Raw genomic sequence first — 263,432 nt, 5'->3', positions numbered from 1 at the left:
GCTCCGGGGGTCCGCAAACTCCGGCCCGCGGGCCAGATGCGGCAGCTGAGGACGCTTATCCCCCTCACCCAGGGCTAGGAAGTCTCCTTATTTAAACAAAGTTTTTGTTATTACTATCGTCCGGCCCTCCGACAGTCTGAGGGATAGGGAACTGGCCCCCTATTTAAAAAGTTTGAGGACCCCTGCGGGGCCCGACCCAACTGAGGTCATACCTTCATTTTGCAATTTAGTCTTTAAGGGTTGCAAAGAGCTTTTCCTGAGTTAACGCAATTGATCCTCTTTAACATCCTTGCAAAGTAGGTGCTAGTAATAATAATAAAAGCAAATAACTATTTAAATAGCACTTTTCCACGTTCCAGGCACTGGGCTAAAAGTTTTACAGATACCGTCTCATTGGATCCTTAAAACAACTCTGGGAAGTAGGTGCTATTCTCGAGCCCATTTCACAGATGAGGGAACAGAGATATCCCCCCCCCCCCCAATACATCTAAAATTCTGTCTTTTCCATGACTTTTTCCACACTCCAACCTCCACCAGTTGTCAGCGATCTTTCTAAAGTAAAGGTCTGGGGCCCTTTGCTTTTCAATAACCTCAGTGGCTCCCTACTATCTCCAGGATCAAATTTTAAAATGTTCCGTTTGGTTTAAAGCTCTTCACAACCTGGCTCCTTCCTCCCTTTCCCGAGCTGATGCTGCTCTGAGATTATCTCTAAATTCTCGTGCCTTGAGAATAGGGTCCATTTTTGCTTCTCTTTGTATCCTCAATACTTAGCACCTGGCACACAGTAAGTGCTTAATTAATGCTTATACTGATGATTTGGACCCCTTGTTTTAGAGATGGGTCTGCACTGAGACTGAAACAGCCTTTTCATAAATGCTTGTTGAGTGATTGAACTCTTTTAAGACCTGAAGTTTCTCAAGGTCAAAAAGAAGGGAAAGGTAATACCCTCCTTTTCCTTTTTTAAAAGTCATCATAAATAGGTCAGCTTAGCTTTAATACAATGGAAAGTGCAATGGACCATGAGTCAGAAATGCCAGGGTCCTCACTCTGTCTTTGGGTGATGATGAGTAATTTATTCATACTCATCAGCCTCAGTTCAATAAATATGTATTAGACAATTACTATGGACACCCACAATGCTAAGCAGTCTTGAAACTCTAATTTCTACATTCTGGTGGGTTTTCAAATTACAAAGTGAGAAGGTGGGATTGAGAGATCTCTAAGGCCCAGCATAGCTCTATGACTTGGGACATGTATTTCTTAAGAACAGTACTCTTCTTACCCCATCATCTCATGCTTCTTTTGTTCTTTATGACTTTGCTCTGCACCATACACTATTATCTAACCAAAACTTTTCCCAAAATAATTAAGTGAACAAATGAGGTAAAATAAAGGAAAAATAAATTTTACAGCCAACTAAGTATTTAACTGGAAAATTTTCAAAGAATATATTTTATGTAGATATCCCACCAGGCAAATTCACTTGTGGCTTTACTAAGTGGACCCAAGTATGAAAATCCTATTGAAAAACATAAGGGAAGAGAACAGGAAACACTTTAAAGATGTCTTCATCTTCTATTCCTCTTTGAGGGTGTGATTTTTGGTCACTTTCTCTGATTCCCCCCCCCCCAGTTGGTAGTGATCTTTCCTCTTAGGATAACAGAGAATTTTGTATTTGGCCCTAGATGAAGTTGGAATTTATTGATTAGGGGGTGAAATGATCAGAAGTGAGCATTAGGAAAATCACTTTAGTGGCTGAATGGAGGATGGATTGTCATGGGGAGAGAGTCGAAGCATTTATCCTCTAGCATTTATATAAAATTTAAAGTTTGCAAAATACTATATATATATATGTGTGTGTGTGTGTGTGTGTGTGTGTGTGTGTGTGTATGTATGTATAAAATTTCATTTGATTCTCTCAACAACCCTTTAAAGGTAGATTCTATTATTATCCACATTTTTTACAGATGAAAAAACAGATTGAGAAATGTTAAATGACTTGCCGAGCCCAAAAGTGTCTGAGGATGAGTTGAATGCAGCCTTCCTGATTCTCAGTCCAGTAAACACGCTCCTAAACCAACTCGTTGCCAGCCCCCTCACAGCTTTGTTTTGTACTCTCTTATTACACTTATCATCACCTATTTTGTTTTATGGCATCTGCCCGGGTGACAACCCCCCTGCTAGACCGAGAGCTCTGTGCAGACTGTCCCATTTATCTTTGTTTCACCCCCAGTGTGAGTAGCAGCCCAGTGAATGCTTCAAACATAAATGCCTCATAAATATTTGTCAGATTGAACATTTGCTGAATTTCATCTCTCCAACAGATGGCAATCTCATCCAGCTCTCTTATACTCCCTCTGAAATGTCAAGCCTTTCAGAGAAGTGAGGGATGTATTGTTGTCGTTCAGTCGTGTCCAACCCTTGATAATCCCACTTGGGGTTTTCTTGGCAAAGATATTGGAATGGTTTGTCGATTCCTTCTCCAGCTCATTTTACAGAGGAGGAAACTGAGGCAAGTGACTTGCTCAGAGGGTCACACAACTAGTCAGTGTCTGAGGTTGAATTTGAACTCAGTTCTTTCTGGCTCCAGTCCCAGATTCAATCCACTGTGCCATCCAGCTGCCTGTGGGATATATAGACAGACCTAAAGATTTTCTGGGCCATGAATACATGTTTGGCTCCCAACATGAAGCAAATCGGTATGATAAATATAATATGGTGCTATACTTTGAATTAAGAGACATAGGTGAGGAAGTCACTGAAACTCTCAGTCTCAGTTTCTTCCTCTGTAAAATGGGATCATAATACTTCCATTACCTACCTTACAGAAATACTATAAGAAAAGAGTTTTATAAACCATTATGTCTTAAGAAAAGCACAAGGCTTGATTCTTGCCAACTGAAAATACTCGTCTAAGATGTACATTTAGATCTTCTTAATTTTTGAATATTACTTGATTGGTTTTTCCCTTTTGTTCTGATTTTTCTTCACAACACGACTAATATGGAAATATGTTTAAATAACCTATATTAGATTGCTTGCAGTCTTGGGGGGAGATGAAAGGGAAGGAAGGGGGGAAAATTAGAACTCAAAATCTTACAAAAATGGTAATTGTACAATATATGTAATTGGAAAAATGAAATATTATTTGGGAAAAAAGAATATTTCTTGATGACAATCAGTGTGCTACATCTAAAGAATCACAGAATTCTATGATTCAAAGGGCCTGGGTTTGAATCCTGACTCTGATAAGGCACTGGTGGGACCTTGGTAGACATAAATACCCTAGTTCAGTCTTCTCACCTTTAAAAGGGGAGGGAGCATGAATTTTAAGTCAGAGGACCAGGTTTCAAGTCTTAGCTGCTATTCATTATCTGTAAGACTGAAAGCAAGTCACTCAACCGCTCTGGGCCTCAGTTTCCCCACCTGTAAAATAGGGAGTGGACTGAATAACCTCTAAGACCCTTTCCTTCTAGCTTTAAATCTATGATCCTAATAAATCACATTTACATTAGCACTTTACCTCCTATGATTTCTGCAACCCTATAAAGGTGTTCCATGCATGCTTTTGCCTTGGGAAAATAACTATACGTGCAAAAAGTGCCAGTTTAATGGATAGGCATCACAGATGTAAAGGCAGGAAATTAATATCCCCAGTTACATTTTTATGCCTCAGGTCTTGCTGCAGGGAAGCAACTATTCATCAATGTCATAGGAGTTAAATGGTTCAGAAAGCGAGGCAATGGAAATCCATGTAGTGAAAGGCATTTTCATCTCATCAACTAAGACCCAGATTTGTCTTTCAGAGAGGAGACTGAACAGCCAGTTTGTGGGGAGGGGGAGAATATCACACATGAACTAAGCATCTAAAACTTCCTCAAAGCCCCCCCCCCCCAGTACCTCAAGGCACATAACCAAAGGCTAGCCAATCTGGTCCTCAGAATCAACTCTCCTTCTCCCAGAATGAAACTCTAAAGCAAGAATTCTTAGCCTTTTTTGCGTCAAAGGCCCTTTGGGGATGTGATAAGGTCTATGGATGCCTTCTCAGAATAATTTTTCAAAATTCAAAATCAAAGGAAATGTTAATTTCAGCTACAGATTATTGAACATAAAGATGTAAATTATTTTTCTTGTCCAAGTTCATCAACCCCCAAAAATCTATCCAATGACCCCTTCTGAGGAGTCAGGTTGAGAACCCCTGCCTAGAATAACTCCTGCAGGAAATGACAGGTTGACATCTCCTACAACTTGCTGTACAGGGAGCACAGACAGCTGTAAAGAAAAGGTGTCCGCAAGATAGCATTTCCCCTCTTTTTGTTGTTGTTTACTTGCATTTTGTTTTCTTTCTCTTTTTTTCTTTTTGATACGATTTTTCTTGTGCAGCATGATAATTGCATAACTATGTATACAAGTATCGGATTTAACATATATTTTTAATATGTTTAACATATATTGGACTACTTGCCATTTAGAGGAGTGGGTAGTAGAAGGGGGAGAATTTGGAATACAAGATTTTGCAAGGGTCAGTGTTGAAAAATTATTCATGCATATGTTTTGAAAGTAAAAAGCTTTAATGAAAAAAATTTAAAAAAGAAAGGATGTATGTATCTGCTAGAGTGATCAGATAGCAAGGATATGAGGAGTCTGATTATCAAGTCTTCCTTTTGCTCACCAATGTAGGAAAGGGAACCTGAAAGAGAAAAAAAAGAAAAAGTCCCTTTCTTCTCTTGCTCTCTCTCTTCTCTCTCCCTGAGGATGATGAGACCAAGAAGATTCCCTCCCAGGAATATTTATTCAGGAAGCAGAAAAATAAAAGAAATGCAGAAGCCTGCCCTGGCCTGGATCGCTGTACACAAATCTTAAATGTGTATATATATGTAATTGTGTATATGTAAGCTACCCAGATTCTATTTAAGCTTCCCTAATCAGAGAAGGAATTCTCTCACATTTGTATAAAGATAACAGTGGAGGTATGATATACTTCATGAGAAAAATTACACAAAAATTACTGTGACCAATAACAACAATTAGATTTACAAAATGCTTTACAAACATTTCATTTGATCTGCGCAACAACTTTAGGAGCTAAGTGCTGTTATCCCCATTTTACATATGAGGAAAAGAAGACCAACAGAGGTTAGGTTACTTGCCTGGAATGACAAGATTAGTTAAGTGTCTGAGGCTAGAATTGAACTGTCTTCCTATCTCCAAGTCCATTGTTCTATCTACCGTACCACTTATCTGCCTCTAGATAGTTATCGGATGTATTTTGATGAGGAAGGGGAAGCTGAAGATGACAGCAACAATAAACAACTGATCTTCCATGACTGAGTCATTTTCTACTGGGGAAACCGAATCCCATTAACTCTGACAGTCTCTCTATAAATGAAACCAGAAGATAAAAGGAAGTCACACCTAAATGGAAGGATAGCTCCCAAGTACCTTGAATAGGTAAATAAAGCAAATCAAAACAGTACCCTTGTGATGGTATAGTCCTAATTAAGAAAACAACATTGTTGGTAGGGTCAATTTTTATCAAACAGGCAAAAATAACAAGAAATATTTCACGGGACATTTTGCCATTTTGTCTTACATGAGTTATGATAAGCCTTTATAAAAAGATCATCCTGAAAATATTTGCAGCTCATACACCAGCATCTATTGCAAAGAATGAGGAAGCAGAAAATCCTATGAAAACAAAAAATTCTCAATTAAATCAACACATACACAGAGAAATGGCACCATGGATAGAGGGCTGACTTTGGAGTGAGGAAGATTTGCACTCAAGTTTTGTATCTCATACTTTGTTGTTGTAGAGACTAGATCTCTATCATATATTGGACTACTTGCCATCTGAGGAAGTGGGTGGGAGAAGGAGAGTGGGAAATTGGAACACAAGATTTTGCAAGGGCTAATGTTGCAGAATTATCCATGCATGTGTTTTGAAAAATAAAAAGCTTTAGTAAATTTTTTAAAAAGAGAGACTAGATCTCCCCATCTTACCCAGGCTAGAAATATAACAGCCATTGCCAAACTTGATTACACTGAAGATCAACAGGGAAGTTTTGATCCATTCAATTTCTGACCAGAACCAGTTTGCTTCTCCTCAGGCAGCCTGGTACCCCACCTCTCAAGGGCATACCATGCACTGGATTTAGTGTGGAAATCTAATTAACTTTAGTACTACTGCAGTTTGAAACTCAAGAGCTCGAGAATCTATTGTCCCTCAGAACAGATCTATCCTCCCAAGGAACCAGGACTACAAACTACAGATACATGCATACAAGCACATCTAGCATATCTGACATAGTATGGACTATGTGAATCTAGGCAAGGCAGCTTTTTTAGTGCCTCAGGCAACATTCTAAGATTATATAAATTCCTGACCAGCCTCAGGGAAGGAAATTTCAGCCAGGAAAAAAGGCAAGGATGAAATCACAGGTATAAACCAAAATAATATTTTTATATTTAATTACTTTAGGGACACTTAGGTGGCTTGGTGAATGGAGTGCCAGGCCTGGAGTCAGTTAAATTCAAAATTGGTCTCAGATACTTTCTAGATGTGTGATCCTGAGCAAATCATTTCACCCTGTTTGTCTTGGTTTCCTCATCAGTAAAATGAACTGGAGAAGGAAATGGCAAACCATTTCAATATCTTTGCCAAGAAAATCCCAAATGGAGTCACTGAGCATTGGACATGACTGAACAACAACAAAATTGGTTACTTCAATGCAAAGATAGATACACACACACACACACACACACACACACAAATATATATGTTGAAAATATGGTTCAATTTGGTGGAGTCGTGAAATGATCCCACCATTCTGGAAAACAGTTTGGAATTATACTCAAAAGGTATAAAACTGTGCATAACCTTTTGACCCAACAGTGTTTCTACTGGGTCTGTATCCCAAAGAAATTATTTTTTTAAAAATGGGAAAGGGTCCACATATACAAAAATGTTTGTAGTGCCCCTTTTTGTAGTGGAAAGGAATTGGAAATTGAGTGAATACTTATCAGTTGGGGAATGGCTGAATAAGTTATGGTATATGAGCAAAATGGAATATTATTAGTCTATAAGATTTGATGAGCAGACTGATTTTAGAAAAGCCTGAACTGATGCTAAGTGAAGTGAGCAGAACCAAGAGACCATTGTACATGGTATCAACAAGATTATGTGAAGATCAACTGTGAAGAACTTGGCTCTTTCCAACAATGAGGAGTTTCAAGGCAATTCCAATAGACTTGTGATAGAAAATGCTGTCCACATCCAGGGAAAGAGCTATGGAGAATGAATATGGATCAAAACATAGTATTTTCACCTTTTTTGGTTGTTTTTTTCCCTCTTTCTCATGTTTTGCCCCTTTTGATCTGATTTTTCTTGCACAGTATGACAAATATGGAAATATGTTTCAAAGAATTGTGTATGTTTAATGTACATCAGATTGCTTTCTGTCTTGGAGAGGAGGGAGAAAGGGAGGGAGAAAGAGAGACAAAATTCAAACCCAAGGTTTTGCAAAGGTGACTGTTGAATACTATCTTTGCATGTATTTAGAAAAATAAAATACTATTAAAAAAAACAGCTCAAGAGTAAGGAAAAAAGGCTAATCAGCTATTCAGAAGCATTATACAGATAGACAAACATATACATCTACATATATGTGTATGTGTGTGTGTGTGTGTGTGTATGCTTTCTTTAAGGAAATATTTAGAAGGTTCTAGACATAATAAATGAAATAAAATTGATTATATTTTAATAGATTGGAAGTAATTCACCATAGATTTGAGAAATATTCCTGAATCAGCTTTCTGGGTACAGTCAGACCACCAATATGTTTGAGCAATCATAATAATAACAATAGCCAACATTTGTATAAATTATCCAAGGTTTACAAAGTCCTTTATACATTATCTTATTTGATCCTCCCAATATCCTTGTGAAGTGTTATCATTCCTATGAATCTATGAAAACCTACAAAGTTTGCAAAACCCTTAAATATATTATTTGATTCCCTAAGCCAGGCACTCTAGTCATCAGAAATGAGAGAATGGTGAAAATGACGAAAAGAAAATGAAAGAGAAATGGCATGCAATTAAACAACTCCAGCTTGATTTATTTAAACAAGCTACTGATGCCAAAAAAGAAAAGAAAAGAAAAGCAATAAGGAACAGATGGAGGAATGGGCATTAATACAGATTATAAACATTTCCTTCAAAAGTTTAACCAAAGTAAATCAATTGCCATTATAGGGAATGCAAAAGAGCCTAGAAACTGTCATCTAAGAATCAATTGATCTCCCTGCCAAGCAAGGTGATATTGCAGCCAAGGGCAACATCAGTTTAGAATATAAATTCATTTGTAAAATCTCATGGAGGAAGATGGTGGAAGATAATAAGACATATCACCTCATTTGAAGAAAAAAGAAAGTTTTTAAAAAAAGCTTGGCAAACTGGAAGGGCAACAAACAGATGAGAAACAATAAGTTATATGTTTCTTTCTTTTTTTTTAAGCTTTTTATTTTCAAAATATATGCATGGATATAAAAACTTTTATGATCAACTTTTCCTCAGCAAGAATAGTGGAACCACAACATAAAGACTTCAACATGCCTACCTACAATGTGCTGCTGAAGGAAATGAAAATGGCACTAAAGAAAGGAAAGATGGGAAAAATTAGCTAGACTAAACCAGAGGAGGCCCCAGCTGGAGATGACATAATGTTTGATCACCAAGAATACCAAAGGGGGTAGGGATTAAAATTTAATCATTACCCCCAAAAAAAAAAAGAAAGAAAGAAAGAAAAGAAAAAGAAAAGATGGCCAAGAGAATACCTGTATTGAGAATATCCTTGATGGAAACTTGAGAAGATAAGAGACAGGCTATCACCAACAATATTTTATAGCACCTTTGCAATCACATAATTATCAGGAAAGTATAGAGAATGCAAGATACCACTGTACATATTGTTTTTATACTATTAAAAAATACTTAATTTCACAAAGTTCTCCTTCATCAAGGTATCTCCCATATATGTGTTATAATCCTTAAGAGAACAAATTTATCCAATGATTCTCTACTTATTTCTGTAAAGTGAGTCATGAAACAGGAAGACATAGGCTCACCTAAGTTGATAATCAGTGTCATAAAAGACAGTCAAGGTAGAATCCTAATGGAAGAAAGAGGAAATCTCTATGGATTGGTTCAGTTCTTCCTGTGTATCTATTTGCAGATGGCATTGTGCTGATTGCATCAAACATGACAACATGGCAAAACATCAGAAATGGAGATCAATGATTCAACTAGAATTTGATATCTTTCAGTGACAGAACAGTAACAAGGAAAATCACAAGGGAGAGTGCTCCAATGGACTGAATCTTTAGTCTGTATTGGCTATGAGTAAAACAGTATTTGTCTGCTAGTGCCCTATTGGAAGAACTGATGGGAGATCTGAATCTTAACCCCTGAACTGTGTTCCTTGAATTCATCAATTTTTAGGTATGACTATAAAATGATTTGAAGGCAGTTGGGTGGCACAATGGCTAGACTGATGATGGGTCTGGAGTCAGGAAAACATCTGTGAACCTGGGTGAGTCACTTAATTCTATTTCTCTCATTTTCCTCTTCTATAAAATGAGCTGGAGAAGGAAATGACAAACTACTACAATAACTTTGCCAACTCCAAAGGGAGTCATGAAAAATCAGATGTGACTGAACAACAGTGAAATAGAATAGTTTGGGACTACCTGGGTCTTTGAGGACTCAAGGCAAATTACAGAGTAGCTTTATTAACATTTTTTTCTGCCATAAGCTATGTTTGGGCGTGTTTTTTCATGCATGGGAAAACTATTTCCTCAGACAAGCAAAACTCCACAGAAAAAAGCTTAAACAACAGCAATAACAAAATTATTGTCATATTCTCCTAGGAGATTAAGACAATTTAAGACTATCAAAACAGACAGCAATTTCTAAGGCAGTTTTTAATCCACATTTCTTTTTTCTTAATTTCTTTAAATTATGAAGCAGAAAATCATCAAACAAACCAATATTTCCATATATAAATGACTCTCTGCCCATATAAAGACCAGAAATGGGGATTGTATGTAAAACCATAAATCTACTATATACTATATCATACTTTTTTGATTGACTCAAGCTGTGTGTGTCTGTAATTGGAATCTGGCAGCAAATGAAAGAGATCAGAGTGTCTTACTGGATGGAAATTCCAGAAGTCACAACAGACTATAAGTGCACAAAATCTACACACACACACATGCATGCATGCACATACGCACACATATACATACACCATCCCTACACTAACTGGACAAATAGTATAACTCACAGAAGTGACAGAGCTAGGAGACAGCAGTAGCCAGTTCTCAAAGATAACTTATATAATACTTTAAAGTTAATAAGGTGCTTTATGTAAATTGCCTAATTTGATACAAAGATTTATATAGCATCACAGTGCCAGCCACTGTGATAAACATTTTATTCCCTTTCTAATTCTTTTGATGTAATTTTAACATTTAAAAATTTTGAGTTTTAAATTTTCTCTCTCCCCCATTGAAAAGGCAAGCAATATAGCAATTATACAGATGAAGTGATGCAAAACATATTTCCATTAGCTTATTCCTTATACAACATATCCTATTACCATGTTACCAAAAGAAGCATTAAAAATTATGAAAATTTGAAAAGTATGCTTCAATCTTGTTCTATACATTTTACACATATTATCTCATTTGATCCTCACAAATAGGTACTATTATTATCCCCATTTTACAAATGAGAAAACTGGGGTAAAATAGCTTATCAGAGTCACATGGGTAATAAGCATCTCAGGCCAGATTTGAACTGAGTCTTCCTGATTAGGCACAGCTTTCTCCACTATATCATTTAGTTGTCATTTGATCTTTACAACAAGCTTGTCAGATAGATAGTATAGTTACTATTATTCTGCTTTTAAAGGTGAGGAACTTGAAAATCAGGTGGTTAAGTAACTTATCCAAGAAGAACCAGAAGGATGAGAAGTTTCTCTTGTTTAATCATTTCTGACTCTCTGAAGTTTTCTTGGCAAAAAAATGCTAGAGTGGTTTGCCACTAGTGGTTTATAGCTTATCTGCTTTCATAAATACCTTGTCTACCTGCATAAATCTCATCCTCATCTCTTTTCTTTATATGGTCAACATGAGGATTCAGTCCCTTATTAACTATTTCTTCATAGCTACAGCTTCCTAACTGGATTTCCAAGTATCTAATCTTTGTTTTCTTCCATCCATCCTAACCCAGAAACACTCAACCTCAAGAATTCAAAAAATTAAGAACAAGGCTAGGAATATTCATGTTTCAAAACTGTAATCCATATGTACTATGATTAAGTAAAGATAATTTCACCTTCCCTATACAATAAATAACAACACCCCCCAATAATTCTACCTCTAGTACCCCAGAACCTCCAAACACTTTCTAAAAAAGGCAATGTGTGAATCATCCCAGGAATAAGATCTGCCAGTGAAGACAGAAACTTCAAAAACTAGGTGACTCCACAAGAAAGGGCTGGAGAAGGTTGTCTGAGACTCTGTCCAAATGTAGTCTATCTTTACCAGATAAATCTTCCTGAAGGCCAAATATAAGAAATCACTGAACCAGAGCATCCTCCTCCTTCTTAGGGTATTGATGATTTATTAGAGACAGCTTCCTGCAGGTAAAATGTCTAATATCTTAATCAGGGATATTATTTCAAAATCCATTCCAGTTTTCAATTATGTCAGCCACCTAAATATGGAAATGTTTTATGGCTATTTTTCTCTAAAATGATAATTATTTAAGCTTTTAACTAATTGTGATCTCTGGCTTACTATTAAAATCACTGATAAAGGCTCATAAACTATGGGTTAGTGAATGCAAAGAGGAAGACTACCTTAAAGCTAAAGTAACCTCATCTGGGAAACCTGTTCTTTGAGTTATTTAATAACCATAGGTATTACATTTGTATTTCAGTTTCAGTGTTTGTGAATACACTCTGTGACTTTATGTCTGTATGATTTTGGCAAATCCCTTCATATATGATTCAGGGGTCCTCAAACTTTTTAAATAGGGGGCCAGTTCACTGTCCCTCAGACTGTTGGAGGGCCGGACTATAGTAAAAACAAAAACTTTGCTTTGTGGGCCTTTAAAGAAAGAAACTTGATAGCCCTGGGTGAGGGGGATAATCGTCCTCAGCTGCCGCATCTGGCCCACAGGCAGTAGTTTGAGGACCCCTGTGCAGGCTATACAATGATGTGGGTGAACCAGATGTTTTCTAAGTTGACTTCCAACTCCAAGTCATCAGCTAATAAAGGAAAAGGTAAATTAGTGATTTTCGATCAAATAAAACCAGAACAAGGAGGACCTCTTCAAATTTAAGGGATATTAAAGAGACATTCATTAAAGCAAAGAAAATAGTAGGCAGGAGAAGGAGGAGACAAAGAGGGATAAGAAAAGGAAGAATCAAATCATCAAAATAGGAATAAAGACAATCTTCTCAAGGCGAGTGATAAGACCAAAAGCTAGCAACAAAATTGTAAAACAAAAGGAGCACATAGTTAGGGATGAAATAGCCGCTGCTAAACCAGGATGTTCAGTAGACTTTGGTTAAATGAAAGGTTGAACACCGAACACAAAAGAAAAAGGGATCAGCAAAAACCTGATGAGAATCTCAATTCCCAAGTAGGGAACCTCATCTAGGATTTAGAATAAGCCTTATGCTAGAGCGTATGCTTCAGTTCATAGGGCACAAAAGGAGACAGTAAGAGTAAGGTTTTCTGTGTCCAGGAAGTAGCAAGCAGGCAGCTTTGATTCATTCAGCTGACATTTGTTAAGATCTGTCTGCAAGGCTAGAAAAAAGGATTACACTGACTTCCAAACTGAAGGCCTACGGAGCCCTTGTGCTGATCTCATTGCTGTCTGCCGGGACGGCTTACCAGCGCCGTGCCAGGTAACTGAATCGCTTCCGTTTGAATTGACTAAGTAAATTCTGAAGACCCACCTGGCAGGATCAGAGACCAGACATTGAGGTCCCTCCTCAAACTAAACTGCCAAGGGTTCCAACTCTACTGCAGAGAGTACAACAAACATTATTTGATCCGCCACATTGGTCGAGTGCCAAACGTATATTTATCAAAAAGATTATTTTATGGAGAACTCATTCATACATGGCGAGTGCTCACAAGGTGGTCAGAAAAAGGGACACAAGGACACTCTCACGGTATCGCTTAAGTTGTATGACATGGGGAGACAATGGCACAGGGCTGCCCAGCATGGCGTGCCCCCATCAGGAAGGGGGCTGTGCTCATAGAGCACAGCAGAACTGAATTACCCCCAAGAAAATGCGGGATGAGCGAAATTAGAGAGTCCACCCCAAATGTTCATATGGACTATTTGTGTCCTACCTGTGACAGAGCATTTTGATCTCCTCCTGGTCTGATCAGACACAGTCAGATACACTGTAACTCAACTCTAACACAGTGATATAATTTTGTCCTCTTCAAGAATGAAGGGCAACAGCCAGCCAATTAAACAGCAGGTTGCCAGAAATATAGAAAGATCACTGCCCTCATAGAGTTTTTAGTCTAAGTAAGTCTAGGTAAGAAAAGAATACAATTAGCTGCCATAGATACCACTATATGATGAATACTAAAAAAGGAGATCACGGCAGAGTGAGCTGATTAAAGGAATAGTTATTTTGTTTCATGTACCCAGTTGATAAACTGCAATATTTTAGTTACTTAAAAACTTGTAATTTTTTCACATACTCTCACTTCAAGCAATAATAAATACAGTTACAAAGTAAAGATTGCATCTGCCTCAATGTCTGGAAAAATTAAGGAAAACTAGTTGATCTTTGCTCACTGAATGATCAATGAATGAACTTTGATGACTGATCACTGAATTGGTCCTTCATCCAAGGACCAATTCTTTCACAGCTGTGATCTGTATAAAATATAAAGTCCTTGAGAGTAAATACAGGCATACCTTGTTTTATTCCATTTTGCTTTATTGTGCTTTAAAGATAAACTTAAAAAAAAACTGTAGGTTTGTGACAAATCTGTATCAAGCAAATCTATAAGCGCCATCTTTCTAACAACATGTACTCACATCATTTCTTTATGTTACATTTTGGTAATTCTCACGGTATTTCAAACTTTTTCGTTATCATTGTATCTTTATGGAAATCAGTGATCTTTGATTTTACTATTGTAATTGTTTAGGGCACCACAAACCACAACCATATAAGATTACCAACTTAATAAATGTTTTGTGTATTCTGTTCCACCAACCAGTCATTGCCCCTTCTCTCTCCCTTTCCTTGAACTAGTTAAACTATTTCCTAAGACACAACAATATTGAAAACTATTAGATAAACTTGGTTAATAAAGCAACGGCAGGGTTTGGCAGGATTAACCACAATTTTTTTTTATTATTAAGCTTTTTATTTACAAAACATACACATGGGTAATTTTTCAACACTGACCCTTGCAAATCCTTCTGTTCCAACTTTTCCCCTTCTTCCTCCCACCCCCTCCCCTAGATGGCAGGTAGTCCAAAACATGATTAACCACAATTTTAAAAGAAGTTCTAGTACTGGTAAAATGCTGTCAAACAATTTCAAATGTTGCAGAGAAATCTTTTGTGAAAAGAAGTCAATTGATGTGGCAAAGTTCATTGTTGGCTTATTTTAAGAAATTGCCACAGCCACCCCATTCTTCTGCAACCACCACCCTATTCAGTCAGCAGCCATCAACATTAAAGCAAGATCTCCACCAGTAAAAGAATTATGGCTCACTGAAGATTCAGATGATGGTTAACAGTTTTTGTTAGTTTGGTTATTTTTTATTTATTTTTTAGCAATGAAGTATTTTGAAATTGTGGTACACACATTAGTTTAGTGTGCTGAGTGGTTTTTTTTTTTTTAAGACTTAATACTGTTGCACATTTAATAGACTACATCATAGGGTAAACATAACTTGTGTATGTATTGGGAAACCAAAAAAATTTCGTAACTCACTTTATTGCAATTTTCATTTTTATTGTGGTGGTTTGGAACCAAATTCTCAATATCTCTGAGACACATGCATACTCTTACATTTTGTTCTTATATGCCTATCTTACAGCACAGTGTCTGGCATGAAGAATTTGCTTAATAAATACTTATTGGATTAGATTGGATACCCAGTTGTGATTTCAGAGAACTGATGATGAAATATGCCCTTACTTCTCAGCAGAAATGTGGTAGATGAGAGGTGTGGAATGAGGAATATATTTTCAGATATGTGTTGGTTTGTTACAAAAGGGGAATCCCTCTGGGGAACGGGGAAGGGAAGGAAGAAGAAGTCATTGGAAAATAACTGATAAAAAGAAAGAGAGAAAACACATCAATGAAACATTTAAAAAGGAAAAAAAATGGATTTTATTGGATTGCCCTATAAGTGATTGACAAAAGTAAAGGGAGGTCAGGGAACTAGGAAGGAAAAATTACTCATCACTCCTTCCTCTTATGAAAATTTCCACTGAAGCTGTTCTCAGTGAGACATTTATCCAATTAAAGCAAATAAAAGTAAAAATTGAATGCCTGGTAGGCATAATATTCCTCTGAATGCATTAAAAAAAAAAAACATAAATAGATCTTCAGTTAGATTTTCAAGCCGGCAACCATCACCCACTCCTTGTGCTTCAGATACCTTTTCCTCTCTCCCTTTATTTCTTCCAAAAAAAACCCCAAAACCTTTTCAGGGTATAAACTCAGATGTGCAAAATGACCCCACCCTTTGCTGGGCTCAGTAAGGGATTTAATAGGCAAATCTACAGATGTAAAGAGTCTCTGGTAAACACATGTAGCATGGGATAGAATGAGAGAGCCAAATAAAGATCTAGATCACTCCTTACCCAGAGTCAGCATTGGGGAAAGTTTTGCTTGCCAATGAGTCTAAGAAATGAACTCTCCTTGTCTATTAGATAGAAATCAATTAAAGCATAATTTTAGTCTTCCTATCAACCCCACCCATAGATTACAATTGCTTCCTCCATTTGAAGGCAAAATTTAGGATTAAATTTGTTTGTTCTATCCCTTTCACCTGATCACACATCCCATGTATGTGAGTATGAGTGCTGGAAAAAGTATCACCCCTGTCTGACTACTGATTACAAGTGAGAGCTTCCTCTTCTGTAAAATCTGAGAAGAGACTGGATAATGTGATTTCTAGATCTTTTTTTGACTTTCTGACTTAAAAAAAATAATAATCTAAATTGACTATGACCATTAAATTACCATCACCTCAAACAACCCCTAGGGGTAGGGAAATGGGCAGAGAGAGAAGCAGCATTGTTTACATTTGGATGAGGTCACTAAATCTTGCAGGGAACCAATGGTATGTATGTGTGTAGAGGGTGTCTCCTTCCAACCAGTCCCAGTTCTCCCTATCCTCAGGGACTTTGGAAAATCCAGATCATACATTCTACTTAGGATAATGTTTGCAAAAGGTTAGGAGTATCATTGCCACTGTACTCACTAGTAAAATTCTTTATCCCTAGGCTATCATCTAGAGCACATGAAGAGGAGAGGGCCAACTGGAAGAAATCTTTCTCTTCACTGAGAATTCTAGGGTGTTTGGATTTCTCAGTCCTCTCCCCAACACCTTGCTTTTCTCACTTACCTACTCTCAAGAAATTACATTCTATCGGAGGAAACATGTCCAAATACAAATAGATACAAAGCATAAATGTAGTTAGTACCCTCTCCCCTGGCTGTCCCCTGAAGACAGTTGCCATTCAATTTCTAAGGATGTGTCTCTGTGAGGAAACCCTACTAGATACAATTAACTCTCTGCAAAGATGTTTACTAAGATGACATAATGAAAATAGGACATGGTAATCATAGTTTGGGATGCGGAGAAAAGACCCTGATAATTTAACCTGCCTAGCAGAAATGTTGCACACACCTAAATTGTGTCTCTCAAACTGTCATCACCTCAAACAACCCCAGGGGATAGGGAAGTGAATCTGTAAGGGATCTGGAGAAAGGAAGTCCAAGCCCTTTGGTAGCAGAAGTTATATGAGTTACTTTTGCCATATTCTATAACTCTGCCTCACTATTATTTTACTCTAAGTTTGAGCCCACTCTTCCCATGGATTCTATATATATTTTTAGAACAGTAAGGCCCAGATTTATGGGAGGAATAAAAATAATTGCTAACACTCATATAGAATTTTAAAGTTACAAGGCTCTTCACATAAATTATCTTATTTGCTCCTTAAAACACCTCTGTGATGCAGATAGTATTATTAGCTATTATTATTTTTTAGATAAGAGAACTTAGTTGGGAGAGATTAAATGACTTTCCCAGAATTATACAGCTAGGAAATATTGGAACTCAGGTCTTAACAGACTCCAAGTCCGGTGCCTTATCCACTGACACCTAGCTAGTTGCCTAGAAAATTAGCAGCTGTGTAAATGATTGGCTCAATGATTTGAGAACTACATATTTTAGTCCATAGAATCTAATCTATTTTTCCTCTGACTTTTTGAAATATGCTCTCCCAAAATGTGGGAGAGTCATTAAAGGTTTTTGAGAAGGGGAACGATGAATAGAATAATACTGTTTTGCAAAGATCACACTGACTGGGAGAAGTTAGGAGGCTATTCATTCCAACCCTGCAGCCCACTAGGCTCTAGGGGGTTGATTGCCCTGCTGGCTTACAAATAGAGAGCCAATTGAGAGCCCGGGCAGGGGCTGGATCCTCCAAAATACCACAGAGTCCTTCCTGACTCTATCGGACATATTTTTTTCTTTTTGGTTCCTGACCTCAGGCAACCCTGTCTCAGAGTGAGACTGTCCAACAGAATTATGAACTGAAGCAAGAGCCCCTGCCCCTCCCCATCCCATCCCCAAGGAATCAGGCTGCTGCCAGAACCAGAAGAATATCGGGATCTTATACTGTCCCTTGGCAGCAGAAGATGCCTGTAGGCAACTACAAAAGTAGGGGGAAATTTCCCAGATCCTACATCTCACATTTATATCTTTCAAATTGCATCTTCACTGACATACACAAACACAGTCATGCATGGCAGAGGCAGATAAAAACAAGGTTTCTTTTCTCCACAGCCTCGGGCTCTGAATTTCTCTACTAGTTCTATTTCCTCTTCCCTAGGGGAATGCTCTAATATTTCTTCTTCTAGGGGAAGGCCAAAAAAAAAAAAAAAAACAACCCCCCAAAAAAACAACTAAGGTACAAAAGCAAAGCTCTACCAAATCAAAGACACCCTAGATGAGAATTCATCCACCTCCCATATGAAATATGAACAAAACTTTATTCAGAAAAGCAGATTAGTTTAAAAAACAAATCCCTGCACAAAATGAATGCATTGAGAATGCACTGAGGCAGGTCTCCCCAAACTGCAAGACTGCCCCAGTTGGCTGCTGCTTAGTTGCCTTCCTAAGTTGGTCCAGCTGGAGACTTAGTAGGTCATGTTCAGCAAGCAGCCATGGAAAGTCTGCACTAAGAGCCAATTGTAGGGTCTTCAGGGAAATGGATAGTGAACTTGTCTTTGGCACAGTTCAGACTGAGAAGATTTGAGTCCTGGCAACAAAGAGGCTGATTCTAGCCTAGGACGAGCCTCTAGGATTGGAATGTCTCTGAGACTAGATTCCCACTAACATTGAATGAGACTGGAGCTTGAAAATGTAGCTGAATGGGGTTAGGAAAGGGGATTTTCATATCAATCCTAAAATCTTCTCCATTTTGGAAGGCAAGAGAGTTAGGTTGGCAAGGATTTTGGAGGGTTAAAGGCCAATGGTACATCTAGAAAATCAGATGGTCTTCTATTATTCACTGGAAAGCTAAGAAGCATAGTTCGTTTGTCTGGCAAAGGTAAAAAGGCTGATGATGACATTAAAAAGGCCACAAATGAGATCTAATGGTATGTAATTTAAATGATGTTGGCATCGGCAAGGCACCCATGAATAACAAAAGTGAGGGGAGATCCCGAGTGGCACTTATAATAGGAACAATTAGACCAGGGAGAAAGATATAGCTTGGATGATAGTAAGAGGAGGAGGAGAAAGTAGAGAGGGAGAAAAGGGAAAAGGAGACAGTGGAGAAGGAGAAAGTGGAGGAGGAAAAAATAGAAGAGGGGGACGAAGATGAAAAGGAGGAGAAGAAGGAGAAAGAGGAAGAGGAGAAACTAGGGGATAAATAAGATCTGTTCATTGCTTGTCAGAAGTCTGGAATATGCACTCAAACACTGGCAGAGAGAAATCAGATTTGTGTATGTACACATATACATACACATGTGCACACCCACTTGGGAGGAGCCCAAACTTAGTTACACGCTACCCTAAAGTCATGTGTTACAGGCTCTGGAAACCAGTTGCTGGCAGAGTTGCCCAGATAGTGCTGTTCCGGTAAACTTTGACAATTTCTTGCTTCTTCTGTCCAGAGCTGTCTTCTCAGTCACCCTGCACTGACCATCCCAAACAAGATGAAGAGATGGCTAATGTGGGTAGCTGCTTGGATTCTTCTCTCAATTCTGCAAGCTAAAACATAAGAAAAAAGTTATTCTCTTCCCCTATATCATATCTACCCCCAGAAAGTCTGATTCCACTAGTAAGCCTGAAAGGAGGGACCAGCCTCCCACCCTGGGACAAGGCAACACTTTTCCCGAGGCTAACTGGCACTAGTACCCTCAGAGAATCCCCTAGAATCCCAGCTCTCCTTTCAGAAGAAAAGAGAACATGTTTTAGCCACCTCGGGGGGCATGGGAGAAGAAGGGCACTTACACAACCTAGACCAGACACTTTCTGTTTCCATTGGAATAACAGTGAAAATGCCACTTGCCAAAGATTTGGGAGTTAGGGGTGAGGGTGGGGAAGATAAATTTAGGAGTGAATGAGAATATATGCAAAATAAACACATTTACTTAATAGGCAATAACTGCATAAAACATGCCTCTGAGTCTCAAAGGAGGCTCTAAAGTTCCATCAGACAAGGTTGTCTCTACATGAAAAAGTTTCTGGTCAACAAATAAATTGCTTCATATTTTATGGAGCAGGAAGTAGAGGGGTCTTATTCTATGAATGCCAAGCCCCACACCTTTAATATTACTTATCTCTAAGTCTGGTAAGAATTGAAACAGTGTATTAAAAAAAAAAAAAGATTCTAGTATTGTTTACCACATTACCATGTTTCTAATCAAAAGGCTGGACTTCTAAAATAAAAAAAGTTGGCACTATTAAATAAGGGCTTTGCTTCTCAAAGATTTAGCAACTTCAAAACTGTGTTTTTATAGCAGTTGGCATAAACCCTAATCCACCAAAAATGAATGCATATAAAAATAAACGTGTTTTTCTGTTTTTACACCAGAAGTTTAGTGACTAACCACACCTAACTCCACCCCCCAGGAGTGGGGGATGAGGAGGGGTGGGGAGAATAGGAAAATATTTGCCTACCTTTCAGGGACCTTCATAGCCAAACATCACTCCCAAACGGTTCGTATAATCTCTGATTCTCCAACCTTCAGAAGACTTCTCTTTGGCTGTTCAATAAATGAGTGCTAAATTGCAGAGCCCCTAGATAAACCACAGGGATTCTCACCCGGTTTCAGAATCATGAAGCTGCTTCTCACCACTGTAAAGAGTCAGATCTTTTCCAAGGGGGAAATATAGTCTAGATAGAGCTCAATTTATTTTCCAAAGAGATGTAAAGTAGATAAAATGACCAGGCCCAGAGAGAGCTAAAATTTTAACAAGTTCTCACTTATCGAATTGAAAGAAGCCATAATTTCACAGAACTTTCCATAATGTACCTTTCCCCACCAGTCCCACCCAAGTCTCCTAAAATAATCTCCCTGAGTGAAACTGCAAAGACCCTCATTTCCCATATAGCTAACTCAAATTCAACCTTCATCTCCTAATCTGCAAACTAATCCTGCTCTGCTCTTGGGTACCACAAAGTTTATGAATGTTAGAATTTAGCCCTCAAACCTCTGGACAGACTGAGGCAGCTAAATTGGATCTCTTTGGTCAGGATTGATACAACTGATGGTTATCAAGAACTTCATATCTTGTTAGACACATTCTGACCCTCCACGGCTCTAGACTGAGAGGCAGCTTTTGTTTACTAGAAAAAGCACTCATCTGAATGTCAGAAGGCCAGAATACTTTTAGTCCAGTCTTCAAATTTTAAGGAAGGGATTCCCTTCTAGGTGACCCGTTTCCCCATCTCTAAATCGATGGAATTGTACTAGAAGATGGTGGATAAGATTTTTTTCTGCTCCAGTCTTTTATAAATCTGTGGCCCCTAAGGCCCATAAGGCAACTAGGTCAAGTCACACAGATGTGAACAGGTTTCTATGAGTGGGTGAGGAGGGGCCGTGTGTCTTGGTGAGCAAGATGGCAGAGACGCTCTAGCACCTAAAAGTATTTTGGTATTTTGGCATATTCCCTGGTACGCAGTACTAAGTTGCTGGATGTACTGCCCAGTCTGGAGCACCACACCAGGTCACAATAACACAAAAAACTACTCAGCTGAGAGGATATTGGTCATCCGGGAGGATGCAAAAAGGCGTGGCCCTGCCCCGGGTTAAACTTGTTCTTGGAGCCTCAGCCCATAGCCTTCCTGGCTCCTCGTTTATTCTGCCTGGAAGCCAAGTAACTGGCTGGCTGGCTGACAGCCTGCCGCCTGGCCCGAAGGGAGTAGCGGCTGCAAGAGGGGCCAAAGGAAAGGGTGGTGAGCTCCTCCCGGAGAAGGAAAGGAGGGGTTAAGAAACCGCTACAGAACAGGCTTCATTTGAAGAGCTTTCCCCGGATCCACGCGGGCGTCTCTGTCCACGTTTAAATGTAGGGAGGGGAGAGGAGCCTAGCTGTGGGAGTGGCGAAGGGGCTTTCACGGACGAGCCAGCCCCCGGTGGGTCCTCCAGTCTGTCTGTCTCTACCTCTTTCACAGTTTGCAGCCGGCCCGGGAAACTTGCAAAGTGTCACTGGCTTGCGTCCAAGCTTTCAATTCCCGTCTCTGCGTTTTGGAGACTGTCGGGGCATCCGCTCCCTGGTCCACTGTTTGAGTGTCTGTGTGTGCAACAGTTTGTCCAACTCCTTGTGCCTCGGTCCAGGCTGGGTCTTGTGGGCAATGGGGGGCGGGAGGGAGGAAGTGGGACGGCTGGGCAAAAGGAGCCCTCCGAAGGGGGCTGGAAGATCGGGAGGGCGGGTAGCTGGAGAGTGGGGCTGTACAGAAGGGAGAGGAAGGGACCTAGCGAGAGAGGCGGGGGGGTGAGAGGCTGGGCTGTTCCTCTTCCCCCCACCCCGGCGGCCCTGACCGGCCTCACGCAAAGTCCTGGTGGCCCCGGCAGCTGCGGCAGGAGGAGTAGAACGCCGAGAGCAGGTAGAGCGAGAGGCAGAAGCAGCCACAAACTGAGGCGGTCAGGAAAGCGTTGAAGGCGCAGGGCAGCAAGTAATGCTCAAGGTTGCAATAGGTGTGCTTCAGCGTCTGGTCGATCATGATGCCCGAGGCCGCCACGTACAGGCCGGCCGCCAGCAGGTCGTGGACCACGTTGGTGAGCAGCCAGCGGGAGCCCAGCAGCGGCACCAGCTCGTGCTTGCCCAGCAGGGTGGTGAAGTAGAGGCCGGCGGTCAGCAGCCAGAAGAACACGGAGACGAAGAGCGCGAAATGCACGGGGCCCTGGTACTTGCTGGACGCGATGGTGATCCAGAAGGCGGCTCCGGCCAGCAGCTGCAGCAGCCGCAGTATACCCAGCGGACTCCGCAGGAAGGATCTCTGCAAGCTCACCGAGCTCCGCGTCCCGGCCGCCGGCGGCGGGGGCTGGCGCGGCGGAGGGGGGCGCATGGCCCTGGGGCGCGGCGGCGGCCGAGCGGACCCGGAATGCGCCTTGAGCCGAGCGCCCGGCTAGCGGCGAGCCAAGAGGCAAGGATTTCAGGGACTTCCTTCCTCCCCGCGGCCGCCGCGGCCCCCCACCCCGTTAGCTGCCAGCTAAGCCGCCCCTCCTTTCTCCGCAGATCCTCACTCCTTCCTACTCTAGTCTTCTCGCGGCCAGCTTCCTCCCTCCCAGCTCTCCGGTTTCTCCGCTCTCTCCACCCCTCCAACCCGCTCTTTTCTCTTTCCCTTCTGTCTCCTCCCCCGAAATTTGTACACTCCCTCTTCCTGCCATCTTCTTTACCACCCTCTCCCCGTCGTCTTCTCGCCTCTCCTCCACTTTCCCAATCTCTAAAGTCCAGGGTTGGTCAGGGCGGAGCCTCAAACACCCTTCCGATCCTCGTTCCCTTCTGTTGCGGTCATTTCTGTCCCCCGTGGGACTGCGGAGGGCTACCCTGCCTTCTCTTTCCTGTACGTGCAGAAGCAAGGACTAGAAAGTCCCGTTACTTTCCTAACTTCAGTGTAGACTCTCTGCTGTTTCTGAAAGGTTGTTGTTCACACCCAAATGGCCATTTTTCTCGTCTAATTTAGCCCAGCCAAACTAAGCATGCCCCACCTTTTCCAGCCTGTTGCACACGGTGGAAAAGATTGGCCTTCTGCCACACCTACCTAAAAGTAATCTTAGAATCAACCCTTCTAAATGAGAACAGCTGTGCTGGTAAGTGTTTAACAGCTCACTTTCCAGAAAGGGGAAACAACAACAACAACAACAACAAAACTTGTGTTGATAACCCACTTTAAAAGTTTGGTGTACATTATTTATATTTTAGCCATAGCTTTCTTTTTTCCCTAATAAACATATATTTACATTTAATCATGCTGCACAAGAGACATTAGATCAGAAAGAAAAAATAAGCGAGCAAACAATAACGACAACAAAGTATTTTCATACTACCTTGTGATCTACTTTGAGTCCCCATAGTCCTCTCTCTGGATACAGATGGTTCTCTCCAACACAAGTCTATTGGAATCTAGCCATAAGGTTCTTAAATCTAGACAATCAACACAACTTGATGTGTGACCTTTGAAGATTTCTGTTATGTAAATGTCCGCACAGAAAACTGTACTCAAGCTGACTCCAGCATATTTTGTACCTCGGAAGAGCTAACTATTATCAGAGAAAAAGTTGGTAGCATCCTGTGTTAGAGAAGCCAACCTTGGGCAAATAGCAGAACTGGAAGGAGGTAGGAGACCAAGTGTAGCTGCTCACTAATTAATCTTGGATTTAAATCTGTTCCCCTCCTTGGTCTCACTAACAAATGTTTATTAATGGCCTATACTGTGCAATGCACTGGGCTAGGCATTGAGGAAAATAATGATAAAATCAACTGCATAACAGAATCTATATGGGCCCTTATGAAGATTATGATCTGAAGGGAAAGGGATATAACAGGGACAGGATTTACCTACTACCTCCATCATGCATTTGTTCAAAATCACACGGAATTCATGGAGTAATGTGCCTTAAAAGGCAGTGTGCTATAATGGTTAAAAGACCAGTCTTGGAGTCAGGAAGACTAGAGTATTAGTTGTGTGATCATAGGCAAGAGACTTAAGCTTTCAGTATCTTTTAAAATAACTTTTTAGTTACTTTCAGTAACTTTTAAAGTAAACTTTCAGTAACTTTTAAAGGAGTGCCCCCTTCAACTTTTGAAGATTATAAGTAGCAGATGAGTTACCAGTCTGGATCAGTGGAGGGAATTTCCACAATGGAAATTACCAACACAAATTAAATCGTAGATTCAGCCAGAAAAGTTAGAGGACCTTAAACCAATAATCAATTGACTTATCACCTTCAGCTTGTCATTTGCCTTCCCCTACTATCCAACTTCTCCCAACTGACCAGCACTTCCAATACACAACAGGCTTGGATCAATGGAATCTGTCCTCACTGGGAGATTAACCTTTACTCATCTTTGAAGAGCCCATCCTAAAACACTGCTGCCTTTTTGGTGACGCAGATGAGACTTGATTCATTCATATACACACTCAATCCCTTTCCACTTCTTGTTCTAGACACCAAATCTCTTTTTTTGCTGGACACCACCCCTCTATATGTGTTGTCTTCTTGTATTAGAATGTAAGTTCTTTAGCAATTTGAAACTATGCCCAAAGGGCTATAAAACTGTGTATACCCTTTGATCCAACAGTGTCTCTACTGGGTCTGTATCTCAAAGAAATCACAAAAAAGGGAAAAGGACCCACAAGTATAAAAATGTTTGTAGTAGCCCTTTTTGTAGTGATAAGGAATTGGAAAGTAAGTGGATGCTCATCAATTGGGGATTATAGTATATGAATGTGATGGAATATTATTGTTCTATATGATGAGCAGGCTGTTTTCAGAAAAGCCTGGAAAGATTTGTATGAACTGATGCTGAGTGAAGTGAGCAGAAGTGGGAGAACATTTTACAAAATAATAACAAGATTATGTGATGATCAACTATGATAGATTTAGTTCTTCTCAGCAATACAGTGATCTGATACAATTCCAATAGTCTTGGAATAGAAAATGCCATTTGCATCTAGAGAGAACTGAATATGGATGGAAGCATGCTTTCCCCAAACTTTCTTTGCTTTTTCTTTCTCATGGTTTTTCCTTTTTGTTCTGATTTTTCTTTGACATCACTAATATGGAAATATGTTTAAAATGTGTACATGTTTAATCTATATCAGATTGCTTGCTGTTTTGAGGAAAAAGGGAGCTAAGAGGAGAAGGAAAAAATTGGCACTCTAAATCTTGCAAAAATGACTATTGAAAACTATTTTTACATGTAAGTGGAAGAATAAAATACTATTGGGGGGAGGGAGAAGAATAAAAGCTCTTTCGGGGCAGGAATTATTTTCTTGTATTTGAAACCTCAGTGCTTAGCTCAAAACACAAAATAAGTATTAAATCAAAATTTTTTTCATCTATTCACTCATTGGCCTGAAATATTCAAATGGTCAGAAAATAAGATGTCTTCTAAGGGAACTAAGGGAAAAAATTAGTCAGAAGATATGCATTTCTGAACTATGTAGGTCATCATAACTAAAAGAATTTGATAGCAGACGAAGACCAGGACAAACAACATGAAGACCTGGAGAAGAGAAAGGGAAGTTAGAAGAAATTAAGAAAAGAAGGAGGGGATCTTTCTAGTTACCTAGAAAAGATCTTAAGAACCTAAATTAACAGCATCTACTTACATACCTACATGTGCTAGTAAATGTTACAACCAGTTTTCCAAAAAAATATGCACAATGTATAACCTATAACAGATTGCTTGCTATTTTGGGGGGGAGAGGGAGGGAGAGGAGAAACTATTTTTACATATAATTGGGAAAAAATAAAATACTATTTAGAATACTTTTTAAAAATACATATAAATGTTTAACCGCCAGCTTTCCCATAAATATGTATCTATGCATTTCAAAGATATACTTTTAAATTTAATCTGCATTGTTAATATTTTCCCTATTACCTTCTTAAGTTCAACTAAACAATCGACAAAACAATAAATCAGGCCCTGACTTCAAATGTTTGCTAATTTCCAAGTCATAAAAATTCCACACCAAAAATTTAACAATCAGCTCAGTGGGTTCAAATTAGCTCCCTATTGTTTCACCACCCAGTGAGCATAATTCTGAAAGGAATGAAGTTGATCTTATAAGGAAATATTCACGAGTTTGTTTTTCAGGGAAGCTATTTTTAGTTTGGTAGAACTTTGCAGTCATTCCAAGAAACTTTCAGCAAAACTAAGTAAGTGCAACTAAGCAAATACACATTCATAGTTTCAACCCAAGGGTCATGCCTTTTTTTTTCAATTAAGTGTTTTATTGAAAATCTAATATTGAACAATAATATAACCACTAAAATTTGTTTAGCAAGATTTGACAGTTTAATAAATTTCAAAGGATAAAATATAACTTTTTTCTTATGATAATCACTACCTATAACCCACCTTATCCTTCTTTCCCAACATGATTTCCATTTTTCCCCAATAAATCTAGTTTTTAAAATAGCCTCAAGAAAGTCCTTGATATAGACTATCTTACCTTCTGTTTCTTCTCACTATAACTAACACAAAACTACCTAACTCTAAACTTTATTTTAAATTCAGTTTCTCTTTTCTTTCTAAGCATAAGATATCACCAACTCAAATCATGAAGCAGGTGAAATGAGAGCCAGTTGTCCTTCAGTTCTGTATGCTGGTGTCTCATGTTCTAATAGGTATGGAGAATTAGTAATTGTTTGTTTTGTCTAGAAACCTCATCTCCATCTGGAATTTTTCCCAATCCCCTTAATCTGGAAATTGTTAAATGCATTGATTGTGTCCAATTCTTCATGACCTCATTTGGGGTTTTCTTGGCAAAGATATTGGAATAGTTTACAATTTCCTTTTCCAGCTCATTTTATAGATGAAGAATTGAGGCAAATACTATTAAGTGACTTGTGCAAAATCACACAGCTAGTAAGTATCTGGGGCTGGATGGGTACTCAGGCCCTCCTGACTCCAGGCCTGGCACTCTATCCACTTTGCCATCTATCTGCTTAATCTGGGGAATGGGGTCCCATATAATTTTATATTGTGTGAGGCATTTTCCTGGGTCCTCATTGCCATCCACTTAAAATATCTTCAGACAAGATGTAAATATCCTGTTTAACAACATATTTCAGGAAGATTTATTGAATCATGGCTTAGCCATACCTTAGCCATGACCATGAACTTGCCTTTCAAAGGGAAGAGCAGATTTACAAAGAGAGAAAATAATCCGAGAGGAGAGCTGAGTTCTCTGAAGGAAAACTCTGTAGCCTCATAGTTTCATAGGCAAGTAGGTAAGCAAGAAGCACTTAGTAAGTGCTTACTATATGCTGGGCACTTTGCTAAACTCTGAGAATAAAAAAAAAATAAGCAAAAAAAATAGATGGTCCTTGCCCTCAAGGAGTTTACATTCTCCTAGAAGAAGATGACACATAAAAAGAACTGGAAAAGCAAGGGAGGAAGTAAGAGTATGGGTATGGTGGCAGAGAGTCAGAAGCACAGCCAGGAGAAGAATGGCTATTTTACTGTCCTCCAAGAAATCACATTCCTCCAGAAGAGGAATAAATTAAATGGGCCCAGAAATGGATGGAAGCTAATAAAAAGAAGCTTTAGGGAGCTCCCATGCTGCACTGGGAGCTGCAGAAACATAACCCAGCAGCAGCACAGTAACAGTGATTGAAGTAAGAAGCTCCTGGAACTGAGGAATGATTCCTAGACAATGGGGAGTTCCTGGCAAGCCTCCTGGAGAGAAAAGGAAGAGCTCATGGGCAACACTGATTTCTTAGACCAAACAAGGGCTAGAGCCTAGAACTAGCAAGGGACAGAACTACAACAAAAAGCAGCAAATCCAGGAGACCTCATCCTTCACTGATGCTATTATTTATGCAAATTGTACAGGGGAAGGAGTCATTTATCAACCCCAAGGGATGTTTTCCTCTATTAAGAAAGAAGGCCTCCATTAGAAGAGAACTCAATACCCTGGAAGTGTCAATAGGGGTTCACCTAAAAGGGGAGGAGAATTGATTATTTATGGGTTCAGTTTTAAGTCCTTTTTGTTTTGTGTTTGTTTGGAGTTGGGTTAAATAAAGCCTGCCTTATTTTTGTAGCACTGTTAGCCTCAATGCTTGCAGAGGAGGGTCCTAGGGCCCTTTTTTTGTAAAGACACAAACATGAGCTATTGCAATTCATTCTATTTCCCTCAACAAATCACAGAATCTCAAGGCAATTCCAATAAACTTAAGATGAATTCACATCTAGAGAAAGAAACTGAATGTGAATCAAAGCATGGTATTTTCACCTTTTTGTTGTTGTTGTTGTTGTTGATTTGCTTTTTTTATGTGTGTGTTTTTTTCCCTTTTGATCTGATTTTTCTTACACAACATGAAAAATGCAGTAATGGCCTTAAAAGAATTTCACATATTTAAGCTGTGTATCAGATTGCTTACTGTCTGGGATAGGGGTAAAGTAAGGGAGGGAGGGAGAAAAATTTGGAACAAAAAGTTTTATGAAAATGAATGTTGAAAACTATCTTTACATATATTTGGAAAAATAAAATACTATTAAAATAATTTTTGAAGTTACAAAATCTATGAGTAAGATTCTCATAGTCTCTTTGGAGACCATAGATTTGATCTATGTCTAGATAGTGGTTGTACATTCTTTCCTTGAAGTTGAGCTATAATTTGACATTTTTGCTACCAGATAAGCTTTGAAACAAAGCTGAAATAAGTAGAACTAAACACAATATCAAATTTTTTTTGTTTAAATTTTACTAATTCAGTGTTGAGGGGAGAAGAAGAGTCATTTTTAGTCCCTGTGGACAAAGACCCCTACAAGGTCACTGAAGAAAGAAGCTCATCTGGGATGCAGCTTCAGAAGGGAAGAAGTCTGCCATCTGGTGGCTTCTTTTTCCTTTTTTACAGGAATGCAAAATCTGTCACTGATAATAAAACCCAGGGCACAGCTGACTTGAGAATCTCCATGGAGAGAGAACATCCTACCTGCTAAAATCCATTTTATTTCTGAGTAGCTTTAATAATTGCTAGGAAATTTTTCTTAGATGATGTCTAAAATGGGGAAAGGGGAGAAGAGGAGGGGAAGGAAAGAGGCAATTACAGAGACCCTAAGCCACTGGAGTTGTTTTGGGGAAGTGAGGGGGTCACTATGCAGAGTAGGTGTGAGAGGAAGAGGATAAATCTTAACATTTTAACTAATTGTTTTTGGTAACAGAGAGCTAAAAAAAAATCTGTTCTTGTCTTACTGATAAAGGATTTCAAGCGCTGTCATTGTCCTCTAAATTTGGGATCCTGTAGATTTGTCATCATTGAGTAAAGGCCTGATCACCCTACCCTAGTCATAGCTCTAGATTTGACTTACTCTGAAAGTCATATTCTTATATATTGAGGGGAAATGTCTGATGAGGATTGGCAGTGGGAGAATCCTTTATATTCTGATATTCTTGGGGAGAAACAAAGTGGAGACATAAGCCACAAATGGATGATTTGTGAGAAGTTCCTAAAATGGAATTTTATAAACACAGAGCCTTCTGTCCCAGATTACAGAAATGAATAAATGAAAAGGCATTTATTAAACACTTAACTATGTGCAAAACACTATGCTAAGTCTTGAGGACATAAATAGAAGAATAAGACAGTCCCCGATCTCAAACTATGCACATTCTTATGCAGGAGATGACACATACAGAAGGTTTTGGTTGCAAAGCCGAGAGAGAGGTCCCAAGATCCTTAGGGTACCGTGTCAAAGCAGATGGCCACCTCTTCTTCAATGTTATTGTCATTGTTAAAATCATATCTTTTCCTGAATTGAAACATTTGGCAATGCCAAGGACTTTGGGGACACAGCCTTCCTTTTCTGGGTCTTTAATAGCTGTAGCTGCAGCTCCTGAAAAAGCAGTTACTTGATTGAATCTTCAAAGAGTTGGCTATCCGAAACTGCAATCACTTTGGCATCATCCATCACCAAAACACCCGAAGAACACCAGAGCACCTGCAGTCCCATTGCCATTTGCCAAAGTGAATGCAGAAGGGGACTCAGAGAGAATGTAGCTGACCCCAGACTCAACAGGGTCACCCACTGGCTAAAATTCCTATATCACTAATATTTCAAAATAAAAAGACAAGGAGAAGGCTTCATCATCCTTCTCTCTTCAATCTATATTTTTAATCATAAAATCATAGATTAAAATATAGAGAGAATTGACTCAAATTTATAAGAATACAAGCTATTCTCAAATGGATAAATGGTCAAAGGATATGAATAAATAAATTTTCAGATGAAATTAAAACCATTTCTAGTCATATAAAAATGTTTTAAGTCATTATTGATCAGAGAAATGCAAATTAAGACAACTCTGAGGAACTATTACAATTCCTCTCAAATTGACTAAGATGACAAGAAAAGATAATGATGAATATTGGAGGGGATGTGGGAAAACTGGGGCACTGATACATTGTTGGTGGAGTTGTGAACTGATCCAGTTCCTTCTCAGGCTCCTCAGAATGATATTTGGCCTCAGGGAAGTACATATCCTACGAATGCAGTTGCTATGACAGTGAGGAGTAGAATTACACAAATATTTCATGTTTCTTTGCAGAGATAGGATCCATAGTAGATCCAACCATTTTGGAGTGCAATTTGAAACTATGCCCAAAAAGTTACCAAACTGTGTATACTCTTTGATCCAGCATTTTCTCTACTGGGCTTATATTCCAAAGAGATCATAAAGGAGGTAAAGGGACCTGTATGTGCAAAACTGTTTGTGGCAGCCCTTTTTGTAGTGATAAGAAACTGGAAATTGAGTGGATGCCCATCAGTTGGGGAATGGCTGAATAAATCAAGTTATATGAATGTTATTGAATATTATTGTTTTATAAGAAACAATTAACAGGATGATTTCGGAAAGGCCTGAAAAGACTTACATGAACTGATGCTAAGTGAAGTGAGTAGAACCAAGAGATCATTGTACACAGCAACAAGATTAAGTGATGATCAACTCTGATGGACGTGGCTCTTTCCAACAATGAGATGATTCAGACCAGTTCCAATGGTCTTGTGATGAAGAGAACCATCTGCACCCAGAGAGAGGACTGTGGGGACTGAGTGAGGATCACAACATAGCATTTTCACCTTTTTGTTGTTGTTTACTTGCTTTTTTGTTTTCCTTTCTCATTTTTTCCTTTTTTGATCTGCTTTTTCTTTTTTTCCTTTTTTAAAATTATAGCTTTTTATTGACAGAACCTATGCATGGGTAATTTTTCAGCATTATCTCTTGCAATCACTTCTGTCCCAACTTTTCCCTTCCCTCCTTCCACCCCCACCCCTAGATGGCAGGCAGTCTTATACATGTTAAACATGTTAAAGTATATCTTAAATACAATATATGTATACACATCTGTACAGTTCTCTTGGTGATCAAGAAAAATTGGATTCAGAAAGGTAAAAATAATCTGGGAAGAAAAACAAAAATGCAAGTAGTCCACATTCATTTCCCAGTGTTCTTTCTCTGGGTGGAGCTGGTTCTGTCTCATTGTTGATCTGATTTTTCTTGTGCAGCATAATTGTGGAAATATGTATAGAAGAATTGCACATTTAACATATATTGGGTTACTTGCTGTCTAAGGGAAGGGGTGGGATGAAGGGAGGGAGAAAAATTTGGAACACAAGGTTTTGCAAGGGTAAATGTTGAAAACTATGCATATATTTTGAAAATAAAAAGTTAAAAAACTAAAATAAGACCATAGATTTAGAGTCAGAAAGACCTCTTTTGACTCTGTGGGAAGCATTCTATCCACTCTGTTACAATACCGCTCACAATCAACAGGCATTAAGGTCTTACTTTGGTCCAGAGATTTTGCTCTTCCTACCTTCCTGCTCCCGTATCTCACAGCATTAATTTTCTGCTTAAAAGTTCTTTACCAGGCAACACAATGTGGTGAAGAGAACACTCAACTTAGAATGAGATAATCTAGTTTGACCTGGACCTCCACCATATCATTTATTCCCCTCTAAGCCTCAATAGTGATCTAAAATGACAACAATAATAATTGTTGTTGTTACTTAAATTCTCCAAGTTTCATTTTCTTCATCTATTAAAGAAAGGCAAGGAACCTGGCAGTCAAAGGTGAGAATCAAGAACATTCCAAGAATGGAGGATAACCAAAACAGATGCATGAGATGGAAGATGGAGAGCCACATGTAAAGAGCCAGATCAGCTACATAGAGGGAAATCAAGCAAGAAAACTAAAAAGATAGAAAGAACCTTCATTATGAAGGGCTTTAAATGCCAAAGAGATGATCTTATGATTTATCATGGAGGTGATAGAAAGCCATTCACTTAATTGAGGGGGAGAGGAGTGATACAGTAAGATAAGAACTTTAGGAAATTCACTTTATTAGACTAAGAGAGAATGGATTGGAATGGGGAGAGACTTGAGGCAGGGAAATCATTTAGAAGGATATAGTCATGGTCTAGACAAGGGAACCTGTACAGTAGTGATGACCATGTGAGTGGAAGGAAAAGGATGTACATGGGACATGTAAAAACAAACAAACAAACAAACAAACAATAAGATTTGACAACAAAATGGATATGGGATGGGAATAAAAAGTTACAAGGATAACACTGAGGTTTGGATCCTAAGTGACTTAGAAGAGAAAAGGAACACATGTATTAAGTGTCTCTATGTGCCAGGCAGGGTAATTAAGTGGTTCAGTGAATAAAGCATCAAATCTAGGGTCAGGGAGACTCATCTTCCTGAGTTCAAATCTGGCTTCAGATACTTTCTGGCTGTTTGATCCTGGAGGAGTCACTTAATCCTGTTTACCTCAGTTTCCTCATCTGTAAAATGAGCCAGAAAGGAAATGATGAACCCACTTTGGTATTTGGCCAAGAATATCCCAAATGGGGGTTACAGAGTCAGACATAATCGACAAAACAATAACAATGTGCCCAGCACTATGCTTTACAAAAATTATCTCATTTAATACTCTTACCAACCTTAGGGGGTAAGTAGTATCATTTTCCCCAGCTTATAGTTACGGATACTAAGCCTGACAGGGTAAATAACTTGCCAAAGACTGCTCAACTATAAAGTGTCTGCAATTGGAATTTGAACTCAGGTTTCTCTGACTCCAGACTCAGTGCGCTATCATTTCACTACCTTGTTGCCTCTATTTGAGAAGATGGTGGTACCCTCAGCAGTCATGGACAGAAGAATGTGTTTGAGGGTGAGGAAAAGGAGCTCTATTTGGCCATGTTGAGTTTGAAACACTCTTGGAATGTACAGATTGAGACATCTAAAAAGTCAGTTAGTGATGGGGGCCTAAAGCTATGTGGTAATCAACTCTACATCTCTCATATTTGTCCCCTCTTCTACCCACAGTACTCCACCTGTCCCTAGCCTTCATTTCCATGCTCCCAATTAATTTTTTTTAGTTTATTTATGTAGGATTCAAGCCAAATGCAAGAGGCAAACAGGAGTTAATGTACAAATCACTTTTGATCAACTAGCAGGTGAAGGTCAGTATGGAAAGAATTCAGAACAGGGAAATGAGAGGCAGATATCATACAAAAGACAGATGGGGCATGATGACAGCTGAGTTTACACCCAGAGAGTGTGTAGAAGGTCAGGACTCTGATGTGATCAATCAACCTAAAAGTAATCACATGGCAGAAAGGGATTACATGATCAACCAACAGAAAAGCAATCAGATAGCATCAAGGGATCACAGTTGGGGAGAATACAGGCCCTTTAAACCAACAAGGCAGTGTCCAGTGCAAACAGCTCCAATGTAATTGCCAGATGATGGGGAGAGATTTAAAAAGTGGTAAATAGAAGGGAATTGGATAGGTTAATTGCCTGGAAGAGAGGGTTTGCTTGTATTTTTACAGACAGAGAAGGAAACAGATGGATGGCAAAGAGCACCTGGAGAGAGACAGAAAAGGAGAAAAACCTCAAAACAAAGGAGAAGATCTAAAAAAGCATCTGACACTGAAGGAACATGGCTGATAATGATAATGAGACTGTTAAAGAACTTTAAAACCAGCAGGAATCATTGGATTCCCTAACACAAGATGAGACTGTTTCAATTCTTGAAAACCAGCAGGAATCATTGGATTCCTTGAGATGAAAAATTGTTAATAGAGACTGTTGCAGGACTTGAAAACCAGCAGGAATCATTGGATTTCCTAATACAAGATGAGACTATTGCAGGACTTCAAAACTTGCAGGAATTATTGGATTCCTGGCACATGAACAAATGGACAATAGATTTCTTTTGGACTATTTCTAGGACTTATGGACATGTATAAATTCTCATGTTGATTCATGTTATTTCTTTCATCACTACTAGCCTATGTTATATTGCTATGTGCTTATGTAATTATGTGTAATGCCTCCCATATTGATGGATTTATGTATAACTGTTTCAAATGAGACCCTTCAGAAACCCGCTAATCTGATTTAATTTCCCATTTCTTCTGGTGTTTTCATCTCCCTTCCTGAGATGTCAGGGAGGACGTGATCACCTTCTTTTTATGGTGTTTTGACTTCTTTTTTGAGCAGTCAGGGAAGGCGTGATCACCTTCTTTTGGGGGGTTTTCATCTTGAGAAGTCAGGGAGGTCATGACCACCTATGTTCTAAATCAAAAGAAAGTGGGAGATGTTAGGATTCTTACAAGGTGCTAAGTCACTGGAACTGATAGGCACTTCAGGAGATTCACAAGTCCAGGAGATTCACAAGTTCAGTGGAGGAGATTCACAAGTCACAGCTCCTACAATCCCACTCTCAGAGGAGGAGTCAACATTTGAGTTCATACCTTTAAGAGATCATATATAAGGAGCACCCACAATCCAACTAGAGACTTTTGGGAGATTGAGAAGCCAGGATTCAGTTGGACAGAACAAAGGATTCAGAGAGAGCTAGAGGCAGAAACTGGCAGAGGCAAAAGGACTAGCAACGGGAGCTCTTGGAACCAAGAAGAGAGATTTGCCTCTAAGAAAGCTAACCAAGCTATTTTGGAAGAGACAATAAAGCACTCAACTTTTAGCCCCTGGCTACATTTGAGGTGATTATTACTCAGAACTGAAACTAAGGCTGCCCCAAGAAACCTTCTCACAGAGAACATTATACTTTAGAGAAGAGAACACTACATTTATCTACCCAGGTTTTTAAGCCCAAGCAAAGTTCTACTTCCTACATCAAAGCATCCTTGATTCAATTAGTGATAATATTCCTTCTTAAACCTCACTTAAATATTTTATTCTGTATTTCTCCAAAGTATTTAACATGTCATATTGTATATTAGTTATCTTGTTTATCTGTTATTATCCTTTAAGACTATAATTTTCATAAACAGAAGGTACAACATCTTATCTAATGTTCATTCATATTTTATCTAAACTTTGAATTTCTTCCAGCACTTAGCACAGTGTTCTGCTTATAATAGGCATTTAATAACTGTGAAATGAATAAAATCAGTGTTTTGTGACTGTAAAGGGATAATACACCATCTAAATATGAGCTATTGTTATTATCTCTGTATTTTTCCATGGTTCCTTTCCTTTCCCATCTGAGATCCAGTCATTCTACATTTACTCTCTCACAGATAATACCCTGATATGGAAGCTTTATCTCCCTCTCTTTGCCCTCTTTCCTGGGAGAAGACAAGTTTGGAGACTGAGCAAGTGACAATGGCAATATGAGCCTGAGGGAGTGTGGGAACAATAAGGCCAAACAGGCAGTGATTGATGAATAGAGCTAAGATCAGCCCTACTCAGTGTAATGTTCTTCTCTAAAATGTATTGTTCTTTGGAGCAGGTTTCTTGGGGGGCTTCTGGAGGCAGCTTTAGTTTCAGTCCAATGTAATCACCCTGAATGCAGCCAGGAGTTAAAGTTCAAATCCTTTATTGTCTCTTTCCAAGTCTTGTCTTCTTCCTTGGGCCTGGTTAGCTTTCTTAGAGGTCTATCTCTCTTCTTGGTTCCAAGAGCTCCTGCCGCTAGTCCTTTGCCTCTGCCAGATTCTGCCTCTAGCTCCCTCCAAATGTCTCTGAATCCAAAGGTTTGTACTTCAGTCTCCAGCCACAACAAAGGTGGACGATGGAATGAATCTGTCTCTTCCTCCAACAGCTTCTAGTGGGCTTGTTCTTTCTGGCCCTGACAGCTCCTCCTTATATGTTCCACACTGAGTATACGCCAGTCATTATATCACTAGGAAACCATTATTTGTTGTAGGGTTAAATCAATGCCAAACTAGATTTAACCATTGTCTCCTCATTTCCACTTACTTGGCACCTTCTAAGGATTCTAACATCTCTCGCTTTCTTTTTTTAGAACATAGGTGGTCATGACCTTCCTGACTTCTCAAGGAGGTGAGAACCCCAAAAAAGGTGATCACGCCTTCCCTGACTGTTCAAAAAAGGGGTGAAAACACTATAAAAAAGAGGTGATCACGCCCTCCCTGATATCTCAGGAAGGGAGATAAAAACACCAAAGGAAATGGGGAATCAAACCAGATTTGCAGGTTTCTGAAGGGTCTCATTTGAAACAGGTATACTTAAATCCATCAATATGAGAGGTATTACACATAATTACATAAGTTACATAAGCACATAGTAACACAGGCCAGTAGTGATGTAACAAATAACATGAATCAACATGCAGAATTATATATGTCCATAAGTCCTAGAAATAGTTCAAAAGGAATCTATTGTCCATTAGTTCATGAGCCAGGAATCCAATAATTCCTGCAAGTTTTGAAGTCCTGCAATAGTCTCATCAACAATTTTTCATCTCAAGGAATCCAATGTTTCCTGCTGGTTTTCAACAGTCTTATCTTGTGTTAGGGAATCCAATGATTCCTGGAGATTTTGTTCTTAGGTCTTCTCCTTTGTTTCCAGATTTTTCTCTTTTTCTGTCTCTCTCTGATGGACAAGGCGAATACGGCTCGTTGGCACCCATCTGATTTCTTCTCCATCTGATTGATTCCTTCCCCATCTGTAGAAATACAAGCAAACCCTCTCCCCCAAGCAGTTAACCTATCTGGTCCCTTCCATTCACCACTTTGGGGATTTCTCCTCATCACCTGGAGATTATATTGTTGCTGCTTGCATTGGACACTGGCCTTCTGTTGGGTTAAAAAACCTGTATTCTCTCCGATTATAATCCTTTTCTCCCATCTGATTGCTTTTCTGCTGACTTATCACATCAGAGTCCTGACCTTCTAAAGATTCTCTGGGTGTAAACTCAGCTGCCATCATGCCCCACCTGTCTTTTGTATGATGTCTTGGAGCTGGGCCCTGCCTCTCACTTCCCTGAGTCAATCTACATTCTGAGGTCCAGTGGAAGCCCTTGTGGCATTTTGGACATAGGGTCTTCTCTCAGTCTGTCTTCTCACTCTGTATCTCACTGAATTCTCAGATGTCCAACTTTTCCACATTGAAAGCATCAACAAGTTTTTCTGGAAGTCCCTTGCCAAGAGGGACTCTGTCTTTCCATGTTCATCATAGTCTGGGTATAATAAGAACTTGTGCCCAGTGTGGCACAGCGCCTTATGATCTCCTCTAAAGGAGCATCGTTGTGTAGTCCCCATATAATTCTTCTGCAAACCTCATTGGCATTTTCCTTAGCCAGATGTCTGGTCATTATTTCTATAGCTGCAATTTCTCCAATGGTTCTTGTTACAGCTGTTTGCAAACGTCCCACAAAATCTTCAAAAGGTTCATTGGGACCTTGCTCTATTTTTGTGAAGGCTTCCCCTTGATCTTTTTGTCCGGGGAGGGAACCCCAAGCTTTTATTGCAGCCTTAGAAATTTGCTCATACACTGTTATGGGATAATTAATCTGTTCTGAATTCTCTCCATACTGACCTTTACCAGCTAGTTGGTCAAAAATGATTTGTACATTAACTCCAGTTTGCTTATTGCTTTGGACTTGTATCCTACATAATTCATGATACTCTGAAAGCCACGACAAGTTTTTTCAGGTTCTAAACATGTCCTTGCTATGGATTTCCAATCAGTGGGGGTTAGGATTTCATAAGCCAAATTATCTAGTAACATCTTAACATAATAACATGTAGCCCCATAAAGAGTGCAACCCTTTTTCAAATCCTTAATTTTTTCCAGATCAAAAGGAGTGTATCTTCTCCTTTGTTGACCTGAAGAGTCAAGTTCTTCAATCACAGGGTATGCATTTATTTTTAAATCAGATATATCCTGTCCTTCATTTTTTGCCTTAACCAATGCCTTTTGTAATCTTGTCATAAGCTGCTTCATAGGTGGTGCTGAATGTGTTACTGCCTCTCCCCCTCCTCCTTCTCCCTCCACCCATGAAGGGTTAATTGAGGGAGGGAGGTTAGGATATGGGGAATGACCTAATTTCTCCTGCTGTGAAGCACCACACTTAAAATTTACTTAATTCCATTCTTATCTGATTCTTCATCCTTTTCATCTAGTTTATTTGAATTCTCCCCCTCCTGCTCTTTCTTCTTTTTCCTTATTCTATAACTTATATAATTTCCTAAAGCCAATTGTATTAAATTGTATGTATTAAGTGTGTCTTTGAAAATTGAGTCAGTTCCATTTTCATTGTAGTATTGACATAGTTGCTCTACTAATTTCCTCTCATTTGGATCCAATTCTTTTTCCTTAGAGAACCAGGGAGATGTGTACAGGACACAAAAACTGTATTGTACAGTTTTTAAAAGTTCAATGATCTGTTCCCAAATTATAATCAAACCTTGGCTTTTCATAAGTCTGACAATGCTCTCTACACATTTTCCTTGAATTGGAAAAGAAGGCTGTTTTCTAAACATCTGTCCCATTTTAGCTGAAATTCTACTTTAGCTCTTTAACAATGTTTCCTTGTTGTACTCACCCTAATTTTTGGGTCACAGATGAAGGTTCTTGGTCCCACATTCAGGTGCCAAAATGTAACATTCTTCTCTAAAATATAATGTTCTCTGGGAGCAGGTTTCTTGGGAGGATTCTGGAGGCAGCCTTAGTTTCAGTTCAGTGTAATCGTCCCAATTGCAGCCAGGAGTTAAAGTCCCAATCCTTCATTTTCTCTTTCCAAGTCTTGTCTCTTTCCCTTGGGCCTGGGTAGCTTTCTTAGATGCCTATCTCTCTCCTTGGTTTCAAGAGCTCCTGCCACTAGTCCTTTGCCTCTGCCAGCTTCTGCCTCTAACTCTCTGAGCTGTCTCCAAATCCAAAGGTTTGTGCTTGAGCCTCCAGTCACAACAAAAGTGGATGATGGAATGAATCTGCCTCAACCTCTGAGAGCTTCAAGTATGCTTGTTCTTTCTGGCCTTGAGAGCTCCCCCTTATATGTTCCACACTGAGTATACACCAATCATTACATCACTAGGAAACCATTATTTGTTATAGGATTAAATCAATGCTAAACTAGATTTAACCATTGTCTCCTCAATTCCACTTACTTAGCATCTTGTAAGAACCCTAACAACCCAGCACTAATTGAGCTCCTGCAGCTCCCAGGGGTTATCCTGTTTGTCTGTAGCTAGTGAGCCAGACAAACAAGAATGTGCTTCAGTTTCCCATTTGATCTGGACCCTAAAATAGGGGAAATGAATGTATTTTTCCTGTCCCTTTTCCATAAGTAGTAAGTGTGTACACTTGGAGTGTCTCAGAGAGCCTGTGGGTGGGGAGAAAAGATAATAATTAAAATAATAATAACTCTCATTTATATAGTAGGTGCTATGTGTCAGACACTGTGCTAAATTTTATAAATATTATAACTGTGATGCAGTTACTATTATTAACCCCATTTTTATAGATAAGGAAATTGAGGCTAAAGGTCACAAAGCTAGTAAGCATCTGAAGCTGGATTTGACCTTGTCTTCCTGACTCCATATCCAACACCCTATATACCCTTCAACATTCAGACCATCCCTCTGCCCTCTTCACCAACCCTCCACTGAATATGTGCCAGATGCCTGCAGTCCTATTTATAGCTTTGGTCGAACCTCTTAGGCAGATGAAGATAAACACAGGAATTGGTAGAATTCTTTTGGAGTCACTTGTTCCTTTGGCAATTCATTCATCACTCTGGCCAGCTTGAGGCACATCCAGCCTCCTTTCCCTGAAAGAGACCTGCTCTAACCACCTTCAGTATGTTTTTGTCTGACTTGCTTTGCACAGCGGTGCGGTATGTAGGTGGATGCTTAATAAATGCTTATGATTCATTGAACAGGAAGAGCACAGTTGACTCAGAAGTCAACACCCTGTTGCCTAGGGTTTCATGTGGAACTTCAAGAGAACAAGTACATGCTATGACCTGTTTACCAAGGACACTCAAAAAGGATTATTCAGGTTCTCCAAACCCATTCACTTGGAATAAGTCCTAGCCCCCAGGTGGGAGTCAAGAACAATTACCCATCACCAGGAGTACCAGAGAATCTGGGACAAGAAGGGCCAAATTTCACCAAGTCTATACTAAGATCACAGACTTTAGGCTGGAGAGACCATCCCTTTACAAAGGAGGAAACTGTGGCCCACAGACTGCTTGTAGGGATAAACCTGGTTCTAAATCTCTTCATGAATCATGCTTTTTCCCTTCCCACCGTTTCCGAAGCTAGCTCTGGCTGGCCCACAACTCGGACATCCTCTTTTTGTAGCCTTCCAGCTTGCAGACCCTCCTCATGGGAACGCTGCTAGCTAAGAGGCATGAACACTTGCCTGCCTGGAGCGAGAGCTCTGAGAACTCTTTGGCCCCGATTTCGGCAGCTGATTTCCTTCTGATTTCTTTCTCAGAGCACTCCAGGCAGATCAAAGGGAAGGCGCATTTTCAGTGTTTGTCATTTTGGCAAAGATTGTTTTCTCTGTGACCCTTGCCCTGAATGAGCTGATCCCAAATGGTGGGGCGGGCTCAGACTGGTTAACTAGTCTGGGAAGGCTCAGGAAAGAGGCAGCCCAGGACTGCTGGGGGTGGGCGAGGTTACGGTCGCCAAGCCGGGGACTCGCGCTCGCCCTTCCTTCTGGAAGAGCACCACTGACGGCAGGAGGGCCCCCGGGAAGTGAGATCTGTGCGGTCCGGGCCTACACACGGGCCGGGATCACTGGTGCTGGGGGCAGCGTTTCCCGGCTGTTTGCCTGTAGGTGACAGACAAGAAGGCCCCAAGTCTGGGGGGGCCCGCGGTGGGGCGAGCCTCAGAGGCCACTTCAGGCTCCGACCTGGGAGATGGGCCCGCAGCCTGAGCACCGGCTGTGTGTGACACCCCCGAAACCACGCGGGGCGCCCCCAAAGTCGAAGCGGGGTTTAAGCAGTTGCCGCTTTAGTAGCTCGAAGCCGCACCGGGCCTCCTGGGCCGCTTGTCTCTGGGCACAAGTGCGCTCCCGTCACTTCGGGGCAGCCTCTCGCCAAGCTTCCCGCTGGTCCGCCAATCTCCCGACCACCGGGGTTTCCCCCCTCCCTCCCTCCCCCGCCACGCAGGCAAACGCGCGCGCGCAGGCGCCTCCGGCCGGCCGCCCCCAGGGACGGAGAGCGGCTAATTACGGCTGCCGGCCCCCTCCCCGACGGCCGGAGAGCGGGGGCGGGGCCCCTTCCCCCCACGGCCGGAGAGCGGGGGCGGGGCCCCTTCCCCCCACGGCCGGAGAGCGGGGGCGGGGGCCCCTTCCCCGCCACGGCCGGAGAGCGGGGGCGGGGCCCCTCCCCCCCACGGCCGGAGAGCGGGGGCGGGGGCCCCTTCCCCCCCACGACCGGAGAGCGGGGGCGGGGGCCCCAGAGCGGAGGAAGCCTGCGCCCGCGGCGGGGCCGGGCGGCGGCCGCCGCGCCCCAGGGACAGGAATGCGGCTCCGCCCCGCTTCTCCGAGCCGGCCACACGGAGCTCTGCTTAATGCATTGACGTCAATGGAGCCGGCGGCGCGGCGGGGGCCGGGGCGGGGAGGGGAGGGGGCGGAGGGACACGCCCCCTTCGCCATCGGGGCTCTGATTGGTCGCCGGGGCTCTCCGCGTTGGGTTTCGGAGCGTTTACCCTGGAGCCGCAGCCGAGGCCCGGGCTTGGGCTGGCCAGATCCCGGGTCCGCGCTGTGCTTTTCGATGGCTCCGTGCGAGTGAGCGGGTCGCGGCGTCGCGGCGGCCGCGCGTCCTGTCTGCCCGTTCCGGCCGCGTTGCCGCCGGCGGAGGTAAGAGGCCGGTGCCCGGGGCGGCTGTGCCGCGGAGGGGGATCGCAGGGAAGGGGGCTTCCCGGGCCAGACGCTGCGGAGACCCCCGAAGGCGGGGCTGCCGCGGCAGCTTTCCGGCTCGGGCCCTCGCTCCCGAGTGCGCGGTATGAGCCGGGCATAAGCGCCACGGGCCGCCCGGGCGTGCATTTAGCCGCGGGCTGCGGAGGCCGGACTCTCATCGATGTCCGAAGGACCCCCGCCCCGACCTTGTCCTTCCCTGGGTCCTCGGGCTCGGAACCGGCGCGCAGGCGCTGCCCGGCACCCGCCAAGCGCTGCGGGCAGAGACGGGAGCAGCCCTGCTGAGGGCAGAGACGGGAGCAGCCCTGCTGAGGGCAGAGCGCGTGGCTGGCCGCGGCGAGGGAGAAGCCGGCGGCGCCGCGAGGGAGGAGGGGGGATGCAGCCCGAGGAGTCCGCGGGCCGCAGGGAGGTGCGCCGTCAGCCCTTAGTTCCCAGCTCCGCGGGGGCGCCGGGCCCTCCGGCCCCGTGCTGGGATTTCCGGCCTTTCCTCCCTGCTCTCACCCAAACGGACCGCTCTCAGAGGTTTCAGAGCTTTCCCTTGGCTCCCTCCAGAGCCTCTCGCGGGGAGGCTTATCCGGGCAGAAGCGAGAGGGCACTGCCAGGAGATCCCTTTCTCCGAAGTGTCTCATTTCTCCCCACTGAAAGCCCAAGCCCCAAGTGTTGGTGGAAACAACCTCGAGCCCCCCGGGACTTGTAGCCCACGGCCCGACCCCGAGCGCTGGAGGCCGTTCTCGCGGCAGCAACGAATGGCGCCCATCAGGCCAGGGAAGACCTCGGTCCTAGCCACATCGCCCTCTCCTACCGAGCCACCGGTGCGACCTTCCTGTTCTTTGTCCTAGTTTCCCCAGGAACAAAGGAGTCTCCCCAAAGCCATTTATTTGAGTCATGGTTTGTAGCCTGGCTGGCTAGTTAACCTGAGGGACCTAGCGAGCTCATCCCAGCATTTGGGAAACCAGGCTGCTGGGATTGTCTGCATTTTCCCACCCCATGCTGCTGGTCCTTAATCTCCGAGGAGTTACAGCCATCCCAGGAAATAAGAATTTTATCAGTTCTAGATAAGAGAACCTAACAACCTGCTCCTCCCTCCATTCCCACCACAATCCACAATACCACTAGAGACAGTGCGGGCATCCACCCTTAGTACTGACCAAGATAGGATATCACACTTAGATCTAAGCTGGACAGGACCTTAGGGGATTCTCTCCCTCCTCCTTTTTTAAAGGAGGTCACACAGACACAACCTCCAAATTCAGGTACTCCAACTCCAAAACCAGCCTTCACCTTGGGAGAAACCTGAGGCGCACTCTTTGATGTCTAAACATAATCTGCTTTTTCCTGGGGATGGGGAGTATATGGTTAGGAAGGGTGTGTCCCAAACCTGGGCAATGGAGCCTGTTCACACAGGCCCTTCTTAGGTAGTGACTTCCAAGCTGCCCATCCTTGCTACTCAGGATTTGGACCAAGGAATATCACGGCCTTCTAAGGCTCCCCTAAAGGAATCATCCATTTCCAATTTCATTTTAGTCAGAGCTAGGGAAATTAAAGGACATACCCAAGACCATGCAGCTAATTAAGGGCCAAACCTGGGCTCTCTCCCCAACATCACTCTGACCTTCCCAATTCAGCTTATTGACATCAGGGTTTGTTCATGTTGTGAACACCCCAGATTCAAAGTAAATGCTGCTTATAATGCAGTAAATATCGGCTGAATGAGCCCATCAAAGGCCTTCTAACTAATGGATGATCATCTGCCTTCTTTCCTGCTGTTTTCCCATTTACATCTTGGGGAAAGCATATCTGTTTCACAACATGTTATATCCAAAAGCAATTCTGAGGGTCAAAGAGATTGGAAAAAGAAAGGAAAAAAAAAAGATGTGAAAGATATTTTACTATTCAAACTATCTGCTATTTGCTCAGAGCAATATAGAGTGTGCAACTCGCAGACCCACAGAATATAAACTTTTTTGTAAGTAAACTGAATGTTCATGATGCAAACTAAGGCTACAGATGGTCAGTTAATGAGCATTTATTGGGCGCCTACTATGTGCCAAGCCCTGTGCTAAGTGCTAGGGATGCCAAAGAAAGGCAAAAAAGGTATCTTTTCTCCATAAACACAATCAAATAGGGAGATAATCAAATGGAGAGATAACAAGTAAGTAACTATGTGCAAAGACAGATTAAATACCCACATTTTATAGCTAAACAAACTCAAACATCCTGATAGTACTTGATCTGGCCAAGGACTCTTGACAAAATGATGCTAATAATAAAAGCCAGGCCTCCTACTTCCTCAGTCTACTGTGCTAAAGAATCTGAAGTTAACTGCAGGAAGTTTTCAGTTTGCAAACAGGCACTCATTCAGAACAAATAATTTCTGGCAGGTGAGTATTCAGGAATGCTAGATCCCATTTAGTTTACTGCTTTTATCCTTCTTTGAAAGAAGGTGAGCTATTAAAAACGTTTGATGGGTCAATGGTCAGTGAGACTCCTGAATTTTTCCCCATCTCTATTCCTTAGGATTTGAAAATTTCCTCAGGCTTCAACAGTCCCTAAAGCTTATCTGTAACTCCAACAAACTAACACAGCACCCTGTACAAAGCAGGTAATCAGTGCTTGTTGTTGATAATAATGGTATTTCTAAAAAGCAGAGATTCTAGACCTGATGCTTCTATTTTTTAAAAATAGTAACAATTTTGCTTCTCAATCACCATGGGAGGGGAGAGAAGCAAAGCTCCCAGAGACAGCACAGAGAATAGTCACATGGGAGAAGTAAAGCCGGATGTTCATTTATTTTAACCCCAGCAATGCCCAGATTTTACAAGAGGAACAAAGTGAATTTATGTGTTCTTGTAATTGGACATTTGAAATGGGAGAGGAAGAATTGACATGTGAGAGGCAATAGGGTGGAGAAGGAGGATTTAGGATAGGTTAAGAAAATTCACTTCACATTTAAATAGCATCCCTCATTAAAAATACAGCACCCTGTACATAGCAGGCAATGAATCAATGCTTCTTATTAATAATGGTATTTCTAAAGAGCAGAGATTCTACACCTGATGTGGGTTCTTTTTTTAATAACAATTTTGTTTCTCAGCCACCATGGAAGAGAAGCAAAACTCTCAGAGACAGCACAGAGAATAGTCACATGGGAGAAGTAAAGCCGGATGTTCATTTATGTTACCCCTAGCAATGCCCAGATTTTACAAGAGGACCAACAAAATGAATTTTATGTGTACTTGTAGTTAGACACTTGAAATGGGAGAGAAAGAACTGACATATAGGAAAAAGATGGAGATGAAGAAGGGTTTAGGATAGGGTAAGAAAATGCATTTCACATTTAAATAACATCTCTCATTAAAAGCAGAGTTTCCTAAACTTTTTCCACTCTTCACCCCTTTTCCCTTGAGAAATTATTACATGACGCCAGATATATAGTAGATAAAAGATATACAAATCAAACATTAATAAATTATAATTTTATGACTTCCACGTTCAGTTAGGAGATCCCACATGGAGTCACAACCCAGTTTAAGAATCTGGGATTAAAAGAATGAGGAAATTATGGCTTAAGGAAGTAATATTTCACCCAAATATTAAATGTCTGAGGCAAAATTAGATCTTGGGACTCTTGAATCCAAAAATACGTAATAACAACTCCAGGATTATAAAAATGGAAAAAATTCAAGATGGGACACAAAAAAGGCTCTAGCAATCAAACAGCCTTATTGTTAGGGTCATATCCTTCTAGCCAGATATAGTACGTCTGACCCAAGAGAAAGAACCTAAAGGAGACTCTTACAATGTCCCTCCCCATCTCTCGGAACTCTACGGACCCCAGATTCAATGATCACTTGTAAGCTTTTGTGAGGAACTAGGGCCTAGCCTGACTACTAGAAGATGAGAGAGAAAGTGACACAAGATTTTAGAAGAGTATTAAAACTCACCTCCACCAGAGAGATAGGTATAGCTTGCATATTCCACCCCCTCACACCCCAGTCCAAGATGATCTACTGATGAAAACTGTTGTATGGCCCTCTAGTCCCACACTGATAAAGCATTTCAAAATTTAGAAAGTTGAGATAGTGAGTAGGGGCAAAATGGGGACTTGAATCCAGTCGGGGGCTCTTTCCACTCTGGATGTCCATTATCTCTATTTCATCCATGAGGAAACAAATTCAGAAACTAAATAACTTGCCATGGTCACAGGAATAGTGTTTGAACTGAATCTTGATTGCAAGAGCAGTGTTCTTTCTACGACTTGACTCTCCTGCACATCCGCCTCCCACTAAACATATTTGTAGGTCCCAAGGGGGCAGGGACTGTTTCATTTTTACCTTTGCCTGCCCCGTGCCTAGCCTACTGCTTTCCAGCATCCTGCTATAATTACTAGGTATACGATAGGTGTGTGCTGATTGATGGGTACAGAATTCTGATGGCCAAACCTTAAGATGCAAACCCAAGGTCATAATCTGGTGGCCAGCTTCTAGTGATAACAGGTGGCTTTAACTATAGCTGGGTCGGTCCAAATAGTCTCTCTGGAGAGCTTGTGCCTTGTTGGCATAGCCCTTGAGAATTCAGAATTGCTTCCATGCCAGAATAAGATCTTTGTAAGAACAAAGTAAAACTGACCTGAAATCTATTTTAACAACTTTTCACTTTTGCTCCTTGAGATCTGAAATGCTGAATGCTCTGCAAATTATTTCTGACCTCTGATGATTACTATGGTTTAATAATAATAACTCGCATTTCTAAGGCACTTTTAAAGTTTGCAGCACACTTTTTCTCACAGTAAATGTGAGGAAAAAGAGGGCAGATTTATTCTACAGATAATTCTAATCTGTTATCTATGTTAGGATTAAAAACAGAGTTAAGGTTAGAAACAGGAAAACAGAATTGGATTAGAGTGAGTTAAAAGAGTCATAAAGATGGCCATATCTTGATCTTGTCACTCACAAATGAACCACTTCCATAAACTCCGAAAGTGCCTTATCTTATCATAATCTACCTTCTGTCTCTGGTTTACAACTCCAGACCTAGTCTTTGTCCCACATCTTGACCTCCTATCTCACAGCTTCTTGGTTCTTTCCTAGGCCTTTCCCCATGCTTTCATTACCCTCTCTACCTTTCCAAATCTTGATAAGTCTTCGTGAATCAGTTCAATTCTGTGCTGTCCTTTTCAGTCTCTTGTCTTATTGTGTAGATCTTGCCCTGACTCGCCTCAGGCTTGGACCACACTCTGCCATCTCCTCATATATACTGAATAGAGAAATTCACAAAACCATGTTTTCTTAGGTCCACTACATATTTGTTAACATAACCTCACCTGGATTCTCACTGGGCCTGGGCAGTCCTTTTACATCTCCCTAATTAACTCACTAGGGCACCTAGTGGATAGAATGCCAGCCCTCCCCACCCTATGCCAAGTTTCCTCTTCATGTTATCTCCCCCTGCATCCCAGCTTCCCAAACTGTGGCTCAAGACCCCAAGTGGAGCCTCCTAACTGAACATGGGGGGAGGGAAATTGTGATTATCAGTAAATGTTTTATTTGTATACCTATTGAATATACATATATACCTGGGGTCACATAAAAACTCAGGTGAAAAGGGATCCAGATCTGGTGAAAAAGGCTTAAGCTGCCCTGATCTGGATGACCTCCACCGCTGTGTCCTCCTTTGGCCATCTCAAATGAGATGCCCCTCCTTGCCAAGGCAAATGGTTCACATGACTAGTGATCCCACCCCGTATCCTCTCCAGCAGACTGCCCCCCTATATCATTTCCACCTTCTCCCAATCTCCTCTCACCACCAACTGCTTCCCTTCAGCCCAACTCTCCCCCAGCCCCAAGAAATCATCGGGCCCATCTCTTCTGGCTAGTTCCTGTATTTGCCCACAGTTGTTCTCTTATTGCCCACCCCATCAGACTGTGAGCTCCCAATGCTCAGCATGGTGCTGGGCACACAGGTGGTGCTTAATGTTTGCTGTCCGATCACACGGTTCCAGTCCAGCTCTGACACTTACTAAGCAGGCAGGTGTCTTTGCCCCAAAGCTGACAGAGACCCTGTGCATTTCCCTCTTAGAGAGCCGACAATGGGCACTCCGGCCTCTGTGGTGAGCGAGCCACCCCCTGGGCAGGCGCCCACAGGAACTCGGGGACGAAAGCAAGCCTCGGCCAACATCTTCCAGGATGCGGAACTACTGCAAATCCGGGGCCTGTTTCAGCACAGTGGGGACAGGCAGGCTGAGGAACGGGCCCAGATCATCTGGGAGTGTGCCGGGGACCCCAAGGTGGCCGAAGCCTTGAGGCAGCTGCGCAGGAAGAGAAGGCGGCCGCTGGGCCACTCACCGCAGCACTGCAGCCGACAGAGGTGGGTTTCTGAAGCTGGGCAGAGAGCGGTCAGGGGGCAGTGCTGGCGAATAGAAACCTGGTCCTCCTAACGATGGGCAGCCTGGAGCCTCAGCCCATGGTAAAGCGCCCTGGATCGCGGTGTGCTAATACGAATAATAAGGCTGCTCATGCCCGACAGATACTTTCAGGGCTGGACAGCATTTGTGCACAGAGAAGAGTGTGTAGGTAAGTTCCTGTGTAATGGATCACCACATATTCGTGTATTTTTTTCACTCTCTCGGTTTCACTGATGAAAACGTGGAGACCAGGCTTTGAGGCAGCACACAAGTGCCTCTGCGAGGCACAATTTGAGTCTGGCTCCTCCTGCAGCTCTCGGTGCTGTGTCACATTTGAGACAAGCTTTGCTGGGAGTCACTGGGACTTGGGCCTAGACCACGCACCGAGTGGGTCCATCATCAGACCCCAGTGGGGGGCATCCCTTGAGCCAGGAGCGAGCCATCCCCCACAACCAGGTGCCAAAAGGCAGTAAGCCCAGGGTGATATGGGCAACAAAGCCCTTTGGAGCTCGCATGGCCCTGGTGAGCTATCCTACCATCCCTCACTTTGTCTTCTCCACTAGTGTCTCAACCACTATCTCCGCTTGTTCCTTACAGAGTACCAGAGGACTCTCCACCCGCTGACCCCTCAAGCGCTACCACAGAGTTGACCACCAATGGGCAGCACCTAAACCCAAGAACGAATGCCAGGAACCGGCGGAGCTGGAGAAAGACAAGCCCCACGAGCTATCTCCACCAGATCAGACACTGACCTGTTGAGGGGGGCTGGGGTGACCCTCCCCAGGAATCCAGATGTTCCCTGAAGGGGTTCCTTTGAAGAGAGGGGAGGCAAAGAAAGAAGCGAGGCCCGAGACAGGCAGTCCCATCAGGGCAGACAAAGGTTCCAGCTGAAGGGACAGTTACTGCCTACCTACTCAGTTAGGAATAGGTGGGGGGCTGCTACTGATCCCTTTATCGGCTGGGAACTTGCTCTTCCCCAGAATGAGTGAGAGCATGAATCGCTCTTGGCATTAAACAAACCCCATCCTTCCAAACTAACACTAGAGTAAGACTAAACTATCCTCCTCAAGGTAGCTGATGGACCCAGACTCAGGCCCAGGTTATTCCTAAGTCTTTAACCAGTAGTCTAATAGGCCCATCCCAGGGATGTCAATAATAATTCATAGCACTTTAAGGTTTACAAAGCACTTTACTCACAACAACCCTTTGAGGTAGGTAGTGCAAGCATTATTATTCCCACTTTATAGATGAGGAAACAAAGTCAGCAAAGTTAAAAGACTTGCTCATGTTCATACAGCTAGTAATTGTCAGTACTGGAATTCAAACCCAGATCTCAGTTCTGGCTTCGGCACTTTCCACTACACCATGCTGCCTCTTTCTTTGCCTACCTGCCAAAAAGACAGAGGCAAAGAATAAACTCTGGCTAGAGTTCCCTTGGGTGGATAAGAATATTTAATAATAAAAATTTCTCAATGAAGCAGTGTATTTGTCATGAAACTATCAAGGAGTGATTGAGAGACTGGACTTGCAGGGATGTGGGACAAAGGGCCTGACAGGCAAACTTCACATTTCAGGCAAGGTATCACTACTAAGGATTCCAACTCAGTTATCCTGAAGTCAGAAATGGAGGGCCCAAGTCACCTTTCTTTCTCACTTCACAGAGATGAGGTCTTAAGAGAATTACAAAATCTTGGGGCCTTGGTATGAGCTTTTAGACTTAGACTATCTATTAGATGAAATATCAAACTGGTGTAACCATTGAGAAGAGGGAGCTATTTCAGCCCATAGACAAAGGGAGCCATCTTGCTGAAAGCAAATATGCACTAAAGAAACTGCAAAGAGCTTTAGGTGGCTGAGCACTGGAGTGCTAAGATCAGTAACTCCAAGATCTGTACTCCCCTCAGATAAGAGTTGAGAGTTTGTTATTACCTCTCTCTAACACAGATAATGGCCCCATTTCTACTCAGGCCACCTCCATGGGAGGACATTTGGTTCACAAAGGATCTCTCTAGTAATCTCCTTCACAACACAGCCTATCAGGTACAGAGACACCCCGACCTGTGTAAGGTTACCCTCTAGTGGCCAGGAATGAAGCAAAAATAGGCTGCAGCACTTTGCTCTTTCAGCTTGGCTATTACTTTAAAAAATTAATCCTGACTACAAAACAGGTCTTGTTCAAGAACAATTTCCTCTTTGCCCTAAAAAACATCACTTCCCCCTCTACTAAGAAAGCCAGGCAAGGAAAGCTGGAACTGAATTCATGTTATTTGTACATCTGCATTGTTATAAATACATTACATACAGTTTCTACAGTGCATTAGAACAATACATGGGGGCAGCAGCAATCACGGTAACCAGGACTCCAATTCTTTTCTCTTCATTGCTTGGGGGACGCCCCCTGCCAGCAAGAGAATCAGTTTGTACCATTCTATTCAGAAGACTCCTGCAGGATCTCTGGTTTCTTCCAGCCCATTCAGATTTAAATTTCTAGGAGCTGGGAAGAGATCCTACATTCTAATCACTTCCAGGGAACAGGAACTAACTTCCTCCCCTGTCTCAATTTTCTTCTCATCCTCTTCTCATCTTAAACAGGAAAAACAATTTAAGGATTTAGCCATCCCCATCTTAAATCTTCAAGGGTTCTCTCCATCCTCCTGGGGGAATGGGTAGAGAGGGAACTTGACATATGCATGTGTATCTATAATAAAATATACACATCATAAGCAAAAATCATTTTCCTCCAAAAGGCCTTTTTAGCTGCAGAGTTTGGAGCTCGGTTCTAGTTTCCACAGAATTGGGCAAATCAGCAATAGAAACCTCTAGTCTCTATGGGAATCACCCACCTTTGCAGTATAGGTCACTTATTTTCAAATGCATGTCACCCAGCCTGAGAATCAGGACAGGATTGCTGATTGGGATTGTCAGTGCTAGAGAGCTAGGTTGTCCCTGTCCTTGGGGCCATGCAGATGAACTTATGTACTCTTCCTAATAGAGAATAAAAATCCTATGGCGGTTGGTTCTTCTTATCCTTGCCGCTGAAGAAGAAGAAACTGGACAAGCTTTGAGAGCACTACCTTCTTTGGTTACTGGACAAACCATCAAGATAATTTCTTTGCAAGGTTAATTCTGCTGTTTGTGACAGGGAGGGTGCTGAAACCCACATAGTTGTAGAGTATGATATGCCATCCTTACAAAAAGAAGTCAATCGCTGTAAGGAATATGCTGTATTCCACAGTACCATCAAAGAACTGCATGGAAAGGAATCCAAGGTCTGGGCAAGGACAGCTGTTGAGGAATGGTCACTGAAGGCAGACCACTGGGGGAGGCAGTGAAGAACTCCTTCCTTTGGGGTTTGCTTTCTTAAAAAAAAAAAAGGCAAAACTGTCTAACAGAAGGAAAGAGATGGAACAACAACAACAAAAAATGACCATCACTTACTTCCTGCTGTTCCACTCTGAAAAGCATTGTTATACAATGAAAACAATGAAGGATTAAAATAAAATCCTAATTTTTTTCTTGAATCTCTTATACCTTCTTCCCCAGGAAAGGACAATAGGAACAGGATAGTGGAGTGGATGAGGCACTAATAGCCAGTAAAAGGAGGAACTTAAATCCTTACCCTAAGAGCCAAGGCTAGGCATGAAATGTAGGCAGGTTGAAGCAAATGGCAGAATAAGAAGCTTTCTCAAGGACGAGCCTACTCTTCTGAGAAAAGAGCTGGGAAAGAATTAAAAAGCCTAAGAACACATCAGGGAGCTGAGATTCAAGCTTGGTGAGGGAAAGGAAGTTTACTTTAGTTGCTAGGGCCAAACATTCACGAAAGTTAGGGCTGAGATAGAAATATGGGGAAGGATGCCAGACCAAATAAAGCAAGGTCCACTAAGTTTAAGCAGTCGTAAAGACAAGTCCACTAGGACTCCCAATGAACACATCAGGCCATATGAGGAGCTAAATGCTGGGAAGGTGGCTCCATTTCATAACGACAAGTCTATCGACTCCTGCCTCTGCTTGAGACACAGTTGCCTAACAGGCCTGAGCTAGAGGGGTCAGGTCCACTGCAGGGCTAAGAGCCAGTAGGGTCCATGTGGGCTTAGACAAAGCTGCCTAAGAGCCTAAAGTTAAAATGGACTTCATAAAAATAAAAACACAAACATGCCAGTAGACTGTGAGGCAGACTATTTGCCACTGGTAAGGTGAAAAAGGAAAAGAAGGGACTTTCTAGTGGGCAGGAAAAGACAGCGTCAAAACTTTTCAGCTCACAGTCTCAGAAATATTATCTAGTTTGATGCATTGTGACACAACCTCTCACCTCCACAGTCCTTAGGACAAGAATACAAAGGGCACATAGGCTCTGAATCATCCAAAGTTATTTCTGAACTGATATAAAATGTTGTGTATGTTTTTGAGAGATAATGTTCTGTCAGGATATTGTGGCTAAAGTTTTGGAGTTTTGTTTTTGTTTTTGTTTTCTGATGCAGAATATAGTAAGTGATAGGGAACTGCAACAGAGAAGAGTATCTGGGATGATGCATTTCAAAACCCACAGCTGGGTGAAGTTAGATGAGGTGCTCCTTCCCTAGTACCCCGACCGTTCCCCTGCAGAATTCTGACCTTACCCAGAATGTAAAAGGCAACACCAGGGACTAAGACTGCCCCAGTATGTCTGGTGGTGGTTCTCCCCATATTTTGCAAAGCTCTTTGGCTCTACCAGAGGGGGAGGGCTCTTAAGTATATGATTTCACCTGCTTCGCTGGCTTATCTCAAAAGCTGCTCCCCAGGCTCCCTCCCAGTCCCCAAGTCTGACACAGCATCTCATTCGTCCGCAGGGCTACCACCAGGAGAAAAATGGCTTCCGGCTTTGAAAGCTCTGTGTGTAAGACTCGCTGGAGCTCCGTTGGTGGGACCGGGCTGTCTCCACAATCACAGGTGGCATCTGGACTAGATGAAGGGGGCTCTTATTGTCTTTCAGGGCCTGAGTTAGATTCAAGATCTGTAACAGAAAAAAAGAATTAGGTAAAAGGAAAGCCTACGGGTTACTCTAGCCTTGATCTAAAAGGAGATATCCAAATCATCTAGTCCATCTAGTTTGTATAGAAGCCAACTGGAAAAGAGGGAAAAACCTGATTTTTCCATTGGGTTGCAACACTATCCTAACAACAGTAAAGAAAGCATATTTCATTCTCCATTTATAATCTCCCCTTTCATGAAGGAATGAATGAATGAAAATACATTTACTGAGCAGTAGCCACATAGCAAAAAGCAAGGTTTGTGAATGCTTTCATCACGGTCCTTTATCTTTTTACATTAGTACTCAATTTCTAGTTACAGAGATGCAGATCTGAGCCAAGTATGTTGGCAAGCATACCTAGCAGGAGCAAGAAGGAGTACAAAAAAGAATGTTCCCAAGCTTATTCAACCTTCTGGTATAGTTTGGATTTACTGTCACTCTTGTTCTACTCAGAACTACTACTGATTAGAAGGCAAGAAGGCTCCAGCCATGTCTTTAAACCATCTAGAGGCTAAGATTTCCATAGGGAGGTATCTATCCTCTTAAGCCTAAGAACTGAGAAAGCCTAGGGATGAGATCTTTCAAATGCTTGTCTTGGAACATTTCTCCAATAGATGAACTTAAAGGATTAGGGAAAGGCCATATGCTATTTCCAAGACAGAGGCAGGTTCTACAGTGTTAACTTTTCTCCTGAAGCAATATTGAGTCTTAATAGGAACAAATTCATTTACCTAATTTGCTTGTTTTTTATGGTTTAAGAAATTGTAAGGATTATATGTAATCTTAACCTCAATCGGAAAGTATTTTCCTCTGTCTATCTTATTCCCAAGGAAAAGCAGTTATCAGTAAAACCAAGGCTTTATTTCTCCTGAGACACCTATGGCTTAGAAGTAAAGAAACAACTCAGTGCAGCTGGAAAGTCTTTTATGCTACAAAAGTCTGAGCATCTAATATTTTTAAACAAGGAGGACCACCACTTCTCAAAATCGTCAACACTGTTTTCTAGTCTCAAGTCTAACTGCTTTACTAAGTTGAAAAACTCCTTGGTGTACAATGATGTCCCCGTGTTTCTTCAGCTGCCTTTGCCCATTCCGACCAGGTGAAGGGGGCTACAAGCGGAACAGAAAGGGAGGCAGGATGGCTGGTCCGTGTGATGTTGGGACTAAGGAGGACAGAAGGACAGATGGCCGGGCTCTGTGGCTTATAAGGTGGTCTCTTATGTTGCTTGGCATGTTAACAAATGGGTCATGAATCCAAAAAAAGTGCTGGGAAATGCTAGCTAGCTGCACTATCATCGTGACACAGTGGATAATCATCAGAGAGATCCTACAAAGAAACCCTGAAGAGGCGGCCTGAGCCTACCTGTCCCCGCATGACAGCAATCTGCTTGTGAAACTGGCCCCTGTCAAAACCGGGATCTTTCTGCAAGAGAAACAAGAAGAAATGTCCAAATAGCCCAGCTCCTTCCATAGTTAGAAAGCTCTCACTAATTAAACACCCAATCTGGCCAAATGATAACCCGCAATTTGTGCCCCGGTTCACAAATGGGGAAGAAGGCAGATGGCCTACGCCGCCATTAACACAGACCCCGCGGGATCCCCGACACTCTCCCAGCAGAAGCACTGAGCTTTCTCAGAGGCCCCTCCCTTCAGTGCCAGCCTGACTCCCCCTTTCTAGTTCTGCTCCTCTTGGGTTCTAATGCTGGAGTCCAGGCAAGGAGATGGATTCAAGTAAGGTGTTAAGTCGATTAAGAAATCCCATTTCATAATGTCGGCTTCACCTTTTCACTTACACTGAAGCTGCCTGGGACAGCCATATTTCTTTTCCACTAACAAATAAGGTTGAAATTCCTAAGGCTGACCTTGAAGAGCTCATACAGGTCCTCTTCCAGGTCCTTGATAAAATTAGGATCAGATATCTTTGGAAGGATCAGGTCTTTGATTTCCTGGGAAAATGGAATTTTGGCTTGGGGCAGCCAAGCCCAATAAAAAGGATCTGAAAGAAGGGAAAAACAAAAGTAAAAATTCACCATTGGGAAAATTCTAGCTTGTCTGTTATTTTCTTCCTACAAGAACATTCTAAGAAAGTACTGCCCACATTCTATTCAATAATGCAGCATAAAAATAAAATTCACACTTCAAATGTAGAACTCCAAAGTAGAGAATTCCAGCTAAAAGTCTATTACTTGCCCATCAAACATGGATATGAATCTCCTGAAAAATCCAGGGTTTGTGCGCCAACTTCATATTTCCCACTCCCTCTCAGAATATTGTCAATTATGGTTGGACAGTTATCCCCTCTGGGAGGCTCAAGCAGGGGAAGAGAGCATGACACTTCAGCTATTCCACAGAATCATAGGCCTTTCAGGGAATTAAAATTTTGGACTAAGAGATTACAATCAAAGAAGGTATTTGGAGAGCTAGAGCAGGACAGTTTCTACAGAATGGGAAAGTCTTGCTGGTCTAGAGAAGGGACAACATTTTAACTCTATCATTTCCAAGAAGAACCTGAACCACTATGGTCTTGGGACTTACACGCCCTCCAGGAGTCAGGATGCTTCAGAGGGAAAGCCAGCCCATTGTCTATGGCAGCCAGTTTGATAACAGGCTCCTTCACCACTACCCAGTCTGTGTCCTGGAGGGGAAGGGAAGGCTTATTACACAGGGATGCCCATTACCAAAATCCGCCATTCTCATCCCCTTTACATTGTAAAAATGGTTTTCTCACCTTATCAAGGCCATCCATCCTAGATATCACCCTTCCTCTTCAATTTATTTCTTCTTATTTATCATTTTATAACGGCTCCAAACTCTCACAACACTGTCTGACTATCTCAAAGTTCTAAGACTTTCTACCTTCTGAATCCAATTCTCCCTGTGCAACAAGAGAACTGTTTGGTTCTGCACACATATATTGTATCTAGGATATACCATGACCTGTTTAATATGTATAGGACTGCCTGCCATCTGAGGGAGGGGGTGGAGGGAGGGAGGGGAAAAATCGGAACAGAAGTGAGTGCAAGGGATAATGTTGTAAAAAAAAAAAAAAAAAAAAATACCCTGGCATGGGTTCTGTCAATAAAAAGTTATTTTTAAAAATTTGACTTAAATTAAACTTTAAAAAAAAGTTCTAAGACTTTTTCCATCTTGTAAAAGCATAGCTATCTAGGAACTACTTTTTCTCTAAGAGAGGGCAATTAATGATCTAAACCCAATAGAATTCTAGACTAAGAAGGAAAATTTAGAAATCATACAATTCAACCCACTCATTTTACAGGTGAGCAAACTAGGGAACATAACAGGCAGGGGATCTGTCTGAGGGAGTCAGTCAGTAGTAGCACTGGGATAAGTGCTCAGGTCTCTAGTTCCCCAGACTAGTATTCTTTTAACAATATTATACCACCTCTCCAAAAAGAAATTAGGATTGATGCTTCTAAAAGGAAAAGGGCTCAAGTAAAGGAAATCAGAATCCTTAAAGTACATAGAGTAGGAAAAAAAAATCTTAATTTACTTTCCAAGTTCCTGTTGTATAAGATTGACCCCAAAGGTATTGCTGATTTCTATCATGGCAACACAATCATCAAGCAGAAACAGGTGCTCTTTCATGTGAAGTTCTACTTCATGAGCTCAATGGCACACAGAGCTAACGCACAGACAGAACTACACCTGCCTTCAGTGCCTAGCACTAATATTGACATCGTAGTAGTCTAAACAATCTGGTGGGAGTAGAATCAAGACATTAAGTCCTGAGCCTCAATGGGGAGCCTTGCTGCTGACAGAAAAGAAGTCTAGCAGGACAGTAAGTACAACAATCTTCCATATTTATTCAATGCAACTCAAGGCATGAGTTATTAGCTAATTGAGGTAAATAGGCAACCAGGATGGAGATCCAGAATAAGAGGAAGTGTGTTAGGAAAATAAGTCACTAATGATGAACTATGCCATTAAAGCTTTAAAGAATGCATTAGGACAGTTACCCTATCTGGCTCTCTTCCGCCTAAACTGATCCAGATCCCTATCCATCTAATCTCCACTTGTAGATTTAAAGATCCTATGATTATCACGCTTTAAGAATCCTTTCTCTACCTGGCTTCCTAGACTCTTACCCGGTAGCTGGAATTATCCATCGGACAATCATATTTGATCAGCCAATTGTCATTGCCTCTATCTGCAGAGAGAAAAATCAGAGGTCAGCAGGGAAAACTGCATGCCAGCAAGCTCTAATGTGGTAGGAATAGGCAGGGGTTAAAGTCATTGCTTAGAATTCACCAGACTGACCCCAATAATCTGGAGCCTGGGGAAAAGAGAAAAGTGTAATGTTCTGGTTTGCTTTCTGGAGGTCTCATGACCACCTTGTTTTCAGCAGAATAATCACCATGAGAATAGTCAGGGATAAAGTCCAAAAGTCTTTATTGTCTCCTTCACGTGGGGCCCGGGCTAGTTTTCTGGGGGACCTTCAGACAGGCCTTGGTCTCAGTGAAGAAGTGAAGGAGGACAAGCCAGCCACCATGATGGTGGGAGATGGAATGTCTGTCTCTCCGAGTCCTTGTTGGCTCTTATATACTCTATTATAATTAAATCATTGGTGATGTCAATCTTGTAGAATAGGTGTCAATCTTGTAAAACTATATTAAATACTGAGTACATGTAAACTTGAGAATCATTATCTTAATTCTACAGTAAACATCTTGTTTCAAGTATGTTTCTCCAAAGTTCTAGCTCTCTACAGAAAAGAATCTTCTGTCTGGGGAGAGAAGTCGGCTGGGGGAAAGAATTCTAGTACTTTTTAATAGGCCTTTCCGCCTCTATTAGCTGACATTGCACTCTGGTACAGTAATTTATGAGCTCTGGAAGAAGACAGGGTACAAGTGTAATAAGTAAAGGCAGAAGTCTATGTCAGTGGCAACCTACCACCCATATTCAGAAGAGGCAGACATTCTCTTTCTTCTTCCATGTTATGATCTGTGCACCCAGATGCCTACTCATCTATCCCAACACTAGGGGTGAGAGTGTTCTGCTACAGGGTCCTTTATCAGCTTAGAAAATAACCTAAAAATGTCACATTGGAAAGATCCCTGGCTCATTTTAGTGAAGATTTTATTTCAAGACAGGGATCTCCCACTTAAGACACTCAGCAACCCACAATCTTCTGAATAGGTTAACCAGGTCATGGCATTTTCACCCCTTACAAATTCCTGTGTCTGCATAATACAAAAAGCTGGTATAAGGCTCCCCATAGTAACTCACCAGTGTTTCGGATGATGTAATCTAGTACCACCAACCGCTCAAACTGAAGCAGCAGCTGCCGATTCGTGTTCTCAGGCAGTGAGTCTGCCTCAAATCGTCGCAGCCAATAGTCAGCATCCTTGTAGCCTTCAACAAAGAGCTGGAACGAACCAACCTGGCAGCAGAGAAGAAAGGCAGAGGTCAGAAGCTCTGGGAAGGCCAGGTGCCTATCACGATCCTGAGAAATGAAGACACCAGAAGTTGCCAACCTTTCCAAAACAGTGTTGTCCTCTTCAGGATTTCATTTCCTTGAAAATGTGGAAGAAGGAAATTATAGGAGTGGCCACCTCAGAAAATATGCAAAGCCTACCCAGATGGCATGGCTGGGCTTGTTGGCAGAAGCACAGATATCCCAAGGTGAACACTCCCCCCCAAGTTTCAAGCTTTCCAGAACTGAAATGAGGATAGACAAGCGGAATGAGCTCCCTATGTTCTTCCCAACTCCCCCTGCCCCACCCCCCACCCGTAACACCTCCCCACCCCCCCCCCAGTGCTCTGAACACATCCCTCTGCAGAAAGAGAGCAGCTGGGCCAACAAAAAACATCTTGTCTACAGACCATTTCTGACACACATGACAAAGGTCACTAAATCTGCTCTCTACCTTGGGTGGGAGCCCGATTCGGTTGAACCGCTGTCCAACTTTTGGCACTTTTTCTAGGGCGAGTCGCTTCCCCCTGGACTTCACTCGGTCAATGGCACTGTAGTTGAAGGTCTCACTAGCCAGATATACTACCTAAAATAGAAAAACAAGAGACCAAATGAAAGGACAATCTGATCCCACAGATTCCTTGGATATTGTTAAGAGCTCAAATACACCTCTTGAGATTATATCGGAGAACAGCTCTTTCTATATAAGGATGTACAACAAATTCACATTTATAATAACATCATTGCAGGGCTCTCTAGCTCCAATATCAGTATGGTAGCTTTTCTAAGAAAAAAAAAAAAAAAAACCACAACAAATCATTTGATTCATATAAATTCTGGGTCCAGATTAATGATAAAAAAAATTTCTCTAGGGGCAGCTAAGTGGTGCAGTGGATAGAGCACCTCCTGAAGTCAGGAGGAACTGAGTACAAATCTGGTCTCAGACACTGAACACTTCCTGGCTGTGTGATCCTGGGCCAGTCACTTAACCCCACCTGCCTCAAAAAAAAAAAAATTCTCTCAAAATCTCTTTAAAGTACATTAAAAACTTTCTGTTGCTTCTTCCTTGTAACAGTAGGCATTTAAATATCAAAACAATTCTAATTCTCCTTGCCTTGCAGATTGGAAAACTAAGGCAAATGAACAGCAGAAAGAATGATTTATCTAAGACTATAGCCAGCAACTTGGCAGTGACATGGTCTAATCTTCAAGAGAAGATACTGCCAATCCACTTCCCCCAAATAGCTATATTTATGGTCCCTCTTTGCAGTCCACTACTCTTTTTCCTTTCAGTAATGAAACTATCATAATCTAAAAGTGAGGAGCAGCATGGTACAGGGAAACAACCACTGGATCTCGAATTGGGGGCCTCTGCCATGTGCACTGAGATCTTAGGCTTAATCTCTTGTTCTATTTCCTCCCCTTGAAAATGAGGAGGTAAGACTAAATGAGCTCTCAGTTTCTCTCCAACTCCAAATCCATGATCTTGTGAAGCCTAATTAGAATTCAGGAAGCTAACCATTTTGGAGAGTAGTTTGGAACTATGCTCAAAAAGTTATCAAACTGTGCATACCCTTTGATCCAGCAGTGTTACTACTGGGATTATATCCCAAAGAGATTATAAAGAAGGGAAAGGGACCTGTATGTGCACGAATGTTTGTGGCAGCCCTTTTTGTAGTGGCTAGAAACTGGAAACTGAATGGATGTCCATCAGTTGAAGAATGGCTGAATAAATTGTGGTATATGAAAATTATGGAATATTACTGTTCTGTAAGAAATGACCAACAGGATGATTTCAGAAAGGCCTGGAGAGATTTACACGAACTGATGCTGAGTGAAATGAGCAGGACCAGGAGATCATTATATACTTCAACAACAATACTAGATGATGACCAGTTCTGATGGATCAGGCCATCCTCAGCAACAAGATCAACCAAATCATTTCTAATGGAGCAGTAATGAACTGAACCAGCTATACCCAGAAAAAGGAGCAGTAATGAACTGAACCAGCTATACCCAGAAAAAGAACTCTGGGAGATGACTAAAAACCATTACATTGAATTCCCAATCCCTATATTTATGCACACCTGCATTTTTGATTTCCTTCACAAGCTAATTGTACAATAATTCAGAGTCTGATTCTTTTTGTACAGCAAAATAATGTTTTGGTCATGTATACTTATTATGTATCTAAGTTATATTTTAATATATTTAACATCTACTGGTCATCCTGCCATTTAGGGGAGGGGGTGGGGGGGTAAGAGGTGAAAAATTGGAACAAGAGGTTTGGCAATTGTTAATGCTGTAAAGTTACCCATGTATATATCCTGTAAATAAAAGGCTATTAAATTTAAAAAAAAAAAAAAAAATAGAATTCAGGAAGCTAAGGCCTAGATAATCCAAAGGTTCTTATTTAAGACTCAACCATTCAGGCCATTTCCATACTGACATGTTCACAAAGACTCCTATGCAAAGGGTAGTGTGACTGAGGGGTCTTCCAATCTTTGTTCTTAGCAGCTTTAGGGGATGGGGACTAGTTTGTTTTAGCTAGAACATAAAAGTTTGAAAAAGAAAGTAATACGAAATAAGATTGGAAAAGTAGTTTGAGCCTGAGTAGGGAAGCTCTTGGATGCCTGAGTCAGGAAGACAATGAAGGTTTTTGAACAGAAGAGTAACATGATCAGAATGGCTCACTTGGAAGATTATCTAGAGAAAATTATGTGAAGGAAGATTGAAAAGGGAGATCAATTAGGGGCTGAAAGAGCAACCATTCGAATTTGTAGCTCAAAGGGAAAAAATGCAAGAATAAACCAAAGTTCTTGGATACTAAAGGATGGAAACAGATGAAAGTAATACTTTGGAGTAATCAAATCTAATCAAAGATGAAGATCAGGTTAGGAGTTTAAGTAAGTACCTGGGAAATGATGATGATATAAGAAATTAAAATGTTATAAATGGTAACATGTTTAGGGGAAATAATAAATTCAATTTTAAGCATACTGAGTTTGAGATGTTAGTGAATCAAGTAAAGATATCCAACAGACAAATGGAAATGGAAAACAGAACATATCACATTTCCTAAAATCTACTGCTTTTCTTATTTATTGATTTTCTATTTCTGCTGAAAAATATTGGTATATTTCAAGTCATTCAGACTTGTAAAATCACATTCATCTTCATTTCTATTCTTTTTCTTTGACCTCACATATCCTATCATTTGACAAGTCTATCTTTACAGTATTTCTCACATCCAATCCTTTCTTTCAATATCCATTGTAACCATGCTAATTCAGGCCTTTCCCTCTTCTGAGGAAAAGCTAAAAGACAGAAAAATTTAGGAGTCATTTCCAAAAAGGAAATAAAGAGTATGGCCTATATTATATAAAATTATAAAGTTAAAGAATTAAAGAAATAAAATTAAGAATAAAGAAAAGAAAACAAAGAAAGATCAGTTATGAAGGCAGACCTGTAAGAGTTCCATGTCAGAAATACCAACGGCCAGAAAAATATCTAGGGAGGAATGGTCAATAACTGTCAAGAGCTTCAGAGATAATAACTGAAAATAGGAACCTAGATTTAGTGAAGAGAAAGTCATTACTGAAAATGGAAAAAGCTGTTTCAAGTAAGAGGGATGGAATCTAGATTGAAAGGGACACAAGAATGGGTGGTGGAAGGTGAGCATATGGGAGGCAGTGAGAATAGACTATTCACTAGAATTTTGGTAAAGAAGTAAGGACAGAGAGAAGAGGTAAGAAGGACTAGAAAGGTCAAGAGAAAAAGTTTGATTTTTACAATTGAAAAGAGACCTGAGCATGTATGAAGATGGAGAGAAAGACTGAAGATGTATGAGAACAAGAGGATAATTATCAGACCAAAGGCACAAGAGGGCGTAGGGATAAAACTGAAGATATAAGTGGAAAAGCTAGCCTTGCTTGGCAAGGAGGATTAATTATTCCTATGAAACAAGAAGGAAGAAAAAATTAAGTACTAACATTGTAAATAACATGCTGGGTACTAAAGAGGATAGATAAGTATTTGAAAATCAAATTTTAAAAAATGTAAGCTCTTTGAGAGCAGACTAGTGTTGCTGTCTTTAAATTCTCAGTGCCTCACACACATTAAGGGCTTAATGGCTGTTGAAATGAATATGAAAGCATTCTGTAAATCATGAAACATTAAACAAATGTAAGGCACGGAGGTGGTGGTGTTCAGACCTACATTAAAATATTCATCATGAAAACATTTTAGGATGTTTAATGTTAGTCTTTGTATTCCTGATACCTAAAACGAGGCTTGGCACATTGTCATGACTTAGTATTTGTTTAAAGAACGAAGTTTAGATGCCTATGAAACAAAGCTTGAAAACACTACAATGGACATCCTCACTATGAAGAACTCTACACTATGTATATACAAAGTTAATACTTTGTTGCTCTCTGTTTCATAATATTTCAAGGAAAATCTTAAAATAAGTATCCCTGCTTTGAACTCCAAAGATAAATGAGACAGTTCCTTGATTTGTATAGGTGAGTCCCATAATTCATGAGAGTCCAGAGGCAGTCACTATAATAGCTTTTTCCTTCCAAGAGCTATTGCACTTCCTTAGCAATCAGTGATCATAACCCAAATGAATTATGAATTGGTTTTGTCCTTCCCCACACAAAATGTCCTTATTAGGAGTCACACATTGGTCTTGAGATGCCATTTAGCCTTTAATCCTAGGAAGTTTAACAGGCTCAGGAAAACACTCTATAGTCTGAATTTGGATAGATATGAAAAACACAAAGAAATATGGAAAGATATTTACATATGTAGTAATTATAACTACACAGAACGAATTTGACAAGTAAAAAGACAGAAAAGTGACTACAAAGGGACATTCATAACAAATAAGATATTATTTTGCCAAATTTATAAATACACACACATGTACATACAGATGCAGATATCTCTCTTTCTTTCTCTCTGTATGCACATTTTCCTTTTAGGAAACAAAAGTTTGGAATTTTATGTTTTATTTTTTTCTTTTATGTGTTTTTGCTGAAATATAATATTAATATTTTATATGTATATTAAAAGTTTACATTAAAATTATGTCCAAAATTTCAAAAAACAGATGAGATCCAGAGAATTTGTTTTGAGCTACAACTGTCCTTGGAAATATAGTACAGGCAATTTTACTCATCTCTTTAGCCAGACTTCCAATCAATTTAGAAAGAATTTTAAGGGATATATAAACTAAGCCTTTCCTCTAACCCACTCATCTTTAAAGTTTCCTAGATCATAGTCTAACCTGAGCATAACACTAACAGCTCAATTGAATGGTACACTCTGAACTGTATCTGAATTTCTAAAATGGTTATAGGCACTCAACAAAAATTCTGGAATCTCCCAGGATCTAGGAGAATGAGCCACAGGAATTTCCAAAGTCACAGACAATTTAGGAAATGGGTAGTCCTCATAGTGACTGCTCTTTATAACACTATGAACCAACAAAGTTTGGATATTCTCAAGGAATCCCTAACTTACCTTAGTACGGGGTACAATATTGAGTTCCAGTTTTTGGTCCACCAAACTGGCCCCTGCCTCTGAGAGATAACCCTGATTGAGGACAAGACAATCACGGCCAAAGCAGCAGGGGCAGCACAGTTTCTGCAGCCATTTGGTCCACTTGGGGTTAAGATGCCCATATGGCTCTTCATTCTTAGGTTTGAAGACACCAATGATTTTCTACATGGAAGAGAAAAACAAGTAATGAGGGAGAAGAAAGTAATAAAAATGGATGGGAAAACAAAGCAAAAGCTTCACACATTCACCATACAGAAAATAACAACTTTGTCTCTAAAAATACAAGGGGCAACTTTATTCATATAACTAGAATTTGGGAAAGAAATTTTTTCCTTTCCATACCTTGGCCTTAACTCAATAACTTTTTAACCCAATCATTGCCTTTGCTTACAAGCTGTTCCAAACCACAGGACAAAGTTATATACTTCCACAGAAGGCCTAGATAGCGTGGTAGCCAAGTATAGCTTCAGGCAACAGTCACTCTCTTTTAGTAATCTTTTCTAGCTTCTTCACAGAAAAGGTAAGATAATCATATTAACATGATCAAGCGTCAACTTCTCAATCTTATAGCAGTTATTATCAATTGGATGTGCTCTCAGTACATGTTAAACCAAAATAACAAAGGTATCTTTTAATGAAATAAATAAAATCCTTCTCCTACTTGCTAATTTCCCTTAACAATCTCACTACTCCCTGCAAAGGATATTAATTTCCCTTTAAAATGAAAAGCAAACAAACAAACAAAAAAATAAAACCTTTTGAAAGTCACAACAAAGGAAATACCCTAAGAGGGAATCAACAATAGTTACTGAAATGACCTATTACTAGGCCCCAATGAAGACCAAATTAATTTCTTATAGAGTGGATACTGTTTAGTGCACCACTGTGCTCCAGAAGTACCTAGTGCTTCTACAACTTAATGGATACTTGCATTCCATGCCATCTTGAAGTTTCTCTCACTGCGGATGACCCAATAGGTCTAGCAACATTTTGAAGCTCTTTTTTCATTTACTTCAAAATAATTGTTCCCTAAGTTTCAGTTCAAAGGAGGGAAAAAGTAAATATGCTGACTTAGTCTTTTAACACAATGATTCACTGTCAAATCATATGATTCTTTTTCTTCCCCTCACCCACCCAAAACCAACTCAAGATAGTCTAAGTCATAGGATTTTTTTATGTCTATGTCATTTCCTGAGGAACAAAAACAAACAGACAATGCAATAACCACTCACATTAAGAGTTGGCAAGGTAACTAACTCCATCAATGGCTACCCAATCACAGAAGCAATTCCTGCAGAAAACCAAGCTGACCCCGAATTTAGGAAGGCAAGAAGGGCACAGACTTTTCCTATATCCTCCAAAAAAATCATCAGTTTAAAAAAAAAAATTTACTGGAAGGAAATATATATCTTCTTATACAAATTCCTCTTTCACTTGTAGTCATTCCCAATCTGGCTGAGATCTATCTTTCCAAACTAATTTCACATTATTTCCTTTCATGCCAACTGGCCTACTTACTGTTCCCTACACATGACATTTTTACTGTTTCCATGACTTTGCACACTCTATTTCCCACGCCTGGAATGTTCTCCCTCCTCATCTCCACCTCCTAAATTCCCTAACTCCATTCAAGGCTCAGTTCAAGTTCAGCTTTTTACTGAAGATCTTTCCTGATCTTCTTTAATATTTCCTTTTTCTCTCTCTTCAAAATGTTATTTACTTTGCAAATATTTTGCATTTATTCATCTGTGAACTTATTGCTCCCCTTCAGGAGAATGTAAGCTATTTGAAGGCAAGGAATGTTTTTATTTTTGTCTCTGAAACTCTAGCACAGTATAGTTCGTGGCACACAACAGGTGCCTGAATTAAACTGAATTTACAGTGAAACTCCTCCAAATTAATGGTGTATATAAAAAGGGTCACCAAATTAAGGTACAAAAACAAAAGACTTATTTGCATTCCATTACTATAGGTTTGTCAAAGGAAAATGCCTTTTCTCACCCTATTCTACCATCCCAACCACCTCCAAAGTTCTCTGGGTCAGAAACTGGCCTAGACTTAACAGTGACACTGGTATGATTCGAAGTACCCATCTCTAGCTGCACCCAAGAAGCCCTAAGAAAGCTGAAAGATCAAAACTTACCTGCTCAGGGAAGAAATGGCCTAATGACCTTTCTGCAATTTGTTTGAGATACAAGGAATCATTAAGCTAGTCCCCTAAGAAATGAGGACCAAGTAATTCATACCAATTGGGGCTAGAAGAAAACTGGAGCTACTAAGGATTAATTATTTCTACTTTAAAAAAGCAGATCATTCAAAGTCAACATCAACAAAGAAATAAGACGTCTCTACCATGCCAGGAATATCATTCTCCCACTGAAGAGAATAACCATCGTGGGTTTCAAAGAATTAACACTTTTGTTACTAAAGTACATCCACAAATACATACACACACACACAAGGAAAAGTGAAAGCAAATCAAAAGATCAGAGTTATTACTGAAAGGGACCTTGAAGACCATCTTGTCCAACCCTTTCATTTTATAGATAAGGGAAACTGAGGCCTACAGAGGCTAAGTGACTTGCTAAAGGTCACAGGGATATCAGAGGTAGAATTCAAGCTCAGTTCCTCTGACTCCAAATGCAGGACTCTCAACTGCATTACATCGCTTTTTCAGATTTGTAGGCCATCAAGATTGACCAATAAGCAACTGAGATTTTGGCGAATGCTGCATTAATTTGTGAAGAAAGGCATGGTGATATTAATTTGTTTACTAGACACAGACACACACACATATATACACATATTCATACATGTGCACAGAGTATATGTGTATATTTTGACATTCACTTCATTTGGACCTAGTTACTGTAGGTCATCATGACATCTCCCCAGGCAAAGCCTCTGGACCTTATAGTTCAGGTACAAAGGTAGCAGTCCATTTATCTCTTAGGCCAAATAAACAGATCACATTACAGCTACCTCCTCTGTCAGAGCACCAGATCATTTTCTTAGCTGACCTGGTTCACTTCCATTAGAATAATAGTGTTAAAAAAAAAAAAAAAAAAACTTTCTTCTTCTTTCTCTACTGTACAGAAGTATTTTCCAGTTCCCTAACACAAACAACAAAAAAAGAATAAAAAAAAAACTTTAAAAAATTTTTTTAGCTCTTATCTACTTTCCAAATGACAAAAATAATAAAGAGAAGATAGTATGGCATAGAGATCGGAGGACCAGCACTAGAAACAGGAATACATGGGTTGAATCCTATTTCTGATATATGCTACAAGCAAATTATTTAACTTCCCAGGCCTCAGATTTCTCTTTAGAAAAATAAAAACTATGGCCTACTTTAAATGACATGTGAGATCCCAATCTACTCTTGATTTATGATCCTAGGACTTCCCTTGTAGGAGCTCCTACAAGGGAAGAGCTCACAGGTCTAGATAGAAATAAAAAATGTAAAGATGACAGTAACTTAACGCCATCTAGGTTACTGGCTATCTCCTTCAGAACTTAAGGTCATTGAGAATAAGGACTCTTTGCATGTATATTCTCAGCTATTATAGAAGCAGCTAGGTAGTGCAGTGGAGAGAGCTCTGGGTCTAAAATCAGAAGATCTGAGCTAAAAATGACTTCAAACCCTTACTATCTATATGACTCTTGGCAAGTCACTTTTCTCAACTGTAAAACAAGGATAAGAACTTCTACCTCTCAGGGTTGGGGTAATATGGATAAGGCACTTCCAACAGTGCCTGGAACATAATTGGCAATGTACAAATAAATGTGTGTTTCCCTTTACCTTCATGACCAGCCTAGAGCCTGACACAGTGTTAAGTTGTTGATTACTTCTCAGAGTAATAGACTACCCCTTTGGAGCGGTCAAACGCTTTGACTAATTAATATCACTCAGAAATGGACACCATCTTCACTACTCACCCAAGGGAGGGGGTATCAATGCTATCAATTCTGCTACCTCAAACCGATTCTAACATTCTTGGTAATCACTCACAGCCATAAATTACAAGGGAATCCTTGGAATGCTTGGGCAGGGCCTCTGGGAAATCTCCCTGGAAACAAGTGGGTCAGATAAATGACCAGAAGAACTAGGACAAGCAAAGTGGGAATCATACATATACATATTTTTTTTACATCACAGCCTAACCTCAGACCAAAGTACCTTGGAACTCTTCTGAAGAACTAAGTATCAGCGGAGTACAGGAAATCTGCTACCCATGATTTTATTAAAAACAGAGAAGCTAGATTGTTTTTCATTAAGTCATTGCGAATTAATTCTTAAAGGCTGTTTTTGCCAGACACCTCTGACGGGACTTAAATCGTGGCCTAAATCACTATTTTTCATTAGTGCATTAGTGCAAGAGTTGTGGGCAGATAGTCTTCTACGCACACGCTGCAGACTTGACTTCGGTAAATCTGAATCTTGCCTAATGGGACAAAAAAATCAGTTCCCCTCTGGCTCGGGGACACGGAGGCGGAGAGCACCTGACAGCCCCGTGTTCTCCAAGTCTCCGTATTCTGAAAGGAAGCAAGGCAGGAACGCTTTGCATCACTTTCTCGGAGAATTGCGCAAAAAGCACTTCCCATGACAGGCCACTGGCAAGGCCGCGCACTCTGCCATCAGCAGCCCCTGCGAAGGTCCCGGAGACAGGCTGGGGCGACCGGCCTTTGGGAATCCCGAGGGGCGCCCCGGGCGGCCGTGCACCGCGCGCCCGAGGGAGAGCCCGGCCCAGGTTGGGAGGCCCTGAGACGGCAGCATCCCTGCCCCCGTCCAAGCCCCGCGCCCTCCGTTTCCGCTTTCATTTCCCGGCCCCCTCCAATCGGATTCCGAGGTGCTTCCAAGTTCCCCGGCCCGCCCCAGGCTGGCGCACCTCCCCGCCCCGCGCTCACCCCCTGGGGGTCCTTGACGAAGTAGCTGCCGCTGGATCCCTGGTAGATGCGCTCGGGGTAGATGCCGCGCTCGCTCGCCAGCTCCGCCAGCCGCACCACTTCGCCGAACTCGGGGTCGTCCGGGAACTCGTTCCGCTCCCGCTGGGCCTGCGCCGCCTGCGCCGCCGCGTGGGCCTGGGCCGCCAGGGCCTGAGCCTGGGCCGCCACGGCCTGGGCCTGCGCCTGGACCGCGGCGCCCCGCGCCCCGCCCGGGCCCCGCTCCAGCAGCGGCTGCCGCTCCCGGTCCCGGCACGGGGAGCCCGGCGGCGACGGCCCCAGGCCGGACGGCGGCACCACCCGCACCACGGCCCCGGGCACCTGAGGGAAGTGAGCGCCCGGGCCCGGGCCCGATGGGAACGTGTAGTCCGGGGGGTGGGCCCGCTCCGGGGACACCAGGGGGCTAGTTTCGTCCATCCCTGAGGCGGCCGGCTCCCGGACGCGCTCGGCTCTGCGAAGCCCCGGCACCGGACCAATCCGCGTCACTCCCCGGCTAGCCCTGCCCCGCCCCCCGGAAGCCCCGCCCCCTCGGAGCCCTGTTTACATGGTGACGAGAAGGGACGGCCTCTCACGCGAAGGCTGACCAATCAAGATGCGCTCCGACGCAACTACCCCCCCCCCGCCAACCCCCGCCCCCACCGCTCCTCTCGTCAGTCATTCAGCCTCTCGATGGGGCTGTACTTGTGCGCAGGTGCAGAGACTCATTTTTACACTTTTTCCTAAGACCTGACAGAGACCCCCCTGCGGTTCTCGCGCGAGCACCGACTTCACGCTATTATTATTATTCACAATTGAGTGTGAGCTCTTTGAAGGCAGAGAGGTCTTTTTCATTTATTTTATATATATGTGTGTGTGCATGCAAATATACACATATATGCATATACACATATGTACACTTACAGACACATATATATTTTATTCCCAAGTACATAATAGGCATTGAGTAAATGTTGACGGATCAATTATCCATTGATCCTGGTGACTGGTGCTTTTTACCCCTCTTCAGTTTATCACCCATTTAGCTGCTCTTTCCTATAGCACCCGTTTCACTGTGTCGTTCTCTTTCTCAATCAATAAGCACCCACAAACTCCTTTTTTATGCATTTAAATCTCTTCACCACCTGATTCTAATTTACCTTTCTAGAGGTACCCTAAGTTTCCCCTTGAGACTCCTTGCTGCCCAGCCAAACTGGCTTGCCTGCTGTATCTCACATATTTCCATTCCAGTTACTATACCTTTATACAAACCTTCTTTCCCCATGTCTGAAGTTCATTTCCTAATGGACTTCTGGCTCCTTCAAAATTCCACCTCCCCACCCACCCACTTCCAAGCCTCCCTCCAAAATTACCTTGTACCCACATTGATTTTGTATTTATTTTATTTATTTATTATTTTGTATTTATTTATATTTTGTATTTATTTATATGTGTACATATTGTTTCCCTATATACAAAAATAAATTTCCTGAAATCAGGAACTGTTTTTGTATCTTCAGTATTTAACACAGGATTAGGTATATGTGTCTCGTTCTCCTGATCTCATGGAGTTTTCTTGGAAAAGATTCTAGAATGGTTTGCTATTTCCTTCTCCAGTGGATTAAGGCAAGCAGAAATTAAGTTTATTTGCCTAAGGTCATATAGCTAGTATCTGAGGCTGAATTTGCATCATCCTGACTCTAGACCCAGTGCTCTATTCTGTGCCATCTAGCTGCCCCACCAGACATATAGTAGACATTAAATACTGTGCTTGTCCAACATCCAACTCTTCCCATAAATCCCTAGCTTGGAGGCCAAAGTAAATATTTATTGAATTGATTTGTTCATTTGGACTCCTACAATGCATTGTGGTGATCTCATCGATTCCTATGGATTCAATTATCATCTCTCAGCAAATGATTTTCAGATTTACTTGTCCATTCCTAAGCTCTCAATATTTCAGTTTCACATCTCCAGCTGCCCTTTGGACATCACAATTTTAAACTCTAAAGAGCTTTTATTTGTTGAATGTAAGGCTATGTGTCTCTTCAAATATTTTTAAATAAATAAAATTTTTTAAAATAGACATTCAGTCCCATAGTCCTCTTTCTAGATGCAGAGGCTTCTCTCCATCACAATCGATTGGAATTGGCCTGAATCACCTCATTATTGAAAAGAGTCACATCCATCAGAGTTGATCATCACATAATCTTCTTGTTGCTGTGCATAATGTTCTCTTGGTTCTACTCATAAAATGATCTTAAAGTACAGGCTTAATCCCTTTTATTTAATTTGTGATTCAATTCAGACACCCTAAACTCAACATTTCCTAAATTGGACACGATCTTCACCTCCAAAGCTACTCTTCTTCCTTTCTTAAGATCAAAGGTATCCTCCCAAACACTTAGGCTTACAACTTAGGGCACATCTTCAATTACTACTCTCCCTCTCTCACTCATCATAATCCAATCACAGTTGCCAAATCTGGTCTATTCTACCTTCATAATATCCCCTTTCCTCTGCCACACCCAGTGCATGCTTTTATTGATAAATACCTAAACTATTTCAACAGCTGGTTGGTTTGTTTCCCTTGCCTTAAATACTTCCATACTCCATTCGTTTTCCTGAGAGATTGGATCAACCGTGGTCAGCTTCCTAAGCTTGTCAAGGTAGTCTTGCATCCTCAACGCTGCGAAGGAAAGAAAAAGATCTGATCCTTGTGCTCCTTCAGTCTCTGTGCCTCTGCGCTAATTATGTCTTTTCCCCATCACTCAAGCCCCTCAATCATGTGTGACTAGACACGGTTTCCCGCAGGTTCCACATGGTTGCTTAGGCTGAAACTAAGGGGGAACCTCCATGCCTGCGCCAAAGATGGAACCCCAGGCGCCAATCCACCCTATTACCCGTGCGAAACTACTGAGCTGTGTTCCTGGGGGTTCCGATTTTTGTGACCCCGTAACAGAGCTCCGGTTCTAAAGTTTCATTTACCAAACGTTGGCAGGGACCAAGCAACAGAACAACCAGCCCGACAATATATGCATGCAGCAGGTGAAGAAAGGAGGGAAGGAAAATATACCAGCCTCGGGACTGTGCAAATTCACATGTGGAAAAACTAAGGGCAGTGCTGCTTTGCAATCGGGATACTGAGCGCAGAGAGGCTTGTCAAAGCGGGAGTGGCAGGGCTTCTGGCTTAAGAGTCTCGCACGAGGCGTCTGTCCCTCGTGCGGGTGGCACACGGGTTACTAATAGCAGCAGAGGATGGGGGGGTGGCGGACCCAACGCCGCCCGGAACTCCGGTACAAAGGATCTCGCCCTCTAAGGACGCGTCCCTTCGTTACACTCCTTGCCCCGCACAAAGATGGCGGAAACGATGCCGGGAACGTCCAATGAGAAGAGGCGTTGCTGCCGGTTGCCCAGGTAACAACCAACGGGCTGCGGGGACTCTGCTCGGTGCTGCGCTGGGGTCCCGGAGGGGGCGGGGCTGATGGAGGGGTCCAAGTCCAGCCGCGGCGGCGGCGGCTGACCAGACGGCATCGGAGGCGCGGAGGGCGAGACTCGGGAGCCCAGGTCAGCCGGCGGGAGGGGAGGGAAGGGGACGAGATGCAGGTAGAGTGGGTGTGGCCGTGGGCGTGGCCAGGGATGGAGCCGACGCTGGGGGGATGGGCTTGTGCTTTGCAAGCGGAGCCCTCGGAGTCGGGCCTGGCCTCCCGGGCGGGGGTGGGAAGCGGTGGCCGGGGTCGCCGAGCTCTAAGTGCCGGTGATAATAACAAACCAACCGGGCATCGCCCGTCCGAGCGGCGCCCCCGGCCTGAGGTCAGATCTCCCCATTCTACAGATGAGCAGACGGCGTTTGGGAGAGGGGCGGGGCCCGACTCCTCCCGGCCGCTTTCGGGTCCCTGGAGTCTCTGGCCCTCCTTAATGGGACCTGCCCCCCAAGCTTCCCAACTAGGACCCGGATGGGGACGAGAATTTTGTTTCCTTTTAATCTGTGGTTTTTATGTATGAATATTTAAAACACATTTCTGGGTATACACAAATGTATACCCAGATAATTTACATAAATAGATTATTTACATAAATATACAGATTATTTACATAAATGTAAATGTAAAATACATTTACAAGATGGCCCCAGAAAGAGGATTCAGCATCTTATCTAGATCGGCCGTTAGGCTCCCGCAGCATCCGGGACAAACCTGAAGTCCCTCCAACTCTCTGGGCTCCACTTTTCTCAAGCAAAAGGAGGCCCTTCTAGGTCCTTCTGGAATTCGCACGGCCCAGTTGGAACTGGGAGGATGGTGATGATGGAGACTGGAAATAGTGAGGATGCGTATGACCGGGTCTGAGTATTTGGTCCTTTTTGGATCATCTTCTGTTAATGTGATAGAAGGTGCAGTATCAAGGAAGATTTTGTTTAAAACTTGTTTTTTTTACTCTCATTAACATTTCAGCCTTTGACATCTCAGTGCCTGGAAAAAGCTAAGATGTGAGGAGCGTCCGAAAGGGAAGAAGTGTATACAGAGACGGTCCTTGTGAAGCCTGAATTTATTCTCAAGGTATCCGAAGGAGTGGAGGATACCAAAGACACGTCATTTTAAGTCTTAGTCCTTAATATTAATACACTCGCATAATCCCTCATAAAAAATTGGGAGATTGTCAGTAAGTACTGGCCTATGGGCCTATATTCCCCTACCTGCAATATTTTTATGGTTATTATTTATATGCAACAAGGGATTGCTAGCAAGAACTAGGGAGAACTAGCCATACAGTCTTCTTCCTTTCCCCCTCCCCCTCCCTGCCAGTTTGATTTGATTCTGCTATAGAGGATTTAGTTACAGGGGGATCCAGACAGGAGTTGTACAAAATACAACGGGAAGGCATGGTTGGGCTTAGAGATATAATATTGGAGGAAAAAGCCCATATCAATGGAATTAAATATCCATCAGAGTATCCAAGTTGATTTTCAAGGCCTGGCTGACACTTATCAGTCTTTATTTCTTTCTCTTTAGGATTGTTAAAACCTAAGTACCAATATCTTTTTTAATCAAGGAGAAAGCTTTGTTGAAATCTGAGTTGTGATATTATCTGGGAGTGTTGTGTTTTGGCAATATTATAAACTACAACACAAGCTGGTAAGGTAGACAGTAAAATGTGCTTTACTTAGGAGATTCTGTCCCCATATAAAACAGCCTTCTTTATTTGGGGACAGGTTACTCTGTGCTCATAAAATGATAATTCCATTGTGAGGGCTGAGTAGCATGTTAGTTCATCCATTCTCTGAGGCAGCAGAGTAATTTCCTTTGGAGCAAATGTTTGGCATTTGCTTTGTAGCTTTAGAGCTCATTCATTTATACAGAAAAGATAGAAAAGGTAGGTGTCTGTTAAGAATCATGAATCATCTTGCCTTTGCGGCTGGATTCCATTTCTAAACCTAGAGTTTCTATAGCCTCTTTAAAATGATAATTTTAATAACTTATACAAATATTGATTTGAGTTCATTGTTAAAGTAATCTGTACTCTGGCAGCTTTTGTTATATGCTAATTAAGCTCCAGGCTTTGTGAGCAGATGTTACCTTTTTTTAAAAACTAGTAAATTTATCACTGACCTTGGTCAGAAATTCCGTTTCTGAGTTATTGGTGGTACAGCTGTCCATTAATCAGTTTGAATCATTATGGAAGTGAAAGCAGTAAATTTCTCTATTATCCCCAAATAGCTGAAATAAGATTTAGACAGTTGTTGTTGCTGCTTGGCTGTTGGCTGGGATTCATTGATCTCAATTTTGTTTTTCAATAGCATTCCTACTTGTATTCTCTGAAGTGTGTTTGTGGTACAAATTCTATATCAAATAGATAGTTGCCAGGAGGATAGGCCACACTTCCCTGGGGACTTTGTAACTTATGCTTTAAAACCAAATGAAAGAGGGTGGCCAAGGCAGATCCTCCTGAATTGAGTCCTGGTAACAGGAAAGTAATCCATAGCATTTCATCAGCTTTCTTATTTGGGGCTTATTCCCACAGGGCCAACAAACAACATAGCAAAGGCATGCTTGGTTTCCTAGCTGACGATCAATTTAGTGTCTTCTCGGTCAATAAAGCTAATGGCTTATTTCCTCTCTTCCAATATCCAACAGGTTCCTCAGAAACAGAGGTTCAGTTCCTCAGTGGGGTTGCTGATTACATGCTAGCCCTTTCCACAAAACCTCTTGGAACAAACTGTGCAAACCTTTGAGACATAGCAATGTTTTTTTGTTTCAGCTGAACTTGTAAAGTAATTGCCCTAGCATAACCTTCTTAGGAAAATTGTCACTTGGAATTTGCTTTTGAAATTACTTTTTCAGTGATAGAATATGTAGCACTGTATCTTGCCATCAATCCTGATTGATTTCAAATGAGTGGAATGGTGGTCATAGATTATACTGCCTCTGTTTGGAAGAACCATCCCTAGGCCTTATTTATCAAAACGACTGTCTGAACTGGAAAGAGTTATCCCCTGAGATGGAAAACCATTCCTCTTGCTCTCATTAATGTTGTATTTGCAATTGAGTCATGTTGACCTGCACCCAGACTTTGTCTGATGTTAACCTGCGAGATAAGGGCCTTGTGAGTCTGAAACCGGAGCTGAGGGTCTGGAATACTGATGGATAGGAAGGTGTGCTGGGAACCAGGCTCTGCATTTGTTTGGAGAAAATAGGTCATCAGGATATTAGGAGCAAGAAGGAATGTTTAGCCTAGAGGAAACTTCAAGGGAAGATGGTTATAGTCTTTCTATATTTCAAGTGCAGTCATGAGACAAAGGGATTAGAGTTGTTTTGTTTGGTCCAAAAGGCAGAACTGGAAGTCAGAGTGGAAGCTGCAGAGAAGCACATTTGGACTCCTTGTAAGGAGAACTTAATAATAATGAAAGCTCTGTAGGAGGGGAATAGGCTGCCTGCCAAGGAAGTCAGCGTCCCAGTGCTGGAGGTCGAGAGAAAGCTGAATGACCGCCTGGCCAGCATGTTCTAAAAGTGATTTCTACTCAGGTATGGGTTGGATGAGATAACACCTGAGGTTCCTGCTGACTTTTTGATTCTGATAACTTGTCCTAGATCTAGCATTTACACACACACACACACACACACACACACACACTCTCTCTCTGTCTCTCTCTCACTCACTGTTACACATTCACTTAAGATGGAAGCACCAGCTCTATGAGGGTAAGAACGTCTAGTTCGCCAGCTTCCCAGCCAGTTCCCCTTACTCTAGGCTCTCTCTCATCTTCATTGCCTAACATAAATTTTCTACATTGTGAGCAAAAATCATTGAATTTTGTTGAATTGTCTCCTAATTTTAAGATGTCAGAATCTCAATAATGAACTGTCATAGAAAATTTATGGTATTTAGTGCCTAAATATATTATGATAGTAAATGTTCTTCTCCACCCTCACCCCCTTCTTTCATGAAGTTTTTCATACCCATTCTCATCTTAATTAGTCTCCCTTTCCTTTGCATATTGGCAGTATTTATGATTGAATTGCAGTTTCAGATTTAATTGTGTCTTACACTGTTCATTTTTCTTTCATTTTGTGTTCATCTTAAATCAACAAATAAATTGTAAAATCCTTGAAGACAGTTCTTTTATACTTACTAAGCTCAAAGTAGGATTTCATTTTGATTATTCTTTCTTCCCATGAAATCTTAGAAAATAAGACTTTGCTCACATTTCAAAAATTAGGTAAAGGAGTTGTCCAGAAGATAAGAATAATTAAAAGGGGTAATGGTGGTTGGGGAAAAGGATGTTTTTCATAGGATCTATTTGAACTCGTGAAAACTTGGGTGGGCTGATAAGCTTTTACAAACATATTTGCAAAGCTGCTTTCCTTTTCTCTAGCTGTCCTATGACGATAGCAAGCTTCTGCCTGTTTCCTGCGGTTGTCACCTTGCTCTTCTGTAAACTGTCACCATGACTTTGACAAAAGGCTCCTTCACCTACTCCAGCGGGGAGGAATATCGTGGCGAGTGGAAGGAGGGTGAGAAGGGCATTGAAGGTCGCCAGAGATGAGATTCTTCTCTGGTTAAAGGGAAAGTATAGTAGGGTATTTGAATCAATTTTGCATCTCTTCTCCCTAGCATCTTTCCTTTGTACTATGTATGAGTAAAAGAGTTAACATGCAATGTTAGTCTCCCCTCATCTCATACCCAGTGCTGTCCTCTGTAAAATTTGGAATGGTTCAACATTTTTCAGTGATGTTACTTAGGTATATTTTTATATAAGAAAAACAAATCATTTTCAAAGTACAAGAATTAAGGATATCTTCAATTCAACCTTCATTATTCTGGTAGCAAACAACTAGAAGAATAGATAATACTTTTACTCTTGTTTGGCCCCATTCCTTTTGTGGCAGATTTCATGTTCCTACAATGGAAGCATTCCATCATGGAAGCTTGACTGAGTATGTGACCTGGAGGAGTGATGTCACCTTCCTCATCTCATTCCAAACCTTTTTCCTTCTCTCCCAAGTTCCTTCTATTCATCTTCATGTCCTCCAAGAACTGATGTGTAATTTCTGGGTAGTCCCAGGAAATTGCAGTTTTTTCTCCCTAAAATAAACTCCATTCTCCATTGTCTCTAGAGATTATTGTTTACCCAACATCCTGCTTTGTTTCCTGGCCAATTCAGTGGGCAAGTAGAATATTTAGCCCTTGCATTAAGAATTGATCTTTTTTTTTTTTTTTTTTTTTTTTTTTTGCATCTTTCACGCTGCCGAGGGGCAGTGTTTTCCGTGAAATGTTCTCTCATATTTTTCTTGTTGCTTTCACTTGTAAAGAGAAGCCAAACCAGTTGGTTGTAAATTGAGGAGGGGAAGTCCCAGGAACTCCCGTTGCCTTCAGTGGTAGCTTTGGTGCTTTGTGTTCCTAGCTCTTTGAGCACCAGAATGCTAAGCACAGATGATGCACTAACTTCTCCTCTTCTTTATCTTTTAGAGTAACTGTCCTCTTTGAGTCAGTGGTCTGTAAGGGAAGGGATGATAGGAAGGTACCCAGGAGCTGCCCCCTTCCAGCCTGACACTGTCTTTTTCTTTGCTTAGGCCGGAGGCATGGCATTGGTCAACTGATGTTTGCAGATGGTGGCACCTACCTGGGTAATTTTGAGAATGGACTCTTTAATGGCTTCGGGGTACTGACTTTCTCAGATGGCTCAAGGTGGGTACTTGGTCTTCTCCCCTCTCAGCCTTAGACCAGAGAGACTCCAGTCAACAAATGGGATCATGATAAACAGTTTGGTCACTCTGAGCCAGCCCCAGTCCCTGCAGATCTTGCCAGCAAAGAGTCTGTGTGTGGCTCTCCTGATTGATCTTAAATATGTCAAGATTTTGAAGCTTTTCTGAAGTGGCCAGGAGGGAAGTGACCTTTTGACTCTTACTCTCCTTCACTTTCCATCCCACATTTTCCTCTTATGTTCCCTTCTTTCTTTCCTGGGCTATTTCAGTCACTAACTCCGGTTGAGTGTGGCTAGAGATTGGAAATGGGTGAAATCATCTGTATGTTAGCTCAAACCTAGCTTGGAGTCTCTGCCCAAATGACTGACATCTTGGTGTCTCTCTCTGCAGATATGAGGGGGAGTTTGCCCAAGGAAAGTTCAATGGTGTTGGAGTTTTCATTCGCCATGACAACATGACCTTTGAGGGAGAATTCAAGAGTGGCAGAGTAGATGGTTTTGGTCAGTAACAACCACTTGGTGGATTCTTCTCTCACTCAGTTCATCTAGTAAGGGCTGGGCCTTCCCTTTGTTCTAGGCATGTGGATTATTGAGCATGAATAAGCGGGATGCTATCTGAGAGCAACTTCTCCCTTTTGACTCGCTGATGCTTAGAGCCCCATCTTTTCCCTCCATGATCCTCATCATGGGGGAGCTATCAACCTCTCAGAGGCCTGTGAAGCATTTTATGACTTTTCTGAATTGGATTTGACCTGAGACATTTGAGTAGCTTCCTATAATAACGTCTCTCTCTTTTTTGCTTTCTTTTATCTCATCTCATAGGCCTGCTGACTTTTCCTGATGGTTCTCATGGAGTTCCTCGAAATGAAGGTCTGTTTGAGAATAATAAGTTGCTACGGCGAGAAAAGTGTTCTGCAGTGATCCAGCGGGCCCAGAGGGCTTCCGAGTCAGCCCGGAACCTGCCAGTGTGATGGGGATGCCATGGCCCTGCCAGCAGGAGGACTGAGCAGACGATCGCCTCTGTTCATTCACCAAGGGTGAAGCAGTAAACCAGACCCAAAATTCTTTGAGTTACAAACACCAATCAGTTGCCTTCTAACACCTTCCTTTGTCTGCCAATCAAGTGTTAGGTTGTGGATTGGGGTCCCTGATAGGTCCTAGCAAACAGGAGCATCTGATTTCAGTTTTGCTTTGGCCCTCTCCCTTGTCTGCTGCTGCTCAGACCAGCTGCCTTTATCCATGCCCTGGAACTCTCCATCTCAAAATCCCTGCGGTGCCCCCAGCCCCGCTGCCTTCTCCATCCCGAGGCCATGGTCACCGGCAGTGTCCTTAGTGCCCCACTTCTTTTGAGGGAGGTGAAGCAACAGCCACCCCTCAGCAGTGGCTCACACGTGGGGCTTCCTTGGGGAGGGAAGATGATGGACCACCTAGGGGACCGGGGAGAAGGCATGCATCAGGTGTCTAAGAGTCCAGCCTGGAGATTTTTTTCTTAGGTTACCTTCTTTCATTATTGTTTGGAATATCACGTGAACTGGGCAGTCCTCTTTCTCAGTCTTTGGGTACTGTAACGGGTCTTCATGTGTCCTTGACTTAACAGTGTAACTACATTACACGAAAGGACTCCATTTTTACATCTCATTTTTATGTACCTTCATTGCTGTTCAGATATGGATAAGAAAGTGATTGAAAAAAAAAAATCCACTATCTTAAAAAGCAGAGAACAGGGATGTCCAGGCCCACTAATAGTGGGTGAAGACCAGAACTGACTCAGTCTCCCTTAAGACTGGAAAGGAACTGGGTCTGCTGGGCTCCTTGTGGACCATCTGGCCAGACTATAGGCAACTTTCTGCAATTGAGACAAAGGTGGAGCAGTCTGGAACCCATTGGGCTAAAAACTCTTTGATGGACTACATCCAGGTCTCCATAACTTCTTTGCCACCAGCCCTGGATATAAGGCCTGGAGAGGAAAACCACTCATTAGCATCACACCGAGTGCATTCAGAGACTTTGTCCCCTCAGACTTGAACACACCGTACTTCATGCTATTCTCACACTGAATGTTTCATCTGCAGCAGATTGTGGTGGAAACGTTAGCTGTGTGCCTCTCTCATCTCTGGATTATACTGTGGAAATAAACGTGTTTATAAGGAATCGTGCCTCCCAAGCTGCCGATATGTCCTCCTCTCGCTTTTGACCCTTACACTTCCTAGCTGTGACTAGATCAGTGCGCCACAGGCTGAGATCCCAGGTGCCTCCCCTTTGTTCCCGCCGCGGCCCTCTCACCTGGCTTTGAAAGCGTTATTTGTGGCCTTCTCCTTCGTGCGATCGTTAGGGTCTGTTTTAAGCGCTGAAAGAGTGGGCCTCAGAACGGGCCTTGGGGCTCTGCCCGGCAAAGGCCCCTGGTGTCCGGAAAGGAAACTGGGCGGGGTGAGGGGAGGGCCAGGTCAGTTAGCTTCTGCGTACTTCATTGCTCCTTATCACCCCACAGGGAGGGTGGGGGGCATTAATGAAGTTCCAGAGCAATGCTTTTACCAATGGAAGCACCACTAGACTGGCCACGGCTCTGAGAAGTCTACAGACGGCTTCAGTAACACGTGTCCACCAGGTGGCGCTGTGTGCTTGCGATTGGCGAGGCTGTTGGGACCCAGGACTACAAACCTGAAATTGTGCCATCACCCACCCGCCAAGTGTGGGGAGGTCCCGCAATCTCCCTACCCACCAATGTGGGGAAGGTCGCGCCAGGTGGTCATCACCCACCCTCCAAGTGCAGGGAGGTGGTGCCATCACCCACCCGCCAAGCACGGGGAATGGATAGAACCGATGGGCGGCCGTTGAGGGGTGGGGTGCTGAGGTGATGGGAAGGGAAGCACTGGGAAGTGCCTCCTGCGTGCCAGGCCCTGCTCTCAGCTTGGCCAACATGGAGCCAGGCCCGGGCGGCCCGGGGCTAACGACCTTGCCTTTGTCCTCGCTGGGACGTTCAGCTCCGGGTTTTCTTCCCGCACACTCCCACCAGGAGGCAGAAACGTGCTTGCAGGCCTCGCCACGCCTTTGTTCTGGGCAAAACAGCCTCGGGTTTGTCCTCCCGAGCCTGAGCAGCCCCCGTTTCATCCTCTCCGACACCCTCATTCCACTCAGAATATAACACGCCCGTCACTCCCCACCCCCTCCCTTTTGGATCCTGGGGTCATAAGAAAAAGGCTGGGGCAGACACCCAAGTAACCAGAACATCTTTTCCTAACGGGGATGCCGAGGAACACGCCTCAGTGAAACAGATGAGAGGCTGGCGGTCTGCAGGAAGTAAGCAGTCCTGATGCTAGCACGTGCCTGGCCAGGGTCTGGTGAAGGAGGAAGGGCCTGGAGACATCATACCCCACATTTATACAGTGTCTTAGAATTTGTGAAGCTGCTTTATGTACTATTTGATCCTCACAACACCCCTGTGAGGTAGGTGATTTTTGTCCCCATATTACAGCTGAGAAAACTGAGATTAAAAAAGGTTGAGTCCCATCCTTAGGGGCCAGAGTATGGGAAAGAATGGGCAAGGGTAATAGTACCGCATCTCCCCCTGACTCCACTGAGTCCTTACAGCTATGGGTATAGGAGGTAGAGGGCAACTAGAAGCCTGGCAAGGGATGGACTTGCTTTTCATCTGGCCATCACAGCCAACCATTGGAGGTAAAATCCAAGCGTAGTTTCTCCTCTTCATCAGGGCTCAGGTCACGCAGTGGGGCACGGCAAGGCCCTCCATAGTAGCCGAACCAGTCCATGGTTTTCTTCAGTCCCGGGATCCCAAAGCGTCGGGTGACCTGAGAGGAAATATCAGAGGTAGTTTCTAACTTTATCGGGTCCGACCACATTCATCCCTCAAAGTTAGAGCTCCCACTTCTCCTGGGCATAGAATAAAAAACTTCAAAGCTTATACCACCAAGGGGGAAATCTGGAGCCAAATTTCAAGGACTGAGAGGCACAAGGTAACTAGTGATGAGTGAGAGTCAAGTATAGGACTACAGTTTTTGTCAAACAGGGAAAGATGAAAAGTTTTTTCAATATTTTTAGATCTGGAAGAAATACTTAAATCCAAACCCTTTTCATGTTGACTCAAGGAAATGAAACAGCAGACCATTAGTGATAAGTGGAAATGACAATGAGGTTCCCCTCATTCTTAACCCTGCTTCCTTCCCTTTATCTGAAACTTATTTTCAAGTTCTAGGATGAACAAAAACCTAATTAGGAGAGAAGGGGGATAACCATCAGAGCATGGTCTCTAGGAGAAAGTGTCCAACTTTTGGGCTGGTCCTATAGGTCCTAGTTTTGGGGTGTCCTATGTCAGCTGGGGCCCAGAATACAGATAATATTCAAACCAGGAGGGCCAAAGGAAAGGAGGAGAGGGGCTTCTGAGGTAGAGCCAGAAATATATCCTAGGAGGTGACTCACTGGCCTCCATAATCTCAAACTACTCTTTAAGAACTGATTTCCCCTTTTCCTCCTTATGACCCTCAAACTTTCCTGCTTCTCCCCAATCCGTGGCCTGCACTCTAAACTTTGGTGTTCTTCACTGCACAAAAGGGACATTTTCTGTAAGAGGTTAAAAAATAACTTTTTTGGTGTTATGAGTAACCATCCACCAGAGGATAGCATTTCTTAGCAATCATGGAGGGGCCATTCTAACCAATCTGAGGTCATCCTTTTAAACTCTTTTTGGAATGGGATGACAGGGTTAGGGGGTGAGGAGGAGGGAACAGGGCCCAGTGGGTAGAAAACTTAATAGCCCTGTCCCTGAAGTGCATGAGTCACTAGAGAACTCTTGAAGACCCCCCTACAGAGTCCTTAAGGCCCAAGGGAAGAGTGGAGGTTAGATGCTTGGGTAGTGAAGGCCATGGAAACTCCTAAATATAGCCATGGGGCAGAAGTCTGGCATGGGGGTGGGAAGGAGGGAGGACATTGTGTACAATGGGGCAGGGCAATCTGCTGACATCAAATTGCACTTAGGGGAGCTGAGACCACAGCCCAGGCTTCGGACAGGTGGCCCTGGAATTCCTGTGCCCAAGTCCAGGGCTGACGTAGGAGAGAAGGGAATCTCCTGTGGGGCAGGAGGCTGGCTGTTGGCAGTGCCAGCACAGCCACAGTTGGGGATGGCTGAGAGGCAGTTCTTTCCTTCCTAATAATGACAGATCAAATCTGCTGCTTCTCCATCATCATTCTCCCCCCTCTCCCTAGTACGTACCCTAAGAACTCTGAAAGAACATTCTTGTTTTTAGCCTGGATACAGGCAGTTTCTGGGTACAGTATTTCTACATTGTCCGCTTGCCTCTCTCTGCCTTCCTGTATTTATCTACCTCAGTGTCTGTCTCTCTGCCTGTCTCACATTCTGTCTGCTCGTCTTTATCAATCATTCCCTCTGTGTCCTGTCTTTTTTCGCAGAAGGGATGTTTGGCTCAGTGGGGACTATAGGAACAAGTCGCCCAGTCTCACAGAACAATGTCTAATGTGCCAGGGCAGCATGTACCCTGATGCAGCTTAGCTGGAGGGGCTTCATCTTACAAACTGTGACATCCTATTTATAACCCCCAGGAAGTTCTGTATCCTAGGAGTCCCATACTTGTCTCCCCAACTGTTCCTTCCTTGAATCTGGATTCATGTCCTTCTTTGTGTCCCATTATAAGGGGCAAAAAAATAAGAGAAACTAGACCCATCCATCCCCTAGATCTCTCAGCAGTCCAAAGGAAGGAGGGGAAGGGATCCAAGGGAAGGAAGCCATCCCTTTAGCCTTCAGAGACTGTCTTAATGCTGTTTCTAATCACACCTCAGCTCTATATTTGAGACCTGGCTGGTCCCCCATAAACTTACCCAAAGACACCGCAATTTATTGTATATCTGGACTAAACATTTACATCTTAGCTTATCACAAGATTATAATGAGGGGGTGCCTATTGGGAAGGGGAGGAGAATGAAAATGGAGAGGAAACAGATTGCTTCTCCAAGGGCCATTAATAGGAAGGGAACACTCCTGCCTTTCTGCCATCCCAATTCTGGCTGTGCTGGCACTGCCAACGCCCAACCTCCTGCCTCCCAGAAGATACCCTCGTCTTCCACATCAGCCCTTAACACTGGCACGGGAATTCCAGGACCAGCCTGGGCCATGCTCTCAGCTACCCTCTACACTGTCTATCTCAGGGTCAGGATGCCATCCTTGTGGCAGTGTTCTCCACCACCAGTCTCCCCCCTCTCCCCAGTGGGTACCCCGAGAGCTCTGAAAGAATATCCTGCCTCTCAGAAAGCACTGGCTCTGAAAACAAAGAGATGAATCAGGGCGCTGTCCACATGCAGAGGCCCTGTAAACGACACAAAGGGAGGAGGACCCTTGGACCGGGAGCTTACCGCAGTGTTGGGTTCGATGAGGCGATGCTGCAAAACCTGGGCATCTTCCCATTGCCCAGTGAGGCAGAGACGCTCCAGCTGACACACTTGCGCTCCCAAGACATTGGCCAAAGCACAAATACCCCCGACGGCTCCTGCCACCAAAGCAAGAAATAAAACATAAAACACAGCCACAGCCTGCAAGAGCTCCCACCCCCATACCTGCCCCAGTGAAGTCTCTGGGAGCCTCCTTTCTGCTGGGAGCCTTAGAATCTCTGCACTCAGATCTGCAAGGGACCCAGGAGCAATATTTAGTACGATCCCATTTTACAGAAGAGAATGCTGGCGCCTGAAGAGGCAGAGGGACCTGGCCTGAAGAGCAAGGAGAAGAGCAGAGACTAGAACCCAGGTCTCTAAACTCCCACTGATCTTGTCCCTAAACCACATTGTAGCTGACCAGTAAGTAGGACTCGGTCTTGGTCCTCAAGTCACCCCCCTGCCCAGTGCAGATAAGATGGGGAGAAAGCAATTGTCAACTTAGCACTGATCAAAGTGACCACAGAATATAGACTACCATTGTCCTGCATGAGAGAAACGGATTCCCAAGCATCGAGAGCTATTTAGAGAGTTTGGTGGACAGCAAGAAATAGGAGCTGTGATGCTGACTGCACCCAGGGGAGCTGGGAGGGATGATTCAGAGGAATCAAGGTCCTATCTGCTGGCTAAGCTTCCTTGAGACCCAAATCATGAGCAGGGAAGAAACCTTGCTCCTTGATCCCAAGAATCGCAACTATTTAGAGAAGAAACTGTAGAAACAGGTAGACTGGTTCTAGACCTATGGAGAAAGAACAGTATAATAAACAGGAATGAGGGGTCTGGGGACAAGGCCCTTAGCTCCTTTCTGAGAACAAGAAGGAAGCTTACAGATTAAATAAATCCAATCTCCCACCGCATTTCTCTTCTCTTTGAAGACAACTGCTAACTCACAATCCAGTAAAAGCCAGGGAGAAGTAGAGTCCCTTAAGGCTAGTAACCAGATCATTCTTTCTAGAACCCTGGGCCACTTTGTTGAAAGACTGATCCATTATCTTCCAGGTGCTTTTAGGGGCACCTGATATATACACTGAGGTATAGTTTACTAAAAATTTGTACTTAAAAGTAGGGAAATGAACTGTTTTCTCAATTAAAATGGGGAGAAGAGGGTCAAATGTGATGTCTTATGTGCTTTAAAACTCTCAAGCCCATACAAAAGCAAGCTATTCCTATTATTTATTCCAAATAAATAATTGCCCTTTGTGTAGTACTTTTAAAGTCTGCACAGAATTTATTTTTTTTTTTTGATTTCTCAAAAGAGAATGTTTCTTTATTACAAAATGGTGTTGATTCTTTTTTTTTTTTTTTAATTTAATAGCCTTTTATTTACAGGATTTATACATGGGTAACTTTACAGCATTAACAATTGCCAAACCTCTTGTTCCAATTTTTCACCTCTTACCCCCCCCCTCCCCTAGATGGCAGGATGACCAGTAGATGTTAAATATATTGAAATATAAGTTAGATACACAATAAGTATACCTGACCAAAACGTTATTTTGCAGTAGAAAAAGAATCAGACTCTGAAATATTGTACAATTAGCTTGTGAAGGAAATCAAAAATGCAGGTGTGCATAAATATAGGGTTTGGGAATTCCAATGTAATGGTTTTTAGTCATCTCCCAGAGTTGTTTTTCTGGGCATAGCTAGCTCAGTTCATTACTGCTCCATTAGAAATGATTTGGTTGATCTCGTTGCTGAGGATGGCCTGATCCATCAGAACTGGTCATCATCTAGTATTGTTGTTGAAGTATATAATGATCTCCTGGTCCTGCTCATTTCACTCAGCATCAGTTCGTGTAAGTCTCTCCAGGCCTTTCTGAAATCATCCTGTTGGTCATTTCTTACAGAAGTAATATTCCATAATTTTCATATACCACAATTTATTCAGCCATTCTCCAACTGATGGACATCCATTCAGTTTCCAGTTTCTAGCCACTACAAAAAGGGCTGCCACAAACATTCGTCTGCACAGAATTTAAATACATAATCACATTTGAACCTCAAGACAACCCTAGGAGGTAACGGAGAGAAGGAATAAGCATTTATACAGAGTCTATTATCCAGGCATTGTGCTAGTACTTAACAAATATTTAATGCTCACAATAATCCTGCCAGGAAGGTGGGGTTTTTTTTTTATGTCTACTTTACAATTAAGGCAACTGAGGCAGACCAACATTAAGTAACTTGCCCGAGATCATCCAGCTAGCAAATAAAACAAGTCTGGATCTGTATTTAGTTCTTCCTGACTCCAGACCCAGTGCTCTATCCATTGTACCTAAGGAAAGTAGGAAGGTATTGTCATCCTCATTTAACAAATGAAGATAATGGCCTCTCAAAAAAGTCAGCTGATTTGCCCAAATCCCTAAAGCTCAAGAGTGTTAAAAGGAGTCCAAGTATTTGAACTGAGATCTTCATTCCAAGTCCAATCAACAACATATTTTGCCTATTTGAGGGACTCTGACCTCCGACAAGGTAACATGGAGCAAGAAACCCCAAATCCCTTTCCATTCCATCAGAGGGCCAATCCAAAAGCCTCCGCATTAAGTCATTCTACACTGAGAGATAGGAAGAAGGTGACCTGAAGAGGAGAGGCCCAGGGCCACTGTCCAATGTGAATGATTTACAAGGTGAGATTAGAGGAGCTAAATCTGTATCAAAACAGGGAGCCTGGGGCATTACAACAGGCCCTAGGTGTTCCCACAACAAGCAAGGCATCTTTGCCCCAGAGTGTGAGGCAGCAAACAAAATCAAGGGCCAAATATTCACAAGGGCCAACCTCCTGGCAGCAGGCCTGAGGTTTCAGAGTGACGAGGTTGGCTAGCCCAACTCCACCCTCTCTGCTCTATCCTGTTCACCCCTATTTGGTCACCTTCCACAGTCTCCTTTCTGAACTTCATTTTTGTAGAAGTAGCTGGATGCACAATGCATGCTGGGCCTGGAGTCAGGAAGACCGGAATTTAAATCCAGTCTCAGACGCTAGCTGGGTGACCCTGGACAATTCACTCTGCCCCAGTTTCCTTAACTGTTAGGTGTTATTATGAGAATAAAATGAGATAATTTATATTTTAATGTACTTAACATCTACTGGTCATCCTGCCATCTGGGGGAGGGGGTGGGGGGTAAGAGGTGAAAAAATGGAACAAGAGGTTTGGCAATTGTTAACGCTGTAAAGTTACCCATGCATATATCCTGTAAATAAAAGGCTATTAAATAAATTTAAAAAAAAAGAGAGAGAATAAAATGAGAAAATAGGTATAAAGCATTTAGCACAGTGCCTTTCATATAGTAAGTGCTTAACAAATATTTGCCCCTTCTTGCCCACTTGTCTCTATATACTCCAAAGTCTCAAAGTGAAAACCCCTGAGTTTAAATGGGCTAACTCACCTATGGCATAACTGGCCAAGAGGAAGCCAGCAGATCCTGCCAACACCTGAAAATCCTGCTTCTTGGTTTTGTGAATGATCAAGCCCATTCGCGTGACCTGCAAAATTAGATAGAGCATCAAACAGAGGCTGAAAAACTTCTGGACATAAACAGGGCCAGGACTAGGAAAACATTATTAACTAAAGACCAAAGAGGAAAAAAAAAGTATAAGAGCTTAGAAAATGTAAGAGAGAGAAAACACAGAGAAACCCAGGAGTTAGGATAAGGGGAATATGGGACTAGGAGTTATAGGATCATGGACTTGGAGAAAGGACCTTTGAAGTCATTTGATCCAGTTTCCTCTCTCCATTTTGCAAAATTTCAATGATTTGCCTAAGATTACACAAACAACAGAACAACAAGTAACAATAATAAAAGAACACAATACAATAACAGGAATATAGGAATAACAAAAATCAGATTTGAACATGGGTCCTCTGGCTACAAATTCAGTGGTCTTTCTATAATAAAATGCAGCTTTATTAATTAGTGAAATTACCTGTGCCAGTAGGGTATGAATGGGTATGTCCCTGAGGACTTGCTTCGACACATTAACTGAGTAGAAACCACAGTGCTAGGTGGGGAGGTAGAAAGCCTGTAATCTCTAGAAGGAGCTAATCTATGTGTGCAGAAATAACTACTGTACAAAATAATGTGTGATACGTTCAAGAAAAGTGTCAACCAAGTAGAATTTGAGATATTTGAGGAGAGGGCCTAAGTAACCTTGAGGGAATGAGGACAGTGGGGGAGCAGAGATGGCATACAGGTTGTACTTTAGAAAGATTCAACAGGTAAAGAGAAGATCTGGGCAAGGGATCCTGGGAACTGACTCACATCTCCTCCACTCTCCTTAATGCCCACAATGTTTGGGTGCTGAGATAAGGTGACCACAGCATCCACAGGCAGATCTAGTCCTGTGTTGGCTGGAACATTATACAGCACTATCGGGATGGGGGACAGATCAGCCACCTGAAGGGTACAAAGAGGAGATGGTATAAGCACCTGCCCCGGGCCTGAGTGACACTGGCCCCTCCTGCCTCCCACCTTGGATTTCCCAAATCACCTGTGCCTTAAACACATTTTACTCATTTCACTGGGGAGCACCCCAAGGTAATACAGACTTTATCTTCCTCCAGAAAAACCCACCTAATGTTAAATTCTTTAAGCTTAATTCTTTTTCTCCTTCCCACGCCAGGTTGGGGGGGGGGCGGTTTCACCTCCCACCCCACTCTCTGAGCCCCTCATCTCTGACCACCATTCCCTGAGCCCTGAAACACCTTGGTGTAGTGGTGGATCAGGGCTGCACTGGTCATCCTGCCTCGGTAGTAGCACGGGGTCACCACCAGAGCAGCATCAGCTCCAACTTGGGCCATGCTGAGGGTCATCTCCACGGTGGCTTGAGTGGCTGTAGGACGAGAAAGCAATTTGGGAGTAGCAAAACATGGTGGGATCACAGATTTATACCTGGAGAGAAAAATCTGGTCAACTTCATATTCTACAGACGAAGAAACTGAGATTCAGAGAAATTAAGGGATTTTCTCCAGATCATGCAAGTAGTGAATAACTGATTTAAGATTCAAACTCGAATCTTTCCACTCTCCTGGCCCTGAAGGACAGTTCTGAGACAAAGAAATCAGACACCTCAGAGTGAGCCAAGCAAAGTAATCCACATCTGAAACCCAAAGGACTGAGGGAGTTTGCCCAACTGACCCACACGCTACCCCACCCAAGGATCCCCCATGGCTTCTTACACTCGCAGCCCGAGCCGGCTAGTAAGAGCTTGTCCTTGGGCATCGCCTGTCGAATTCGGCTCACCACCTCCAGCCGTTCAATGCTTGTCAGGAAGGGGAACTCGCCATTGGACCCCTGCACCACAAAGCCTGCAACAAAGAGCCCATTACTGCCCGAGGGAGTCATCAAGAGGAAGGAGGAAGAACAATGGCCTTGGAGCTAGCGCACAGATTCTGGCCCCGACACTTACTAGTTACACAATTCTCAGCACATCATTTATTTGATTTCTTCTATAAAAAAAAGATCCTAGAATCAGCTGGAAGGGACCTCAGAGATCATTTACTCCAACTCCTTCCTTTCAAAGACATGATGACTGGAACTTGCCCATAGTCACACAAGGATTAAATGGTTGATTTTTTTTTAAGAGTTGTGAACTGATCCAATTACTCCTTTTTATTAAAGTTTTTTTTTTAATTTTCAAAACATATGCATGGATAATTCCCTTGAATTAACCCTTGAAAACCTTGTGTTCCAATTTTCCCCCTCTTCCCCTACTCCCTCCCCTAGATGGCAAATAGTTCAATATATGTTAAACAAGGTAGAAATATATGTTAAATCCAATGTATATATACACATTTATACCATTATCTTGCCGTACAAGAAAAATCAAATCAAACTGGAAAAGAAATAAGAAAATAAAATGCTAGCAAACAACAAAAAGAGTGAAGATGCTAGGTTGTGAACCACACTCAGTTCTCATCATCCTCTCTCTGGGTGTGGACGGCTCGAACTGGCCTGGATCATCTCATTTTTGAAGAGAGCCATGTCCATCAGAATTGATCATTGAATAGTTTTGTTGTGGTTATGTGCAATGATCTCTTGGTTTCACTCAGCATCAGTTCATGTCTCTCCAGGCCTCTCTGAAATCATCCCATTGGTCCTTTCTTACAGAACAATAATATTCCATAACATTCATGTAAGGGGTTGAATTTGTATGTGAACCCAGGCTCCTGACTCAAAGTTGAGCACATTTTCCATTATATTTTGGCAACACAATCATTACCTCACAGGGCTGTGAGAAAAGTGTTCCTTAAAAGGCAAAATTAATGTTACTTATTATTAAATCTGACCAGTATTTGAATAAGGTAAAATTCTGGGAGTTTCTTCTCCTGAGTTTAATTCAATTCAGTTTAACAAACATTTATGAGGTACCTTATCTTTTAGGTATCTTCCAAGGCACAGATAAAAATGAAATAAGTCCTGCCCTCAAGAAGCTGACACTTTCTTTACATTTCATCCCAAAGAGAGAAAATCTAAACCCTTATTGTTACAACCATGGTCTTCTGATTCTGGTTACCTAATTCTAGGAACAGACATTGTTCTTTTCGTTGTTGGGTTGTTTCAGACATGAAACACTCATGACCCCATTTTAGGTTCTCTTGGAAGAGATACTGGAGCGGTTTGCCATTTCCTTCTCATTTTACAGATGAGGAAATGGGCAAAATCAAGTGACTTGCTCAGGATCACACAGTAAGTGTCCGAGGCCATAGTTGAGCTCAGGAAGATGAGTCTTTCTGACTCCAAAGCTAACTAGTGCCTGTCCTAGGGACTCAGACCGAGTTGGGCAACAACAGGACATTTATTCTTATAGGGAGTGGAGCTGTCAATCTTACAATGACACTGGCTCATTTAAGCATCTAAAGGGACCGAGGGGAAGCAGGCTAAGAAAGGCTGTGCATGTGTGGATGTGTTGGCAAGGAAAGGATGCAAACAATTGTGAGAGTTTCCCATACACCAAGTGAGCAGAGGGGGCTGGAGAGGAACAGGGCAGGAACCTGGGATTCGGAACCTTTCCTGCACAAATAAAAGGTAGGAACGTGGCCAACACAGGCCAGAGTTAACCTCGGGCAAAATTGTGAAATAGACATTATCTTGGTTGTTTTTCTTTCCTACCCTTTCTCTAGCTTGCCTATTCTGGTCTGTCTCCAACGTGCCCTGTGATGTCGGTGTGTATCAGTGCATCCTCTTAAAAGTCTCCTGTGTTAAAGTAACTTCAAATATTGCAATGATGTATTATTAGCTCTTGGACAGGGACAGTGAGAGTGTCTACTCAAAGTTATCAAAAATATATTTGCTGGGATATTTGTAGAACTATGTATAGAAGAATCACACATGTTTAACATATACTGGATCACCTACTGTCTAGGGGAGAGGGTGGGGGGAAGAGAGAGAAAAAATGAGAGCACAAGGTTTTGTAGGGGTGAATGTTGAAAATTTTCCATGTATATGTATACATATATTGTATTTAACATATACTTTAACATGTTTAACATGTATAGGTCTGTCTGCATTTGGGGGAGGGGGTGGGAGGAAGGAGGGGAAAAGTTGGAACAGAAGGTTTTGCAAGGGCCAATGTTGAAAAATTACCCATGCATCTATCTTGTAAATAAAAAGCTATAATGATTAAAAAATAAATTAATAAATAAAGAAAAGAAAAGAAAATTATCCATGTAGTTTAACATATATTGGATTACTTGCCATCTAGGGGAAGGAGGAAGGAAAAGAGGGGGAAACTGAAACACAAGGTTTTGCAAAGGCTAATGTTGAAAAATTATCCTTGCAAATGTTTTGAAAATAAATGTTAATTTAAAAAAAGATATTTGCTGACTACAGCAATGAGTCAAAATATTATTCACTGTGACCAAGTTAGATTTATACTAGGAATGCAAAGATGGATAAATGTTAGGAAAACAAAACAATATAATCAGTCATATTAAAAACAAACCACATGATTATAAATCAATAGATGCAGAAAAAGCCTGTGACAGAAGCACAACATTCATTTATGCCAAAAAACAGTAACAACCCTTGTAAAAGCAAGGTACAGAAGGGCAATTTTTAATATTATAAAAAGTAACTAAAATGAAAAGTTAGCATTATTTGCTTTTTTTAATTAAAGCTTTTTATTTTTCAGAACATATGCATGGATAATTCTGTGACATTAATCTTTGCAAAAACTTATGTTCCAATTTCCCCTTTCTTTCCCCACCCCCTCCCTTAGATAGCAAGTAGTCCAATATATGTTAAACATGTTAAATCTAATATAGGCATAAATATTTACACAATTATTTTGCTGCACAGGAAAAATCAAATCAAAAAGGAAAAAAATAAGAAAATAAAGTGCAAACAAACAACAGAAAGAGTGAAAATGCTATGTTGTGATCCACACTCAGTTCCCACAGAAAGCTCTCTTCATCAGTGAACAATTAGAACTGGCCTGAATCATCTCGTTGTTGAAGAGAGCCATGTCCATCAGAATTGATCATCATGTAATCTTCTTGTTGCCATGTATAATGATCTCCTGGTCCTGCTCCTTTCATTCAGCTTCAGTTCATGTAAATCTCTCCAGGCCTTTCTGAAATCATCCTGCTGGTTATTTCTTACAGAACAATAATATTCCATAGCATTCATATACCATAACTAATTCAGCTATTCTCCAACTGATGGGCATCCACTCAGTTTCCAGTTTCTGGCCACTACAAAAAGAGCTGCCACAAACATTTTTGCACATGTGGGTCCCTTTCCCTTCTTTAAGATCTCGTTGGGATATAATCTCAGTAGTAACACTACTGGATCAAAGGGTATACACAGTTTGATAACTTTTTGGGCATAATTCCAAATTGCTCTCCAGAATGATTGAATCAATTCACAATTCCACCAACAATGCATCAGTGTCCCAGTTTTCCCACATCCCCTCTGACATTTGTCATTATCTTTTCTTGTCATCTTAGCCAATCTGACAGGTGGGTAGTGGTATCTCAGAGTTATCTTAATTTGCATTTCTCTGATCAAGAGTGATTAGGAACATCTTTTCATATGACTAGAAATAGCTTCAATTTCTTTGTCTGAAAATTGTCTGTTCATATCCTTTGGCTATTTATCAATTGGGGAATGGCTTGAATTGTTATACTTTTGAGTTAATTCTCTATATGTTTTAGAAATGAAGCCTTTATCAGAACCCTTAAACCCTTAAAAGTAAAAATGTTTTCCCAGTTTATGCTAGCATTATTTGCAATGGAAAAATATCAAAAACTTTCCTAGTGTGTCGCTAGCCAGAGTTTTAAAAACACTAGAAACAGAAATAAGATAAGAGCAAAAAAAATTAAAGGTATAACTATGGTAATAGCATTTCCAAATAGTAATGACAAAATCCACAAGAAAATAATAGTAAAGGAAATCTCATTCAAAATAATTACAAATAGCAAAAAAAAAAATCTGGAAGTCAATCTACCAAGGGACAAAGACATAGAAAATCTTTTAAAGAATAAATATTGACAAATAACTAAATGAATATTGGTTGCCCTTTTTGGGGATGTGCCAATATAATAAAAATTACAAGACTGCCTAAATTAACTTATAAATTTACTGTCATGTCAATTTACTGCTGATAAGCATTATTTTGTAGACCTACAATTAAATACTAATAAAAGTAATTTCAAGGAAAAAAAAGCCAAGATTCTCTGAGAAAAATAATGAAGTAAAAATAAAGCAAAATAACATTTCCATGGTCAAAGGACATGAACAGGTAGTTTTCAGATTAAGAGTTCAAAGCTCTTGTCATATTAAAAAGATGCTCTAAATCACTATGTTAAGACAAATGCAAATTAAAACAACTCTGAGACACCACCTCACTCCTATCAGATTGTCTAATATGACAGAAAAGGGAAAATGATAAATGATAGAGAAAATGTGGGAAAACTGGGACACTAATGCACTGTTAGTAGAGTTGTGAACTGAACCAAAACTTCTGGAGACCATTTTGGACTTCTGCTCAAAGGGCAATTAAACTGTATATACCCTTTGATTCAGTAATAACACTACTGGGTCTGTATACCAAAGAGATAATAAAAAAGAGAAAAGGACTACTTACATGAAAATAATTATAATGCTCTTTTTGTGGTAGCAAAGAATTAGAAATTAAAGGACTGCCCCTCAATTAGGGATTGCCTGAAAAATTGGGGTATGTTAACATAATGGAATATTACTGTGCTATGAAAAATGAGCCAGGTAAATTTAAGAAAAACCTGAAAAGACTTACATGAACTGATGTAAAGTGAACTGAGCAGAACCAGGACATTGTAACTGTAACACTGTGAATGAATCAACTATAACTGGTATAGCTCTTTTCAGCAATACAATGACCCAAGACAATTCTATGTCTCATGATGGAAAATATTATCCATATTCAGAGAAAGAATTGATGGAGTCTGAATGGATATAGAAGCATATTATTTTCATTTTGTTTTTTCCATAGTTTTTTCTTTCCTTTTGCATGTTTCCTCTTTCATAATGTGACCAATATGGAAATATGTTTTACAGTTGCACATATATCAACATCTATATCAAATTGCTTACCATCTTGGGGAGGAAGAGGTAAAGAAAGGAAGAAGAAAAATTTGGAACTCAAAATTTTATTTTAAAAAGAATGTTGGGAAAGGGACCCACATGTGCAAAAATGTTTGTGGCAGTCCTTTTTGTAGTGGCAAGAAACTGGAAACTGAGTGGATACCAGTTGGACTTGGAGTTGCCAAACAGTTGGAGAATGGCTGAGTAAATTGTGGTATATGAATGTTATGGAATATTATTGTTTTATAAGAAATGACCAGCAGGATGATTTCAGAAAGGCCTGGAGAGACTTACATGAACTGATGCTGAGTGAAGTGAGCAGAACCAGGAGATCATTGTACCCAGCAGATTATAAGATGATCAATTCTGATGACTGTAGAACTCTTGATAAGACAAAATTTCCTGAGAAAGAAAATTTAGCAATAAAATAAAATGAAATAAAAACATACTCTTGGAAGTCTAGATACAAATGAAAAAAGAATATGTCCAAAAAGCAATATACACTAAAGATCTAAGGGCACATTTCATCTCAAATGTGCCATTAAGATATGGTGAGAAAGGCCTATGATAGGAATATAGTTTGAATAGAATTCAAGAAAAGAGGATAAAGTGAAGATAAAGTAAAAATGGTAATATTATAAGGTATTCTTATATAAGGAAATCTTGGAACCAGAGTGAGGAAGCATGGTGAAGAGGAATAAACAGAAATAGAAGCAATATTGTCATTGGAGTATACATATATGATCTGGACAGGAGAAAATAGGGACATATGTAAGGAGGAAACATATAACAAAACTAACATATATATGTAATCTATTAGCATATATGGACATATATTAAGGGAAAGTTGTAGCTATAGTTTGGTATACTACTGGTAGAGTATATATAGGGGTTTTTGTGTGTGGAAAGTTGTGGATATAGTTTGTCCAGCTTTCAGAATAGCATTTGAGGGGGCAGTGGATAGAGCATTAGCCCTGAAGTCAGGAGGACCCGAGTTCAAATCCACCATCAGATAATTAACATTTACTAGCTGCATGATCTTGGGCAAATCATTTAGCCCTAATTGCCTAGGCAAAAAATAAAGAGCATTTGAAAACATATCTCATGCTATTTTTGTGGATATGGTTAAAAATGTGATACACAATCTAGTTAGGTAAATTGAAACCCAAAGAGTTGGTCATTAATAGCTTTTTATTAATTTGGAAGGAGTATGATGTCTCAGGGATACAGGAATGGTCCTCTGGTACTTAATATGTTTATCAATGACTTAGATAAAAGCATAGCTGAACATGCTTATCAAATCTGTGGAAGACACGGAATTGGGAGGAATAACTAATATCAATGTAACTATATTATTAGATATGTTGTATTAATCATATCAATATGATATATTATATCAATTATAAATTATGGTTTTATATAATATCAATATTATATATTGGATATAATAATATATTAACTAATGTTATAGAGATATCCCAAAAGATTTTGGAAGGTAATATGTTGGGCTAGAATGATTTTTAAAAATTAAATATAAGAATAATAAATGGCAAGTCACACACACACACACAAAAGCAAATTCACAAAGACAAGATGAGAGAAGTATAACTGGACAGAAGTTGTTTAAAAAGACCCGAGTGGGTTTAGTGAACTTAGTGACTTGGGGAGAGATCTGAAATAATGTGAGTAGTCGAACAGAGGGTCAGGATCAGGTCAATGTAATAACTATCTTTAATTATAGAGAATTGATAACTTACGTTACTCACCTCCTGACAGAAAGGTAATGTACTCAGGATGCACAGTAAAACATATTTTGGTGTCATGGACAATGTAGGAATTCATTTTGCTTGACTAAGCATAATAGTGCTTTTTTAAAAAATTGTTTTTTTTTCTGGTTAAACATGTATACTAACTTTTAAAATACACATTTCTTTTTTGTTATTACAATTTTTATTGAATGTGATCTTTAAAGGTATTTATTCTTTTTAAATTTATTGTTGAATTCTTTGTAATTTGGCTCACTGTCATGGCCATGATCATATCTATAGTGTCATGGTAAAATCAATAAAAATATATTTCTTAGGGATCCCATTCAATAATTCACAAGAGTCTACCATATCTTTTCCCCACAAAAATGTAAACCTACATTTCTTTTTGAATTATATTGGGAGAGAAAAATTAGAACAAAAGGGAAAAACCACAAGAGAAAAAAAAACAGAAAAAAGAAGTGAACATAGCATGTGTTGATTTTCTAAGCATATTAATTCTAAGCGATTTATTTTTCTTTAGGATAGGTTAAAGGGAAAGAAAATAATACATTTTATTAAAAAAAAATCAAAGGGGGAAAAGAGGTCAAATAAAAGAACTGTTCAGGCACGTCTCACTCTTTGTGATCTATTTTGGGCTTTTCTTGGCAGAAATACTGCAGTGGTTTGCCATTTCCTTTTCTAATTTAAGAAACACAGGAAAAGAGAGTGAAGTGACTGGCCCAGGATCACACAGCTATTAAATATCTGAGGGTATTTAAATTCTTCATGATTCATATCTATTGACTGCATTGTCTAGCTGCCTCTAGGCATTTTAATCAAGGACCTCTGGAAACTCATACTATTCCTTTTTCTTTTCCTTTTGGGAGATTCCAGGCCCATCAACATTTGAGGACAAAGTCAGAAAATATTACCCTCTGAAATTGGAGCTAAACCTTAAAGGAACATATATGATGAAATGGGGCTGGGCAAATAAGGGAATATATATATCATGTGTTAGGGTTCATGCTAAGTGCCTTTATAAATATCTCATTTAATCCTCATGACAACCTTAAGAGGTAAATGTTATTAAGTCCATTTTACTGTTAAGAAAACTGAAGTAAAATTATTTTCCTGGAGTCACAAAGCTAGCAACACACAGCTGAGGCTTGATTTGAATTCAGATCTCCTTGACTCCAACCCAGCTTCTGCCTTCTGTACCACCTTAGCTGCCATCTTATCCTACAAGATGAGACTAAATATATCTCCCCAACTACAAAAATCTAGTTTATCCCCATGACATATGATGCTTGCTGATGGTTTTAAATAGATGCTACTGATCATTTTAAGGAAAACTCCATTTATTTCTCTGCTCTCTAGTGTTTTTAATAGGAATGGGTGTTGGATTTTGTCAAATGCTTTTTCTTCATCTATTGAGATATTTCTGTTGGTTTAGTTATTGATATAATCAATTATACTAATAGTTTTCCTAGTATTGGGCCAGCCCTGAATTCCTGGTATGAATCCTACTTGGTCATGGTATATATTATTAGGGCCCCCACCTTCTTAAACTTCTTTAATCACTCTGTATTTATTCATTTCATATTTATTCACCATATACTTATGTATGTAACTGTTTCTCTGCATTTAAGAACTATTTAGGTCATTATATTTATACGCCTAGCACCTAGCATAATCAGGGTCCTGACACAAAGTAATGATGATGATGACACAATAGATAGAACACTGAGCCTGGGGTTAGGAAGACTGGAGTTAAAAATCTGACCTCAAAAAATTGGAACAAGAGGTTTGGCAATTGTTAATGCTGTAAAGTTACCCATGTATATATCCTGTAAATAAAAGGCTATTAAATTTAAAAAAAAAAAAATCTGACCTCATACACTTACTGTGTGATTCTGGGAAAATCACTTAACTCTAGTTTTTCTCAGTTTCCTCATTTGTAAAATAAGCTGGAGAAGGAAATGACAAACCATTCCAGTATCTTTGCCAAGAAAACCCCAAATGGGGTCACAAAAGTTGGATGTGACTGAAAACAGTAATGAGGAAGAAGAGAAGAAAGATGAAAAGAAAAAAAAGAAAAAGAAAAGAAGAAGAAAAGAAGACAAAGAAGAAAGGGAGAAGGAGAAGAAGGAGGGGGAGGAGAAGAAGAAGAGATGAAGAAAAGAAAAGAAGAAACTATATAGTACCTTAAGGTTTACAAAGCACTTCACATGTTATTTTATTTGGTGTCTTAGGTGCTTAATATTTGTTGATCTAATTTGATTCTCACAACAGCTCTAAGAGGGAGGGAGATATTATCCTCATTCTTTTATGAACAAGGAAACTGAGTTTTATAGGAATTCAATGATCTGCCATACACACAGAGCTAGCAAGATAAAGATTCAAATCTAAATTTCTTCTGAATCCAAGTCCTGTGCTCTTTGTACTACATTATCTTATCTCAATGTTTATCTAGTATAGTTCAAGGGAGAGAGTGCCCTAATTCTAGGTAATAAGTATTGGTTCTTTAACCGATCTCTAGGTCAATGAAACTGTGAGCTATGCTGTGCAGAGTTAACCAAGATACATAGATCATAGTGGAAAGCAATAATAAGTATTGATCCATTGGAGAAGGAAATTACAAACCACTCACATATCTTTGTCCAGAAAACCCTACATACAGTATCAAAATTATGAAAGACATGACATCAGAAGATGAGCCCCTGAAGTAGGAAAATATCCAACATACTACTGGGGAATAGCACAAGACAACCAAAAGTAGCCAATGAAGCAGTTGGGCCAAAGCTGAAAGGAAGCTTGACTATGGATATGTCTGATGATGAAAGGAAAAGTCTGATGCTTTAATGATCAATATTGCATAGGAACCTGGAATATAAGATTTATGAACCAAGGCAAGTTCTATGTGGCAAAACAGGAACTGGAAAGATTAAACATCAACTTGGGTAACAGTAAATGTAAATGGACTGCAATAGGTGAATTTAATTCAGATGATCACTACATCCACTGTGGGTATATATCCCTTAGAAGAAATGGAGTAACCCTCACAGTCAACAAAAGAATGAAAAAATATTGGGGTATAATCTCAAACATTGCTGAATATCTGTTCAAATATAAGTAAATGCAGAAGTCCAAAGAAGAGCAAGAAGTTTTTTTTTTTATTTTGTTTTTTTAGTGAGCAATGCAAAAAAAAAAAAAAAGAAGAAGAAGAAAACAATAAAATGGGAAAGATAAGAGATCTCTCTTTAAGGAAATCAAAGATATCAAAGAAACATGTCATGCAAAAATGGGAATGATAAGAGACAAACAGAACAGAAATTATTAAGAGAGGTGGCAAGAATATACAAAAGAACTATACAAGAAAGATTTTAATCTCACTGGTAAAAACAATATTGTGGTTACTTTTCTAGAGCTAGACATCTTAAGAGAATGAACTCAAGTAGACTTTAGAAAGCATTGCTTACAATAAGCATAGTGATGGTAAATATATATATATATATATATATATATATATATATATATATATATAATCCTAAAAGATGATCTTGATAAAGTGCTGCACTTGATATATCAGCAAATTTGGAAAATTCAATAGCACCTGGATTGGAAAAGATCAATTTACATCCCAATCCTAAAAAAGGGCAATATGCAGGAATGTTCAAGTTGCTGAACTGTACTCATTTCACACACCAACAAAGTTATGCTTAAGATCTTAAAAACAAGACTTCCTCAACATGTGAACTGATAATTACCAGAACACACTAGTTTTAGAAGAGGAACTGGAGACCAAAATGCCAACATTTGCTGGATTATGGAGAAAACAAGGAAATTTCAGAACACCATCAGATCATCTTACCTGTCTCTCTTTTTAATAGCTTTTTATTTACAAAACATATGCATGGGTAATTTTTTAACATTGACCCTTACAAAAACTATTCCAAATTATCCCCTCCTTTCCCTCACCCCCCTCCCCTAGATGGCAGGTAGTCCAATACATGTTAAATATGTCAAAGTATGTGTTAAATACAATAAATGTATACATATTTATACAGTTATCTTGCTGCACAAGAAAAATTAGATTTAGAAAGAAGGTAAAAATAATCTGGGAAGAAAAATAAAAATGCAACGCAAACAACAGAAAGCGTGAAAATGGTATGTTGTAGTCCATACTCATTTCCCAGTATTCTTTCACTGGGTCTTACCTGTCTCTTGAAGACAGCCAAGAAGCAACAGTTAGAATCAAACATGGAACAACTGATTGGTTTAAGATTGGAAAAGAAGCACAACAAGGCTATATGTTGTCACCTTATTTATTTAACTTATATGTGGAATACATCATGTGAAATGCCTGGTTGAATAAATCAAAAGCCAGAATTAAGGTCTTTAGGAGAAATATTGATAATCTCAAATATGCAGACAATACAAATATGACAGCAGAAAGTAAAGAAGAATTAAGAAGCCTTTTGATGAGGGGGAAAGAGTAGAGTATAAAAGCTGGCTTGAGAGTAGAGCGTAAAAGGTCCAAAAACTTGGATATTGGCAACTGGTCCCATGAGAATGAGACATATTTTGGACACGGAAAAGAATGGAACGTATTTTGCTTGACTTTAAAAATTACTAGCAAACAAAGGGAGAAGAAATGGAAACGAGTCAAATTTCATATTCTTAGCTCAAAGATCATTTTAGATAGACAATGACTGCAGTCATAAAATTAAAAGACTCTTGGTCCTTTAGAAAGAAATCTGGGCAGCAGACTAAAACCAAAGACATTAACTTGCTGACAAAAGTCCATACACTCGAAGCTATTTTTTTTTTTTCAGTAGCAACATATGGATGTGAGATTTGGACCGTAAGGAAATCTGAGAGCTGCAGAATTGCTGTCTTTGGGTTGTGGTTCTGAAGAGTTTTGGCAGTCTTTTGAACAGTAAGGAGATCAGATCAGTCAATACTTAAAGAAATTAATTTAAACTTCTCATTGGAAGGGGAAATATTGAAGCTAAAGGTTAAATCTTTTGGCCACATAATAGGAAGACAAGACTCATTGGAAAAGATCTTGATTTTGGAAAAGATTGAGAATGTCATGAAAGCAATGGACATAAGCTTGAACACACTGTGGGAGATGGTGGAGAATAGATGGACCAGACACATTAGGGTTCATGGTGACAGAAAAAGTCATCCATAACTAAATAACAAATCACTAAAGGAGAAAAAGGCAATTCTATAAGACTCTACCAGTTTTTGGTAGAAATATCCCTTAAGAATAACTCATTCCCTTTACTTTCTTTCTATGGTCAACAAAACAATCTTCTGATTTTGTAATTAGGTTTCCTAGTAACCTGCTCCCCCAGAGGGAGGTCCTGTGCAGACAGCAGGTAACTGTTTTCAGACTAGGTATAGCTTCCAAGAATAAATCAATCTGGTTTATAAATTAGTCTCTAGTGAGTCTGATTGGCATAAACTCCCCAGATTTTGATCATCCTTGAGGGAAGCAATAAAATTGAATTTCTAAACCTATTAAACTGAAGGTCACACCTGGACCTAGGGCGGTGGCCCCACAAGGGACTTAGACTACAAAGTCATTGTCTGAGTACCTAGCCATCCAGATCGTTCTCATTTACTTCACCTTTTACCAACATTTCAATTCAACTAAAGAAACAGCCACAGCACTGCATTATTGGCTCTACTGGGATGCCATACAGAAGGAGGACATCAACATTTTTGATGATGTTCGACTTGAATCATGCACATCTGGTTAGATCTCAGACCAGTAATTCAGAGATTCCCAAAGTCAGGGTGATTGGAGCTTGTTCTCCAGAGCACTGACTGATTTGGAGGATATTAACAGTTCTTATCATTCTTCAGCAACAAAGAAACACCATAACTCAGCTTTAGTCAGTAAGAATAATTAAAATAGGTTTTTAATTAAAATTTTAACTTAAAAAATTAGTTAAAATTAGTAAAATAATCAATTAGTTAAAATAGTTTAAAAAGCCACCGGATGGTGGGCTGGGATTCCCTGGGCATAATTTGTGGTTCTTGCCACGGGTGAATAAATTTCTAGGCCCATAGAAGGCACTGAATAAATGTTGGTTGTCCAATCCTCAGTCACATCCTGCTGGGGAGATGCCAGATTATCATAGCCTCTCGGTAGCCTGGGGATGGGGAAGTGAGAGAGAAAAATCCGTTAGCTAGAGAATGCTAAGGGAAGATGAGGGATAGGTAGAGGGAGATTATGAGGACAGAAAAGAAAGAACCAGACAGAGGTACACGTTACTTCATGAAGAAAGGAATGGGGAGCATAAGAACAATTCACCTGTGCAGAGAAGAGGTACTGAAGTGGGAGTAGGATTGATGAAACAGAAACAGAACAAGCGTTTTGTACAGGGATGAAGGGCAGCTCAAATCCAGCCTCAGACACTCACCAGCTGTGTGAACCCTTTCTGCCTCATTTTCCTCATCTGAAAATAATCTGGAGAAGAAAATGGCAAACTACTCCAGTACCTTTGCCAAGAAAATCCTAGATGGGGTCATGGAGAGTCGGACACAACTCAACAATAGCAATAAAGAAGGGCTTTGGGGGAGAAAAGTAATCAAGTTAACGAGTATTTCTGGAAAACACTGTCAGTCTCACATCCAATCCTCACCCTGGGAACTCCCTGCCCCAAACCCTCTTGCCTGGTCCCCGCAGCTCTCCGCCCGCCATCCAGACCAGATAATGGACTAGACTATAAAAGTCTACAGCCAGAAGTGCCTGGAAGGCCAGGGTTGTTTATCCTTCTTGTCTGCACCTCTGGTGTTCAGTACAAGTACATGGCCCTTACTTACTAGGTGTTTCTAAGGGAAAGGTTCCCACTCACTCAATGGGAAAAGATGAAAAGGAATCAGGGAGGACTGGCTGGACTCTCCCAGATGAAGTGAGGGGGCCGGGACAGAGACAGGGTCCTACACTACCCTAAAGCTAACCCCAGCAGCTTCCCCTTCCAGGGAGCCTCAGTGGGGAGCGGGGTCCCACAAAACAGCACCACGGTTTCCAAATCGAGGCACCAGGGCTGGGAAAGACCTCCTTCCACAGCTAAGTCACGGCTCCCACACAAGCCCTCGGACACTGCACCAGTGTTGCAGGGTTTTATTGGCTCATTTGCAGATGTTTTTCTTCAGTTTAATCCCATGCTCTTGGGAGTGCAGCTCTTCCCTCTGTCACACCGATGGATGTCCTTTCCCGGGGGGCCATGAGCTTCCCTCAGGCCCCTCTTCCCCGGTGGGCCCCACTTCGGGGCCAAGCCCAAGTTCTGCTGACCTAGCTGGGGAGGCCCCACCGGAAGGCCTCTGCCTGGAGGTTCGGGCCGCTCTCCTTGGACCAGACGGTATGGACAGTCCTCGAGGGCAGACTGCGCCATCCCGGCAGGGGGAGGAGGGCACTGCCAGCCTGCTAGGTGAGGTTAAAGTAGGCGTGGGAGGTCTGGCGGCTGCGGGGGGACTGGCTGTGGTAGCCGTGGTTGTGGTAGGTGTTGCTTGAGCCGGCCATGTTGCTCTCCCAGCGGGTCAGGAAATTGCCCTTGACCTTCATCTCCACCTCCTCCAAGGCCTTCAGCTCCTCCTTGTTGATGTCCTTGGTCTCCAGGTGTCCAGAGTGCTGGTAGCGGGTGGCCCGCTGCAGCATGGAGTCAGCCAGCTGGTGGCCAGTGAGGTCGATCTCATGCACGCAGGAGGCCACTGAGGCCCAGGCCGACTCGTCCGCCGAGTTGGACTTGGAGGACTCCTTGTGGCACTCCTTGAAGACCTTGCTCCCGGAGGTCCTTTGCCGGGTGATGTAGGCCTCCTTGCGGATGTCGGCGTTCTTGCCCTCGCGGATCCTCGAGGTGCACGTCTCCACCTGCATGTTGGTGTGCGTGGAGCCCGCCTCCCCGCTGCCGCCCTCCTGCAGCAGCGCGCATAGCTTCTCATCCGAGAGCCGGCTGAAGTGGGACTTGATCCAGGGATCACTCTTATTCTCTATGGCAGCAGACACTGCGGATTCTTTCTTACATGCCGGAGACTTCTTGAGGGTCTTCTTCTTCCCCTGGAACCAGAGGTAAAGCCCCCCAGCCCCCAGCAGCAGGCTGACTGCCAGCACCACCTTGCATGATGGCTGCTGGATTAGCACTCCCAGGCTCTCCAGGACCCTGAGCCGATCAGCCTGAGAGGAGAGAGCATGGGGAAATGAGGCAGGAGAGGGAATGGGGTGCCCAGGTAAGCTGGCTCATGCTGGAAGGCACCCCAGAGGGTGTCTGCAGGCCAGAACCCTGCTCCTTCACCCCCTGGGGAAGGCCCCTCCCCTGCCTCAGCAATGAAGCCCATTATGAGGGAGACAGCTGGGAGGGGTGGGCAGGTGGGCCCCAGCAGGCTTGGGGGGTCTACAGGGCTGGAGCATCCAACCAGGGAGGGGGGTCTGGGGTCCCGGCCAGACTTCTCTCCTCAGACCCCTGGAGGGGCGCCCAGCCCAGCCTGCGCCAGCGGGAGCTCGGTCTCCTCCTGAGTCTGCATACGGTTCAGGCTATAGAGCAAGCAGAGGCCATTTTATTTGTTGTGACTGCCGAGTCTTTCAGTCCTGTCAGATTCTCTGTGGCCCCGTGTCGGGTTTTCCTGGCAGAGGTAGGGGGTCGGTTTGCCGCTTCCCTCTTCATCTCATTTTTACAGATGAGGAAACGGAGGCAACAGAATCAAGCGACTTGTAGGGTCACACAAACCACATTTGCTGGCTTCAAGCCCAGGGCGCTCTCTGTTCTGCCAGCTTGTCGCCCTAGCTTCTCCGCTGGAGCTGACGTTCCCGCCCTGCAGCCAGAGCCCGAACCCCTCTCTCCCTCTATCCCCAAACTCCTCCTGCTACCACCCGCCCACTAAGGACCGTCTCCCTCCTCCGCCTCCCCAACCACAGAAGAGAATGTAGTCTCCAGAACAAGAAGGGAAGGAGGGCGACAACGAGACCCTTCTGGAATGGGGCTAGGTCACAATTGGGGGAAGTACAGAAAGTGTTAACTCAGCAGAGAGCCGCACTGGGAAGCTACAGGGACCCTCGTGGTTCTAGAGCCCCCACGCGGAAACATCTCACTTCTTGGCACAGAGGTGATGGACTCATGATGAGGTAGACATCTTCAGACACAAGACGGTGTGGGAATTTGTTCTTCCTGACTAAAAAATATTTGTTCTTTTTTCTCAACTGAAGGATGGAGAGATTAGAAGGAAAAAGTGGAGTTAGTGATGAAATTCCCCTTCCATTCAAAGTTAGAAGAAGGCTAGAAGGAATCACCAACGACCTAGGAAGCAGTAAAAGTTACAGGTTGAATTTATTAGTTATTTAAAAAGAAGAGAAAATTCTATATAATAGCCTTGCAGTTTCATGTATAAGTTTCTCTTTTTGTATTTTATTTGAAGTTCAGAATTTGCCAAAAAAAAAAAAAAAAAAAAAGAAGGCTGGGAGAAGAAATCTACCTGACTTTGAACAGAGAAAGAGAGACAGAGAGAAACAAACAAGAGAGAGACAGAGATGGAGAGACAAAGACAGAGAGAGGAGTGGGGGGGGGGGCACAGAAAGAGAGGGATACAGAGAAAGAGAGGGAGAGGGAGAAACAGATAAAGAGGGGAGACAGAGACAAAAACAAGAGAGAGACAGAGATGGAGAGACAAAGAGAAAAAGAGGGGACACAGAGAGAGGGAAAAAGAAAGGAAGAAAGAGACAAAGAAAGATAGAAGGGAGATAAAGAAGAGGGAAAGAGGGAGACAGGGAGAGAGGAAGGAGAGAAGAGAAGAGTAAAGAAAGAAAAAGGAGAGAGGAAAAGGAGAAAGAAGGAAAGGGAGGAAGAGAGAGAGGGAGAGGAGGAGGAAAAGAGGGAGAGAGAAGAGAGAGGAGGGAAAGGAGAAGGGAGAGAGGAGAAAAATGTTGAAAAGTGTTAGGTTTGGGGCAGCTAGATGGCGCAGTGGATAAAGCAACAGCTCTGAAGTCAAGAGGAGCTGAGCTCAAATCTGGTCTCAGACACTTAACACTTCCCAGCTGTGTGACCCTGAGCAAGTCATTTATCCCCAACTGCCTCAGGGGAAAAGTGTTAGGCTTTAAGTCCAGCTCCCACTGGACATACTAAAAATCACCATGGGACTCTCCAGCTGCTGCCAGTGCTCTGAGCACCTTGTACGCTGGACAAGATTTTGCATTCTTGAGAATTTTTGCTTTCTAACCTCAAGAAAATCAGGCCGGCGATATCCCGTTTCATAAAGACTAACAATGCTCTCTTCCTATCAACAGAGATTGCTCCCCATCTTATTTCCAGTGTTCACTCCTTCTACCCTGAGGTCATGGACTATAGAGTTTGCTGGGTTGGGAGTCAGATGACCTGGATTCAAATCCCCCATTCAGTCTTTAAGACCTTAATAGAGTCTCTCACTGCTGGGGGGCTGTTTCCTTATCTGTAAAAGGTGGGGAGTGGGGGTGGACGGGAGCGGATCAGATGACTCCTTCCAGTTCCCATCTATGATCCCACGAAAGCTTTGTCTCTGTAAAATGAGGACTTTTTATTCCTCAGTGTCATAGGGCCAGAAGGGAGCCCAGAAGTCGGCTACTCAAGTTCATTCCTAGCTTCTCCCCACAGCCCACATTTTATGGATAAAGGAAGGGAGGTCCTGGAAAAATGTCTAAGGTCCCTGCTATGGGCTTTTTCACTGCTGTGCTCCATGCTTGTAATGATTTTTCTTCCTTCTCTACCTCCTGGACTCCCTAGCTTTAATGTCACCTAAAATCTTATCTTTTTTTAAAAAAATCTCTTCTAGGGGCAGCTGGGTGGATAGAGCATCGGCTCTCCTGTCAGAACAGGAGGACCTGAGTTCAAATGTGTTGCTGGACACTTACTAGCTATGTGACCCTGGTTAACCAATCCAGCAACAAAAAACAAACCAAAAAAGCCCCAAACCTTTCCTGATCTTCCTTAGTGCTAGTGCTTTTCCTCTGTTGAGGCAAACAAAAAAGTTTTCTTAAAGAAGAGGAACACAATAGCCTCCCTTAGACTAAAACAGGGCAACTGGTCAGACCCATTCGAGAAGCTTCACTGGAGTCTGATGGACAAAGTCCTGACCAAGAGAAGCCTCAGCTCACATGTTACTTCTTCCTGAGGTCTCTTGTCTCCCAAGGTTTCCTGGGAATGCAATTCCCAAGGGAGTGAGAGAGAGAGGGAGGGAAGGAGGGGGAGAGAGAGAGACAGAGAGATAGAGATACTCTGAGACAAAGACACACAGACAGAGACCAGCTGATTGGAAGGGAAACCTTTGTGCCTCCTCTACTAGAGGTTCAGAAAACACAATGTAGGGATACTGGGGTGTTCTGCTCCAAGGGTCCTTGGGAGGAGCTCTCCTACCAACCCCCTTGTGCCCTCATCCCAGGTCTTCGGCAGCCACCCATGCTACCATCTCCCATTCAACTCTTTTCTTAGTCTGCCTGGCTTAGCTGCTTTCCTAGTTCCTGTGAGAGAGGCAGCCTGTACCACACTAGGGGAAATCCCTCCCACCTGATCCCCGCATCCCTCCATGTTCATTCACGAGCCTCCCAGGCTATAATTTACTGGAGTTGGGAAGACATGAAAGCCACAGCTCACAGACCCTGCACAACCCCAGGAGTTGGCGTGTCTGACCCACATCAAGAGCTGTGCAGTGGAGGGATGCTTTAGGGCAGGACACCAGATCTGGTGAATAAAACTCGTTTGGGATTGAGAAAGACCCTTCAGCTGCCCTGGTCTTAGCATTTAAGATGTAATCATCATGTTCCCGGGGCCTCTTCCCACATACTTCACAGAACCTGAAGTGAGAGGAAGAGGCAGGAAGGTGATCCCACTGTGTCTTGCCCTGGTCTCAGTGCATTTTTACGCGTGCCCCTGAGTTAATCATCTCCATGTTTCTTAATGTAGATGGGGAGAACTTGTGGACAAGGGGCTGCCTGCTGCCAGTTACACATTCTCTCTGTCCTCTAACTCCTGGAAGCAAAGTCCACGCCAAGAGCTTGTGTGCCCTAAACCAGCACTGGACCCGTGCCCTTACTGGGCATCTCCTGCTTGTACAAAATTCACTTCCCTGAGGCCCTCGGTGTTAACAATCTGCTGCCTCTAAAAGGGAGGTTAGGTCTCACAAGGTGAGCCAACCGCCATGTTCTCTGTTAGAAACTTTTGGGCTTGGAATAAGGCAGTAGGAGGCAAGTTTCCCACCCTGGCCATTTCCCAGCCTGCTCTTCTCTGTCCCCTTAGAGAATATTCCTCCGCTGGAGTAAGGATGGAGTCCGCCTGGGCAAATACACCTCAACCACTGGCTCAGTGCTGCTGCAAGCACCAAGTACTCCCACCAATGGCAATGAAAAAGGTGTCAGGTAGACTGCACACCCAAGGCTGGAGCTACCGGGGGTTCCTCTCTGGCTTTACAAAAAGAGACATTTCTGATAACTACATTTCAATATAATTGGCTTCCTTTGCAATCTTATATGTTTCACTTTGTGCCTTCTAAAAAGGGCCATAGATCTCATGGCCAAATTTGGTCCATGATGCATCTTGCCCTTAGATGGATGTCCCTCTTCAGCAAGTGGCCACAGTAGCAGGCAAGGACTCCGCTGAAAGGAAAATTCTACAGGGTGTTTATTATCCACCCCAAGGGGCCCGGAGAATGAAGGATCTCCAGAAGGGTGAGTGGGGCTTGTGGAAATCACCCAGTAAGTTTGCATCCTTGTTTTTCCTCCCGGGTTACTTTTACCTTCTGAATCCATTTCTCCCTGTGCAACAAAAGAACTGTTTGGTTCTGCACACATACATTGTATCTAGGATATACTGTAACATATTTAACATGCATAGGACTGCTTGCCATCTGGGGGAGGGGGTGGAGGGAGGGAGGGGAGAAGTCGGAACAGAAGTGAGTGCAAGGGATAGTGTTGTAAAAAAATTACCCTGGCATGGGCTCTGGCAATAAAAAGTTACTATAATAAAAAATAAATAAATAAAAGCTATGTATTAGGAAAAAAATCACCCAGTAAGACACTGCTGCGTTTGCGCCAGTAGGAGTGATGGCGGTAGATACTGTTGTCTCATCGAACTCCTCGCGGGCCTTCTCTAAATAGTGGTCAGAAGAGACGGGAGAAAAGGAAAGCCAGTCAAGAGGAAGTACACGAGGCGGCCAAAGCAGTCAATCGCAGCGGCGGCCGATCGCATTTATTAAGCACCTGCTGTGTGCAGGCAACGGAGCGCGGGGATAGAGAAGCAAGTCCTTTCCCGAGGAGGGCCTGAGTGGGGAAGGAGAGGATGCGGGGAGGGATGGGAGGTAGGGACCGGGGTAAGGCCGCGGACCCGCCCTCAGAGGCGTTTCAGCCGGGGCCCGTCGGGAAGTCGGAGGCCGGTCTTTGGGGGGACGGCTCCCCGCTGTTCCCGCGGGGTAAGCCAGCCAGCTCCGTCCCGGGGGAGGGCTCCGGGCGGCCCCCTTCCAGCACCCCCTTACCTCGGAAGGGCACGGTGCCGAGCTTGCGCAGGTTCTGCTCCAGCTTCCCGTAGTCCACCTCCGCGGTGGCCGTGAAGGGGGTGGTCACCGGGGGGTAGATGCCCGCGATGTCCACCTTGCGCCCCTCCGCGGGGGCCCGCCCCGCCAGCCCCCGCGCCCCCAGCCTCACGGAACCCCAGACTCGGGGAGCCAGCAGCATAGTCCCTCGCAAGCAGGCCCGCCCGCTCTGCCCGAGCCCGGGCTTTCTCCTCGCGTTAATAATCGATGGTCCTGGTTAAACATTGGCCGCGGCCCCCCCGGCCCGGCGTCCGCGCAGGCGGGGGGGGGGGGGGCCGGGAGCCAGCTTGCAGATCTAGCCCGACCCAGCAGCTGCAGCCGGACCCCCGCCTCTGTGGGCGCGGACCTCTGAGAACGTCCCGCCGCGCCCCCTCCCCCTCCCCGCGCGGGGGTCCGGGAGCCAGGCCCGTTCTGCGGCCCCTGCGCGGCCTGCAGGAGACCCCGGGGCACGACCCCCCCCCCCCGGACTGGGCCGAACTCCCCCTCCTGCCCCCTTCCAGAGGGGGGGAACCGAAGCTCTGGGGGGGAGGGGTTTGCGGAGCGCGCTTTCCGGCCTCGGGCCCGGGAGGGGGAGGGGACGCCGGGCTGCTCCGGGCCCCTGATTGGCTGAGCGCCGCCTCCTCCCGGCCTCCTCCCGCCAGCGCCCCGCGAGTTTTCTGCCGTCCGCGGCCACCTAGGGCTCTGCCTTGGCTCCTCTGCCAAGGGGGGAATGGGCAGGGGGCTGGGCAGGGGAGGGCGGAGACTAAGGCTGAGGTTAACGGGCCGGGAGGAGGGGGAGGGACCCGGGGTGGGGGCGGCGTCCGGGATCAGCCTCCCGGCGGCGGGAGCCGTAAGGCCGGGAGGGAGCCGCTGTTTCTTGTTAAACATCCAGTAACGCCCATTGTCCATCAGGCGCTCGGCCGGGGACGGGAGAGGGAAAAAGCCCCGCCCTCGAGGAGCCTGCCCTCTTCTAAAACACTTAGTGACAAAGCTCTTTCGGCGTTCTCAACACTCCCCTCACAAAGCCGGGGTCCGGGTCTCTGCCTTCCCCTCACCCTCTCCCTCAAAACCCAGGAGCGCGGTCTGTGTGACACGACGGGGCTCTGTCTCCACAATCATCGCGCTGCACGGTGTGAGAAATCAGGCCAGAAAGGGAGGGAAGTGAGGAAACAACGCAGACAGCAGCAAAGATGCGAACCCTGCGCTGTGGTCCGTGCTTAGTCCCCGCGGGTCTCTGGGGCGGGAGCTGGGAGTCCCGGGCATCAGAACTGGGCATCGCATACTCTTCTTGTTGCCATGTACAATGATCTGGTCCTGCTCGTTTCCCTCAGCATCAGTTCGTGTAAGTCTCGCCAATCCTCTCTGTACTCATCCTGCTGGTCATTCTCCAGTTGATGGGCATCCACTCACTTTCCAGTTCCACTACAAACAGGGCTGCCACAAACATTTTGGCACATACGGGTCCCTTTCCCTTCTTTAGTATCTCCTTGGGGTATAAGCCCAGGAGTAACACTGCTGGATCGAAGGGTATGCAGTTTTGGGGCATAGTTCCAGATTGCTCTCCAGAACGGCTGGATGCATTCACAACTCCACCAACAATGCATTTGTATCTCCGTTTTCCCGGATCCCCTCCAACATTCCTCACTGTCTTTTCCTGTCATCTTTGCAGATCTGAGGGGTGTGCAGTGTATCTCAGAGTTGTCTTAATCTACATTTCTCTGCATTTTTATATGACTAGAAATGGTTTTATTTCTTCATCTGAAAGGGGTGCTTACATCCTAACAGGGAAGACAACTTGTGCATATACATACGTGTATATATACATGTGTATACATATGTTTATACACACACATATGTACAAACATAAAATAGAAATAAGAACCTGGGCTGATTTGGGGGGGGGGGAGGGAATCAAGAAAGGTCTTGGGCAGCTAGATGGTACAGTGGAGTCATTTAACGAAGACTCATTAAATCCTGCCTCGGATACTTACTGGCTTTGTGATCCTGGGCAAGTCACATAACCCTGTCTGCCTCAGTTTCCTCATCTGCAAAATGAGCCAGAGAGGGAAATGGCAGACCACTGCAGTATCTCTGCCAAGAAAACTTCAAACGAAGTGACAGAATCAGACAGGACTGAAAAATGACTTAATAAGGAAGGTCTCACACAGAAGGCCGTACTTGAAGTGTGTCCTGAAGGAAACTAAGGATTCCAAGTCAGTGCAAAGGTACTGAGGAGGGATGGATGGTGGAATGTCTGGTGTGAGAAATAGCACCAAGGTCTTCTCTTGATTGGGCCTTGGAATACATGGAGGGGAAGCATAATGTGTAATAAAGAAACAGGATGGGGTCAGTCTATGAATAGCTCCTAATATTTGTGGATGATCAGTCAGGAGGGGACCACTTGAGTTTCAGTTGGGGGGTGGGGACAACAGGTTCAGTCATTAGGAAAAAATCACACTGATGGCTGTTTGGAGGGTAGATTGGCTCTGAGGCTGGGAAGCCACCGAGAAGGCTACTGTTATGGTCCAGAGGAGGGAGAGGAGAGTCTGAACAAGGGGGTGGCTGTGTGAATGAGAAGGGGAAGTAGAGATCTGCCAAGGTTCAGAGCATGCAAAGATGACCTTGACACAGAAGATCACAAGTTGAACATATTGATTTTGAGAGAGATGCCAGAGAACATCCCCTGCAAAATGGCCAAGAGGCAGTTGGGAGACTGGAGCTTAGGAAGAGACTAGGACTGGATATATTGACTGAGGAAGCATCAAGATGGAGGGCAATGATACCCATGGGAACTTTGGAGATCATCAAGTAATGATCAGTTAAGATCAATTATAGAGAACAGAGAAGGGCCTAGACCAGTGCCTTGGGGAACATGGGTAGACAGAGGTAATGACAATGGATGCTGATCCAGCCAATGAGCTATTGATAAAGTATATAGTTGAGTCCATTTTACCATCACCACCATTACTCCTTTCTCCCCTTGCAAAAGAGAAACTGAGAAGAACAATGAGTCAGAAGAATTAAGAGGAAGTAGCAGAACCAGGGAACGTTGTACTTAGTAATGGAATAGCCCAGGCAATAAAATTCAAGACGGCCATAATCATTCATAATTGAGAAATAACTTGTTCTTACCAGCCTAGATGGCCTACATGGCCGGGGCGGACCTCCAGTAGGATTCTGGCATGGTTCCGTGCCCAACTGAAGTAGGGACAGCCTTATAAGCATTGTTGCTCCCCCTTGCTGGCACATTTTGACATTCAACAGTGACTTGACTTTACAGGACAAAAGATACAATGGCAGATGTTTAACATAGTTTATAGGTCAGGGTTATGCAACAGAAACCTCTCAATGTAGAGCAGGCACTTTGAAGTGCAAAACACCTCCTTTAATCTAGCTGTGCAGACATTGCTCTGCAAGCCCAAGGCCCTTTAACTAAGACTGAGGGAGGGGAGGGGAGGCCAGTCCTTTGTCCATTTCAGTAACAGCAAAATTGCAAGGATGCTTAAGTGTGATTTCACTACTCTCATCAAGACAAGATCCAAGACAATTCCAAAAGACCCATGATGAACTACCTCCCTATGGAGAACAGGTGAACTCCAAGGACAAGTTAAAGTGTACTTTTTAAACTTTCTTTAGTTTTCATGTGTGTTTTTTCTTTTGCAGCGTAGCTAATGTGGAAACTTATTTTGCATGACTTCATATGTTTAATTGATATCACATTGCTTGCCTTCTCAAAGGATGAGGGAAGGGCGGGAGAGAGGGAGAGAATTTGGAACTCAAACTTTTAAAATGAATATTAAAACTTTTCACATGTAAAAGGGAGATATTTAATGAAACAATAAAAATTTAAAGAGAAAGCAGCATTCAAGAAAGTCCTGAAAGGAAAGAGTATCCAGGAGAAAAGGACGGTTAGCACTGTCAGCTGCTTCAGAGAAGGTTTGATGAACAATCACCTTTTTATGTCCTTTTTTCTCCTCCCTGCAGCCTCTTTTCCCACTCCCTCATTCCCTTCCTTTCTGCCAAAGGAAAATAAAAATATCACTCCAGATAGCAAAAGACCAAGTTTTATTGTGAGTAAATCCCTTACACTCTGGTTTAGGGGATTGGGGGAAGGTGGAGGGTGAGGAAATGCAAATGCCCACTTGATAGCAGCCCGTGCTTCCTCCTCTGCTCTATCATGGGGCTCTGTCTGACCCTGTACTGAGCCGTCTGTCAAGGCTGGACAAGTTATCCAGACAGGGAAGAAGGCAAAGCAACAACACTGGCAAGTCTCCATGGCTCCCGTCCCTGGGGGATTACTGGGGAGCCGTCTCAGTGCCGCTCTCAGCCGACCCCTCCAGGCCGTTCTGGCTGTGGGCAGGCTCCACTTCTGGGTGCTCCAGGGCATGGCGGGTGTCGGCCTGCCAGAGCTGCACCAGGTCCGTGGGGGTCTTCCCTGCCTGAGAGGAACAGAGAGATTTCTGCAGGAGTCCGGCACCAGAGGGGCCCCTCCCAGCCAGAGGCCGAACAGCCCCGGGAGAGAACTGAACCAAGCCTGGAGTTACATCCCGGTTCTCCTGCTTGGGGGCTTCTCTTCCCTGAGGGGGCCAGGCCCCTCCCAGCCGGGGCTCTAAAACCATGATCTTCAGTCTGCCTCCCCGGGCCGGCCCAGCAGGGCCTTCTCACTCTGGGAGGCTTCAGCTGGCAGGCCAGCTCCCACTGAGGCTCCTGGGAAGGTTTCCCCTTTACTCCCACCTGAGCCGTTCTCCTCCTGGCTTCCCCGGGGCTCTCCTATCCTCACGGAGACTCTGGCCCCCGGGGGGCACTCACCATGTTCTTGGCCATCATGTCAGCCCCATGCAGAAGCAGCATCTTGATGATCCTGTAGCGGTTAAGGCGCACGGCGTCGTGGAGGGCACTGTCTCCTTCCTACGTACGGCAAGGGTGGGGCTCAGGGTCTGGCACTGGGGTTGGGGGGACACCCAACAGAGGGTCAAGCCTAAAGCCTCATGTGGCACAAGCCGCAGGGCCCAGACCCTAGGGATGGAGAGTGTAAACAGGGCACTGGAAAAAGGGCCAGTCTCTGGGAATAAGCGCTTCCCCTGGGACCCCAGGGAAGTGAGGGGTACGCACCCTGTCCTTGGAATTGATATCCACTCCCATGGAGAGGAAGTATTCCACAAGGTCCACTCGCCCCGTGCGGGCAGCCACGTGGAGGGGGGTGCTCAGGAGCTGGGGGACAGGAATGGGGGTTACTGGCTGAAGGGGCGCTGGGGGACAGGTTCCGGGCCCTTCCCAGAGGGCTTCTAGCCAAGGGCCGGCCAGGAGGGCCCCTGCCGCTCTCTAATCTCTCATTGTGTGGCTTGGCTGGCCCCCACAGGGCGCTGCAGCCCAATCCTCGTCCCGAGCCCGACAGCCCCAGGGCAGGGCCTGGGCCTTTGCCCCAAGGAACCAGCTTGTGCTAAGTGCTACTGATGCTGACTTTTTTCCAACCCAGAATCCTGCATGACTTACTAGAACGGTCTTCTCCGGGGACCACTCTTCCTCCCAACCTCCCTCCCCTCCCGCAGGGAAACCAAGCTCGGATGACTAGATTATTGTCTCCACCTGTGAGCTGGTTTTGCCCCAGTTGGAAATTTCTTTTTCTGGGCTCTGGGCTGAGGAGCGGACACAGGGGGTGCTTTGGGAGCTCAAGAGAGGATCCTTCCACCTCGGCCCATCATCCCCTCCCTTTCCCACTTACACCCCCCACGCTGATCTTCCCACCTTGTCCCGCACGTTGATGTTTGCTCCGCGGCTCTGCAGAAGCTTCACCACCTCCAGGTGGCCTCCGCGGCAAGCCCAGTGCACGGCTGTGCAGTCCAGCTGGGGGGGGCACAGCAGTCCCCAGAGGAAGGAGAATTAAAGTGGCAGGTCCCGGGGCTCCCCGTCCCTCCCTAAAGGAGGGGCCTCAAATCCAAGCAAACAAGAGGGAGGGGGCGGGAGAAGCCTGGGGGAAAGTCGAGGGGCAGGAGCTCTGCCCGCAGCCAATACCCTCGTCAGATCAGGACCAAGTTCAGGCTTAGGCCAGGTGGTCCCTCGGTCCCAGGAAAGCCACCCAGGGAGGATGCAGGTGGCCCTTTCCCAGGACAGCGGTGTTCTCACTCACCCGGTCCTGGAAGTCCACAGTGGCTCCACTGTCCAGCAGTTTCTGCAGGATCTCCATGTGGCCCTCCAGAGAGGCCCGGTGCAGGGCTGTCCGGCGGAACTGCCCACCAGAGACCACAGTGACCCTGAGTCCGGACACCAGCCCTCGGCCTGCCTGCGCTAGCGGCTTGGGCAAGCTTGAGTGGGCTGTGTGTCAGCCGGAAGGTCCCCCCTCTCCTACTGGCCAACCCCCATGCTCCCTGGAGGTGGCCAGTCACTGGCCCTGGAGACCTTCAGGCCTGGTTTGCAGAGCTCAGGGTCTTGGACCCCCACCTTCCCCCACCTTTTCCCTCCCTCCCCATCGCCCTTCAGTTTCCACAGAGGCTAGTCTGAAACGAGAGAGGCTCAAGTCTGAAAAGGGTGGTCTTTGGCCGGACCACAGGACTCTGTGTGTGGTAAAGGGGAACACAACTTGTTCATGGAATTCTGGTTTAGGAAAAGCAGAACTGAACCGAGGCTTGAAAAAAGAGGATTTAAGACAAAAGCACTTTCAGAATGAACGAGACATAATCATGATAACCTTTGTAGTGTCTAGTTAAAAAAAGTGACCAGTGAATGCTTTTGTGATTAGTGCCTTTCTCCCTCCTAACAACCCTGCACTAGGCCGGAGAAACAGCACCACGGTCTCACAGACTAACAAACCAAGGAAGAGGCAGGCACGTGTGCAGGTGCAGGACTGCTGAGACTCAGGGAGATGGGGGGGATGGGGTTCTCTGGGAGAGGGACCCTCCTGGGCTTTTGCACCGTCCCTTCCGGCTCGGAAGCTCTGTGACTCAGTGACACCCCGGCCTCCTTCGGAGCTCTCTCTCCCACGGGACACCAGGCCGGCCCTGAGGAAGCGGGGTTGCCACGGGTGAGGAGCCTGTACCTGATCGCAGGTGTCGGCGGAGCCTCCGTCTGCCAGGAACTTCTCGATGACGCCCATCTTCCCCTCCACAGCAGCTTTCAGGAAGGTCTCCTCGTCTATGGGTCCGGTCTGAGAGGAAGACACTGGTGGGCCCGAGCCCCCCTCGCTCTGCGGCAGCAGCCCAAGCAGGAGCGCGGCGGTGACTGGGCCCCAGCCCGAGACTGCATTTAGAAAGGCAACTCCGCGAAGGCCTGGAACTCCAAGCTCCTTCTCTCCCTCTTTGGCTGAGGCAGGTGGGGCTAAGGGATTTGCCCAGGGTCACACAGCCGGGAGGTGTTAGGTGTCTGCGGCCAGATTTGAACCCAGGTCCTCCCGTCTCCCAGGCTGGGGCTCTGCACACCTGCTGCCCCCTTCTCTAGAAGCAAGAGCGGAGGGGGTCCCGTCCCCTCCCAGTCAGGCTCCTTAGGGTCCTCTTTCCTGGGGAGGAGTCTCGGGGGCCCACACCTGACCGCAGCCCTCCCAGCTGGCACGCTCCACTCCCTCCCGTGCCCTTCCCCACCCTCCGGATTCTCCCTTACGATCTCCTGGGCTTCGGGGGGGGGCTGGGGAGCCAGGGTTAGAGCCTCCCTCTTCTTCTGCTTCCTTTTCTTGCGGAGCTCGATGAGGTTCTGGATGCCCCCCACGTCGATGATCTCCCGGCGAAGGTCCAGTGACGTCTTTCGCACTCTCTCCTGACCCTGCTGAGAGCATGGACAAATGGACTCCATGCGGTGGGGGTGGGGGGGGGAGTGGGGCGGGTGGGCTTCCTCCTCCCGACTCCAGGGAAGGCCACTCGCCTCCTCACGCTCCTGGCCCAGCTTTGGGTCAGGACACCCCAAGCCGACCTCTGAGTGTCGGGAGGCCGGGGGCAGCCGGCAGGGCCCTTGGGGCCAATCCAACCCAGCCGTTCCACACATAAAACCTAAACCCGGAGTAAAAGGTGAAGCGGGTTCCCCGGGGTCACAGAAGGAGCCGGCACTTAAACCTTGGGGCCGCCTCTCCCCCACACAAGCTCCCTCAAAAGGGAACGAGTTCTCGGGCCCCCCCTTCTCTCTCAGGGTCAGAAAGGCACATGGGTCTGCAGATGGAGGAGCAGGAACGGCGGTCCTGCCCTCACCGTCCCAAAGTGAGGGGCAGGACTGGGGCCCCCGGGGAGAGGTCTCCGGGCCAGGCTCCCGGGGTTCTGTCCCCCAGCTCTTACCTTGACCTTCTGAAGCGCCAGGTTCTGGGCCCCGTGGCGCTTCTCATCCTCTAGGACCAGCAGGTCCATCTGCCCTGGCCCGAGCTTCATGTTGGCGGCACCGTGGAGCTTCTGGGAAAGGAGACCTGAGCTCAGAACCCACCCTGGGCCCTTTCCTGGCGCTCGGGCTCTTCTCGGCCCAGGGCGGCCCAGGGCGGCCCAGGGGCAAGGCAGCCTCCTGATTCCAGCCTCTGGAGCATTATCCACCGGGGAACACAATGACAAGCTCAGAGTTGCCCGGTGTCTGTCTGCTGGGTGCCAGCACTGCGCCAGGTGCTTTATCTGCAACCACCCTGCCAGGGAGGAGCCCTTACCCCCATTTCTCAAATGAGGAAACTCAGGAAACAGCAGTCAGGGGACACGGAGAGCAGAGTTAGGGCTCCTCTGGCTCCAAATCCCACCTGGGGTCAAAGGCCACTGTAGCTCCCAGGACCAGAGATGTAGAGTGGAAAAGCCCTCTTTTCCAGGTACAGACACGCAGGAACCAGAGAATTGGACCCAAAGGCCAGTGAAATTTTCTACACCAGGACCCCAGATTTTGGAGGTGCCAACAAATGCAGAGACCCCTGGTCGGGCCCTCGGCCGTCAGCAGCTCCGTAGGTTCCAACCTCCCCAGGCCACTTCAGCCCTTTGAGGGCAGCAGGCTGCCCAGTGTCCCACAGCCAGACCCCGGCTCTCCCATCTCTGAGGAACCGTCTGACCCTGTCCACTGGGCCAGGCTGGGGGAATCTCATTTTAACGGCACCCAACGAAAGACCCAGCCTTTCACTGGTGCACTCCCCAGACAAACCAGCATCCTGACTCCCCGTCCCTTTTCCCTGCTCCACAGCTGGGCCTCTTCGGCCTCCGAGCCGCTGAGGAGTCCAGATTCTCTCCCCGCTTCTGTGCCTTCGTGGGCACCAGGCGGGACAGTGGGGGCGCTGGACTTGGAGTGAGTGAGCCAGCCCTAAGTTTGGATCCTGCCTCCGTGGTCCCAGGAAACTCATTTAGTGTGGGGCGGAACGGGAAGAAGACACAGCTAATTTAAGGGGAGAGAGTAAGATACAGAGTTCCTAGGCCAGGAGAATCACCCCTGGCACTGCTGCTAACAGCAAAGCAGCTAGAAACTGCAGGGAGACATTTCTTGGGCCCGCAATTTCCTGTTTTTCTCGTCTCTCCACAATGAACCCTTTTCTATTTCCTGTCCTAATTCAGGGTAATGATTAATGAATTATTAGGTAGTTATTAGGTAACTGCTTTTGACTCAGACCAATTTTGTGGGTGGAGGGATCAGATGTTTTGTAGTAATTAATATAGATGTTGCCTCTACTGAAGTCCTCCTCTGTAGGCCTGTAAATGGGGACCCTGGATTCTCAGGGGGCAGTTTGAGCTTTTGCAGACTCCCGAGTCCAGAGAGGTCCTTTCACCACAGGGTTTGGGGAGATTACCGAGGAGGTGGCCAGCTGTGACGGCAGAATACCCAATACCAACAAGGTCAGACTCTTGTATCTGCTTGGAAGGGACCTCAGCCGGCCAGTCCCCTCCATACCCAACACTTGCTTCTGTATCATTCCTCTTAAGCAGTCCCAAGTCTTGCTGGAAGGCCTCCAGGAAGAGAGAATCACCCCCTGCTCCTGAGGCGGCCCGTTCTATATTTAGGGAGATCTAATAGGGATGTTTCCATGCTGACATTCTGATGGTACCCGAGTCAGGGTCTAACACACAGTAGGCACACCATGGTCAAGGGACAGCCACGTTGTGATTAAGAGCTTAGACTTTATAATCAAATTAAAAAACAAGGGGAGGACAAAACCTAGATTTATTTTTTTAAATTAGGCAGGCCATACATACTTTGACTGTTTTCATAAAAGTCTCATTTGTGTTCTTTTACCACAGAATCATTTGTGATTTGATACATTGTTCTCTTGGCATTTCCCTGGAAATGGAACAAGTTCTCATTCTGGCAGTTCTGAGGGAGGTCCAACGCCCTTGAACTTGTGGGAGCTGAACAGCATGTGCTGCTCCCACCTCCCTCCTGCTCCGCTAGTCAGTCAGCATTGCTTCTTACTCCTCCCTCCCCAAGGCTCCAGCCTGTGCCCTCGATACAGAACCTAGAGATGGGGCAAGCGCACTTGACTGGAATTGCCAAGATTGCCCAGACGAGAAATGACTTAATCCCGTTCCAAATGAACTCTTCCAAATGTCAGCTGGGAGGGACACAGGGCACAAGGGGCTGATCACTCATGCCCAAACTATTCCCGGCTGGGGGGCATTTAACCACCTTTGGCTTTTTAGAGTTATTTTGACTTTCCTGGGGACTCATTAAACTTGAGGATCCCAGCCAGGCCAGGCTGGTTTCCCTCCCTCTGAAGGGAGCCCTGTCCCATCCTAAATGCCCTGAGCTCTGAATGAATGGAAAGCTGATGAGCCCTGGGACTGCCTGGGCCAGAAGGCGGTGGCAGGACGCCAGCACGGGGGAGGACACGGATCCACTTCCCTGCTTCTGGCCCGTGGAAAGTGGGCTTCCTACGTTAGTGTGGGTGCCTCTGCTTCCTCCTTCCTCTGACCCTGTTTTCCGGGGTTCCTTGTCCCTGGCCCTTCTGCAAAGGCCCAGCTAGAGGACATCCATCAGCGACGACCCCTGCTCTCCCAATTGTCCTGACGGTGCCAGGACCAGTCCCCTCACCTCTCTCTGTTCGGGGGTACATCCCTTCTAGCCCTTGCAGCTTGGAGGTCACCAGTCAGAGGAGAGAGAAGGGATGGGGAGCCCAAGGGAGCGACAGTTTCCCTCCGAACCTTCAACAGCCTTGTCCCTTCACAGGCCAGCCCTCCTCAAGCTCATTGGCTACGGCTTCAAGCCCTCCTGCAGCCTCTCAGCCCGGCTCTGGATGGGGGGAGCTCCGCCCCCCCCCCCCTTCCTCCGCCAGCCCCGGTACCTGGTTCTCTTCCTCCTCGGCCAGTCGCTGCTCAATCAGCTCCGTCGCCCTCTGCACCTCTTCTGAGCTTGCCATGGCCAGCAACCTGCGTGTGCCCCCAGCCTCACAGTGCTGGCTTGGCCCAGCAGGACCGCAGAGCCTTTATAGAGCTGGACCCCCCCTCCCCCTGCAGGGACCGGGAGCTTTTGTCATGAGCTCACCGGCTGAATTCACTAACAGCCTCCCCTCTCCCTGGGTCACCTTCAAACGCAGGCAATGGCCTGGAGGGAACCCAACTGTGTGAGCCAACACGGTAAGTGGGGAGAGTGATTCAGAAGCAGGGAGACTGAGGCCGGGGGGGGGGGGGGGGGCCAGCAGAGAGGGACTGGCCCTGGGGTTCCGAGCACAGTGACCAGTCTCCCTAACACGCCTGCCCCTGGGCGCCAGCCAGGGCCAACAGGAGCCCGCTTCTGCCCGGGGCCCAGGGGCCAGCCGCGGGCTCACAGCACCACCCCCTGGGCTCAGGGCAGCCCTGGGCTCAGGGCGGCCCTCGGCTGTGTCCTGCCTGGCACCCTTCTCAGGGGGGTTACAGGTAGGGCCCTGACTAGAGCTCTCGAAGGATGGGGTCTCCCAGGAGACCGAGCCTGTAAAAGGAGGCCGACCTCGCGTGGATGCTTGGCTTCTTGGGCCTGGTGGTGGGCAGCGCCAGGGACAAGGGGCCCGCTGGGACCCCAGGGTAAATTCGGACAACTCTGGCCCAGGAAAACTCCCGCCATGCAGCTTCCCAGGAGCAGCTGGGCCCGTGGCCCCCCTGGGACCCAAGGCAAGGGCCCCCCATCTGGCTCAGTCGTGGGCCAGCCGTGTGAGCCTCCTTCTGAGGCGGCCTGGGCTTCTCAATGCGTTAACAAGTTTTGTCTAACTCTGACCACTGAGGTTTGGAGGAGTCTGAGGGTCCTTAAGTTAGCATTCTAGAAACAGACCGTGAGAGGAGACGCCAAGGAGCAGCCGGGACAGAAGGAGCAAAAGGTTTTATTGATAAATATGCAAATATTTCTGTACACAAGGACCCACCATGGGAAAGACAACCAGCCTGGAGACAGCCACGCCAGGATTCCATCTGGGAAGATGAGTCTGTCCAGAAATATTCTGGAACGGCTCAGGCTACATCTCTGCCACACACCCTCACCCTTGCCAATTGTGCTGGGGCAGGGAGAGAGGGGAGGGCCCTCATCAGCTCTCGCCGCTCCCTGGGACTCACTGTTGGTCCCCTTCACGAATGGGGACCTGGCACCGTGCCCACGACAGAGCCGGGAGTGTGGGGAGGCAGAAGCTGCTTCCGACCCTGAGGAAAAGCTGGTAGTAAGCACAGCCTACAGCACCAGACTAGATAGATCTGGGCCCGACGGGCCAGGGGACGCTGGCCCTTTAGCCAGAAGTGATTTGCCCTACCCTGCCGTGGGAGAGGTGTAGCCAGGAGGCTACCTTGTTAGCCCAGGAGAAGTGAGCAATCCCCTGCTTTTCTTGCACCAGGATCAGCAAAAAACCCTATTCTGGGGGCTTGTATGTAGCAGCACTGCTTCTCGGAGGCCTTTATCAAGTAACCCCAGAGGCACCTGGCAGTGTTCCTCCACTGCCAACAAAAGCAGCAACCAAGGAAGGTATCACCTGAAAAAGACAAGAGTGATCGAGGGCAGCAGGAGGGTGAGCCTGGGGTTCCAGGTGGAAGGAGGAGCCCTTCCCTGCCCTCTCTCTGGGAGCGTCAGTCCTGGGGCGGCAGGGGCTGGTTGATGATTACTTGGATAACAAAATCCTTCTGGATCTTGGTCTCCTGTAGCCGCATGCGATCGGTGAGCAGCTTCCCGGAGAAGAACCAGCGCTGCCAGGAAGGCTCGATGCCCTCCTGGGCATGCAGCTGCCTCTTGAGCTGCCCGATCGTGTCGGACAGGCTGGCATTGAGCCTCACATCTTTGCCAGTGGACAGGCGCACCTTAAGAGGGAACTCGCGCCGGGTACTGGGGGCTGGTTCTGGAGGTTCCACCCCATCGTCCTCGCTGCGCTCTAGAAGCAAGTTGACCGGAGGCGCCAAGCAGTAGACGGGGAGCTGATAGCGATTGCCTAGTTCATCATAACACTCACTCAGAGAACCTAGGTGAGAAGAGCAAAGCATGAGGAGAACCAGGGAGACCCTCCCCTTTCCTCCCGATGCCTGCCCGCCCCCCCCCAGTCCAACCCCTCCCCCCTCCTCCTCCCCCCGGCTGCCGGCTCCACTCACCGTGGGGCAGGGTGATGGAAGCTCCATCCAAGATGGCCTGCGCCAGCTCGTGGTCATTCGCCTCCACTGCAAAGGTGGCTGCCTTAAGGGCGTCCCAGATCTCCTTCCGGCCTTCAAAGGCTGGGGCAGTGTCCCAGAACTCGTCTCGCTTGCTCCGCAGCTGCCCATCTGTCATGGGGTAGTCACTCTTCCACTTGGGCCTCTCCTTCTTCAAGGGCTCATTACGTCCTACCAGAGAGAAAAGGGATGAGAGGGCTCCTCGCTGCCCCAGACGATTCCACTCTGGTTCTCAGGGAAGGTCCACCTCACAGAGTTCAGGCCCATCTGTTGCCCTCCAGCAGCAGCTATGAGTCATGTAAGTCTGGGGAATCTTTTCACAGAATGGGAATTTGCTCCAAAAATGTCACATCCCTACACCCTTAAATTATACTTTCTAGACAACAATAGACATTTTAAAAGACCAACATTTCCTCCTCCAATTGGAAATGTTTTAAAGGAAGTTTTCTTAAATCTTCACCCCAAAAATATGATTAAAAAACTGCATCCAAAGGAAAAAACAACTTATGGCTCATTTTTATTATTATGCAGCTCTCAAAATTTTGAAATTGTAATTATATCTATAAACAGCTTCAGAATATTAGTCCGTCTTGCAGATAAAGCTCACTGCACTTTCTCTATGTGATGCAAGTCTTCTAAACTACAAAATGTTTTTTGTTGTCAACAAGACAAAAAAAAAAAGAGCCAGTAGGGGCTGCCTCTCCGATAAATAAATCCAGACACATGTTTTTTGAGTTCTTGTGGTCAAATTTATTTTTTTTAGTTCGTCCTCCATTCCCTTTCCAATTTCCTCTACGTCTCACTCGATGTTTGTTTCTAATCTGGTGAGGTTGGGAAATGAGATAAGGCCTTCTCAGCAGTGTCTGGTACAACAGGAAGCACAGGTGAGGAGGCTCTCCCAGGAATAAAGTTCATCGATTTCTAGAGCATAGATTTAGAGTTGATCAAATCCAAACCCCTCACTTTACAGATGGAGAAACAGAGAAGAGGACAGGTTAAGGGAGTTTACCAGTCACACAGCTGCCAGTTTCTTCTCTGATGCTGAAAACCTCACCCAACTCCTCATCTCCCCAAAACCTTTGCTGGACCTCACCTCCACCAGGTTACCTCCCTCCTCCATCACTTCCCAGCTGGGTAATCTGGCTTCTCTCCCTCTATCTTTGCTTCTTGGCCCCTTTGTGGGACACTGCTGACCACCTCCTCCTCCCATCTCATTTGTGTGGCCGAGTCTTGCTCCCCCCTTCCCGGATCTGCGCACATGACCACTTACCAGGGGATGTCCCGTACACTTGTTGAACTCAACTTCTCAGAAGCAGAACTCATGACCCCTTCCCCCCAGCGCTCCCTACTCCCTCACTTCTCTATTTCTGGGGAAGGCACCGCCTCACTGCCTGTTACCTGGGGTGCCACTTTCAGGTCCCCCCCCCCAAGCCCATCGTGTCCGATTGGCCGCCAGACGGTGACTTGGTCCTTGGGCACCTCCTGCATGGGCCTCCTCCCTGGACGTGCCGCAGCAGGAGCTTCTCTCCTGCGCAGTCACTAGCCCGACACCTGCCAAGCCCCTGGGATCATGTCACTCTCTACCCAGTAAAGCTCTAGAAGTTCCCAATTCCTCAGCTTAAAGCACATCATTCTTTTTAAAAAATGTTACAAAGATTTTTTTTTCTTTTTGAAAACTAAATCACATGCCATACTGTAGGAAAATGAAAAAGGAAGAAGGAAAAGCTAAACATTAACACACACACACACACACACACACACGTTCCCAGCAACATACTGCTGTCTCCATGAAAGTGCATCAAGGGCTAATGCCAAAGTGCCAGTTTGGGGCTGGCCTCCTCTGTGCCCATCCTCCTTCTGCCTGCATTCTGGGCCCCGCCACGGCTGGAGAACACACGGTCACTACAGTAGTTTCAGCTCAGGGCGCCTCCCACAAGAAACCTCCCCCCCAAGGAAACCGCTTTGTGCTTACCAGCAGAAGGTAGCGTTCTGGAGGGAAGGGATATGTGTTTGTGCTCCGGCACCAGCCCAGAGTCTGCCTATCTGGCACACATGAGGCATCCGGTAAAAGTTAATGTGACCTTGGGCAAGTTAACTAAATTTTCTGAATCAAGGTTTTTTTTGGTCTTATTTTGTTTTTTAAAACCTATTCTATAGATTTGTTGTGAAGACCAAATTAGATCAGTAACTGTAAAAGCACCTTTTACCTGGGAGCCATGGTTATTTCTTGTTTTCTTTCTTGCTCCCGGCTGTGGGCTCGAGAGCTGAGGGATGTGAGCCTGAGAAGTGCCTTCTCTCACAGAGGAAAGTGGATGGGGCGCACGTGCATAGACCCATCCCCCATCTCAGCAGCATCACTTCCCTAGTCACACTATTCTATGTGCACGGGTTACCCAGGACTGGTTTTTAAACAAACAAACCACAACTTTTACACACAGATGAGTATTGTCACTTAAAACGCCACCCTCCTGAAGCTGAATGCTCGTTTCTCAAACTCAAACTCCTCACTGTCCAGAGGGGGAAACTGAGAGCAGGGCAGGTTAAGGGAGCTGACCTGGCCCACACAGCTATGTAAGTTTCTGAGGAGTGATTTCTATCCCTCCTGCCCTACCTGGGTGCCACCAATGAGGCTGCCAGAGGACAAAGCCTTTTTTTAAACTCTCCTGCAAGAAGAGTCTCCTGAGCCAGTTTTGTAGGACACCCCGTAGCTTTGTAGCTATACATTTCTTGCTTACAACATGAGTGAGAATAATACATGTTCTGTGGTGCTTTACAATTTGAAAAGCCCTTGTATAGAAATATATTACCTGAACATTTCCAAAGGATGAAGGTTAAGACTGACAGTGGACCAGGATGCTTCAAAGTGTTTCAAAAGTTTCCTTTCTTGCCTTTTCCCACTTTTAGAATGAGAATATTGGTGGGAGAAAGAAGTCTCAGAGTAACTGGAGTAAACAGCCCCATTTTTTTCTCCGCAGGAGCCAGGCCTGGGTGCCAGCAGAGGGCGCCCCTTGCACCTTTGGGCAGACATAAGCCTCCCTCCTAGCTCATCTTTAAGCAGACCAACTGACAGTTCAGGGCATGAAGTGCATTTCCACTTGTGCAAGATTAAATGTTGGTTTTTATAAGAGCTTAGCCAGCTGCAAGAGCTGCTTGCCTAGGTTTTCAGATAGACAGAAATAAAAACCGAACTTAATCCAACCACAAATGACTAAAACAAAGCAAACCTTTCATTTGATTGACATGTGTGTAGTTTATAATTGCTAATTTTAATTAACTTTTTTGTGAGCAAAAAAAGAATATATGCATGAAAGGGAAAAGGAGGCTAGAGAATGGGAAGAGAATATGAAGATTATCTATTAGACATCTCAAATTGGATGGTCCACAGACAATTTAATGCACTCATCTTTTCTCCTAAACCCTCCCTTCTTCCTAATTTCTCTTCACTTTCAAGGGTACCACTCTCCTCCCTGTCACTCAAGCTTCCTTTTTTCCCTCCTCCTCCTCCTCAGTCTCCTTCCTGGCTACCTTTCCAAGATCTCTTCTATCAAGAAGGAGGCCCTCCTCACCTCCTGCCTGACCACTTGCAATACTTTGCTGGTGGGTCTCCTTGTTACCAGGTTCTCTCCTCTTCAACCCATCCTCCCTTCAGTTGCCAATGGGATTTTCCTAAAGTGGAGATTTGACCATGTCACCCTGCCTTCTCAATAAACAACCCTGGCTCTCCATCACTTCCAGAATCTAATATCAAACAGAAGATCCCTGGCATTCCAAGTCTTACATAATCTACTCCCTGTCCCCATTTCCAGTCTTCCCCCACCTCTTTGTCATTCCTCTCCAAGAGATATTCCATTTCCTGATTCCTGGCACTTTTCATGGCTGTTCTCCCCATTTAGAATCCTCCCCCTCTTTCTGATCCCCGCTCCCAACTAAAAGCCCACTGTGGTGCAATTGCTTCTAGTACGCCCCCTTTGATGATCTCTAGAGAGTTGTTCACAAGTGAGCTCCTTGAGAGCAGGGGCTGCCTTTTGCTTTTCTAGTCTGGCACACAGTAGGAGTTTAATAAGCCGTTTGCAGCTTAAGGAGCCAGGGCAAATGAGGACACAAAGAATACCTGAGCAGACAACTACATGCATGGGCTGGATGAGAAAGCCACTCTGTAGCTCCATTCTCTCCTTCCTCACCAGGGTTTCACAATCATGTAAACATAGCAAATACAGATGTGTGCTGCACAGACACAGACAGACCCAGGCAATTCCTTCTTTAAGTATGCCATATAGAGCCTTAGAAGGCCGGAACAAACAATTAGAGGATAGGGATAGATGCAGGGGGAGACAGTCCAAAGACAGCACTGAAGTATGAACAGTAGAGGCAAACGCATTGTTTGGATAGGATAGGGAGTGAAGGAGTGAAGTGTGTGAATTACAGAGTAAGAGGGAGTAAAACCTCTGAATTACAGAGCAGCTGGGCGTGCACTGGAGGCCAGAAAACAAGCCTTACAAAGTTGCCTGCTGGCACAATTTAATGGGCCAGGATTTCTCTCACTGATGCTTGAAATGTTTCCATTAGAGCATCTTCATTTCTTTGGGTTAAGAAATTATCCCCTATGTGAATGAAATTTAAGAAATTATTCCCTACATGAACAAAATCCAAAAAGACTTCCCCACCTCGACGTGTGTGATTCAGCTGACCACCTCCGTTTTGATGGACTGGCTAACCTGAGAGCAGGTTTGCAGAGTCAGTGTGCCAAGTGTGGGTGGGGGGTGGTGGAGCCTAGGAGGGCACTGGGAGCCTGTGGTTCAGGAAGATAATGAGGGGAAGAGCAGTGGTGAGACATCACTAATGAATGGTGTCTGGTGGAGCTGGAGGAGGGCCTTAGAGTGACTTCTCAATTCTGCCTGGGGTTGGCCCCCTGAGAGAATGATGCCGGGGAGGCAGCTGGATAAACTGGAATGGTAACGCACACCTGAGCGCGGATATGGCGAGACCGAGGAGGGAGTTGGAAGCAACAGCCCAGCTGGCCTGATGAAGTCTAGGGCCGGTCAGGCACCTGAAGGGAGCGAATGGGGTCAGGCAGAAAGGCTCTTTGATGCTTGGGCGGACGGTTCTCATTCTAATCCCCCAAAACTCACAATAGACTTTTCAAAAATAATATGATCAAAACACTTTAGGCCAGAGTTTAGCCTGGCTATGAAGGACAATTTCCAGAAAAGCAGAAACCCCACTCAACCAGCATTGCTCTCTATCAAGACAAAGTCACAGCTCACCAATGCCAGGAAATCATTCCTATTTATATCTGTACTGCTCCCTAGCCGCACCTCCTACCGCCATCTACACTGTTACCAAGCAGCATCCCCAGGATATTCCATGCTCTTGGGGTATGGCTGTGAACACACTTCCTCATCATAAAAGCAACTGAGAGTAACTTTCCTTAAGAGCAGTCAATATTAAGGCAAAAAACTGAGCCTAATTCTAGACACATTCTATATACCCTCACTGCCCCAACACCATTCTATATTCATAAACTCCAAATCCAATGGAGAACCACCGATTCACCAACAGAGCTTCAAACCTCCCCAGACACACGCTGTGATAGAATCTGCCATCCTATTTAATTAAAGTCCATGGTACAGGGTGCTGCAAGCCTTTTCCAGGCAGAGATATACCTGAAGAAAGAGAATTCATCTGGAGCTGCAGGTGGCCATTTTAACATCATAAAAGAAGCCCTTCCCAATACCTTCAATAGCTCCTGCCCTTCCCAATACCTTCAATAGCTCCTGCCCTTCCTTAAGCTTCCTTAAATTTATTTATTAGTCCCTTTATACTTATACATGTACTTGCTGTCTTCCTCATCAGAATGTAAGTTCCTTTCCTGAGAGCAGAGATTTTTGATTCATGGCATTTGTATCCTCGGTGTCTGGCACATGATCCTTATTCGACAGGCCTGAAGGTTCTTAGGGTCCTCAAGGAAACAGTATTTATAGCTTAGAGAATTAGTCCTGGATGATGCAATAAATATCAGCAAAAAAACCTGCTGTCCCAGCTCTTCTTGGGCTTTTTTGCCTCTCAACAAACAGGAGGATTGATTACTCATAGGTCTGGGCAGAGAAGGACATGGACATTTCTTTCCCTCCTCCAGTATTTATTTCATGCTCCTAGAAGTAAGAGGACAAGTATCCTAAATTGCAGAAAGAAGGGGTGCACAAAAAGGAGTTCTGAGCACAGTTGGGAGAGACCCAGGAATTGCTCCTCTTAACAATGAGCTGTGTCAGGTTAGGGGAGAAGGAAAGCTTACGAAGCCTGGGGAGAATTGGAGGACAAGCAGTGATCACAGAATCTCCAAGATGGAAGATTCTCAGATTACCCTATTCAACCTAACCAGGACTGCTGTCTACTTCATCCCGTAGTGAGGTAGCTCCTTTCATTCAGAGAGGTCCTTCAAGGGCTGGAATCAACTCCTAACAAGGTCTGTACCCTGCTCAGACTTCTGCCCCAGAGGGCCAAGCAGAACTAGCTTCATCCTTCCACATGACAACCCTTCAAACACTTCACTGAAGACAGCTAGCATGAACACTCCAAACTCCCCATTTCTGTCAACAAATCTGACACGGAAGAATGATCCTTTTCATCCATCACCCATCATCCTGCTCTGGATAATCTCCAGGTTAATAACACACTCCTTCCTAAAATGCAATGCCTAAACGGGACACAGTATTTCAAAGGTGGTCTTACCAGAAATCTTGGCTTTGGGAACTCTTCCTCTGGAGCTAGTCTTTAATTACTTTAGCTTTCCTGGCAACCACACTGAACTGATTGCCTATTAAAAGCCAGAGGCCTTTTGCAAACAAACTTATAGCACCACCTCTTTCTTCTAACACGAACCTCTGAAGCTAATTTTTAAAAATCTAAGTGTGGAATAATTTGATTCATCTAATCTCTTAGTCCATTAATCTGTCAAAATCTTCTGGGATCCAGATTCAACCAATATTTTAGTGATACCTTCCAAAGGTGTCATCTGCAAATCTGATATGCGTGCCATTTATTCAGTTATCAAAAGCCCCTGATAATTAGCAACACAGTAAAGAAGATCCCAGGGACATGGACATTCAGCAGCTAAAGGCTATTCTTTGGGTCCAGATATTTATTAAGTACAAAATCTATCTAATTATATGCTATCACCTAACCTACATCTCTCTACTGTGTCCATAAGGACTGAATGAGAACCTTTGTCAATATTCTGCTGAACTCTAGGTAAATTCTATTCACAATATCCTCCTCAATTACCACCAAGACAAAGAAAGACTTCATATTCTGCATTAATAGTGACATGAACACTGAGCTAAACAAATGCAAATACACATAGATGTGTGTAGTAAAATATCCTTTCACTCATCTGCATGGACTTATTTCTTTTTCCTATCCACTATCCAGAATTTATTCATGGTTTCTAGTACATGCCTTTTAGGAAAGATGCTCACCAAATATAGTTTCACTAATACCTTCTGGTATTAACTGAGACCCCCAAACAGCTGCAAGTGTTTTGTAGGGGTCTCTTCATTTATCCTCTTACCTTTGCTATAAAAAGGATAACTCCCATTATTGTTGAAGGCAGAGTAAGTCACTGCCTTGACTATTAAATTGTGACAAGACTAACATTTATATGGTCGTCTAAAATTGGTAAAGCACATTCCATGTAGTTTCATTTAAACATCACAACAATTCTAAGAAGCAGAGACTTACTGGCATTATATTCACCTCCCCCCCATTTTACAGATGAGGAAACGAATCCAGTGAGTGATTTGCCCATGGATATAGAGCTTAGTGCCAGGAGTGGCACATAAAGCAAGTTTTCTGGTTCCAAGTCCAATACTGAATCCACACCATACTGCTTCTCAGATTTAAAAAAAAAAAAAAAGTACATAATTGACTAAAGTGTTAAAATTTCAATTACAGACTAATGAAAATAAGAATAATTTTTTTTTTCTCTCATTCAAGTTCAAAGACCTCCTGAAATCTATCTAGAGAAAGTCTGGTGTTTCCAGAGTTAAAAGCTCCTGCTAGAGAGCAAACTTTTAAATAATATTCTCTAAAACTAAAAGAGTTCCATGGGTAAGAGCAGACTCTAAGGGTTTATGGAATTGCTTATTTTCCTCCATAATATATGTTTGAACAGTTTTATTTCCTTGCCAGGGAGTAAATGGTGTATCGTAGGGTGCAGGATATGGGGTGCTATGTAGCTATGTGACTATGGGACAGACATGTGAGTTCTTCCAGCCTCAGTTTCTTCATCTGTAAAATATGGCTAATGATACTTGATAGTTCTTATATTCCAGGGCTGTTTATATGAGACTCCCATGAGATGAGGCCTACAGGGCAGGTCCTTGACGGTACTACCTTCTGCACAGCCTATATTCCAAACACACAACACACACATACACCTGCATCTTCCCCCCCCCCCCCCACCTGTGTGCTTCACCCTGCATTTGCTCCCAAGGGTAATCAGAGAGCTGGCCAAAAAGCTAAGAAATCAAAGACTGCCACCTCTAAGTGGAAAGGTGTGACATTCGTTTTTTACTACAAGCAAGATGAGAAAAAGATAAAAAGCAAAGGAAATGTTAGTACAGCCACTCACTACAACCTTCCCATCCCCAGGTCTCCTCATTACTTTAGGCCAGGGGTCCTCAAACTTTTTAAATAGGGGGCCAGTTCACTGTCCCTCAGACTGTTGGAGGACCGGACTATAGTAAAAACAAAAACTTTGTTTTGTGGGCCTTTAAATAAAGAAACTTCATAGCCCTGGGTGAGGGGGATAAACGTTCTCAGCTGCTGCACCTGGCCCGCGGCCGTAGTTTGAGGACCTGCTTTAGGCTCTCCTCCTCATTATAACTCGGAACCACTGTCACATTGTTTTTTTGTTTTGTTTTGTTTTGTTTTTAAGATTGATAAAAGGTTTTTTTAATAGGGATTGGGAAGTAAGGTTAGAAATCCTGACAGAGAGGCATAAAGTCTTGTTAGGAAAGTAGGTGAGGGTAAAGAGAGGGTAGCACTGGAAAAGAATATTATCCAAGGGGCAGAGGCCTCTGTGGCATAGCAAGCATGGCACGGCTGGCACATCTAGAACTTCTGCCTCACATCTTGTTTTAGCTCCATGTGCTGGTTAATTTTGTAAAATTTTCTGTGTTCAAATCTAAAGGTTCTAAGACCTCAAAAAGGCATTCAGTCACCTAGGAAGCAGAGGCTTCCTGATGCAGGCCTTGGAAAGATGCAGGAGGGGCAGAGGCAAGAACACATTTGAAGTCTCCCAACACACTCCCTCCCACTAAGCATCAAAACAATACCTGGCATCCCAAAAGGTGGCGGTGGGGGGAGGAGCACACAATTTCCCAGCCCTAGACAACTTAAGTCAGCAGGAAGGTCTGTCTCATCAGGGCAGACCGGTCAGACCTAGAGTGCAGCGCTGGACTTCAGAGACAAAGAGAAAGCCCAAGCTCCAGAAGGGGCTGTGCGCCTGGCACCCGGTCTTCTGACCACCATGTTCTTTCTGCTGCCTGGAGATGTGAGTGGGGGAGAAGCTTCCCACCCAAGCTCCCCTCTGTCCTGGGCAAGCTCAGGGCTCCCAAAAGCAATCCAAGGCGAGGAAGGCAAGGAGGGCTGGGCACTGCTGGCGGGAAACTGACGACCTGGCTGGCAGCCCTGCCCAGACACACTCTGGTCCCTCCAGATCATCATCTCGCCGGCTAGTCCTTTTCTCTGGCTCCTTCTAGATAGAGGAGAGAAGGACCAGATCCGGGCTCAGGGGGTGCTGAGCACTTCCCGGACTAAGAGAGAGGCCTCCACGGAGGCCCACCGGCTGCCATGTTCAATCTCTGTACCTCGCTCTCAGTGCCAAGACAAATACACCTCGGCATCTCAAGCAGAGGTCTCCTCTGAGGTTTTCCCTTCTCTGCAGGGCCCGAGTCTTTCCACATTTCCTCTCTCTTATATCTTGCTCACCTCCTGGGGCAGCTCCCTCCTCTCCTGGGGAACAGTGCCAGTCACTATCTTGTTGACTTGTCCATAGCCTCAGGTCACCGGAGGGGGGAGAAGTCGCTCCTGGGCACTGGGCAGTGCTTGCTGGGACCTTCTATTCAAGCAGGACAGCACTGGGGGGAGCAGCTAGAGAGACGGGGCTCTTCAGGGCATCCACAGTCTGCAAATGGATACTTTCTCCCTCATTCCCTGGCAATCTGGTCAAGGCTAAAACATCCTCTGGCCACATCCCCCAGGTTCTGCCTCCCACCCACTCAGCCACTGAAAAGAGCCAGTGTGCTTGGTGTCTGCCCAGTGCATTTCAGGAAGATGGCAGGTAGGAGGCCACAGTGCCTTGGAGCCTGAGGTAATAGTCAACATTATCACCTGGTAAGACCTGCCTTACCTGGCCACAGCCCCATCGCTTCTCTGCCTGCTCAGCTTGGCAGGTAGCTAGTCTGGCTTCCTAATAATTCCCAGCACTTTTATGACAGCCCTTCTGCGGATTAGAGCCCCATTACAGGCCTGGGAGTTCAGGTGCCTGGGCACTGCTCCACTGTGGACTTAATGTTTAATCTGAGGGAAATAATTCCACTTATGTGGCCTCAGTTTCCCCATCTGTAACATGGGGGAAAAGGACATAGGAAGATGAAAAAATTTTATGGGGAGAGAAGGGGGGAGAGAGGTGTTTTTTCTAAGTTCCCATCTAGCTTTCAGGTAATTTCTAAGCTGAAGCAGTGAGGCTCACAATGATTTCAACTTTCAAAAGGGAAGGTGAAAAATGAAGGAAGGGATAAAAGCGCTGCTTGTGAGTAGGATAGATGGGACAGTGCTAAGTGACCCCAGAAAGAATGGAGCTGGGGGACTCTTCTGCCTTTCCTGTTTGTTTTTTTTAAAAGATGGCTGAGGCTCTGAAAATCAGAATTGTTAGGTAGGGGTGAAGTGCTGCATCAGCAGACACAATATAAAGACCTGTAGGAATAAAAGAAGTAATGGATGTCATCAAGGGAAACAGGAGAATACTGACTGGTGTCCTTTCTTAAAACAGCATGCTGTGATTCCAAGATTAAAATGGCACTGGGAAATGTCTAACAAAATACACAAAAATACAACATAGATTATGTCCATTTGAGATTTTCTAAGTCAATATGCGATGTGCTGGGCCTCCGTTTCCTCATTCATAAAAGGTCCGTTCCAGATCTAAATCTATGACCCTGTGATTCTCCTTATACTAAGAGAAGGCCAGACTCCAAACCACTAGCAGACCAGTGGGGTGGACAGGAGAGAAACAAAACAAGCAGGCATGGAGAGTTTGCAAACTGGATCATTGGAGCAAGACCCCAAGCTGATGAGATCACAGAACTATGAGTATGTGAAAGTATTTCTTTGCCAAGAGTACTGGCTTCCATTGCACTTACTGGAAAAGAAGGAACCAAAATGGCCAGCTGGATGTTGACCCAAGGTAAGGAAGGAGGTGGTAACAAGATGAATTCCAGCCACCAAGCACATCCTTGGGTACTAAAAAAACCAGCAGAGGAGACAAAGTCAGTGATGCTGCTGCCTAGGCCTGGGAAAGGGCAGGAATTAATCAGCTTCAGGTTCAAGGAAGGGAAAAGAAGTTTTCAAACTCCACGCCAGTGAGCTTGACTCCAGTTCCTACAAAAGTTATAGAATAGTTCATGAAAGAACATCTAGACAATGAAATGCTGATAAGACCCACACAGACTTTACCAGTAACAGGGCAAGCCAAGTTAAGTCCATTTTCTTTTTTGGAAGGGTTACTAAACTAGATCAAACCACCACTATAAAAACAGCATTTCATTACATACATCTTACATACTATTTCTATGGAAAAGATGGCAACATTAATATAGGGATTCAGAATTGTCTAATGATGGGATTAGTTAAACAAGCCAACATCAATTTAGCATCGTATCTCTAAGGTAAAGCAGAAGAATTTGTGTTTGACTACATGCTGGTTAATAATTTTATCAATGACTAATTCTTTTTATCAATAGCTTGGAAAAAGGCACAGATAACACAGTTTATCAAATCTGCTGATTTGACAAAACTGGAAGGGGTAGTTAACATAATGAAAGATAGAGCCAGGATCCAAGACTACCCTGATGGGTTGGAGAATCAGACTAAACAAATGAGATTAAATAGAATAACAATAAATTAAAATTACAACACACGAGTTTAAAAATGTTAAGTAATGGATGACAGAAGCATGGTTATGAGCAGCTTGTCTAAAAAAGCTCTAAGGGTTTCTTGTTATGTAACAGGTATAAAAGCCAAGTTATTGTTGGTATAAATTCCAAGGATAAGGAAATGTTAGTTCTGCTGAACGCTCCCTTGGTACTCTGCTGTATACCATTCTGGGCACCATAGTTTACAGAGGACCCTAGGACACCACACTAAAGACTCTCCATTAAGCTGGACAAATGCCCAGAGGAAAGCCACCAGGATGGGTAGGATATGAAGGTCCCCAGAAGGAAATGGGGATATTTATTTAGCCTGAAGGGAAGACTCGGGGGGAACATGAGAGGTATGGAGAAGGGGTTTGTTCTATTTAGCTCAAAGGCAGAAGTTGCCAAGAGGCAAACCAAGATTTGAAAGAAAAACTTCACAGAATCACAGAATTTGAGAGTTGGAAGGGACCTCAATAGCTTTCTAAGTCTGACCTAGCTGACAAGGGGTCACACAGCTTGCAAAGCTCCAAGAAGGGGAACTAACTCTTTCAAGGCAGTTCAACTTCTACTTTTGCAGATGTAAATTCTTCCTCTTTCCGACCTCCACCCACTGCTCCTGGTGTGGCTCTCTGGGGCTGCCAGAAAAAAAATCTAATCTTCCTTTAAATACCAGCTCAAATCTCTGACAGTCTTCGTTTCTTAGGGCAGCAGATTCAGCTGCAGCTCACCTTCCTCTGGACACCTCCCAGCGTCCTTACCCCTCCGTGCTCCAGGCTGAACGCAACCCTCCAGATGAGATTTGATGAGTACAGGGTGACTATCACTTCCTTCTTCCTGAAGGCTACGCTTCAGCTCTGCCATGCAGCTAAGACCAGGTTTGTTTTTCTGGCTGCTGCAGCTCACTGTGGACTCATTAACCCTTTGGTTAGAACTGTCCAGAGGAGAATGGCCTGCCACAGGAAATCCCTTACAGTTCATCAGTCAACAAGCACTTACCGAGTACTCATTTTATGACAGGCTCTGGGCTAGGCCACAAAGAAGGGCAAAAACAGTTCTACCTTCCCCTCAGAGAACTCATGCGAATGAAGGTGACCCCGTGTCAACTACAGGGACATATAGACACCAGGCTGCTCCTCCACCAAGTAGGAACATCCATCCAGACCTGGCCATCTTGGGCGACCTCAGTGGCCACCTTTTCTTCAGGCCCCCACTGGCATTTGCCTGTGGGGCTCCTGGCGAGCATGTACTTACGTGTGGCAGCTGCTACCCACCAGTGCCTCTGTCTCAAAGCACCACCAGCTCCTCCTCTTTGGGTTTCATATTGGGATGAAGGCTTCTTTTACACTGTTTTTTCTTTGCAACTTCTTGACTCCCATAATCACTGGCATCATTTCTTTCTCCTTTCCCTTTGTCCCATTTCCCACTACATCTTAGAGTGACTATTACATCTATAATGAAAAAGTGAGCCCATTTATAAGGAATGCTGTGGTAGAACGACATGATGGATGACCCGTGGAGGGCATAAAGTCAGAGTGCATGAAGTGGGACTGAGCAGCTCTTCTCAATCCCCAGGATCTCCATGTTCACAGACCCTCAGGGTTTCCAGTCTCTGATTCTTCATGTCTGCAGGTGAGCATTCTGAGGCTCAGAAAGTGGAAGAGGCTGACTGACCTCACAGTTAACCAGCTGCACTGCCCAGGTCACTTGACTTCCAGACCACAGTTGGGTTACATTACTCAGAAGGAGAATATACTCAAGAAAAGGTCCCACAAAACAATTGTTTCTTATCTCACAGACCAATCTAGATGGACTATCTGGCCCCTTATCCCCAAGACAGCTTCGCTGTTTGTCAGCAGCCCACATCTTACTCTTTGTACACATTCAATCAAATTTAATCAAACTTACTATCTACAGTAGTGAGCTTCAGAATGCCTTCTGATGGAAATTTTAGAACTCAGCCCAGGATACTGTCCCTGGGCTTGTATAGGATACAGTCTTCTTAGTTAGCAAGTTGGGAATAAGGAGCTTTGAACACCACTTGGCCAAACTAAGCCATCAAAAAATAGTAAGAAATGGTTCCTGCTCTAAAAGAGCTGGTAGTCCAGTTGGGAAGATGACTTGTAAATGCTAAATTGTTTTAGTGGTAATAAAAATAGCTCCTATTTATATAATACTTTAAGGTTTACAAAATACTTTCTTCACAACAAACTTATGAGGTTTGTTGAGACAGTATAGGTAATATTATTCCCATCGTGTGGCACTAAATCAGTCAATAAGCACTTAATAAACACCTATTATGTGACAGGAGCTATACTAAATACTGAGGATATATAAGGAAATTCAAAAGACAATCCACATCCTTGAGCTCATAAACTAATGAGGAAGACAACATTCAAACAACTACATACATACATGAGATAAACAAGGAATAATCAACAGGAGGAAAGCACCAGAATTATTAGAAACTAGTAAGTTTCTTTTGTCTGGAGATGAAAAATGGAACGTCTTATGGAAATAGTTAAGCAAGGAGGCCAGATCACAGCCCCTCTGGGGAGTTACTGGAGCCAAGTACCAGTAAGTTTTTATGAAGATCATACATTTAGAGCTAAAAGAAACTTTAAATACCATGCAGTGCAACCTCTTTTTTTACACATGATGTCAGTGGGAGCCACCAATAAACATGGAAGAAAAACCTTAAGCAGAGGGATCAGAATAAATCCAAGATTTTGCAGTCAATAGTGCTAACTTGAATAAGACCCAAATTCCACACATCTATTCCAACAAAATCCTTAACTTCTCACTATAAATTTAATGAGAAACTACATAAAATTGACTCCTTCTGCCCCAGAACTGTAAAAATGAATGTCAATTGGAAGTCTGGGATCAATAGGCAAGGGGGATAGCAAAGTCAGCATCAGCTGAGTGCAACTTCCCAGTACAAGAAGAAATAAACCAGGAAGTCTGCAAGCTTAGGTGTTTCTGTCCAGCAAGAAAACAGGCAGCCATCAGCACACATGGTGGGCTGGGACAGCCAGGGCTCAAAAATTCAGGACACTAGAGAAGGCCCTAGAGATTCAATGTCCTGAACCTCAAAGATCCAGAAGGAGCCTATCCTAGAAGGAGGCCTGGGGACGCAGGTGACCCAGAGCAAGACCAAATATGGCCAAGGGACCCATGCACAAAGCCTCAATAACCCAGTAACTAAAGCCAGAGAGATAAGCAAAACATAGAAAACATTGACCACTATCAAAAATTATTTTAGATCTAGAGATCTCCCCCAAAAGAGAGACCTGTAAGCAGAACCACAAAGGAAAGAAATAGATTTTCCACACTGTCAAGAAAAATGTTAAGCTTCCAGAGGAAGACTGAACAAACTGTGGTATAAGAAAGTGCTATTGTGCCTGAAGAAATGATAAAAGAAGATTCCAGAGAATCCTGGGTAACATGGACCGACTCTGAAGCCAGTAGGCAGGAAACACATGCAGTAAATTTGGATGATGAAACAGTGTGATATTAGGAAGGCTGCTGAGGGTCGAAAACAGACACAGACTTCATGCACTCAGCAATGGGGAACCTTTGTGGGCTTGAACATGTGGGGGGTATGACAAGAGCAATTTTCAAATCTGGAAATAATGTATGTATAAGAAAGAGAAAAGAGTGGAGCCAAGAGACCGACAGGAGACACAGGACACTTGATACTGAGTTAGATACTGGGGATAATAATCCACAAGATGAGGGAGGCCTAGATAAGGACTGGGGCAGCAGTAAGGCACAAATCTGGACACCTAATCAAAAATGTGTTCCCTAGAGAAATTTAATAGTCTGGAAAAAACAAGACATACATGAAACAGCTAAAAAATGGAACTATATATAAGGGGAAAGGAGCCAAGACATCAGAGAAAATGCAGGGACTCAAATGAGCTTTCCCAAAATTCCTCTCCTAACAATATTAAAATAAAATTTCAAAGAGAATTCTATAGTAGTAGAACTAGCAAAAGTACAGTGTGAACAACTTTCTAGCCCAAGACAACTTGGAAAATTTTGCAGGGAAGGCCTGTCCTACTGGGGTCAAGCCAAATGGGGTTATGAAATCAGGCATGACTGAAACAAATGAATAACAATAATAAATACAAAAAGATTATTTATAGAAACAAAGGCTTAAATATATGGACAGATACTCACATGGGGGAAAGGGAGAGAGAGGGACAGATGAAGGGGGAGAAAGGGAGAGGGGGAGAAAGGGAGAGGGGGAGAAGGAGAGGGGGGAAGAGGGAGAGGGAATGGAGAAGAGAGTGCTAGAAGTTAAGAGTTTTTAAAAGACAATAAGATCAGGAGAGAGCACTCTAGTCTGAGCTTATAGTCCGTGAAAAGGCAGAGAGATTAAGAGATGAAGCATTCTGTCCAAGGATCAGCAAGCAGGCTGTGAGATGAGCTTACAGAGAATGTATGGAGATGGAGCAAAGAAAGGAAAGTAAATGTAGGAAGAGCCAGGTTGAAAAGGACTGTGTATTTGGAGGACCCCGTTCCAGGGAGTCATTTGAGGTGTGTTGTTCTTACTGGGGATGTGCAGAGGTGCATGATGAGACCTACACTTGGCCAGATAAGTGAAATACTGATTGGAATGGGGAGAAAAGGAGGCTGGTGAAATGGTCTAGCCAAGGTGATAAGGAATTGAACTAGAGTGCTAACTGTAAGAGTGGAAAGAGCCATATTCAAGAGATGTTCTAGGAAATGACAAGATTTGGCAGATGAAGGTGTCAATCATGGGACTGAGTGACTGAGGACAGTGGGAAGTTCTCAGAAGGCTTGGGGAGGTGTTATAGACAGAGTAACAGTAGTATTCTGTCTGTGAGATATCCAATTTACAACATCCAAGAGGCAATTAGTGATTTGGGACTGTAGATTAGAAGTGAAACCAGGGCTGGACAAAGATCTGGGAATTACCTACAAAGAGATGGTAAATGAGCCCTCTGTGAGAGCATCGGGGTCAGAGTTGTGGCCGACTCCAGTGAGCGAGCATCCAGTGGATGAAAAGGAAGCAAGAGCCAGAGAAGTCAGATGGAGAACCAAGAGACAGCACTGGGGTGAAAACAATGAGGAAGAAAGAGAGGTTAACACTGTTAAATGCTACAGAGAGGTCATGAAGGATGACGTTTGAAAAGGGACAGCAATGTGGAACCCTTCTTATTAAGGCTCTGGGAAGAGGGTCTTGTCCATAAAACTCACAACGAATAAGGAAGCGGCAAATAAGTCTCAATTCCCTGTTCTGTGACCTATCCCTTAGTCCTAATGGCCTCCAACTGGGACTCCAAATGAAGACACTTTGCTTTACCTGGGTCCTAGCTCATGTGTCTCTCTCCCAAGATCATGCTATTTGCTAAAGTAATATCCTTTAGTTGAAAAAGAACAGGAGACTTTGATAGAATTTTAAAAGGCATTTCTTAGATGTGGATAGTTTACCTTCTTGAATATTTGTGCATGTCTTTGCCTAAGGTCACAGGGTAAACATAAATCATTTTTTAAAGTTGAACTTCAAAATTAGGATGATAATGAGGATAAGCCACACATCCCAGGACTGTTGTGAGAATCAAATGAGATAATATTTGTAAAGCACTTAAGACAGTGCCTGGCACACAGTAGATGCTATATAAATGCTTATTGCCCTTTCCCATTCCTTCCTCTATTTTCCTTGCTCCCAAGGATGCAATCATAAAGCATTAAAATGAAAAGGGCTCAAATGGCAGAATGTCTCATCTAACTGGGAAATGGACACAAAGGTAAAGGACACCTAGTACCCAATGGCAAAGTCAGGGCTAAAATCCAAGGCTCCTGCTTCCAAGCCCAGTGTCTTTCCTATCTACCCATCAATCTCCCTGTCCCCATTATTTTTTCCTTTTGTGCTTCTTCCCTTCTCTAGGATGATAATAGTATAGCAAACAAATGGTCAGAGGAAGGAGGGAATGGGGCCCAGAGACACACACCTCTGAGCATGCCCACAACAACTGCTCACTCCTCTGTATAACACTCTGGTTTTCTGAAGGTCAAGGAGGTCACCAAAAACCTGCCCAAGCACAAGAGGACCATGCTGGGGAAGGAAATGCTTCTGAATCTGACTCGGGAGGAAAAGGTGGGGTTTGACACAGTTTCCTTTATGGCCCAACACCCAGCATCCCAGGTGCTGTCACATAGCCTGAACTTGCTCCAACAGCACAGCGGGAATGCATGAAGCAGACAGGGCCCCCCCGAGGTCCTGAAGCTGCTGAGAATGAATCCCAAACAAGAACCCACCTCACCCTTCTGGCCCAAGTCAGCTTCAGCTCTATGGCAGTTTGGTTCCTGGATGACTTGGGACAAACCAGGGGATCACCGAATCTTACTTGGTGTGGCCCTGTGGAAGGGCAGAGCTGAATCCAATCCAATCCTTACACTTCCCTTGTGCGGCCAGGCTGGGGAACGGGGGCAGGGAAGGAGCTCTGTGGCCATGCCAACTGCACGCCTCAGCCTCAGGATCAGCCAGACAGCAGGCCTGGCCGGCCAAAAATGGCTCTGGAGGGGACCACGAGTCTCCCAAGCAGTCTGTCCCCTGGGACAGAGGAAGAGCTGGCTGAGGCAATGAATGAATGGGCCACCCCACCTTTCCCAGGACCAGTCTGACAAGGGTTCCAGATCTCTAGGGCAAAACTGTGAGTCAGGTCGCTGTATGCTTCATGGGGAGCAGGGCATCAGGTTAGTTCCCATTCTGCCAAGTGTGCAGTGGGCCCCTCCTCACCCCCACCCCACGCAGCGCTGAAGATAAGGACAAGATTGCACAGTGAAACACAAGTCAATGCTCTGGATGGGGCTGCTGAAGGCAGGTCCCAGCTGGTGTCTGCTTGGAGATACCCCTCCTTCCTCTCCTTGTCATAGGGATGCAGACTGCCAGTAGATTAGGAAAAGAGGCAGGAAGCTAAAGGACAATAAGCATCTGCTTTCAGCATAACCTCTCTGGGGAGAGGAGAGAGGAGAGGAAGGGGAACAGGAAGGAAGGGAAACAAGGAGAGGCAGAGGGAATGGATGAACAGGGGGGGGGGGGGGGAGGGAAGGCGCAGGCATGCATACTTAACCCTGGTGGCTGTGCTCAGTACAGACCAGAAAGACAACTGCAATTTCAGGGTTCACTCTAGAGGCATCATGAACTTCTGAGTATGAAGAAAGGAGACACCAATTTGGGGGCTATGCTGCTTGCTACTTCAACAGTCAAAGGAGATCTCTTAAAAAAAAAGTGATGGTGACCCTCCACAACAGGTCAAGCAGTTTATCTTAACTAAGACTAAAGTGTTGAAAGGAAAGAAACAGGCAATTATTAAGTACCTACTGTGAGCCAGGTACTGTGCTGAGCGCTTACTGATACAACAACAATGGAAAGAAGGTTCTGTTATTTCTCATTTACATTTAAAGAAACAGAGTCAGAGGTCAAATGACCTGCCCAGATCACACAGCTAGTAAGGGTCTGATACAAGAATACGAATTTAATCTTTCTGAGCCAAGATTCTATCCACTGTACAACCTAGAGATTCCTGACTGAAAACCTAGCTTTGGTAGGGCAACTGCTCATGTACAACAGTAGCTTTTCCACCATTACTGTTATTTCTTAAATGAATACTGCTCCCCCCCACCCCAGTTAGAAGTGACCTGTCCCTCACCTTACCTCACAGCTGCCTTTCCCCTACTTTACCAGAATTTGTCCACATCACTTATTACCCCAAAATGACAAGCTCCTTATGGGCTTTAGGGATAGGTAATTTCATCTACCAGCACAGGTTGTGACCTTTGTGACAGTCCCCAAATCCACACATCCAGCCTCCATCTTACTATCTTTGACTCTTGCTCATTCCTCTACATCCAATAAACTGCATCTGAACTATCTCTTAAATATCCCAGTAAAGTAGAAGCTTCTTGAGGTCAGAAGCCATTTTTAGTTTTGCCTTTGTGTTCCTGACTCCTAGCATAAAGAGTACCTTGTACAGAGCAGGAACTTAATAAATGTTTGCAGGAGGGGCAGCGAGGTGGTGCAGTGGATAGAGCCCCAGCCCTGAAGTCAGGAGGACCAGAGTCCAAATCTGACCTCAGACAATAACACTTCCTGGTTGTGTGACCCTGGACAAGTCACTTAACCCCATTTGCCTCAGCAAACAACATAAGCTTGCAGGACTGGGCTGTGCTTTCTTTTCACACCCATGAATCACCACTGGTCTCTTTTGCTCTCCCATTCATCCTTTATAAGGCTCAGAAACAATCTGAAGCACAGGACTGCCCTGTTCCGGGGCTCCTGAAGGTCCCTGGCCAGTGGAGGACACAGCTCTCCAACCCACCATTCCAGTCATACTGTCCCTGACTCCCCTTAATATACAGCCCATTCTGGTCAAACGAGACTAACCCTTCACTAATCTCCATTTGCCTGCTCCCACCTCCGTGCCTTGGTATATGGGCTGTGCCTCTCATCTGGAATGTTCTCTCCACAACTCCACCTATTGCAAACCTCTCTTCCTTCAAGATGCAGCTCCTCTCTTTCCTTTCCTCCAGCGGGAAAGTGATCTCTCCTTCCTTTTACTGTGCTTGTGGACACGTGGAATACGCCATCCCTAGAGTACAAGCTCCTTGAAAAAAGGGCCTGTTCTTCACCCTAGCATTTCCAGAGTCATGTTCAGTGTCTTGCATATAGAGTTTCTCTAGTTGAATTTGCATCTTTCCAGCACCCAGAGTGCTACTCAGAGAAGGCAATAAATGTTTAATGAATGAATCATTATTTCTCAACTTTACCTACTGTAACCCTCACCATCCCATCTTTCACTAAGCAATAGATTCAACAACTTGGAGGTTCACTAACTATACCTTTTAACTTTTCTCCTTAATATTCCATGAATATATCAGCCATCACTGAAAAGGAAGAGGAAAGATTAAATATGGGCCCTACTATGTGTTTATATACACACTTTTAATGTATTCCCTAAACTAAGCCTCTTATACTTACCTCTCTCCCTCTTAAGAGCCTCATACCAAAGCTTAAGTGAAGGTCTTCAACAGTAAGGAAGAAAATCTTTTCTTCTCAAAATTTCCTTCTTTTTAAAATTTAAATAGTATTTTTTTCAAATACATGCAAAGATAGTTTTCAACATTCATCTTTGCAAAACCTTGTGCTCCAAATTCTCTCCCTCCCTTCCTACTCCCCAAGAGAGCAAACAATGCAAAAGAGGTCGAACATGTGCAATTCTTCTAAACATATTTCCATTTTCATCATGCTATGCAAAAAAGAAAAAAAAAAGGGGGGGGGGAACATGAGAAAGGATGAAAACAAGACAACAAACAGCAACAACAAAAATATTATCCTTCACATTCAGTCTCCATAGTTCTTTCTCTGGACATGGATAGCACTTTCCATTACAAGCTACAACTACCTTGAATCACCTCATTGTTGAAAAGAGTTAAGTCCATCATAATTGTTCATCACATAATCCTATTACTGGGTTCAATGGAGAACTTTATTCTTTTTTTTTTAAATTAATTTAATATTTTCTTCCAGTTACATTCAAAACAATTTTCTTTTTACATTTGTTTTTAAGATTTTTGAGTTCTAGGTTCTCTCCCTTATCCCCACCTACAATTAAGAAACTGCATGTGAAGTTATACAGAACATTTCTATTAAAGTTAAATTGTGAAAACAGATCTCCCACCCTAATGAAAATAAAAACTCTTAAGAAAAATTAAGTTAAAAATAGAGAGATAGAATAGAGAATGTTTCAATCTATATATAGACTCAATAAGTTCCTTCTCTGGCTATGGATAGGATTTGTCACCATATGTCCTTTTGTACAGTTATAGATGATTATACTACTGAGAATAGCAAAGTCATTTATAGCTGATCATCCCAGACCATTGTTATTACTTTGTATACAATATGTTTCACTTGATTCATAGAGGACTTTCCAGGTTTATTTGGTTTTCTTCCTGAGAGTATCCTGCTCATTATTTCCCAGAGAATATTATTTTATCAGAGTAACTTGCTTCAAAAAAATTTTTTTTACAAATACTATTGCTAGTTCTATCCCCTCCCATATATTTTCTCTCTCCTTTTGCCCTGTCTCTCCTCAAAAATGTTTTGCTACTAATATGCTGTCTCTTTTATCATGCTCCATTCCCAAATCCCATTCCCCTTTCCTAATTTCCTGCAGGATAAGATAGAACTTCTATACTTGTATTGAGTATGTATGTTATTTCCTATTTGAGCCAATTCTTATGAGAGAAAGGTTCACTCACTCCACTCTCTCTTCCTTTTCTTTCCTTACAATTTAAGAGCTTTTTCTTGCCTTTTTTTTTTTTATATGGCAGATAATTTGTACCATTCCACTTTTCTCTTTCTCTTTCTCCCAGTCCATTCCTCTTTCATCCCTTAATTTCACAGAAAAAATTTTATCCCTTCATATTCAACTCATTTTCGTGTTCTCCATCTATATACCTCCTAGCTTCTATAATGAGAACATTCTAATGTATCATCCTTCCATGTAGGAATGTAAACAAACAAACCTCATTAATCCCCTTGTACTACATCACTTTCCTGATTACTTCCCTATGCTTCTTTAGTTTTGTATTTGAAAATCAAATTTTCCATCCAACTCTTCCTTTCATCACAAATGCTTGTAAATCCTGTTTCATTGAATGAGCATCTTTTCCTCTGAAGGATTATACTCAATTTTGTTGGGAAGGTGATTCTTTGTTGCAAATCTACCTCCATTGTTCTCCAGAATATCATATTCCAAGTCCTCTGGTCCTTTAATGTAGAAGATCCTAAATCTTGTGTTATCCTGACTGTGGTTCCACAGTACTTGGAACTGTTTCTTTCTAAATGTTTGCAATATTTTCTCCTTGACCTGGGAGTTCTGAAATTTGGCTATAATATTTCTGGGAATTTTTATTTGGGGATCTCTTTCCGGAAGTGATTGGTGGATTATTTTAATTTATATTTTATTCTCTGGTTCTAGAATATCAGGACAATTTTCCTTGATAATTTCTTGAAAGAGATAACTGTATAAATATGTATACATATATTGGCTTTAACATGTATTTCAATAGATTTAACATGTATTGGATTACCTGCTAACTAGGAGTGGGGATGGGGGGAAGGAGAGGAAAATTTGGAACAAAAGGTTTTGCAAGGGTCAATGTTGGAAAAATTACCCATGCATATGCTTTGTAAATAAAAAGCTTTAATAAATAAAGAAAAAAGAGAAAGAAAAAAAAGAGAGGAAAAAAAGATCATTTCTTGAAAGATAATGTTGTGCTCTTTTTTTCATCATGACTTTTGGCTAGATCAATAAATTTTAAACTATCTCTCCTGGATTCATTTTCCAAGGAGATATTTCACATTTTTCATTTTTTGGGGTTTTGCTTTATTCTATCTTGATTTCTCATAAAATCATTAGCTTTCATTTACTCAACTCTATTTTTTAAGGAATTATTTTCCTCAGTGAGCTTTTGTACTTCCTTTTCCCAATTGGTTAATTTTGGTTTTTAAGGCATTTTTCTCCTCATTAGCTTTTTGTATTTCCTTTTGCACCTCTCTCTCAATTCTTTCCCTAATTTTTTTTTCTCTTTCTCTTATTTGATTTTCAAAATATTTTTTTTTTCTTCCACGACCTGAGCCCAATTCTTATTTTTCTTGGAGGCTTTGGATGTAGAAGCTTTGACTTTGTTATCATCTTCTGAGTGTGGGTTTTGATCTTCCTTGGTAATAACTTTCAATGGTCAGACACTTTTTTTGCTTTCTGTGCATTTTAACCTACTACCCTGCTTTTATAACTCTTTGTTAAATAGGGCTCTGTTTCCAGGGCCCTGTCCCAAGCTTCAGGGGTTTTGTGCAGCTGTTTTCAGAACTCCTAGGAATGTGATCACAAGCACTCTTTTCAGCCTTGGAGCTGTTAGGTGTTTCCCTGCCCCATGAAGTAGCTATAAGATCTAGTCTGCTGGCCTGGACTGGGGCTCTGACGACTGGGACTGCACACCGGCCTTCACCTATTGTGACAGACCCTCTTCAGTGACCTTCCCAGTCCTCCCTCGTGTCCGTAGGCTGAGAGGTCCAGAGGCTGCCAGCACTGCTGCTGATGCAGAAGTTCAGCCTAGCTGATGCTAAGGTCTGAGTTTTTGCTGGGATTGACCAGTAGGTTCCCTCTCTGGTTCCACAGACCTTCTCTGCTGACCTTCCAGGTCCTCTTTGGTATCTCTAGGTTGAGAGGTCCAGAAGCCTCCAACACTGCTGCCGATTCAGAGTGGGGCCCAGGCTGGGACTGTAAGCTGGACTCCCACCCTGATGTCAGAACTTTTCTGGCTGAGCTAAGTTGCCTTGAAGCTGGAAAAAGTTCCACTTCATCTTTCTAGGTGTTCTGTTTGAAGCACTTTTGGGGAGAGACTGGGCAAGTTCCTGCCTTTACTCTGCTGTCTTAGCTCCCCAGACTTCATTGTTAATACAAATTTGGTCGAAAATGCCGATTTTTAAGTGCTCACAATGGTGAGCAGATGGAAGGGGTAGGGCAAAGAACAGACATAATATCAGAACTAGTTTCTGCAAGACATCTGGTCCAATTCTCTTATTTTACAGATGAGAAAATTGAGGCTCCGGTACATGATTAGTCTCAGTCACACATTTATTTATTGGCAGTCAACTTAAACCAATATTCCTGATCGTTCAATCCAGTACAACTACTAGTATGCAAAACCTGGATTACCAAAAGGTCCTTACTTCTTAAAACTTACACTCATTAAAAACTGACCCTTCTTATTCCTTATATTCCTAAAGGATTCCTTTTTGTTGGTCCTACTTACATTCTCTTGGCTAGTATTGTTAGAGACAAGATTAGAACTGAGGTCTTCTGAGCCTTTCTACAATGAAAACGCTTTAAAATCTGGTTTGGCTCAGGAGGAAAGTCATAATGTATGGGATGGGAGATAGCCAAAGGACTGGAAAATACTCTGATGTTACAGAAAATTAGAATTTGAGACCTCTCACTCCCCCTCCACCCCCCAACCCCTGCCCTCAAAAGGATGAAAAGACTTTAGCCTCCACAGAATTGAGCAACAATCAGAATATAGCCAAGAAAGGGATTCTGAATCAGACTATTTAATGCCATTCAATATCTAAACTTTTATTAAGTACCTCGGATACAAAACACTATGCTGGGCCCTAGGGGGAAAAGATTTAGATAACAAATCAGTCACCCAAGTCTAGCAATCTAGTACTCCCAGAGCACAATCATTCTTGCCACTACTGAGGCTGTGGGACTTGGGGAAATCATTTGACCTAATTGGGCCTGTTTTTTCCTCATATAAAAAAATAAAGATATGGCCTCCATGATTTCTAAGCTTCTTTTCATATTGATTTAAATGGTCTTCCTGTAATAAGCACTTTATGTAATGTCGCAAATCCCACAAAAATTAACTTTTCATACAGACTTATGCTTGCCTTATCACATTTAGTGAGTTAAAATATAAAATAATATCCAAGCTCTTTAAAGTGAAAAACAAAAGAAAAAGGATTTTTAGCACTTTTGTGCCATGGACACTATTAGTCTTTAGCGCTACAGACCCATTTTCAAGATAATAAACAAAAAAACAGGATTGTGAAAGAAACAAATTTACACTGAAATACAGTTATCAAACATTTTTTAAAAAATAAGTTCATGGATGTCAGGTTTAAAGGATCTGAGGAATATGCATGCAATGTATTTGTATGTGTATGTATCTATCTACGAATGTCTAACACTGAACCAGAAGAAATATTGAAGGCAGATGGTATAAAGATTTCGTAGAAATTGAAACATGTCAGTTGAGTTTTAGGGAATGGGTAGAAACTCAAAAGCCAAAGAGGGCAAAGGAAGTCATACAGCATGGGGAGCAGGAGGCAAGAAAGTACAGGTATGGTTCGGGGTTGTGAGGTTGGGGGAACGACTGTCAGTTTGCCTGCAGCAAGAATGCACAATAAGAAGTAACATGAGATTAAGGTTGACAAGTCCTGATAGTGCCAGAGCGTGCTGGATGGCAGACAAAGAAATGTGACCTTTATACTGTAGGAAATAGGAAACCTCTTGTAGGGTTTTGAGCAGAGGACTGACATAAAGGTTAGACTGAATATGAGAAGACCAATAAGGAGGCCTTACAATCGGTGGATAGAAATGAGGCACTTAGTGAGGTACCTCCTTTCTGTAGTAAGGTAAGCCTTTCATTCCTCTCGGATTCTCAATTCCAGAGACTGTTCCAAATCTCTCCAAAAAGCTTTCCACACAAGCCCCCTACCCACCCTACTCCTGGCCTCATTTTTTGTAGAGAAAATAAAGAGTATTTCCATTGAGTTCCCTCTTTTCCCCTTCTTTACACCATAAAAGCCAATAGTTAACCATTTCAATTCTGTCCTATCCTGTGCTTTCAACTCCCTTGTTATGTTGCTACTCTTTTCTTGTCAAATCTTAGCCCAGATTTCTCTCAAGCCACCAGTTACAACTGGAAAAAAAAATCTTCCAACTGTGCCTTGCAGCCTAAATTCATTCCATTCAATCTCCACTGGGTGCTCCCAACAATAAGGAATTCCTTTTATTCTTCTCTATTTGGTTCCCTGTTGCACTCTCCTCACAGAAGCTTTGGGAACATTTTCTTCCCCTCCTCTCAGCTGAGGATCTTGCCTCTCACTAGACTACCATCTCAAGTTAACTTTCTTCTTTCCTTCCTTCTTAGTCAAACTTACTTTTTGATCCTATCCAATGGGACGTCTTTCTGCTCCTCATATACAATACTCTTCTGTGTCAGTAATCTTATTACTGTTTTTCTGACTAGCTAGCTATAAATGCAGCACAAGAACCATCTTCTATGACCTAGCAGTTCCAGATTTCAAACTGTATTACAAATCAGTAATCATCAAAACAATCTGGTACTGGCTAAGAAAAAGAGTAATGGATCAGGAGAAAAGACTGGGTACACAATACATAGTAATAGATTATCATATTAATCTAGTGTTTGGCAAACCCAAAGACCTAAGCTTTGAGGGCAATATCTCAATAGCTGAACAAAAATTCCTGGGGAAATGTAGACCAAAATAAGGTCAAAATGGATTAATGATTTAGACACAAAAGATGATTAAGATAAGTAAACTGAGAGGAGGAAGGAACACGGAAAAATTTACCTGTCAGATCTATGAATGAGAGAAGAATTTATAACTAAAAAAAAAGTGTCACTAGAAATAAAATTGATAATTTTGAAATGCATAAAATTTAAAAAGATTTTGTAAAAACAAAATCAATGCTTCTCAAATACATAGGAATTGATTCAAATTTATATAAATTAAAGCTATTGTCCAACTGATAAATGGTCAAAGGATATGAACATGAAGTTTTCAGAAGAACTCAAAGCTGTCAATACAAGTTAACATGAAATAATGCTCTAAATCCCTATTGACTAGAGAAATGCAAATTAAAACAACTTTGACCTGATTTTTGTTGTATAACCAGATAACTATATAAATATGTATACACATATTGGATCTACCATGTTTCAACATATTTAACATGTATTGGACTACTTGCCAGATGAGGGAGGAGGTAGGGGGAAAATTTGTAACAAAAGGTTATGCAAGGGTCAGTGTCACTGGATCACAGATTTTAGAGCAGGTAAAGAGAGACGCAGGGAAGCTAAGTAACGGGCCTACAGTCACACACATAAGTGGCAGGACTGGGATGTGCATATAGGCTCACTTTTTCCAAGCTTTGGTTAGGGGTGACTAGTCAGCTTTTTCAGAGACCTAGAAAAGATTAAAATGGAATGAATAAATGCTATCTCTTTTCTCTCTAATACATATGGGGCTTTCTCCACTAATAACCATGTCATGCTGATCTATTCCCAAATTCACAAGGTGGAGAGGGGAGGTGGTTATCAGAGAAACAGTGACTGTATTCTGAGTCATTTTTGGAAGCTAATTTAGATCACAACTCTTAAGAGTATGAATCTCAATTCTACCACTTCGCTGTTCTGTTAAAAATCATGATATAACGTCTTAATTGTGATACTTGCTTTTTAATAATTGCTTTTTCATTCATTTAAAAAAGTAGAAATGAAGGGCACCTAGCATGAACAGATCTCAGATAACATTTTAAAACAATTAACATAGAAACTACCTAGTACTGGCTAAAAAATAAAAGTAAAAAAGCAGATCAACAGAATGAAGAGATGAGGAAAATCTGAAAGCACAAAATGAATTCAATGACCCAGTGGTCAATAAATTCTACGCTGGAATTTTACATCACACACCAAAACAAATTCCAAATGCATAAGTAATCTAATGTAAAATGTCACACCACACAAAAATAAGAACATAAGGAAGCACTTTTAGATCTGTGGCTAGGAGAATTCTTAACCAAACAAGACACAGAGGAAATTATATGAGACAAAATCGACAAGTTTTTATTATATAAACTTAAAACTTTCACACAAACAAAATTAATGTAATTAGAACAAGAACCTGTCAAGTGGGGAAACATTTGTATCAAGTATCTTGAAAACAGGAACCTAAGATCTAAGATCCATAGAAAAGTGACAAATATATTATGGGTAAGTTATTTTCTAGTAGTTAAATAGTCAAAGGATGTGAAAAGTTTGAAAAGAAAATAAACTCAATTTCTCATCTATAAAACAAGGGAATGAATTAGATGGTTTCTGATGTCGTTTCAAAGCCAAAAACTGTAAGATCAACCACTGTAAGAAAGAATGCTTCAAATGAATCTCTAGTTAAAGTGCAAATTTAAACAATTCTTAAGTCACATCCCATATCCATAAAAATGGCAATAACAGAAGATGGAAACAGTCAATTTTGTGTGATCTATGGGAAACTAGTCACACTGTGTTTATGCTGTTAATGGAGTTGATGAGTGGCCCATTCATGGGGGAGGGGGAAAGAGAGGAGAGAAGATGGATTGCAACAATTATCAAAAATTAAGTCACTGAATTTTTCACAGCCTTGGACTCAGCTGTTACTCCTCTATAGAAAAGAATAAGAAAGGCAGTGGGGCAAAGTGACCTGAGGATACTAGGGAGACCTGGGTGTGAGTCCTTCCTATTATACAAAATAACTGTCTTGAGCAAGTTACTTAAATTCTCAGTTCCCCAAGGATCTCTCTGATTAGTGTAACCAGTGAAATTACAGGCCTGGATCTCGCCTCCCAAATGAAGAATATGAAGTACCCAGAAAGCTACAGAAAGCCTTGTCTGCACTGACCCAGATCCACGAAGAACCAAAAAAAACATACATAATTCCAACTGTCATGGAATCAAAACCAACACAAAAACAAAGCTGAACTCAGGGTTAGATAAAATGGAACAACATTAGTCCCGGGGAGCTGAAACATCCCCATGCTCTTCTCCAGAAAGGAGCTCTGGTAGACTCCAGGTACATGACATTCTGTCCTATCTGCTTACTGCACAGGTCAGTGAGCCATAACACATTTTCTTTGTTAAAAGGGAAGTTCTTTAAAAGGTTTCAAGGTTTGTATAGGGAAATTAAGAATCCAGAAGACCAATTTAAAACTGAAAAAAAAAAATGTAATAGAAGCATATAGGACATGTTTTGGAAATACAGATTATATTGTGCAACCCCCAAAGGACATGCTATAAGAAATACTGATAAAGTCAGGATGCTTTAATCAGTGACACTCGCTTTCAAGGTGTTCCAGGTACAAGATAACCCAGTCTCTTGGCTCTGGGCATTTTCTCTGGCTGTCCTCCATTCCTGGAAAGTTCTCCCTCTCCAACTTTTCCTTACTAACTTACACAGCTTCCTTTAAATTCCAATTAAAATCACATCTTTTACAGGAAGCCCTCTCCTCTTAATCCTAGGGCCTTCTTTTTTGTCAATCCGATTACAACTTGTCTATTTGTTTGCATGTTGTCTCCTTTGCGAAAAAGCTCTTTGGAGGAAGGTTCTGTCTTTTGCATTTCCATGTTTCTGGCACACAGTGGGTGCTTAACAGATGCTTATTGATTGATGCTCCAGTATAAGATCTGAAACTACTACAGAGAAACATTTAGATATTGATTTCTACAATAACTGAGAGACCTCAAAAAAAAAACAGCAACAACCAATGAATATGAAAGAGAATGTGGCAGGACAATGAAAGGTCAGAAAAAGGTGAAGGGGAAAGAGGACAGCAGAAGGAGTGCAGGGGAGGGCACAGAGACCTCTAGGTGAGCCGGAGGCAAGTCAGAGACAGAGACCAGGACGAGGGGGGAAGAAAGAATCTCTCTCAGGCTCAGTTTCCTCCTCTGTAGAATCTGAACATTAATTGTAATAATGCTACTTCAGAGTTGGTCAAAAGAGATAATGCATATAAAGCAAACTGCAATCCTCAAAATGCTACATAAACGTTAGCTGTTGTTGCAATCCCAGCTATGTGGTGCCTTCATAAAGCCCGCTTCTTTCCCCTGCTCTTCTCCCCTCATACACCTGAGCCTGCTCCTCCATCCCCCCATGCTGGCAGGCCCTGTTTAAATCCCACCTTCCCCAAGGAACCTGCGAATGCCTGCCCTGCCCCAGCAATTCTGCAGCACGTTACAGTCTGGCATGCTGCGGACGTTGCTTGTGCTTCTGGAGGGCAGAAGCAGCTTGGGTTCCTTTGTATTTCTCGTGGAGCCTAGTAGTGCAGAGTAGGTGCACCAGAAGTATTACTAAACCTCTGGTATTGAGGAAGATTCAAAACACATGAGCCATAGGTTAAGATCACGCAAACACCTTTGTTCAAATCCACAAGCAATTATTAAGCACCTTTTGTGTGCCAAGTATAGCTTGATGTTGGATAGTCCTTCTTCCCCAGAGGAGGCAGCCAGGTGACTCAGTGGATAGAAGTCAGGCCCTGGAATCAGGGAGACCTGAATTCAAATTTTACCCCAGACACCAGCTACATAAGTAACTCTTGGCAAGTCATTTACCCTCTGCCTCAGTTTCCTCAATTGTACAATGGATAATAACCCCTATCTCCCATGTTGTTGGGAGGATCACGAGATGGTTGTGGTAAAGCGTTCAGCCCGGTGCCCAGCACATGTACCTTAGATGAGGTGACTGCTGTACAACAGCTACTGTTGTTAACCTCCTTTTTAACACTTTAACAGCTAACCCACTGTTAAGAGAGGGTGAAGAGTGATCTTTCATCCAGTAAGAGCATACCCAGGAAGGTCACAGGCTAGGCCTTGGAACAACTTAGGGAGGATTCAATTCTGGTGAGTCGACATCTCCCCAGTCACCTCTGGGAGCATACCTTCTCCTTGGATTATCACAACCACCTCTTCACTAGCTTTCCTGCTTCCACTTTTTTCCTTGGGAATGGATCTATGGTGGTTACTCATATTAGGAATGCCCAATGAAAAACCTCTGTCCGGCAATGTGGATCAGCAGCTGCTCTGCAACCCAGTCTTGGAGAGTTGCTGGGAAGCCTGAGAGATCTCCAAGCCAGCAGTTCCTATCAGTGGTGGGAGGAGAACTTCAATCTAGGTCTTCCTGACTGAGGTGAGCTCTCAAATTCGTTCTCTCTACACCCCCTCATGATAATCTTCGTAATGTGCAACTGGCTCCCCATTCCCCTTGACATTAACTTTGGATAGGCTGAATAAGGCTGGAGATATAGAAAGGAGATATTAGCGGGCCCTCAATCCCCAAAGTAATCTTTACCATCTCCAATTTCTCAAAAGACTGTCAACCTCTCCAGCGCATTTACTATGTTCTCCTGATTATTGGCTGGATATTTAGAAACATGTCTTTTTCTCTGTAAGAGCCTTCATGGCTCTTTGGACTTGTGCTGGAGAACCTTATCTGTACCCAGAGAGAGGACTGTGGAGACTGAGTATGGATCACAACATAATATTCTCACCCTTTTTGTTTCTTTCTTTCTCAATTTTTTCCCCTTTTTGATCCGATTTTTCTTGTGCAGTATGATAACTGGAGAAATATGTATAGAAGAAATGTATATATCTAACATATATTGGATTGTTTGCCATCCAGAGGAGGGAGTGGGGAGAAGAGAGGAAAAAAAATGGAAAGGTTTTGCAAGGGTGAATACTGAAAATGTTCTATGTATATTTTTTTTAATTAAAGCTTTATATTTTCAAAACTTATGCATGGATAATTCTTCAACATTTGCCTTGCAAAACCTTGTGTTCCAATTTTTTTCTACCTCCCTCCAACCCATCTCCTAGATGTCAAGTAGTCCAATATATATTAAACATGGCAGAAATATATGTTAAATTCAATATATGTATACATATCTATAATTATCTTGCTGCACAAGAAAAATCAAATTAAACTGGAAAAAATGAGAAAGAAAAGAAAATGCAAGCAAACAACAACAAAAAGAGTGAAAATGCTATGTTATAAACCACACTCACAATCCTCTCTCTGATGGATATGACTCTTTTCAACCACAAGGTGATTTAGGCCAATTCCAATGATCTTGTGTTGAAAAGAGCCACCAGAATTGATCATTGTATAATCTTATTGTTTATGCAGATGTTTTGAAAATAAAAAGCTTTCCCATCAACTGGAGAAAGGCTGAGTGAATTATGGTATATGAATGTTATAGAATATTATTGTTCTATAAACACAATCAGCAGGATGATTTCAGAAAGGCCTGGAGAGACTTACATGAACTGATGCTGAGTGAAATGAGCAGGACCAGAAGATATACTTCATCAACAAGACTATATGAGGATCAATTCTGATGGAAGTGGTTATCCTAGGCAATGAGAGGATCTAATTCAGATCCAACTGATCAGTGATGAACAGAATCAACTACACCCAGCGAAAGAACACTGGGAAATGAGTGTGGCCTGCTTGCATTTTCTTCCCAGGTTATTTTTACCTTTCTAAATCTGATTTTTCTTGTGCAACATAGTTCTCTTGTTGCTATATTTTAACATGTTTAACATGTATGAGACTGCCTGCCATCTAGGGGAGGGGGTGGAGGGAAGGAAGGGAAAAGTTGGAAAAAGAAAAAAATAAAATAAAAAGCTTTAAGGAAAAAAAAAAAAGAAACTTGTCTTTTAGTCCTTGTTAGACTATTAAACTGCTTAAGAACAGAATCTGTCTCTGGATTCCCCCCCCCCCCCCCCCCAGTCCCTAACAGGTAGTTGCACAGTGTTTAACAAATTAACTGGTGAGCACATATAGTAGGTGCTCCAAATGTCAGGGTGTGAGAACAAGTCAAAGATTTCCCAGCATGCAACCAAGCAGCAGGTTTGATGACCACTGGTCTAGTGGCACAGAGTGTTCCTGCTTGAGCTAGTACTAAATCTTGCCTATCTTTGTAGGGACTTGAGTATCACCTATAAAGTAAGAGATCTCTCTCCTTTCATTGGCCCGGGACTGTGTGCAGACCAGTTAGAGAATAAATATGGAGATGAGGGGTGGTTAGTAAGAACAACAGAAAGCATGAGCAGTCTCCAGGGAAGGACAGCTCCAAAAAAGGAGTGGAGACTTAAGTCAAATTATTTGGGCAGCATGGCACAGTGAATAAAACTTATTAAGAGACAGGAAACCCGGGTTTGTATCCTAGCTTGGCCACTTCCTACTGTATGACCATGGGCAATTTTCTTAACCTCTCCCAACTTCAACTTCCTTCTCTGTAAACTGGGGATGATTCTTGCATCTCTCAGGTTTATTAAAAGGACAGGCCTTAAAGCCTACAGATCACTCCCCAATCTTGCAGCATTTCTAAGTCAAATTAGAAAAGAGATTCCTGGCTAGGACTGGTTCGATTACTTCAGAAGGTATGAGTCACAGGTCTAGCCATATCTAGCCAAAACTTGTGTTCCTTTCCCCTGAAGTCAGAAGCTGGAGACAGGATCATCTAACTGACAACCAGGAAAGGTCATCTAGTCCAACATGTATTTTATAGATGAGGAAATGGAAAGGAGTGAAGAAGTAATCAGCCCAGTACACTAACTAGCCTAGGGGATAAGTAGCAGTAGAAGTTTTGAATGCTGTAAGTTCACTTACCTTGGCAGTATACTTTCTAAGGATGTCCACACTGATCACAAGGTTGACACATGCATTGCCAGAGATAGTCCAGAGTTTGAGAGGTTTCAAGGGAAAGTGTGGGAGGAGAGCTATTAGACTGACTACCTACAGAGCCTCATGCTGAGACCTCCTTGCTGTCTGCCTGTGAAACCTGGACAGTACCAGTACCGTGCCAGGAAACTGAATCGCTTCCAATTGAATTGTCTCGGGAAGACTCTGAAGATCACCTGGCAGGATAAGGCAGCAGACACTGAGGTCCTTTTCTTGAACCAAACTGCCAAGCGTTCCAACTGCTGCAGAGAGTGCACTCCACTGAGCTGGCCATTGTTCAAATGACAAATAGACTATTTCATGGAGAACTCACACGGGACAAGCGCTCACAAGGTCAGAAAAAGTGACACAAGGACATCCTCGGAGTGTTAAGAACTTTAAAATCACTTATATGACACAGGAGACACAGGCACGGGACCACGCAACATGGCATGCCCTCATCAGAGAAGGGGTTGGGCTCCATGGGAAAAGCCCAGCAGAAACGTGAGGTACAAAGCTAGAGAAGCCACCCCCAGTGTTTACAGGGACTGTTTGTCTCCGACCAGTGGCAGAGCACTCTGAGCTCCTATTGGTCTGATCAGCCAGTTGGACACACTGTAATTTAGTGACATCACCCTGACATAGTGATGTCATTTTGGTCCTCTTCAAGAACGATGAACCACCAGCTCCAGAAAAGTAGCAGAACTTGGATGTTAACCCTGGTACTTAATGTGGGACTTACTACACTGCAGCATGGTGCTTCTCACATCACAACCTTCAATGGACTCATTATTTGCCTTTAGCTTTACAACTAAGAGATGCCGGTCAGGCTATGGGCAGTATATACGTCAAGGAAGAAGGAAGCAAAAGTCCTCAATGTGCAGTTTGCAATGTACTTGGGAACCTTCCTCATAAAAACACTTAGAAAACCAGAAGGAAGAGTGTGTTCCAGTAACTGCACTAAATCAGTCCCAGAATCCCAGGATTGTATTCTTGACTCTTATTCTTAATTGATTTCACCAGATTGAGTCCCTTTCTCTTAGGTATATTTCACTATCTTCACCTACAAGATGGCAGACCTCAAGTATAATAGAAGCAGGACTACACCGCACTTCCTTTCAGAGCGGATCCCATCACCATCACAGACCATCAAAAGAGTGAAAGTCAAAGAATAATAAACCTAAATCAAGTATTTAGGGTGCCTATGAGCTTAGGACACAGAACTGAAGTTTTATATGTATGCTATAGAGAACGGCACTAACACTGATTTCTACAGCCTAATCAAAAAAGCCCATGCCAGACGGCACTCAGTCTTTAAATAAAAGTGCTTGTCTGATAGAGGCACATTCCCCCAAAGTAGGGGGGCTCTGTCAAATTAACTTTCAGAGGCCAGGTTACCATATACTACATAGTGGAGTGTTATAGAAAACAGAGACACCTCCCTCCTCTCCCCTTCAAAAAAAGGAGCTCAAGCTGGAACAGAAATATGTGGCCAAGCAATCTTTGGCCACAGGTTGTGCCTACTGATTCAGAAAAGCATCTCCTCTAGGCTAGGCTGGAATAAGTTTACCTTGATGCAGAAACCTTCCCTGACATAAAAGCAGAATCCCGGAGAGAACTAGGGAGGCATCTCTCCCTCCTCCCTCCCCCCCCAACTCCTATAAGAAAAGGCCTTTTCCTTTCTCTGGCAGCATGCACTCTGTTCCTTCCATTTTTTCCCAGGGGAGATGTGTAGCAAGCACTCCCAAAATTCTGCTTCTCCAAAGTGATCAGATGAATGAAGCTGCTCAATGCTCCAAGAACAAATCTTGCCAATGGCAGCAGGGCAGAGTACACGGTACACTGTTTGGTTCTAGACACTATGTTCTTTTCTCTAGGAGAGAATATATTCTCTGTGGGGCAAAAAACCAAGGGTGCTACTTGCTTCACAAACTATGTAGGCTCTCTACTTAAGAGTTTGCTGAATTTTTTCAGGAGCTAGCTTCTGGGTAAATGAGGTACATTTGCAGATTGTTTTGCAAATCTTAAAAAGTATTCTATAAATGTTGGCTATTATAAATACATTTGAAAATAGAGCAGAAAGAAAGTGATTAGGACAATAAGGGGTGATAAAGCAGAGGAGACTAAATCAGATTAGACCATGAAAGAAGAACACAGAATAAGTATTAAAGTAAATGTTGTCGTGTCCCAATCATTGTTTGCCAAACAGTATTTGGTAGGACTGCTAAAAACCTGAAAATCTCAGCTTCTTTTCTACCAAAATAATGGTCAACATAAAAGTCTTTAAAAGTCATGCTACTTCAAGCAATACAAATAATTTGGGAAACAAGTTCTTTCTGTTTAAGCAAAGATCAGCAGAAAAACAATGATTCTGGAGTTAACTCAAATGATGTTAGGGATCAAAAATAAAAATGTATTTTCTACCAGGAGAAAATAGCACTTTGCAGGCGCTATACAAACAGGAAGGTACTGAGATCTACATAGGTAATGATTAATATTGGCTAGAAAATCAGAAGAGACTTTTTGAAGCAAATTTCTCTGATAAAGGTCTCATTTCCAAAATATATATAGATATATATCTATATATATGAAATACTCATTCAAATTTATAAGAATAGGAGCCATTGCCCAATTGACAAAGAATATGACATTATTCTTTCCCTCCCATCTCCTCAGTTGGTTACAAAGCTCTTATAACTAACATACAGATTTGAGGGAAAGAAATTTCTGCATTGTTTAGGTCCCAAAAATGTCTCATTCTGCACCCTATGTCTTCAGTCCATCACATTGGTCAGGAGGTCTATGCTTTGTGACCATGGGTTTCTGGAATCCTGGTTGGCACTGCATTGATCCTACTTTTTCTAAAGTTATCTGTTTCTGCAATGTTGCTGGTAGTATCCCATTACATTCCATAATTTGTTCAGCTATTCCCCTACCAAGGGGAGCCCCTAATTTTCAATTCTTTGCTACATCAAAAGTGCTGTTGTAAAACACTTTTATACGTCTATTTAAAAATACCAAAGAGCCCCACAACCAACCACAATGCAATCAACATACTGGGGATATAAAGATATAAAGTTCTCATGGTCATATCAAAAAAATCATGATTTGAATTCCAAGTTGTGTTCTTTACACACACACTCTTCCCCTGCCTGCCATTACAGTCTCCAACTCATCTGGTATTTCAAACGATTCTTGAATTTCCAATTCAATATCAGTAAATACAGTAAATATTTCTAAGAAAAGGTGAACAGGATAAACCAAGGAAGTTCAATGTAGGGTGAGGGAGAAAACAGCACAAGGAGAGAGGTTCTGGGGTGGAGAAACTTTGAATGGTGATAGATAAAATAGCTGCTAGTTAAGAGAGAGGGGGAAAAATGAGAGAATATGCCACAGTCATGGGCCAGAAAAAGCTGGGGGCATGCCCTGGACTAGGGCTGGGCCCCGATTTAAGAGGCCTGACCAAGCCCAAATCCTCACTCATAAGAAGATTAGAGTAAACCACATGGTTCTAGTTAAACAGCAGCTTGAGGGGACAAAAAATAACAAAAGTGAGCGCTTGGAAGAAAAGTGTCCAAAGCAAGAAAGCTATCCCTTAATTGCTATGGCATAAGAAAGCACAGACACTACTGAGGATGGGAAAAGGAAGGAAGAATGAGCATTGCAGAGTCTGGCTAACCTTCTGTGGGAGAGCTAGAGGGAGCAGCATGGAGTCCCCCATGCTGGACAACTCGAGAACATCAGGAAGGGATTCAGATTCCTCTTTGTTGGGGACAGGAAACAAAATTATTACCCGAAAAGACTTCTAACTAGGGGCAACTGTAAGCAGCTATGTCCACTTCAGGTATCTGAAAAAGGATCTGAGTCAGGAGAGAGAGGAAACAATTCTTTAGATTCGAGACATAAAACACTCCTTTCCTTTCAAAAGGCTAAAATAACCGGAGGCTCTAGGTCATCTAGAGCCATAATAATAATAATTAATAACAATGATGATGATAATAATAGTTAGCATCTATAGAATGCTTATTATGTGTTTGGCACTATGCTAAGCATTTTAAAAATCCCACTAGGCAATCAGGGAAGGTCTGAGTATACCAGTTATCTTTCTAAACCTTTCTTTTAGTCTCTGAGAACAAAGTTATTTTCTCCTTCTCTCAAAAACTAAATCTTTTGCTTATATTCTAAATTCCTCTGGAATTTAGGGTCCCTATTTTCAAACCAAGCCTCCCTTCTCTTAACAGCTATACTCTTCCTCTCTTCCCCCTCCTTTTACAAGGTACTTTTAACCATGCATAATTAGATTTTTCCAAACCCTAAAAACCCCAGCTATTTGCTCTTGACTGTTCCTTCTGGCTACATTCCCATCTTCCCTAAACCAAATCCCTCTAAAAATTCTTGTTTATGAAAACTGTACCACTATTCTTCCATCCATAAAGCCTTTTCTCATCATCAAGTACAATAAATCTGTCACACAGTTCTTTGAATTCTTTCTTTAAAATGTCTTTGGATTCATCTCTTTTCTTACAATTCTAAATTGAGGTCCTTATTACCCTGTACAAAGACTGGTATCTTTACTCTTCCTCCTGTCTCCCTCCTTCAACCTATCCTGAATGACCACCAGATCAATTTTAAAATATCTTCAATCACATTTCTCTACTAGTCGAGAACCTTCCAATTTTGGAATTTGGCTCTCAAATTGACTAAAGCATCAATCTAAACTGTTAAGCTTGGTATTCTGAGGGACCCCTTTTTGTCAGACCCATCCTTTTTATTCAAGTTTATCTCTATTGCTCTCTACTTCATTCACACTAGAATTCTAGTTGAAGCAGTCTCATAGTTTCCCCCAAGCACATCTGCATTCTTGGGCATTGAAGAGCCATATTGCCAATACCTAGATAGGATCCTGATGTATAGTGGCCTGTTTAAGTTATTTTATATCTCACTGTGTGTATATTGAAAAGGGGGATGACAAGTAATAGCGAAAGAGAGATACATTTAAGTTCATTTAATAGCTAAAAGAGAATGGATGGTGGAAAAGGAATGGTCACTTTCCTAAAAGGTCAGTCTGAGCAGAACATGTGGGTTATTCTGTGATGTAAACATCAGAAAGCCAGATACTGAGAGAATTGCTAATTTATCTAAACTTAGAACTTCTTTGCTGTATTTATTTTGTTTTATGAACATGTCTGAACTGAAGCAGTCAAAAGTTCTTTTAATTGTCTCCTGTTTCAAAGGACCGATCAGAGGGTCAGGTAGAAAGTGGGTGACATCTTTCTGTTCCCTTATATCTGACAACAGAGTATCATTAACCCCCATCAAACATTAACCATGTAAATGGCCAAGACCAAGACACCAGAGCTTCCTAAAGGGCTCCTGGCTGCAGTCTGAGTGCTATCTTTTACAAGTGCCCACACACATCTTAAGGGCAAGGCTAGATCATAGAGTACAGTGCAAATAAAATATGGAAGACCTCGGATGCACTCAAAATGGTTTTTTTTTCCTAAATTTAATAAATACAAAATAATATGGGCATTTCCATACACTTGGTAAAGCAGAAAAAGAAGAATTTTCCATGACAAAGCAGATCTCCAGTATGTGTAGCTTGCTTTTCTGATTATATAGTAAGTTTAACCTGTGGCTTTCAGAGTTGTCCAGCCTGTCTGTGCTAGTCATTTAAACTCTCAGTTTCAGTTCCTTGATCTGTAAATTTGGAATAATAACAGCACTCCTACCTTACAGACTTGTGAGGATCAAATGCAATAACTTGGGTAAACTAGCTATATAAAGGATATTATTTTGTTCCTAGTATAGTGCTCTGCACAAAATAAGCAAGAAATTAATGAAACCGAATCTAACTCAATCCTAGTCCCTTATACCTTTGTGTGTCCCTTCCCTCCTACCAGAAATGTCCTTTCTTTTCCACAATCTAGAGGAATTTTATCCTTCTTTCTGGGTTAAGTATGAAGGTTTCAAATCCCTTTGTCCTTCCCACTCCAATTTTCCTTCTTATGATGCTGCTCCCTTTACTATCTCTCCTTAACACAAAAAAATCCAATCTCCCGTCTCCCTTCCCCACCCCTAAAAACTCAACACAGTTCACCAAGATCAATTTTTTTTACATGTAACCTTGATACCATCCCTCCAGATCATCTTCTTTAGCAGATTACTGATTTCCATTTCCCCTTCTCTAATCTTCAATACCTCCCCTTAACTCCTCTGCTTCCAGCAAACACACCCAAGTATATCTCCATTCCTAAGAAATCTTAGCACCCAGCTAGCAATTCTTATTTTCCTTCTCCCCTTCTCAGCTAAACTTTTTGAAAAATATTCTACAGACTTTTAGTCAAGTTAGTAGCCTGGGCAAGTGGCCCAAACTTCTCTACAACTACCTACTTCAGCAAAACCTAGAAAGGCAGACTGAATAATGATCAAGAAATTCAATCAGAAGCTACAAGAAATGACATCTTCTACCCCAAAATTACACAAAAAGTGAGGTTTCCCCCTCAATCCTTCAGAGGACTCCAGATTGGCACTAGGTAGCCTTCCAGTAGGACCAAAGAAGTCTCAACCATTCTGTTTTGTATTTGTTTACAACTTCCCTAAGAAACTCCAAAGTAGGGAACCAGGAAGCCCCAAAGACTACTAAGGTGACAAAACACTTAAACTAAAATGGGACACAGCCCAAGGGCTCAGAGATCCCTAACTCTCTGTATGGAGGGAGCAGAGCAGAACTTGACCCTGGCACAGAGCCCTGATCAGTCATAAAAGCGGGAGAGATGAGCAAAACACTAACAAGCATTGAACACTGTTCTATGTAGTTCTAGAGATACAAGGTAGGAATAATTGCAAACAAAGAATGAAAAGAAAATAAATTTTCCACAGACTACATAAATACCTAGAACAAACAAGCCTAAAGATGAAGGAAAGGAGGAAAATTCACTGAAGGAAAAAAAATCAGAAGAAAAAGTAACTTAGAAAAAGAGAATCAACCTAACCCAAGAAATGACCCAAGAAACCCTGAAAACTATAATAGACCAAACAGATATCAAATGAGCTCAAAAAAGCAAAAAAATAAAAAAGAAAGTGAGAATGAAAAAGAAAAGTAACACATTTAACCAGAGAACAGATCAAGGAGAGAGCTGATTTAAGAATCATTTGACTCTCTGAAATCCATGCTTTTTGCCAAAATAAAGTTTTTAAAGCCTAGACAGTATATTTCAAGAAGTCATAAATGAAACCTGCCCAGATCATTAGAACCAGAAGGAAAAGTAAAGGTAAAACTCCTAAAGGAATCCCTAAAGTCCCAGTTATGTCACAGACAAAATTCAAAGCTCTCATGTCAAAGAAAAAATTGTGTAAGCATCCAGAAAGAAGCAGTTAAAGGACGAAGGAAGGACCATCCAGATCACATAAGACCTGGAAACCAAAGGAGATGCTGGAATATAATATGCCCAAAAGAGCACAAGAGATAGGTTTGCTACCAAGCAATTATCCCCGCAAAGCTAAGAATAATCTTAATGGGAGAAAAAAATGGATCTTTAATGAAACCGAAGACTTTAAATTATTTCTGATGAGAAGACCAGAGAAATCCAGAAAGGCAAGTTTGCTTCATCAATTGGAAGGCGTTGTATGTTGATTTACTACTAATCAATCAATGGGAGAGAAGAAATAAAGGTTCCTTTCAGAACCTTAATGTCTACAAAGGATTCTGAAACAATGAAATAAGAAAATATGGGGAGGGGATTGTGGGAGGCAGTGCCTGGTGAAAGGCTTTGAAGGGAGTGTAAAAGGAGGCAGTGCCTGGTGAAAGGCTTTGAAGGGAGTGTAAAAGAAGGCACAGGAAAAGGTGGGACATTTTTCCACCTTTGATTTGATCTAAGTGGAGTTCATGATTAATAATTACATCGAAAAAGGGGTTGAGCAACAGGCATCACATGAGCACCACTCTTATCTGAAATGTGCAAAAGAGAGAATTCTGACAGACACACACAGAGATACAGACACATGGGGAGAGAGGTGTTGAGGTTAGATTAAGAGAAGGATAATACAAGGGAGGCAATCATCAGTCAATAGCAAAACTTCCAGAAGAGGTGACTGAAAGGGAGGAGAACTCCTTCTTACACAACTGAAGAATGTATAGGAATGGAATGGGATGAAATTATGCTGTAAGAAAGGGTTGCTTGGGGCAGTGGTGGTGGGGCAGTGGTTAGGGCACCAGCCCTGGAATCAGGAGGATTCTTAAGGTTTCCTAGCTGTGTGAACCTGGACAAGTCACTTAACCTCAATTGCCTCAGGGGAAAAATGCCTGGAGAAACACAGGATAGTTTATCTCTCAGACTTGTGGAGGAGGAAGAAATTTGTGACCAAAAACGAACTAGAGACCATTATTGATCACAAAATAGAAAATTTTGATTATATCAAATTAAAAAGCTTCTGTACAAACAAAACTAATGCAAACAAGATTAGAAAGGAAGCAACAAAACATCTTCACAGTTAAAGGTTCTGATAAAGGCCTCATTTCCAAAATATACAGAGAACTGACTCTAATTTATAAGAAATGAAGCCATTCTCCAATTGACAAATGGTCAAAGGATATGAACAGACAATTTTCAGATGATGAAATTGAAACTATTACCACTCGTATGAAAGTGTTCCAAATCACTATTGATCAGAGAAATGCAAATTAAAACAACTCTGAGATACCACTACACACCTGTCAGATTGGCTAAGATGACAGGAAAAAATAATGATGATTGTTGGAGGGGATGCGGGAAAACTGGGACACTGATACATTGTTGGTGGAGTTGTGAACGAATCCAACCATTCTGGAGAGCAATCTGGAATTATGCCCAAAAAGTTGTCAAACTGTGCATACCTTTTGATCCAGCAGTGCTACTACTGGGCTTATACCCCAAGGAGATACTAAAGAAGGGAAAGGGACCCGTATGTGCAAGAATGTTTGTGGCAGCCCTTTTTGTAGTGGCCAGAAACTGGAAAATGAATGGATGCCCATCAATTGGAGAATGGTTGGGTAAATTGTGGTATATGAATATTATGGAATAGTATTGTTCTGTAAGAAATGACCAGCAGGATGAATACAGAGAGGCTTGGAGAGACTTACATGAACTGATGCTAAGTGAAACGAGCAGAACCAAGAGATCATTATATACCTCAACAACGATACTGTATGAAGATGTACTCTGATGGAAGTGGATTTCTTCTAACTCAGTTTCAATTGATCAATGATGGTCAGAAACAGCTACACCCAAAGAAAAAAACACTGGGAAATGAATGTAAACTGTTTGCATTTTTGTTTTTCTTCCCGGGGTTATTTTTACCTTCTGAATCCAATTCTCCCTGTGCAACAAGAAAACTGTTTGGTTCTGCACACATATATTGTATCTAGGATATACTACGACATATTCAACATATATAGGACTGCTTGCCATCTAGGGGAGGGGGTGAAGGGTGGGAGAGAAAAATCCGAACAGAAGTGAGTGCAAGGGATAATGTAAAAAAAATTACCCTGGCATGGGTTCTGTCAATAAAAAGTTATTATAATAAAAAAAAAAGAAAAAAGAAAAAAGAAAATGCTTTATATCCAAAATGCACCAAAAAATACAAGCTATCATTATCAAGATAGTCTGGGCTCAAGAAAAGGGTCAGCAAGTCCCATTTCCTTTAGTCTGACTTCCACTGTCTACTTACTTAGGTAGTACTTGCTGGGATCTACAGTATGCAGGGCCAAAGTTTGTTTGTTTGTTTGTTCTTAACATTAGCGTCTTAATTTGGTGGGTTAAACAAAAAGCCCTTTGGAGTCTTCAACAGAAAGCACGATGGGAAGGGAGGGAGAAGGCGATGTGCAAGAACAAACTCTTCAATAGTCATAGAAATAAGCAAAGCACCATGGCACTCATGGCCCCAGATCCCCTTCCCCAGCACAAGAAAGTGATACCAAATAGGCATAAAAGTGAACCTGATACCAGGGCTCTAATGGGAAAAGGCCACAGAGCAAATAAGAGGAGCCCCACTAGGACATAAACACCTCTGCAGAGAGCAGGGGTTACCTTGGGTCTGGAGCCCTGCCAGGAGCAGGTACTACACCAATGCTTTATAAATGAATTAAAAACTATTAAGAAGGAAGCTGCTAAGGTAGGGGCACAAGACAAATCTTGACAGTTTTACTTCCAATGCTCTCACACTCTGATTGAAGGAGAGAATTAATTTAAGAAATACAAATGGGCAAGCTTCTGGAGTCCTAAGGGTGCAATGACAGGACACAGGAAGGGTCAAACACTGGGTACACAAAAGCAAAAGGAAGCTGTCCCTGCCTTCAAGGAGCTCAAATTCTAACAAAGAAAACCATCTGCATTTTTCAAAGTGTAGCTGGGGAGGTATTTTGGTGAGGAAAAGTTACCAGGGTTCTTGAGAGGAGACAGGAGAACAGATTGACAAAACCTTTCTAGGAGTAATAACTGAATGGACCTGATTATGGTTCCAGAATTAGAAAGCAGATTTGAATGAGCAAAGATACTGGGAGGAGGCAAGCTGGCTGATGAGAAGATAGGGTTAATAAAGCATGGCTGAAAGAATAAGCCCTGGGAGGTTCTTACCCACTGGGATGGAGAAAAAGAGAAAGAGTTTTTGGACACATCAACAAAGCATCCACAAAAAGAATGACAGTGGAATAAAATAGATCTGATGTAAATGTCTGATTTGGTGTGTCTCCTTCTTTAACCCTATTTATATATGTGCTTGCAGAAATCTAGAAGCAATCTAAATATACAAGAATGGGGAAATTGTGACACATTCTGGTAAACAGTGATGCAATTAAAATCAAAGAACACAAATCAGGAAAGGCTTTTATGAAAAAATGTGTGGGGAAAAAACCCAAGTAAAAGCAAGGAGTGCACAAGAAACACAGGACAGGAGAAGAAAAGTGAAAGAGAAGGAACAGACAAATAAACCTTAATAAGAATTTAGAAGAACGGCTGAAAAACTGTTGTGATGCTTTTACTTTTTGTCTAGATATCTACATGAAACTTTCAAGGTAGAAACTACACCTCCACTACTGCAGAGCTGCAGCTGACTTGGAGAGAAGCCTGGGGCCCAGCAGGTTAAAGCCTTCCTTGTCCATGGCCCACAGTGCCTTTGGTATGTAAGAGAAGACCCCCAGGCCAGACCTTCTCTCCTTTATACCACATGATCACTCTCAGCTACACAAGTTATGGAAACAAATTTCAGTGTAAAAGTTCATAAACAAGATTAGAAAGTCAACACAATGTAAGTTTTTAATAAGTTTAAAACAGGTACTCTCCTAACTAGATAGATGGGGCTCAGACAAAAATGTGCAAAAAGAGTTTTTAAATGTGAAAAATGTTTCTGGCTGTAGAAATTCATAGGCACCTCGCCTGGAAGCTTCAGAAAATGTTTTCAGGAAACAAAACCTATAAAAAGTGGTGAGCAAAGTATCCAAAGACCGGGCACTGGTGACAGACACCATAAATACATAGAAATAGACTAGAGAATGGGCTCCTTCAGTCGGAATCCCGGAATCCCAGAGGGTGCTGGAAGGGACCACTCTAAAAGCAAAGGCTAGAAACCGTCAGGGGATTATGCAGCAACAGCTTGCTGACATGCTCAACGTGAGCACCATGAGGCCTCTCAAAACTGGTCTCTAAAAAGCACCTTATAAATAGGGAGGAGAAAAGGGAAGAGAGAGCCTTGTTTCCATGTACCCCTATATCCAGCTATTCTCCTAAAAACTGTAAAGAATTGTTATTTGTCATGCAAAGACAGCTAGCATCCTCAAGGACCAGAGGGTGAGGAAGGCAACACTGGAGGGAATTATAGAGCAGGAGGCCCAGAAAACCCTCAGGGAAACTCAAATTATAGGGTTTGGCCTGGGTCCCAGGGGCGTGTGTGAGAGTGAGTGATTGGGTCCTTACTGTAGACAGGTACACTCCTACCTAACCGTTGTGTTGGCTGTGTCAAAACACTTATAAAATGGGGGCAGCTGAGTGATGCAGTGGATAGAGCACCAACCCTAAAGTCAGAAGGACCCGAGTTCAACTCTAGCCTCAGATACTTAACACCTGTTTGATCCTGGGCAAGTCACTTAACCCCAATTGCCTCAGCAATATATAAACAAAAACAAAAAACACATAAAATGTACTGGAACAATTATCTAACTATGGAAGGGGTGGAGCCCCAAATACAGATATTTTCCTTTCAATCACCTGAGTATTTGGGATTTTTTAAAAGGCCTTAATTATGTAGATAATTGCCCCCCCATTCTCCATTTATACTGTGGCTATACAAAAGTATATTACAAAGAGAAAAAAAATGGATCCGGCACAAGTGCTTTCTTAACACAAATCTGTATTTCATCAATTCTCTTGAGAAACCAGGAGCAAATTCAGAGTCTCTCTAGTGGCCAATGGCAAGTCCCTGAGTTTCTGGAGTTTGGAAGCTTCCAGCCTGGCCCATTAACTTGAGGAGATGGAGATGTTTGTTTACCTTCTATTTGTGTGGCTCCTAGGAACCCAAACTTAATGGGCTCACAGAGCACCTCCCTGGGAGGGAGAAAAGGCAGGGGGGATGGGAGCCTTGGGTTCCCTCCCTGACTGGCTGATCTGTTTTGTTTAGGTGGTGATGGTAGAAATGGGTTAGGCTGGAAAGGGAGGAGTCGGCTTGAGGACAGCCAGGCACCTGGGCTTCTCATGACATCTCGGGCTTCTCATAACATCTCGATTGACCAAACACCTTCTCCCTGGGGCAGCACTGTGAATAGGATGCCGGGCCTTGCAGTCAGCTCAAATCCTGCTTCTGGATACTTAGTTCTCTGCCCCAGTTTTTTCATCCATAAAATGGGGATGATAATAGCACTTACTGGCCTCAAATCAAATGAGATAACAAAGGAAAGCCCTTCGATACCTGAAAGCTGGAGGTAAATGCTAATCTTTGTCAAAGAGAGTCAGTGATAACTGGGCCAACACTGATAAATCACTCTACAATCCTGTTCTTACCACAGGAAAGTTAAAAGCAACAAAATATTTTCTAAGGGCCATCCCAGCATTGAAAAAAAATTTTTTTTAATTTAATTCTGGAGATACTCTCCTTTATCCCAAATCCTGCATCTGCAACTGTGCTTCCTTCAGTAGCAACTAAGCCAGGAAATCTGGACAGATGCTTCTATCAGAAAAGTACTTCCCTCAATAAGAAAAGGAAAGATGTTCTCTTTAATACAAGGTGTAAGGAGGCTGTACCTTGGCTCAAAGCAGAGATCTGTCCCCAGATTTCAGTGTCTGTATTAGCCAAGTTTCCTCTGCCTAGGTTTTAGTTACTGCCGGAGAATATTGCTTAGCCTTTGCTCTGGAGATCATTTTAAAAGGCTGGCATCAGGCCTAAAGTAAAAGTGGTATACCTCTGTCTCCTTGGCTCTCAAGAAGAGTTGGAGAATCCCAGGCTGGGCAAGCATACCAGAGACCAATGGTATTTTCCCTCAATGGTACATTGTTCCTAAGATGCCCAGTACAGGGAATTCAGATGAGGTCAGGATTACAGCACAAAGAAATTGCCCCTGATGAAACTGACACTATTTCTACTCATATGAAAGAGTGTTCCAAATCACTCTTGATCAAAGAAGTGCAAATTAAGACAACTCTGAGATACCACTACACACCTTTCAAATTGGCTAAGATGAGAGGAAAAAATAGTGAGAAATGTTGGAGGGGATGTGGGGAAACAGGGACACTGATACATTGTTGGTGGAGCTGTGAACAATCCAACTATTCTGGAGAGCAATTTGGAACTATGCTCAAAAAGTTTTCAAACTGTGCATACCCTTTGACCCAGCAGTGCTACTACTGGGCTTATACCCCAAAGAGATACTAAAGAAGGGAAAGGGACCTGTATGTGCAAGAATGTTTGTGGCAGCCCTGTTTGTAGTGGAACTGGAAACTGAATGAATGCCCATCAACTGGAGAAAGAATGAATAAGTGATGCTATATGAATATGTTACAGAATATTATTGTTCTGTAAGAAATGACCAGCAGGACGAATACAGAGAGGCTTGGAGAGACTTACATGACCTGATGCTGAGTGAAATGAGCAGAACCAGGAGATCATTATATACTTCAACAACAATACTAAATGAAGATGTATTCTGATGGAAGTGGATTTCTTCGACAAAGAGAAAATCTAACTTAGTTCCAATTGATCAATGATGGACAGAATCAGCTACAGCCAGAGAAGGAACACTGGGAAATGAGTGTGAACTGTTTAAATTTTTGTTTTTCTTCCCAGATTATTTTTACCTTCTGAATCCAATTCTTCCTGTGCAACAAGAGAACTGTTAGGTTCTGCACACATATATTGTATCTAAGATATACTTTACATGTTTAACATGTATGAGACTGCCTGCCATCTAGGGGAGGGGGTGGAAGGAGGGAAGGGAAAAGTTGAAATAGAAGTGAGTACAAGGGACAATGTTGGGCCATGCATATGCTCTGTCAATAAAAAGCTATTAAAAAAAAAAAAAAAAAGCTTTAACAAAATTAAAAAAAAAAAAAGCAAAAAGCTAAGTTTCCCCAAAAATGTTCGGATCACTCCATTCCAGGAACTGCTTAACTCCAGAAAAGGGGGAAGCAATTTGCCACACAAGGCTCGGGGATATGTGCATACCCAACCAGTGCCAGGGAAGTTCTAACATCACTGTCAATGCTGGGTAATACACTTACTTGTTGGCTATTTTCTGGTTCCCTATCTCTGTGCCAGGTCATATTATTCCAACATCTCTCAGAAGGAAAATGGGATTAAAAAAAACCAACACCTCATGAAATGAAATAAGACAGCATCAGTTGCTTTTTAGCATTCATTCAGGTGGTAGGAATCAATCCCACTTCACTGCACACTAAGCCAGGGATACAAAAACAATCTTGACTTTCCAAAATGTGACCTCTTAACCCCAGAGGTTTTGACCCACCAAAGTTCTAATACTTGATCTTATGAATTTGATTTCAATGTAGATTCTGGTTCACAAGCACAATCTCTTAGAGACAATTCTAACGGGCTTGCTAATCTAGTTTCCTAGTCCAAAAGAACCCAAACCACAGCTGGCAATGTGGGAGATTTAATATAAGGGCAAATATACTCAAGACTATTACATAACCATGACCCTGTTTCAGTGAGAAAAGATTAAACGACACTTATCATGGGAGAGGGGCTTAAAGACAGGGAAAAGAAAGAAAAATTTAGGGTTATAATACTTAATTATAATTTTTTAAAAATGTTAGGGACCTCCAGAGCTAAGTATCTGCTTTTTCTTTTCCTACAAATGCCGAATAAATAAGACACTACTCTTTCACCTCACATCTGTATAGAGCTTGTAATTTTTCCACAAGTATTTACATCACAAAGATTAATTTATTTTTTTATCCCCACGACATCCTGTGGAAGTGTGAAGTTGGTTGTTTATGTAAAAGAAGGAGGGTGGGTTAAGAGTTAAGTGTCTTTTCTAAGGCAGGTCTGGAACTATTACCAAAATCTCAACTTATGAACCTTTGTCTTTTTCCATGAATATCTTTTGTATATAAGGTACTCCCAGTTTCCAACCTACTTCTGTAAACTATTGTGCAAGCACAATATTATCCTCAATGTAAAGTTTTACAAAAGGAAAATCTGGAGCCAGAGGATTTGGATGTGAAAAGGCCTGGGATCACCTACTGCCAAATCCTCCATTATACAGAGCCAAGATCCAATGACTTGGCTAGACCCCAGCCAATAAGTGTAAGAGCTAGAATTTGAATCCAGGTCTGGATGCAGCTAGTTCTTTTTGCAATGGGATTCTAAATCTTGCCTGCCAAGTGGAGGTCCAGCGCTGCCCCTTCTCCACCCCACCATCCCCCCCAACCTGCTCCTAGATCCCCAGTCAAGTCACAGCTGGCAGTTTAGCAGAGATAAAGCTCAGCAATCACCACTCAGAATAGGGGAAATGTGAGATACTGACAAGAGGCCTCCCAGCCCCTGCATTCTAACCAGGATTTCCTATTTTAAGAACTCCCCCAAGCAAAGGGGTCAACAGAAGGGCTTCTCGATGCTCCAAGTACAACCCTAAGTGACTACTGAAGGCCAGTCTCATAAACAAATCCACAGGAGGGTTAGCAGATGAGGACACAAGAGGTGTTTGGAAAGGTCAGTCCATACAGGTAGGTGTAGCAATTTCTTTTATAACAAACATGCTGGAGCCTATTGATACTCATACATTGGGACAAGTAAAGTAAAAAGATTATAGGATGGGAATCCTCAAAGCAAAGGAGTATCTCCAGCTGTCAGTTAGTCTAAGGTTCAGCTCTGCCACATTTAGGAGGGAACCAGGCAAATTACTTACTTTCCCATTCAATTATCTAAGTTTCTAACAAGTTTAACAAACTCATTGACAGGGACATAAATTTGTCCAAGGAAAGTAAAAGATAGAGCTCTTGAGTTTAGTCAAAAGTAATTTTTGGTATGTGGAAGGTCATCATACTGTAGAATAAAAGAAAGGGAAGTTAGGGAATTGTTCTCAAGACACACTATCCATTTCAAGGATAATAGTGGTAAAGAAAGATCTTGGGGGAGGGGGGGTTGGGAGAACAGGCCAAATTTAAACTGTGTCACAGGATGAGGCATCAGATTTACTGGAATGCCAAGTATTTACCATGATTTTAGACTTCTGCCCGAAAAACTATCTCCCACACATACCCCTTCTACCATGTTGCAATGACTGTCCCTTCCGTGACCCTCCCACTAAGAACCCAGTGTGCCAGTTCTGTCCGGCCAGATAAATTATATTACACTTGTGTATACCCTGTGTCTCACCCTCAATACCCTGACTGCACTTCCTCCCCCACCCCCCAAGGAAGCTTCTTGATGGCAGGGACCTTTGCATGACTGTCTGTCTTCCAACATCTTCAGAACAGCAGTATCTGCTGAAGAAAAATTGCATGTAAAGTACAGATGTTGGATGTTGGATGGAAGAGCTATTCAAATGAACAACTCCGTGTGCCTTTCACATTCTGAACCTCACTTTCTCCTCACACAAAATAAGGGAATCAAGGTCCCTTTAAGCATCGAATATCAGCTTTCCTAAAGCCAATGAATACCCAGCCTGAAACAGACCGTCAATGGGAGGAAACTTAACACACACAAAATTAAGACTAAACAAGAAACGAAAACTAAGCACTGGACAAAAGTTCAGGGAGTAACTGCTTAAGAGGCTCAGAGAAGAAGGGGAAGATCTCTTCTAATTGGGAGACAGGGAAAATCCGGGGAGGAGGCTGAAGAACGAATAGGAAAGCAAGCAGGTGGAGGTGGCAAAAGGAGGGAGCGTTGCCAGGCAGAGCACTAGAGGAGCCAGGCAAAGCAGGCCTCACACCGGGCACCCCTCTAAGAGTGCAGACCCGGTCCCGGGGTCAAGTAAGCTGCCCAGGAGCTGTGAGCAACCACGGGACGAGATGCCGTGGCCCCAGAGCAAGTGCTGGGTGGTGCGGAGCCGCATCCCTCGGGCGGGAGGGGGCTAAGGTCCCCAGCGCGGTGCCTGTGGGTGCGCCCACGCTTGGGGACAGAGTGGGGCCCGGGGAGGAAGAAAGGCCGGCCGGAACGAACACAACCTGGGTTCCGAGGAAGGTGCTGTTCCGACCTCGGCGGCCCACAAGCGAGCAGGGAAGAACTACCCTTTGGCCTCCAAGCTCGGGCCTTCATCGCGCCTTTCCCGTCAGGCCTCCCCCTTGGGCAAGCTCAGGACACGCCGTGGAAGTCCCTCACAGCGGCCGGGAGCGCCGGGCACGAGCAGGGAGACGTGGCCGGGGCCTCAGTTTCCCCGCCGGGGCCGCCCCGCGCTATGGCCGCTAATTTCTCGGAGGGCCCTGCGGGACCACAGCCCCGGCCTCTCCCCGGGCACCCGGCGGGACGGACCCCGCCGCGGGCTCGGCTTTTCCCGGGACCAGCGGCTTCGCTCCGTCCCGGCCGCCCCGCGCTCCCCCGCAGCGCCCGCAGCCGCCGAGCCGCCGCCCCCGGAGCTCGGGCCCCGCCGCGGTGGCCACCATTTCCGCCCCCTCCTCCCCCGCCCTCGGCCACTTCCCAGTCGGACGGAGCCGGGCTGAGCGCTCGCCCCGAGAAGCGCAGACCGGCCGCCGCCGCCGCCGCCTCCCCTCCCCCCGGCCCCGGCGGCCCCGGGCGCGACTCGCCGCCCAACGCGCCCTCCCCCCGAGCCCAGCGGGCCCCGGGCCGGGAGCCAGGGCGGGCGCGGAGCGCGGCGAGCGGCGGCGGGGGTCCTCACCTGCGCGCTTGCGGGGGTGTCCCGGCGCGGCCGGCCTCTCTCGGCGCTGTCTCCCCACGCAGTTGCCCATGGCCGCGGCTCAGCCCGGCCCCATGCACCGGCGGCGGCGGGCTGGCTGCTCCTCCGACGCCCCGAGGGGTCCCGGGCCACTCCGGACTCAACTGCTCCGGCCGTTCGGCATCGGTTGCTGCCCCCTCGCTCCCCGGGGCGCGCTCAGCCCCCGACGCCGGCTCCGCCACAAACTTTGCGGGAGAGCGGGCTGGAGGGCGGCTCCCACGGCGCTCAAGGGTCCGCCCCGGGTGGTCGGGCCAGGGGGGCTGGGGCCGGGACCAGCAGGGACAAGAGGCCGCGGAGAGAGCAGAAAGGGGGGGAACGCGGCGGCCGAGGCGACTCCGACCTAGCTCCCAGCTCCCGTCGGAGTCCGGCCCCGGAGACTGTCACTCACCTGCCAAGCCCCGCCCCGGCCTGGCCCGGCCCGGCTCTGGCTCCGCCCCCCGACCCAGGTGAGCATGTGACTGCCGGTACCGCCCCCCCGGCCCGGGCCCGGCTCTCTCATTGGGTTCCCCCGAGGGGGCGTCCCATCCGGGCCCCACCCAGCCAGGTACCCGCTCCTCCGCCCAGTTTCTCCCCGAAAGCCGGCTTCGTTAGTGGTCTAGAGCTGCCTGCCCTCCTGCCCACCCTACGAAACAGCTGAATCCCCGGGTTGTTGACCCTTCCCCTCCGATACCGGGCCGTCCTCTCCCTCCCTGGGACAGTCCGGCCAGGAAGGGGGCGAACACGTGACCTGGACAACCCTCCCTCTCCCGATTCCTCAGCACGTGATTGGTCGGGGGCGCATGCGCGAGGCTGCCCCAGCGCCGCCGTGGGGCTGCCTCCGCCGTCTCTTACCCCTCTTCCCCCTCCCAATTTCCGATCATGGCCGCGGCCGCGGAGGAGGCGCTGGCCCCGGCGGGCGCCCTGGGAGGTCTCGTCCGGGACTTTGTGGCTGGGCACCAGGACGGCCCGGCGGCAGAGGTGGCGGCAGGTACATCTGCGCTGCAAGCTGCGGAAAGGGAGCGGCCGGGCGGCGGGGAGGGGAGGGAGGCGGCAGTTGGGGTGGGCCTGGGGACGGAAGCCGACGAGGGCCGAGCGGTCCGGAGAGGAAGAGGGGCCGCGACAGAGCAGGTCGGGGGAGGGGGGGAAGGAGGAGGACTAGGCCCGGGAGAGCGGCGTAGGCGCGGCGTGGGCGAGCCTCAGCGGGAAGCCACGTGGGCCCCGAGAGCAGGCTTCGGCCTGGGGAGGCATGGAGAGCGAGGGTCGGGGGAGGCGAGGCCGGTGGGGGGGCGTTTCCGAGCGCTTCCCGCACGCAGCCCTCCGGCAGCCTCCCTTTCTCGGAGCGGTCCTCGGAGACCCTCCCGCCCCTGCGGAACTTTCGTGTCTGGTCCGCGCACGCTTTCGTTCGGGTCCTTGAACTCGAGCCTGCAGCGGGGCTCCCTTACCGAAGTCCTCCCGGAGACGCCGCTCCCTTGGCCTCTGCAGTTTGGTCTGTGGCGAATCACCCGATGCCTTAAAAACCCCATCGCCCCGTTTCCCGCTATCCTTCCAGTAGGTTCCTCACCTTGGGACCTGCCTGGCTGGTGTCGCCATTGAAAGAGTGCTCGCTACTGATCGGGAAAGGTAGCCGAGCCCCCGCGAGCCGCTCCTCATCCGAGGTCCGGGTCTTAAGCCTTAGGTTTGGAAGGGAGAGACCCCCAAAGGGCGACCCCTCTGAAGGCCGAAATTGGGAGTTTGTGTTTCACACACACGGAGGTAAATTTTGGAAAGGCAGTTCGGAGAGGGACTAGATAATAAGAGGAGCGAACGGCAAAGTTGGCTTGCTGAAAGTGTCGCTTGAGTAGCAGCGCCTCGTTTTCACGCTTCCGTAAAACCCTTTTAATTACTGAGCCCCGTCAAACTAGCCCCGTTATTGCTGCCGGTAGCCCGAGGTCCCATCACGTTCACACTGTTTTGGGTGCCTCCGTCAAACTGAAACCTGTTGAAGATATTATAGGGCTTTTTTCCAGTCGTCCTGATCTCTAAACCCAGCTGGCTCTGGGGGGAAAGTGAGGCAGGTGACCTTGCCCAGCCCTCCCTCGCTTAAATCCAGTCCCTCGCGCGCATGGCATCATCTGATGTCCCGGTCCTCTTCTAGAAGGAAGGATAAGCAGCAGCTTTGTTCTCAGCGAAGTTCCTTTCATAAAATTAATCCTGGGCGGCCCTTGTCTTTGATAGTGCCCTAGGAACCGCTACCTCTTAGACAGGTTTGATTTGTGGAAAGTGACTGGCACTTACTGACTGGTTCTGGGTTTAGTATCCAATTTTCTGTGACCGCACAGTACTTGTCTAACCCCTCTGAGTTTCCGTTCCCATCTATGTCAAATGGGAATGATGCTTCACAGCGCTCTAATGAGGGTAGGCTTGGAAACTTGAGAGTGCTATATGCGTGTAAGCTTTTATCATAATCTGTAGATATCTGCCAGATTATACACATTGTGAGATGGGGTCACTGCATAAGCTCAATCGTGTTGGGGACATTATAAATAAACCAGTTAGATAGTGATGCAAGAGTATGAGAATTATCAGGGCCTCTAGGTCTCATAGTGGATTTACTTCCTGACAGTCGGGAAGACTCATCTCCTGGAGTTTAAATCTGCCTTTGGACACTTAGGATCTCTGTGACCCCAGCCAAGTCACTTAACCCTGTTTACCTCAGTTTCTTCATTTGTAAAATGAACTCAAGAAGGAAATCACAACCTCTCCTGTATCTTTGCCAAGAAAACCCCAAGTGGCATCATGTAAAGTCAGGCACAAAAACCATCAAAATGACTGAACTTAATGATTGTTGTGAGATTCTGACGATAAGATGTTGCAAAACTAGAGGAGGAAAATCAATTTAGCTCCTACACTCTGCCTGGCACGTGGTAGGTGCTTTGATAAATGTTTATTGGTTGTCTTGAGCCCCACCTGGTAATGTGAGAGGGATTTAAGTAGTCCAAGACGAATGAATTTAAAAGCTTTTGATAAAAGCTTACTAGCACTGTGCTAAGTCTAAATGTTGGGAGATACAAATACCAAAGTTTTCATTGTCCCAGCCCTCTGGGAGCTTATCTCCTTGTTTCAGAAACTAAATCCTAGGGGGAGGTTTGAGCAGAGGATTTCTTCAAATTAGCGAATGAACAACAAAAGCTTAAAGGCCATAGAGTGAGGACTTTAGTTTGACCCAAATCTAGTGTTAGTTTTGGAGGGGGTGAGTAGTTTAAGATAAAATTCTGTTAAGTCATGGATTGTGACCAAGGAGGCCTTAAATGCATTTAACTGAAAAGCTACCAATAAGCAAATTTACTGACTTTATGGCCTAGTGATAAACTCGGTTTCTAGTGCTCTTTTCACTGAAATTACCTTTCATTTACCCTAAATATATCTTTTAAATACCTGATTATTTACATGTTGTCTGTGCCCCATTGGAAAGTAAACTCTTTGAGGGCAAAAACTTACAGAAGGGATGTGAGGGGGATCCCTAGCACTAAGCACATTACTTGGCACAAAGAAAAAAATTTAATAAAATGCTTATTTACTGATTGCCTGAAGGACAGACAGGTTTTACCTTTGTACGGTGAATTATAAGAAGTGAACAAATTGGAAAGTGGAACTAGTTTGAAGCTTGGCGATAAAAGCTTAATTTGGGAGCTCTTTGATGTATACTCTTTTTTTTCCCTGATAACTTTCCTTCATTAAGAAAACTATTAGCATGGTATAAATCCTCTTCTCTGAGGGAACATAGTATTCCTGAAATGGAGAGGAAGGAGGAGGAATTGAATTAGCCAGTAACAAAAAATTAGTTTTGCCTTAAGTCTCAGAGATGTTTGTAGTTCCCTAATTGGGAAAAGCAGTCTGGGAGCATGGGTGGGACCAAGTCAGAGTTGCCTGCTTTTGAACTCAGAGAGATTGCAGTTCAGTTCAGACAGGAGTCTGGTTGTGCATTCTATATTTGTGCTCATATAAACACTTTGATCCACCATCTCGGTGCCCCACTCAGGATTGCTGTGCCCAGTTTGAAAAGTGTGGTTAATTTAGAAGATACTAGTAGGCAGGAATGGCCTATATTTAAAGAGACAATTGTACATACGTCGTGCATCCCAGGAGGTAACAATTCATAGCTTCCTTCCTAACTCCAGGTGCCAGCTGTGTGCTAGCCAAATTCCTCTAAGCTTGGAAGGCCAGTGGGCCTCTGTCCACTCATAGAAGACTTTAGACCGAAAAGATACTGCTGGAAGACAATTCCTCTAAGCTTGGAAGGCCAGTGGGCCTCTGTCCACTCATAGAAGACTTTGTCTTCCAGCAGTATCTTTTCGGTCTAAGAGCCCAAATGTTTCATAAATATTTTCCAACTTGATTTATACACAGCTTTTATTCTTACCTGTGCTACTTTCTTCCCGTTTTCTTTTCTCCTGAGTTTATACAACTTTTTTCTTATTTGTAATATTGCTTTAATTGTATTTGAGAGTATCATAGCTGGTCAAACAATCAATTTACAAACATTTATTATACACCTTGTGTTGTACTGAGGCCTTGGATATAAATATAAACGAAATGAACAAGCTCTGCACTCATTGAGCTTATGTTGTTTTAAGGGTGTGTATATGAATCAGGTAAATCTTAGTAATAGGAAGTATACACTGGGATTCAGGAAGATCATGCACATATCATATTCTGAATACAAATAGGCCATATTCGGTGGTGTTTTTCTTCTTTAAGATAATAATATAAAATGGTTCTCTCTGGGAGAAGGTTTCTTGGGGAGGTTTTCTGGAGGCAGCCTTAGTTTCAGTTAAAAGTAATAATCACCCAAAATGCAGCCAGCTGATAAAATGCAAATGTTTATTTTCTCCTTTCAAGTCTTGTCTCTTTCCTGGGCCCGGATAGCTAGATTCTTAGAGGCCTATCTCTCTGCTTGGTTCCAAGAGCTCTTGCAGATTGTCCCTTACTTCTGCCTCTGCTTTCTTCAGGCACATTAAGAAATGCCTCAAAACAGTTTTTATTCACAGAATTACAGATGCACTTGAATCCCATTGAGCAGGTTTTTTGGGAATTGGATTAGGATTTTCCAAAAGATAATAAAAATGGTATGCAGTGCTTTAAGGTTTGTAAAATATTTTATATCCATTATATCATTTGATTTTTATAGTAACCTTTTGAGGCAGGTGCTATCAGTATTTGCTCTTTTTAAATATATATATATATATATATTTTTTTTTTTTTTTCCCCCACTTACATGCAAAATTTTTTTGGAGGGGGGGGAATTCCAAATTTTTTCTCCAGCTTCCCAGAGACAGAAAGCAATCTGGTATATATTATATGTGTGCAATCATGCCAAACATGTCCATGTTAGTCATGTTATGAAAATCAACACAGACCCCTCAAAAAACCCACCAAAAAATTGAGAAATAATATCCTTTGATCTGTATTTAGTCTCCATCCAGTCTCTGGATGTGGATAGTATTTTTCATCGAGTATTCTTTGGAATTATCTATATCATTGTATTGCTGAGAAGAGTTAAGTCATTCACAATTAATCATTGTGTTTTATTGTATATAATATTCTCCTGGTTCTGCTCATTTCACTTCAGTTCACATAAATCTTTCCTGCTTTTTCTGAAGTCATCATTCTCATCATTTATGGCACAATAGAATTTCATCAAAATCATATGCTACAAATTGTTCAGCCATTTTCCAGTTGATGGGTTTCTCCTCAATTTCCTATTTGTTGCCACCACAAAAGGAGCTACTATAAATACTTTAAACAAGTAGGGCCTTTCCCCACGCCCCCTCTTTTTTTTTTCCATCTCTTTGGGTTACATATCTAGTAGTGGTATTGCTGGATCCAAGGGTATACATGGTTTTATATTCATTCATTGATTGATTTAGCAGGAAACTGAAGCAGAGGGATTTTAGGTGACTCACCAGTAGTCACAGAGTTGTCTAGTCAGAGAAGCAGTTATCAGAAGCTAGGCCTTTTGTGACCTCAGGTCTACAGGAGCAGGGCAGGGCTTTGGATGAATCAGAATCAGATCAATGGTGGCCATCTCTACCAATAAGTATTTGTCCCTTTCCTGTGAATGGCTATTAAAAGGAAGGGCCTTAATGGTTTCTTGGGCTCTTCTATTGAATGAGATCTGGAACAAACTAGCCCCAGTTACCTTGTAGCTCCAATTTCTTTTAGAAGGTAAATTCCAGAAATAAACATTTCTCCCCACTTGTAGCTAAGGAGAGGAGTATATGCTTTGCTTATGACTTCATTAGTTTGTCAACCCGTTAGCTATGCCAGTGCTCCCTTGTGTTAACTTGCCCTTCCCCAACTTTGCATCCTGCTCACTTTTTCTTTTTGGTTAGCAGGAGCAGCAGCTGGCTCCTCTATATCCTGGCATAAGAAGGAATGGGAGTTCCTGATGGCTGAATTGGTGCCAATCACGAGCTGTGAATCTCAACTAGGGAATCTCTTTCTATTGCCTTATTGAACTGCCCCGTTCTTCAGCCAGAAAAAGTCACATCTTAGCTCAGAAACTGAATTCTAATGCCTCTGAGAATGGAGGCCAGACAGAGAACTGTTTACAAGGCTCTATCCAAGAAAAACCTGCTCCTTATTCTTTCTTTTATAGACTTTCTGTCTATCATCTGTCTCTATAGACTTTTCCCACCTTGCTTGACCATGCTGCTTAAAAATTGACTTGAATGCCTATAGAAAAGATGGATTTGGAATCCAGAAAGATCTCTGGAACTAGGATATGCTCAATTTTGGTCCTTTTCTTTGTCCATCCTCATTCTCTCTATATATGCAATTTACATACCCTTGTGAAAATGATCTTTTATACTTCTCACTTGTTTTCCCCTTTACAATGTGAGAGCCTTGTATTATGCTGAGTTCCTAAATGAAGCTGCCTTCTTGAGAAGTGCTGCAGTAATGTCTCTTGGGGGAAGGAATATCAATAAAGTTAGTTATCTTAGAAGAATGGCTTGTTATCTATTTTGTAAGAAATGCACTTTTACTAAGCATTATTCGTTTGAACATGGCTAGGAGTTGAAAATGTTATTATTTTAAATAATTTACTTGGTATGCATGTTTTAAAATTGACTACTCAAGTCCTATCCCATAATCTTTTGTTACAATTGAAGTTAAGCTGGCAGCTTTTAAATGAATGTATTTCTGTATGAAAATCTTCTTATGAGAAGTGTTATGTTATTAACTCTTTAGCAGAATCTCATACTCCTAATGGGGGAATAAATAATGCCAAGTATAAAATTCGCATTCTGATTTTCTCTTTATACCTAAATTTCCTATATATATATATAAAAACACTGGCCAACCTAAAATTGTAAATTCCCTGGTATAAAAGGTTTCATATTTGATTTTCTAGTGATAGACATAAAGGTTAAGCTAATTTTCATTATCTGACCTGGTTTATTGACAAAGTAAATTTAAAATTGTGTTAAGATGAGTTTTGTAGGAAATTTTTGGCAGAGAATTTCTACAGGTGATCTGAGCTAGAGAATAACTGTTATGAGATCACACCCAAACCAAAAGTCTGCATCAGATATTTGTAGACAGACCAGGGACATACATCTATGAATTTTATTTATTAGTAACCAGTATCTTGGGGAGATTCGGAGGTTCTCACCCTTTTTTTTAAGTTGCTTGTTTTTAAAAAGTTCCTTTTTCTTGAAGGACATTACTAATAATGAGATTGCATTGATTCTTCTCCTTGGTCTGACTTCATCCAACCTCTGCTAGGAATTTAATCTAGAGTAGAGGAGCCTATTGTGTTCTACTTCAAGTTTGGGTAGGAACAAATGCTTTTGTCTAGATAGTCCTAGGTGGGGGTAATCTGAATGGAGATAATTTCTCTGGGCCAGAGTCACTCTCAACCCCATTAACCACCTGAGGTTTTGAAAGATATGTGTAAACTATGAGCCTATTGTCTTGAATGACTTTGGTCTATGTGAAATGGCCATTGGTCATTCTGGCCTTATTAATAAAATGGTTAAATTATCCAGAGGAAAAAAATGTCTCTTGCAGAGATGAAACCAGACAATTAGAGGATCCACTTTATTCCAATTTAGGTGTTAGGGGGAATGGTAGGCATAGTTTGAAGGAGGAATGTTAGCTGTCTCATGTGTAATGGTCATAAGGTCAGGATAATCCAATATTATACTTCTTCCTAATTGTCTCTGTAATTTTCTTTAGCACAAAGCATGATCTACCATCCCAGTCTTTTGCTGGTTCATAACATCCCCAAGTGGGTGGGCCCTCTTCCCTCCCTCCCCCCCTTCCTACCCCCTCTCCTCCCTTCTCTCTCCCTCTCCTGCTCCCCCTTTTCTCTTTTCCCCTTTCTCTTTTTCTCTCCCTCCCTCCCTCCCTCACTGGCAATCTCTTCAGCTTCCATAGACTTAACTATCTTTCATCCCCGTGCAGATGACTCCTACATGTACATAGGTAGCTCTAGTCCTTTTCCAGTTAAGTATCACTGCTTATCAGATGTTCAAACTGGATGTCCTATAAACATCTCAGGTTCAGCATACTCAAAATCAAACTCATCCTGTTTTCTCCAGAATCTCTCCCACTTTGGAACTTCCTCATGTCTTTTGAAGGCAGCCCCATCCTTCCAGTCTCTAGCCTCAGCACCATCTTAGCTCCTCACGCTTGCTTGTTCCATCTATCCTGGAAAATGCTGGCTCTTTTGTTTCTTTGCAGGATCTTTCACATATGCCCCCATCTCTTGGCTCACAGAGCCCACTCCAACCTTTGGTTCTGGCCTGCTTGGTGTCCTCTTGCCTCCAGTCTCTACCTTCCCACGTCTACCTCTAGGATAAAAGGAAAGTTTCCTTGACTTTCAGAGCTCTAATATACTGTTATTAAGTCTATGGGTCTTGCTGTTCTTATCCCCCTGTGCTCTGGCTCCTGTTTCCTAGCTTTGTACTGGCCAGAACTCATGCTTAGAAGGCATTCCTGCCTACCTTCCTCCTTCAGATCCTCTACATATTAAAGGAACAAGCTACAGCCAAAAATACATATATTTCATTGATTCAGTCCTCTATATATTTGAGAAATGGGGCCTTTATCACAGATACTTGCTGTAAAGGTTATTTCCCAGCTTTCTGCTTTCCTTCTAATCTTGGTTGTATTGATTTTGTTTTTACAAAAGCTTTTAATTTTAATAATATAATTAAAATTATTTTACATTTTGTAATGTTTTCTGTCTCTTGTTTGGGTATGGATTCTTCCCTTCCTCAAAGAACTGACAAGTAGACTATTCCTTTCTCTTCTAATTTGCTTATGATGTCAACCTTTATGTCTAAATTGTGCACCCACTTTGACCTTTATCTTAATATGTGATGTTGGTCTTTACCTAGTTTGTGTCCTATTTTCAATTTTCCTAGCAGTTTTTGTCATATAGTGAGTTCTTATCCCAAGAGCTGGAATAATCAAAAAACAAAAGATGCATAATTTTTTTTCTTTATTAAAGCTTTTTATTTTTCAAAACATGCGTAGACAATTCTTCAACATTAGCCCTTGCAAAAACTTGTGTTCCAGTTTCCCTCTTCCTTCCCCCATGTTCTCCCCTAGATGGCAAGTATTCCAATACATGTTAAACATGGTAGAATTATATGTTAAATCCAATATATGTATACATATTTATACAGTTATCATGCCTCACAAGAAAAATCAAATCAAACCAGGAGGGAGAGAGGGGGAGAGGGAGAGGGAGAGGGGGAGGGAGGGAAGGAGGGAGGGAGGGAGGGAGAGGGAGGAGCAGGCAAAATAAAATGCAAGCAACAACAAAAAGAGTGAGAATGCTATGTTGTGATCTACACTCAGTTCCCACAGGCCTCTCTGGATATAAGTGGCTCTCTTGATCACTGAACAGTTGGAACTGGTTTGAATCATTTCATTGTTGAAGAGAGCCACATCCATCAGTCTTGATCATCATAAAATCTTGTTGCCGTGTATAATGTTGTCCTGGTTTTGCTCATTTCACATTTTCAAGTGCCCCTTAATGTGTGCTGTGGAGAGTGAATGTTCTGCTTCATATGCTGACCTCTTTTCCCATTCTTTGTATATAGAAATGCTCATGTTTGCTAGTCTATGAACAATTGAACAAAAATTAACACTACAAAAAAAATCAACTCCAACACCATCTACACGAAGTCTTTTCTGATATCTCCAACTTTTAACATCCCCCCTCCCCAAACTTTCTATTTATTTTGTATCGATTTTCTGTATAACAAGATATGTACATATTATCTTCTGTGAGCTCCTTGAGAGTTGTCAAGAGTCATTTTTTTGTATTTGTACCCACAATGCCTAGCACAGTGCCTGGTGCTTAGTAAAGGTTATTGATTGATTCATTGTACTTTTGAGTAGAACCATTGAGCAGAGTAGCAGATTTTTTTTTCTCACATTTCTTTTTTTTCCCTCCCTCTAGATGTGAAATCTGGTCGTTGTACTGTATTACAAGTGGTGGAAGCCCTTGGGTAAGTTAGACCTTGCTCTGAGATGCTTATCTCCTCATCAACTTATTTTCCCAGATTTCTTGTTTTAAAGTTGTTCTTTCTTGCTTTAGGATTGGATGTTATTTTTTCCCCATCTGTCCTGGAATACTTGTTCTAATTCAGCTCTTTCTGCATACCTCTCCTTCATACCAACCCCACATATAGGACAGCCTCTCTTTAATAGGCCTATGTCATCAAGCCTGTGTTTTGTCAGACCCTTGTAAGCTATGGACCACCCTCGGAGGGTGCAGGTAGCAGGAACAAAGCAATTTGTTATCAAGTACAGAGTTTATTTATAGGTGGCTTTCACCCACAGGGTCCTGGAAGTACTAGTTATAGGTGTGGGGTTCTTGTCTATAGGCCTCAATGGCTATCTTTTATCCCATTCCTGGGCCTGAAACTAAAGATAAAGTTGGAGGAAGTAACTAAAGCAAACAGACAAATCCATATGTACAGCTTTTTTTCTGGAGAAAGAGTCTCTAAGTAATGCTTAGTAATAAGTCCTCTATGCATCAGACTTCATGGACCATATTTACTGATAGTTTGGTTCAGATGTTTCTTATTACAACTGAAATGGATGCAAGGGAGAGAGGAAAGATCTACAGTAGGACTCTTACAACACCATAAGCCTTCAGCTTCTCCAGGTGTGCCTGCTGTTGCTTTTGCATAAATACCTTCCAATTTGCTGTCTTCTTCCAGACGGTTTCCATGAAATTATATCAGGGGATCATTTTATTATCCTCTAATTCTAGAGCTAACTTAAATCTTTATTCTGACCATTTTATCATGCAACCAAGCCCTGAGAATAATTACTTTTTACTGGGACCTTAGCTTTTAGTGGTCTTACTCTTATTGCCTTTCTCACATGACTCAATTTCTGTTCTATAAGTCAGTTGCCATTCATTCCTCAAACCCTGTGGATTGTTTCTGTGTCCTGGCAGAAGCTACTAAGAGAAAAGGAGTCTCCAAGAAATACTTAAGAATTTGACAGCTGATCAGGTTTCCATCAGTTCCCCAAAATGGGAAATTAATATTATGTTATACATCTCTGATAACTCATGAAAAGGGCTAAGTAGGTGGAGAATAATAGTAATGAATTATATTTTGTATATATAAATTATTACAGCATTTTAACATTTATTTCAAAACTTAAGATTTGCAAAATCCTTCTGGGTACATTAGTGCCAAGCCAAATGTGTCTAGGAAAATCCATTGTATCAGCATCCCATTTGCCCCTACAAAGGTGCCAGATCCCTCTAGAAATCTTGTTTTGTCTTGGTGCCTGGAGCCCCTCTACACCCTGGAAAGCCCTCCTCTGATCCCACCTTCCCCTGTGTGTGGCTAGGTTCTAGCCCCATGCCCTCCACAACAAGATGCCTTCAAGGGCTCAAGCAGACTGGTGTTCTGGGGAATGGCCAGACTCCCTCCTCCCTTCTTCTCTCCAGGTCTTGCCTGGAGAATCCAGAACCCCGGACTCGAGGTCGAGGGATCCAGCTTCTGTCCCAGGTGCTCCTTCAGTGTCATCCCTTGCTCCTAGAAAAGGAAGGTATTGCTCTCATGAATGTGGGCTTCTTCCTGGAGTGTTCAGGCAGGGCCATCCTCAGAGGAGCTGGGGAAGCCAGGTTATCCCAGGAGGGCATGATTGTGACCTTCAGTCTCCATTCATCTGTCTGGAGTACACTTGGCAGCATATCTGACTTGAGATGCCGACATACAGAGCCCAGTTGTGGCTGCTGTTGTGACTTCAGCCTTGGGGGAGGAGGGCTCTCTGAAGAATCACAGTCCCAGGACTCCAGGCCTCTCTCTGTACAGTGAAAGGGGTGGAAAATGATTTCTAAGTCTTTTTTCCAGATATTAACATTATCACATTACCAGTCACTTCTATGTTTCAAGTGCTTTCTCTGTGAAACAAGAAGAATACTGTTTTGCCATTATTATCTCTGTGGGATAGAAAGATAGATAAAGAAGTGTCTGAGTGCTTTGAGATCCTTAGAAGGAAAAATAATCTCCATGGTTTTGCTCTCCAGGAAAGAACCTTTTGAGTTTCAACCCCAAATGGGGGATAAGGAAATTGACTCTGGCTGTCCTCCTGAGGAAGTCACAATAATGGGGCAGTAGGAGGGAAAACGTTTCTTGGTGCAGAATAATACACCAAGTGTCCTGCAGAAAGGGGGGTGGGGGAGCCTGTGCCCTAAGAACAGGTACCCATTGATGCTGGCTCTGCTTTGTACAGTGGTACATCTGACCCTCTTCTATGAGAATCAGCTCAAGGACCATCACCTGGTGATTCCATCTGTGCTGCAAGGTCTTCGAGCACTGGTGAGTGCCCCTCAGGAGACCAGGAAGACTCCTCAGGATACAACCCCAGAAAGAGAGGCCCGGGGAGCTTGGGCCAGAGAGGCTGTCTGAGGGCAGGGCCTGTGGGAGGCTGATTCTCTCACCTTTCCTTTGCTAATGGGACCTAGTCCAGGGCTTGAGGGCATCTGCGAAGAACAAGTATGTGCTCCCTTCTCCCTCTAGAGTATGAGTGATGTGCTCCCTCCAGGCCTGGCTGTGTCTGTGCTCAAAGCCATCTTTCAGGAAGTGCATGTACAGGTGAGTGCCAAGCACTGGCTGCTCTTCTCTCCCCTGTCACCTACAAAGGGCCTACAAGGAGCTAAGATAAGCCAAGAGATCCAATGGCCAAAAGCTCCTAGCAACTTCTTGTGGCCCAGCCTGCTGGCACAGTGGCAGAGAGTACCTGGCCTTGGAAAACCCAAATCAGATCCAGCCTCTGGGCAAGTTATTGGCCTCAGTTTCTTCATCTGTAAAAATGAGGGTGAGAGGGTGATGATGATAATAGCATAATGTAAAATGCTTTGCAAACCGTTAAATACTGTGTAAATGGTAGCTATTTTTAAACTTAGCTTTTAGTTCTAGAATCAGTGGACGTGGGTGTTCCATGCTTATGTGCAAGCATATGTGTGTCCAGGTGTTCTATCTAGTGGACTATAATTAGCCTGTTGATGCTGTGCCTAAAGAGCAGGCTGGGGTAGAGTGGAGGGGGTGGGGTATGGATGTTCTGTTGCTGGAGCTCTTAGCGAGCTCCCCTCACTGAGACTGATGAGGGACTGGCGTGGCCACTGCCTGGAAGCCCTGGGGGTGGAGGAGGGCTGTGCTGACTGACCACTAACTCACTTTCCTGTTCGCCATCCACTTGCCCACCTCCCCACCCCCAGTCTCTGACACAGATGGATCGACACACAGTCTACAGCATCATTACCAATTTCATGCGCACCCGAGAAGAAGGTGAGAGGCTGCACTGCCTGGAAAGGCAGGGAGGCAGCCACCATGTCTCACATTCTCCTTTGCTCACTGCCACAGTTTCCCTAACCCTGCCCACTCTCATCAGGCTAAACCAGAGGATGGAATATGCACAAATAGGCAGGTGGAAGTCAGAGTCAAGGCAGGGAAGATGGGGCTCTCTTGGGGGACTGAGAGGGTCTCTGGGAGCCACTTTGCAACAAGTAGAAAAGAGGGTTTATTTGTGTTTATATCTTCAAAAGTCCACTTGTTTAGCACTGGGTATTTTACTTTGAGATAGAAAAATAAAAGACGCACTCTGGGAGATAAAGATAACAAAAATGGATATACAACAGGAGAAAGCCAACCGTCCTGTTTCATAGGCAACAATGTTGGCTTTGTTCATTTCTTTCACAGAACTGAAGAGCCTGGGAGCTGATTTTACCTTTGGCTTCATCCAGGTAATGGATGGGGAGAAAGATCCTCGAAATCTTCTGGTGGCCTTCCGAATTGTCTATGACCTCATCTCAAAGGATTATAGCTTAGGTAAGGTCTTCAGTTGTTATGGCAATTTAAGACCAAAGAATGAAGAAGATTGTAAACCAGATTAATTTTTTGTGTTCGTCTCTTTAGGGCCTTTTGTAGAGGAACTGTTTGAGGTGACATCCTGTTACTTTCCTGTTGATTTTACTCCAGTGAGTATGTGGGAACATTTGAGAGTGAAAGAAATTTTGATTCAATAAGTGTTTATTAAAAATTTACTGTGCTTAACATTGTGGTTAGTGCTCTAGAGGGAGAACTGGGGGGAGGTAAAGTGAGTGTGGAATGGTTAGGATGCAAATGGGTATTGAGGGGTGCTTTGGTCTCCTGGACCCTACATACTGGAGGGGAAGTGTTTTATGCTATCAATAACAGCATTTGGAACTCTTATTTTGAAAGTTCATTCTCTCCATTCCCCCTTTTTAAAATCCTATTTCATTAAATAAGGGGGGAAAACAAAAAAGGAAAAAAGAAGGGAAGTTTAAAAACAAACATTATCATGTGCCCAGAAGAACATCGGGGAGAATTCAAAGTATATAACAATACACTTCCTTTTCAAGAAAGGATATTTAATAGTAGAAGAAATTATGTTCATGAGTTCTTTTTTTTCCTTTCTTGTAGATTGGTCTTTTGTTTTCCGCTGCACACTTTTTTTTTTTTTTTTTTTACTTTATTCTTTTTTTCCCTCTTTTACCCTCTCCCCTACATTCTCCAAGCAGGTTATAGTTAAGCGCAAACATTATAGAGCTGCATACATACAAATTTACATACATATACTCATATACCTATACACACACACACACACACACACACACACTTACCCATATGTAAACATGTATCTAAAACAATATTAGTATGGTTGAGATATAATGTAGATGTTATAGTTTTGTTTTTTATTTTTTTTTGCTGAGGCAATTAGGGTTAAGTAACTCACCTGGGGTCACACAGTTAGGAAGTATTAAGTGTCTGAGACCAGATTTGAACTTCAGGGCTAGTGCTTTATCTACTGTGCCATTGAACTACCCCTGAAAATTTATTCTTAAAAAAATAATATTAAGTCCCAATAGTCTAGATAAGGTGGAAGCTAAAAGTCCTGGAGATACCACGGTAAGTCCTGGGTTTCAGCAAGATAGGCAATTGAGAGTTTGGCTGAGAGGAGGAGTCATACAAACTTACCACCTTTCTAACTTCTCTAGCCACCTAATGACCCCCATGGTATCCAAAGAGAAGATCTCATCCTGAGTCTCCGGGCAGTTCTGGCTTCCACGCCTCGATTTGCTGAGGTGAGTTGAGCCCAAGGTAGGACCTCATGGGAGCTAGCTAAGTCACCTCATGTTTGGCTCTGATTGGCTCATTTTTTAAAGTTGTAAAATGATTACAAATTATTTGGAAGAATAAGACCTGACTTGTAGAGCTCAGGGGAAGGGGAGGTCCTCATCCTTTCTAAGGAGGCTACTGACATTCCACAAGTGCCTTTGAGACCTGTCAAAAGAACATCTCTTTTGGAATTTTCAAAAACTAATTCTCTGTGGGAGTTTTCCTGGGCATCCTGTGGCCCATTGTCCCAGGTGATAGAAATCAGGCTGTTCATTATCTGGGAATGGTGCTACACGGTAGGATGGTAACCAAGGACCACAACCCTGTACAAATGGAGCCTCTGGGCATCATAGGACATGTGTCTGTAGTACTGTGTGTCACCTGGGACTCCTGATCCTTCTCCCACAGTTCTTGCTGCCGCTGCTGCTCGAGAAGGTAGACTCTGAGATGCTCAGTGCCAAGCTGGACTCCTTGCAGACGCTGGTGAGGGAATACGACTGCGGGCATCTTTCTGCCCTTTGGAGGTCAGGAGGGAGGGTATGAAAGGGTGGGGATAGCACTCTGTCTTCAGTGAAGATATGGGGACCTGAGAAGGTAGGGCAATATTTCAGGGGGCTTTAGGAGGGATTGTCTTTTTTTGTGCCTTACTTATTGGGGTGATCAGGCACAGATCTGAGCTGATACCAGGCATGGTAAGGGATGAAGGGAAAGGTGATGGGGCCTGGGCTGCTTCTCCATGTTTTGGGCCCTCTAGTAGGTGGGCTCTTAATTTACAAGATAGAAGGTTCTAGATTTTCTTGTTAAGAGCTCAGAACTGAGTGTTGCACGTGGCTTATCTCTCGTGCCTGTTCCCTGCAGAATGCCTGCTGTGCTGTGTATGGGCAGAAGGAGCTGAAAGACTACTTGCCCAGTCTGTGGACCTCCATCCGTAGAGAGGTGACTGTTATTCAGAGAAGGGGAGGGGAGGCCTCTGCTAACCAGCAGAGTCACAGCAACCAATGATGGGTGTGTGATGAGGGCTAGGGGCCATGGGCCAGGCCTGGCCTAGGCAGAGGGAGATCCACAGGGAAATTCTGGGTCTGAAGGGAACTGTGGCTCCAGACTAATACTTGCCAGACACTTTCAGGGCCAGGCTAACTGAACAGAGCTGGGCTTTCCAAGCAGCCACAGCTCCAGGTCTTTTCAACCAGACTTTTGCACCCATTAGACCATTGGATTGGACAGCAAAAGTATTATTGAATTTGGAGTTAGGGACCCAAGTTCCAACCTGGCTCTCCCAGAAACTGTGACCATGGGCACATTCCTTCACCTTTCTCTTCTGGAAGATGAGGGAGATGGCCTCTTTAGGCCCAGGACCTAAGGAGCATTTGCACATACTTCAGTACCAGGACATGTATGCTAAATTGACTTGAAAGAGGTATTTGGTAGAGATTCCTCAGTGGAGTTCATTTGGAGTGGGTTTCCAGTTGTGTTGCTCAAAGGTTCCCAAGTCCTTCCAGAAGAAAACAGGTTGGATGGATGTAGGGGGTTCAGAGTGTTCTTAGCATCTGGGGGATCCCTTCCTTTACAGGTCTTCCAAACATCCAGTGAGCGGGTGGAGGCTGAAGGCCTGGCAGCCCTGCACTCCCTGTCTGCATGTTTGTCTAGATCTGTGTTGGAGGCTGATGCAGAGGACCTTCTAGACTCCTTTCTCAGCAGCATCCTGGAGGGTAACTGGGCTTGGGTTTGGAGGGGGCCTTAAAAGTGAAATCCACTACAAAAGGGGCAGTGGGCCTGAGGCCTTTCCATACTGGTGGCTGGAAACTGCCATGGGAAAAGCTGTCAGCTCATGCCCACTGAAGCCGATGTCATTCCGCAGTGCTAAGGGCTGGGGGGCAACAGGGGCAGCCCCTCCAGCCCCCTGGGATGTGCTGTCTCTGCAGACTGCAGGCACCACCTTTGTGAACCTGACATGAAGCTGGTGTGGCCTAGCGCCAAGCTGTTACAGGCAGCCGCAGGGGCATCCGCTCGGGCCTGTGACCGCGTCACCAGCACCGTGATACCCTTGCTTCTAGAACAGTTCAATCGGCACAGCCAGGTAAGGGAAAGAGATGGGAACCCTCGTGGGGAGATGGGGGTTAGGGACCCTTGGTTCTCCCAACCTCTGCACAACAGCTAGTTTAATTAAAGACTATTTGGGACCTTTTGACTTCAGTTTCCTTTCTTACTTTGTAGAGCAGCCAGAGACGGACAATACTAGAGATGCTTCTGGGTTTCTTAAAACTACAGCAAAAGTGGGGAAATGAGGACAAAGGTGAGCTCACTCCTAACCCTGTGTATTGGGCAGGGGCCTAACTGTGCGGGGAGATTCCATTGAGTTTCCTGGATTCCCAATCATTTGTCCCCACGGCCATAGTAATGATATGCTATAACTAAAATTGTGCCATCCAAGCCCAGTAGCTTCTGCCTCAGTTGTTTTTTTTTCTGCCAAACTAAGTCTTTGGTTTTCTCTCCACAGATGAAATACCCCTGAGTAGCTTCAAGACCCCGCTGTGTTCACTGGTCTCCTTGGCCCTGGCAGACCCCAGTACACAACTCCAGCTGGTTGGCATCCGTGCCCTCACAGTCTTGGGTGCCCAGCCAGGTACATCTCAAGGGAGTGAGGAAAGACTGTAGGGGGTTATGCCTCTTCCCTTAAGCTTCTGCAAAGAGCAGGCTTCCATCAGCCCCAGATGTAGCTCTAGTTAACTCCAGATTTTTGTTAGTTTCTTTTGAAAGAGTAAAAGAGGGGTGTCCCCTTCTGATTGCAGGGCTGCTGTCTACCCAGGACCTGGAACTTGCGATTGATCATCTCTACAGGCTGAGCTTCCTGGAGGAGGAGTCCCAGAGTTGGTAAGAGGTGGGCCCCAGGGCCAGGCTTCGTAGGAAGTGTTCCCAGTGCTGAGCCTCAGAGAGAGTCCTCACCCAGCACCTTTCGTGCTTTTTATCCTTGAAGTCAAAAGCCAAAGGTTGGTCTCTGGCTACAGAAATATTCCCCAACTTGTAGATATGGGATTTCTGAGCTCTAAGTCAGAGACCATCTAGTCCAGTCCCAGCAGACAGCTTATACTGTCCACATATGGGTTCCCTCCATTGAAGTTGACAGCCTGTAAGGGAGGCAGAGCACATGGTCCCTTGGGTTTGCAGCTGAACAGACTCTGGTTTGGAGGTTGTGATTTGTGCCAGGAAGGGATTGAGCATGGCATGGGTCTGCCAGCCCCCTACTTCATTATCTGGCTCCTAGTTCCCACCCAGTCAGTGATCATTCCCAGAGGGGACGAGGTGCCCTCTTGCTGGCCTCGCAGGAGAGGGGTTGCCCCTTATTGCCAAGTCTCAGCTGATATTCCTCCTTCTGTTACCCTGGCAGTTTGGCAGCTATGGAAGCATCAGGGACGCTGGCCACCCTCTATCCCACAGTCTTCATTAGCCACCTGGTGCCCCGGCTAGCAGAGGAGCTCCATACAGGTGTGTGGTCCCCAGGCCCTGTGCCAGGGCAGAAAGACATGAGGAGAGTGGGGGAGTCTTGGGGACCAATAGGAGAGAGTCCTATCTTTCTCCTCCTGTCTCCGCCCTGCACTGTGTCCCGGGTGTCCATTCAGGCAATGAAACTTTGTCTCATGTGTTGCTGTTTCCAGGGGACACAGAGTTGGCCAGTGGGGAGGGACCTTCATACCAAGCTAGACGCTTGCGCTGTCTACAGGCCCTGTCGGCTGTGTCTACACATGCCAGCATTGTCAGGGAGACCCTTCCCATGTTGTTGCAGTACCTCCGTCACGTGCACAGAGGTAACAGAAGGAGCCATGGAGGCAGTTGGGAGGGAAGGGGTGGTAAGCATCATGTCAGCTTCACTGTCACCATCTCTTGTGAGTCTTGACCTGGTGCTCAGTTTTTGTCTGCTATACATACTCTAGGGAATATCCAGGTCACTAATGCTGGCTGGATGAGAAAGAAAAGAAAAGAAACCCTTTAAAACAAGGCTGATTAACCTATGAGTTGCAACTCCATATGGGGTCGTGTAACTGAATGTGTTGTGAAACTATGATTTATTATTAGTGAATGTGTGGTTTGTATGCCTATTTTATATATACCTATGTACCTGGGTCACATACAAATTGCTCAGGTGAAAAGCAGTTGCAAGTAGGAAAAGTTTAAGAAGCCCTGCTTTGAATTATTTTTAGAGACGCAAGAACATATAAATGATTCATAAATTGAAAATGTTTGTGGTCTTCCCTACTACAGGAGGTGACTTTCAAAAAAATCTTAGCAAAGAATCTTTCTCTTTCTTTTTTTCACAGGGAAAAATGCCAACTCCAATGAGGTTATTGCAGTGTGCCGAAGTCTCCACCTGGTGGCGGGGCAGTGCCAGCAGGAGCCTGAGAGTTGCTGGTACTTCCATCAGACAGCTGTCCCTTGTCTACTTGCCTTGGCTGTTCAAGCGTCCATGCCAGGTAAATCCTCTTCGCTTCTCTGTGGGACTTTTTCTCCTTCTTTGGCCTGGCATTGTCTCCCCTTTCTCCTCCCAGGGACATCCAGTCATGTAGCCCAGGGCTCTGCATCCTATTTCCATAGCAGCATCCAGATGTCAAGGTAGAAGGGACCTGCAAGGTCATCTAGCCCAACTTCCCCCAGCCAAAGAGCTCAGGTGCTTTGCCCTGAAGCACCCAGAGCTGGACCAAGTTAGCTAGCATCCTGGGATCCTAGAGTTAGCAGCTTTCTTTTGGTTCACTCTAAACTCCAGGGGTGACTAATGCCATCAGCATACAAAAGGCTGCACTGAGTTTTCCTTTCAAACTTAGCAGTTGTTTTTTTTTCATGTTTCTGTTTATTTAGAGGAATAAGATACTGCTGGCAACACTCCCAGGGAGGACCCAAGTCAGATTAATGTAGTTGGAAAATATTAAATGATAAAATGAATGCTTCTACAATAGGCTGGAGAGATAACACTGCTCTGTGGTCTGCTGAGGACCTGGCCCCATTTCTAGTTTGCCCCAGTGAGTTCAATAACTTGTGGCTTGTGACCATTAACCACCTTTACTAAGCTAGTAATCTGTAAACTGAGGAGCTGAGACCAGATCATCCTAGAGACTCCTTCTAAGCCTGGAGACATGTTCGTAATCATGGCCATTTTTTCTTTGTCTTTACTTCAAAGGCTGCATATGAAACTAGACAGAAACTGGCCTAATAATTGGGCTTAATTTAGTCTTTTCCTTCCAGCTGCCAGGATCATAGTCCTGGGTGAGAGCGGAGGAGGGAGGAAGTTGGTCAGTGTGGCTGGTGTCTTAGCTGACAGCCACTTCTACAGGTGTTGCTTCTCAAGGCCTGTGGTGATTTCTAATACAGTGCTGCTCTTGCAGATAAAGACCTCCCCAATCCTGGGAAGCTGCTGTTGGAGGAAGAGGTTTTGGCCGCCATGGTCTCTGTCATCAGCACAGCCAGCACCCACCTAAGTCCTGAGTGAGTTTGAGAAGTAGTTTCCCCTACAGAATGGGCTTCAGCTATTACATGTCACCAGGGGAGAAAACGTTGCCTTTTCACCTTGCCTTCCGTCCAGACCTGAATCTACAGGCCAGTCACCAGGATTTCCTGACTGGGTAAAGGCAATGCTAGTGAGCCATCCCTTCTGTCCCCAGGCTAGCTGCTCAAAGTGTGGCCCTTGTTGTGCCTTTGTTCCTGGATGGTGACGTATCCTTTCTCTCTGAAAACAGCTTCCCCAGCAAGTTCCTCCCATTCCAGGTAATAGACTATTAGGATGGGGAACAGGATTCGGGCTGAGCTGATCTAGGAAGGGTGAAGGGAATTCAACATTGGGAACACGTGGTGTTTTGCAGTGTGAGCATGATGCCTTTCTCTTCCTTTTCCAGAATAGCTCCTCAGAACAGAAGAGGCTGGTTGCACTTCTTATGGCCTTTGTTTGCTCTCTGCCCAAGAATGTAAGTGATTGGGATCTTGGGGGCACAGGCCTTAGCCCTCACCTGGGGAAGTGGAGCTCAGAGTGACCCTAGGGTTGAAATGTTGCTGTAGTTAAAGCTGTTCCAGACTCCTTCTGTTCCCTAACTTTCAAAAGCACTGCCTGCCCACACTGCTGTTATCTTGCCTCCTGGGCCTATGCCATGATCTGGATTCTCTGCAGGTGGAGATACCTCAGCTGGACAGGCTTATGCAGGAGCTGCTAACTCTGAGCTGCCACCATGACAGGCTCTTCTCCTGCACTGCTGCTGCCAAGTGTTTTGCGGGGCTACTCAATAAACACCCAGCAGGTACTGGGGGCCAGGCTAGGGTCACAGGGGCAAGGAGAAGGAACCTCCCTGAAGTAGTCATTGGTTCAGTCTCTTTAAAATTCTCTTTCAGTTGTCTCTGTAAGAGAAGGATTCTTTAGCTTTTCTTTTTAAAACCATGGACAGTGTGGTAGAACATTTGCATTCTGCCTCAGAATATTTTTAAATGCAAAAAAAAAAAAAAAAAAAAAAATCACCAAAAAAAACCCAAGTAAATTGAAATAAGATGTAATTTTCCCCCATCCAAGGTCACATAGTCTGGGTACACATACTGCCCACCCCCACCTTTTAAAAAACCTGTTCACAGACCCTTTGTGGACTCCAGATTAAGAAGTAATCCAGACCAAACCAGTGCCAATTAATTGTTCAGTGATGAAGAGAGCCATCTACACCCAGAGAGAGAACTGTAGGAACTGAGTGTGGACCACAACATAGCATTCTCACTCTTTCTGTTGTTTGCCTGCATTTTGTTTTCTTTCCCGGTTTTTTTTCCTTCTTAATCTGATTTTTCTTGTGCAGCAAGAAATGTATAATTATATATACATATATTGGATTTAACATAAACATATTTAACATATATTGGACTACCTGCCATCTAGGGAAGAGGATGGGCAGGAGGGGAAAATTTGGAACAGAAGGTTTTGTAAGGGTCAGTGTTGAAGAATTACCTGTGCATATGTTTGGTAAATAAAAAATTTTTTTTTTTTTTTTTTAAAGTGATCCAGTCAGGACTCCCCTAAGCCTTCCTGGGGCCTTAGTGCTCTGGTCCTGGGCAGCAGGATTGCTGTATAAAAAAATTCCCCTGCCTGTTTGGGTTGGGGGAAGGAGATAAGAAACTAAATGGCCACACACTTCAGCGTTTCCCCCTCCTTTCTAGGGCAGCAGCTAGATGAATTCCTACAGAAAGCTATGGAAAAGGTGGAGACTGGCCTGAGCCCGGGACCCTATCGGAGTCAGGCTTTCACACTGCTTCTCTGGGTAAGGGAAGAGGGTGACCTGGGGTAGAGAGCAAGGCCATCTGCTTGGGACTGACACATACTCTGAAGCAGGGCTTTCTGCAAGGTTGCAGTTGGGTCCATGGGTTGTCATTAATCACCCTGAGTCTCTCTGATTGACAGGTGACAAAGGCTTTAGTGCTCAGATACCACCCTCTCAGCTCCTGCCTCACAGAGCGGGTAAGTCTCAGGGGGATAAAGCCCCAAATTCTATTACCATCTTTGTGAGTCTATTACCATCTTTTGTGAGACTTGGATGCTTTGGTTTCTCTAGCTGATGGGCCTTTTGAGTGACGCAGAATTGGGCCCTGCTGCAGCTGATGGCTTCTCCCTGCTGATGGCCGATTGCCCAGACGTGCTGCACCGAGCTGGCCACGCTGAAATACGCATCATGTTCCGCCAGCGCTTCTTCACGGACAGTGTGCCCGCCCTGGTCCAGGGTTTCCACGCTGCTCCTCAGAGTGAGTCTTTCCCTCTTGCTGGTCAGGTACTATTGCATCTGGACCCTTGCCCTGCCTTGCTGTTTTGCTTCTGGGCAATTCCCTGTCTTCTTGAAGTTTGTGCCTCTTGCAATACATTAGGGATAAGAGTCAGGCCTCACCTTAGGTCCCAACAACTCCCATGTTCTCTTCCCTTTCTTGTAGACGTGAAGCCAAACTACTTGAAGGGTTTGTCTCATGTACTCAATAGCCTGCCGAAACCCGTGCTCCTGCCAGAGTTACCAACGGTGAGTCCTCTAGCCTTAATAAAATGGAGGGCAAAAAAGAGGCACCGAGGTAGTTCTATAATAGCTGATTGGGTTCCTTCTGATCTGTTCCTATTATCTTTTAGTTACTTTCCCTGTTGCTTGAGGCTTTATCCTGCACAGACTCCGTGGTACAGCTCTCCACCCTCAGCTGCCTTCAGCCTCTTCTGCTAGATGCCCCTCAAGTCATGAGTCTTCACATTGACACCCTCGTCACCAAGTTCTTAAACCTCAGTTGTAGCCCTTCCATGGTGAGTATGTTCCCGGTAGTTTTTCTAGCCAAGAGCTCTCTTCCCACTTTATCATTCCACAATCTCTTTGTGTTTGTTCCAGGCTGTTCGGATTGCTGCATTACAGTGCATACATGCACTCACCAGGCTGCCAACTCCTGTGGTAAAGACCTATGATACCCATTTCAGCGGGGATGACTAACAGTCAACATAAAAGTCACTGACGATTTGGGAAAATGGAACCCACCCCATATTCCTGAGCCCCATATTTGGCAACATAGTTTAAAAAGGATAAAAATCTCTCTGGGTAGTTCAGGGACCCCTAAAAAAAAATAGGATTTACCTCACCTTCCTAGAAAATCCATTCTGCAGCCCCACCAAGTGAAAAAATAGAGAATTCCTTCTTTATCCAAATCTGTTCCTAAGAGGCTAGTCCCAAGTGACAGGCATCTGTCCTTCCATAGCTCCTGCCCTACAAAATGCAAGTGATCCGGGCCTTGGCCAAGCCACTGGATGACAAAAAGAGACTGGTCCGCAGAGAAGCAGTGACTGCCAGGGGGGCATGGTGAGTGTCTGGGGAGTGGGATTCTGGGCAGGAGTTACCTTTTCACGTTAATGTATCGACCCCATCCCCTGTTCTCATACCCCACAGGTTCCTCCTGGGGAGCCCAGGTAGCTGAGGCCTCAGCCTCGTGCCTGACGATCTCTCCGAGTCACTGACCTGTCGAGGCGTCTTCCTGCCGAATGGGCCCTGTCCAGGGAGGGGGAGACCACTGTCCTCCTCCCCACTGTGGGCTCAGTTCTATGCTGCATGGCTGGGCAAGGAATGCAATATTCCTCATTGCTTGTGGATATTGTGAAGTGACACTGGGGCCATGGGAGTGTGCTGGCTACAGAGTGAAGAGAGCCAAGTTGTGTGAGGGTAAAGGAGCTAGCCTGGATACCCTCCTGAGGAATGATTGTGAATGATTGGCCCTAAGGGCTACAGATAATTTGTATGTATGTTGTGTGTACGGCTAGAGAATAAAGACATCTTTTGGTTATATGGCCAGTGTAGAAAACCTACCCACTTCTAGCCCAGGAGCTACAAGTCTGGCTAGTTCTCTTTTCTTAGGGACTATGATTGATATAAGTCGGAGGAAATGATCCAGGAAAGGCTAAACTAAGAAACTTTCCAAGAGTGCTGGGGACAGGTAATGCTTCAGGCACTAGCTCCACAGTGGCAGGAAGTATCACCACTCTCTGGGGCCCCCATACCTCCCCTCTTCCCAAGCACACATAAGAAACACTGGAGCTAGTGTGGGAAAGGAGAATTGAATTGAGTTCAGTCTTTACAAAATGAAATACCTTTATTTCTGCAGTAAGCAGAGTGTGAAAAGTGGCAGTGACCTCAGTAAGAGCCCAGGGGTCTATCCTGTCAGCTCTTTTCCCATCCATCAGAGGGGAGATGGTACACAATACCCATGCTGGAACCCAGACTGGGTGTCTAACAATTGTACCTTAGGGCACATCCCCATCTAGAATCCTGGCAACACGGATACTGAACTTGTTAGCCTGAGTAAAAGGGACATTATTAGCCTTGCTGAGTTCTCCATGTCACACTGCTCCCAGTGCCCAAGGGTGACCTCACAGCATTGTGTGTGGTACAGGTGCAGGAAGCCAGTCCAAATGACTTCTTTTGCTTCATGGTTCCAAAGATCTCCCTACCCAGAGCTTGTTCTAGATTGAAAGAGATCTCCGACTCCTTGAGACCACATAGGTAGGACCAGCCTTGGAGGCTCACACAGCCAGCACAGAGTCTGGGGCTGTTGTCACATAGGGAGGAGGGCCCCAGGTCATCCCATTCCCATAGGGCAGATGACTGGAAGGCAGAAGGACACGCGTGAGCCAGTGCCTGCAAGAGAAGACAAAAGACGGTTCCTTGGAAGGGCTGCTGGCAATGCTGCCTTCAAGTGTTGGGGATGAGTTTCTGTGCAATCCCAAAACAAAATAACCTCAAAGGCTATGGGAAGAGCCAACCATAAGTCACAGGCAAGAATAAAAGCGAAAGGATTCCTAGAGAGGGAAAGAGTGGGGAAGGTAGAGAACTGGTCTCTGTGCTCATAGTGGTTATCCTTGGTGTATGGGGCAATTGGACATGAGATGCTTTTGTCAGGAAATGGTGGTTTTTTTTTTTTTTTTTTTTTAAATCTACAGTGGGGGGTGCTGCTTGAATTCTGAGGCTAAAGTAGGGCCCAACATATCCTTTTTATCACTATATTGATCAATAACCATGAGGGTAAGTCCTTACCTAATAATAGGCAATACCTTAGAGTAAAGGAAACCCCCTCCCCCAGATGGAGATTTGCAATGTTTCCCTCTTACCTTCTTGTGTTCACACCCAGAAATACCTTCCAGTTGTCTAAGCAGCCATAATTATAGGGATTCCTAAATACCTATAGCCAAGGAAGGACAGGTATGCTCAGAAAGTCCCTTTCCCCAACCTCCCCTCCACCCTACCCCAATCCCTTTCAGACTCATAGCCTTAGCCAGACTCTAACCTTAGGAAGATGGTCTCTCCTGCTGGAGAACCCTCTGCCCCTGTACTCACTTTGCCCTTTAGGGAGAGCCGATGTCTCTCTTTCTTGTTGATGTGCCGCTCGATACTGGTCTCCCCACGGCTGATGAGGACAGCGTGCCATACTGTCAGAGCCCCTAAGGCCAGTGCCACAGAGCTAAGAGATGGAGAAGGCCCTGGTGTCTGTTCCTTGTAATGTTTCACAAAGAACACTCAACAGTAAAACCTATACCCACTGTAGGACAGGAATCTTCCCCCTATAAAATTCAGCCCACACCCAGTACCTCAAGTCTTTCATGAATTTAAAAAGAGATTTCAAAGGACCAATCAATGAACTGCCTCCTACTCCAGAAGAAAAAGGCAACATTCATCCCTTTATCAAGGAAGCAGATGGGGAGAGATCTTGAATTCCAGTGTGTGTGCCAAATTCTCTTGTGAGAACAGCCTCAGATTTGACTGGACGATTAGTGCTAGTGGGCAGCTGGATTTACTATACAAATTACCAACAAGAGCTTTCTATCCTAGGTGGTTTTTTCCTACCATATCCAACTCATAGTTCTTGAGAATTTAAAATGAAATCCTAGTGTCTTAAGCCTGTATTCTTGTACAGTAACACTGTTTCTACTTCTAAACAAGAGAAGTCTTAGGGGATACGCATCGCCCAAGTAAAGGGTTATCAGTGAAAGAGGTAGGAGACTTGGTCGTCTTGGCTTCAGGTGCCAGAACTAGCAGCAATGAAAAGAAGCTGGAGAAAAGCTGGAAGTTTCAGCTTGATAGAAATAAGAAGTTCCCTAAAAGTATGAGCAGCTATACATAAAGTGAAGTGAGCTGAGGTCTGAAAATAGCCAAGTTCTCTACAGCCAGAAATCTTCAAACATGGGCAGACTTTAGAGATATTTGTTCAATGGGTTTTAAGACCCTTCTCTCTCTGAGAATGTCTGCTTTTAGATAGAATTCTGGCCAGCCGGGACTGCCTACACCATATCTAATGCTGCTTCAGGAACAAGGATGGTTTACTCGGCATGGCTTCTTAGATGTAAGGTGTTTAGTAAGCCCCTACAACTATTTGTCCTGGACATCAGAATGTACCTGTACAGATTGGGGGGGTGGAGCTTGGCTTGCTTCTGGTTTTCACCTGGCTCAGAAAATTGCTTCTAATGCAACCAATGCCAGCCTGTTCCCAAGAATGGCACAGGTCAATGATACATCTTTGGCTCTAGGGAGTGTGCTGGGCATAACTTGGCTGCAATGAGTGGGACGGGTGGATTTGCTCCTCTGAGCCATGGAAAGGCTGGGGGAAGTGTGTGTGGGGGGGGGGGGGTGTCAGCTACCTTTTTTCTCTTTACAGAATTGAGTTCAGGGGCCAAAGAAGAGCCAGATTCTCCCAGGTCTCTAGGAGAAACGGGGCTGAGTTTATTCCTGTTTACGGTCCCCTATCAGGGAACAGTAAAGTGAGTTACCTGCACAGGAACCATAGGTAAACCAGGCTTTTGTGAGTCATCCTTTCCCGGAAGGAGAAAGTGGGTGGTGGGGTCTGGTGATACGTCTGAAATAAAGGGCAACAGATCCTGAGTGTTTGTCCCTTCGCCCAGTGCTGCTACCAGCAGAGGCCCTGATTCCCACAGGCCCGGCCCTGGGCCAGGAAGAGACAAAGGTCAAGCTACAGATGAGTGGAGAAAGCAGCCAGAGGGGTGGATGGAGCCCGGCAACATCACCACAGGGACAACACACTGGCTAGAGCAGGGCTGAGCGAGGGTGAAGTGCAGGGAAGAGCCGGGCTTAGCCAGGGAGGTTTGGACGACAGGGATGGGGCTCCAGGGAAGCTGTCTTGCCACCCCTCCCCCTTTCTGCCTCCTCCACCGCTGATCAGGACCCATACCCACTGAGTTGCCTAGGGTAGGGGAAGGCACGACCAGGGCCACTAAGGTATGAAATCCAGTGGGAAGGATTCTTGCTGTGCTGAGGTCTGAGCTTGAGGAGGGGGCAAGATCTGCTCAGGATAAAGACCAAGGAGAGCAGAAGAAGGGGAAGTTTCCCTATGGGGCAGAGATTACCCGAGCTAAAGACCAGATTAACCTAGTCTGTTCTAGACCCTGGAACCCCATTACACAGACCAACAAAGACTCCATGCTGCTCAGGCCAGCGTCAAAGCAGAGCCCTTTTTAGTATGAGGACCAAATAGTTAGGAAAGTGAATGGAAAACGGTCAAGTGTTAAACCAATATCATTATTTCCCTAGGAATGGCACTGCTTCCAGGGGCTAGAGCCCCAGTGTCCTGTGGCCAGTGCAGAGGCCTCCAGAGGCCCTAGAGCTAGCCAGGCCAAGGTCACCTTTCTAGACCTATAACCCCAGGCCTGAGCAGCACGAGGCAGTGAGTGGGACGGCCCACCTGATTGGCAGCCACCTGTAGTTTGTTCCTGTCGAGCTGTTTCATTTTCTATGGGGATGGAAAATAGTACCAGTTATATTTTCTGGCCTCAGGAAAGCTTTGCCAACCCCACTCCAGAGGGAGAGACTTCTCCTGTACCACTGTCACCCTTATCCTAAGGTTCCTCCATCCCCTCAGACTCCACTGCTCACCTCAAGGGCAGCATAAGCTTCCCGGAACATATCCCAGCTGCCAAAGCTGCAGTAGACACAGCCCAGAGTCATGAAGAAGCAGAAGGAGAAGAAATACCGGTGGTTGTAGTGGCCCACACAGTTGTTCAACCAAGCTGGGAGTAAGGACTTAAGGATCAGCCTGACCAGCAATCTCCAGAGGGTCCCAGGGTACAGGGAGCAGGCTGGGCATAGCTGAAGATGTGCCACGCTCACACAAGCAGCAGCTGAATTCTGGAGGCCAACGCTTTGCTGAAGCCACTTGCCACCTGCTGAGGTAGGCTTCCGAGTCTCCCAGAACTCACATAAGCCCATTGTGCCATGCTGGGAATGGCAGGGCCAACTGTGCTGCCACTCAACTGGCTCCAGGACACCAATGATGGGAAGTATTACTGAGCACCTGTGCTAAGAAGGGAAGAGAGCTGCAGTTGTAGCACGCCACAGCAGCAGCATTTTTAATCCCTTCTCTAGCTACATCTCTATTAGTACAGCTGAACTGCCTATAAGGCTTGGCCAATCCCATGTTCATGTTTGTTCTCAAGGAAATAATTAGCTACCAAGCCTTTTTTCCTCCTGTAAGATGAAGTTAAGAAATAACAGTTGAGGCTACATTTCTCCAAAGCCTCCAGGCCCGTTTTTTCCTAGTAAAGGACCATGTTCTCCAAAAAGTATCCTTTAGTCTTCCTAAATGTTTTAAAATACTTTGGTAGTGGTTGGGGAGGGAGTTGAGAAAGAAGATATAGGAGGGGACTGGCTGGTCAGCATTGACAGATTCAGGGAGTCTCGGTAAAAGGATACGGCAGTGGTGATCCATTTTCAGCACACACCTAGGAGGAACGGGGCATGGAGACGTTAGTGCAACTTGTGTTCCACAAGAGTGGACATTTTGGGGGATTAGGTGAGCTTGTCCCCGATTTGCCTGACCCTAGGAAAAGGGCAAGTGAACAAGGCCAAAAACAACACCAAGGAAATAGGAGGGAAGATGAGCAAAGCCGACCTGTTGCAGATGCTGCAGTGGTGTGTTCGTGCTGGTTTGGGGTAAATGCACTTCTTGCAGATGGATACAGTAGCAAGGTCAGTCTTGGCCTGTATCGGAAGAGAATCAGGCAGGGCCTCAAAACATTATAGTTGCTGATGGGGACCTTTTTGGAAATAAGTGGCGACAGAATTCTTAAGAGTTCTGCTACCCCTTTGTTAGAACTCCAGCTTCCTTGTCCCATCACTTTCCCCTGGGTATCTAGTTGAGCCTTACCTGGGGAGGGTATCCAGGAGGTGTGGTGATGGCCTGATAGTAGTGGAAGACAATGAGGATGAGGTTCCAGTGGCTGTAGACGAAATGCCAGCAGATTCGGGGCACTGAATAAGTATGGAGGATCAGGGGCAAGACACACAGGTAGGCAATGGCCACAATTGAGCTTGTCAGCACAATCACCAGGGCCACAAAGACCTGCCAACGACAGGAGGTCAATACTCAGCTCAGATGGAGTACAGGCACAAGAGGAAGAAAAGGAGAGGCTAGACTGGTAAAGCTTGTTGGGAAGTTTTCCAAGAAAGCTGTCTTTCTCTATCCTTCCACCCAAGAGCTCCCACAATCTGCCATGCTAATCCAAGCCATGAGAACAGGCGACACTCACCACCCCAAACCAGCGGATCACATTGTCCACAAGCCAGTACACAGGCTCAAAAGCAGAGTCAATGGCAGTGTCACTGCCCCCAAAGGAGTTGTAGAGTAGAGAACGCAGACAGACTTTTCCATAGCGCCAACGAAGCACAAGATTCCTTAGTACTGGTGGGCATCGGCGTCTGTAGCCCAGGAGGAGAAGCAAACGAAAGCATAGACGTGCTGGCCCCAGCAATAAGGACCGGCGGCTTCGCATGGCCTCCTATAGCAAAATAAATACCTGGTGAATACTCAAACTCCGTGAAAATTAAGGACCTTCTCACACTCAGCCTTCCCCTAATGACTCACCTATCCCAATTACCACAGGCTAGAAATCCTAGGTGAAGGTTTGAAGAATCAAACAGCCTATTTTTTAATGCATAGCACTAAAATTGGAAACTTCACAAATGTGAATTTCTGTAAGTATTTTCATGCCTTCTTTGCAATGAAAGAAACAGGCTTGAAGGAAGTAGTTTGACTAGAATCACATCTAAGTTAGGATTTGAATCCAGACCCAAGTCCAGCTTTTTTTTTTTTTTCATTACACAATAAGGGCAAGCAAGTCTGGCTGTTGAATGAAATCTCTTGCAAAAAGAGGCACAGAAAAGAACTGCCCAGCCCCAAGCAAAATCTTACTCTGTGTTTCTCTGAATAGGAACCAAGACATTAAAGGAAGCCTTAAACAAAAAGGAACAGCAATGCTGACACCAACAAACCTACTCAGGCACACTACCATGCAAGGAGAGAGTATGACAAAACCTGTTGGCTTCAGCAATGGCAGAGCTGCTGAGAAAGCTGCTTATGATCTCTCCCCTTCCTGCTCACCACCTATTTCTAATGCTTCTCCCTCCTGGACTACCGACCCTTTTTGGCTAAAACTAGCCACATCAGGCTGGGAAACCTTTCTGGAGTGGATCTTGTTCCTAGATCTTTGATGCCATCTATATCCCTGGAGAGAGTTATCAGTTTTCATCTTCAGGACTGCTATTACAGGCTCAGAGACCTCAGGCTGGCAGCACTGAATTCCCAAGCTTTGCACCTTCCAATGTCCTCAGTCAGTCCCAGTTATCACGTAATGTTGTAACAACTCATATAAGGCTTTGTGATTGTAATGATACATCTCCTTTGGTCCTTAAAACATCCCTATAAGGTAGACAGATTAAATAATTGTCCCCATTTTACAGATGAGAATATCATCTACTTAAAAGTGATTTAGGTCCCATTACTCAGGTATAGATCCTTCTTGAAAACATCTGGCCTGTGAAGTCTAGTCCTTTCCAGTTGGAAATTAACCAAGAAAATCACTAAGTTAGGATTTGAATCCAGATCTAAGTCCAGCATTTTTTCCATTACACAATACTTACTCTTAATACAAGAATAACGTTAAGTTTAGTTGTTAAATATCTCTTGCATTAAGAGGAACAGAAAAGAACTGACCAGCCCCAAGCAAAATCTTAATTCTGTGTTTCTTTGTAGAATATGTTTTCTCTACTGTAATTGTCCCTCACAGACTGCTGTTTAGCTTCTCAGCACTCCAAATTCTTTAATACCTTTAAATGTCTTCCTTCTCTCTAGCTGTGGCACAATAAATAGCAATGGAAGGGGGAAGGAAGCCTAACCAATATTTTAAACTGGAGACCTATGTAACATATAGATCAACTTTGTAAATAAGTTTGTCTATTATCAAAGAGAAGATTATCTGATTTGTCACATGGGAGGTAGAACGGTACTGCTTTGCTCCCAACTTCTGTTTATTTATTTAGTATGAAGTCTGAAACCCATAAGAAACTGGAGGAGGTCAATGCACATCTAGGCACAGTTTCAATTCAGTAACTGGATCAGCATCCCTTACTTCTACCCAAGAAAAGCCTTTCAAATGTTCCATCTTCTCTTCCTGTACCTGCCCAAAGAAAAGTTTAAGACAATGAAGGTGGAAAGGAGAGAGAGAGGGAAAGGCAGAGAGAAGTGGGGGGAGGAGGAGAGAGAAAGAGAATGATCTTCTGATCACTCCTTGACACCAGGACAATCAGAAATAAAATATGGTTATATAAAAAATGCTGGAATTTTGAAGCTCCTTCAAGACAGTTTAAATCCCATCCTCCTAGTCCCCTTAGAACTCATATTACAGAGAATTATAATTACTCTTCTCTGCTTCCTTCTGTCTATTCTGTTTAAGTCTCAAAAGTGCCTTGATATTTAGATGGATCTTGTATTAGAACCTGAGTTCGTAGGGAGCAGGAGCATTGTTTTTGCCCTGTATCCCCATCACGGCACAGTGCCTAAAATATAAGTGCTCCGTAGATACTTATTGACTAATTGCCGCTATTGTCATTTGGTTTAAAGTACGAATTTCCAGAACAAGCAGGCATATTCAAATGCAAAAACAAACAAACTTCTGCATCTTGAAACTAAGTCAAAATTTTAAAACTCATGTTTCATGTATATATAATAGAGATTTCATTGATATGGATAATCACAATTGGTCTGTATTGTCTAAAATAACTTTTCTAAAGCACTGGTGACCTTCCTAACGGGAATACATTGTAAATTAAGTAGCATCACCCTAAGACTCTCCGGCGCTCCGACCTCAGGGGGAGCAGAAGCTCTCCTCCCGCCTCTTGACTCATTCTCGGACCTCTGCTCGCCGAACCATCGTGCCTCAGACCTAAACTTGCGCTCCTCCGCTTACTACCTGCGCGCCCGAAATCACAGGCTGGGGGGAGGGGATGACGGCCTCGGAACTTTGCTAGGTGACCCCGGACGCGGCCCCCAGACGCGCCATCGGCGAGGCGTCTGCGCTCTGCCTGCGGGGAGCGGGCCAAACTCGGGGGGACGCCCGCGGGAAGGCAAACCGCGCCGGGCACGACCGCTTAGGCGAGCTCAGCCGCGGGGGTTCCCTCGCCCCAAGCCCGCAGCAGCCGAGCCCATCCGCAGGTGGGGAGGGGAGGCAGGTGCAAGGAAGCCGGTCCCGAGCCGAGCCGGGGAGGAGGAGGAGGAGGAGGGGGCGGAAAGGAGCCCCTCCGTCTCACTCTGTCCCCCGCCCCCGGAGGCGGAGGGAATCCCGGAAGGGCGAACGTTCCGCGGAAGGCTGGCGCGCCCTGACCCCTCTCGCGCCCCGTACTTCCACGCCCCCCCACGGCTGGGGGCCCGAAATCCCGAGAGGAAGGCAGGAAGGAGGAGGAGGAGGAGATCGCCACCCCGGAGGGCCCCTTACCTCCTGTCTGCCGGGCCACGACCCCGTCCCGCCCCGAAGCCTCCGCGGCTCACAGCAGCCTCTGCCGAAGCCGGCCCCGGCCCCCCTCAGTCAGGCCGATCATCCCCAGCCCCAACCGGCAGCGGCGCCAGGACCGCTACCCCCCGGCGTCCCCTACGGCGCAAGCGTGGAAGGCCCGGCCCCGCCCCTCTCCCGAAGCACCCTGGGAGCTGAAGTTCTGGCAGGAGGGGAAGTCTCCGCGGTGGCCCTGTGCGAGCCGCGTGGTCCGCCCGCCTAGTGGCCACTCTGTCCCTGCGGCCTTCGGCCCTCGTCGTGCTGATGGACCGACGCCCGGCTTCCCAGAACGGCTCTTGGGAAGCGGTGGAGGCGGCGCCGCCGTCGCGGTACTGCATCCCGGGTGAGCGAGGCCGCGCCGGCGCGCGGGAGTCCGGGGGCCTGGCGCCCCCTCCGGCGCGCGGGAGTCCGGGGGCCTGGCGCCCCCTCCGGCGGGAGGGAGTCCGGGGGCCTGGCGCCCCCTCCGGCGGGAGGGAGTCCGGGGGCCTGGCGCCCCCTCCGGCGCGCGGGAGTCCGGGGGCCTGGCGCCCCCTCCGGCGCGCGGGAAGTCCGGGGGCCTGGCGCCCCCTCCGGCGGGAGGGAGTCCGGGGGCCTGGCGCCCCCTCCGGCGGGAGGGAGTCCGGGGGCCTGGCGCCCCCTCCGGCGGGAGGGAGTCCGGGGGCCTGGCGCCCCCTCCGGCGGGAGGGAGTCCGGGGGCCTGGCGCCCCCTCCGGCGGGAGGGAGTCCGGGGGCCTGGCGCCCCCTCCGGCGGGAGGGAGTCCGGGGGCCTGGCGCCCCCTCCGGCGGGAGGGAGTCCGGGGGCCTGGCGCCCCCTCCGGCGGGAGGGAGTCCGGGGGCCTGGCGCCCCCTCCGGCGGGAGGGAGTCCGGGGGCCTGGCGCCCCCTCCGGCGGGAGGGAGTCCGGGGGGCCTGGCGCCCCCGCCGGCGCGCGGGAGTCCGGGGGCCTGGCGCCCCCTCCGGCGGGAGGGAGTCCGGGGGCCTGGCGCGGGGAGGGGGTGGTGGCGGAGGCAGGGACACGGCGCTTGTCCCCGCAGGCGAGCGACTCTGCCACCTGGACGAGGCCAGCCCCGGCAGCGGCACCTACACCCGGCACGGCTACATCTTCTCCTCGCTCTCGGGCTGCGTGGTGAAGACGAGCGACAACGGCGAGGTGAGGCCGGGCTGTCGGGGGCGGGACCCCAGGTGGAGTCGGCGGCCCGGACCCCCCCCCCCCCCTCTCCCCTGCCCCCCTCCCCGTCTCTCCCCCTCCCCCTCCACGTGGCCCCCGGGCCCCAGGCCGGGAGCTGAGCGCGCTCGTGAACCTCCTCTCGGTCCCCTCCGCAGCTGCCTGTGGTGTCCGTGACCAGAGAGACCGAGTCCCAGATGCTGCCGGACGTGGGAACGATCGTCACCTGCAAAGTGAGGCCCGCCCCCCCCCTGCCCGGCGCTGCCGACCTTTGCTATCCAGAGAAGTTGGGATTCCCTGTTCCGAGCTCCCAAAGCTCCGGCTTTGCTCCAGGGACAAAAAATGAGCCCTTCCTTCCTCTGCGGGGCGCTAGCAAAGTGCCGTCCCTGTTGAGGCATTCTTAGCAAAAAGAGATAAAATGCATCTACTCCAGCTGCGGGAGCAGCTTCAGTCACTCCCGGAGGTGGGCGGCCCCTCCAGCTCTGAGAGGCTCCTGTCCCTAACCCTCAGTAACTCAAAGCTTCCCTAAGACTCGCAATTAAAATATAATTTCACACATGAGAAGCTGGCAAACACCATTTCAGAGTTTTAAGCCTGTGATTTTCGTTCTTTGGTGTCCCAGAAGGCCCCGCAGTGTGCCGAGATGCTCTATGCCTTTTTACTTCTATTATGTTATTTCTTTTGAAATAGGGCAGATATTACTTTCCCCAAATTATTAAGGAGAAAACTGAAACAGAATAAGGGACTTGCCCAAGTCGCCCATCTGGTTAGGTAGGAGATAGCTAAGAGTAGAACCTGCTTCTCTTAATTCCTAATTTTAGGACTGTCTATCCTGTTACCAGGATTTCTTTATCTGACAGTTACTAATATTTTGAATATATCCTTTATCTTCTCTATGGCACAGGTCTCCAGCATTAATTCTAGATTTGCCAAAGTACATATCTTATATGTGGGATCCACACCGCTCAAGAACTCCTTTAGAGGAACTATCAGGTAGGAAACTTTTCAGTATCCTTCATTTTGCTTTAAAATGGCCTGGAATTTCAAAAAAAAAGTTACAGATCTATATGTACCATGTTTCTTTTACATATTTCTGCCTTCCTTGCTCTGTGAACTCTTTTGTTTCATAGAGAAAGTTTGAATTAGGATAGCAAATTTGACTGAAGTATGTGTTTGGCGAGCATCAAGATATGTGCCCAAACAGAGGTGATTTTGAGTGTCAGTAGATACTTTTCCCTTAAAGATTACATGCACTACAGCTGTATAGGTCAATCCTGATGATTATTAGAAATGGAACAAGTTATTGGGTGGGGTTTTTCCTGAATTTTCCATTGAAAAGAGAACAGAAATCATTTTTCAGGAGGCAAAGTAATTTATTCTTGGATCTCTGGAAGTCTTTTCCATCCTGGGATTCCGTTTAGCTTGGCAGTCATTTTCTGCCAGCTCTTTCCTGAAAGAGATGATGTTTCCTTATATCTTCCCATGCTTTAGCTGACCTGAAACTTCCTTCTCCCCAGACCCAGACCTGGAAACAATCAATGGCTATTCTATGTGGGCCTTTTGTGACAGGGTAGAGGTCTTATCCCAAGCTATAACTGGGATGTGTTTCTATCTTGTACTTGTGGTGGAAGCTAAATAATAACTGTGACTTGTCCCAACTCCTGCTCTTCCCCCAGACAGGGAGGGTTCCAGCAAGCAAGCAGTTGTTTTCTCTGGAAGAATTAACTTTTTATTATTTTTATTACTATTATTTCCTTGTAGGAAAGAAGATGTTCGAGCTACTGAAAAAGATAAGGTAACAATTAAGAAACTTATGGATGGGGAAATCTCAAAGTTCCCATGTTCCTAATTAATTTCAAAGGCCATATTTGAAGAGTGAGTTAAATAAAAGCCCAACACTGAGACTAAAGTAGTCATCTTTCTGCTATTATAATTTCCCCTCTTCCCATATTGATCCTTCAAGTTCTTTTCTCCCTGAAGTTTTTGTTTATTGACCAAAGAGAGACAATTTTCTCTATCTTCTAGCTTAGATACATTTTCCTCCAACAATTTATAAGCCAGTTGTGGGAGCTTTTAGCTAGGTCAGAATCCTAAACCAGCAGGCTAAAGCTGCAAATTTCTAAATGTATACTTTGTTTCTTTAATAGTAAAAGGGATTAACATGAGCAAATATTATTTCTACTCTCTGGGAGGGAATAAGTTGAATTCAAGTGAAATGTTAATTCCAAAGCAAAATAAATAAATCCTCTTCCTACCTCCATGTAGTACTTGCAGTTTCTTGGAGTTAAGAAAATCTGTACAAAGATGAGATTCATTTATTCCAGTGAACGGAAACACAACTGATCTGTGCTGTGCTAGAATCCTGTTAACAAGTCAGACAGCTATACAGCCTTTGCAAGCTTCTGGAAACCTTACTTGCCTTTACCCCAGATAACCCTACAGCAACTCTCACTTTGTCCTGTTTTCTACTTGCAGTATCCTTACTCCTTGCCTCAACACCTATATCCTCACTCTCTGTTCAGATGAGTTTCCATAAAGGTCTACTCTGATCATGTCACTCCCCTGTTTATAGTCAACTTCACTGACTCCCTATTGTCCTTAGGATGAAGTCTGGCTTCTAAAACCTTTTTCCAACATTATTCTACATTTTTGCCTTTCCTCACACACTGAAGTCCAAGAAAACTGGCTTTGTTGTTATCACAATACTCTCACCCTTCTCCATCCCTTTGCACAGACTGACCATTGTCACCTGGCCTTCAGAATTTCTGCTAAAATGCCATCTGTATGAAACTTTTTCTGATAAGCAGTGGGTAGCCAGTGCAAAGCTAGTGCTTTCCCACCAAATATTATCTTGTGATTATTATTTTTTTAATATACATGTCATTTCCTCCACTGCTGGAATTTAAGCTTCTTGAGAATAAGAGCCATGTCATTTTTATTTTTGTAAAATTTTGTCCAACATACAATAGGCACTTGATAAGCTGTTGATAATTTCTCTTCTTGCAGGTCGAAATATATAAGAGTTTCCGCCCAGGTGACATTGTGCTGGCTAAAGTGGTATCCTTTATTCCTGTACACATGTCAAGTGTTTTGTAAAGGGAAGAGGAGAGTTGTAGTCTCTGGAAAAGGATGCATCTGTTCCAACTGAGTGAAAAAGCCTTTTTGGCTTGACATTTTCCTTAACCAAACACATATAACTAGATTTCCCTAGGTGATGCACAGTCCAACTACCTGTTGACAACTGCAGAAAATGAGCTGGGGGTAGTGGTGGCTCACAGTGAATCAGGTAAATCAGCACTGCTTTTTCTCACTTAAAACAATGCCCCTTTATCTTTTTGGAGCAGAGGTTTGGAACAAAAAAGAATGTCTTGCTCTCATCATCTGCCTTTTGAATTATTCAGCATATGGTACTGGGTAGCTGTTTTTGCTATTGTGGCAAATCCTACTATTAATGCAAAGGTACAGAAGCCTTTCACTAGAATAAGTAGCATAGAGATGTGTTTGCAGTTGCATGCCCTGACTGACTCAGAACTTTTCTTTAGCAGGTGTCCAGATGGTACCCATCAGCTGGTGTGAGATGCAGTGCCCTAGGACACACACCAAAGAATTCCGAAAAGTAGCACGTGTACAGCCTGAGTTCCTGCAGACATAGGTAGCTACATCCTTTCCCCATATTGGGGGCATCTGTTTCCTACTGTCCATGTGATCAAAAGACTTTCCAGAAACCACATTTGGAAATAACTGCCTGAAGCTTCCACAGTATGTGGGGGATTATTCCTATGATTTCACAAATGAACTTTCCCCTTTGAAATGTCAGCAAAAAAAAAAAAAAAATCATCCGATATTAGAAGTGGCCAAGAAGGTGGTTTCTTTTACTACTCCTTTGATAGTGCTGTATATGTGGCTTATTTGTTTTCCTTAGGGCAAATAAAGCGTTTTTACTAAAAAGATTCTTCTGATTTTTTTATGAGGCAGCGGATAACAAATTAACTTGGCCACAATGGAAAGAATTCATCAGACAAGGGAGAAAGTAGTCAAAGGAAAGCATTAGAAGGCTATTGCAATAGTCTTTAGTGACAGATAGTTCTTTCCTGAATAGATTATGACAGTGGGAATGGATACTATTATATATAAACACAAGTTTTTTACTTTCTAATCTTTTTTCTATATTCCATGAAAATGGCAGCTCCATTTGAATCTTCCCAGGATACTATTATCCTTCAAGTTGTTTCATGGCATAATTCTTGAGGGTGTGGCTTGTTTCATCAATTAGATCTTAGATTGGTAGCATTGATATACCTTCTGGAGTCACCATAATGTCATTGGTAAACTCAAGCAATCTTCCTAAAGCAGATAGGTCTGACCATGTCAACTCTACACAGTAAACTGTGGCTCCCTTTCAGTTATCTGCAGTTTTAATATAAAATCCTGTTATGAATGCCCTTCATAACCTTTTCCTATCTCTCTTCCACCCCAACCTTCAGCCTCTTTTTAGTTTTCTTACAATTTACACTCCTCCAAATTCAATGCAGTGACATTGGCTTTTCTGTTCCTCCAAAAATCAAAAATATTAATTCCCTGCTCCTCCTCCCAATTGCCTGCATTTCCTTGGTTATCACCCACACTTGGAATACTCTCCCTCCCTCCATCTACTTTTCCAAGTCCCAGCTAAAACCCCGCTTCTTACAAGAATCTCTTCCAACTCTTTCTAATTCCAGTGTTCAACTCTGTTACTATTTCAACTTTATCCTGTAGCTTGTTTGTACAATAGTTGTTTGCATGTTGTCTCCCCATTTGATTATGACCATCTTCTGCTTTTCTCCATTGCTTACAGTGGCTGGCATATAGTTAGTAGGCACTTAATAAGTGTTCATCATTGACTCTCTTAGGCCCGTGCTTTTCCACTGTGCCATGTATTCTAGGGGTAAAACACCTAGAAATAAAAACTACGTGGTATGTTAGGCTTTGTGTCAAGTTGGACACCGATTAATCTGTCAGTTCCCTACTTATATTTTAGAATGTATTTTAACTACTACATTGAGGAACAATTACTTTTTTTACTTAGTCCCAGAGGGCAAGGGGTGGAAGTCAACACAGAATTTTGTCTCAAACTATGTTTATACTTTCCATCAAAGCTTTCCCAGACTAGAATGGGCTGCCTTCCCATCTCTAGGTTTTCCAGCAAGACCTGGATAACACCATTTGTCAAGATTAAAGGATTTCTGTTCAAATGAAGAGCCTCTTAAGATCCCAACCCCAAAATTCCATTTAAGAAAGGCTTACAGTCCCAATGGTCTTGTGATAGAGCCATCTGCATCCAGAAAGAGGACTGGGGGGGAGAGGTGTGGGTGTGCAAATCATAATATAATGGGGGGGGGGGAGTCACAATATAGTATTTTCATCTTTTTTATTGTTTGTTTACATTTTGCTTTCTCATTTTTTTCCTTTTTGACTTGACTTTTCTTATGATGTACTATAATTGGAAATACATATTATAATATATATTATATAATATAATATAAAATTGGAAATACATATTGCACATGTTTTAACATACTAGATTACTTACCATCTAGGGGAGGGGTGAGGGGAAAAAAATTTGGAACAAATTTGCAAAAGTGAATGTTGAAAACTGATCTATGCATGTTTTGAAAATAAATAGCTTTAATCAAATCAATTTTTTAAAAAAGGGTTTAGTAACATTTGGATTATTTCTCACTTGGGACAAGTCAGGGATCGAAATTACCAGGCTGTTTCTTGTTTAATGAACAAGGGATCAAAAGGAGAGATCTCTGCATTTTATCTCAAACAGGTCAAAGCCCTGCTAAGGGGAAGCTATGAGACTTGCAGGTCCAGAGATTGTCAAAGCCATAATCTGCTATATAAAATAAATGAAGCCTGGAATGATGAAGAGGGTTAATTCATGCTAAAGCTTTTCTGGGAGACAAGAGACACCACATGGCACACAGAAGTATTGCACATCACTCCTTTATTATAGTGAACAACAAAAAGTGTGGGGGGGGGGGGGGGGGGGGGGCAGGGTTAGTACAGTTATGCTAAAATTGATGAGTACCCAGGTGATTGGACATGAGGCGAAAAGGCAATGGAATACTTAAAACACAATTTCAACATGATCTAGGGACATCTCACTGCCTCAGAAGAGCAGGACTATAAAATACAGTAGGATGTACTTGGCCACCCCTTAAGTCAAAGAACTCTTGTGATGTGGCTTGAGATGCCTGATGACTACCAAGTGGGACAGTTTAATTTAAAAAGCCACTAATAACCACTCTGGAAGAGTCCTTTATGAACGTAAATGCAACAAGAAAACATGACATAATCTCAACCTCCCTGATCCAATTTTTTTGGGATATGGAGGAAACATTCAAACAAGACTTCATGATTTATTAAATGACCACCTGGGTTATAGGCAGCTTCCTACAACAGCCCCTGAGAGGGCTGCCCTACTGGCAGAACTGGCTCATAGGATTAACTGAAACAATTGCTTCTTTCAACTCCCCTCCTTGGTCACTTTTTACTAAGTCCCTATAACCCCTAACAGGTCCTTACTGAGCCAAACCACCCAGGAGGCATTTTGACTAATGTGCTTGCGGGGAGGGGCAGGGCAGAGAAAGAAATTGGTCTGAAATAGGAAGAAATGAGGACAGGAACCATCAGTCCCCCACCTGCAGCTATGAGTTGTGTTCCCTAAGGCGATGGTCAGTGTGTGGAGCAGGCAGGGGAGAGATGTGGAGACAGAAGGGAAGGACCTGGCTATTGCTGGCTGGCCCTGGTAGCCTGCTTTCACTTCTTGACTTTGCCTTGGGCTGCCACAGCCTCCATGGCTTTGCGAACGGTCTCTTCATCCCCAAGGAACTGCATGGGCTTGATGGGTTTCAGATTCTTGTCCAATTCATACACGATGGGAATGCCAGTGGGCAGATTCAGCTCCATGATAGCTTCTTCAGACAGACCTAAAAATGCCCCAATACAGAATTAGAGGCTGAAAGGAATCTTAAAGGAACCCAATCCAGCTCCTTTCATTTTGCAAAGGAAACAGATCTAGTGGATGTAGTAATTTCCTCAAAGACCTAAGTGGCTCTTCCATTAACAAGACTTCATTCATCTCTTAGCACCAGGCATTTTCTCTGGCTGGAATGCTCTCCCTTCATCACTACCTAGTAATTCGGTGGTTTCCTTTAAATCCTAAGAGTCCTATCTTCTCCTGGAAGCTTTTCCCAAAAGTCTTCATTCTAGCGCCTTCCCTTTATAAGCTCATTTGTATATTGGTTCCCCCTTAGACTATATGCTTTTGGAGGACAGGGACTGTCTTTTGCCTCTTTTTTTGCATCTCCAACCTTAAGAATCCTTGTTTTCATCCAAGGCCAAATTAAGTGCCAATGCCTCAATGAAGGAATATAGTAATGATTCTTCTCCTCCCCCTCAATATTAGCCCTCCACTCTCTTCAATACCCCTTAGAATATTCTTGTATATATTTTTGTCTTGTCTCTCCCTTCCAGATTCCCTTTAGTAGAATTCTAGAGTTGAGAGCAGTTTTTTTTTTTCAAATTCTCACAGGGCCTAACATACCAATGACTCAATTGACAACCATTTATTTATTTAGGGAAACACAAAAAAATTAAAATCTTACTCTTGAAGACCTTACATTTTATGAAGAAGATTGTATGTGGGTTTTTTGGTCACCTGTGAATTTTGGCTGCAGCCAAACATTGGTATGTATATATAAACTAATACAAAAGTCAGGTTAAGAGAGGGAGGGAAAGAATTAACATTTGAGGCAGGGATCAGGAAAACGAGGTAATTCTAGGAGGTTCAAAAGAAAAGGAGCTGAAGGAATCAACCAGTATTTATCACGTGTTGACTATGAGTCAGGTATTGCACTAACTAAATACAGCAGATAAAAAAGGACAAAAACAGTTCCTTCCTGCCTTCAGGGAGCAACCTTTATAAAGAAAACACCACCAAGCAATCAACTGTTAGATAGTCAAAGTAAATGGAAGGCAAACCCAAAGGAAAGGCCCTGGGAAGGAAGCCAGAGGTGGTGATGAAGAAGGGAAGATGGCCAGTACAAAGAGGGGAAAGAGTGCCAAGACTGGAGAAAAGAAAGATGACCAGTGTGGCTGGGTGCAAAATACAGGAAGGGCCGCAAGGTAAAATCAGGCCAAAAAAAAGACTGTGCAGGTCTTAAAAAGACAAAAAAAAAGGAGCCCAGAGTTGATCCTACAGGCAACAGGAAGCCAGTGAAGTTTGAAGGAAGTAATATGGTCAGACCCTAGCTTAAGAAAAACCATTGGCAAGTATGTAGAGGACAGATTAAGGAAGGGGAGAGACTGTAGGGGGGAGATCTTTAAGTCATTGCAACAGGGGGCCTGGACCAAGATGGTGATTGTATGTGGGTGTCTAAAACTGGGATCAGATATATAAGATGTTGCAAAAGGACAAAGGGCAAAGCATGGAAACTAGCTGTTCCCGTAGGGTGAAAAAGAGTCCCAAACAATGAACAAAAATTTGAAATGAATCCTCTCATTTTACAAACGAAGAGCCCAAAACTCAGAGAACTGAAAAGGCTAGCCCATGGCCATGGCACCATAGTAAATTCAGTCCTTCCTTCTGAAAGTTCTGACTTTTTTTTTTTTAATGCTAATTAAGACTAGAATGTACCTTTGAGGGCACTGCCCTATGTCACTCTTCCTTTAAAGGTTTCACTTAACATAGGTCCTCATGTACTAGTACTTCACAAAGTTCTATCTCACCCCTTCAATCCACATCCAGAGATCTAGTCCCCCTACTGCAAATCTACCTACCCTCAAGATGTTTGACAATCCCTCGAAGACTGTTGCCATGGGCTGCAATCAGAACCCGTTTTCCTTCCTTGATCTGGGGGACGATTTCCTCATTCCAGAAGGGAAGAGCGCGAGCAATGGTATCTTTCAAGCTCTCACAAGAGGGCAATTGATCCTCAGTAAGATCTGCATAGCGTCGGTCCTGGAGATATACATTAATTTCTCATAAAAAGGTCAAAGAACTCTTATCATTCCATATGAATTTGATCGATTCCAAGACTATTCTTTAACCCCAAAGAGCCAATTGTCATTTGTGCCATTCTGATTGTTGTTTGTCCTCTGTTCTCAAAGCGAATTGTTTGAAGTGAGGGAGGGTTGTGCAAACTCACCTGCCTCACTTTCCCCTCCAGAGCCATCTGAGTCCAATGGCAAGATAAAGATCAGGATGACAGTAGATGGCCCTGAGGTCTCAGTTTGAGCCAAGGACCAATCAGTGATTAAGGTTAGGTAAGAAATGAGACTGAGAATGGCCTCTTTTATGTAGTTAAAAAATATGTCAATCTGGGAGTTGCTGGAAAAAACAAAAACAATTGCTATTCACTAAGTGGGTCTTTGGTCTGGGACCTATTATTGGTCAATCTACGAGACACTGCTTGACCCGATTTCCTAATGTCAGTTAAGTGTTTAAGAACAGATCAGGGATTCAGAGGAAGGGACTGAAGGAAAGCCAAAAAGGATCCAATTTTTTGCACTTATTGTTCTAAAGTATAACTCTTGTCTTAATCCCAGATTCCAAAATACCCACATTTAAAACTTGTTGGCAGGCAAAGGGAATTTCTGAGATTCCTAAAAGGACTTCAATCAATCAATCCATTCCTTGTAAGGTCCTCACCTAGCCCTACATAAATAAGGCCAATGATTCTTTTCTAGCCCTGTTAAGATGTTTCTTGGGTGCCAATTTGCATAAATTTGCATCTCCAGCCCTAAGAATCCTTGTTTTCTGTAGAATATTTCTGAAAGTATTACACTAAATTACACTAGGTATTAATTCTTCAGAAATTATAATACTAATATAAACTCAACCTTTGAGAGCTTTAAAAGAAATCACTTAAAAATGTAGTAGGCAACTACTTCATCTGATATTATAAGTACAGTGAATACACACATCTATATTATTTGCAGGGTACATCCATTTGACAGAGAGGAAATCCCCATAAAACACAGTAAACTAGAATACAGTCCTCTTAAGATTGATGCCTGGTCCTAAAGTAACAGAAGAGTTGTTTGAAAATGGAAGAAAAACTGGACAGGAACTAGGAATTAATTGTCACTTCTCATAATACAAGTTTTCAAAAACTGTAAATAGTCATAGCTAAGCAAAAAAACTAGGGGGGGGAGGGGGGAGGTGGTGAAGAGTGCGCCAAGTCCAGTTAAAGAATAATCCAAGTTGGCCAGAGTTTTGACTGATCTGGTCACTTCTAAGTGCAAGAAGAAGAGTATAAATGTTAATATGCCACTGCAATAGGAAATTCCCCAAAGAATCCCCTTTCATTTGTCCAGACCGATATGAAAAAGAATGTCTGGATTTTTCAACTCATTTGTTCTGGTTAACATGGTTCAGCTAAGCTGCTGTTTCTAGACGTTCCAGTCACCTGAGCTGTACCGATCCAGAATGCAGCGAGGCAAACCTGGGTCAGTTCCTACCTTGCTGATGTTGCTGTAGAAGGGGTGGTCAGGCTCCATCGGAGGGGGTGGGACATCGTAGGATCGTCGCCAGATCTTCACCTGAGCCTCGCCGTGCTTAGCAGCTGTCTCTGCTTTATTGAGGCCCGTCAGACCTCCATAGTGCCGCTCATTGAGGCGCCAAGTCCTCACTACAGGCAACCACATCTGGTCAATGGCATCTAGTACTGTCCAAAGGGTACGGATTGCTCTCTTCTGGACAGAGGTGAAGCAGATATCAAACTCATAGCCAGCATCTGGAAGAGACCCAAGTGAAAGGTCAGAAAGAGTGCCCTTAAGGCTCACACACTTTTGTCCCAGAGAACACTGTTCCTGAATTCCTCATAAATGTTAGTCTTCCCTGCTCCCAATATTCACTTTAAAGAATAGAGGTTTCTGTACACAGTAAATATTTAATCAGTTGACATTACAGGTGACAATTCTTCCTCCCATCAATATTTCACTGATTGTCAATTACATGCAAAGGGTATAAAGGGCTTGGGAGTCTAAATCCCATCTTTAACATTTACTAGCTATGTGAATAAGCAAATTCCTTTATCTTTCCGTTTCCATCTGTAAAATAACAATACTTGATTTACCTATACAATGAGATTGTGAAGAAAGTACTTTTTGAAGTAGGAAATGCCAGATTGAGCGAGTTATCTATCCCTCCTCTCCAACACAACTTTTTTTTTTTACTAGCAAAAAGGTTTGAACTTTTCCTTCTTCCCTTCCCAAACAAAACAAATGCCCTCGCTGGGAGGTTGCTAACCAGTCTTGCTAATTCAGTCTTGCAGTACACAAAAGGAGAACAAAAGAAACAATTATTTCCTCCTGTATAGTTGCAAGACTCTTTAAGAAATATATAAAATTCTCCTGGATGTTGCCTCACATTGAGGTTGGTAATAAATATGTATGAAATTTAATTTCCTGCCACTGATTTAACTGAGGGTAGAACCAATGAAAACTAGAGATATAGAGGAATGAATGAGTCACAACTGAACCCTTCCAGCGAAATAATGACATGTAAATGTAGCTTGGGTTAAGTTCTTTTTCAATTCCACACCTTCAGCCTTCTCTCTACCAAAAAAAAAACAGTACTGGTTAGTAACTTAATTCAAATTCTTACCAGAAAGACTCAATATTTCATTATCAAAAAGTACTGGTTTGCTTTACCACAATTATTTTCATTAGGAACAGAAAATCTCAAGGTAGAAGCCTGGGTACTAAGAGCCCCCAAGAAGCAAAGAACCCACACAAAGTCATTTCTCCCCCCAACAAATCCCTCATCATACAAAAACTGAAGCAAAATGAGGTACAGGGGAATAGCCTTAAAGAACAAAAAGCTAGACTTTCATTCATTCCATCCTCTCCCTGCCTAGGATAACTTCGCTGCTTGGCTGAAATAAGACTGCATTCTGGAAGGGAGTTTCAGCTCTGACTGGCCCCACCCTCAGTATTAAAATGAAGGAAGGTGCAATCCATTCCATTCAGTGTAAAATAGGCAAGGCAATGGCTAATGAATCATAGCAGTACTTCTCTCTGCCAGATCTAAGGATCATGGTGCCAGCCTCCAATTTCTCACAGCCAGAGCAAACTCTCAGGCCTCTCCCATCTAGAAAATGCTGGTAAGGTCATTTCAGACCCATCCTAATGAACGTACACGTCCCACTTCGAAAGCAGGATTATTCCTCAGATTTTTCAGAACTCTCTTCTCTTCAAAGTATCTGCTATGGAGACAAGAACTAATGGAGAGAACAAGGAACCAAATGACTGCTCCAAATACTACATCTCCATGTATCAATAACCCTTCTGAATAATACTCTCCTTTGATGAAGCGTGAAAAGAAACCGTGATACAAGAACAAAGATCAATGGATGCACACAGGTCTATACCAGCAGTCTTTCTTGCCTAGGAATTTAAACCCATCAGTCTGAACTCTTTAGGGATTAGGTACTACTTTATCCCTAATACAGGGCCAGGCACATAGGAAATACTTAATAAATGTTTCTTAACTTAAATTACTCCTTGAATTTCTAAAGCCATAAGAATATGCTAATAATCCAAAGTTACATAGAAGCGAGTCTTCTGGAAGGAGAAAAACCCCATGTGAGCACAGAAGAGCCTGCCACATCCGCCTCTGCCGACTGTCCTTGACAAAAGCTTCTTCCTAACAGCCAGCCTTCCTCCCCCAGATAACGGGAATCAGGCTGCAACTGCTGCCTGGATCACCTTCCCTGACCTAGTACCACCACTTTTCAACAAAGGACCTGTACTGAGGAGTGGTGACTGCACTATACTGGACCTGGATTCTATTCCCACTTCTACCACAAAATGGCTGTATGACCTTGGGAACTTGGGACCTTTCTCTGGGCCCGTTTCCTCACCAGTGAAATAGATCACAGCGTTGTCACATGGCCCTGTGACTAATCAGAACCTCCCTGGATCAAAGGTCTGGTACCTCTACCCTCTTCCCAAAGGCTCCAGGTCCCCCTCAAAGTTCATGCACTACATGAAGTGATGGATCCCAGGATCGTTGCCTCTGGGGTCTGAGAAAGGGTGCACTTAACACCAAATCCCAAAATGAAGGGGCTTAGCTCTGGGGGTGAAAAACCAGCCCCTCTTCTATCTCAGGGTTGGTCGATTCAGTTTCTCCATCCATAAAGATGACCTGGTGGGAGCACTTAGAAATGGGAAGGAGAGATATGAGCTTCAGTTTTCCTCATCTCTATCTATAAAATGAAACAGCTCTTAATATATGGCAGGGAGGAAGGAGATATGGAAATTAGGGAGAGGGCTCCTATTTCCTCAATTACTCAATCAGTAAAATCAAACAGTTTATAATCCCTGGAAGGCCCCAGAGTAGAGGCAGAAATAGAAGTGAAAATGAAGATTCAGTTCTCAGGGCCTCCAGATCTATAAAATAAAACTGTCCATTACCTAAGGGAAGAGGGCAGAGATGAGAGTGGGAGAGGGATGATTCCAGTTTCCAGTTTCCCCTAATAACCAGGAGGGGCATATGATGGAGGTAGAGAACGGAGGGAAAGGGGCAGCTTTCCCATCCATACAATCAAACAGTTCATAATAGAGGCCCTAGAATAAAGGTGGTTTGGAGGAGGGGAAGAGGGAGGAGATATAGTGGGAGATGGAAATAATAGGAAATGGAGGGTCCTTCCTTTCCCCACCTATAAAATGAAGTTTAGGGGTTATTAAGATGGAGTTGGGATAGAGATAGTAGGGGAGGGGGAGAATGGAGAATGGGGACTTAAAGTTTCCTCCGTTTTCCCATCAGTAAAATACATATCCCAGGACTCAGTTAAGGCCTGGCACGGGGATGGTGGGAAGAGGGAATAATGGAGAATAGGGGAATCATGATTGGAGGGCTTCAGTTTCCTCCATTTCCCATCTGGAAGGTGCACAGGTCTTAAACACTCAGGGGAGGCCTGGGATGGGGAAAATGGGGGAGGGGGGATAATGGAGAATGGGGGAATCATGGTGGGGGGGGCTTTAGTTTCCTCCATTGCTTCATCTGTAAAGTGCACAGGCCTTAGGCACGGGGGGAAGCCTGGGGACAGTGGGGGAGGGGGGAGAATGAGAGGATCATGCTGTTGGGGAGTTCAGCTTCCTCCATTGCTTCATCTCTAAAGTGCACAGGCCTTAGACACGGGAAGCCTGGGATGGGGACAGTGGGGGAGGGGGAGATAGGAGCAGGGGTTGGACGGTGCTCGGGAAATGAGGCGCCTCAGAGGCCGGGGGAAGTGGTGGGGGGGTCCCGGGATGGGGGTGCGAGGGAGCTAGCGGAGGCGGAGGAGCGGAGCCCCTGGGTTTTCTCCGTTGCCCCGCTGGGAGGACGAGCAGCATCTGGGGGAAGCTGGGATGGGGATGGGGGGGGGGTCGCGATCTCCTTTCCCTCCCCAGGCCCTGCCCGTACCTCGCAGCGCCCTGGCCACCGCGCTTGGCTTCCTCGTGCCCGGCGGGGCTCAGGTCCGCGTCGTACCAGCCGCTGAAGCGGTTCTCCAGGTTCCAGGCGCTCTCCCCGTGGCGGATCAGCACCAGCTTGTAGGCGGCCATGGCGGGGCAGGGGCAGCGGCAGCGGCAGCGGCAGCGAGGACAGCGGCGGACTGGCGGGCGCGCACTGAGATTCCGCGGCAGCCGGCTTCTCAATCCCGACGGCGCCCCGCCCGCGCCCCGCCCGCGCCCGCCCTCCCCGCCTGCGCGCCTGCGCGCGGGGCCTTTCCGCCAGGCCCCGGCTCAGGCGCGCGCCCTTCCTAAATCTTTCCATCTCTCTCCTCAAGCCCGCGCCCCGGCCGCTCTGCGCCTGCGCTCCCACCCTCCCCATCGGGGAACAATCTGCGCCTGCGTCCCTCCCCATCGGGACAATCTCGCCTGCGTCCTCCCTCCCCTCGGAGACAATCTCCGGGCCTCCGAGGGGAGCCCTGCGGCGGCGGCAGCACGCATGTGCGAAGGGATGGTCACGGAGCGCACGTAAGCTCGGAAGGACTAGAGGCCCTTCGGTTCCCAGAATGCCGAGGGGCGGCCATCCCATAGCGAAAGCCTCCTCTCTCTGACCCCTCCCCCAACCTTGTGATTATGAGCTTGAGCATGTCCTTTCCTTCCGAGACTCAGTTTCCTCGTTTGTAAAATGAGAGAATTGGGTCAGGGTCCCAGCCTGGTGGGGGGTCCCCGCCCCCCCCCATACATGCTGCACAATGGCTCACCCTCTCTGCAGTCTCTTCCCTCTGTAAAAAATGGGAAGAATCGTCCCTCTGAGAACTCGGTGATGCCCTAACTATCGGCTGCTGTGGGACCTGGCGCCCCAGCGCAACCCCTGCCTCAGACGCTGACTGGGGGGTGATCCTGGGCAAGTCACCACCCTGCTCGCCTCAGTCTCCTCCTCTGTCACACGACCTGGAGAAAGAAAGCACGAACCATCCCAGTGCTTTTGCCAAGAAAACCCCAAGCGGGAGCAGGGAGTCAGACAAGACTGAACAACGATAAAGAATCTAAGATCCAGATGAAATTCTACCCATAATATCAGTTATTAATAGAATTCGTTTCTCCAGGGAAGGCCCCGATCATTCATGCTCTCTTGCTCCCAGTAGGAAAGTTCATTCACTATTTTCTGAAATATTCTAACCTATGTAACTTCTCTGATTTCTGCTTGAATAAATGTTTACTCCACATCCACAATGTGTGTGTGTGTGTGTACACGTGTGTAATAGCATTTTACAGAAGGAATCAAGCTTATAGATGTCAGCCTTTCCCTCTTTAAAGAATAGCGACCAGGAATGGCTTAAATCAAAAAATAGTGTGTTAGTACAGTGATACATGGAGGAGAGGAGGGAAGTTAGGGTGGGGAGACATAATTTCAGTCTTGTAACTGTCTCAGAATAACGCGACTAGCCTCTAAACTCCTTCTGTTCCTCTCTGGGCAGGAATCAAAGTATCTCTTGGAGAGGAGTTTGCATACCTAGGTGCTTCAAGGACGTGTCTGTGGAGCAACCAGAATAACAGAATAACCTAAAAGAGATACTCTGTAGCTACCCTACAGTAATTAGTAACAATTGGAAGCCGCAAAAGAGTGGGAGAGAGTGAGAGAAGATTAGTTCAGCAACTATTTCAGAATTAGTCAAGGAGGAGCCTTTAAACAGTTACTAAATAGATAACCACTCTCCCTGTTTATAATCCTGGATGGCTGACAACTGAAAATATCCTTCAATTACTAGAAATCGACAGGAATACAGAGGTACCTGAGTGATTATTTACATGTAGCTCATTATAGCAAGAAGATGAGAAGAGCAAAGAACAAACAGGTTCCATTTTGAATGGGCTAAGCCAGGGGAGCTCCCACAACAGCTAACTTGAACTGTTTTACCTCAAGGCTTTTGGGATAATTCACATTTGTTTGGGCAAGAGTTAGCTAAAGATTTGAGAGACCTTGAGTTGTCCGGCAGCAGTCTTATCCAATATGTGGATGATATTTTGCTCTGCAGCCCGACCAGAGAGGAGTCTCTGACAGAGGCCTTTAAAGACCTTAAATTTCCTAGCCTCGAGAGGTTACAGGGTCTCCCTACCAAAGGCCCACATTGCCTGCCAGTCTGTCAAATATTTGGGATACAATCTCACCCCCACCTCTCTCTCTAACTGAGGAGAGGAAGCAGGCTATTTTAAGTCTCCCAGACCCTGCTTCTAAGAAACAGCGGAGAACCTTTCTAGGCATGGCTGCTCAGATGTTTCTGGTGGCAGGAAGCTCTATGATGGGATTAGGGGATGCCTAGATATCTGCCTATTCAAAGTTAGGATGTGATTAGGAGATTCCTATTCAGAAAGTCTTTGGTATAATGTGATTAGGAGATTCAACCTATTCAAGGTTGGCCTTATGTGGTTGTAAATTAGTGCCAGCTCCCCACAGGTCCCCCTTTTTTCATTTATATTAAAAGAATCAAAATGTAGAATTTTTCATTTCTCGACCTGTGCCTGGCTTACGTTGTTCCTATGGGGAAAAGCCTTACCCGTCATAGGAAGGATGTACAGAAACGTCTCTTCCTGGCTTAGGTCGGCTAGTCCTTGAGGAATCTTACCTGTCATTGACTAACCAGGTCTTGATGTTTGTCAAAAATTTCTATTGCTCATATGAGCATCAAGGGGATCATCACCAGTCTCAAGGCGGTGATAGTGTACATGAATGGGTTTGGCCAACTCACTATCTACTTGGGATTTTACAAAGGAAATGATTTTCCAGAAGGCCCAGGGTCCAAAAGACAAAAGTAAAAGAAGGCCAATTAAAGGCCCTTTGAACTTCTGAAGTACTAATTAATTCTAAAGCTTAAAAAAATAATCCCCAAAATTGAGTCTGCCAGGGCAATTTTAACAAAATAAGGGATTCTAAAGCTAAAGCCTCCAAATTCAATCTGAACTAAAGAGATAGGGGGTGGGGCTGAAGTGCCTAAGGCAAAGTGAATAGGGGTTCCCATTATTTCAGGTATTTTGAAAAAATCTACCAATTTTCCAAATATTCTATCCCTTCCTCCATTTTTTTTTTCCTCACGGAAAGGAATCAAATGACTACTCCCCATGTAAATCCCAAGAGTGAATCAAAATCCCTATACATAACAAGACTAGTACAGTGGCATTTCCTAAAAATCCCTCAAACATAACAGCAATTTACACAGTTTTAACAAATCCCCTCCCAAATCTTAAACACAGAGTGATAGATGATCCAGGCAAGGTTCAACAGTCAGTCATCAAACATTCCCAAAGTCCCTCATATCAGTCCAAAGTACAGTAGATGCAGGGTCCAGTCCATGGTCTCATTTTAAAAACTACTGCTTCAGGCTGTGAAGTGATAGGAGACTCTCATTCCATGCAGACTGGGTGTGCCATGCTGACAATCAAAGCTGATCAAGATTTGAAAAGCAAGCCAATATCTGTAATTTGATCAGTCTCAGATAGAAAGACTCAGTTCACCAGATTGCTGCAAAATATGAGGAGGCCAAAATAAATTGTTTCCTATGTGAAGAGATGAGTTTGCTTTACAGGCCAGGCAAACGGCTGCTGTCTTATTTATCCCTGTTATTATCCCTGTTAATTGTCCTCTTATCATGTAGAAACCTTAAAGAAACAAAACACAAATATCCAGTAACAGACAGATGACCGGGCAAAATACTTAAGTTGCTCAAGCGTTTAGGATACAATGATTACATATAACCAGACTGAAAATAGCAAGGTATGACATAATTGAATTATATTAACAATTCCATTGATCATTGCTCTGATCATAGAGATCAGTTACAGGAGGAAAAAGTATAACACATAACATAAGCAGTTAAAACTCAACCTTTAGCACATACAGGATAAAATAGCCTTAATCCAGTTTTATTCCAATCAATTGTCCCAATAACTGTCAGAGGGTGGAGCTTTAAAACTCCCAAATAGCATTAACTAATTATAATTCCAAGAAATTTTACCTGCAATAACAAATTCCATTAATCAAATTTCTGATAAATCTTAAAAGACTTATCATAACCTTATAGTAATAACAGGAAGAAATTTTGTCTAAGTTCACAACTTAAAAACAATTATCATATCTAGGTAGATGTTACATAAGTGAACGTTATACATACAAATCATTTTGCTTTTAAAATGCCCAATACATAGAAAAATATCCCAAATTGCATATTGCCCATAACAGAAACATTTCCCAAAAGGACAAAGAAAAAATTTTCAGAGGCCCTTTAAATAACCTCAGGATGACCCAATACAATCAATTTAAACTTATACAGACTACCCAATTCCATTATAAGAATTCAAGAAGTTTCTTGAAATTAGTAATTTAACTTTCAGAAATATTCTTACCAAAGAATGGATCACATTTATGACCATATTCCTCAACCAAGAAAACTTATGTATCAAGAAACAAATATTCAATCAAGTAACCTAAAAGTAAGCATGTTCGTTTAAACCAGTTTGCTGCACTGTGGGGAGAGAGGAAAGTAGAGGACTCCCTTCCCCCACTCCTGTCTCCTAGGAAAAAACTCAGGTTCTCCGCTCAGTGTCCTACATAGGGATCCTTTACAAGATTTAGCCCATCAATTCTATTTACTTTCTTCCCAAATCTACCCATTTCCAGTTTTCTCTTTCTCCCTAGCTATATACCTGAACACTCAGACGCTCCTTTGGGCCGGGCTCTGTTTCAAGGGGAAAAAAAGTTTCCTGTCTGTTTAAAATATCTAAATTCCATTAACTTACAAAATTAGTACATCAGGTTGAAAGTTTTAAAATCACAAGCAGATTTTCAAATAACCAATTCCCAAATTCCTTAATCATTGTTCTTAAAAACTTAAAAAAGTTTTTACATCAGCAAACAGACTAAGGGTTGTTTCCAAGACCTCCGCCCTGGGGGAGAAGTTTGTTTCACCTTGAATTCCCTTTTTCCCTTCCAGAATCCAAAGAGTCTTCTATGAACTTCCAAGCCCATTTTGTGCCTTCAGAGAAGGCCTAGATATTCCATTTAAACTTCTTTTCTTTAAATGTTAGCACACTGCTCTTCTAGATTTTTTTTTAACTTTCCAAACTTTCAAATCCCCCTTTATTTTATTTTATTTATTTTTATTTTATTTATTTATCTATTTATTTTATTTATTTATTTATTTTAAATTTCTTCCCTTCTCTCCCTTTTTCTCAGGCTACTGCAGTCAGCCAGAGAAACACTCAAACACATACACACACACACACACACACACACACACACACGAGAGAGAAGAGATTTTTCAAACTTCTTAATATTTTCTAAGCCTGCAACACAGAGGCTGAATTCTTATCTTTACAAACTTGCTAACTTTTAACACAGACACACACAGACACACATGGAGCTCCATTTTACTAAGCACAGTTGCAATGGTGTACTTAAAAATTTTTCAACCAACAAAACAGACAAATCACACAGAACATAGAACACAGTTACTACATTAAACATATAACATATACCCAAAGGATATTTTCCAGCGTCCCAGAAAATACCCGTTTCAGAACTTTACCCAGAACAGAAGCAGAATAATCAGAACCAGAACCAGAACCAGATGGGTACGCCAAAAGGCACTCAGACAGACTTACTCTCCCAAATGCCCAATCAATATCATTGTCCACTGTAGGCCTGATTGAAGCTGAAGAGCCGCTTCCTTCAAGTCAGCGGAGCTAAAGGCTCTCACTTGGGGAAACTGAGGAAAAGCCATTGAAGCTTTGGGAGGAGGGTCATACAGAATCCTTTTCATTGTTTTTGGGAGCCTAATTTGAGCCTAGAATTGGTGTGCTTAAGGGTACCTTTTAAGAAAGAGGCATTGTCCTGAATTACATAAAAATCATTAAAGCAATCTCCAACTCTTTTTCACCTTTTCTCATCAATGGTTCCTTCCTGCGGGAACCATGGGCAGACATCTTCTAAAAACTTAAAAATTTTACAAATTCATTTTTTCTTAACCTTTACTCTACGTGTCCTTAATAAATCCTTGAAATCCTCAACAAATCTATCATATACACTAATTTCTTCTCTCTCTTGGTATCGAAACCTCTTACCACACCCAGATCTCTGTTCCTTGGGGCAGGTGGACCTGTGCAATAGTACAGTTGTATATAGCAGTAGAAAAGAAGGCAGGGTTATTCAAACACAGTACAGGGTAGGGGTCCTAGACAAAGGGTTGGTATCCCGCCCAAGGATGAGCTGCTCAGATGTTTCTGGTGGCAGGAAGCTCTATGATGGGATTAGGGGATGCCTAGACATCTGCCTATTCAAAGTTAGAATGTGATTAGGAGATTCCTATTCAGGAAGTCTTTGGTATAATGTGATTAGGAGATTCAACCTATTCAAGATTGGCCTTATGTGGCTGTAGATTAGTGCCTGCTCCCCACAGATGGGAGGCATGGACAGGCATTGGGAGTCCTTACCCAGCCTCTAGGACCTGATCCCAGGCCCATGGCTTATTTCTCAAAGAAGTTGGACTCGGTTTCCCTAGGATTGGCCTTCCTGTCTCTGAACAGTGGTTGCCATAGCCCTTTTAATTGAGGAAGCCTCTAAACTGACCTTGGATCTTCCATTAGAGGTTTTAATCCCCCACAGAGTCCAAAGCATTCTAGAAGCCAAAGGGCATCAGTGGCTCTCAAGCGGGAGGCTTGCTAGGTACCAGGCTCTCCTGCTAGAGATCCCTGACCTAATTCTTCGAGTCTGTCACACCTTAAATCCTGCCACCCTTCTTCCTGACATCTCTCAGCCAGGAGAGATTGTCCATAATTGTGAGGAAGTTATAGATTCTGTCCTCCAACAGATCCGACCTAAGGGAGATCCCCCTTGAGAATGCAGATGGGTCTAGCTTTCTGGAAAATGTGGAGAGAAAAGCAGGCTATGCTGTGGTATCTCTTCATAGCATTCTGGAGGCTAAGCCATTGTCTCCTGGGACTTTTGCTCAAAAATTGGAACTCATTGCACTAACCAGGGCATTAGAATTGGGGAAAAGGATGAGAGTCTACATCTACACTGACTCCAAATATGCTTTTCATATTTTGCATGCTCATGGACCTATTTGGAAAGAAAGGGGCCTGTTGACAGCACAAAACTCTCCCATTAAACATGTGGGGGAAATTCTGCACCTATTGCAAGCTGCCCATGATAAGGTTTAGATTTGGGATGCCCAAATGAAATTAGGGTTTCTAGTGGTCAGGGAGTTAAATGAATTTTAGTGGCAGGCTCGGGGTTCAGGGAATCAAATGGAACTCCCCTGCAACCCCCTCAGAATTTGGTGCAAGAGTAGGGAATTAAATGAGGTCTAGTGGCAGCACAAGAGTCCCCTGTAAAGGAATTTACAGACCCAAAAACCTAGATTGATAAGAGGTTTATTATGAGGATTGGAAGTAAGGTTCAAGTCTAGTTAGTAAAAGGTGTTAGGTAAAGAGAAGTTGGCACTGAAAACAGTATTCCAGTGGGCAGAGGCTCCTTGGGATGTCAAGTATGGCATAGCTGAGATGTTTGGAACCTCTGCAAAGAGAGAGTTTTAGTTTGGCTCCTTTTATAATGAGAGATTTAGTTAAAGGGGGCCTGTGGGTGGAGTTCCAAGTTGGCTCAGATCCTGTCCTGGCTGGGACAAACCTGGATCTCCTATTGGAATTCAAAGGGATGCTTTTGACCAGGATTGGTGAATCAAAGGTGCAGGCTTCCTGAACTGCATCAGGTAGGAGGGACTGGGAGTAATCTGAATCACAAATTGTTTTCTTAAAGGGACCACAACCTGCTTCATCCATGAACCCAGAGAGGTCTCGGTTATATTCTGTAAAGGACATCAGAAGGGAGATTCACTTCAAGAAAAGAAAAACGGGCTTGCACATTCAGCTGCTAAAGCTGCTGCCCTTTCGCCACTGATGGCATCTTTCATTCCTCAGCTCCCTGATTCTTTTACTCCTTCCTATAGTTCACAGGAAAAAGCTCTTGCAGAGGAAAGGGGGTACACCCTTTCTCCTCTGGTTGGTTTCAAACGACCTCAGACCATCTCTTAATGCCAGAGGCAGGTCCCTGGAAACTGATCTCTGGTCTGCACCAGGCCACACACCTGGGGAGAAATGCTCTCCAATCCTTGGTAAAATGCATTTTCACTGGCCACAAGCTGGGAGACACAATCAGGGAGGTCTGCCAGGACTGCCCAGTCTGTGCCCAGGGGAATCCTGAGGGAGCTGTTAAGCCCCCAGCTCTCCTGAAGCCAGTTCAGAGGCACTTACCCCAGTGAGGATTGGCAACTAGACTTCTCTCATATGCCCCCTTGTAGAGGTTTCAAGTTGCTTCTGATGTTTGTTGACACATTCACTAACTGGGTAGAAGCTTTTCCTTCCAGAACTGAAAAGGCCCATGAGGTATCTAAGTGCTTGCAGAAGGAGATCTTTGCGGGTTTTGGCTTGCCCAGCTCTTTACCCAGGGATAACGGGAGGGCCTTTACCTGAGAAATCAGGTAACTCAAGCTGTAGCCAAGGCACTTAAAATCACTTACCACCTCCACTCTGCCTGGTGTCCTCAGGCCTTGGGGAAGGTGGAGAAAATAAACCACACCCTCAAGCGAATCCTCACTAAATTGTGTTTAGAGACTCGTGAGGACTGGATAAAAAATCTCCCATTAGGACTTCTTAGGGTTAGAATTGCCCCTCGGGAGACCATCAAGCTAAGCCCTTTTGAACTCTAGTATGGAAGGCTTTTCCTAACTACTGATATTCTTGTTGACCCAGAGCAACATCTGGTCACTCAGTTTGTTACACAGCTTGGTGCGGTTCAGAAGGCCCTTCCTGAATATGCATATGAGCACCTCCCAAAACCTTCAGATGTTCATGCTCCGGTTGACTCCTCTGTAAGTCCTGGGGACATGGTGTATTTAAAAACCTGGAAGCCCCAGGGGACTGACCCCTGGGTGTAAAATGTTAAGGCCCATACAAGGTCATTCTGACCACTCCAACTGCAGTTAAACTGGAAGGGTCCCCCAGCTGGACTCATTTCTAGAATTAAAAATGCTGCTTCTGTTTCAGATACCCCAGTGTATTCCTGTGAGCCCATAGAGGACCTGAAGTGTCTCTTTTGCAAGACTCCTGGAAAAACCCTGGAGAAAGAAGACTCTCACCCTACTTTCCTTCCTTCCTCATTATGAGGATTCTACTCCTGTTGCTTTCTCTCCAGCTTTCCTGGTCTTACTCTGTGGGCCTTTGCCAGTGGGTGACAACTTCCTGGTCAGACTAGGGAACTCTGTGGGGACTGGGGATGTCCAGGATTGCTAGGTGGGCCATCACCACCCCTAGGGTGGCCACAGGTGCGGCCTAATGCATTCTTTGCAAAGATCCCATTCCCACAGGCCACCATCTCCTCCATGGACACCACCCCTTTTGTACTGGCCAACCCCTAGAGGAACTACTCTGACCCGACTGTTCCCTGCGTTCTGGCTGGGAAGAATCTCATATCTACACACTACAGAGACAGTGATTGTCACCGCATAATGGCCACGTTCACATCCCTGATGTGGGGACACTGACCTGAACCACCAATACTGTGGGTGCCAGCGAGTGTGACCCCTCTCAAGCCTGCTGCAATTTCATCTCAGCAACTTGAACCAGCTGCATAGGTGGGACACAGGCCAGGAAACCTATGACTATGGACCTCCCCAAAGGTTAACTGTAGGGAACCCATTCCAGGATTATCTTGGCAAGCTCACCCACAATGCTTCTACATCACCTTTGAAACTCCTGCATAACCTCCTGAAAACTAACATGTTATGTGATTATATTCATCCGTGGGGACAAGCAACCAGGAGACTGTTATAGAACCTGACATCAGGTACCATCTGTGCACCTAAGGGATATGCTTTTCTCTGAAAAGTAAGTGCTCCATTCCACCTTAATGTTTCTAAGAGACCTGTTAGGAGAAATGCCTCTGATTGGGACCCTCCCCCACCTGTAATTCTCTCCACTTGCTTAGCACCTTTTAAACACCACGGGAACTGCACCCTAGGCAACTTAAGCACCCCTTTCACTCTACATAATGCCAGCACCTCTGATCCCACCCCCTCAAGGAGACAAAAGGGGATTTTGGGAAAATGTTCTATGGTACTTACAGAAGTACACAATAAAAATGACAAAGGTGAGGCCTTCACAAAAATAACACAAGGGCCAGATGAACCCTTTGCTGACTTTGTGGGACGTTTGCAGACTGCTATCACAAGAACTAATGGGGAAAATTCATCAACAGATGTTTTAATAAGGCAACTTGCTAAGGAAAATGCTAATGAGGTGTGCAGAAGGATTATACTAGGACTGTGCAAGGATGCTCCTTTAGAGGAATTCATAAGACGCTATGCCACAGTGGGCACAAATGCCTTTTATAACCAGACTATGATGCAGACTTCCCAAGATCCCAACATGGGTAGACAGGGTCCCTTCTGGCAAGGGACTTCTAGAGAGAGACGTCAATGCTTTCAGTGTGGTAAAGTAGGGCATCTGAAAGCTCAATGTTGGTATAGAGGTAGAGTGAGAAAACTGGGTGGGAGGACAAGACCCAGTACCCCATGTCCAAAATGCAACAGAGGCTTCCATTGGGCTTCAGAATGTAGACAGTTTCAGGGAAGGCCCCAGGGCCCCAGGCAAAAAACACTTGGGGCATGATGGCAGCCAATGGTGCACCCAGAGGTGCCTAGACGGGCAAACCCCTATGACCAATCAGCCAGGAAGCCATATGGGGAGAAAGGGATTACACAACAACCAGCCAGGAAGCAACCTGATGGGAGAAAGGGATTCAATTAGGGAGAAAGTTGTATGCAGCTGAGACAACTGAAACCCCTGAGAGGGGGAAATTGCCTCTCCAGCCATGGATCCCTTTGCCCCAGGCAAGTAGGTTGACCATTTTACCTCCTGAGGTAGTACAAAAAGTGTCCATCCACACCTGATGTGGGAAATAATGTGAATAATATCCCAGTCACCAATAAGGAAACAATGTGGACTTACCCCAGGAGAAATAGTAATGGTTTACTTATACAGAACCTTAAACCTTTATGTCACCCAGATTCTATTTCGATCACAAATCCAGAAATATACAGCAGCTTAACAACTGACCATATGCTCAATCTATATAAATGGCCTTCCAGAAGGATTGGTGACACTGGTGCAGATTGGACGCTTGAGAGCCAATTGGTCCAGTTACTTAAAGATTAAAGCAGACACCCTGTCTGGTTGGAGAATCAATAAGCCAAAGTTAGTTCTGCCCCCTATGAGATGGACTTTTTAAGGCAAACAGAGTTTTTACCCTTTATAGAAGAAAAATCCCCATCAATCTGTGGGGAAGAGAGTTTTACAGAATTAGGTTAAAAATGAGTACTTGGTTTTTTTACAGGGCTGTTGAAGGCCTCAAATTTTCACCTGTTCATCCAATGGAAAACTGATACACCAGTGTGGATAGAAAGTGGCCCCTTAATAACGATAAAATTAGTCCTTATTAGATATAGTAAGGGAAACTTGACCAAGGAACTTAAAACCTTCTTAAGTCCTTGGAATTCCCATGTTTGTTGTAAAAAAGAAATCTAAAATGGAGGATGTTAATGGATTTAAGAAAAGGAATGAAAGATGGAAACTATGGGAACTCTTCATTTGACTTCATCTCCCACTAGTTGCCTAGAGAATGGCCTCTTGGGCATAGATATTAAGGATTGTTTTATTTATCCTCTGATGGAGGATATGAAAGATTTGCCTTTTCAGTGCCCAGTGGTAACTTATGGTTTTTGATAGAATGGACAGTTTTAACACAAGGAATGAAAACAGCCCTACTATGTGTCAAAATGTATGTTGTTGCTGCTCTTGCTCCAGTAAGAAAAGATTCCCAAAAGTTATTAAATTACATTACATGGATGATATCTTGGATGTATGAGAAAAAAAAGAAGCATGTCTACAAAAGACCATAGAAACACTAAGGAATTAAAATTATATATAGCACCAGAAAAAAATTCAAAAATGTCTTTTTAATATTTAGGATATGAAGTATATCCTAAGGTGCTTACAATTCAAAAACTGTCCTTAAGAACAGAAAAGCTAAACACCAATGTGTTTGATTGAAACACCAATGTGAATGATTTTCAGAAATTGATAGGAGATATCCAATGGATGCGACCAGTGTTAGGTTTGACTACCTATCAGTTACAACCGTTATATTACATTTTAAGGGGAGACAGTGCAAATTCACCAAGCTTAAAAAGAAGTCAAAGGCTTTGAGAAAGTTGAACTGTTATCCAATGGGTTGAAAGAGTCACCAAAACCCTTGGAGATACGTTTTTCACACAAGAGGACCCCGGAGTCCTTCATCAAGGAGACAGTGTGATAGAGGGTGAACCTCCCCACAACCAGAAAAGCCTTAACCCTTTACCCAGTGCTTGTTTGAATTTTATTAAAGGCCACTAAGGAGCAGTACAAATCTAAGACAAGACCTGAAAGATATACACCTTTTATACCAATTGCAAATTAATGTGTGTTGGGAACCATCCCAGAGTGGCAAATTTAAATTAGCATGGTCCAAATTTTATACATGGGTCCCATTAAAGATAACTAGACTATTACATAATTGGCAATGGACTGAAGAAAAAGTTTCTAAAGTTCCTCTTAAAGGACCAACTATCTTCACGGATGCATCTAAAATAATATTTGTGGTTTTATTTCAGATCTAACTATAAAGAGAGAGTCAGAACTCCTTTTCAGTTCACTCAGAGAATGAATTGTAGCATCATTCTAGCCCTTACTTTTATCCAGGAGACAAAATATAATCTGGATTGCCTATTCGAGGGGTGGTACAAAGAATTCCACACCCAAATAAAATTTGTAGTTAATATATCAGCTTTAAGAAATTCAAGAGCAAGGAGAAAATCCAGGTAAGATCTATATATTAATGTCCATTCTCAAGGGACTTCCCAGGTCCCAAATATTTGATGGCAATTAAAGGCAGATACCTTCTAACTATGTTTCAATACCTCTTATTCCAGGAAGCCCAGGATCTATTCTAAATGTCATCAGGCTGCTCGAGTTTTAGTTTAAATTTGAATAAAAGGAAGAGGGAAGTAAAGCCTTGAATGGGTTCTTCCTTTTCCACGCCCTACACTGCCTGGGAAGAACCTTGGTTTGAGACCCAAGAACGGCAAATGGATTGACCCATTATAAATTTTTTGGTTGTCGTCTTTTCATCCTTGTTTGGTAGACACCTTTTCGGGATTCACTTTTAATACCAGCAGCAAAAGAGACAGCCCTAGTGGTCACTGAATTCCTATTCAACATTTGCCATTATGGTGTCCAAAGAAAAAACAGATAATGGTCCTGCTTATACTTTGAAACATTTTGACACTTTTGTGCAAGTATGATTTTTCACACCACGGGCATACCTTTTAATCCTCAAGGACAAGCAATAGTAGAGAGGAGAAACAAGATATTAAGACGCCCCTCCAAAAAAAAAGAAAGGGGGAGCCACAGGTAACCCTAGAGAACCTAAATCTATTTTATACTATTAACTTTGATTTTTGAAAAGATGCATGGCCCGGCAGAGGTTATAACCACCGGAAGTTCAGTGTCCAGTAGCAGCCCACTATCTTTAGATAATCCCAGGATGTGGAGAGACCCAGAAAGTGGGGAATGGAAAGGACCAGAAGGGCAACTGTTTTGGGGAGAGGGTTTGGTTGTACCTACAGGTGGAGAAGGAACGATGGATAATGAGCTATATTCGCCTTTGTCCATCAAGAGAGATGGAGCAAACTGAAAAAAGGAGACACCCAAAAAACGGTGGTTCTGTTTTATTGTGCTCACCATTGAAAAGCATGGCAGTTTGGCATTTGACTCATGGACATAAAGATTGTTGATTGAAAACCCTCAGGAATCATTGATTTCTGAGACAAAGATTGTTGTAGGATTTGCCCTCAGGAATCATTGACCCAAATAGGATTTCAAAAACCCTCAGGAATCATTGGATTTCTGAGACATAGGATTGAAAATCCTCAGGAATTTGGATTCTCTGGACATAGGACTTGAAACCTCAGGAATCATTGATTCTAAGAAATGATAAACCTTACAGGTCTTCAAAATCTGCTGGAATCTTGGGACCCTAACACATAAAAAAGATTTTTAGGACTTCAAAACTAGGGGATACTGATTCTGAATGGAAGCATGGACAATAGATTGGTTTTGGACTATCTTCTTGGTTTAAAAGAAGGTGTATGTAACTGTTTTTAATCCTCCTTCTAGACTTGGTGATCTTTTCCAACACCATGTTGATTATATTGTTTGTATTCTGCTCTTGTACAATCATGTTTGTTACAACATCGGCCTGATTAATTGGGGAGAGTCATCCAAAGCCTCTGGTTTTATTGCTTGTGTTCCTCCCAAGCTGATGGGTTTGTGCATAATAAGACTCTTCAGTCCAGAAACCCACTAGCAACCCCCACTTCCCTTTGGTGCTTTTCATCTCCCTTCCTGAGATTCAGGGAAGGTGTGATCATCTCCTTTTTTGTGCTTTCACCGCCTTTCCTGAGAAGTCAGGGAGGCTGTGATCACCTCCCCTTGGGGGCTCTGACCTCCCTGAGGAGTCAGGGATGGCATGACCACCTGTGTTCTAAAATAAAAGAAAGCGGGAGATGTAATGGGCTGAGGTTTGAGTTGATGCACTGAGGTCCCAAGTAAGTGAGGCTAAATAGTAATTGGGCTATACTCTATTAATATACATGATTGGATAAAGAATGGTCCCTGCCCACTCTCCCTGCAAGTCCTGATGTGTTGTATAGGAAATGACTATTTTGATGGGTGGAGGCAGAGAGAGAGAGGAAGAGAAGCTGAGGGAGATTGTGCCTGGGTTTGATACTCCTAGCCACTGGTCGTGTGGCTGCTGGTCTAGCTAGCTTCTTGACTCAGCTGCACATATTGCTATCGCCGATTCTCTTCCACCTCCGATCCTTCTTCACTGAAAATAAAGACTGACGAATTTCCCCTAACCTGAATTCCTGACTCCTGCTGATTTAAAAATACACGGTCTTCACAACCCCCCAACTCACAATAGTGTTCGAGACCTCTTGATTACTTTCAACTTGGTTTAGTTCATCTGCCAAAATGGTTTACCCAAGTGTGGCAGCTGTGCATGCTGCAGCTTCTTGGAGCATTCAGGAAGACTAGTCCTCTGGGGTAAGGGCTACCAGGTCTTTACAGGCCTGCTTTCCACCTTTGGTGTCTGCTTGATCTATCTCATTCACCATTTTGAGTCACACAGTTAGGGTCAAGTGTCTAAGACCTAGTTTGAACTCTGGTCATCCTGACTCCAGAGCCAGTGCTCTATTTTCTCAGCCATGTAGTTGCCCCTATCATTGAGTCTTACAGTTGGAAAGGACTCTCTCTTCACTCACTCTTGGCCTTTGGATTCCCACTTTGTGGGGGAATCCTAGAGCTGCTATTTAATAGGACTGCTATTAATAGAGCTGCTAATTAATAATGAGGTCTTGTGTGACCTCAGTCAAATCATGAGCCTCAGTCTCCTCCTCTAGAAGAGTAGGGGGTTGGATTAACACTGTGTATGACACTTAATAAAGGTTTATTGAATGATGGACAGTTTGAAAAAGAAAATGATGATCATTAGGAAGCTGTGTTGATTCACTAAGAACACAATCATTTCAAACTAGCCTCACAGGCCTGCTAGATCCAATCAGAAATATCCATCACTTTCCTATCTCCCCCATAATCTTGTCTTACCTTAGCTAAACCTTCCCAGTTCCTTCAACTATTCTTCATGTAACATTGGCTTTTTTTCCTATGTAAATATTATTTCCTCCGCAATTATATGTAGAGATTTTCAATATTTATTTTTTATAAGATTTTGAATCCCAAGTTTTTCTTTTTCCCTCTCTTCCCTTTTGCCCAAGATGGTGAGGAAACTGATATAAGTTATACATGTAGACAAATTTCCACATTAGTCATGTTGTAAAAGAAGAAACAGAATGAAAGGAAAAATACCAAAAAAAACCCAAAAAACAAAAAACTGAAAATAGTATGCTACCATCTATATTCAGGCTCCATAGTTATTGTTTTTGTTTTTGTTTTTTTTTTTCTGGATGTGAATGGCATTTTCCATCATGAGTCTATTGAATGGTCTTGGATCACTGTATTGCTAAGAAAAGCAACATAATGTTGCTGTTTCTGTGTACAATTTCTCCTAGTTCTGCTCCATGTAACATTTCAAGTCCTCCAGCCTTCCTAATTGCTTTCCTTTGGAAGCATGCCAGTCTTTTAATATCCCTCTTAAAATATGGCACCTAGAACTGAACAGAGAGATCAGAGGAATGCTATAGACACAAGATAATCTAATTTTAGTAAGGCATTTAACAAAGCCTCTCATGATATTCTTATAGACAAGATAGAGAAATGTTGGCTGGATGTTAGTCCAATTAGATGGATTCATAACTGGTTGAATAACCATGCCCATTTAGATAAACCTAAAAGAATGAGAGCCTATTTTTCATCAAAATTTTTACCAATGGTTCTGCTAAAGATAGAGTTGTGTGTGTTTTTTTAATTTACTGGTTACATAAAGATATCAGGATTAACTAATATAATAAAATGAAGATCCAAAAACTTCTCAAGAGAGTGATAAAAATGATTCAAATCCAACAAACTACAATTTAACAAGGATAGATAGAAAGCCTTATGTCTATCTTTTTTAAGATATGAAAATTATCTTAAGAATATTTTTGATTCTTTTTTTTTAAAAATCAGATGCCTAGGTATATGATAAAAAAGATCTATCTTAACAGAAAAAGATGGGGAAAAGACTTAGGGGATTAAATTTAATTTTTACTGAATGAAAGTTCAATATGGATCAGTAAATAAATTTTGTCTTCTCAAAAAGTTAATATACTCCTCAGCTGAATTAATGGAAATACAGCATTAGGAAAAATGACATAATAGTGGTATTGCATACTGCATAATCACATTTATAGTACTATCTTCAGTACTGGATGTCATATTTTAAAAGGGATATTTACAAACTTGAGTTCATCCAGAAAAAGACAACAAGAAGGACAGGAAGACTTCAGACAATATCACATGAGTAATAGTTGAAAGAACTGGGAATGTTTAAACTATTTAAGACTTATAGAGAATAATAAGTATATTTAAAGTGCTTGTATGACTCTGCTATAGAAGTAGGACAATATTAATGCTGCATAGCTCCAGATGGCAGAATTGAAACGAATGGGCAGAAGTTAGAAGGAGGCAAGTTTCAGCTCAATGTAAGGAAACTCTTTTTTTTTTTTTTTCCCAATTAACAAGCATATATATTCTTCCCCTCCTTCCTCATCCCCATTGTGAGGGGGGGAAAGGAAAATAAAAACAAAGACCTTGTGACAAATATACTAGTAAAGCAAAATAAATTCCCATATGAGATATGTCCCAAAAGTTATGTCTCATTCTGTATCTTTTGTCTATTATCTCTCTGTCAAGAGATAGAAAACAATGCTTCTTCAGTGGTTCCATGGAATTGTAATTGGTTATTGCATTGATCAGAATTCTTAATTGGTTCAAAATTGTTTCTATTTTCAATGTTGATGTCCTTGTATAAATTGTTCTCCTGGTTTTGCTCACATGAGTGCATCAATTCATACAAATGTAAGGAAGCATTTTCTAGCAGTTAGTGCAATTCAAAAATGAAATCAATTGTTTGATGCCTGAGGTAGTAAATTCTCCATTCCTGGAAATGTTCTGGAAAAGTCACGATGACCACAGGTGAGGGATTCCTGCTTTGTGTGGATGATTGTTTCCAATCCTTACATTCTTGGTAGACTGATCAGATACAGAAGTGAAAGAGGTAATTAGGTAAAAATGCCTCTGAGGGTTTGCATTTATGTGACAAAGAGAAAAGTAGTTTGGAATTCCAATGAAGTTGGAAGGAGAGTGAATTTAGTTCTGCACATGTTCAGTATGGGGTGAGAATGGGATAGGCAAATGAAAATAGTTTTCAACATTCACCTTCGCAAAACCTTGTGTTCCAATGAAAACTCTTCTTTCCCCTTTTCCCTCTCCAGACAATCTGATATCGTTTAAATGTGTGCAATTCTTCTAAACATATTTCTATATTCATCATGCTGAGCCAAAAATAAAAAATCCGACCAAAAGGGAAAAATATGAGAAAGGAAAAACACAAACAAAAAAACAACAAAAAGGTGAAAATGCTATGTTTTGATCCACATTCAGTCTTCATAGTTCTCTTTCTGGATGTGGATGCCATTTTCCATGACAAATCTATTGGAATTGCTTTGAATTTCCTTATTGTTTAAAAGAACCAAGACCATCATAGTTGATCATCACATAATCTTGTTGTTATTGTGTACAGTGTTCTCTTGGTTCTGCTCACTTCGCTTAATGTCAGTTCATATTATAGTCTTTCTAAGCTTTTCTGAAATCAGCCTGCTCATCATTTCTTACAGAACAATTCTGCAATACTCCATAACATTCATATACCATAACTTATTCAGCCATTCCCCAACTAAGGGGAATCCACTCAATTTCTAATTCCTTGCCACTACAAAAAAGGCCTCTACAAATATTTTTGTACTGTTTTTCCCTCTTTTATGGAATACAGACCCAGTAGAGACACTGCTGGATCAAAGGGTATGCACAGTTTGATAGCCCTTTGGCCATAATTCCAAATTGCTTTCTAAAATGTTTGGATCTTTCCACAATCCCACCAACAATGCCTAATGGGTAGAACAAGGTTATTAACCAATTTTTTGTGTCATGGCCCTGTTTGGTGGTCTGAGGGAGTCTATGAATCCCTTTTCAGAATTATGTTCTTAAGTGCATAAAATAAAATAAATAGGAACAACTAAATGGTGCAGTGGATAGAGCATCAGCCCTGAAGTCAAATCTGACCTCAGACACTTAACAATTAGGACCTGAATTCAAATCTGACCTCAGACACTTAATTAGCTGTGTGACCCTGGGCAAATCACTTAACCCCAATTACCTCAGCAAAAATAAATAGATAGAATTATAAGGGGAAATAATTATGTTGAATTATAGATATAAAAGTATTTTTTAAAAGAGTTTATGGATCAACTACAATTCCATGGAAACAGCAGGTTAACACTTGCTGGGGAAACATAACTTGCTTTTATTAGAATCTAAACTGTAAGTGTTTAAAAAAAATTTTTTTAAAGATATAAATTCTAAAGGGAATTGAAGAAAAAAACACATGGGTCATTAAGACTTTGGATTTGACTAGAGAATATATGAAAATGAACAATAAGACTGAATATTTTTAAGTTTTAAGTCTTTGAATTGGGCTGAACTGTGTCCTCTCTTTTCCTTTAGCTTAAGACACAACTTTGGATATCACTTTTTTTTTTTTTTGGAGCCTTAATATTTTGTTTCTCAGGTTTCTTACCTGCACATCTTAAGAGTTTGATTTAAAGTTCTTTGACAGGATCAAGTAGAAGCTATGTAGGAATTATTGGAGGGGAAAAAAAGGTGGGGGGAAACAATGTGTTTTCAAGTATATAACCGAAGGCTGGGGTTATCCGCAAGGGTTGTAATCTGTTGTGAAAAAGGAGAGGAAATTGAGTAATAACCTCTTCTCCCGAAGAAAGAGGAAGCAGTATGGGTATTGAAGCACAGTTACAACTTTCATCTGTGTGGTGTTTTCTGATCACAAAATATTTTTGCATATGTGTGTGTGTTGTCTCCCCCATTAGACTGTAAGCTCCTTGAGAGCAGGGACTATCTTTTGCCTCTTTTTCTATACCCTGTGCTTTAATACCCTGTGATCAATAATTGATCTAATTGATCTTCTGAGCCTCACAACAACCTAAACAATTGGTTAGTACAAATATCATGATTTTCCCTTTTATAGATAAGAAAGCTGAGGCTTAACTGACGCCCTCCTTCTGAAACTACCTACATTTTAATTGATTTCTACATATTTGCATTTATATTTATATATATTAAATTTATTTGTATGCTATTTATATTTAATTCTTGTTTGTTGCCTCTTCCATTAGAATATAAGATTTCTGCAAATAGGAATTGTCTCTCTCTTTGTATTTGTATTTCCAGCACCATGTTTGTCCAGCATGGCCTTATAACCCCAGATAAGTGGGAAGATGGTGTCATATGGCTCCTTTGAAAATACAGGTTGCCTTTTTGTAATGTCAAAAAACTGGATACTGAGTGGATGCCCATCAGTTGGAGAATGGCTGAATAAGTTATGGTATATAGATATTAAGGAATATTATTGTTCTATAAGAAACAATCAGAAGGATGATTTCAGAGAATCCTGGAGAGACTTACATGAATGAAGTGAGCAGAACCAGGAGAACAATGTACATGGCAACATCAAGATTATAAAAAGATCAGTTCTAATGTATGTGGCTCTCATCAACAATGAGATGATTCATATTAGTTCCAATGGTCTAATGATGAAGAGAATATAAAGGAGAGCCAGAGAGAGGACTGTAGGAACTGGATCACAACATAGCATTTTCACTTTTTTGTTATTTGCATTTTCTTTTCTTTCTCATTCTTTTTCCTTTTTGATCTGATTTTTCTTGTGCAACAAGATATTTGTGGAAATATACAGAGGAATTGCACAAGTTTAACATATATTGGATCCTGTGCCAACTGGGGGGAGGGTGGTGGGAAGGGAGGAAAAAATTTAGAACATAAGGTTTTATAAGGATGAATGTCAAACATTATCCATGTATACGTTTTGAAAATAAAAAGCTTTAATTTAAAAAAAAGAAAATTCAGGCTGCAATCCTCAGCCCTTTACATTAGTCCTTCTGACACTTCTTTGGAAGCACAAAGCACCTCTCTCTTTTGTCAAGTGAGATGTTCGGGCCAAGAAAAGGAGAACTAGCTAAAAGGAGACAAGAAAGAAAGCTTAGTGTTATAATTTGGCTAAGAGGAACAGCACAGAAGTAGTTTTCTTGGCCTCAGAGGGCAGAAGGAGAAGGGATCAAAACCAATAACTCATTGTGGGATTATCCACTAAAACGCTTAAAGTCCTTCCCCACACCCTCAGCCAGTATTTGAAGTTTAGTCCCTGACCTAAATAGTCTATAGAAGTGGGGCTAGCTCTCAGCACATTGTCATTTTTACCTTCCCATTTCTACCTTTAATCAACTCTTCCCTTTCTGTTTCTTTTTCCTTCCCTAAAGATGTCAAGTGTTGTAACTTCTGTCCCTGAGCTTTTCAGGTTTCTCTCCTCTGGCATTATCCTTTAACAGAACTCCATCTTCTGTTCTTTTTTTGTCTCCAACCTCATAATTTCCTAACTTTATATCCCATTTCTTTGGAACCTTAATGTCTAATTAATCTGAGCATGGCAATACTGTCATAGAATGTCAGGTTCTTAGAATCTTTTGGAGGTGCTCTAGTCTAACCTGTACTTGAACAGAAATTCCTTTTACAATACCTCTGAAAGTAATAATCTAGTTTTTGCTTAAATGCTTTTAGTTTTAGGGGACTCATAATTTCCAACACAATCCATTCCTTTTTGGAGGTTTCATTGTTAGAAAGGCTTTCCTTATGTCCAGCCAGCATTTGACTCTCTGAAACTTCTTCCTATTTTTATTTCTGTTCTTTATGATCAAGCAAAATAAATCTAGTCATTTTCCCATATGAAAGTCTTTTAAGTACTTGAAGTCAGCTAAAACATCCTGCCTAATTCCTTCCTTCTCCATATTAAAATCTGATTCATCTTATGCTGAAAAATCATGGTTTACATTTCACTTATTATCTTGGTTGCCTTCTTTTGGAATCATTTCAACTTGTCAACGTTTTCCCTGAAATGCGATACTTAGAATTGAACATTCCAATAATACTTCAAGAGTATTGTGACCAAGGCAGAATACAGTAGACTATTTTAGATAATATTCCATAGTCTAAAATAACATTAGCAAGATTAGTGTGTCACAGTGCAGAGAAAAGATGGAGGAAGATTTCACACTTGGAATTCCTCATACTGATTTTATCAGTAATACACTGCTAACTTATTTTGAGTTTATAATCAATAGATTATAGAGTACTGGGTCTTTTTTTTATGAACTGTTGCCTAGATTTGTTTCTACAGCCCTGTATTTGTGTATTTGATATGTTTAATTCTCTTGTTAAATTTCATCATACTTGATTTGACCTTTTTTTAGGCAAGATATTTTTTAGATTATGAACATCTAGTGTTCTAGCTAATCCTAAGGCACAACTTCATGAAATCTGAAGATTTGGTAGTCTCATTAAGTAGCAAATATTCATTTTCATGAATTTTGGGAATTCTATAACATGAACTGTTATGGGCCAGAACTCTGTACTTGAAACAAGGATTCTTACAAGATGTTAAGTCAGTGGAATTGATAAGACAATGGTTATCTAGTTTAGCATGGTGCTTAATAATTCTCTAGTTCAGTACATGAACTTAGTACTTAATATAGTTCTACAAGATTAATACTTATTCTACAAGATTCACACGTATGATGATGTAATTATAATAGAGTATATAAGAAGCCAACAAGGACAGAGAAAGAGACATTCCATCTTTGGCCAGGTTCCTGGTGGCTCTCCTGAGAAACTGATTCAGACTCAGAGGGGCCAGACACAGACTCAAAAGGGCTCGGAGACAGAGTTGGAGAAGATAGAGGGCTGGAGCTGGAGCACAAGCTCTTGGACTGAGACAAACTTCAAGACAGAGACTGTGGTGGCTGTCCTTCTGCCTCCTCGACAGAAACCAAGATACATTCTGGAGGACCTCCAGAAAGCTGGCCCGGGCCCCAGGCAAGGAAACAAGACTGTGAAGGAGACAATAAAGAATTTGTACTTTATCCTTGGCTATTCTTGTGGTGATTACTCTGCTGAAATGAAGGCTGGTCCAGAGACCTCCAGAAAATGAACCAGAACATTATAATAATCAATGAGAATGATACCAATAGTGGGAACTTTGCTAGTAGTAGTAGATTTGTGGAGAGAAATCTCCAGTCAGTCTAAACCTCATGATGGAATCCATAAAAGAGATGAGATTTTTGTGTACTATATCAATGGAGAGATAGCTTTATGAGAAGTTACTGAGAGGGCCCCATTCATCACAACACTCAGCAATCCAAAGAGAGGCCCAGTCATGGGTGACTAATGATAATTGGTGAGGAAAAAAAAGTACTAGATGGTTGAGAAAGCTGCACACATAAGCCCATCCCACTGGGAAAGCACACAGAACTTTTCTTTTATGTTGATCCAATTTAAGGTTGAAGTTATCCCTCTTTCTCAGTTTGTCCAGCTTAAGGTAACATATGCCTAAGGTTAGACCAGAATGGGGTTGGAAAAGGGATCACAGCTTCCGATACTTTTAGGTGAATCTAGGAGGATTCACCTAACCCAGGTGAAAGCAAGTCCGGTGTTTGAGCCTATGTGTGTGTATGAGAGGGAGGAGGAGAAAAAAGAGAGAGAGAGAAGGAGAAGAGGAAGGAAGAAGAGAGAAAAGAGAGAGATGAGAAGAAAGAGAAAGGAGGAGGAGGAGAAAAAGAGGAAGAAGAGGAGGAGGAGAAGAAGGAAAAAGAAGGAAGAGGGGGAGGAAGGAGGAGGAGAAGGAGGGGGAGGAGGAGGAGGAAGGGAAGGAGGAGAAGAAGAAGAAGAGAGACAGATGGAACAAGATAGAAATCAAGATCAAGACAAAGAGAAAGGAAGAAAGGAAGAAGGAAAGAGTAAAAGAGAGGGTAAGGGGATTGGTGATGATAAGGGAAAGAGAGATGGAGAGAATAAGAAATATTCCAAGAGTACAAACTCTGAAATAGCTATATAATAGAAAATATCTCATACAGATTTCTCTCTTTTCTCATCATGGTATGTGGCTCTCATCTTCCATCTTCCTTCCTTGTATCCATTATTTTCACTTCCTTCCTGCCTTGGTTTGACAGTCACTCCTTCACTCAGCGCTCCAAACAGTTTAAAAAACCAACAAAACTAAATCATAGGGCAAACATTACTATCTGGGTATCCAATACATAGTAAGACTCCCTTTGTTATCACCGAAGACCCTCTCATGGAAACTATATCCCATTACAAATGAAGAGGAACAATGAATGAATGAAAAAGCATTAGCTAAATGCTCAAGAGCACTGTATTAATGGAACAACATAGTGCTATTATCAAGAGCTTGCATAGGGGAGACAGTCAGATAGAAAGGTCCCATGATTCTTGGAGTGCTATGGCAAAGGAAATGGTAATTCATCTCCTTTTATGTCATTTGTATTGATAAAATCATCTATTTCCAACACTGAACCATTTGAAAAAGCCAAGGACTTTGGTGATGAGAATCTTTTTTTCTTGGTCGTTAATGGCTGCCGAGGAAGGAGCTTCAGCACCTGCAGAAGCAGCTGATGGGCCCCACATCTGCCCAAAGATTACTCCCCTAGAGTATGGTAAGAGGGCTGGATGGATAGAAGGGTTTGTGGGAGGCAGGCCACTGCCACCCCTGAAGCTTGAGGGCTTACTTGATCATTGGTTGCAGTTGGTTGGCAGACAATATTGGTGGGCAAAGAAGTAAGGTCTATTCTTCATTGGGGTAACTCTCCTCCCTGTTGATGGTCAAAGGGGACTGACTAGAAACAAGACAAATGGTTTGAAGATGATAAAGAACTAAAAAGATTTGATTCATAATAGCAATCAGTCTTACCTAAAAAAGACAACGAAATGATTTTTAGCAATTTGGAATGTTATTTTAAGCTTTGAATGTTCCTTTATTTTAACTACAAAGGCAAAGTGTGGCTCTAATAATTCAGAGGAGTTAACTGCAGCTTTACCTTCTCCGAATTATATCCTGTCTGGTTGTTCTCTACAAGTTATTTCTAGTTCTAATTGATAGTCTTTGATCTTTGGGATGTATAAAAACCTCTTCATGAACCTTACTCTTTGGGGAGAGCCTGTTCAATTTCAAATTAGGTTTCAGCAATACTGGTGAAGGTAAAAATTTATTCTTGAAAATTTTAAAGTTGTGAATTTATCTTCTTAACAGTTTTGAACTACATCCTGAGGCTTATGGACTTGGTCCTGAACTGCTTCCATCTGGGGACAAGGGAAGGTGATGTTAAGGAGGTGGAGGTAGCTTGATGTACCTGGCTTATGTGGACAGCCGCCTCCCCCTTCAGGGTACTAGGGCTTTGGTCAGGCTAGCTTGCCTGTCCTGTTGTCAGAAGCTGTTTGGCAGTTGGTTTTGGTGACATCATGTTATCTCTACCTAGTATATAGAAGTTGCTTAATAAATGGATGGATAAATAGATGGATAAATTAGTTCTTTTTTAAAAAAAATTTCAATAGCGTTATATTTTTTCAAGTAAATGTAAAGATAATTTTTAACATTCATTTTCTAAGACTTTGTGTTCTAAAGTTTTCTCCTTCTTTCCCTTCTCTTTCCTCTCTTCAAGACAGCAAGCAATCTGATACAGGTTATATATGTGCAATCCTTTTAAACATATTTCTATATTTGTCATGTTGTGCAATAAAAATCAGACCAAAAGGGAAAAAACCATGAGAAAGAAAAAACAAACAAACAAAAAGGTAATAATACTATGCTTCTTTGGATTTGTCACTTTGAATTCTTTAGCAATAAAACTTGATTTCATTATTGGAAAAAAAAAATACTATGCTTCAATCCATATTCAGTCTCCATAATTGTCTCTCTGGCTGCGAGGGGCTTTTTCCAGCCCAAGTCTATTGGACTTGTCTTGAATCACGCATTGTTGAGAAGAGCCAAATCCATGATAGTTAATCATCACATAACTCTTGTTACTGTGTACAATGTTTTTTGGTTCTGCTCACTTCACTCAGAATCAGTGCATATAAGTCTCTCCAGGCTTTTCTGAAATCATCCTGCTCATCATTTCTTATAGAACTATAATATTCCATTACATTCATATACCATAATTTTAATGAATTAGTTCTTAATCTCTTGGTCTCTTCATCTCCTAATCTCTCTTTCTCATGCATATATCTGTCTCAGAGCTAGTCCAAATCAAAGGTTCGTACTCGGTTTGTGGATAAAATTTGGAAGTTCATGTACCTGGAGAAAAAAATTTCACTTTTATTTTTACTAATCTTTAACTAAAATTTATCATTTCCCTTCATTATGAACATTATGAACAAAGGGGTCAATCACACATGAAGATTAAGAACCCTTGTTCTTGACCAAAGTCTGGCAAGAAGTGCTCAGGAAGTGAGCAGACCGGAGTAGTTGGTATTCTCATTTCCATTCAGATTCCTCAATAGCAGCAACCTGATTTTAAAATCGGGTTAAATAAATGTCAACTAAAAGAGAAATCTACCCTTCATCTATATTAGGAGTTTTTCATCTTTTTTGTGTCCTAGACTCCTTCAGCAGTCTGATGAAACCTTTCAAAGAAGAAAATTTTTAAAAGTATAAAATAAAATTTTATTTTCCATTAGAATTTAGTGAAAATAAAGATAGATATACAGGTATATATGTGTGCCTTACTATTTGTATATATACATATGTGTATATATGTATGCATATATTTCTCTATGTATATGTGTGAGGAAATTAATTTTTAATTCTATATTTTATATTATAACAATTCTGTTAAATCTGAAACCTTTTCTCTGAGGTTTGGGTGGAAAAGCTTAGATGTGCTAAAGTACAATCCTCTCCTTCTCTGAGAGTATATACCAAGGATATAATATTGCCAGTTAAAGGGAAAAAAAATCCTGTCCTCCCTTAAACTCAATACTCCCACAAAACATTGTCTCAGCATGTCCTGCAAGGTCTGTGGGATATTTCGGAGAAGCTGGGGCAACCTGACCTTGTTCCATCTTTAACAACTAAGTTGATCCTATTGAATTCTCCAGTCACCAGTACAGTTATTCCTTCCACATAGCGACTTTCCCCATCACAATTTTGGTATATCATGGGTTGGTATTAGAAATTAAATGAAAATCAGGGGGGCAGTTTTGTAGAAGCTATAGATAACACAAGAAGACAGATGACATAGAAAAGCTTTAGAAACTCAGAAATACAAAAATTATATAATATCAATATATTTTATCTTAGTATTGTTAATATTCCATAAAAGGAAAAGGAAAAATTCAGACTTCCCTGATACAAAGGAAGAGCCAAAAAAATTTACAAGGATTTTCCAATTCACAGGGGTGCCCCCAACCCCCTCTTTGTGGAAAGGATTATTTTAAATATGTCCTTATCAGGGACTTCATAGAGTAATTAAGACCTGTAAATTTACAATAACATTTGGCACAGTGGATAAAATGCTGGAGTCAGAAGGACCCAAGTTCAAATCTGATCTCATGTCCTTACTAGTTGTGTGACCCTGGTTAAGTCATTAATTCTATTTGCCTCAGTTTCCTCATCCGTCAAATGAAAAAGAAATGGCAAACTACTCCAGGATCTTTTGTCAAGAAAACTCCAAATGGATCAGGAAGAGTTGTATATGACTGAACAATAACAGCATTTCTTTAGAGATCGTGTGAGCTGATCCTTGTAGCACGTGGGGGCCATGTCCGCTTTCTTAAATACAGCCAATCATGACTTTTCATCCCTATGATGCTGGCTAATTAGATGATTTTTGTTCTGTTCTTTGTTCTATTCTCTTAAAAATGTATTACACTCAATTTGAGGTCCCTTTGGCCTGAGTCAGGACCATTAGAAATATCCTTTATTATCACATATATAAAAATGATATCTATAATAATAATAAATAATATGTATCTGCTTAGTGTTACCTCTGTTAAACTTCAAATGAAATTTTCAATTTTCAGAATGAAATGAAATGGTATATGTCTCTGTGCGTGTGTGTGTATATATATATATATATACATATATATATATATATATATATATATATATATATATATATGTCTGTGCCTGTGTATACATATAGGTATATGCATGTGTGTGAGTGTTTAAACCGGGGTCCTCAAACTACGGCCCGCGGGCCAGATGCGGCAGCTGAGGACGTTTATCCCTCTCACCCAGGGCTATGAAGTTTCTTTATTTAAAGGCCCACAAAACAAAGTTTCTGTTTTTACCATAGTCCCACCCTCCAACAGTCTGAGGGACAGTGAACTGGCCCCTATTTAAAAAGTTTGAGGTCCAAGTTAATGGATCTTGCAGAGCTGGGGCCCCCTGAGACAGACTTAATTTTGAGAGCAGCTGATTCCTGGAGCCAAGTGAAAGGACTGACACTGTTCTTGGTATCCACTTGGTAACTCCTCTGGCTACCATTCATAATTTCTGATCCTTTTATGTACTTACGATATCCTGAACATGGATAATGCAGAAAGAATGCCCTCTGGTGACCAGAAAGCACCACTGCAACTCTTGCAATTACCAAGGGAATTGTCCCACCCTTATAATGGGATTATGGCCTCAGAAGCCTTATAATACAACTTTCCCATTTTATAGATGAGAAAATTGAGGTATGGAGCGATTTAATGATTTGTCCAAATTCAAAATATTGGAGAATGAGTGAGATTTGAGCCCTGGACTTCAAAACTATTATTCTTTCATCCTTCCTTTCTTTTTTCCTCTGTGTTCATGAAATTGCCCCAACAATGAAATGGGATGCTTCCAGAAGTAGGAATTATTAGGGCACAGGAGACTTTTTGATTATCTGATGGCATCTGGTTTTCCATCAATCAGCTATCTGCTGTCTTTCAGGAACCTTGAAATTTTGTACCAGGACTCTATCTCATTAGTTCAATTAGATACTCATTATTTAGTGCCTACTATTAGATGCCTGGAATACAGAAACAGCCTCGAAGAAAGACGCTTCAGTAAAGTCATGAGATCAGAAACCAAACTGAAAGGAATTGAGAACTGAGGAAATGGAAGCTCTAAGTATGCATTCCATTTTAGAAGAGCTTGACTGTAGCATTCGCAAGAGTCTTGAAAGAATGGCTGGACCAACCAAAAGACTCGTAAGGATGGAGGAGATCAGATTAAGTTTTTAAGCAACAAGGAAGGAGCCAGTGGATAAAAAGAAAAAAGGTTCATCAGAGAGTAAAGGTTCATCAGGGAGTTTTCCTTAAACAGTCAGACAGTAGACAACACTTAGCTCAAAGCAATGACATTTAATAAGATGGTGTAGTAAGAATAGCTGCCGTATAACATTCCCTCTCCTCATAAACTCTCTCCAAAACTCAGTGAATCCTCTCCTCCCAGCTGCCTAACGCCTCAAGAACACCCTACCCTAGTAATATTAATATTCTGCCTGAACCCATCCATCCATGATTCATCAATAATTGATAAACTCTCACCATGTCTTAGCGTTGCCATCTCAAATGATTCTGAACCTTTATAGATCACCACTGTCCTATTATCCTCACTAACTACTCCCTTATTCTCTTCCCCCTCAATCCAGCTCTCCCAAGACCCCAGTCTAAAGCTACCCACCCTTTCCACTGTGCTCTCCCGAATGCTTGCTCCATATGTAACAAACTTGCTTTCATTGTAAATCTTTTTATCACTCCTTGCATCTTTTGGTTCTCATTGGGACCTGGTTTTCTTCTGATAACACAATCTTCCTGGACTCTTTCTGTATCAGTTACACTTTTACTGATTGCCCTTGTTTCTCATTGATACTTCCAAGCTCCATCATTGGATTGGTTATATATTCTTCTTCCTCCCCCATTTTGACTTCTTAATATGTCAGTTCAACTATGAACTGCCTTCTTCTCTTGAGACCCTTGTCCTATCACTGATCTCACACTGCCAAGTCTCATTTCCAGATTACTCTGACCATACACTATTACTCATTTGCTGCTAAATGAAAATGGAGAAAATTACAAAACCATGCTGACTGGATCCACTTCAAACTTAGATAATCTAAACTGGGTCCTCACTGCAGCAAGGCAATTTTTATACCTCCCTAATAGGCCCACTATCTCACTCACTACAGTGGCTTTTCCAAACCTTTTCATCCCTCCTTGAATCCTTGATAACTCCCTCTGCCCCAATTTCTCAGTTGAGAATACTGCCTTATATTTCATTGAAAACACTGAGACCATTCACCAAGAGGCCTCTATTGTCCTTTTTTCCTTCACTCACATCACCCAGATGCCTTTTGCTACTATCCTTTATTTCTGTATCACACAATGAGGTAGTCCTCCTCCCCAAGGCAAACTCTTCTACATGCATAAGTGACTCCATCCATTCCATCTTCTCCAGCAGAATTGTTCCCTCTATCATTTCTGTGCTCACTAATCTTCAATATTTGTTGTTTATTGTTGGCGTACCTTCTGCCAAGAAACATATCTCCCCATCTCAAAAAATCCTCACTTTATCTATCCATCTCCCTATGGTCTCATTGATCTTGTTCTTTGGTGGTTAAACTCCTTGAGAAGATCATCTACAACTGATTTCTCCACTTCCCCTCTCATCTAAAGTATGGTTTCTGGCCTGATCATTCAACTGAAAGTTGTCGTGTTCTTGTTGGTTTTCTGGAGGTCTCTGGAGCAACTTTCGTTTCTGCTTTGTGATCACCATGAGAATAGCCAGGGATAAAGTCCAAATTCTTTATTGTCTCCTTGTCTGGGCTGGGCAGCTTTCTGGAGAGCCTTTCAGATCGGTCTTGGTCGTAGTAGGGGAAGTGAGTCCCAGGGTTTGTGCTTCAGCCTCCAGCCATCACAAAGGTGGACAATGGGATTAATCTGTCTCTCAGTCCCTGCTGGCTGTTATATACTCTATTATAATTACATCATCATAGGTGTGAATCTTGTAGAACTATATTAAGTACTAAGTACATGTACTGAACTAGAGAATCATTAATCACCACGTTAAATTAGATAATCATTGTCTTATCAATTCCACTTAGCACCTAGTAAGAATCTTTGTTTCAAGTACAAGAGTTCAGGCCCATAACAGAAAGTGATTTCTTCAAAGTTACCAAAGATGTCTAAGTTACCAAATCCAATGGCCTTTTCTTAAATGTTCATCCTTTTTGACCTCTCTGCAGCCTTTGACTCTATTACTCACCATCTCCTTTTCTATACTCTCTTCTCTCTAGGTTTTCATGACACTATTCCTCCCTATCTGACCTTCTCCAACTCTTTAGCAAATCTTCAACCAGGTCATGCTTATTATACATGGGTCCCCAGGGCTCTGCTCTGAGCCTTCTTCTCTATGCCCTCTAGATTGCTCCCACTGGGCTTGCTCTCCACTGCTTTTCCCTCATAAAAACCAGGCTGTCAATTCTTTAGATATAATCAGAAGTTATAAGCCTACATTCCTAGCAAAGAGAAATAAAAATGCAGTAAATCTCTGACTTAAAAATTACAAAGTCCTTGTAACTACTATTTAATTCCCTGATGGGGTCCTGCTCTATGAAACCTATTTCAGGAGGTTGAATCAAAGAGACCCCACAAAGCTATATATGTCTAAGTCACCCTGGATTGAGGTGGTGGTTGTTGTTATTGCTGTTGTTTGTTGTAAAGGGCTGAAGCTCTTGAGTTAATGCACTGAGATCAGTTCGAGCACTTAAGGCTAATTATTGATTGGACAATACTCTATGGGCACATGCTTGGAAAATGGCCCTTCCCTCTATCCTGTGCTGGCTGGATAATTGGAGTATACAGAGAATTGTAGGAGGGACTGGGGGTGGAGTAAGACTAGCCAGGGTCACATCTGGGCGGGAGATGAAGAAGGAAGGTTGTGGAGGTTCTGCTTCCATCCAATTCACTCCTACCTCTAAAGACCAAGAATAAAGACTAAGGACTTTTGCTTATCCTGACTCTTGCTGATTCTAAGGTATCTGGGGTGGTAACACAGTCATCACATTTGATGTCCAATGTGGGACCAAGGACCCTAATTTCACTAAAGAAGTCCCTGGTAACCAGGAAATAGAGTGAGTATTTTAACAGACAAACAGGGAACCTACTTTGTTAAGGATTAAACTAGTAACCTTTTCTAGATGAAATGGGGCAGATGTTAGGAAAAGATTCTCCCCCAGCCCCAGCTGCAGCCCCACATCCACCCCCACCCCGAGGAGGCACTATAAAAAGCATACTTAAGTTGATCAAGGGACAAGGCTTAATTATAACTTGGTTGCAGATCGCTAGACTCTTGGGTACATTAGAACACACGTCCCTTTGGTTCTTAAAGGAAGAAGAGATAGGGTCACATAATTGGAAACTGGTAGGAGATCAACTATGTGAATACTACAATAATAAAGATCCTGGTTCAATTTCCAAGGAAACATTCTATATATATATGACATGATACAGTTGGCCTTAAAGAACCCTGCAAGTTATAGAAAAAATAAAAATTCTAAGAACAGCCAGATGAGGAAGTGTGAGAAAAAAGAAGAGGACAAAGAACAGACTAATGGCTATATCACTGAAGGGCATGGGGAGTTAAGTGAGGGTGAAGGGCGTGGTGCTTCTCACTCTTACAAGGCAGCTTCAACCCCACCTAAACCAGAACTGGTCTTGACACAGCCCCATCAACTCCACCTTCTGGGATGGAGGGAGGAGGAGTAGTAGGAGGGGCAGTGACACCACCAGCACCTCCTTCCCCCTTCCTCCCTCCAGCAACCACCCCCTCCTATGAGTACATTGCAAAAGGCACTACTCAAAGCCACAGAAGAAGGGCAGGATTTAGCTGATTGAAACTAGAAATGTATCCTGTGATTCAACAGTCTAATTCTTCAGGTCAAGAAAGTAGAAGATACGCTCCTTTTGATATAGAAATCCTCAAAGACATGAAAAAGGCTTGCACTCTTTATGGGGCTACATCAGCTTATGTTAAGATGTTATTATATAATTTGGCTTGTGAAGTCTTAACCCCCAGAGACTGGAAATGTCTAGCAAGGTCATGCTTAGAACCTGGACAAAACTTACTATGGCTTTCTGAATATAGTGAGCTCTGTAGGATACAAGACCAACAAAATAGTCATAGTGGAGTTAATCCTCCAATCACTTATGACCAACTAACAAGTGTAGGTTCTTATGCAGAAATTTCAGCACAGATTAATTACCCCATAGCAGCTTATGAGCAAATTGCTGCTGCTGCTATCAAAGCATGGGCTTCTCTCCCCATTAAAAACAACAAGGGTGAGGCCTTCACAAAAATTGCACAGGGCCAAATGAACCCTTTGCTGCTTTTGTGGGACGTCTGCAGACTGCTGTCATACAAACTAATGGTGAAAATGCAGTAACAGATGTTTTAATAAGGCAACTTGCTAAAGAAAAAGCTAATGAGGTTTGCAGAAGAATTATACTAGGACTGCGCAAGGATGCTCCTTTAGAGGAGCTCATAAGATGCTGTGCCACAGTGGGCACAAATGCCTTTTATACAGCAGGAGATGATGCAGACTTCCCAAGATCCGTACATGGGAAGAGAAGGTCCCTTTTGGCAAGGAACTTCCAGAGAGACTCGTCAATGCTTTCAATGTGGTAAAGTAGAGCATTTGAAAACTCAATGTTGGCCTAGAGACAGAGTGAAAAAACAGGGTGGGAGAACAAGATCCAATACCCCATGTCCAAAATGCAAGAGAGGCTTGCATTGGGCCTCAGAATGTAGACTGATTCAGGGAAATGAGATGAGGGGCCCAGACCCAGGGCCCAAGACAAAAAATACTTGGGGCATGATGGCCACTGATGCTACACCCAGAGAGTTTCTAGAAGTCCAGTACCCAGACATGATCAATCAGCCAGGAAGCCATATGATTGGAGAATAGGATTACACAATCAACCAACCAGGAAGCAATCTGATGGGAGAAAGGGATTACAATTGGGAGAATAGAATTGTATGCAGCTGGGACTACTGAGATACCCCCTGAAGAGGTGAAATCTGTTCCTCTCCAGCCTATGGATCCCTTGTCTCCAGGCACAGTAGGCTTGACCATTTCACCTCCTGAGAGCACTTAAAAACAGTGTCCATCCACACACTGATGTGGAAAACTGGGGAATGTGTAGATAATATCTCAGTCACTAATACAGGTAGGCAATGTGTGACTTATCAACCAGGAGAAATAGTAGCATCAGATTTACTGATACAGACTCCTAATAAGCAATCTGGTGATAGTTGCCCAGATTCTGACTCCAAGCCACAAAATCCAGGAATATACTGGATTGTAGAGGGCTGAAACTCTTGAGTTGTTGCACTGAGGTCAGTTCAAGCACTTAGGCCTAATTACCGATTGAACATTACTCTATGGGCATGTGTTTGGAAAATGGCCCCTCCCACTATCCTGTGCTGGCTTGATAATTGATGTATACAGAGAATTGTAGGAGGGACTAGGGGGTAAAGTAAGACTAGCCAGGGTCACTTCTGGACAGGAGATGAAGGAAGATTCTGCTTCCATCCAATTCAATCCTATCTCAAAGACAAAGAATAAAGACTAAGGACTTTTGCTTATCCTGACTCTGGCTGATTCTAAGGTATACAGAGTACTAAGTTGGCCTTCACAGTTTGTGGGTGTGTGTGTTTTGGGGGAACCCCAAATCCCTTGATTACAGGGAATGCTTCTTAGCAAGCTAAGATGTTATGGCAAAGTCATTGTCTTCCTTTTGACCTATGTATGTTTTTTTGTGTGTGTGTGGTCGTATGTGTATATGTGTGTGTATTTATACACATACATTTATGGCTGTCAATAAATCTTCCTACCTTTATGAATAAAGGTATCAGACAAATATGAGATGCTCAAAATTCTAAATAGTTCCATAAATTAGTTGGCCAGACAGTATTGAAACCAAACACAGGATCATAAGATTATAAGTTATAATTAGAAGTATCTTAGGGACCACCTAGTCCATCAAATCAGAAAGCTGAAGTGATTTGTTCACAGTCATGCAGGTAATAGCTATGTGTAGCAGAGTGGGCTCCATTTCCTGAAATATGTCCTTTGCCCTTTTGGGTTGCCTATTTACAGAGCCACTGAAAATAGAAATTGTGTATTCCAATCCAGGGAAAGTAAAAAGAATAAATTTGGGGCTATACTACTAGTTTGGGTAAAAGTCCTAAAGTTTCTTATGCTCAATTAATCTTCCAAATAGAGATTATTTGGTTCTTATCACCAAGGAAAGGAAAACTGTAGGACTGGAGATGTCAAATGGTTTCTCACAAGTTTTCACCTTTCTCAGATTCCTGCTTCTCTCTAACTTTCTCTCTGTTACAGCTTGTCTATTTTAATCTTAACCAATGGAATAAGCATGACTCTTCTTTCCTCAAGGTTTGCTATGGGGTATTACTTGTCTGTAAAATTAGGGGGATTGTATTAGATCAACTAATCAACAGACATTGATTAAGTGCTGTGTGTTAAAACAGTTGAGATACAAAGAAAAGCAAAAAGAAGTTCTATATTTTCCAAATCCAAAAATGTTGTTTTGGGGGAAAGATCTAGTTCTTGACTTATTTTTATTCAGTCTTCTGAAGCCCCCAAACAAGAAGGAAACAGGCATTTGTTAAGCATTTACTATATGCTTTAAAATATTATCTCATTTGACTCTTACAACATCCCTTCCAGGTTGTTTTTGTTCAGTATTTATCATCCTCATTGTACAGCTGAGGAAACTGAAGCAGACAGTGGCTAAATGACTTGGCCAGGACAACTCAGATAATATGTCTCTGAGGCTGGATTTAAACTCAGGTGTTATTGACTAGACTAGAATGTCCAGCATTCTACTAACTACACTACCTGGGGAAGATGCTAGGAGCTTTAAAAAAAAAAAAAAAAAAAAAAAAGGAGCAAGAGATAGAAAAAACAGGATGCAGAAGGAGGATAAGCAGAAGTCACTTAAAAATGTGTACATTTTAATAAGTTTTCAAAAAAAAAAAAGGATTTTCAGTAGTAAAAATTTGGGGACTGGTACTGTTGGTACATGGAATGATTGGTTCTTCAGGTATTTCAAGGGACAGGCTGCCTCACAGCAAAGGAGCTTCTGATGGGTAGCCCTACAGGAGGTTGTCCAACCTCCATAATGGTTTGGGAAATGGGGAAATTACATTATAG

The 263,432-nt window shown here is 43.4% G+C and overlaps 12 protein-coding genes and 1 long non-coding RNA gene across 27 annotated transcripts; 5 read left to right on the top strand and 8 right to left on the bottom strand.

The window, feature by feature from the left end:
- Positions 1-14,931: 14,931 nt before the first annotated feature.
- On the bottom strand, positions 14,932-23,734 carry MARVELD1 (MARVEL domain containing 1). The gene is made up of 2 exons (XM_031956211.1): positions 20,493-23,734; positions 14,932-19,580 (listed from the first exon to the last, which is right to left on the bottom strand). The coding sequence occupies exon 1, from the start codon at positions 22,879-22,881 to the stop codon at positions 22,360-22,362; it is 522 nt and encodes a 173-aa protein (XP_031812071.1). The 5' UTR covers positions 22,882-23,734; the 3' UTR covers positions 14,932-19,580; positions 20,493-22,359.
- An 18,763-nt stretch (positions 23,735-42,497) lies between these two features.
- Positions 42,498-50,586, top strand: AVPI1 (arginine vasopressin induced 1). Its single transcript, XM_031956210.1, has 3 exons — positions 42,498-42,649; positions 48,785-49,072; positions 49,707-50,586. The coding sequence occupies exons 2-3, from the start codon at positions 48,795-48,797 to the stop codon at positions 49,858-49,860; spliced, it is 432 nt and encodes a 143-aa protein (XP_031812070.1). The 5' UTR covers positions 42,498-42,649; positions 48,785-48,794; the 3' UTR covers positions 49,861-50,586.
- Positions 50,587-51,356: 770 nt separating this feature from the next.
- Positions 51,357-70,576, bottom strand: PI4K2A (phosphatidylinositol 4-kinase type 2 alpha). The gene is made up of 9 exons (XM_023494769.2): positions 70,027-70,576; positions 65,080-65,280; positions 60,005-60,136; positions 59,364-59,517; positions 58,223-58,284; positions 56,652-56,751; positions 55,979-56,112; positions 55,480-55,539; positions 51,357-54,099 (listed from the first exon to the last, which is right to left on the bottom strand). The coding sequence occupies exons 1-9, from the start codon at positions 70,477-70,479 to the stop codon at positions 53,938-53,940; spliced, it is 1,458 nt and encodes a 485-aa protein (XP_023350537.2). The 5' UTR covers positions 70,480-70,576; the 3' UTR covers positions 51,357-53,937.
- A 2,924-nt stretch (positions 70,577-73,500) lies between these two features.
- MORN4 (MORN repeat containing 4) lies at positions 73,501-81,388 on the top strand. Of its 4 annotated transcripts, none has more exons than XM_023494780.2 (7): positions 73,501-73,605; positions 74,490-74,594; positions 76,864-77,057; positions 77,909-78,047; positions 79,107-79,221; positions 79,629-79,738; positions 80,060-81,388. In XM_023494780.2, exons 4-7 carry the CDS (start codon positions 77,981-77,983, stop codon positions 80,206-80,208), a joined length of 441 nt encoding a protein of 146 aa, XP_023350548.1. In that variant the 5' UTR covers positions 73,501-73,605; positions 74,490-74,594; positions 76,864-77,057; positions 77,909-77,980; the 3' UTR covers positions 80,209-81,388. The 4 variants fall into 4 exon arrangements, with proteins under 4 accessions (XP_023350548.1, XP_012395488.1, XP_003755244.1 ...); XM_012540034.3 differs by having other exon boundaries at positions 74,490-74,697; XM_003755196.3 differs by lacking the exon at positions 76,864-77,057.
- A 1,224-nt stretch (positions 81,389-82,612) lies between these two features.
- On the bottom strand, positions 82,613-112,218 carry HOGA1 (4-hydroxy-2-oxoglutarate aldolase 1). Its single transcript, XM_031956208.1, has 7 exons — positions 111,502-112,218; positions 90,865-90,993; positions 90,391-90,518; positions 89,948-90,082; positions 89,075-89,171; positions 85,616-85,749; positions 82,613-83,043 (listed from the first exon to the last, which is right to left on the bottom strand). Exons 1-7 carry the CDS (start codon positions 111,698-111,700, stop codon positions 82,894-82,896), a joined length of 972 nt encoding a protein of 323 aa, XP_031812068.1. The 5' UTR covers positions 111,701-112,218; the 3' UTR covers positions 82,613-82,893.
- Positions 105,125-106,252, bottom strand: C2H10orf62 (chromosome 2 C10orf62 homolog; the record flags this gene model as incomplete). Its single annotated transcript, XM_023494772.2, has 1 exon — positions 105,125-106,252. A coding segment is annotated over one exon (810 nt), but the record flags the coding sequence as incomplete, so codon positions are not given.
- LOC116421916 lies at positions 107,012-110,432 on the top strand. Its single transcript, XR_004232508.1, has 3 exons — positions 107,012-107,134; positions 109,938-110,158; positions 110,271-110,432. It is a non-coding gene; the product is annotated as an uncharacterized LOC116421916 (long non-coding RNA).
- Positions 112,219-115,585: 3,367 nt separating the features above from the next.
- On the bottom strand, positions 115,586-122,904 carry ANKRD2 (ankyrin repeat domain 2). 2 transcript variants are annotated; one of them, XM_031956202.1, is made up of 9 exons: positions 122,744-122,904; positions 119,790-119,900; positions 119,128-119,289; positions 118,571-118,678; positions 117,665-117,763; positions 117,283-117,381; positions 116,650-116,748; positions 116,347-116,445; positions 115,586-115,976 (listed from the first exon to the last, which is right to left on the bottom strand). In XM_031956202.1, the coding sequence occupies exons 1-9, from the start codon at positions 122,816-122,818 to the stop codon at positions 115,833-115,835; spliced, it is 996 nt and encodes a 331-aa protein (XP_031812062.1). In that variant the 5' UTR covers positions 122,819-122,904; the 3' UTR covers positions 115,586-115,832. The 2 variants fall into 2 exon arrangements, with proteins under 2 accessions (XP_031812062.1, XP_031812063.1); XM_031956203.1 differs by having other exon boundaries at positions 119,128-119,286.
- Positions 122,905-123,717: 813 nt separating this feature from the next.
- On the bottom strand, positions 123,718-178,261 carry UBTD1 (ubiquitin domain containing 1). The gene is made up of 3 exons (XM_031956204.1): positions 177,667-178,261; positions 124,995-125,222; positions 123,718-124,867 (listed from the first exon to the last, which is right to left on the bottom strand). The coding sequence occupies exons 1-3, from the start codon at positions 177,734-177,736 to the stop codon at positions 124,482-124,484; spliced, it is 684 nt and encodes a 227-aa protein (XP_031812064.1). The 5' UTR covers positions 177,737-178,261; the 3' UTR covers positions 123,718-124,481.
- Positions 178,262-178,426: 165 nt separating this feature from the next.
- MMS19 (MMS19 homolog, cytosolic iron-sulfur assembly component) lies at positions 178,427-205,669 on the top strand. Of its 6 annotated transcripts, none has more exons than XM_031956194.1 (31): positions 178,427-178,690; positions 188,162-188,210; positions 189,674-189,734; positions 190,462-190,547; positions 190,749-190,823; positions 191,447-191,516; positions 191,928-192,056; positions 192,144-192,205; positions 193,247-193,333; positions 193,776-193,850; positions 194,226-194,303; positions 194,938-195,076; positions 195,290-195,444; positions 195,582-195,660; positions 195,865-195,990; positions 196,157-196,238; positions 196,753-196,850; positions 197,021-197,170; positions 197,681-197,833; positions 198,740-198,839; positions 199,016-199,118; positions 199,247-199,315; positions 199,516-199,642; positions 200,538-200,638; positions 200,779-200,835; positions 200,930-201,116; positions 201,300-201,382; positions 201,487-201,651; positions 201,734-201,793; positions 202,095-202,195; positions 205,536-205,669. In XM_031956194.1, coding segments are annotated over exons 1-31 (3,096 nt in total). In that variant the 5' UTR covers positions 178,427-178,502; the 3' UTR covers positions 205,537-205,669. The 6 variants fall into 6 exon arrangements, with proteins under 6 accessions (XP_031812054.1, XP_023350558.1, XP_003755276.1 ...); XM_023494790.2 differs by lacking the exon at positions 205,536-205,669 and adding an exon at positions 202,283-202,673; XM_003755228.4 differs by lacking the exon at positions 205,536-205,669 and adding an exon at positions 202,283-202,673 and having other exon boundaries at positions 178,510-178,690; positions 189,674-189,774.
- ZDHHC16 (zinc finger DHHC-type palmitoyltransferase 16) lies at positions 202,954-213,163 on the bottom strand. 5 transcript variants are annotated; one of them, XM_031956200.1, is made up of 11 exons: positions 213,147-213,163; positions 208,420-208,668; positions 208,038-208,232; positions 207,783-207,871; positions 207,584-207,612; positions 206,768-206,901; positions 206,577-206,624; positions 205,648-205,733; positions 204,221-204,344; positions 203,995-204,065; positions 202,954-203,524 (listed from the first exon to the last, which is right to left on the bottom strand). In XM_031956200.1, exons 2-11 carry the CDS (start codon positions 208,660-208,662, stop codon positions 203,410-203,412), a joined length of 1,134 nt encoding a protein of 377 aa, XP_031812060.1. In that variant the 5' UTR covers positions 208,663-208,668; positions 213,147-213,163; the 3' UTR covers positions 202,954-203,409. The 5 variants fall into 5 exon arrangements, with proteins under 5 accessions (XP_031812060.1, XP_031812057.1, XP_031812058.1 ...); XM_031956197.1 differs by lacking the exon at positions 213,147-213,163 and adding an exon at positions 211,660-211,929; XM_031956198.1 differs by lacking the exon at positions 213,147-213,163 and adding an exon at positions 211,008-211,608.
- EXOSC1 (exosome component 1) lies at positions 211,898-216,825 on the top strand. Of its 2 annotated transcripts, none has more exons than XM_031956207.1 (8): positions 211,898-212,056; positions 212,747-212,862; positions 213,036-213,110; positions 213,782-213,870; positions 214,639-214,672; positions 215,884-215,934; positions 216,079-216,163; positions 216,423-216,825. In XM_031956207.1, the coding sequence occupies exons 1-8, from the start codon at positions 211,978-211,980 to the stop codon at positions 216,527-216,529; spliced, it is 636 nt and encodes a 211-aa protein (XP_031812067.1). In that variant the 5' UTR covers positions 211,898-211,977; the 3' UTR covers positions 216,530-216,825. The 2 variants fall into 2 exon arrangements, with proteins under 2 accessions (XP_031812067.1, XP_031812066.1); XM_031956206.1 differs by having other exon boundaries at positions 216,420-216,825.
- Positions 216,826-219,232: 2,407 nt separating this feature from the next.
- PGAM1 (phosphoglycerate mutase 1) lies at positions 219,233-227,584 on the bottom strand. The gene is made up of 5 exons (XM_031956193.1): positions 227,346-227,584; positions 225,866-225,874; positions 223,387-223,661; positions 221,704-221,884; positions 219,233-219,851 (listed from the first exon to the last, which is right to left on the bottom strand). Exons 1-5 carry the CDS (start codon positions 227,473-227,475, stop codon positions 219,682-219,684), a joined length of 765 nt encoding a protein of 254 aa, XP_031812053.1. The 5' UTR covers positions 227,476-227,584; the 3' UTR covers positions 219,233-219,681.
- Between the last annotated feature and the right edge of the window lie 35,848 nt (positions 227,585-263,432).

This window comes from Sarcophilus harrisii, chromosome 2 (assembly GCF_902635505.1).
Source record: "Sarcophilus harrisii chromosome 2, mSarHar1.11, whole genome shotgun sequence".
NCBI lineage: Eukaryota > Metazoa > Chordata > Mammalia > Dasyuromorphia > Dasyuridae > Sarcophilus > Sarcophilus harrisii.
This window is presented reverse-complemented; position numbering and strand designations above follow the sequence as displayed.

Bases quoted from the DNA above. Each gene is read 5' to 3' on its own strand.
- MORN4 (XM_003755196.3), top strand. From the start codon at position 77,981: ATGACTTTGACAAAAGGCTCCTTCACCTACTCCAGCGGGGAGGAATAT. The intron at 79,222-79,628 runs GTGGGTACTTGG...CTCTCTCTGCAG, and splicing joins ACTTTCTCAGATGGCTCAAG to ATATGAGGGGGAGTTTGCCC. The intron at 79,739-80,059 runs GTCAGTAACAAC...CTCATCTCATAG, and splicing joins TGGCAGAGTAGATGGTTTTG to GCCTGCTGACTTTTCCTGAT.
- PGAM1 (XM_031956193.1), bottom strand. From the start codon at position 227,475: ATGGCCGCCTACAAGCTGGTGCTGATCCGCCACGGGGAGAGCGCCTGG. The intron at 221,885-223,386 runs GTAGGAACTGAC...GTATATCTCCAG, and splicing joins TCTACAGCAACATCAGCAAG to GACCGACGCTATGCAGATCT. The intron at 219,852-221,703 runs GTAGGTAGATTT...GGGCATTTTTAG, and splicing joins GATTGTCAAACATCTTGAGG to GTCTGTCTGAAGAAGCTATC.
- HOGA1 (XM_031956208.1), bottom strand. From the start codon at position 111,700: ATGCTGCTGGCTCCCCGAGTCTGGGGTTCCGTGAGGCTGGGGGCGCGG. The intron at 90,994-111,501 runs GTAAGGGGGTGC...TCTTTGTTGCAG, and splicing joins CGGCACCGTGCCCTTCCGAG to GCTTTGTGGTGCAGGGGTCC. The intron at 90,083-90,390 runs GTGTTTCAGGGC...TGTACCCTTCAG, and splicing joins TGATCCACCACTACACCAAG to GTGGCTGATCTGTCCCCCAT.
- MARVELD1 (XM_031956211.1), bottom strand. From the start codon at position 22,881: ATGCGCCCCCCTCCGCCGCGCCAGCCCCCGCCGCCGGCGGCCGGGACG.
- PI4K2A (XM_023494769.2), bottom strand. From the start codon at position 70,479: ATGGACGAAACTAGCCCCCTGGTGTCCCCGGAGCGGGCCCACCCCCCG. The intron at 59,518-60,004 runs GTAGAGAGCAGA...CTCTGCTGCCAG, and splicing joins GAATCGGGCTCCCACCCAAG to GTTGGTTCGTTCCAGCTCTT. The intron at 55,540-55,978 runs GTCAGCCTTAGG...TTTCTCTTGCAG, and splicing joins ACCTGTATGAGCTCTTCAAG to AAAGATCCCGGTTTTGACAG.
- EXOSC1 (XM_031956206.1), top strand. From the start codon at position 211,978: ATGGACCGACGCCCGGCTTCCCAGAACGGCTCTTGGGAAGCGGTGGAG. The intron at 212,057-212,746 runs GTGAGCGAGGCC...TTGTCCCCGCAG, and splicing joins GTCGCGGTACTGCATCCCGG to GCGAGCGACTCTGCCACCTG. The intron at 212,863-213,035 runs GTGAGGCCGGGC...TCCCCTCCGCAG, and splicing joins AGACGAGCGACAACGGCGAG to CTGCCTGTGGTGTCCGTGAC.
- UBTD1 (XM_031956204.1), bottom strand. From the start codon at position 177,736: ATGGGCAACTGCGTGGGGAGACAGCGCCGAGAGAGGCCGGCCGCGCCG. The intron at 125,223-177,666 runs GTGAGGACCCCC...TCTCTCTGGTAG, and splicing joins ACACCCCCGCAAGCGCGCAG to GACGTAATGAGCCCTTGAAG. The intron at 124,868-124,994 runs GTGAGTGGAGCC...CTTCTCACCTAG, and splicing joins TTCCATCACCCTGCCCCACG to GTTCTCTGAGTGAGTGTTAT.
- AVPI1 (XM_031956210.1), top strand. From the start codon at position 48,795: ATGGGCACTCCGGCCTCTGTGGTGAGCGAGCCACCCCCTGGGCAGGCG. The intron at 49,073-49,706 runs GTGGGTTTCTGA...TGTTCCTTACAG, and splicing joins CAGCACTGCAGCCGACAGAG to AGTACCAGAGGACTCTCCAC.
- ANKRD2 (XM_031956202.1), bottom strand. From the start codon at position 122,818: ATGGCAAGCTCAGAAGAGGTGCAGAGGGCGACGGAGCTGATTGAGCAG. The intron at 119,290-119,789 runs GTAAGAGCTGGG...CCATGCTCTCAG, and splicing joins TGGCGCTTCAGAAGGTCAAG to CAGGGTCAGGAGAGAGTGCG. The intron at 115,977-116,346 runs GTGAGTGCCCCC...TGTTCCTCTCAG, and splicing joins ACATGATGGCCAAGAACATG to GCAGGGAAGACCCCCACGGA.
- MMS19 (XM_023494790.2), top strand. From the start codon at position 178,503: ATGCGCGAGGCTGCCCCAGCGCCGCCGTGGGGCTGCCTCCGCCGTCTC. The intron at 178,691-188,161 runs GTACATCTGCGC...CCCTCCCTCTAG, and splicing joins GGCGGCAGAGGTGGCGGCAG to ATGTGAAATCTGGTCGTTGT. The intron at 190,548-190,748 runs GTGAGTGCCCCT...TTCTCCCTCTAG, and splicing joins TGCAAGGTCTTCGAGCACTG to AGTATGAGTGATGTGCTCCC.
- ZDHHC16 (XM_031956200.1), bottom strand. From the start codon at position 208,662: ATGCGAAGCCGCCGGTCCTTATTGCTGGGGCCAGCACGTCTATGCTTT. The intron at 206,902-207,583 runs GTATCCTTTTAC...CCTTACTCCCAG, and splicing joins GAAAATGGATCACCACTGCC to CTTGGTTGAACAACTGTGTG. The intron at 204,345-205,647 runs GTAACTCACTTT...TCCATCTCTTAG, and splicing joins TACCTATGGTTCCTGTGCAG to CTCTGTGGCACTGGCCTTAG.